Source organism: Odocoileus virginianus, chromosome 27 (genome assembly GCF_023699985.2).
Source record: "Odocoileus virginianus isolate 20LAN1187 ecotype Illinois chromosome 27, Ovbor_1.2, whole genome shotgun sequence".
Taxonomy (NCBI): domain Eukaryota; kingdom Metazoa; phylum Chordata; class Mammalia; order Artiodactyla; family Cervidae; genus Odocoileus; species Odocoileus virginianus.
The window spans coordinates 38940001-39224290 of record NC_069700.1 but is presented as its reverse complement, the minus strand read 5'-3'; the positions used below and the strand labels follow the sequence as shown (position 1 = coordinate 39224290).

The 284290-nt window shown below is 39.3% G+C and overlaps 1 protein-coding gene across 2 annotated transcripts; it reads left to right on the top strand.

Annotated features, from left to right (window-relative positions):
- The first annotated feature begins 40967 nt into the window (after positions 1-40967).
- COL21A1 (collagen type XXI alpha 1 chain) lies at positions 40968-254216 on the top strand. 2 transcript variants are annotated; one of them, XM_070456701.1, is made up of 30 exons: positions 40968-41140; positions 103881-103997; positions 107646-108197; positions 124512-124680; positions 125121-125337; positions 128509-128682; positions 129735-129812; positions 131813-131821; positions 132316-132399; positions 141293-141355; positions 155775-155828; positions 155919-155972; positions 173519-173572; positions 174040-174094; positions 174686-174738; positions 174861-174914; positions 196538-196591; positions 222610-222654; positions 225026-225079; positions 226685-226738; positions 229931-229984; positions 231584-231655; positions 233730-233765; positions 235579-235623; positions 240736-240768; positions 241353-241499; positions 241588-241642; positions 242126-242326; positions 243364-243441; positions 252946-254216. In XM_070456701.1, exons 2-30 carry the CDS (start codon positions 103910-103912, stop codon positions 253131-253133), a joined length of 2874 nt encoding a protein of 957 aa, XP_070312802.1. In that variant the 5' UTR covers positions 40968-41140; positions 103881-103909; the 3' UTR covers positions 253134-254216. The 2 variants fall into 2 exon arrangements, with proteins under 2 accessions (XP_070312802.1, XP_070312801.1); XM_070456700.1 differs by lacking the exons at positions 40968-41140; positions 103881-103997; positions 107646-108197; ... (3 more) ...; positions 129735-129812; positions 131813-131821 and having other exon boundaries at positions 131981-132399; positions 141293-141347.
- The last annotated feature ends 30074 nt before the right edge of the window (positions 254217-284290 follow it).

Below are 284290 nucleotides of genomic sequence, written 5' to 3'. Positions count from 1 at the left end.
TCCTCTGTCCATGGAATTTTCCAGGAATTCTGGAAAATTTCCTACTCCAGGGGACCTTCCTGACCCAGGGATCGAATCCCTATCTCCTGCATTGGAAGGCAGATTCTTTACCACTGTGCCACCTAGGAAGCCCACTCTTACCATATGGTTCAGTAATCATGTTCCTTGGTATTTAATTAAAAAGGAGTTGAAAATTTATGTCCACACAAAAACCTGTATGTGGATTTTTACTGCAGCTTTTTTCATGATTACCAGAACTTGGAGGCAACCAAGACATTTTTCACTAGATAATTGTATAAATAAACTGAGGTACATCTAGACAATAGAGTATTATGCAGTTATAACATCAACTATCTAGCTGCAAAGACATAGAAGGGCCTTAAATGCAGGCATGTATGCATGCTAAGTTTCTTCAGTCGTGTCTGACTCCTTGCAACCCTGTGGACTATAGCCTGTCAGGCTCCTCTGTCCACAGGATTCTCCAGGCAAGAACACTGGAGTGGATTGCTATGCCCTCCACCAGGGAAACTTCCTGCCCAGGGATCAAACCCATGTCTCTTGTGTCTCCTGCATTGACAAGCATATTCTATACCACTAGTACCACCTGGGAAGCCCTGAAATGCATACTGCTATGTGAAATAAGCCAGTGTAAAAATACTACATGACTACAACTTTGACATTCTAGAAAAGGAAAAACGATGTAAACACAAGAAGGATCTATGGTTTCTAGGGATTCAAGGGCAGGGAGGGATGAATAGGCAGAATACAGAGGATTTTAGAGCAGTGAAACTCATCTTAAGATACTGTAACATGTAGATACATGTTATTCATAATGTATTATTAGACCCATAGAATGTAAAACACAAATGACAACCCTAATGTAAACTTTGGACTTTAGATAGTAATTATGTGTCAAAAATGCATCAATCGTAAGAAATGTATCACAGTAATGCAGCATGTTGATAATAGTGGAAACTGTGAGTGAGTGAGTGTGTGTGTATCGTAGTAGGAAGAGGGGGTGGGGTAGATGGAAGCTCTCTGTACTGTCTACTAAATTTTATGTAAACTTAAAAAGGAAGAGAATGAAATGACTTCTGAAGATGCATTATGAATTTTTGAATATTATGCATTATTTCCTTTTAAAAACGACTTTGAAAGTGAAAGTGAAGTTGCTCAGTCGTGTCTGACTCTTTGCAACCCCATGGACGTAGCCCACGAGGCTCCTCCATCCATGGAATTTTCCAGGCAAGAGTACTGGACTGGGTTGCCATTTCCTTCTCAAGGGATCTTCCCAACCTGGGGATCGAACCCAGGTCTCCTGTATTGTGGGCAGATGCTTTACCGTCTGAGCCACCAGGGAATCCCTAAAATGACTTTACTGAAATATAGTCGATATACAAAGAACGGCACATATTTAATATATACAATTTGGTGAGTTTGTTGTTGTTACTGTTCAGTTGTTAAGTCATGTCTGACTGTTTGTGACCCCGTGAACTGCAGCATGCCAGGCTTCTCTGTCCTTCACTATCTCCCAGAGTTTGCTCAGATTCGTGTCCATTGAGTTGGTGATGCTATCTAACCATCTCATCCTCTGTTCCCTTCTCCTCCTGCCCACAATCTTTGCCAGCATCAGGGTCTTTTCCAATGAGATGGCTCTTTGCATCAGGTGGCCAAAGTATTGAAGCTTTAGCGTCAGCATCAGTCCTTCCAATGAATATTCAGGGTTGAATTCCTTTAGGATGGACTGGTTGGATCTCCTTGCAGTCCAAGGGATTCTCAAGTGTCTTCTCCAGCACCACAATCTAAAAGCATCAATTCTTTGGTGCTCAGCTTTCTTTATGACCCAACTCTCACATCCACACATGACTACTTGAAAGAACATAGCTTTTACTGTATGAACCCATGGTGAGTTGGACACATGCAAACACTTGCCATGCCATGACCACAGTCAAGATAATATACAGCCAACACTTCCCAGTTTCCTTGTATCCCATTCTTCTCCCTTTGTGGTTAGAGCACAACATGAGATCTATCTATACTCTAAATAAAGTTTGAAGTGCACAGTTCTATACAACTAGCAATTATAGGCACACTGTTATATAGCAGATCTCCAGAACAAATTCATCTAGTTTAACTGAAATTTTTATATCCATTGAACAAATCCTCATTTAATATCAAAAATGGCAAATAGATGGGGAAACAAACAGTGGAAAAAGTGACTCACTTTATTTTTCTGGGCTCCAAAATCACTGCAGATGGTGACTGCAGCCATGAAATTAAAAGACACCTACTCCTTGGAAGAAAAGTTATGATCAACCTAGACAGCATATTAAAAAGCAGAGACATTACTTTGCTGACAAGGGTCTGTCTAGTCAAGGCTATGGTTTTTCCAGTGGTCATGTATGGATGCAAGAGTTGGACTATAAAGAAAGCTGAGCACTGAAGAATTGATGCTTTTGAACTATGGTGTTGGAGAAGACTCTTGAGAGTTCCTTGGACTACAAGGAGATTCAGTCAGTCCTGGGTGTTTATTGGAAGGACTGATGCTGAAGCTGAAACTCCAATACTTTGGCCACCTCATGCGAAGAGCTGACTCATTTGAAAAGACCCTGATGCTGGGAAAGATTGAGGGCAGGAGGAGAAGGGGATGACAGAGGATGAGATGGTTGGATGGCATCACTGACTCAATGGACATGGGTTTGGGTAAACTCCGGGAGTTGGTGATGGATAGGGAGGCTTGGTGTGCTGCGGATCGTGGGGTCGCAAAGAGTTGGACATGACTGAGCAACTGAACTGAACTGAACTGAATGGAATGGGAGAAAATACTTGGAAACTGTACGTCTGATATGCCTTTTTTTCTCAACTCTTTAAAATTCTTGTTCTGTGGAATTGATTGATTGAGTAAAAAATTTGATTGGAAGGGCAAAAAAATTAAATCCTCACATATTACTGTAAACTCACAAAGATAGCAGAGATTTGCTACTTAATTCAATCTTGTAGGATTCAATATCAAATATAAATTGAACCGATAACTTTATTTAGCTTACTAAAGTGAAGATAGGAGTTTGGAATGATTATGACTGGTGGAGTAACAAAATAGTTTGAGGTCCAGTTCCAGTTCAACTAAATTGCCATTTCAAATCAATTTCCTGGTTTCATTTTAATTAAGTTTGATTCACCACATGGAGTTTCCACCATATGCACTTTGCAATGAGCCAGAGTAAATTCCAAAAGGAGCCAACACATTTTAGCTGTTATAGTTCAAGCTCAATAGAAACATTTTTCCTTTTTATAAAAGTTTCTCATGCCTGAGTGCACTTTGTGTAATTAGCTAACTGGAAATTATCATCTTTTACTTATTTTAATGAAATTAAAAAATTCAAATAATCTGCTTTCATATGTCTTCTCAATCTTTTTACATTTTTCTTAGTGATTCTTAAATTTTTCTGATAATTTTCCTTTTTAAATCAAGAGCAGGATTTTTATGTTTGTTAGTAATTGAGGGAAGCTGCCTTAAAAAATGAGAATTTTAGAAGCTTTTATCTATAATCTCATGTTTTACTTCATTAATTATCAAAAATGAATAATTTATGAGATATAACACTGGGATTTTCTCCCTTTTAATATAGGGCTTGTGGTTTCTTTATAGTAAATGTATGGTTATTGTGAGTTACACATATATTGTTCGCTGAAGAGTGTCATATATTTTTTCTTTAAATTATTTTTTAAAATAATTTTGTTTATTCATTTTTTATTTTTTCTCCAGTTGCGGTGTGCAGGCTTCTCACTGCAGTGGTTTCTCAGGTTGCAGAGCATGAGCTCATGCAGGCTTCAGTGGGTGCAGTCCCCGGGCCCGAGAACACAGGCTCCGTAGTTGTGGCGCGTGGGCTTAGCTGTTCCGCGGCCCTGGGATCTTCCAGACCAGTTAGTGAATCTGTCTCCTGCATTGGCAGATGAATTCTTTACCACTGGGCCACCAAGGAAGCCCTAAATTCTTTTTTTTTTTTAATTTATTTTTAAAATTGAAATATGGTTGATTTACAATGTTGTTTTAATTTCTGCAGGACAGCAAAGTGGCTCAGTTATGCACACACATGTATTCTTTCTTATATTCTTTTCCATTATGTTAGTTGCTCAGTCATGTCTGACTCTTTGTGACCCCATGGACTGTAGCCCGCCAAGCTCCTCTGTCCATGGAATTTTCTAGGCAAGAATACTGGAGTGGGTAGCCATTCCTTTCTCCAGAGTATCTTCTGGACCCGGGGATCGGATCCAGGGATTGAACCGAGGTTCTCCTGCATTGGGAGGCAGATTCTTTACCACTGAGCCACCTAGTTCCCTAGATGTTATGTAACATTTAAATTAACATATTTGTCCACCAATTTACTCAAATAAAAGAATTTCTAAGTGTCATATGTCATGTGTAGTTTTAAAAAACTTGAAAATCTAAGAATTTATGCTTAATAAAACTTGTGTAGGAAATCACCCTACACACAAACATAAACAATCTGATAAAATCAAGTTGCTTCCACAAACCTAGAGTGCAAACAGATACCTTGGAATCAAAATCATTGATACTTTCTGTTTTTTTCTTTTTTACTTCAACCCAAAAGAGAATTTTTAATGTTTGGAACTAAAACAACACATACACGTACATGGAACTGTGCTTCTCTTAGTATATCTTTAAAAGTATATCTTTAAACTATGAAGAATCTCCATAAATTTGAAAAAGGTCATTTTGTTTCATTCACACTTTCATGAACTGTGTTTTCATTATAAAAATATCCTGTAAATTTCCATTAAAATTAAATATGTGGTAAAGAACCTGCCTGCCAGTGCAAGAGACATAAGAGACATAGTTTTGATCCCTGGGTCTGGAAAATCCCCTGGAAGAGGGCATCGCAAACTTCTTGAGTATTCTTACCTGGAGAATTCCATGGACAGAGGGGCCTCCTGGGCCACAGTCCATAGGATTGCGAAGAGTCAGACACGACTGGAGCAATTTAGTATGCACACATGCTTGCATATATAATTACACTAGCCCAGACGGGGTGGGGTGTTAATATTTATATTTAACTTTAAAGTAAGTTTTAATGCACTTATAGAAGGACTGGAAGTTTTCAGGAATGATTACAGCATATGCAAATCATTGTGATACATACACCACATCAATAAAAGACAACAACCACATAATCATCTCAAAAGATGCAGAAAAAGCACTTGATAAAATTCAACATCCAACCATGAGAAAAATTCTTACCAAACTGGGCATCCAAGGAACATATCTCAACATAATAAAGTCTATTTATGACAAACCTGCAGTCTACTAATACTCAATGGTGAAAGGCTGAAATACTTAAATTCTGCAAGAAAAGGTAGACTTCACAATTTACGTGTAAGCCTAGGAGCCAGACGTCCACTGGGGGGCAGAAGTGCATCAGGAACGCTCACAAGCAGCCCAGCCCTTGAGCTCAGGGTGACGCCTCGCTAAGGGAACATGCTGAGGCTCCCAGGGAGGACGATTCTGGCCGGGGACTGTCTCCAGCTGTGCCCCGTGTGGGCGCCGAGCCCTGGCCTGGGTCACCCGCCTGCTCTCCCTCGTGGCCAAAGGGTACATCCACCGGCAGCTGGGAGAGGCAGGCCCCCCCGCCTTGGGCTTTCTCAGAGAGAAGCCGAGATGCCCGAGTCTTAACATTTTGATACCGCTGGTCCCCTGGTGAGTTCAAGGACCCAAGTCTCCTTGAGGCTCCTTGTTTTGTTAGTACTAACTTCACAACTGAAGTTTCTTGTTTTACTCAGTCATTTAAAGGAGGGTGAAGAAACACCCTGACAAGTTGCTTTTGTTTGTCCTACTTTGAAATAGAAGGGAAAAACCAGGCAGGGACATAACATAGCTTTTAAGAGAACACGGAGACGGCATTCACCCCATTCCCCTACTGAAAATACTCCTTACGTGTAAGATGATAAACCGTGGTGAAGTCATGGTTTATATTCTTGGCATTAAGGAAGGAATGGCGATTAAATCAGTGTTGCTGCCAAGCTATGGGCTAACTTGTGGTAACTTGTCTAGAAACCAGAATAGGCACAAGAAGTGACCATCTCTAAAGCAGGACTCTCCTAGTATGGTGTGCTAGGGGATCTCTGGGGATCTTGCTGAAATGTGGATTCAGAATCAGTGGACATGCCTGTGATTAAGCTATGGTTTCGCAACTCCAAACCAGTCCAGCCAAGCTCGGCTTTGGGAGGCTGGGCTGGACTCGTGCTTTGCCTACTGGGCGCGAGCTAGGCTTCTTCAGTAGGGGGCGCTAGAGGGAGCTTGCCAAACCAGATGGGGAGCAGGGGCCTGTCTCGTTCGGCTCCTGTGGGCATCGTGGGCATCGCCCTGCCATGATTCCTCCGTCTGCAGCAGCGGCAGCTCTTTCCTGTTGCACCAACTTCTGGTTTCCAGGTCTGACCACGCTGTCGCCATGAACTTCGTTATGCCCTTCAGGGACACCAGCGCTAGCCAAGCAGCTCGCCTGTCATAGTCCAACGTCTTTCCTTTGTTGTATTCCTACTTTCTGTGGTTGCTGTTTTCCTAATTTGTTGGAGTTCTATTTTTACTCTTTCAATTACCTAGTTAATAGCTTATACTTAGTTAACAATGCTTTGTATGAAATGCTCACTGTTCAAATAACGGGTGTGGTTTCTTTCGGGTTCCTGCCTGGACTCTGATACAGGAGGGTTGGGGCAGGGCCTGAGATTTTGCGTTTCTCACAAGCTTCAAGGTGATGCCCAGCTGTTGGGTCCACTGACCACAATATCAGGAGCAAGCAGCTACTAATCAAAAGTGGTTCTCAAACTTTGGCCGCACGTTCGAATTCCGGCCGCACATTTCCGGGAGCTTTAGGAAATGGCAGATGACTAGATGCCACCCCAGTGAGTCAGATTTAGTTGGTCTGAGGCGTGGCCTAAGCACTGGGTTTTCAGAAGTCTTCCGAATTGATTCTAATATGCAGCCAAAGTTGAGGACCTCTGCTTTAGAGTAGTGGTTCTTTTCTTACAGTTGTTGTTGGTCGTGGGGGAGGGGGTGACCTTATTGGGGGGTGGGGCTGAGGATGCTCTGAACATCCTCTGATGCACAGACACTCCCCAAACAAAGGATGATTTCACTCGTATATTAATAGCACCAAGGTTGAGAAACCCTGGTGGAGAAGATGTGGCAAGATCAGCCCAGTTCATCTTTATCTGTTTTCTGTTTACTTACTCGTTCAAATATACTGATGGAGCATCTACTGTGGGATTTCCTAGATGTTGGAGACTACAAAAAATTTGAGAGCAAGGTATTCTCAGACAACCACAGAAGAGAGAAAATAGTCCCATCTTGTGCTTATTAGGTGAAGAAGCAGGCTTTGTGTTTTTTTTTTTTTTTTTTTAAGTCCTGGAAGTTAACTGTAAGGGCTTTCCTCATCGCTCAGTTGGTAAAGAATCCACCTGCAATGCAGGAGACCCCAGTTTGGTTCCTGGGTCAGGAAAATCTGCTGGAGAAGGGATAGGCTACCCACTCCAGTTTTCTTGGGCTTCCCTTGTGGCTCAGCTGGTAAAGAATCTGCCTGCAATGTGAGAGACCTGGGTTCAATCCCTGGGTTGGGCAGATCCCCTGGAGAAGGGAAAGACCACCCACTCCAGTATTATGGCCTGGAAAATTCCATGGACTGTATTGTCCATGGGGTCGCAAAGAGTCAGACACGACTGAGCAACCTTCACTTTCACTTCACTTTCAAGTTAACTATAGTGCAAGACTTGGTAGTATGTGTACAATCTGCAGATTCTCCCAGAACCTTGCTTTGTCCCACTGTGTATTGTTGGCAAGCATTCTAGTGTCACTATCAAGAATGACAGTTCAAAAAAAGAAGCAGATTAGCAGGTATAGAGAACAAACTAGTGATTACCAGTGGGGGGAGGGGATTGGGGGGAGGGGATGGGGGGGAGGGGATGAAGACCTACAAACTATTAGGTATAAAACAAGCTACAAGGATATATTGTGTAACATGGGATAAAAAAAAATATATATATATACATACAAAAATATAAATCTATATATAAAATAAAAATAGATAAATATATTAAATATAGACAATATTTTCAATAAATATAAATACAGTATAATTAAAAAATTTTGTGAATCACTATATTGTACACTAGTAACTTATACAGTATTGTACATTGACTCTACTTCAGTAACAAAGAATGACAGTAGAAAGTGGAGGGAAAGCTGATCAGTTTCTATGAGCCTCCTTTTAGCTGCTAGTGTAGTCGTCAATTCATATCCTTGAGAATTGAGGAACTGGTTAGCTTCAGGGAGAATGAATGAAGACATCCTAATAATGAACAGTTTCCACTGGTGGCACCTCTACCATTAATGTGTGCCAGGTGCTTTGTTAGGCACTCTAGATATCATGTTTAATCCTTTGAGGGAAGTTTTGTTAACTCTATTGTCAAGTTAGTGGGATCAAGACTTGGAGACCATCAATAACATGCCAATGCTCCATAGCTTATGAAGAGTGGAGTTTGTGTCACTTCAGAAAATGATATCCATCCATATATTCCATTAAGAATACTAAGGATTTTCATCCAAGCAACAGTGCTGTGTCAATTGCAGTGGCACCAGCACTGTGATGTCAATGTTGGAGCTTTAACAGGATTGCTCGCCAACACCCACAATGCCCTGCATCCCTGTACTGCATCACTACCCACAATGCCCTGCATCCCTGTACTGCATCACTACCCTCAATGCCCTGCATCCCTGTACTGCATCACTACCCACAATGCCCTGCATCCCTGTACTGCATCACTACCCACAATGCCCTGCATCCCTGTACTGCATCACTACCCACAATGCCCTGCATCCCTGTACTGCATCACTACCCACAATGCCCTGCATCCCTGTACTGCATCACTACCCACAATGCCCTGCATCCCTGTACTGCATCACTACCCACAATGCTCTGCCTCCCTGTACTGCACCCTTACCCATAATGCCCTGCATCATTGCCCGCAGTGTTGTCAGCATGGGTTTCTATTTCCTCCAAGATGTGGGGGCTTCCCTACTCCCCCCACCCTTGGCTCGCATGATACACTGGGCCCACAGAGATGGGGTGGCTGTGACTGTGGTGAGCAGCTGCCGCTTCAGCTGTTCTCTTGGCTCTTCCGCTGCCTCTTGTTTTCTCCTGGCCCCTGGGCAAGTAAGCCTGGTGTGTAGACAGGCAATGTGTCTTCAAAGGCAGCAAATGCCAAGTCATTTGAAAGTTCGTCTATCTCTAGAGCATAGTTGCAGCAACCATTTTGGTGATTCCATCAAAACTGTAACAGATTTTCTTCTTTCCTGTTATTTAAACTCTACTCGATCTGTCCTTACTTACACCCCAGGGCAGTGTTCTCTACCCCAGAAGTCCTGTGAAAACCCTAGTGGGCCAATCAGCCAAATGGTCAGCATTCTATTTTTTGGTTTTTTTTTTACATGAAATTCACTGGAATAGAACTTTTGCTCCATGAATACCTCTCCATATAGGGCCTATCTTAGTTTCCTATCACCATTGGAACAAATTGCCAAACTCTTCAAGGATTAAGACAACACAGATTTATGACCTTTTAGTTCTGTGGGTTAGAACTCTCACTGGGCTAAAATCAAGGTGTCTGCTGACTTGTTCCTGTTGGAAGCTCTAGGGAGAGTCCACATCCTTGCCTTTTTCAACTCAGAAGGACACCCACTCTCCTTGGCTCGTGGCCCTCCCGACCCACCTTCAGAGCAGCAGAGGTGGATGGAGTTCTTTTCAGAGCACATCACTCTGACCTTCTCATCTGGTCAGCCTTCTTTTTCTACTTTTAAAGGCCTCTGTGATGCAATGGGCTTACGTGGCCCATGGATAACCCAGGAGGGACACAAAGTCAGTTGATTAGAGTCTTATTTCCCCTTTGATCTGTAACTAACATTTTCAAGGTCCGAATATTAAGATGTAGACATTTTTTGGAGGGGAATTATTCTACCCTTTGACTGTGTGGATCACAATAAACTGTGGAAAATTCTGAAAGAGATGGGAATACCAGACCACCTGACCTGCCTCTTGAGAAATCTGTATGCAGGTCAAGAAGCAACAGTTAGAACTGGACATGGAACAACAGACTGGTTTAAAATAGGGAAAGGAGTACATCAAGGCAGTATGTTGTCACCCTGCTTATTTAACTTACATGTAGAGTACATCATGAGAAGTGCTGGGCTGGAAGAAGCACAGGCTGGATTCAAGATTGCCGGGAGAAATATCAGCAACCTCAGATATGCAGATGACACCACCCTTATGGCAGAAAGTGAAGAAGAGGTAAAGAACCTCTTGATGAAAGTGAAAGAAGAGAGTGAAAAAGTTGGCTTAAAGCTCAACATTCAGAAAACTAAGATCATGGCATCCAGTCCCATCGCTTCATGGCAAATAGATGGGGAAACAGTGGCTGACTTTATTTTTTGGACTACAAAATCACTGCAGATGCTGACTGCAGCCATGAAATTAAAAGACACTTGCTCCTTGGAAGAAAAGCTATGACCAACCTAGACAGCATATTAAAAACCAGAGACATTACTTTGCCAACAAAGGTCCATCTAGTCAAAGCTGTGGTTTTTCCAGTAGTCATGTATGTATGTGAGCGTTGGACCATAAAGACAGCTGATCAATGAAGAATTGGTGCTTTTGAACTGTGGTGTTGGAGAAGACTCTTGAGAGTCCCTTGGATTGCAAGGAGATCCAACCAGTCCATCCTAAAGGAAATCAGTCCTGAATATTCATTGGAAGGCTGAAACTTCAATACTTTTTCCACTTGATGTGAAGAACTGACTCATTGGAAAATACCCTGATGCTGGGAAAGATTGAAGATGGGAGGAGAAGGGGATGACAGAGCATGAGATGGTTGGATGGCATCACTGACTAGATGGATATGAGTTTGAGCAAGCTCCAGGAGTTGGTGATGGATAGGGAATCCTGGTATGCTGCAGTCCATGGGGTTGCAAAGAGTTGGACATGACTGGGCGACTGCACTGAACTGAAGTTATTTAAATATCAATGTAGAAAACTGTAAGCATTTTGAGTTAATTTGTTGAGTACTTATGGACTAAGCTGGGCGCTGAGTTCTTGTATATTCTATGGGAATATACAAAAAGATATACCATGGTACCAGCTTCATGGAACTTAGAATCTTGTTTGGCAGGTAAGATGTGAGTGTATGTACTTGTACCTGTGTGGATGTGTGTGCATGGGTACACAGGCAGGTGCAGGCGTGTGCCAGTGTGTAAGTGTGTACAGATGAGTGTGTACCTTTGAGAGTATGTGTAAGCATGTGTGTCTGTGTTTGCACTTGTGCACCTATTGATGTGTGCCCATGTCAGAGTATATACATGCATGCGTGTAACTGAAAGTCAGTGGTAGAAGGGTACTCAGGCATGTAGATGCAGCTTTCAGTCAAACTGACTTCTCAGCTCCTCTTTCATGAATGTCCTTTTCTCTAACTTGCTTTGAACACGCCCTGTTTAAACTTTGTGGAAAAATCATATGACAGCCTATTTAGGAGCCACAACACTAGCAGGATTTCTGACGGGTCAGTTAATTAAGACTTCTCAAGGGAAACTTTAAGTCCTTTGCTCTTCTTTACTCTCCTGTTTCCTGAAGCAGATTGAGCTGGTGAAATCCACAGTTAATAAACTGTCACTATAAAGGCCTTGCGTGCATGCATGCTCAGTCGGTTAGTCCTGTCTGACTCTTTGCAACCCCATGGACCGTAGCCCACCAGGCTCCTCTGTCCACGGATTTCCCAGGCAAGAATACTGTACTGGGTTGCCATCCCCTCCTCCAGAGGATCTTCCCGACCCAGGGATTGAACCTGCGTCTGTAGTTTATCCTCCAATGCAGGCAGATTGTTGATTGCTGAGCCACAAGGGAAGCCCATCAAAGCCTTAGGAACAAGCGAAAAAGTCTGCATTCCTGTTTCCTTTTCAAGGAAGGGTTAAAAATGGAATGATGAAGACTGTAGGAAGAAAAGAGTAAGTTTAAGCTTTGTTTGGGAGATTTGCAAGCTTTATTGCAAAGAGTTCCTGCAGGATGGTGAGAAGGATCCTAGGGAGGAGGTCCAGGAAGGGAGGTAGTGTGACCCTGAGGAGGGGGTGAAGGGCTGGGAAGAGCACTTGGATTTTCTTAGAAATGGAGCAAGGAGCTGCAGGAGGGTGCTGGCTGAGGATATTTATAGCTACATGTGATGTCACATGAGCTTTTTCACCTCCATCATTGCGGCGTCGGCTGCGGTGGCCGCCGTTCAGTCGCGCATGCGCAGTGCGCTTGGGAGCCGCACACCCTTGAGGTGACTGGCAGGAGATGGTCAGTCACCGGATTGAACATCAGGTAGCCTGGCATCGCTCCAGAAGTTCAAACCATTCTCCTGATCGGCCCTAGAGGTTGAGACGGCCTGGGGTGGGGTGGAGCCTCCGACACCCTGAAAGCAGCAGGCCGCGTGCTTGGAGGTCAAGGCTGTGGTTCCCTGACCTGGGCCGAGAGAGAACACGGCAGCTCACAGGGTGGCCAAACAGCAAACAGGAAGACCTGCCTGGCCAAAGAGGTGAGTGTGGGCGCTGTGCCAACGTGACGCCCACCTTTGGCAAGAAGATGGGCCCCAGTGCCAACTCTTAAGGCCCTTACAGCCCCAGCTTTCTCCAAGGAAGCCGCTCAGCCTCATCAGAAAACTGAAAGAAACGTTATGTCACATGGGTACCGGAGAAGACTTTACACTAACTTAATAGAGTCACTTTTTTTGGCATATTGTTTTCTTCTTGATGTCCTAACCAAAAATGAATGAATATAAACATTTGTGAAGAATTCTCATACTGACATTTGCCAAGGATAAAACTACTAGGAAACTACAGTTTTTAAAACTGTGAATTTCTTATGTTGCCTTCAGAGCAAACTCAGGATTCCATCCCTCGACATGAGATTTTAAGATCCTGTCCAGACCTAAAATATACAAAGTTAGGATAATGTTGAAAAGAGGCAAGAACCGGATATCTTTACTAAATGATGCTCTTGAAGAAGAGGCTGTTTAAGATTATGACTAAAAGCTGGAGGAAAACCCTTGTGATTTCAGTGAATTAGAACACATTTAAAATTTATTTTACTAAAGTATAGTTGATTTATAGTGTTGAGTTAGTCTTCGCTATACAGCAAAGTGGTTCACACAGACACAGACACACACACACACACACACACACACACACACACACACTCATTCTTTGTTCATATTCTTTTCCACTACGGTTTATCACAGCATAGTGAATGTAGTTCCCTTTGCTGTGTAGATCTTGTTATTTACCCACCCTGTATATGAGAGTTTGCATCTGCTCACCCCAGCCTTTCAATACTTCCCTCCCCTTTGGCAACCAGAAGTCTGTTCTCTGTGTCTGTGAGTCTGTTTATGTTTCATGGATAAGTAGAACACATTTTTAATTGAATTCTTATTCTGTGCTAGGCTTTATGTTAAGTGCTGGGCAGACAGAAAAGAGAAGAAGGAAGAAGTTAGATGTGAAGATGCAAATGCTTGGCATGTAAAGGGCCCATTGTAAATATCCACTGGACAAGTCCCCTGCAGTGGATTGATTCAGTTTGTGGTGAAAGGGGGAGGAAGGGGAGATGGTTGGGAGACAGACACAAAAATAAATGGAGATGGACAGAGAACAGATCAGTGGTTCTTAACCTTTGCCTGCACGTTGGAATCACCTGGGAATATAAAAAAATATTAATGATTGGCTACCACCCTGAGTGAATCTGAGTTAGTCAGTCTGCAGACAAAGAAAAGAGGAGGGAAACCTTGCCTGAGGTCCCAGGAACTTGGAAAAGTGAGCCACAGTTGGAGGAGGATAGGTGATTTGGAGTAGGTGAGGTGCAGGGTGAGCTGATCTCAGCCAGAAGATGAAACTTCTGGATGGAAGAGGGGCAGGTATTTGGAGTTTGGCTTCTAAATGGCCTGGGCTGCCATTGTAATGAGTTGCCTTTTGCAGCCACTGGCAAGCAGGGAAGGATTGTAAGAAAGGGACGTCAGAAGATTTATACTTTGGAAGGGAAATGCCAGAGTGCGTGGGGCTTGTGGCTGGGGAGGGAGGACGCCATTGCCAGGCGCTGTTGCCCTGGACCAGGTGAATAAAAGCTTTGGATCTGGGGATGGAGACAGAGAGCCACATTCTGTAAACACTTGTGGGACAGACTCTCACTGTCCTGCTAACCAACTGGCTGCAGGTGATGAGGAAAAAAGAGGATCCCAAGATAACAGATTTTTCAGACTATGCTTTCAAGTATAAAGAATCCTTTTAAACATCAACTAAGAAACTTCAGGGCTTCCCAGGTGGCTCAGTGGTAAAAGAATCTGCCTGCAAATGCAGGAGATACTGGCTACAGGAGGACAGGAGTTCTATCCCTGGGTTGGGAAAATCCCCTGGAGCAGGAAATGGCAAAGTGAAAGTGAAAGTCGCTCAGTCCAGTCTGACTTTTTGCGACCACTCTCCCTGCCAGAATTCTCCAGGCCAGAATACTGGAGTGGGTAGCTGTTCTCTTCTCCAGGGGATCTTCCCAACCCTGGGATCAAACCCAGGTCTCCCGCATTGCGGTTAGATTCTTTACCAGCTGAGCCACCAGGAAAGGCCAAGAATACTGGCGTGGAGATCTTTTACACAGATTGCTAACTTACTTATTAAAGATTTTGAGCACTTTCACTGAGTGTTAGAATATATTTTTTTTAATCTCCATAATGTTCTATAATGGTAATCAAAGTTTCTTTTGGCCTATACTGAAAATATTTTAAATGAAAAGGATTAATCCAAAAAAAGTACATCTATGCTGAGAAAGCCATGCGAAAAAACAGCCATGGGAAAAAAGGAATAGGCTATGATGCAGCCTGGTAAGTGGATACAGCCTATTCTTACTTTGTATAGTAATAAAGGGAGTCATTGACGAATATTTTCTAAGAACTGGAGTTTATTATCTCAGTTGCCCAGCAGCAAGTTTGTGACATGGTTTTGGGTGGCAGGGAATCTTACTGACTAAGGGATAATCATTTTTGTTGGAGGAACATAACCTCTCAGCTGGGTAATTTGGGTCCAGGTAATATCCTTTTCTGAAAGATCATTCAAATTAACCTATACATTTCCTGGGAAGCTTTGAAAATTGTGTGAAACTAACAAGTGTCTAGATCTGGTTTATTTAATCCAATATACAAACAGTGCATCTGGTGTGCATCTTCACGCTGGGCCTGCTTCTCTGATCACAGAGGAGCTTTTCCATCGTGAGCTTGTGCTGGACACACTCACCATGTATCTGGTATCCAGAACTCTTCTCTCTGGCTACACATGTTTTGTAATAACAGAACAATAGAAAAATGACTCTAGTCTTCGTACCTTTGTTTGCAATCTTCTTTTTATCCCTGGGAATATTTGCTTTAAAGTGATTTTCTGTTATTATGGAAAAATAATGCTGGAGAAAATGAAATCTAAGTAAAATTTGCCACCATTTCCCAACTGAAATTAGTATCTTGTTCATCCTTTCCAGCTTAAAATTTCCCAATATGCTTCTTCTTTCCTTCAGGGTTCCAACAAAGTCCTCACTGATACCTATAATACCAAAATTTTGATGGCATCCAAAATTATTGAGGTGCTTCTCCAGTCTGGGACCAGACTTTTGTGTATGACCTCAATCAGTAATTCCTTATTTGACATGACTTGAACTGTAATTTGAAGGCACCAGAGCTTTTAGAATTCCTCCAAAATATTTAGAATGGAAACTTACCACTTAGAAAATAGCAATCCTAAAAACCCACTCTGGACACGTCATTTCCCAAAACAACAGCAAAGTTGAAGAAGATTTTCTGAGAGTTTTTAGAATTCAGTATTTCTCCTTTTTGAATTCCCAGACTATTTTTACTCCATCTTTCTGTAACTTCTTCTTGGGGTATGGGAATTATTTCACTATACGTTTATCTTCCAAGACTAGGCGCCATCTGGTTCACACTGCTGCTTAGTCTTCTGTTACTGAAGGCAAGTTCCTGTGCCTGATGCAGTGAGGCAAACAAGCCGAAATGTTTGAGTCTGGAGCGGAGGAAGGCTTATTACAGGGGTGCGCAAGGGGACTGGTGCCCCTCAAAACCTGAACTCCTCAGAGAGTTTCAGCTTCTAAAGGCCAGGTGAAGAAGGGGCAGAGCTAGTTGTTGCAAAGTTCTGGGTGCTGGAATCCTTCGTTCTGGCAGCCGTCCATGTAGGTCAGGTCATGATGTTCCTATAAACCTCCAATAAGATGAATGTTATTGTCTGTCCTGCAGCTTTTTAATCTTTATATGAATGGACCCTTAAAGGTCAGAGCCCAGAGAATGGGCTATCCTGTATATTTCAGGCTATAGGCAACTTTTTTTTCCCCCCAATTATTTTTATTAGTTGGAGGCTAATTACTTTACAATAGTGTAGTGGTTTTTGCCATACATTGACATGAATCAGCCATGGATTTACATGTGTTCCCCATCCTGAACCCACCTCCCATCTCCCTCCCCATCCCATCCCTCTGGGTCATCCCAGTGCACCAGCCCCGAGCACTTGTCTCGTGCATCCAACCTGGACTGGCGATAGTCAGAGCCAGCAATAGTGAGCACATGCGACAGAGCACATAGATTAAAGCAAAAGGGACAGATCTAACCTGGAGTCAGATTTGTTCTTCCATATTATATTTCCACGTAGTCTATACTCAAATTGGTGCAAGGATTGGGGGCATCCTTAATATTATGAATCTATCATTTCTTATTTTTTCAACCTGTAACCAGGAGGCAGTCACTCAATTTACAGGTCCTGGAGGTGCTACCCCAGGTTGGCAGCAGGAGGTTATCTGGGATAAAGGACATGGGTAACTTAGTACAGTTATAGCAAAACATTCACTGTCTTTGATAAGAAAAAAATCCGCAGAACTGGACATTTTGTTTTTATGAAACTCTGAAATCACTCTTGATATCTAGACCTCACATGCTTGTTTGGGTTCATGAGCCCATTGGTGGTGATCAGGGATGAAGTTTTTTCCTTGCTTTTTCCTATTACCACATTATTAAAAAAAACTTAGTTTTTAACATGTGTGCATTAAATGTGAAATGGCTTTGTAAAAATGTAACTTTATAACTGTTATTTGATGTTGTTGTTATCCATGCGAAGGTCATTGTCTTCGAAGATATATGAAGTCTCAAATTTTCTTTCTGTTGGATTCACCATGCAAGGCTGTGGTCCTGTGTCTGAAGTCTTCCCAGCCAGGACACCTGGGCTGTGAAAGCCGCACAGAACACAAGACGTCAGGGATTCTGAGTTACAAGCATCATAGGAGCGAGCATGTGGTGAGGTGGAGGGAAATTTGCCTTGTAGTCGGAGAGACTGGGGTAAATTATTTCACTACTCTGAAACTCAGTTTCCTCACCAGCAGAGTGATGATAACAAAATCTCTCTCATATGCAAGATCATGCATTCTAGGTCCTGGCCTGGTCATGCAATGTGCAAGGCACATTGCTTTCCCATCCTCTTTCCTTCAGTGTCCCGGACCTTTGACTGGGCTTCATTCAGCATATTACAGTCACCTCCTCAAATGCCGAGTCCCTCGAGGGCAGAGATTATTTCTGATCTGCTTTTCATGTCCAGTGATCACTTTAGTTCCTGGCAGAAACCTGGAGGCTCTGTAAGTGACTGTTATACTGAGATGCGTTCAATTGTGCAAAAGAATCCACAATAATATCAGGCATTTGGAGAAGCATTGGGAAACTTGGACAGAACAGAGCAATAAAAATCTGGTCCTGTGCCACTGATTCAAACTTATCTGAATAGTTTGGGGCTTAGTCAATATCTGTTGAATGAGTGATATTAAAAAGAACGTTTTTACATGAGCCTCACAGGAAAGGTAAGTGGGATGGAGATTAGGGGACCTTATTGAGTGTCTGGCGTGTGTTGGACTCTGAATAAACAGTCATCAAGTCCATGAAAATGTGATTAAGTAAATAGAAGATTGTAGCTAACTCACGGATGGTAGTTAAGTAAAACAGATTCTTTGGAAGGTAAGGAGTGTAGGACAAGTTTGGTAATCATTTTTATGTCACCTGCATAGTGTGTGTGTGTGTGTGTGTGTGTGTAACAGGGAGAGAGGGGCTGGTGTGGGGAAGGAAGGGAAGAGGAGGGAAGGAGTGTCGTGTCCAAATGAACCATTGAGAGGACTAAGGGATTTATCGGGCTGGGTTTCCTTTCATCGCCATGAAACGTGAATTTACGTTGTTGAACGAGGTGGTGGTCTAAGAGACAAAAGGAGAATTCTCATCTGACTCAGATAGCCAGATACAAAACTATTCCAGTGGATGGAGACCTGGCCCCTTGTTGGTCTCGCTAGCATCTCTGGAGAGCCTGCCTGCTTGCAGACAGCATTGTTCACCAGCAAAACTAGAGATAGCAGAGAGACTCTTGTTTGATTTTTAAAACAATTAAATGGGTGCAGCTTTTATTTTGCACCTGAGGTTTGTGAGTCATCTATAAGTATTTCCAGTGTTTTTCCTGCACAAGCCTCAAGTTATAAAATCTGGCACCAGGCACGGAATAGTTCTCTTGAGGGCTGCAGCAGAGAGGAGCGGCTGTTGCCTGCCTGCCAAGAGAAAGACACTCCTGGCCCTGCGGCAGCTCCAGGCAATTCCAACCACAGCCGGGGCCCAGGCAGAGGTGCCAGCGCCCAGCAGAGCTGCCAACAAGCCCTGGGATCCCCTTCACCCTCCTCCTACTGCCACGAATCCCTGACTCAGGGCTGAGAACTTCATTCTGCTGCATGTTCTATCTATCTAAGGACTGGGAGATCAGAGAATTTTATTGCCATCTCCAGGGAGGGGGTGGTTAGAGAACTGAAGGTATTCAGGTGTCAGAAGGGGGCTGCGGATGTTTAGCCCAGGCTCAGGTGATTCCCAGGCATCATGCTGATGTGTGCAGAATCCCTGCCATTCCCCAGCCTTAGTTTCTTCATCTGGATTCTTATAAAATGCAAAGCGCTTGTCATTGTTCTGTGAAATGTACAAAGTGGTGTGCATGTGTAGTGTGTCTGTTTCATACTGTGCAGGTCTAGAGGAAGGGGGCAGGGGGACCCGGAGGGAAAGCTTCTCAGGCATGATCAGGAAGTTGGCCCATTGTGGGGGACAGTCGGGTGCAGAGTCTACAGGCTCTTCTGAGGCAGCATTTCCTGAAAGGAGGGGACAAGGAGGGATGACCCTACAAGAAAGGGCTTCTTTCTCTCCCTCTCCAAGCTCCCCCTCCTCCCTCTCATACCTCTTGCTCCCCCCGGCTTCTGCACAGGCCCACATCAGCCAGGAGCTCTCTGTTATCATGAAGTGTAACCCCTGGCAGTTATTTCAGGGTTTTTCAAATATCACTCCACTGATTCTAGCCTGTTCGCATCAGTGGAGAGGCAGACTCAATGCCCGGGGGAGGATGTGGTGGTCAGGACGCTAATGCGGACGGGAAGATGAAAGCTTCTCAGGCTTGTTTAATTTTGTGTTTGCCAAATGGAAAATGCACAAAAGAAAACTGCAATCTAAGCCACATCAAATATCCAAAATTGTTGTGAAATAGAATCCAGACTCAGAGGACAGAATTTGCCACTTTGAACAACATTATTCTTTCATGCTCCAACATATAAAAGATGCTCCAGTGGTCTTTCATTTCTCCCAGAATTATTTAAATACAAGAGAATTCACTTAAAATCATTTGAAGAGGATCTCTGTTGCCTTTGTATAATTAGTACAAATATCATTCCCTCATCAGGTGTGTAAATATAAGACTCTGCTTTGTTCATCACCTTCACAACTTACCTGAATTCACAAGCCTTCATTGGCATTGGTGTAATTCATATGCTTATCTAGAACTTATTTAGTATTTTCCAGCTTTAACAAGGAAAGTTAATGTCTGAAATGACTTACCCAAAAAGTAATAAAAAATATGTGGATTTCTAAGATCAAGGAGTTTTAAGACATTTAAAAAATCTGCTACACAGTTGTGAAGTATCCACATGATTTGGCATATTTTTATAAATTACTGTGTTGATCTTAATAGAAATCATTAGTGCATCTGGTACACAATCAGTAGTGATAATAAAACCCTGTTGATTAAATGAAATGCTTATTAAAGTTATGCCAACTGTGGTAAGAAACCAGTCTCCAGAGATATAATGGGCCAGGCATCACAGAGGTTAATTTCCCACTCATATAAAGTCTGAAAGATGGAAACTTGATTGGCAAGATTGAGGGCCCAAATTGTGATTCAGTTCAGTTCAGTTGCTCAGTTGTGTCCGACTCTTTTCGACCCCATGAACCGCAGCACGCCACAGCCTACCTGCCTATCACTAACTCCCGGAGTCCACCCAAACCCATGTCCATTGAGTCGGTGATGCCATCCAACCATCTCATCCTCTGTTGTCCCCTTCTCCTCCTTCCCTCAATCTTTCCCAGCATCAGGGTCTTTTCAAATGAGTCAACTCTTTGCATGAGGTGGCCAAAGTATTGGAGTTTCAGCTTCAACATCAGTCCTTCCAATGAACACTCAGGACTGATCTCCTTTAGGATGGACTGGTTGGATCTCCTTGCAGTCCAAGGGACTCTCAAGAGTCTTCTTGACACCACAGTTCAAAAGCATCAATTCTTCAACAGTCAGCTGTCGTTATGGTCCAACTCTCACATCCATACAGGACCACTGGAAAAACCATAGTCTTGACTAGACAGACCTTTGTTGGCAAAGTAATGTCTCTGCTTTTCAATATGCTATCTAGGTTGGTCATAACTTTCCGTATGTAGATCATACATACACACATACAAGATAGATAGATAGATAGAGATATCTATGAGAAATTTACACCCACATGCAATATTTTTATTTGTAGTGTCTAAGAAAATGCATAATAAAGGATAGTGCTTTATTCAACTCAATTTAAGAATCATTTTTATTCCTTAAAGAATGTATTTGGTGAAGATTATCTCCATCAAACCATATCCAAGTAAAGGAAATAATTTCACCATTACTTTCCTTTGTGAAGCTGACTTCCCTCGTTTCTACTGACACAGTCAAGTCTATATACTTCCTGTAACATACAGCTAAGGCCCGAATGTACATATTTACTTCAAAAATACAGTTAGTTAAGCTTGACTTCAGTCTAAGGAACAGGTTATAAGTATCCTCTTCAACTCCTCCTATAAATAGAGCTCTAGATTACCAATCTTGGTTCTCAATTTAGCACACATTTATATACACAAAAAATGTTTTATCCTTCACATATCCTAAAATATAAAGGTGTTATGAAAGCTACACAATGGCATTCAAAACAATAAAAGTAATACTAGCCAACACTGACTGAGCACTGACAATGGGCTAGTGTGGCAAAGACTGCCTGGTCTGCATCAAATCTGCCTTCTCCTCCTCCAAAGGACACTGCCTGAGTTCTAGCCAATGGATCGTTCCTGGTCCAGAGAAACCTCTTGTTCATGAGCTTTCCCCTTTCCTTTTGCACTGAGTTGATGGAGATGAGTCTAGCAACCTTGGAACCACTGCTGATATAACTACCCAACTATGCTATTTTGGTGTGAAAGCATCTGTGGATGATATGTAAATAAATCCTTGGGACCACTTTCAATAAAGCTTTACTGACAAACACAGACAGCAGCCGGGATTTGGTCCCTGGGCTCTCGTCTACTGACTTCCTGCTCCAGATTCAGTACTTTCTAAAAAGCTTACATTTTTAAATTTAGATGTTTATGACACTTATGAAGTTGATTTCTCTCCACAGCGTTTGGAATTTTAGCTTCACTTTGACTCTTGGTGGGAAACATCACCATGACCTAAGATAACATTGACTAATTCACCATATCTTTTGTCATCAGCATTGATGAAGCTATAAATCATCATCGTCCTGGATGCTCTGTTAAACCACAGGCTTGGAAAGGCTATTGGTTATCCAGCATCAAATTGCCTGCTTAAAAGCACTGTGAGAAAGTCTTAAGTGACTGTTAGAGAAGATTCCCTTTTTATTAGTCTTTAATGAAAAAAAATTTTTAATTTAGTTTTTATTCAATATTATAGTTGATTTACATTGTTATGTTAGTTTCAGGTGTGCAGCAATGTGATTTAGTTATTTATATACATATATCAATTCTTTCTCAGATTTTTTTCCCATTTAGATTATTATAGAGTACTGAGTAGAGTTTCCTGTGCTATACAGTAGGTCCTTGTTGATTATCCATTTTATATACAGTAATGTGTATATGTTAATTCCAACCTCCTAATTCATCTCTCCCACCTTTAATGAAACCTTAGCTGTATGCATTTGCTTAATTTTTCTTCTCATTGGCAGATGGAATTTAATTTTCTTACTTCAAAAGTTTTGCACTCTAAGACTCCAGGTAACATCAATCATTTTATTTCATGTTTTCAAACTCCGTAGGAGGGGATTGCTTCTTAATGTGTTGTCATCAGCAAGCTGAGTGAAAAAATACAAAACAACCCAGTGTGCCAGGCAGACACCCAGAGAGATGTCTTATTAAATGATACAGGTGGAAGTAGGCCTACTGTTCACTGAATTAGGATGGTATTATCTGTCACATATAGGAACCACTGCATATAGAGTTTTCTTTAAGTTAGAGATTTAGGGGCTTTCCTGGTGGCTCAGCTGGTAAAGAATCCACCTGCAATGCGGGAGACCTGGGTTTGATCCCTGGGTTGGGAAGATCCCCTGGAGAAGGGAAAAGCTACCCACTCAAGTATTCTGGTCCAGAGAAATCCCTGGACCATATTGTGCATGGGGTTGCAAAGAGTTGGACACAACTGAGCGACGTTCACATTGGTAGCTCAGCAGTAAAGAATTCGCCTGCCAGTGCAAGAGATGCAGGTTCAGTCCCTTAGTCAAGAAGATCCCCTGCAGAAGGAAATGGCAACCCTCTTTAGTATTCAAGTCCCATGGACAGAGGAGCCTGGCAAGTTATAATTCATGGACTCGCAAAAGAGTTGGACATGGCTTAGCGACTAAACAATATCAAAGGGATTTGGAACTATGATACCTCCTGCATTCACATATGTAACACATGTCTTTGAACTAGACCTTGCACTCACCTTGCAGGGGGATGGGGAGACTTCTTGTCTGTCCTTGGATCAGGCCCTTCTGTGGGTGGGGGTGGGGTTTCTTTGCTGTGGCCCTTGAGGTGCTGGATCCCTCTTCTTAGATGAAAACTGACCAGCCTCTGGTGACTCATGTGTGAAAGGCAAGCATCTTCTGGGTCCTTGTGAGGAGCTTGCATGATTCCACGATGTCTTCTAACTCCCCTCTTGGTATCTGCCCAGGGCAGGCCAGCCCAGAGCTTCTGTTGCCTGAGATCCCATCAGGTGTTGTGGGACATTCACTTGACTCATGATAAATGACACACTCCTTCTTTTTTCCAAGCAGCCTGAAGATAATTCCATGCCAGTCCTGTCTTATCCCCATTTTACCCCAGCTGTCTTCTCTTCTTGCTCAAATAAACACAGCATGTCAGCATCTCCAAACTCTGAGTGAGTCTTTCCTAGTCTCTCCCTTCCTTGATGAGAAGTACCTTTCCTTCCCCAGGTGTTGAGATGGGAAAAGATTCATTCAGAACCACTGACGATTCCTGGGCAGCAAGAAAGTCCCACTCAGCATCCTGTATCAATGTCTTGGACGAGGTTCATGGTGGTAGAGGTTCATGGTGGTGATAGAGGATGACAGGTTAGACATGTTGGGGACATGATTATGGAGTAGATTATTAGCGTAGGTTAGGTGCAGGTATAGTAAAGAAGACAGGAATGAGAGAAGGAGAGCCCCAGAGTAGGGTGAGGTTGGGGGTGTATTATCACATATTTGAGTTAGATGTGTTGAGCTCTGCATGCTCTTGCAAGCACTGGGATGGAAGCATTACATTAGCAACTAGTTACTGGTGCTTCAGAGGCCAGGTCTTGAAGCAGACATATATTTATGAATCTGGTGAACAAAATCTTTTAGGGAGACAGTCTAGGGTAAAAAGAGAGAGCCTACAACTGACGTTGGAGGAGCTTTGACAATATTTGGTGGAAAGGAATAGCATCCCCAGGAGATGGGGGAGAAGCAGTCAGAGGGGTAGAAGGAAAACCAGGAGACTGTTTCCAACGTGGTCAAGAGGCTGAAGTCTGAGGGAAACGGTGGGATCAGAAGTGAGTAGTGGACGGTGACTTGTGGCCATTCTATTTCTGCATCTCCTACAGATGCTGGAGGACATTTACTCAGTGGAAATGTGAATGCAAATAAAAGCAGTATGAACTTGTGGATTTTTCTGGAATGTTCATGCTTCTAAATAAAAATTTATTTCAGCAGTTTGCTTCCCATCTGTGTTATAATCAGTTCCAGAGAGAGTTCATTTATCATAAAGACAATGCTTTATGTATTACAATGGAAACATTATAAATAGAAGAATAGTCCCATAAAGGAATATAATTTCATCCTTTACAGATTTTTAAAAAAATCATTGTGTGTCTGTGATTCTCTTTATGAAGCCAACACAATCATTTGGTTTCTTATAGTTTCTCAAGCTGCGTGCTGGGTTAATGATCAAATATCAGGAAAATGTTTAAATGATTGCTTGAGTTGTATAAAGCTTATTATAAAGAGAATGGTAAGCAGCTGTTTTCCATTTCTCCTGATAGAAAACAAGAATACAGCCCTATCCTAAGCTTTAGAAACTTGGGTAACAACAACAACAAAAAAATAATGAACTTTTGCTTAGAACAGAATGAATAATGGAGAGTTCCTGGAGTACATAATACCACATGGCTTCGTTGGACCATGATTTGGGGACTTCCTGGGGAATGTTCTCAGTTTCCATGGCTGTGGGCATTGCTGCAAGTGGGGCTTTCTTTTGAAACACATGCAATTGTTAACTTCTCTCTGCCTTAAGCATCCGTCCATCCTGAAGATGGCAAAGCCTCTAGAATTTGATACCAATGTAATTTTGAAGATGTATATCCCATTTTTCCCCTCGGCCCTCTATTTCAGGAAACCTGCTATCTCCAAATAGGGCTTTTGTGCCATTTTCAGACTTTTCTCTAAATCTTTGGACTATCTGACACAGATGTCCCTTCTCCCATGGAACCTTCCAGAACACCCCAATAAAATGTGATCTCTCTTTCTTATTGAATTCTTTAAGCTTTCTTGAAATGCCATTTATTTACAGCTCATTCATTCATTCAATAAACATGGACTGAGTGTCAACAGTGATGGGCTCTGTATTTGTGATAGATGCTGGGACTGAAGCAGTCCTTGTTCTTCTGGAGTTTGCATACCTGCGGCAGGCGAGCGGCTGAAGATTCCATGCTTGGGGCCACTTTTCCTGGTTCACACCCTGTTACTCTCTGTGTCTTCTTGTTCAGTTTTATATTTCTGGGCATCGGCGTCTTCCTCTGAAAACTGCAAGTAAATTGCAATTACCTGAACCAACCAGATCCATGTCTTCATCTTGCTTTCTAGGTGGAACCATCCAGGTGACATCTGGTCTTCTTCCCTTCGGCATGGAGCCAGGTGTGGCCTTGATGATAGACTTGGGTCCTGCAGAGTGGCTGCCTGGTCTGTTTGGAGCTGGGATGGCCTTTTCACAGACACAGCGATTTGTAGTCCTCTGTCTCCCTGAGTAGCTCTTGATTTCCTGATAGCACCCAGCTTGGCACGAAGCTGTGGCCAACTTGGTATCCCAGTCCCTCATATGTTTCCCTTCTTTCCTGCCCCATCAGCCTCTTTTAACCCTCCAGCTTCCTGGGCATTGCCCACCTAATACAGTGTGTATGCCAGCGTGCTTCCACTAGCATACACATAGGCTAGTGTGTGTGCTTTGGGTGCAGGCTGTTTTCTAGGGAAACAAACTAGTAGGATACTACTTCAGTGGCTTACTGCGAGGATTATAAGTGCCCAAATAGGACCTGGCACCGAGTAGATGATAAATGCTAGCTAGTATTCTTGTGGGAAAAGTAAATGAGAGAAGAGGGTTTAGGTTGAAGGAAGGTGGGTTCTTCAAGGATCCTCAGAAGAAATCCTGTTTAAACCAAGACCTAAATGTTGAGTGGATGGGACATAGAAACCAGACAGAAAGCAGTGTTGTATTTGAGAACCGGAGGATAAGAGCCTAGGTTTGAGGAACTGGATACGTTAATAATTAACATTCATGTCGTTTTATGCAGCCATGGTTCTTTGCATATTTGCATTTCATAGGACAGTAGGGTTGATATTTCGTAATCTTCTTGCAGTTCTGTATAATGATATGTGAAAGCTGACCTGTGTCACTTCCGGGCTGAGGCAGGGTCAAGTTCATATTCCTCATTTGCTACAGGGATCAGAGACCATGTGTTCCAGAGGGATGGCATGTGAACGAGACTCCTTTGTTGAGCATTTGGGGCCTGGTTTGTTATTGCAGCGTCTCCCAGCTTATCCTGCCTAGTACAGCCGTGAATCTTCCTGGTGGCAATGTTAGCTTCTGGGCTGCGATCACACCTGGGGTGAAAGTGAGTGACAGCAGGACCAAGGCAGAAGGAGTGTGCCAGAGGTGAGTCAGAGAGCTGTGGCTTCAAAGACCATTGGGTGATCTTTGGACTTGTGGTGGAATTATAATTTACTCTTATTTTCTACAAAGTAAGGCAAGGATGTTTAAAAAACCAGAAGACTTCATATAGACATTGAAAACTTGCTAATTGAAAGCAAGGTTGCACTCCGAAAAGGGGCTTCTTTGAGAAGAAAATTATCTTCTCCGTCCACTTTCTTAAAAGTCCTCCCTGGAGAGTCCACATTGTCTGTGATAAACTTCCTTTGAGTTATTTCTACCTAATACTTTCTTTTGATTTAAGTACGTGGTTACAAAAGAACAACTCTACCAGATATAAAGTCATTTCCTGAGGGAGGATAAAAAATATTTTGGCTTAAGCCTAGATTCCTGAATAACATTCTCCTGTTCAACTCTCTTATTAATATTATTGGGTCTAACTCTTTTTCACTGTTGCTGAATTTGAAACATCGTGTGTGTGGTGGCAAGGCAGTAGGTCACGCCTACACTCTGGGTTAGAATCCAAATGTTCATGTGAGAAAGTATGTCAAGCTTATGTTCCTTGATAAGGAGATTTTTCCTGAAAATGCCCAGAACGAATCCAGGATATCAAACTGTGGCTTGGAAACCAACAAATGATGAACTGGCCATCGGTTTCTTTAAAGTCTAGTTATAACGGGCACATATTTGCCATCTGACATAACTGGCTTTGTGAAAACAATCCTAAGCAACAGCAATATTCTCTTCTGTGTCCTTTGGAGAAACTTGCTTTTGGGGAAAGTACATGTTTTTCTAAGAAGTTATTAATTGACTTAAGGGTCCCTGTGTATCTGTCCCTGGTGATTGGATAGTTGAGAGATACTGCCAAAAAAGAAACAATGGGATGCATTCAGAGAAGACTGTATATTGGATGTGCTCAATTCTTAGAAAAATAAATGCAGAACATCTAATCTCACCACAGTTGGATACATATGTTTTTGCAGATGGAATGTAATTTTCTAAAATGTCAGCTGTGTATATCTCATAAATACTGAAAACATATGCTAATTTTTGGCAGCAGCCGAGGGAAGCCTTGGCTTCTCTTAAATGGGGCCTTAAATTTAAATTTAAATGCACAATTGGTGAGTGAATCCTCAGCAATGATGGGAATGTACAAGAGAAATGGCTCATGTGGTGTGGAGTCAAAGATTGACAGAAGGAAGAGCAGCAGGTGGAGAAGGAGGCAGCTGAAGGCACTTAGGGGCCTGGTAGAGAGGCAGACGGCAGCAGGGCTCAGGTTGTTGGGGGTGCAGTGGACCCCAGGACAGGATGGGTCTGACTCAGACTCTGAGACCATCGCAGTCCTATGCAGAATGGCTTGAGGGATGCTAGAGCCTATTATCTTATCCCTCCTTTCCAAATCAGCTCTTCTATTGGCCAGGGCTTTAACTTGGCTTTAAACTCCACTTTCAGAACACTAAGATCATGGCATCTGGTCCCATCACTTCAAGGCAAATTAGATGGGGAAACAATGGAAACAGTAACAGATTTTATTTTTTGGGCTCCAAAATCACTGCAGATGGTCACTGCAGCCATGAAATTAAAAGACACTTCCTCCTTGGAAGAAAAGCTATGACCAACCTAGACAGCATATTGAAAAGCAGACCTTTGCCAACAAAGGTCTGTATAGTCAAAACTAAGGTTTCTCCAGTAGTCATGTATGGATTTGAGAGCTGGGCTATAAAGAAAGTTGAGTGCTGAAGAATTGATGCTTTTGAACTGTGGTGTTGGAGAAGACTCTTGAGAGTCCCTTGGACTGCAAGGAGATCCAACCAGTCCATCCTAAAGGAAATCAGTCCTGAATATTCATTGGAGGGACTGATGCTGAAGCTGAAGCTCCAATACTTCGGCCATTCTTCTTGATGTGAAGAAGTGACCCACTAGAAAAGACCCTGATGCTGGGAAAGATTGAAGGCGGGAGAAAGGGATGACAGAGGATGAGATGGTTGGATGGCATCACTGACTCGATGGACATGAGTTTGAGTAAGCTCCAGGAGTTGGTGATGGACAGGGGTGGTGTGCTGCAGTCCATGGGGTCGCAAAGAGTCGAGCACGACTGAGTGACTGAGCTGATTGGCCAGGACAGGGTATCCTCAAGAGTGTTCCTTGGGAGTGCTGCTTCTGCTGCATGTATTGGATGTTTATATGTTCCCATTAAAACAAAGGACAAGGGGCCAGTTGGGGTAAAGGGGGGCTGAAAGTAAGTTGGAGATACAATGAATTGAACAAAGTTAGAGATCTTTACTTTGGACTTTGCAAAGCCATATATGCCAGGTGGTGCTAGCAGTGAAGAATCCATTTGCCAATGCAGGAGACACGAGAGAAAGGGGTTTGATTCCTGGGTGGGGAAAAACCCTTGGAGAAGGAAATAACAATCCACTCCAGTATTCTTTTTTTGAAAATATTTTTATTTATTTTAACTGGAGGCTAATTACGTTGCAATGTTATAGTGGTTTTTGCCATACATTGACATGAATATTCTTGCCTGCAAAATCCCATGGTCAGAGAAGCCTGGCGGGCCCCTCACAGTCCATGGGGTTACAAAGAGTTGGACATGACAGCATGCAGGCACACACACACACACACACACACACACACACACACACGGGTTGGCCAGAAAGTTTGTTTGGGTTTTTCCAAACTATCTTACATACATATATATACACATATATATAAATATACACATATATATGTATATATATGTATACATATGTAAGAATTTTGAGTCTTTAAAATGGAATATGGTATTCAGTATCTCTCAAAATGATCTAAACACAGATTATTTTTTTCCTTTGCTATATCTCATAGGACAAGCGTTTGTGAAATATGCTTGGGGAATGCTGGCTTGGATGCCTGAAATTTGCCCGTCAGCTAATTATTCAATTGAGTTAAGATAGTAAGATTCCAATCCTCCTTTTAAAATAAATATAAAGCTATTTCCAGAGGTCCTGCAGAGTGAAGTGCTATCTGGTACACACACCACAGCACTGACAGAGCAAGCAAGGGGCTGCTTGTTCAATGAGCATGCATAGGGAGTAGGGAGTAGGAGAACTGGAGGTGAGTGGGGGGCGTGCCCATGGTCTTTGAACAGTGAGTCTGAGGCTGTAGGAGGGCAACCGAGGTGCTGGGATGGATGGAAGCAAGGTGAGAAGTTGGAGGTGAAGCTACTGTATCGCTATGAAGAATGGATCATTTGAATCAGTTCTAATGAGATGGATTAAACTGGAGCCCATTATACAGAGCAAAGTAAGCCAGAAAGATAAAGACCATTACAGTATACTAACACATATATATGGAATTTAGAAAGATGGTAACGATAACCCCATATGCAAAACAGAAAAAGAGACTCAGATGTATAGAACAGACTTGTGGACTCTGGGAGGAGGCGAGGGTGGGATGTTTCAAGAGAACAGCATTGAAACATGTATATTATCTAGGGTGAAACAGATCACCAGCCCAGGTTGGGTGCATGAGACAAGTGCTCGGGCCTGGTGCACTGGGAAGACCCAGAGGGATCGGGTGGAGAGGGAGGTGGGAGGGGGGACCGGGATGGGGAATACATGTAAATCCATGGCTAATTCATTTCAATGTATGACAAAAACCACTGCAATGATGTAAAGTAATTAGCCTCCAACTAATAAAAATAAATGGAAATACTAAAAAAAAAAAAAAAGACTCTGGGAGCAAGGGTTGCATGCATGTGTGAAGTAGCTGGGGAGAGTCAAAGGGTGCTCACGGCTGGAGGGAAATGAAACAGTGAGGGAGACAGGCTGACTTTGGGGCTATGATCTAAGTATTTAAAAGACATATGCCTCTGAAAATAAATGAATTGTCAGCTTCTGTTGAAAAAAAAAAGTGGGGTTGTTTAAAAGTTATTCCTAAAACACAGTGTGAGCTTTGTCAAGAATTTCAGCATGTCCAGAGTTTCTGAGTAATGTCTAAAAGAATGAGAAAAAAATGCATCTTCTTAGCCAAAAAATTTCTCCTTAAAATATCATTTTTAATCATAAAATAACATGTATTTATTGTAGAAAATTCAAAAAATATAAAAAATAAGACAAAAAGAAAGGTCATCCTTATCATCCATAACTTTTAAACTAGAACAATCCATTATTATAAAATACTGTAAATCTTTTACCATATTATCTTCCAGTTTCCCCTCCCCTCTTTAGGCTCCTTAGTTTTCAAATTGTGTAGTTCTGACTGATATTGAATATCGAACATAACATTTTCATGATGATATCATAGCTTAACTGAGTGTGTGCTTAGTCATGCCCAACTCTTTGTGACCCCATGGACTATAGCCCACCAGGCTCCCCTGTCCATGGGATTTTGCAGGCAAGAACACCAGCATGGGTTGCCATTTCCTTTTCCAGGGGATCGTCCCAACCCAGGGATTGAACCCACGGCTTCTGCATTGCAGGTGGACTCTTTACCGATGAGCCACCAGAGTCGGCAAATATGGCCTGCTACATGTTTTTGTAAAAGCCCTGAACCAAGAATGGTTTTTACATTTTTAAACTGTTGAAAAGAATCAAAGAATAATATTTCCTGATATTTGAAAATTCTATGAATTCACATTTCAGTGTCCACTAGTAATGTTTATGGGGACACAAGCATGTCCACTTCTTTACTGGGCTGCTTTCCTGCCACGATGACAGAGAAGTAGTTGGGACAGACACAGCATGGCCTGCAAAATTTAAAACATATACTCTTGGGAAAATTCCCGAAAAATCTTTGCTGACTTCTGGTTTAATCAGTCTACAATTTGTGAGCTTCTGTTTCTTTGTTATTATTTTGCTTATTATAATTAATGTTTCAACTGATATCTTTTGATGGAAATCTTTGCCTGATTTTTTGGGTATTCTATTGGGTATTTGCCTAAAAATATGATTACTCTGTCAATATGAGGTATGAATATTTTAGGGCTCCTGATGTATGCATACCAATTTCTTTCCAGAAAGTTCAAACTAAGTTTTACTCCCACTGGAAGCATACAAGGGCTGCATAGATTTTGCTTTTGGAAAGATAATCTTTGTACTATCCTGTCTTAAACTATCAGTTTGATAATGAAGCAGTATTAGTCAAGTCCAGCCTTGCTAGTTATGAGGATTTTCTGGGGAGTAAGTTTCACTTCCTTCATCATTTTCCCTTCTCCTTTCAATGCAGCCCTGACTGCTAACACTTCTGTCCTGAGACTTCAAACAACCTGCCTGCTCCTCAGTCACTGCAAGTAGGAATGTCTAATGGAGAAGGAGAAATAAAAGATTCATCAGGGTCTGCATCTGATTCTGTGCAAATCTGAGGTTAGGGCTCCTTTGCTGGTCTACATGAATATACCTATATTTTGCATGACTGATTTTATACTCAGCCTTACAAATTCCACCTGAATCTGCCCACACCCTCCTGTTCTACTGGTGAATATTCTCATGTCCTGAAGAGGGAAGCGTTGTTAGTATCACTCCCACGGGGGCTAAAAAGGATAGAACGGTGCACATGCCCAGGGCCTAGTGACTCTCACTGTAACGGTATTTGGTTGGAGAATGGATCTTTAAGCTTCAAAATGTTAAGTTTAGATTTTACCTGTTCTTAATGTGAAACTGATTTAGGCTCTAGAGAATCAGTTTTTTAAAATGTATTTTTATTGAAATATAGTTAATTTACAATGTTTCAGGAATAGAGTGAATTGATTCATATATATATATGTTATATAAATAGAATAATATATATTTATTCTTTTTCAGATTCTTTTCTGTTATAGATTATTACAAGATATTGAATATAGTTCCTTGTGCTATACAATAGGACCTTGTTGCTTATCTATTTTGTATACAATAGTGTATATCTGTTAATCCCAAATTCATAATTTATTCCCCCCACCTTTCCCCTTTGGTAACCATAGTTTAGGTCCCAGGTTCCAGCCTGTCTTCGCGGGACTGGGACTGAAAAGTATTATGAGACCATTGAATTAATTAACTTTAATCATTTTACTTTATTATTTTTTATAGCACATCATCATATACCACATTACCTCATACCTCATGTGTACCACATAATATAATACATATACTACAAATTGTTTAAAACATTTTTTATATTGGAGTATAGTTGATTTATAGTGCAATGCTAGTTACAGGTGTACGGCAGAGTGACTCAGTTATACATATACATACATCTGTTCTTTATAAAAAACTCCTTTCCCATTTGGGTTATTACAGAACATTGGGCAGAGCTATACAGCAGGTCCTTGTTGGTTATCTGTTTTAAACATAGCCGTGTGCACATGTCCATCCCAACCTCCCAGTTTATCCATCCTCACCACATTTCCCCTTTGGTAACCATAAGTTTATTTTCTAAGTCTGTGAGTCTGTTTCTGTTTTGTAAATAAGTTCAGTTGTATCATTTTTTTTTTTTTTTTTAGATTCTGCATGTAAGGATATCATTAATCATTTTAGCCTGGCCTTAGGCGGGTTGCCATCTAGAGACCCTCATTCCTTTATTCAGCAACTATTTAATGGAGTAGTCTCTACTGAAAATATTCTTGAGCTCTTAACTTTTCCTTTTCAAAAAATCAGAAAAAAATCCTAGGGAGACCGCAGAATTACCACCCCCCATGCGTCCTCACATAGGTTCCATCGGTGACCGGATGGGGCCCTGGTGAGGCTCCCCCAGCTGAGCCCCGCAGGTGTCCCAGGCTCCTCACGCTGCGGGGCTGCAGGCAGCCTGTGGGGCCGGGCCTTCTGTGAGGCTCGCTGTGAGCAGGTGCACTGTGGCTTTCTCAAACTCAGGCGCCAGCAGGTGCTCAAACCCGAGCTTTCAGGAGGGCCGAGGGGGAAGCCACGTCTCTCCCGTGCACAGGTTCTAGCAGACGACTGGCTGTCCCAGCCGAGCTCCTCTGAGTCACTTGGCGTCTCGGAAGCCGTGTGCAGCCTGCCAAGTCTCCACCCCGCCCTCGCCACCCCAGGAGGCCTCCCAAGTATGCTTTTAGCCAGGGAGAGATCTTGGCAGAGTGTGAGGGACAGATTTCTCCCTCTGTTCCTTACAACAGGATGTCATGCAGGCAGGCGGCCTAATTTATCATGGCAAGTTCTAATAAAGAAGGCACATACATCTTCAAGAAAAAAATCAGCTTCCCAGGGCTCTGGGGCAAAATCCACAAAAGTACACACACACACACTCTCCCTTTGAAGGACAATGATGAATCTAGAAAGTTAGGAAAGAAAGATTTTATACCAAACTCTGAGATGAAAGTGATGAAGACAGTTTGTTGAATTAGCTATGGTTTACAGAACATGGGAAGTAAGGGAAAAAAAATGCAGTTTCTAAGGTAGGATTGTAATGCTGATGTGACAGTCCCCACAGAGGACACAGAAGTTCAAACTCTAGATCTGGAGAGACAGAGACATAATTTCATCCATTATCCTAATTTTTCATATGTCATATGATGAAATATCTCTTAAATATGGTCTAAGTGACCTTTATAAAAAAACATTTGGAATTAAACAGAATTAAAATTTCAGAGGCTGAGTGCTGAGTCATTTACCTGGAGAAAAAAATGCAAGTTGGATAATAAATGTCAGATGATGACAGAAAATAAGTCAAGGGATTATGAGCATGAATTGTGAAGCTGAATAGTATAGGACTGATTTTTTTTGGAAAGTAAGCAGCATACTGTGGGGTGTTCTCTGCAAGTCATCACTGACAATTTTCTGGATGAATTATGATTCAGGGACATATGCAGCACTTGAAGAAATCTCAGAGGAGTACTAAGAAAATGACTACAGAAATGAAAACACAGCACTTAAGAAAACTTAAGGAACTGGGACTTTTAGAGTTTTCAAAAAATATATTAAATAACTTCAATATCTTTAAATATTTCCCATTCTCTCTCTCTTCTCTCTCTCCCATTTTTCTTTCTCTTTTTTCTCTCCATCCCTGTCTCTCTCACACACACACCCATTGGAGCTTGAAACAATTTTTTTCTCACATATTGATATATTAACTTCAAAGTTAATGGAAATTGAGCTGTTCATTACCTATCCTAGCCTGTTACTAACCATTCCTATTAAGAATTCAGGCTAAATGTTCATTCATGGATGAATGGATAAAAATGTGATACATATATACAATGAAATACTACTCAGCCATAGAAAAGGATTAAGTAAAGCCTTTTGCAACTACATGGGTGGACCTGGAGATTATCATACTGAATAAGTCAGAAAGAGAGAGACAATTATCATATGATATCACTCATGTGGGGAATCTATAAAAGATACAAATGATCTTATTCACAAAACAGAAACAAACTCACAGACTTAGAAAACAAACCTGTGGCTACCAAAGGGGAAAGAGGGAGGGTGAAGTAGGAGCTTGGGGCTAAGAGAACAGATGTATACCACTGTGTTTAATGTGTATACAACCAACAAAGAACTATTGAGCACAGAGAACTCTGCTCAATATTCTATAACAACCTAAACGGAAACGAATTTGAAAAACCTAAGTACTCGTATTCAGATAACTGAAGCATGTTGCTGTACAACTGAAACTAACATAACATCATTAACCAAATATCCTCCAATAGGAAATAAAAATTAAACATAAATAAATAGATTCATTGAATTAAAAAAAGAAAGAATTTGGGGCCCTGTAAAATCCTAAGGGATAAGACTCCAATTTTTAACCATAACTCAAAGGAAAAAAACCAGTAAATATGTTTTCACTTCAGATACATTTAAATCATAGAAGGATGAACCAACAAAGCATTTATCTTCCTCCTACTTTTGAAGATGTCTGCATATAAATGACTCCAACACAGAGGCCAGTCACGTCTCCACTTCCCTCTCCACTTGGATAACCAGAATGAAGCATCTTTTGAAGAATTTCTGTGGGAAGAGGCCTCACAAGAAATCATGGGTTAGAAATAGTCTAGTTTCTCATTTCTATGTTATGGTTTAAATCTGAGGAAAGTTGAATTTGCCTTTCAGCCCTAAGATAAAAATATAAGAAATGTGACCCAAACTGTGGGGAACGTAAATTCCTTCAGTGTTCTTTTGTCCAGGAAAACTTGGGACTCTGAAATTAAGGAAGAAAGAAGCTATAAAATGGAGGAATTATCTCCAAACTCTTTTGGAGTATACTTGTATGCACTTTTGTATATACTTGTAATTTTTCTTTCTTTATCTTTATCTGCCAATGTGGGGGTCTCACAGTTGGATCTAAGAACAAGCCTTCAGAAATAAGACTTGCAGATAGCCTGGCCAAATTAGAATGTAAGTCAAATTTCCTTGGGCTTTTGGACTTTTAACTGATGTTATAAAAATATCCATGATAGGTGCTAAGCTGTGATATTCAGCACTAATAGTTAGCAGTGAAAGTTAGATATTTAAGCAGGACTTAAGGCACAAGAGAGTTTTATATTGACATTCTGTTTTCCTAAGTGTCTTTCTCCTTCAGAATTGCTTTGGGTGTTCAACTCAGGGCTCTTCTGGTTGACAGCAACAGAAACCCAAGCCAAAGGAGCTTAATGAAAGCAAAAAGAGTTTATTAGCTCACAGAAGGGAAAATCCTGAGAGTAGCCTACTTGCAGGACGCTTGGTCTTATTGCATTAGGTCCATTCCTTCATGCAGTGAATATTGGTATATTCTTCCATAGGAATGAGCTGGTGAGAAGTACAGACATGGCTCTTACACTCCATGACACTGCCTCTTAGGTGTAGGTTTGTGGCTCAGCGGGTATAGATGGATGAAAGATGCTTTAGTTGTTGACACTTAAAATGCAATAATACATTAAATATATAATGGTTTATTCTTCTGGACCTCAAGCAGAAGTGAGTCCTGAAAAGTCAAGGCAGAAGGCAGAAGCCATTTCTAGGATGGCAATATTTCAAGTACAGGCAGTCTCTTTGTAACATAACTCCTAAATCTACAGCCTGGGTTGGTATGAAGCTGAGGTGAGACAAAGGTAAGACTCTGTTTCCTGTTTCCTAATTTTGGGGTCTATGACTTAGATCTCTGTCACTGAGGAGGAAGAGGCCACATTGTGGATTTGGATACAATAATGTTCTCAAACAAAAATCAGGAAATTTTACTTGAGAAACATAGAATTTTCTAATTTTTAAATTTAAATGCTTATATCCCTGTCTTACTAAAGAAAACAATTAATAAATATTAAATATATTAAATTATCGAATAAAATGAAATAATAAGATATTTACTGGAGGATATGATAACTAAATGATATTAAACTAAAACTGAGAGACTTGCCTGGTCGTCCAGTGGTTAAGAATCTGCCTTCCAATACAGGGGACCTGGGTTCGATCCCTGGTCAGGGAACTAAGATTCCCACATGCCATGGGGCAGCTAAGCCAGTATGTTCTAGAGGCCACATGCCACAACTAGAGCGAAGCTCGTGCAGGACAACGAGAGAAACCCCTCAGCCACAACAGAAGCTCTCAAGTGCCTCAACCAAGACCTAACACAGCCAAATAAATATTAAAACAGAAATAAAATGAAATTCATATTTTTAAAAAATTGGGAAACTTTACTTGGCACACATATTCTATTTTTAAAATTTCAATATTTCTACGCCAATCTGAAAGAAAATATTCAGTTCAGTTAAGTCGCTCGGTTGTGTCCTGCAGCACGCCAGGCCTCCCTGTCCATCACCAACTCCCAGAGCTTGCTCAAACTCATGGCCATTGAGTCGATGATGCCATTCAACTATCTCATCCTCCTCTGTCGTCCCCTTCTCCTCCCGCCTTCAGTCTTTCCCAGCAACAGGGTCTTTTCCAATGAGTCAGTTCTTCGCATCAGGTGGCCAAAGTATTGGAGTTTCAGCTTCAGCATTAGTTTTTCCAATGAATATATAGGATTGATTTCCTTTAGGATTGACTAGTTGGATCTCCTTGCAGTCCAAGGGACTCTCAAGAATCTTCTCCAACACCACAGTTCAGAAGCATCAATTCTTCAGCGCTCAGCTTTCTTTATAGCCCAACTCTCACATCCATACATGACTACTGAAAAACCATAGCTTTGTCAGCAGACCTTTGTCAGCAAAGTAATGTCTCTGCTTTTTAATATGCTGTCTAGATTGGTCATAACTTTTCTTCCAAGGAGTAAGCATCTTTTAATTTCATGGCTGCAGTGACCATCTGCAGTGATTTTGGAGCCCCCCAAAATAAAGCCTGTCACTGTTTCCATTGTTTCCCCATCTATTTGCCATGAAGTGTTTGGACTGGATACCATGATCTTAGTTTTCTGAATATTGAGTTGTAAGTATTAAATAAATGTACTAAATTATTAAATAAATAAAAATGAAATAATTCATAAATAAGATCTTTACTGAGTGATAACTAAATGATATTAATCAGATATTAAAATATATTTATTAAAGTAAATAGCTCAGAAAGTTCACACTCTGCTAGAATAGCTGGGTTTACAGTAGTTGTGTTAGTTTTCCATTGCTGTGTTACAAATTGCTACAAATTTAGCAGCTTAAACTAACACAAATGGAGTATATCACAGTTTCTGTAGGTTGAAGTTGGGCACTGAGGGTCTGGGGAAGCAGAAGTTTCCTGTGATCTGTGATAAGGGATGAGGAGGTGGGGAGGAAGTGGCAAGCCCAGAGGGTGGAGAGTGTCTTGGAGATGGTTCAGGAGCTCAGAGCTGATGTTAAGTGCAGTTGGATCCGAGTCAGCGTTTCAATGGGGAGAAGGTCAGAGGCACTTCAGAGAGGAGACAGTGGCAAAGTCTGACCTTGACCCATTAGATGGGTGGTGGTGACTCTGGGAAAGACAGGGGAGCATAAAGGGGGAGCACATTGTCTTGGAGGGAAAGAAAGATAATAGATGCAAGTGTGACCACATTTCATTCCAACTGCCTGTCATTCATGCAAGGGAAGACGTCCAGTGGACAGTTGGGATACTGGCTGAAAGTTAGAGAAAGAGACTTGGGTCGATAAGGGCACGATGAGAAACTATTCCAAGGATATGGTAGGGGCCAAGTAGGTGAAAATCTAATGAGAGAATACAAGGAAAAAGAAAGAAGTGATGTGGAGCCTTTGCAATAGTTCTTAACAAAAAATATGTACTTGGATATCTTCAGAGGAACTTCTGCAAGCTGTGGATCTGCAGACCCCATCACCAGCATCCTGAATCAGAGCCTGGTTAAGCACCCCTGGTCCGTTGAGTACAGTAGACCCTCTGTATCCACGGTCTCTGCATCCTTGGATTCAACCAACAGCAGAGAGGAAATTTTTTTTTTTTAATCCAGAAAGTTTCAAAAAGCAAAACCTGAATTTGCTGTGTGTTTGCAACTATTTTCTTGGTGTGCATGCCTGCTAAGTTGCTTCAGTCGTGTCTGACTCTTTGGGACCGAATGGACTGTAGCCCGCCAGGTTCCTCTGGATGGGGTTCTCCAGGCAAGAATACTGGAGTGGGTTACCATGGTCTCCTCCAGGAGATCTTCCCAGGCAGGGGTTGAACCCACATCTCTTATGTCTCCTGCATTGGCGGGCTGGTTCTTTATCACTAGCACCACCTGAGAAGCCCCATTTACTTAGCATTTATAATTTATAATACATTTACTTAGCATTTACATTGTATTATGTATTATAAGTTATAAATGAGTTAAAATATATGGCAGGATGTGCATATTTATATGCAAATAATGCGCCATTATATAGGCACTTGAGAATCCGTGGATTTTGGTATTTGCTGGGGTCCTGGAATGAATGCCCTGGAGATACCCAGGGACAAGGGTGTAAGAGATTGTTTGCAGATTTGGCTGGGGCATTTCAGGAAGAGAGCATAATTATGTAGTGAGTTGGGATAGAAGAGCCTAGAGTAAGTTCAAACAGGCTATTCTAGAGGAACAGTTTAAGACAGGAGGAGATGGACCCATCCATAGGGTGTTTTGTGAGCTGACAGAACGTGGTGGGACACAGATCAACAACTGAAGGAGGGAATGTGGGAAATGATGATCATCCCAAGACCCCAAGACTTTCCTATCTGACCTGAATTCTGTAGGACTCACTTACTGAATGAGAGCATTTCCTCCTGGGGAGAAATTAATTTGTACATTCATTCAGCCCAGATTCACTGAGCACTTACTATATTTCAGATAGTATATTTCAGATATATAAAGCTGGGAGCAAGAGGACAGGAGCCCTCCCTGTCTCCTAGTGCTCACCTTGAGACGAATGCAAGACACCTGAGCATCTAACACCTAGAACTTCATATAGCGATCTGTTGAAAATAAAGTGGGGTCAGGTGGTTCAGTCTGGAGGGGGTACGCAGGAAGGACTCTCTGGAAGGGACCTTTGAGACCTCAATGGAGGCACCTGTGATAACGTTTGGAACAGAGCTTTGGAGGCAAAAGAAGAATCGAGTGTGACTAGAACCCACTGGTGTGGATTTGTTTGCTGTTCGAACGCTCAGTCGTGTCTGCCTCTTTGCGACCCCATGGGCGGCAGCACACCAGGCTTCCTGTCCTTCATCTCCCCCGGAGCCTGCTCCAACTCATGTCCGTCGAGCCCATGATGCCATCCAACCACCTCGTCCTCTGTCGGCCCTTCTCCAGTCTTTCCCAGCATCAGGCTCTCTGCTAACGAGTTGGCTCTTTGCCTCAGGAGGTGTGCGTAAGGAAGGGCACAAAGGTCTTGGGCGGAGGGGGCGGGATGAGAAGTCAGAAGAGTGACGGGTCAGCCAGGGCCCGAGCGCTTGCAGGTCTGAGCGCGGGTGATGGTTAGAGAACTTTCTGGCTGCCGCGTGAGGGACGGACTAAAGGGGGCAGAGCGCAGACCGTCCATTTCTCAGGCACCTTGTTCCGGACTCTCCCTGCCGCCCCTAAGTCCTCCAAGGTAACTGCCTACTTATTTGAACGCGAACTTCCCTCAGGTGTTCCTGCAGCTCAGGTCAAAGGCAGGTCCACCGGTCAGCGCCGGACCAGGGGGACCACGTGTCTGATCCCGGCGCCCGGCGGCGGGCCTGGGGCTCCCTGACTCCGCGCCCGGGATGCGCTCGGGTCGCGCCTCGCTTTGCCCTGCCGCCTTCCACCTCCGAGCGGCCTTGCCCTGACCTGCTTCCCGGGAATGCCGGGCCCGCCTCTCCCCAGTCCCAGCGGGACGTGAGCTCCTCTGGCTTCTAGCGGGGTGCCCCGGCGGCTCGCATTGGGGATTCGGATCCAAAACCCACCCTCTGGCCGCGGTTCGCGGAAAGGGGGCGGGTGGGGGCGCGAACCTTATCTCGGGCTCCGCCTCCGGGACCGGGAGCGTCCCGCGCGCTCCGCACCGGCCGCCCGGGGCAGACGGGCTCCGGGCTCCGGGAGGGGAGGGCGGCCGACCCGCTCCGGCCCAGGTGGTGGCAGGGCCGCGGCCGGTCACTTCCAGGACCCCCGGGCCCCCGCGGGGCGCGCCACTGCCGCGACAGCGCCCCTGAGCAGGGACGCGCGCCAGGTAAGGCGGCCCCTTCTCCTCCCCTGTCCCTGCGGTGACGGCAAACCGGGGACCTCCGGCTGGAGCTCCCGCGTCTGCAGGATGCAGCGGGCCGTCTGGAGGGTGCAGTTTCTTCCCGCGCGTGTGGAGGCAGCGGGTGAACCGGGAGGCAAGTCGGGACCCAGGATGGAGGCAGGGACCCGGGATCTGTCCCGCAAAGTTCCTGGGCGGTCGCATGATCTCCGGAGCCTCTCGGGTCTCTGATTTCTGCTCGGAGCATTCTGGCCTCGGAAAATGGATAGTGCGCCGTGATTTACTCCCCTAACCTCATCTCTCTGGGCCGCGGTCTTTCTCGAAGGGGCTCTGGTGTCCGCACGTGCGGCGCCGGGAGCGTGATGCAGAGCGCGGGGTGGCGGGCTGTGCGCGATGCCCCGGACGTTCTCTGAGACTGCGGCCCCGGAGGCTCACTCAGGGGAACGTGAAAAATCCGGGGCCGGGGCAGCACCCAGTCAATTGTATCGGAATCTGTGGGAGTGGGCTGCACACTTCCCAGGTGACTGCCAGGTGGGGTGGCTTTGGGACCAGTGGGTGAGAGCCTGCTTCTCCAAGGAAGGGGTGTCTCTGGGCAGCGGAGGCAGCCTGCCCTGGGAACTTTCAGAAATGCAGACTCGGGGGCCCAGCTCGGGAGGCGCAGACTCTCCGAATCTGCAACTGCCGGGGAGGGACCAGCCCTCTGTGTGTTCCTGGACCCTGCAGGTCATGCTCGCGCTGGCTCACTGTGGAGGACTCTGGGTCGGGTTTCAGCGGAGGGAAGGGCAGACGCCTTTGGATTTCCTTCCAGAGAAGGGAGGAAGCAGACCCCTTTCCCGAAAATCTTACATATTGATCAGTAGGGTTCTTCCCATATTAAAAAAAAAAAAAAATGCCATGGACTTTGGAGGATTCTTACAAGGGCGGAGACTTAGCCATCACCTGGAGCCAGTTTTCCTGTAGTTAAACATTTTCTATTTTTAAGAGTTGAAAGGAAGCCAAAGAAGACATGTACCTAAAAGTCTCCTGGCTGCAATAACACCAACGTTTGGCCCCTGATGGGGCTGCTCCCTATCATCCCTGTCATCAGTACATGTTACAGGACTCATATGAGGTATGAGCAGCTCGAGGTTTCAGGGATTCATGCCAGTTCTCCAGAGTACAAGGAAATTCAGCCTTGCAGGTCTCTGAATTCTCTGAGTGGCTTTTTTTTTTTTTTTAAATAGCGATCTGAGATTTCAAAATTTTGGTGAAAAAAAAAGTTCCAGCTGTTCCTAAGTCATTAGTACAGAAATAGAATGACTTTGCAAATAGGCTTAAATGGATCTGCAAATCTGATTTTGGAAAAAAAGCTAGAAGAGGCGTGACCGTGGTCCTAGCACATGTGTGCTGGGGTGAACATTGCTCCCTGTATGTGGGACTTTCTGCGTGGAGAACAGGTGCTTTCCAAGCTGCTATTTTCAGAGCCAATTTGTGATGAGGTATAGAGACAGGTTCTAAGCTTGTGTTTAGAGAACTGGGGGAAATAGAGGTTGTGGTGAGGACTAGGAGCCTGATCTGAGGCCTAAGCCGCAGGTTCAAGATCTGCTCTTCTGATTCTCTGAGCTCTGGGGCAGGGGTATAACTCTGGGAGCCTCACCTTCCCCATCTGCAAAATGGGTACTGCCGCAGTTCTCATGTTGTCAGAGTTAAAGGAAATAATGCTTCCAGCAAAGTCAGTGAAATATTTGCTAGCCCAAAATGTGCACACACATAGACACACACCCCAACTAAAAAGAAAGTAAAGACCTAATCCCCAAACTCTTGGAATGAAAACTATGTTGAGAACATGGTCACATTTTAAATTTACATGTATTTATGTGTCAACCTCACCCTTAGAATTTACAGTTTTTCCTTCTTACTAAAATCTGAATATATGGACATCCTCTAATTATCTTCCTAATTTTACTCTATGTTTTATATAGAACTTTCTAGAAAAATATTTTTTCTAGTAGATTATCTTCAAGTCAACAGCCTAGTTTTTAATCTACTCACTGTGTATGGTAAAGGATTTTACCATTTGCTGAAATTTATAATCTAATCACATTCAAATTTAAATAGCCTTAAATCTGGCTCTCCAGAATTTCATTCCTTATAAAAGACAGTTCAAATGATAGGCCTGGCATGCTGTGGCTTCCAAGAACATCAGTTTAGAAGTCCTACCTGGCATTTCCTAGGTTCTTGAGAGAGAAAAATGAAACCTTATCCAGTTACATCAAGGTTTGTTCAAGACAATGTAAGAGAAATCAGGTTGAGGACTCAGCAAGGACAAGCCTAAACTGGCAGAAAGGGTAGGTGAGGTCCTTTTCTTTCTTAGCTGCAATACTTTCACAATGCTTCAGAACCACATACAGAAGAAGCAACTTCTTTTACAATATTTGATTGGAACTGATCTGGGTGATCCTCTTAGAACCAAAGAGTTCTAGTAAAAAAAAATATGGGTATTAATTCCAAAAAAATATACCATTTGATTCTGTACTTTGAAATGCATCTCAATTCACCTTTAATTTTAGTGATAAATTGACTGTTAGATTTACATCTTAGGTTGCAATTTTAGGACTCATCTTCCATCTTTAAATGTCAGAGATTGTACCCTTTCTGTTACGAATCTTCTGTGACTTCTAGAAGACTAAGCATAATACAAGTTTTAGCACATAAACATCTTAGTTACTCCATTCAGAAAATCAGGTCTTCATTAGGATACTTTGGAATTTACAGTGTAATGTTATTAAATTGAATATGATTAGAATTTAATGTTATTAAATTAAATGTAATTGCAACTTAATGTAAGTAGGGTTTTCTTTTTGGCTTACTATGTATAAGATGAGGAGTGGCTCTGGGCATGAAAAGTGAAGATCAGAGGCACTTCTCTTGATGGGGAAAATGAAGGCATGTGGAAGCAAATTTAAAAGCTCAGTATTCAAATTATGTATCCTGGATAATTTAACTCAAGAGCTGAGCATCTGTGATGTTGCAAGTCAGTGACAAGATGAGGCAGCCCAGTGAGTGGCCAATTCAGAAAGATGCTAATGCCCCACAGTGATTTCATGATTCTCCGCTTGCAGGCACAAGGGCCGGAGCAGAGATAATCATAAAGAAGTGAGCTTAATTGCCTTTATTTTTCATAACTTGGCTCACTTAGAAAGGTTCTGATGGTCTTCATTTCAGTTCATTTATTTTGATGGTCCACTTTGTTCCAAAGTTGATGGTTTTACCATTAAGGCCAACCTGGAAAGTCGTGTGAGCAAAACACATCACAGGAAAGGCATATATGTTTTTATTTTGTATTTATTATTTTTGGATTGTATTTCTCAGCATGCAGTAGTAATTCTTTAGTTTGTTTCATTAGCATTCTTGTGGGAAACAAGTTGAAATATTTATTTCTGGCAAGTGATCCAGTCTCATGAAAAGAGAATTGGCTCTGGAGGCTGAGATCGCAAACCTTCTCCATCTCACAGTCATGAACACACACTCTTCAGCCACGACACCAAGCCTTGAGTCCTGACTGTCACTTACTAGTTGTTTGAACTTGGACCAGTTGTGTAAATTTTCTTTGTTTCCATTTCCTCCTTAGTAAAATTGGGGTGAATACATACTAAGTCGCTTCAGCTGTGTCTGACTCTTTGTACTTCATGGACTGTAGCCTGCCAGGCTCTTCTGTCCATGGGATTCTCCAGGCAAGAATACTGGAGGGGATTGCCATGCCCTCCTCCAGGGGATCTTCCTGACCTAGGGATTAAACCTGTGTCTCTTAAGTCTCCTGCACTGGCATCACCTGGGAAGCCCTAAAATTGGGGAATAGTACCTACATAAGGGGGGTTATCATGAGGAGTAAATGAATCAACGAACATAAAGTTCTACTAATGGTAAATGCTTAATAAGTATTTCCTATCACTTCACCTTGGATGTTAATGGTTTAAGCTGAACTATCTTTTTCTCTTTTCACCTCTGAAAGTTAGATCCTGAAAAGGCAGTGCTAATTCAAGTTATGTTCATTTGATGCTTTTTCTATTTAAGCTAGTAAGAGAATTTGTTTCTGAATAAGTGAAGTCCTTCAACTTTCTTGGAAAATGATACAAACTTTTGAACAACATTCTAAAAGTTCCCAGATGCTGCTACTGTGGGCCTGAGATCACACTCAGAGAATGACTGCTTCACCCACTAGTTCCCAAACTGGACTAAACATTGGAATCACCTGAGATCAGAGCTGTAGCATGTTGATGCCCAGACTGATTAAAAAGTTAATCAGTTGGGTTAATTTATTGTGAATGTAGTTGTCATGTGCTTTGAAAAAGAGAGGCTGTGTAACATTACACCTTACCTGTCTATATGGAATTCCCATGCACTCATATCATTTTTAGGGATATTATAATTTGTCCAATCAAAATGGGGAAACAGTCTTGGAGACCTCATTCTTGCCTGAAAGCTCGGTAACAGTCAGTGGTGGCACCAGATAACATCAATTCCTGTATTCTGCTCAGTACATTTTTCACTAAACTGCCTGTCTTCTGAAAAATCAGATAATGTGGTAAAAGCACATAATCCAAGATAGAGTGCCCTGGGAATCCTATGGACCTGCCTGTCTCCCTTGACCCAGTTTGATTTTTGATTTCAGGGTTGTTTATTTAAAAACTTTTCTAAATGAAAATCCACTGACACCACCATACTTAAGTGTAAGAAAATAAACCTATAGCTATGATCCCTTGTGAAAAGGATGAATTTTTTTCTAGCTAGGTTAAGGATCCAGTTGACTTTTCCCTCTTTGATGTTACTTTAGCAGTTTGGGTTTTACTAATGAAAAACTTACAGGTATTTGAAAATTTCAGAAAACATGGGCAGTTTTCTCAAGTCCAAGTTTGGTGACCTGCTGGGAATCCTGCCAGGTTCTCGTGTTTGATTCTCTGTTTAATTTTTGTTCTGACTTGTCTTGTTTTGATATAGGTCATTGTAACCATGATTGCAATGTTATGTTACCTGTTAACTGTTTGTTTTTACAGTTATTGGTGTGGAGAAGAAAAGATTAAGAACTGATACAATTTTCTTTTTAAATTGAATGTAAAAACTTCTAGTGAGGTTTGAGCTTTATAGGAAGTTCTTCTAAATATATTCTTTGGAAATGTAGCCTTTTACATTTTTATTATGTAACAGGGGGTAAATAAAAACAAACACTCAGAATATACCTTTTATATTTTTATGGTAACTTTCAAATCTATAGGTGATTCAATGAAACAAAGTATGAATGTTTTACAAATGCTAAACCTTGTTGTATTTCTCTACTGAATTAGGAAGAGACAGTTTGATTCCACCTCAAGGGGTTGTCTAGGCCTCACCAGTACCCAGAATTAGATACACTATTAAAGATAAGGAAAGGAGGGACATTCTTTGTAAGTGTTCAGCCAATAATCACATGGTGGTGAAGCGCCTGTCCAGTCTGACTGTCCCCTGGGATTCAGAGAAGTTACTTTGTTCAGTTTAGTAAGTCTATTAATAGCCAATTGGCAGTTTTCTTTTTTCAAATGGAAAGCGCCTCTTAATTTATTTCATAAAAGTAACACTTTGTACCTATTTTTAAGTGAAAAAAGGTATAAGGCGAAAATAGTTTTGATTTAAATTTATGAAAATCAACAAGCGTGGCATTCTCATTTAACATAATATCTTGAATTAATCTTTAGAAAGGGCTGAATATGATTTAAAAAAATTATTGAAATATAGTTGATTTCCAATATTGTGTTAGTTCCAGATGTACAGAACAATATCCAGTTATGCATATGCATAGTATATATATGTGTGTATATAGGTATATGTGGTCTTTTATAGATCTTTTTCATTGTAGGTTATTACGAGATGTTGAGTATCGTTCTCTGTGCTACACAGTAAGTCTTTGTTTGTTTTATATATAGCAGTGTGTATCTGTTAACACCAAGCTCTTGATTTATCCCTCCTCCACTTTCCCCTTTGGTGATGGTAAGTATGTTTTTTTGTTTCTGTGGGCCTATTTCTGTTTTGTAAATAGGTTCAATTGTATGATGTTTTTTAGATTCTACATATAAGTGTCATCATATGGTATCTGTCTTTCTCTGCCTGACGTACTTCACTTAGTATATAATCTCTATGTCTATCCATGTTGCTGCATATGACATTATTTCATTCTTTTTTATGGCTGAGTAATATTCCATCGTGTATGTAGACCGTATCTGTATCCATTGATAGTTCATAGCAGCACTATATGCAATAACCAAGACATGGAAGCAACCTGTGTCCATTAGGAGATGAATTTGATTTGAATTTATATCATGGCAAGAAGTGGAGAGGTTCCCCCAGAGGGAGGCAGTGTGGAGAAGAGAAAAACCTGAGGCCCTGAGAATGCGGACGATTCCTCCACATCTCTGGAGAAGCTGCCCGTCTCCCTCTGGCAGTGTCTTTCCATCCTCTCATAGTTCCTTTGCTTTTCTTTCCCTGTTCAAACCACTTGTGAGCCAACACTTCTGGACTAAGGTTTGAAATGAGAGAGAGTGAAAGATGCTTCGTGAGGAGCGGAGATGCCAAGATAACTGTCTTAGGTAGAGTGGTCCATGTATTTCCTACTTAGGTCCCTTCAGAATGAGGAGGGAGCAGGGATGAAAAGAAAATATGGGATTCAGAACTCTTGATGAGATGTGGAGGCACATGGAACCTTATTCAAACTCCTGTATAACTTAGTGGCAGCAAGTATATCAGTGTGGGATGTGAGCAGGTAGGTACCTACAATCTAAGTTGTAAGTTGTTTTCATTCTGCCATTTGAATAATAGTAACAGTATCTGTAGATGAAGTACTAAATAAATAGACACACATTATTTCCAAGAAGGCTATGGGCCAGGAAATGGGAAACCTGGTTTCTCATCCCAGTCCACCACTAATTAACTAAATTGGTCACTTGTCAGAAAAGCTTGTAGTAAAGCAGACCTTGGTAGGTGTGATCGGAAAGTCTTCTTTCATTTTCTTTTTCTTGGTGAAAACCACCATTTGAGACCATTATGGATCATGTGAAAAGTTTCAGCTTAGACCATCTGTGTTCAGAGGTGAAGTCAGTTCAAGTAAAACCCTTCAGGATGTTAGTCTCTGAAGAAATGTAGCATTCACTCCAGAAATTCCTATAACAATGTTCTTGAATGTTCACTGAAGATGGATGTTACTGTGCATGGGAAATAATGAGATAGCAGATCTTTTTATTTCAAGAAAATTGTATTTTCCTTTTCATGATGCCTAAACAAACTTTTTTGGCGTTCATGTGGGAATTATATAAAACATATTTACTGGTCTTTTCAACACTTGGAAAAAAAATTCCTATTCTTAATTATGGGTTTTATAAGAGAAATCATGTTTATATGAGTAATCATATTATATTTTTGAGCTCAAAATTGTATGTTTCCCAAAATGTTAGCAGTTGCGTTTTGGAGGTAGTGTGATAGATATTTTCTTCCTGCTTTTCTTTATTTCCTCTATTGTTTGATACACATGTATTAACTTTATAATCCAAAAATAAATACATAACTACATGCTTTCTGGAGGAAGCATATGAAATGGTAATTTTGAATTCTAATACAAATGGGAGATAATGATGTTACAATGTGATTCATTTACATTCCTATAATTCACAAAGCACTTGTTGTGCAAGATGTACTTTGAAATACCAGATACACTAATAAGAGATAGTAAAATCTGGCGAAAATGATAGGAGTAATTTTTATGAAAAGCAGAACATCACTTTCTTACTCCATGTGAATGCCAGAAGAATATTATGTATTCTGATCCTGTAAAGCCATCGAGGATTATAGCTGAGATGGGGGGAGGGGCCGGTGAGTCATGGCCTTGCCACTTAACCCCTGTGTGACCTTGTTCATGGTTCTTAACCTTTTAAAGCTTAATTTGCCCATCTGTCAAGAGAGGATCAAAGGACCTACTTCATGCTGTGATCAAGAGTGTTCGGTGGAATAATGCACATAAACTCTTAAACACAGTGCCTGGCAGAGAAAAGTACTCAAATTAGTCATTATCACAAGTGTAATATTCTTCCTACTTCTGAGCTTGTTCACACGTCTGATTTGGATGTCTACCTTGTGGAAAGCATGCTGCTTCTTTAGGTGAAGATATCCTCTGGGCAGCCTGGGTCGTGGTGGAGAGGTGAATCCAGACTTTGACCCTTCTCCACGTTGTGCTGGGGATGCAGGGGAGTGTGTCTCCCTAAGCTAGCAGCGCTCTGGGGCTGCCGACCGAGGCTTTGCCGAGCAACTCCTGTGACTCTAAGCTCATTATGGAGTCTGGGAGGCCATCCCAGTGGTTGTTAAGTGGAGTTGGAAGTGTCCTTCGGTCCGACTTGCAGCTGCAGGTGGTTTGTCATGAGCGCCGAGATTTTAGCAGTTGTAGAGGTCTCATTGGTCAGGGTCCTGGATAGTCCATCTTATGCATGCATGCATGAAGTCACTAGAGTCATGTCCAACTTTTTGAAACCCTATGAACTATAACCTGCCAGGCTCCTTTGTCCGTGGGATTCTCCAGGCAAGAATACTGGAGTGGGTTGCCATGCCCTTCTCCAAGGAATCTTCCCAACCCAGGGATCAAACCTGCATCTCTTATGTCTCCTGCTTTGGTAGGTGGGATTTTTTACCACTAGCACCACCTAGGAAGCTTGAGTCCATCTTTTGGCTCTGTGAAAATTAGAAGATTGCTTTGTTTCCAGGCAGCTGCAGCTCTGGATTTCAGTATCCATTTGCCTCCTCAACTAGAGGTCTTTGTGTGGCTATAGCCCAGAATTTGGTGTGTCTGTATAGGATATGCATTAATTCATCCACTAGGCAATTATTTTTTCAGCTCTTTCCATAGATTAATTCCAGATCCTAGAGATGCAGCAAAAATGAGACATGATCCCTGTCCTCAAGGACTCACAATCTCTTTGCAAATTTCACTGTGTCTGCTTTGTCTATCAGGGTTGGTATCATGTCACGGAACTCTTAACCCTAGTACATTGCTGCTCTCAGTAGAGCGCTTCAAAGAGGGTGTCATGGTTGATTTCACAAGTTAATTGCTCCCACACCCACTAATCTGAAGGTGTATTATTGGGGGTCCCTGGTTGGGTCTATGCTTTTCTCAAAACTGCGATGAACGCTACATGTATAATGTACATCAGTAAGTTTCTGCGAAGTAGACTAGGCAGATAGTCTACCAATCCAAATAGTAAACAAAAACCCATGATGAACTGAATTGAAGTGATCAAGGCTTACAATAGAAGGAAGTTATAGAGACACTCCAGTGTTCTTGCCTGGAGAATCCCAGGGACAGGGGAGCCTGGTGGGCTGCCGTCTATGGGGTCACACAGAGTCAGACACGACTGAAGCGACCTAGCAGAAGCAGCAGCATGGAGACACTGGGAAAATCAGAATCAATTATTTTTAGACTACACAGGTCAGAGCCCTGAAAAAAAATGTAAATATTTTTGAGCTCTGATTCATTCTCAATTAGTAAATTAAGTGAATGTCTGGCCAGTTACCAATATAGGATAGTGAGAGCCATTTGTGCATCTCTATTTCCTTAACTGTGCCTCAAAATATTTTTAGTTTTTAGCTGGATAGTGTTTCACATTGGACATTTTCACATTGTCCAATTTCACATTGGACATTTTTTGGCCAGACCTATTACATCATTAAATGCTAAACTTGAGTAGTACAATGAGTTTGTGTGTTTTAAATGTTTCTACATCATCTTGGATGGATAAGGCTGCCAAGTTGAATTTCATATCTCCTATCTAGAAACCTGCCATGTTTTCCATACTTGAGCCTAAAACAGTTTAAGTAAGACTAGTGAAGCAATTGTAATTTCATATTTTCAAACTTGATTTGAATACTAATGACTTTAAGAATAAATGTATGCATATTTTCCACTTCATTCCATCTTCAGCTTTTCTGCAAAGATAAGCATGTATCATAAAGGTAGCTGCAAGAAGAACCTCTTCCCTCTCTCTCTCTATAGTTGTTTTCATGTTGCCAATCCTTAAGCAAGGCCAATCTATTTCTCAAGACAGTGTCCTCGAGGAATCTGATTATTACAGGGTTGCCATCTTCCCAAATGCAGGGAAGAAGAGTCCTAGCCCTGCTTCTCCAGAGGGTAAGGCTCTGCTACTTTTACTGTTCCGTTCACTCACCAAGTTGTGTCCGACTCTTTGTGACCCCATGGACTGCAGCACACCAGGCTTCCCTGTTCATCACCAACTCCCGGAGCTTACTCAAATTCATGTCCATTGAGTCAGTGATGCCATCCAACCATCTCATCCTCTGTTGTCCCCCTTTCCTCCTGCCTTCAATCTTTCCCAGCATCAGGGTCTTTTCCAATGAGTCAGTTCTTCAAATCAGGTGGCCAAAGTATTGGAGTTTCAGCTTCAGCATCAGTCCTTCCAATGAATATTCAGGACTGATTTCCTTTAAGATAGACTGGTCTATCCTTGCAGTCCAAGGGAGTTGCAAGAGTTTTTTCCAACACTACAGTTCAAAAGCATCAATTCTTTGGTACTCAGCTTTCTTTATAGTCCAACTCTCACATCTGTACATGACCACAGGAAAAACCATAGCCTTGACTAGATGGATCTTTGTTGGCAACGTAATGTCTCTGCTTTTTAATATGCTGTCTAGGTTGGTCATAGCTTTTCTTCTAAGAAGCAAATGTCTCTTAATTTCATGGCTGCAATCACCACCTGCAGTGATTTTGGAACCCAAAAAATAAAGTCTGTCTCTGTTTCTGTTGTTTCCCCATCTATTTGCCATGAAGTGATGGGACTGGATGCCATGATCTTAGTTTTCTGAATGTAGAGTTTTAAGCCAGCTCTTTCACTCTCCTCTTCCCCCTTCATCAAGAGGTTCTTTAGTTCCTCTTCACTTTCTGCCATAAGGGTGGTGTCATCGGCATATCAGAGGTTATTGATATTTCTCCCAACAATCTTGATTCCAGCTTGTGCTTCATCCAGCCTGGCATTTTGCAAGATGTAGTCTGCATGTAAATTAAATAAGCAGGGTGACAATATATAGCCTTGAAGTACTCCTTTCCCTATTTGGAACCAGTCTGTTGTTCCATGTCCAATTCTAACTGTTCCTTCTTGACTGGCATACAGGTTTCTCAGGAGGCAGGTCAGGTGGTCTGGTATTCCCATCTCTTTCAGAATTTTCCAGTTTGTTATGATCCACACAGTCAAAGGCTTTGGTGTAATCAATAAAGTCTACTTTTACTGTAGACAATTTCAAATTTTGACTTTTTTCCTTTAATGTCTTTCTCCTGGGATTTGTTTTCTCAGAGTCATTTCTTGATGTATGCTAAAGCAAACAGGGAAAGAAAGAAGGCATATTGTATTATCTGCAAAAGCTGCGGGAATGAGTTTCAGTTTCTGTGATCATTGCCCTCATTTGGGAGTTGCCTGTATATTCGGTTGCTCAGCTGTTTTGTCTGATTCTGTGACCCCACGGACTGTAGCCCGCCAGACTCCTCTGTCCAAGGAGTTTTCCAGGCAAGAATACTAGAGTGGGTTGCCTTTTCCCACTCCAGGGAATCTTCCTGACCCAGGGATCGAACCCTGTGTCTCTGGCACTGGCAGGCAGATTCTTTATCACTGTGCCATCTGGGAAGCCCCCATTAGGGTGTTGGGGAGTTTTAAATGCAAAATGAGGACTTTTGATATATGAAAAGGGCAGAGGGAGACAAGTGCTCCCAAGAAAGCTGTTGTTGTCTTTCTTCCCATTCACAAGAAGGGGCTACTGATAATTGTAAAAATGTTGATTTTGTGCTGTGGGCGGTGGGTGGGGGGAAGTGATGAGTCAGCAAGGTCCCTGGCTCCCTGGGTATCTGGTAGACTGAGTTGCTTTTGGTATGACTGGGAGATGAACTACTTCAAATATAAGTTTGGAAGCAAAGTAAGACTCCAAATGGTTTAATGCTGGAGGTCGGTGCCAGGAAAGATTTGGTCTGTGTCATACTTTGCTTCATGGAGGAGGTGTGGCGTGAGCCTGCTTCTTGAAGCATGGTTCAGTTTAGACACACGAAATAGTCAACATAAATCATAGGGCTGGAAATTACCTTACAAGTAATTGTCATTTATGATTCAAATGTTGTTTATACCAATGATGCCTTAATCTCTCCTAATAGCATAACTAATGAGCACATGATCTGATGCCAGATGCCATTAAGGATGGGAAACTTTCAGCTTTAAACATCCTTATTTATTAAAAATGATTTTCTTAGGTTAAACTGAAAAATTCCTCCTTGGGGTGTCCATGCATTGGCCCTAATTCTGTGCTCTAGGAGTTAGAGGACAAAAAAAAAAAATCTCTTCCACTTCAAACCCAGTCTTGCCAGGATTTGAAGACAAGTGGAACATGGTATTCTAAAACTGCTTCTTTCTTTCTTTCTTTCTTTGTCTTTTGCATGGTTTACAGTTACATCTCCAGCCTGGTCAACCTTCCCTGGACATGCTGAGTGTTGATTCTTTCTGACCATTGGTTGCTAAATAGAAAGGGTGTAGCCCTGCTCTTTTCTCACTGTGGCCCAAGAGCAAACTAATTTTTGGCAGCTAACTCACACAAATGACTTCAGTTTGCCATTAGCTAAGGTCTTTTTGTCTGCTCAGCCCTCCTGCTGTTAGGCCAACGGATTCCTTTTAAGTATTCCACAATCCAAAATTTGGATCCCAGGATTTTTGTGTATTTCTTTTGAATTTTGTCTTATTGTGATTGGCTCATTATTTATCCAGGTGAGATCTTATCCACAGGCTTCCAGTCAATCAGTTAGAAATCTTTTTTAGCTTTTATCTAGAAACTTGATTTACATGTCATCATTTTCCTCACTCAAATTATGGATAACCAGTGAACTTGGCAGGACACATGATGGAATTCTAAAATGTCTCACCAGAGACCTCTTGCCAGGTTGGCAACCACTGTTAACTCACCATGGGGGAGCCATTTGATTAGTTTTATATCTAGACTACATTTATCTGCTTTCATTTTTGAAGTGTCATAAGTATAGTCCTCTCCTGATATCAGCTTTGTGCGTGCGCGTGCTAAGTCGGTTCATTCGTGTCTGACTCTTTGTGACCCTGTGGGGTTCATAGGCTCCTCTGTTGGTGGGATTTCCCAGACAAGAGTACTGGAATGGTTGCCATGCCCTCCTCCAGGGGATCTTCCTGACCAGCAATTGAGCTCACGTCTCTTGTGTCTCCTGGATTGGTAGGACGGTTCTTTACCACTAGTGCCACATAGGAAGCCCAATCCTATCAAAAAAGTACAGGTCAAACTGTATGGCGCAGGAAACTCTACTCAATCTTCTGTAATAACCTGTATGCGAAAAGCATCTGTTGAAGAATGAATATATGTATATATATGATTGAATCACCATGCTACACACCCGAAACTAACAACACCGTAAATCAACTGTTATCAACATTTTTTTTAAAAAGTGAAAAAAGCGCAGGTCAGTTTAATGTGATTTATTCTTGGTACTCAAAAACATCGTGTAATGTTTAGGACATATTCCTTTTCCAAGTTTTGTAAGTGCTTGCAAAAAGGAGTGACGTTTAGAATGTTTAACAACCAGAAAACCCAGGGCACCAGCCATGCAGCTCGGGCCCAGGGCAGTAAGAAGAGGCGTCAGGGCGGCCAGTTGAACAGCTGATTTAATCCCTCAGCCTTGCGGGTTTCCCAGAAGCCCACATACTCTTGATCTTCAGTGCGACTTCTTTTCTCCTTTCTGTAAGTTTCTGCTGTTTATTACTTGGACTTTGAGCACTGGTCTATATTTCACAAATGAAGATGTATTGTGAAATAGACTTAAAACTGGGAATGGGTGTGATTTGTTTAAGGGCTTGATGGGAAGGGGGGGTTTATTGAGGGGAGAGCTGGTAATATTTCCAAATACGGGACCTGGAGCCCTTCTGTAGAAATGGTCACTGAAGCAGAGAGGATGGTGGTGTTTCCAGCTGAGCACAAATCTGTCAATCACAAGCTAACCAGAAAAGTCTAGAAGATGAAGACCAATCAAGACAGATGCTACCTTTTGAGAAATAGTGAAGAAATGTTGCCAAGGGCACTGTAAAAGGATTGATTATCTCAAGGAAGGATAACTCTCATGGAGGGTATGATCTTAAGCAGAAGGAGATAAAGGAGCAGGGCATGGGCATGGGTGAGAGGAGGTCATTGATACTGAGGTGAGTGTTTCCATAATGGTGAGTATGTACATACTACTTTATTGGATTTTAGAAAAAATGAAAATTAACCTTTGAAGCTATAAGATGAGTATAATAATTACTTGGGATGTATGGTCAATAGAAAACAGTAGGGAAAAACCTAGAGTGGGCAGATTTAAGTAGAGAAACATAAACTTTCTGCCTTCCTGGTTAATATTGTTGTATTATTCAGTGGCTAAGTTGTGTCCTTCTCTTCATGGCGCCGTGGTCTACAGCACACAAGGTTTCCCCATCCTGCACTATCTCTCAGAGTTTGCTCAAACTCATGTCCATTGATGCCATCCAACTGTCTCATCCCCTGTCACACCTTTCTCCTCCTGACCTCAATCTTTCCCAGCATCAGGATTTTTTCCATTAAATCAGCTCTTCGCACCAGGTGGCCAAAGTATTGGTGCTTCAGATTCAGCATCAATCCTTCCAATGAATATTCAGGACTGATTTTCTTTAGGATTGACTGGTTTGATCTCCTTACTGTTCAAGGGATGCTCAAGAGTTTTCTCCAACACCACAGTTCAAAAGCATCAATTCTTAAGCGCTCAGCTTTCTTTATGATCCAACTCTCTCATCCGAATGTGACTACAGGAAAATCCATGGCTTTGACTAGATAGACTGTTGTTGACAAAGTGATGTCTCTGCTTTTTAATATGCTGTCTAGGTTTGTCATAGCTTTTCTTCTAAGGAGCAGGCGTCTTTTAATTTCATGGTGGCCGTCACCATCTGCAGTAATTTTGGAGCCCAAGAAAAGAAAATCTGTCACTGTTTCCATTTTTTCCCCCATCTATTTGCCATGAATTGATGAGATTGGTTGCCATGATCTTAGTTTTTTGATTGTTGAGTTTCAAGCCAGCTTCTTCACTCTTCTTTTCACCCTCATCAAGAAGCTCTGGTGTTCCTTTTTGCTTTCTGCCATTAGACTGGAATCATCTGCATATCTGAGGTTGCTGATATTTCTCCTGGCAATTTTGATTCCAGCTCATGAGTTATCCAGCTCGGCATTTTGCATGATGTACTCTGCATAGAGGAGAGGGAAGTAGCAATCCATTCCAGTATTCTTGCCTGGAAAATCCCATGGACAGAGTAAGCTGCTGGGCTACAGTCCATGGGGTGCAAAGAATCAGACATGACTGAGCGTGCACACACAGACACACACACACACACACACACACACACACACATGTACACAGTGTATAGAAGTTAAATAAGCAGGGTGACAGTATACAGCCTTGACATACTCCTTTTCTAATTTTGAACCAGTCCATTGTTCCATGTCTGGTTCTAACTGTTGCTTCTTGACCTGCATACAGGGTTCTCAGGAGACAGGTAAGGTGGTCTGGTATTCCTATCTCTTTAAGAATTTCCCAGGTTTTTGTAATCCACATAGTCAAAGGCTTTAGTGTAGTCTGTGAAGCAGAAATAGATGTGTTTTTTCTTCTGGAATTCCTTTGCTTTTTCTATGATTCAATATATGTTGGCAATTTTACGTCTGGTTTCTCTGCCTTTTCTAAATCAAGTTTGTACATCTGGAAGTTCTCAGTTCACATACTGCTGAAGCCTAACTTGAAGGATTTTGAGCATCATCTTACTAGCATGTGAAATGAGCATAATTATATGCTAGTTTGAACATTCTTTGGAATTGCTCTTCTTTGGGATTGGAATGAAAACTGACCTTTTCCAGTCCTGTGGCCACTACTGAGTTTTCCAGATTTGCTGACATATTGAGTGTTCAGTTCAGTTCAGTCGCTCAGTCGTGTCCGACTCTTTGCGACCCTTTGAATCGCAGCACGCCAGGCCTCCGTGTCCATCACCAAGTCCCGGAGTTTACTCAAACCCATATCCATCGAGTCGGTGATGCCATCCAGGCATCTCATCCTTTGTTGTCCCCTTCTCCTCCTGCCCCCAACCCTAAGTGTAGCACTGGTTAATATTGCAGTTTCATTGTTATGAAATATTCCTTCATAACAGGGAATAATTAGTATATCAGTGTGAATGCACATTTCCGCCTGAAGCCCTGTGCCATACCTTGCTTGGAAGACCCTTACAGCTCTGTTATTCCAGTGGTGATTTATTTGCAGGACTATCCTCTAAGCAAAAGTACAAAGATTTGTGTCCCTCCAATTTTAGAAATATTCAGTCCTGCTGGCCATTTCTGAATCTGTGAAGGAAAAAGGAATATTGAATAGAAGGAAGAGGGAGGGTAGGTGTGAGGACGCACCATTGGAAAGTTTTCTGTGGACCATTGTGAATTCCAAATATAACCTTCCAGAAGGTTGTAGGCTATCATTGTACCTCACTTTAATTCCTAAATTGCAAAAGGGAAAGGGGGTGGGGAGAGAGATAACTTAGAAAGTTGGTTATAGATATAATATACAGAATATTATATCTATTCTATGTATAATAGAATAGATAGCCAACAAGGAGCTTTGTATAGCACAGGGAACTATACTCAACATTTTGTAATACCTATAAAGGAAGAGAATCTAAAGTTATATATATATAATACTGAATGTCTGTGCTATACACCTGAAACTAACATATCAACTATACTTTAATTAAAGATAAAAAAAAATACCTGAGTTAGGGAGCTCTTCTTCCTTAATGTTTGCCTTGTATTTATTTTTAAAGAGTTAGCATTCTTACTAAAAGAAATACTGAGAGGGAAGACAAAGGTTTGTAACACATGAATCAGGTTATTTTTGACTCTTTCATAGAGATGATTTAATGGGGGAGAGCAGAGTCTGGTGTTAGCTGTGGATAGGTTGGTGTGCATGTTGTGGTTCTAAGATCCTTAGAAGTGTCTGTGTTGAGAAGGACAATATCAGCCAGTTCCCCTGTTACCAGCATCCATTTCCCTTTCTGTCTGATGGTCTGAAGGTCTGAGAGTCTGAGGTTCAGTTGGTTGGTGGATCTATCAGTTGGGTTATCAATTCATTGCCTCTTTTTCTTTCTTTCATTTTAGAAAAAGTGTCTCTAGAATGGTTTATTATTCTATTATTTGTATAAGTAAGGCATAGAAAATATCCTAAGTGTTCAGTATTAGAAACAAGGTTGATATTTGCATTGATTATGCAATGGTATTAAAAATGGTGTTTAACAGTAAATGTGTCTTTAGATATAAGTAGAAAATATTAAACAAATTTATATGTATAAATGTTCATGTCAAAATATTCAAAGGAAAAAGGATACAGTTTTAGAACTTATTGCTTAGGAAATGAGTATTTTATAAATATGGAATATTCCCTTCTTGGCCCTGTTTAATCATTTTTTGCCTTCTATTTTATGTGGTATGCCTATTTTGTTTTATTAGCATTTTCCTAGTGAATTATTTCTCTGACTGCTTATTTTCAGCACTTGTTGTCACTAAATTTTAGGTGGATTTCTTATAAGAAGCATACAGGTGGACTTTAAAAAAAATTATCTAAAATATTTCTGAATTCTAAATAGTCAAATTTAACTTGTTATTTATAATGACTGCTAATATGTTTGAATTCTTTCTTTGCATCTTACTTTATCTTTCTATGTCTATCTTGTTTTCTTATTCTTTATTATAATTGTTACTCTTAGCTTTTCCATCTTTGTTTGGAATTAATAAAGTTTGCTTCATTTTCTCCCCCTACCAATTATCTCTGAAAGTTTTATTCTTCTTTGTGTAATAGTGATTACTATTACATTTCTATGTATCAGTTCAAACTTGTATTTTCTTACCATGGGATAGCCAGTTGAGATCTATCCCTCCCCCCCAAATAACTTACTTATCCTATTTACGTGACTTTTATCACCTTCACTGCACTCCATGCCCCATTCCACAGCCAGTCCCCAGTTTGCGGGTTTATGTTTTATTTCCAGAATGTTATTAATGTTTTTTCAGTAACAACTTTATATTGAAGTTTTTTATTTTGAAGGAATAGTTATTGGAGGGTGGCATGTTCATTTATTATTAAGAAAATTTCTATTTCAGAACTAGCTTAGTTTTATCTTCTAGTGATTTTTTTGCAGAGATAGTAGACTTTTGAGTTCTTTAATCTTCAAATGTTCAAAATATTAAAAAATGAAAGTAGCTTTGGTTAAGTCCAAAACTATTTTCATGCATAACTTCGAAGATTTGGATCCATTATCTTTTGGCTTCACTTTTGTGATAAGAAGTCTGAAGAAATCTGAATTTTATTTCTTTTTATATATCTTTTCTATGCCCATCCCCTCCCACTCACCCTACCTTAGGATTTTTTGCTTTCTTCTTTGAATTCTGATTTTTCACTAATACTGCTCTAAAAGATCTTTTTCCTCCCTGTTCAAGCAATTTGGTACTTATGAGACCCTCTAAATCTGAAGATTAAAATCTTTATTTAGCTATCAAAGCTTTTGTTTTACCGTTTCTTACATTATTTCTACACATATATCATTGTGTTTTTTCCTTCCGAAAACTTTTTAAATATTTTGTAAGATCTGTGTCCTTTTGCTTGTGGTCTGGTAGAATTCTTCAGCTTGATTTTCCATCTAGCTACTTTCCTTATTATTTTCACATACATTTCCAAATATGTTAATATCTGTATTCAAACATTCTTACACACATCTCTAAATATGAATGACATCTAAGCTAGTCTTTTTCAGGCTGTTATTAACTCTGTTTCTATGGGTGTTAGTTACTTCATCTGCTGAGTTTGTGGGCTTCCTCTATGGTGCTGTATTTTATCCTTCACATCTTTGCTTTTGCAGTTTCATATTTACTACTATATGGGTGTTTTTTCCATTTACTGTAGTTTACCCTCAATGACTGTGGTTTGCAGTACATACTGGTGTCATGTCATCTGGACATGCTTATCCCCTGTTCCTCTTGGGTTTGTTCGTGGTGAACCTGAGTCAAGCTCTGCCCATCCAGTCCAAGAACCCATAGCTTCCCCACGGATCCAAAGAAAGAGCTGCATAATGTCCAAGAGGCCATGGTTCTTTCTCATTCTATCCACTTCTCTCAGTGTTTTTCCTCTGCCTGCTCTGAGAACCTTCCTTCTTTCAGCAACCCTGCCTCCCCAGCAATGTAGGCCGTGAAATTCTGAAAAGGTCATGTCCAGTGCTACTCTGACAGTGTTACTCTAAAGTACTGATAATTGTGGAAAGGAACAAAAGTCACTTTAGCACCTGCTTTATTACTTCTGCTCTGAAGTGAACATTCTGGACCAAGCAAGTATCACCCTCGGGCTCTTGCAAGATATGGATTTAAGAGTATTGTTTGCAATTTCTTGTGAATAGCATTTGGATGTTATAGAAAAATTAGAACATCTCCTTTTGGATAATGTCTGACATATTGTAATTCTGAGTCTGCTCTTGGCACTTGCTAGATAGATGTCAGTTTCCCAACAGGAACAAAGTCCAGTGCAGCTGTTTCTGCTTCCACCATGGAATTTGAAAGTCTGTGTAAGAGACTGGATGTAACCAGCCAGTTTGGGAGTGAACAATGGGAGGCATGAGAGTTTCCCACATCATGAATTTCTTGCATTGTAGATGGTAAATTTGATAGTAATAATGCTGTCTTGAATTTGGGCATTATGATACCTTTGAGGGCTCCTTTCTGTAAGATTTTTAGTGAATATTGAATAATTATATTTTAATTATAAATATAATTTATAATTTTATAAATATATAATAGCTCAGTCTCTTTATCACACTTATCTTACATAACAGGGATTTAAAGGTATCTTTTTAAACACTGCCCACTGATCTCATTTGCCAAGGTGTGGACCAAAATATTTACAAAGTAGAATGATTTCTAGTTCTTGTGGGCTGGTTTTTCCTAGGAAATGTTTATTATTTACTCATTTTGAAGTATAATGTTGTCACTATCCAGAATACCAGGGATAGTTTTATTCAACTGTAAGCATGAAACACATTTCAAAGCTCAAATGCACATCCCACTGCCCTCTGCCATTTAAGAGTATCTAGACTAGCTTTCACTGCCATCCTAGGTGGCAGAAGATCAAAATTCGACCATGGTATTTGTTGGTAACATTTGTGTGTATGTGTGTTGAGGAGAACAAAGTAAAATAGTTTAAGAAATCCCATATTTAAGGATCCAAACTCCACTGCAAGACCCACAGTTGGGTCTGTGTAGTTCTTGTCATTTGTTTAGAAGGAGGACTATTTTCAAGGGTTTATGTTTTGATCTCATAGCTTAGCAATAGCAAAGAAATACTTTCATGAAAAGAGATCACAGTGATATTGTGCATATCTTTGAAGCTCTTTGAATGTAATATAAATAGGTATGTTACTTTAGATTACAAAATACTTATAGAAAATTCAGCGTCTATTAGATCTAGTAGATCCAATTTGGAACAATGGGGAAAAAATGACCTTTTGGAGGAATTTGTTTTAAGAAGCTACTTATTAGCCTTGTATTTAATGGAATAAATCATTCAATAAGTCATTTGAGAGAACAGAACTGTAGCCAATTTGAAATGGAAGTGCTCTCCAGCTCACTCATCTCTTCCCCCTGGTTTGATAGAGGATATGCTGAAGTCCAGCCAGCCCTGTTTTCTTGCCCAGATTCCAACAGTATCTTCGTGACCTTGCTGGGTCTGGGACACAGATGGTCCAGCTGCCAATACAGTCCTTTTTCCCCCGCACCTGGCTGAATATGGCCAGGAAGGAACTGAATATTGTTGACTCATCACTTTAAAACAAGTTACTGTTATTGAACTGAATATAATACTTCTTTAATTAACAAATGCAGGATGTTCATCATTTTCCATGTCAGAGCTTCCTTTTATACGGTAAAAAATTGTACACTAGTGTATTTTGGAGGATGGGCTTTTCGTTTTCCATTCTTTTAACACAGTTAGTCACATTTTATTTGGTTCTCTTAATGTCAGGATGGTAGATTGTTCACATTGGCTCTTTTTTCCCTCAGGAAACGTCTCTGGCATACCTAATGAGACAGTGGAGCCCTCTGGAAGGTTAATGAGGATGTACTGCCTGAGACATTTATTTGTTACTCTTGGCTGTTTAGCAAACATTTTCCCCATAGAAACAAAAGGCTGGCTTTTGGACTGACAGAGCTATGAAGGGTATATAGGAAAAAGGATGACAGTGTACTTGAGGGAGGGGCAGGAAACACTGGCATTGACTGAAACTCTTGCATTTAAATAAGCGTTATAAATATTACAACTATTTCACAGGGAAGCTAGAAAGTAAGAGTTAAGATGAATTCATTTTGGGAACAAGAAATTTGAAACTAGATTGATAAATACTGCATTTTCCCCATAAACAAACACATAGAATGGGCATGTTTTCCATTAGTATATTCTTGCTGCTGCTAAGTCACTTCAGTCGTGTCCGACTCTCTGTGATCCCATAGACGGCAGCCCATCAGGCTCCCCCATCCTTGGGATTCTCCAGACAAGAACACTAAAGTGGGTTGCCATTTCCTTCTCCAATGCATGAAAGTGAAAAGTGAAAGTGAAGTTGCTCAGTTATGTCTGACTCTTAGCGACCCCATGAACTGCAGCCTACCAGGCTCCCCCCGTCCATGGGATTTTCCATGCAAGAGTACTGGATTGGGATGCCATTGCGTTCTCTGAGTATATCCTTAGTTGAAGATAAAAATAGACTATTGGAAATTGGGAATATTAATTCTGTGACAAGGAGTGAGATGCAATAGGTATTCTGTAGTTTTGAAATATACATTCTGCCTTAAAATCACAACATATGTGAGCCTGATAAAAATCACCCATGACAATGTTTTATAAGTTAAGAACAATACAAAGTAAAACATTTTTATTACAGTTCATCTTGGTCAAGAGTGCCACTTAAATTAATATGAGAATTATATATATTCCCTCACCAATGAAATGAGCTTTGTAGAATTAAGGAAAATTTTTTGAAGCTTTAAATTTTTTATTTTAGGAAAAACAAAAAGTCATGGAATTCTTAAACCTTGGAAGGTGCTGAAAATATGTCACTTCATGGTATTTCTTTTTAAAAAGTTTAAAATTGAAGTATAGTTGACTTTTACAACTTTGTGTTAATTTCAGCTGTAGCAAAATGAATCAGTTATACATATACATATTCTTCATATTCTTTTTCATTATGGTTTAATCACAAGATACTGAATATAGTTTTCTGTTGTATATGGTAGGACCTTGTTGTTTATCCATTCTAGTTTGCATATGCTAATCCCAAGCTCCTAATCCATCCCTTCCTTACTCCCCCTTCTCCTTGGCATCCACTCTATATCTCTGAGTCTGCTTCTGTTTCATATTACTCAAAAATTACAAGATAATTACAATCATTTCTTTATGAAGATTAAGAGCATGAGAAATAAATTCGTGTTTTTAAAAGGAGAGCCCTAATTACATATTCCAAGGCAATTTACAAGTGTTTCCTGTATTAATCAAATACGTCATATTCAGTGGTATACATATTCTTCATATGTGTGACTTCTTATGAAAATACAGCCAGTCTGTTTTTTAAGATATAGAGTTTGAGTGCTAATTATAAACTATGTTAAATTCCATTATGGTTTATCATAAGATATTGAATATAGTTCCCTGTGAGTAGGACCTTGTTGTATGTATGATACTTTGTATCTGCTAAACACAAACTCCCAATCCTTCTCTCCCACACTGTTCATGATATTTCTTAATTGATTTATTCTTGAGAGAGCTTTATATTAAAGGAAGAGTAAAACTTGGACTCAGTTCTTTGAGTTGATGCTATGAAGGAACACTGTGTTTCCTTTGGTCTTCTGTGGTAGTCACAGAACTTTGGGTTAGAAAAGCCCAGTCATTATGTTTTTGTTATGTTTCAATATACTGGCTCACTTGGAGCTTCCATAGAACAATGGGTTTAAAAGTTTTTTTACAGGACCCACAGGAAAATATTTTATAATGTGGCACATCTGTACTTATTTGATAGATGTATATTAAATATTGTCTCATGACAAATACCAGCCTTTTCTACATGATTGATGTCTGACATTTCCAATTCTGTTCATTCTGTTGGAAAAAAACACTGCTTATGACCTGCTAAGTTGTAGTTTGTACAACTGCTGCAAAAGTTCCTCCATATGTTTTTTTGGGGGGAAGGGTGATGAATGTGTAGTTATATGTGATCATCATTAACTTTGTTTGCCAAGTATATTTCAAGTTCATGACAAGTTGATATCTCCTGACCCCACATTAGTTCTGGTCAATGAGTTCAGTGGAAATTGACATATGTTTCTGGACTGGAATATTTGAGACCCTCTAGAGTAAAGCGCAACATTCAGAAAACTAAGATCATGGCATCTTGTCCCATCACTTCATGGGAAATAGATGGGGAGACAGTGGAAACAGTGTCAGACTTTATTTTTTGGAGCTCCAAAATCACTGCAGTGACTGCAGCCATGAAATTAAAAGATGCTTACTCCTTGGAAGGAAAGTTATGACCAACCTAGATAGCATATTAAAAAGCAGAGACATTACTTTGCCAACAAAGGTCCATCTAGTCAAGTCTATGGTTTTTCCAGTGGTCATGTATGGATGTGAGAGTTGGATTGTAAAGAAAGCTGAGCACCGAAAAATAGATGCTTTTGAGCTATGGTGTTGGAGAAGACTCTTGAGAGTCCCTTGGACTGCAAGGAGATCCAACCAGTCCATCCTAAAGCAGATCAGTCCTGGGTGTTCATTGGAAGGACTGATGCTGAGGCTGAAACTCCAATACTTTGGCCACCTCATGCGAAGAGTTGACTCACTGGAAAAGACCCTGATGCTGGGAGGGATTGGGGGCAGGAGGAGAAGGGGACAACAGAGGATGAGATGGCTGGATGGCATCACTGACTCGATGGGCATGAGTTTGAGTAAACTCCGGGAGTTGGTGATGGACAGGGAGGCCTGGCATGCTGTGATTCATGGGGTCGCAAAGAGTCGGACCTGACTGAGCAACTGAATTGAACTGAACCGAGAGCTATTTACTTCTATCATTGAAAATGGTCATGTTCCTAGAATGGGCCTGAAAATGGGTCATGTGTAGCAGAACCAGTAGCCAGCCCACAGTGTACATAGAATATGAGCCAAAAATAAACATTTTTGTTAAAAGGCACTTCAATTCTTGGATATATTTGCTCCTCAGTATGGCTTAACCTTTCCTGATGCATAGAGAATAATTCAATTATGTATTCTGCTGGCAGGAAAGAGCCTTCATTTGAAATATTAACACTGCACAGTTCCATATGTACATACCTCATATGATGCTCATACCTCCTTTCCTAAAAACTAAGAAGCATTTTATTTCTACTTGCCCATCACCCAGCAAACAATTTGGTTTTCCTTCTGAGTTCTTTTTCTTGGAAAGGATCAGAGGTGGGTCATTCTTATTTCTCCCCCACACCTATGAGCTGTCATTCTTGGCCTGTCTCAGCTTCCAGGTCTCTTTCCACTCCAGTGAAGGGGTGGAAGGAGACATTCTGCCTCAAGTAATCCTGCTTCCTGGGGGCCTTTCTGTTTCCTTATGCCTCCACAGTGAACTTTATAAAATGTGACCCAGCGTATGTCTATTGGAAAATCTCTCTGAAGAATCCCAGGGTGAGCTTTAATGACAAAATCTGTTGCTTTTCACTCGATTTAAAGACCCTTTGTGGCTTGTTTGCATCACTGTCATTCGTCACCTTCAGGGCCTGCTGTGGACTGAGCAGTGTCTCCTCCAAATTCATGTGTTAAAGCCCTCAACTGTACTTGGAGGTAGGGCCTCTAAGGAGAGAGGATGTAGGTTAAGTAGGGACACAATGGTGAGATTACAGGATTAGTGTTCTTATAGGAAGAGACGCTGCCCAATGCACACAGCCAGCAAGATGGTAGCCCACCAAGAGGGGGCCTCATCAGAGCCCACCAAGCCAGCACCTCACCTTGGACCGCCATCCTCCACAGCTGTGAGGAAGTAAACATCTGTGGTCAACCCCCTGCTCTCTGGAATTTTATAATAGCAGCCAGAGCTCCTCAGCCCCCACAGCTTTCCCTCTGGAAATCTCACTTCAGGAAAGCTGTTTCACTGAACACATTCTGCCCTTTAATTGTGCTCTGGGTGTGATTCAGTATTATCTGTCTCTCCTTTTAAGATTACCTGCAAATCCCTGGTTCTCCTTCAAGTCACAGGTCAGACTTTACATCCTCCTGGAAAACTCTCTTGTCTCCTCTCCCAGGTGGAGTTAGATCTTCATTTCTCTGAGCTCCCCTGGCACCCAGCCCACACCCCCATTAACATCTCTCCTCTTCTGTGGTAACTGTACAGTTCATGTCTTTCCACTGAACTCTACATTTTAAAAATTTTCATTGAAGTATAGTAGATTTACAGCGTTACATTAATTTCTACTGTACAGCAAAGTGACTCAGTTATACACACTCACACACACTTATATATACATTCTTTTGATATACTTTTCCACTAGAGTTTATCACAGGATATCGAATATAACTCCCTGTACTGTACAGTAGGACCTTGTTGTTTACCCATCATATATGTTTAGTTGTTTATATCTGCTAATCCCGAAGTCCCAGTTGATCCCACCTCCATACCCCCTTCTCTTGACAACCACAGTTCTGTTCTCTATGTGCGTTTCTGTTTTGTAGATATGTTCATTTGTGTTCTGTTTTAAATCTTACGTGTAAGTGATACTGTATGGTATTTCTCTTTTTCTTTCTGACTTACTTCACTTAGTATGATAATCTCTAGGTCCATGCATATCAGTGCAAATGGCATTTCCCATCCTTTATTATGGCCAAGTAATAATATTCCATTGTATATAGGTACTTGTGCTGAGTCACTTCAGTCATGTCCGACTCTCTGCGACTACATGGACCGTGGTCTGCCAGGCTCCTCTGTCCATGGGGTTCTCCAGGCAAGAACACTGGAGTGGGTTGCCACTGCCTTCTCCAGTGATAGTATGAAGTGAGTGAGATGAGTGAAGTGAGGTCGCTCAGTCGTGTCTGACTCTTTGCAACCCCATGTGCTGTAGCCTAGCAGGCTCCTCTGTCCATGGGATTTTCCAGGCAAGAGTACTGGAGTGGGTTGCCATTTCCTTCTCCATATATGTACTACATCTTCTTTATCCATTCATCTGTGGATGGACATTTAGATTTTTTCCATGTCTTGGCTATTGTCAACAGTGCAGCTATTAACATAGGGCTACGTGTATATTTTTGAATTATAGGTTTGCTTGGATATATGTCCAACAGTGGGATTGCTGGATCATATGACAACTCTGTTTTTAGTTTTTTGAGGAACCTCCATACTGTTTTCCATAGTGGCTGCACCAATTTACATTCCCTCCAACAGTGTAGGAAGTGAAACCTACTTTTTAAAAGGCCATTAACTATACTTTTCCATCTCTGTATCCCTAATGCCTAGGATGAATGCCCCATTGTCTGAAATGGGGTGGTCGTGAATATTATTGATTGAATAGATGAATAATAGTGGTAAAGGAGTTAATCATTTATTAACTTTTATCTCCTGAAGATTTTTTCTTTCTTCTTACAATCCAAACAACAAAGCTTCATGTGTTTTCCTTATCAAAACCAGCTGTCAAGACAGGATTTAAAACCATTTACACTGAAGTATAAATAACTGATTAACGGTTATATCTCCCAAGGGAATTTCCATTTTAACAAGGATAGAATTCTTGATCTACAAAAACAAATCTTTCTTGGTAGAATTTCAGGCCTAACAAGCATATGGGATTGGTTATAACTGGGGGTGAGAATGGGACTTAAGAAATTTTCTCTGCTCCAAATGCATACCTTAAATATGAGATCAGACCTGTTACCTGCTGGCTCATGGAGAAACGGGCATGTCAGATTACACAGCAAATTCACGTTTGTTTCTACTGCTCAGCATAGATCAGATGGACTGCACATCTGGTAAATGTTTGCACATGAAATGTGCATCTGCCAAGCACTGTGGTTTCCTGGTACATCCCATCCCAGTGGCTCTGTGTCAAGGTCACAAAACCAGCGTTACAGAGATTTGGTGATCTGGAACTGCATTCTGCTGTTAGTTGTTGAGAAAGTTGCTCTCTTAATTCCTTTGAAGACCCTCCATGTTGCCATTAAAGGCTTGGAAAAGGACTTGGGTGATTCAGAGTCCATTCAGTTGTTTGAAGCCATCCCATAGGGATGAGAATCTTGCCTAAGAAAAAAGTCTCCCCAGAAAGTTCTCCCAGTTTTTCTCATTGACCCATTTTCTTGTCTGGTTGTCTCATTGAAAGTTTCATTTGCTAAAAAAAAAGTGGGTATATGTATAGGTATCACTGGTTCACTTTGCTGTACACTTGAAACTAATGCAAATTGTAGATCAACTATACTTTAATAAAAATCATCTTTTAAAGCTTCATTCTAAATACTAACTTAAATCTTGCCTAACTTAGCTTTGACACCTTGCTCTTCATGGATGTGAAGAGCATCTGATTTTCATATAAACTGTAATACTAGAGATACCAATCAGTACTTTGTTTCATAAAAGCAAAGCAAACTAAAGAACACAAAAGTCATCCCCAAACAATTCAAACTAAATTAAGTTAGGAAAATAGGATTTTCTGAATGCAATGTGACTCAAAGCAGACCTGTTAGTTAGCAAGTCTGCTGGTTAGACTCAAAGGCTGACATTTTGATGTTGTTTATATTCTCAACATCCTCAATGAATTCTGTCCTAAAAAGCCAGGTAACATCAATATAATTGATCAACTGGTTTATTTTCTATTGTTTTAATTCAGAAAGTCATTGAAGAATTTCATAGTAGTTATTTTTTTCCTCTAGGATTATGAGGGAGAAGGACAAATACTTATCTCTTGAAAAGTGGACTTTTTTGGTAGATAGATCCATATAAATTCAAGGATGAGGGAAATTTTCTATCAAGTTACCTTTATCTAGTTTCTAGAAAGAAATAATATAATATTCCTATTATTCCAGGTGAGGGAATCAAAGTGACTGGTCTTAGTGTAAATGTCACTGAAGCTATGCAGATGGTATTCTGCTGTGCTTGATCATGTCAGTATTTTTCTATTTGGTGAATGAATTAACATTGGTTATGTTTTTGATGTTGAACTTGAAAAGTAGTCAGGACATGGATTTTTTAAACATTTCTGTTTAGTATTTGTATTATATAAACAATTCTGTTCAGTTTTTGTGCTCTGTTGATTTTTGGGAAGAGTATTTAAAATACGGTGGAGAAAAGCACAAAGTGTTGAATAGCAGGCGTGATACTGATACTAACTTCTATAAATAGATACATCTTTAAAGGTGTATCTGGTTTTAAAACAATAATGTGTTCTATTAAATAATTAATACATTTGAACTTTACAAGCCACAAATATATTTAAAATCTAAAATTTTAGAAAACCCTAAAGACACCACCAGAAAATTACTGAGCTAATCAATGAATATAGTAAAGTTGCAGGATATAAAATTAAAACACAGAAATCCCTTACATTCCTATACACTAACAATGAGAAAACAGAAAGAGAAATTAAGAAAATAATCTCATACACCATTGTGATGAAAAGAATAAAATACTTAGGAATAAATCTACCTAAAGAAACAAAAGACCTATATATAGAAAACTGTAGGACACTGATGAAAGAAATCAAAGATGACACAGACAGATGGAGAAATATACCACATTCATGGATCAGAAGAATCAATATAGTGAAAATGAGTATACTCCCCACAACAATCTATAGATTCAGTGCCACCAATGGTATTTTTCATAGAACTAGAACAAATAATTTCACAATTTGTATGGAAATACAAAAAGCCTTGAATAGTCAAAGTAATCTTGAGAAAGAAGAATGGAACTGGAGGAATCAACCTTGCTGACTTCCGACTATACTACAAAGCCACAGTCATTAAGACAGTATGGTACTGGCACAAAGACAGAAATATAGATCAATGGAACAAAATAGAAAGCCCAAAGATGAATCCATGCACCTGTGGACACTTTATCTTTGACAAAGGAGGCAAGAATATACAATGGAGAAAAGACAATCTCTTTAACAAGTGGTGCTGGGTAAACTGGTTAACCACCTGTAAAAGAATGAGACTAGAACACTTTATAATACCGTACACAAAAATAAACTCAAAATGGATTAAAGATCTAAATGTAAGACAAGAAGCTATAAAACTCCTGGAGGAAAACATAGGCAAAACACTCTCTGACATAAATCACAGCAGGATCCTCTATGACCCACTTCCCAGAGTAATGGAAATAAAAGCAAAAATAAACAAATGAGACCTAATTAAACTTAAAAGTTTTGCACAATGAAGGAAACTATAAGCAAGGTGAAAAGACAGCCTTCAGAGTGGGAGAAAATAGCAAATGAAGCAACTGACAACGAATCTCAAAAATATACAAGCAACTCCTCCAGCTCAACTCCAGAAAAATAAATGACCCAATCAAAAAATGGGCCAAAGAACTAAACAGACATTTCTACAAGGAAGACACACAGATGGCTAACAAACACATGAAAAGATGCTCAACATCACTCATTATCATAGAAATGCAAATCAAAACCACAATGAGGTACCATTTCACACCAGTCAGAATGGTTGCTTTCCAAAAGTCTACAAGCAATAAATGCTGGAGAGGGTGTGGAGAAAAGGGAACCTTCTTACACTGTTGGTGGGAATGCAAACTAGTACTGCCACTATGGAGAACAGTATGGAAATTCCTTAAAAAATTGACAATAGAACTGCCATATGACCCAGTAATCCCACTGCTGGGCATACACACTGAGGAGACCAGAATTGAAAGAGACATGTGTACCCCAATGTTCATCACAGCACTGTTTATGATAGCCAGGACAAGGAAGCAACCTAGATGTCCATCAGTAGATGAATGGATAAGAAAGCTGTGGTACATATACAGAATGGAATATTACTCAGCCATGAAAAGGAATACATTTGAATCAATTCTAATGAGGTGGATGAAACTGGAGCCTATTATACAGAGTAAAGTAAGTCAGAAAGAAAAACACCAATACAGTATATTAACACACATATATGGAATTTAGAAAGATGATAATGATGACCCTATATGCGAGACAGCAAAAGAGACACAGATATAAAGAACAGACTTTTGGACTCTGTGGGAGAAGGCAAGGGTGGGATGATTTGAGATAATAGCATTGAAACATGTATATTACCATATGTGAAATAGATGACCAGTCCAAGTTTGGTGTTTGAAACAGGGCAGTCAAAGTCAGTGCACTGGGACAATGGGAGGGAGGTTTGGGATGGGGACACATGTACCTCTGTGGCTGATTCATGTCAATGTATGGCAAAAACTCTCACAGTATTGTAAAGTAATTAGCCTCCAATTTAAATAAATTAATAAATTAAATTTTTTTTTTTCAAAATTTTGCCAGTGACCCATATTAGTGACACATTCTTACCATCTGAAGTCCTTTTGTTAAAAAATGACAGTATTGTACTGAGTCTTGACCAAATTATTTTATAATGTAGTTGATATTCTTTTCATTGAGTATCTGAAAACAGACTTCCTTTGGCCAGAAACAAGCTGAAAATTCAGCCAAGTGGCAACCTAAAGGCAGCCAAGTGCCAGGATGCTGTGGTCAGAGTAGGTTTTGGTTTCTGTCATTCACCGATTACCGTATGTTCTCTTTGCACTTGAGCAGAGAACTTAGCTACTTAAAAGCTTTCCGGTTTCCTTACTTGACAAACCAGGAGCAACCACTAAAAGTAAAGCTCTGTAGAGGGTTTCAGAAAGCTGGGGTCAGTGCCTCATTCAACAGCAGCTGCTCTGAACCAACGATGCACAGTTGACCTAGTGGTGGGACAGTTTCTCATCAGTCCAGGGTTTCAAACGGATTTAAAGAAATGCCCATTTAATACAGAGGAAGTTGTTTGCTTGAATAGCAGCGTTATTGTAAATTGTATAATGTTAAAGGAAGATGGAATATTTTAAGGGTTTTGTGGGGCAAAACTTAAGATGTGGCTTTGAAGGAGTCAGTGGTGCTTAAATGAAGTTAGTGGTTAGAATGATCATTTTTAGGGTTTTGAGAAAAGAGAAATCTTTCTGATTTTTTTTTTCCTGGAGGGTCAGAATTTTGTTTTTATGTCCCAGCTTATTGACTAGCTGTACTTTTTGCTAAATGCATTTAGATAATGGAGTTACATAGAATGGGAGACTGTCCAACTATAACATTTCAACATAGTTGTCAGAATGAAATCTAATATGTTATTATTTTCATCAAATGGCTCATTGTGATGTGTCTTTTCCAGCTAAGGACTTGTAAAATAGAGCAATGTCTGGATAACAATAGCTTGTACATATTGTCACTGTTTTTATGTTTTGGTTGGGTCAAATCTGCTGATTTTTAAAAACACAATCTGGCTTTCAAATATATTAACTATGATTTTATTGTTCATGTCTACCATGTTCCAAAGAGATTGAGATTTGTTAAGTATCAATCACTTATTGAAATAAGGCATGTAGGTATCAGAATGAGAAGTATTAAAATAATTAGTATTTTTGTTTTAATTGTGTCTAAAATTATAGACTATAATTATACATTATAATGTATCTTTTTTGCATAAAACTGTAAATCCATATAAGAAATAATGGAGTTCAGTTAGAGACAGTGATTTGTCCTCTTTATTTAAAAAATAATGATTGTTTGTCTACTATGCTTACATCAAAGATTGTGAAGCATCTGAGATTTCACCCTACTTGAAGTCTAAGAAGTTACTCTGCCATTGTTTCAGATTGGCATACCGGAGACTCTTGGATCAGAGGCAGAGGACTTTATTACAACACAGCAGACAGTACGAGCTTCATATTTGCTTTGGTTCACCTTGTTCTCAAGTCCCAGGAGGGACCCAGGTAGATTCTGCTTACACAATGGTTTATGCCACAGCAGAGGAACTCTGAACTTAGGAAATCCCTTTTATAAAAAGGGTACTAGAACACTTGTCCAAGATTTGTACTGTAAGAAGTAGTCATCTGTACTAAACCAGCCAGGAAACAAATCCCTCATCCCAGGAGAGAGATACTATTTATCACCACAGCTATTTGGGATATTCCCAGCATCCTTGGGAATAGTCTGGACAAAAGCTGATCCAAAGCACAGAAACACTATGCAGAACTGTCTTCCAGTGCTTTACAGTTAAATTAAAATGGGAAATTTTAATATACATTATAGATCAATTAATTTAGTTCTTATCAGGTGGAAATGTTTTTGGTGATTATCCAGAGGAACCCTGGTTCATTTTGTTACACTGGTAATAGTACATGATATAATATTCCTGAGTATCTTTGATTTAAAGGCAGTTTTCCATGAATACATTATGCAAGTATAGTTTTACACTGATTAGCAATGTTATATAGTTTCTGAAATTAGAATTATTCCTTCAACTGTGAAAACCAAATCTGTTGAAATCATTTACTGGTGGCCTCCAAAAAACTTTAATGTACTTTGTTTGCCAACATATACAGAAAATGACATATTCTTCATATATATGAAGAATATATATAATATATATATATATAACTTCATATAATTTTATATTAAAATGTAATGATTTAGTTATTTGGAAAAGCAAACTGGTGCTTTGCACAAAGCATGTTGTAAATTGAAGAATATAGTCTATGGCATCCAAATAAAGAATGAATAAAAATATAAAATAAGAAATTACAGGCCTTTTCCTTCATATTGCCTTCATAAAGGACACTTTTACTTTTCAGTGGAAAGAGAAAGATAAAATCAAGATGACAAAGAAGCAAAGAATATAGAAAAAGACGTGTTATATCCTCCCTTCTACTGGTGTTATTGTCACTACCAACCTTTTTTCAAATGAACACAACTAATATGTGGATTGATTATCATGGAAAGTATTATTGGTAGGACTACTGTTTATCCCAGAAGCGATTGGTCCCATCATGGCTCATCTAGGGGTTGCAGTTTTTTTTTTTTTTTAAATTCTGAATAGACCAAGGATATATCTTCCCTCAGTATGTACCTTCTCAGCATTTAATAAAAAATAAAAATATGAGCCACTCAAGTGAGATTTCTTTAGAATGAGAGCAAAAATGTAAAGGATGGGAAAAGCAAAGTACATAAAACTAGCTTGTTTGCCTACCATTGCCAAAGTCATCAACTAAGCTTAGTTTTCTGAAATCTGGGAGTTCTAATCTGTGATCCACTTTGAAATTCCTCTAATACCTCCCTGGGAGTCCCTTTTTTTCAAAACAAAGGGCTTAAACTGAATGAAAATATATCCAGTTGACAATCACACTGAAAATCCTCTAGGCTCAAAGCCAGAGTATATTTTTATACATTATTTTTTTCTTAGCCTTAAATGTAGCCAGATGAATTTTCATTTAGTGCTATCCTATCAACCGATTTAATGAATTATATGTCTTCTAATGGGAAATCTGCATTTCATCACAGAGATGGGTTATATGCCTAAAACTTTACTCCCTAGAGAACTAGAACCTCTTTCATATTATATTCTTTAAATGTACTAAAGACTCAGATTATATAAAAGTTTCATTCTAGGCATGATATCTTAGAGCTTTACAGATGTATAGATTGAAAAAAACATGAAAAATATAACCATCACTATCATGCAAGTGTGTGTGTGTTAGTCGCTGAGTTGTGTCCGACTCTTTGCAACCCCATGAACTAGCCCGCCAGTCTCCTTTGTCCATGGGATTCCCTAGGCAAGACTACCGGAGTGGGTTGCCAGTTCCTTCTCCAATCATGCAAGTGAGTGAAATATAATAAAAATTTTGTGGGCAATATTATTAAAATGTTTTACAATTAGTTGTTTGTGAAATCATAATAGATTAGAAGGCAAATACTTTCAATTTTAAAAGGACTTTCCTGTCCATGGCCAAACATGAAAAGCAAACGCAAGCAATGAAATTGTGTGTGGTAGGTTTGTTTATTTCCTTTTAAGTTATTATTATTTTAAATATCTAATCTACTCCCTTTAGAATGTTTTATTCTGAAATGAAAGCACAACCCAGAAACACTGATAGTAAAAGTATAGAGCTTATGTCAAATCTGAAACAGAAGGCTAACCAACAAATTTTTGTTTTTACTTTATTGCTTTACTCTTTGGTCAAAGGATTATGAACATGATGGTTGATTTCTAGCATGAAACCTAAGACTTAGAAAGTTCAAATGAAGTTTTATTCATCAAGGTCTTCTAAGTGCCCATCCTTGAGGCAAGCCTCTATTGAATTGGTGGTTTTTTAATGTGGTTGATTTTGTCCCTCACGGGTATGACTGGCATCCAACAGGTAATAGGCCAGAGATGCTGCAAACATTTAAAATGCTTCGCACAGACCCCATAATAAATTCTCATCTGGCCTCAGATGTCAATAGTTGAGAAACCCTGGACTTAAAAAACAGTAGTGCATTTACTGCATAAAGAGGAACCACAGCATATTAATTAATGAGAGGCAGACTTTTGCCTTAAATGCAGCATTGATGAGTGTGGTAGAAAACCGGGGCCACATGGCCTCAGAGGGACTTGATTCAAACTTTTAGTTCTGTCATTGTGTGATCAGCTTTTAAAAAATCTCTCTGAGCCACACTGTGCTGTTGTAAACAGAACCAATAGTTTAGTTGCTATGTCCAGGGCTTGTAGGATTAAGCGAAGTAATACATATAATTGTTTAGTCCATTGCCTGGTTCCTATAGGATCTCAATGAAGTCAGCTATTGTTCAGGAACCATTCAGGAAGAATCTTGCAGCAATTAGAATTGTCTAAAGATTGATGTTTAGCGGGCAGCAAGTTTCCTGTTTTTGAATAAGTTCAAACTGATGATGGACAACATCTTGTGTTCCTCCCATTTTTCTTAGTTATACAAGACTATTCCTAAATAAAATGTAAAACGATTGATGGCTTCCCTTGAGTCTTTAAGAAATTTTAGGCAAGGTTGACATAAAGTAAGCATAGAACTGATATCATTACCAAATGCAAGTTCACGTGCCTGATACACAGGGAACCCTAAAAATACTGCAGCGTCAGAATCTGAGGCAGAGAAAGGTTTACTGCAGGGCCAAGCAAGAAGGTGGATGGCTCATGCCCCGCAAAATCCCAAACTCCCTGAAGGGTTTCAGCAAAGCACTATTTTTTCCTCAGCAGAGCACTTTTAAAGGCCACGTAAGAGAGGAGAATGGTTGGTTGCTGCAAACTCCTTGGTGTCGGAATCCTTTGTTCTTAACAGCTGTCCACAGAGGTCAGGTCATGATGTTCCTGCAAACCTCCAACAAGATAAATGATATATAGCACTCTTTTACAAAAGTTGCAGAGCCAGTATGACTAAGCACAGGCAACAGAACACAAGGGTTAAAGTAAAGGGAACAAACCTAATGTAGAATCAGATTTGTTCTTCCTATTACAGTGCTACTCAGAGATACTGAACTTGCTTTGTATTTTGACATTGAAGCGATGACTGTCATTCCTTGCACACATGTTTCCTGAGTTCCCTGTGCTAACCAGTATTAGTTACTTGCTTGGATTTCCATAAGCTATTTTCTGTGTTTCTATCATCAAATTTTTTGGTATGCTCCTTATAGTGAAACACAGGGAAGCTTGGTGCGCTGCAGTCAGGTTGCAAAGAATCAGACACAGCATAGCAACTGAACAACAGCAATGCTTAGCACAAGTCATGGTTGGCTATCTGACTCACTATCGAACATGACACTTACTGAACTCCCCTGTATGTAAGGTCCCATGGAATGCACTGGACATGTGCATTTGGCCACTGATAAATGTTTGTTGAATGAATGAATTAAATATATTAATAATAAATGTAATATTAAGTTTTTGCTATGTATTATGCAATATTATTAAAAATAAGCAATATGAGATACATCTTCAGCCCATACCTTAAAAGCTCTTAATATTATAGGATAAACAGGGTATATAAATAGTAACTTCTTCTTCAGTTAAGAGCTTTTATGAAAATGGTGCTCATGTGATAGGAACTACAGAGTACTATATATTGGGTGTTTTCTCCATGATTGGAATGGATGAGGAATACATTTTTTTTTTTTTCCATCTGAGATGGAGATCTACAAGATGCCTTGTAGATCTATAGTAAGGACAACCCATATGATGATTTTTACTACACAGTTAATTTAAGGAAAAGCTTTTGAATTTGAGTTGTTGAGAAAGGTACTAAGAAGAAAATAATGATATGATAAACAACGTTCATGAAGTTATTATGACTTTTTTTTTTTTTTAACAAAGAAACTATACCTTTTAAAACTTTTATACACAGAATTAATATTAGAGAACAGTTAGGGGTATAAAACTACTGAATATTTATTAACTATGTTTTTTTCAGAATTAAAGAATCAGAATTAAAGAATCTACCTGTGAATGCAGGAGACATACATTTAATCCCCAGGTTGGGAAGATCCCCTGGAGAAGGAAATGGCAACTCATTCAAGTATTCTTGGCCAGGAAATCCCATGGACGGAGATGCCTGGTGGGCTACAGTCCATGAAGTCTCAAAGAGTCGGACACAACTGAGCGACTAAACAATAATAACTTTATACTCTACACTTTAAAGGCATGGTACTGTAGAAAAATTTGGATACCTTTCTAATATTTTGTACCAAGCTGATGTTCTATAAATACTTTTAATGCATTCTTCTTTAAAGAAAAGGGCACTAAATTGTATTCAGATAGTTTTATAGTACAGATCAATGACTGGGTATCTACTCATTTGGGGATTCAGAATTTTTAGTACTTTGTATAGCATGTCAACATATGAGAAATTATCATCTTTAGTCCTCACGTAGTAGGGTTGGCCTCCCATCTCGGAATGCACACATTTGAAGAATATGATACTACTGGAGATGATATGTTTGATTAATACAGGAAATACTTGTGAGTTGTTTTGGAATATGTAATTAGGGCTCTCCTTCTAAATATACACATTTATTTTCTCATGTTCTTAATTTGCAGAAAGAAGTGACTGTAATTAGCTGTAATTTTTAAAGTAATATGAAACAGAAACAGACTCACAGATGTAGGGAATGGACTTGTGATTGCCAAGGGTGAGGGGAGGTGGAGGGAGGGAAGGACGGGGAGTTTGGGATGAGCAGATGCAAACTATCACATATAGGATGGATAAACAGCAAGGTCCTACTGCATAGCACAGGGAACTATATTCAGTATACTGTGATAACCCTTAATGGAAAAGAATATGAAAAGGAATATATGTATATGACTGAATCACTTTGCTATGAAGCAGAAATTAACACAACATGGGAAATCAACAGTTCTTCAATAAAAATTTAAAATATACAAATATGAACAATGCTGAGGCAAATGATCTCATAATTAATACAATTTTCTGTTTACAAATGCAAACAGATGTGGAAAATGTAGCTTAGCTCTCATGTGTTTTGACCCGGATAAAAAGACAATGTCAAGAAAATATAGCTCCAATTCTGCAGGTGGTTAGGGATGAGACTTGAATTGGAATCTTCCTTAGTCAGAGGCAGTAAATAATGCTGACCTAGCATTAGCTACATCCAACTGTCCACCCTCACATCTGTGTGAGGTTGACCATAGTCAAGAGGCTCTGTGATTATTCCAGTGGGAGTTATTGGAATAACAGAGCCCAGAGTAGGAGGAGAGAGAATGGGATTTTCAGCATCTCTTTGAGTCATCCTAGTGTGAATTGGGTTTTAAAAGTCATCTTGGGCCAAAAAGGAAGTTTATGTGTATGTGAATAGGGAATGGATATCTTTCTGCTGTTTTTATATTTTGTTGTATTACCTTTTGATTCTTCTTGGTTTATAATTTCAAAGCTAAGATATAAATTTTATAAAAAGAAGCTCTTCTCCAAAAATAATAATGTTTGTTTTCTCTGTGGGGTTGAATGGTATCTGGGCTGGCTTGGTTGATCCGTTGGAACATGACCACTGGTGTGGGAAAATGTCCTACATGCCAGTTGACTTTGTAGTCCTCCACAATGGTATTCTGCATACTCTGTCCTAGCCAATCATTACATGGATGTGTGAATTCAAAAGAAGTCATCTTGGAAGGTGAAGATGGATTAGTATAAATCTATCACCATTGTGAAAACAAATAAAACTCAATACCAGTGGTGGATGAGCCATCAAAATATTTAACTGATGGCCTCTAACCTGTAAAGCATAGTGTGACTTAGGGAATTAGTGGTTTTAAACCTTGCCATCTGGGAATTTACATTACTGAATGCAGGTTCACGTGCCCATTGCATGGTGAGGCCAAACAAACCAAAACATCAGAGTTTGGAGCTGAGAAAGTTTTACTGCAGGGTCATGCAAGGAGATGGGTGGATTGTGCCCCTAAGCCTCAAACTCCTCAAAGGTTTTCAGCAAAGCACCAGCAAGGTGAGGGAGGGGCGTGATTGACTATTGCAAAGTTCTTGATATAGGAATCCTTTGTTCTTGCAACTGTCCATGTGGATCAGGTCATGATGTCCCTGAAAACCTCTAAAAGTTATTTTCTGTTCTGAAAATTTTTATCTATGAATGGACCCTTAAAGGTCAGAGCTCTGAGAATAGGCTCTCCTGTATTTTTCAGGCTGTAGGCAACATTCTTTCACAAGTGGCTCAGAGCCAGCATGACTAAGCACAGGCAACAGACCACAAGGTTTAAAGTAAAAGAAACAGATCTGACATGGAATCTCATGTGTTCTTCCTTATTACACTCAGAGCTAGTCAGGCAACTGGACAACACACATATACATGAATGTATATTACCTTACAGAAAAGTGATAGACATCTTAAAATTTATAGACAATGGTTTTTGAATATTCAGGGAAGGGGGATTCTTTTCAAGTATAGCCATCATTGTTTTTTTCTTTTTTCAATCATAATTTTGCAAATCCTGGTGTTAAAAAATTTAAGGAAAGAAGGGAAGAAAAATATTAGTTATTGATGAGCAAGAGATTTTACTAGTTGTTTTTCAGTTCAATTCAGTTCAGTCGCACAGTCGTGTCTGACTCTTTGTGACCCCATGAATGCAGGACGCCAGGCCTCCCTGTTCATCACCAGCTCCCAGAGTCCACCCAAACCCATGTCCATCGAGTCGGTGATGCCATCCAACCGTCTCATCTTCTGTCGTCCTCTTCTCCTTCTGCCCTCAATCTTTCCCAGCATCAGGGTCTTTTCAAATGAGTCAGCTCTTTGCATCAGGTGGCCCATTTTATTTAGCATTCCCAACAAGCCTTCAAGGTAGAAAGGGTACATTTATTTCTGATTTTAGAGAGAAGAAAAGTAAGCTTCAGAGAGATTAACAACCTTGCTTTAAGCCACACAGTAAGTGGTAGATGAAGGACTTAAATCTATTTTAACAAAGAGCCTGTATTCTTTTAACTATGCTATGGCTTCTAGCAATGCATGCAGAAAGATAAATAAGTGCTTAGATTTGGGAAAATCTAAAATGCTTCCATTTTGATCTATAGGTAATTGTACTTCGGCATATAGGTGGTGTGAATCAGGAGTGGACACCCAAAGAAAGTACAGGTGCAATGGCAGTGCTAGCGTCAGTCTTGGAAATCGGGGATAAGTGAGCTTGTGGGAAGACAGCCAGAGGCCACCCAAACTCTCAGAGTCCCCTAGGGCTGGACAAGTGTGTATGTCCAATACTTCCCTGGCAAAGAACATCTCTCCAATAACTGAAAGCTGGCAGGAAGCAAGGCTGACTTTTAGCAATAAAGGTCTGTATGTATCTCCACCCATTACCCACTTATTGAATTTCTAGTATGTGAAAGCACTATGAAACACATTGGGAAGGAGAGAGATTCAGATATATCTCTGTCCATAAGAAACTTGTTAACAAACTAGGGGTCACAGTGGGGAGAGGGAAGATGGACAGGCATTTAGGTCTCTCATCCATCTGTACTTGCCGTTGGTAGAGAGTGTGAATAGTGCTGTAATTTTATTCAATTTACCCTTCCCCATATGCTTACCTATTACAGCACATTTATCCAACAGTCTACCTCTTCACAACTCGTTTATAAAGCCACTTCTCTGTTATAACAAGTTCCCATACATAGGTGGATTTTTAAAAAAATCTTTCTTCAGACCTGTTTTTCTAGTCAAAACTTTTATTGATACTGAATCTTTATAATTACTATAGTTTTAAATGAAACAATATCTGTTGTTCATTTGCTAAGTCATGTCCAACTCTTTGCGACCCCATGGACTGCAGCACACCAGGCTTCCCTGTCCTTCATTGTCTCCATTACTTTGCTCAAATTCATGTCCATTGAGTCAATGATGCTATTTAACCATTTCATCCTCTGCTGCCCCCTTCTACTTTTACCTTCAATCTGCTAGTACAAATCTATAACTTATTTTTCTTCCTTAAAATTGTCTTGGCTAATTTTGGCCTGTTTTGCTTTCATTGGAATTTTTGATTAGGCTTATCAAGTTCCATACCCACATTCAAACACAGAACATCTTGGTTTTGATGAGAATTGCATTGAATGCACAGATTCATTTGATGGAAAATTTGTCACCTTTATGATATCAAGTCTTATATGAATGCATTCATTTTTTCATAAATTTAGAACATTTTGCCTTTCAGTTATAATCTTTGTTCTATTCACCCTAGACATACCATTATTTTTATTGCCACTGTAAGTAATATCTTCAAAAACACATGCATAGAATAAGAATTTGATTTTAAACAGCCTAGCTTTGTATGCAATGACATTGCCAAAATCTGTTATTTTAAATTATTTTTATGGAAATATTTATTTATGTAATTTTTCTAATGATATTGGTAATTTCATTTCTTTCTCAATTCTTATATCTTATTTTTATCTTACTTGCTGAGATGGAATGTCTATTAAGTGCTAAATAGAGATGATTGCAGGCATCTTTATCTTCTGTCTGACTTCATTCAAAGAGAATTCTTGTAATATTTTACCATTAATTGTTATGTTTCCTATTGATTTTTTTATTTTATCATATTAAAACACTTGTATGTTTATTTTAAAATAAGTAATGGCTGTTGTATACTTCAAAATAGTAAGTGTTGAAATTCTCAAATGTTTCTTCTGCATCTATTTCAATAGTATGGATGGATATGAAATGAAAAAGCCCCAAGCCTATGACAGTAGGCTTGTGAATAGGAGACAGTAGTCAGTGAACATAAAGTGGAGTCTTCGGGGTTTTGTTGTTCATTGTGAGAGGATGAACAGAAAATAGCTGTTGGAAGACACTCATGGTTCTGATTTAGGATAGCTGGGTAAATGGTAGAGTCATTACTTGAATACAGAATAGAAAGACAATTGCCATTTTTCAGATATAGATCTTGAACTCACATCAAGATTGGATGAAACTGAGATGCATGTCAGCTGTATAAAAGTTGATATTCACTAGAATTTTGGATATAATTATTTAAAAATGGACTCTTGAATGAAGGAGTGAAGGGTACTCTGGAGATAAACATTCGGGATTCAGTGTTATCAAAGTAGAAGTTAAGGTTGTAGGAGAGGATAAAGTTCTCCAGGGAGAGTTTGCAGATAAGAGAAGTAGAGATGGTGTGAAGTAAGTCAGAAAGAGAAAAACAAATATTGTATATTAGCACAAAAATGTGGAATCCAGGAAAATGATGTAGATGAACTTATTGGCAAAGCAGAAATAGAGACACAGACATAGAGAGGAAATGTATGAATACCAAGAGGGGAGGGAGAGAGTGAGATGGATTGGGAGACTGGGACTGACATGTATACACCATAATGTGTAACACAGATAACTAGTAAGAACTGACTATATAGCACAGGGGGCTTCCCTGGTACTCAGTCGGTAAAGAATCTGCCTGCAGTGCAGGAGACCTGGGTTCAATCTCTGGGTCAGGAAGATCTCCTGGAGAAGGAAATGGCAACCCACTCCAGTATTCTTGCCTGGAAAATCCTATGGACAGAGGAGCCTGGAGGGCTACAGACCATGGGGTCGCAAGAGTCAGACATGACTTAGCAACTACACCACCACCACCATATAGAACAGGGAGCTCTATGCAGTAAGAGCTATACACTCTGGTAACCTAAATGCTAAGGAGATCCAAAAGAGAGGTGTATGGATACATACAGCTGATTCATTTTGCCGTATAGCAGAAACTAACAGCATTGTAAAGCCACTATATTCCAATAAAGCAAACAAAAATAACAATTCAAAAAAGGTAAGTAGAGACTCTTTGCTAACCTCCAGGAACCTAAACACACACAGGAGAGTAGGAGGCACTCCCAGAGGAGTCTGAAAATATGTCATTCCCAGGGTGAGTGTGACAGGAAGCCTTAGCGTGAAAGTTTCAAAAAAAGAAAAAGAAAAAAAGAGCCATCTCTATGAGCCCAACATTAGGAGGTTAAGAGAGATGGCTGGAGAGAGTTGGGTTACTTTGGCAATCAAGAAATCACTGGTGTGCTTGATGAGCAGCATCAGTAGCACGCTGGAGTCAGACCTTGCATTGCAGCTGGGGAGGCTTTAAAAGAATGTGGGGAAATGGGGGGAAACAGATGAAGACCTTGCCCATGCTCATGAACCTTGGCCACAGAGGGAAGGATTGAGATAAAGGAGCATGCACACAAGAGAGTCAAGGGAAGAGTGATTCTGTGAGAATTAACTCTTAAGTTTCCCAGCTTGGAAACTGTTGACTGGGTAAAGCCTAAAAGGTTCAACTTTAGTTACATGGGATTGTGAGCTGGTTATTGGACGTGGGGAAGAACTGAGTGAGTTTGTGTGATTGGACAGTTTTATTTATTTATTTACTTTAATATTTTTTTGTATTTTGACCTTTCACGATTTTAAAAATTATTTAAATATTTAAATTTTTAATTAAAAAATTACATATTTGCCTGGTCCTTGGCTTTTCTGACTTAGGTCTGAAATCATGGTGTCATGCAAAAAAATTTCATAAGAAGCAAATTCAAAGACTGAGCCAATCCCTGCATGATGATGAAGTCCTTGAATAAGGGTATGCCTTTAATGAAAGTAAAACATAAGATGAAAATGTTTATATAAACCATAAACATTTTGACACCTTATTTGTGGCCTAAGAGTCCAGTGATCAAATGAATCTCTAATTTGAATATGATAATCTAAATGAAAAAGAAAGGTAGCCTTGCCATTTGGGGCAGAATTGTGAGTCTGTTTTGGTTATCATGATTCAGTAAAAGCTCTTAAACCCACAGAATCTGCTGGTCTATAATAGAGGAAGTCTTTGTCCTTGTTCTTGCTCCAGCATTAGAATCAGAAGAGAACCATATTCTAGATTCTGTTTGTTCTGGCACATCTTAGTTCATTGGATTTGTTTCGAATTTAAATGATATCTTTGCCAGGTGAAGTTGGTAATGATTAAAGAAGTTTAAAAATAGGTCTTAAATCCAGTGAGATGCTTTTCATGTATTTAGCTGTCATTTGAAAATTATATTCATTGTAAAATGGGGTAAATCTTTTTAAGTTGCCACATTTATTTTCATAGTTGAAATTAGCCAAAATTGCCAGCTAAGTTGGGCTGTAACAAAAAAGTTCAGAGTTTCTATGGAAACATGATTTCATCCCATCTATGAAAACCCATTTTGTTTTTTCTCCTTTATCATGGAACTTGAATCTCTGCAATGTTTTTCCTGTGAGTCCTACTCCAAGAAAAAGAAAACAGGTTTCCAATTATACAAATATTCACATTTTGTCCATTAGAGTTTAACTCCAAGGGACTTTCATCAAGGGAGATAAACAATGGCCATAGCCTAAAATCTTTCCTATTTGGGTATTAATATGCATTTTTGTTATTTTTGTCCAGTATTTTTAAATACTTTGGTCAACTTCTAGTTACAGTTGTTCCAAGTTATGTGAAAATTACTTCATGCTTCTAATATCCTTGTGTGGTAGCTGGCTGATTTAGAAATCTCCAATGAAAGAACTGTAACATTCATCTTCATTTTTACTTTCTTCCCATGCTGACCCCAAAGTGTAACCAAAGTTGATTCTTAACAAATTCTTATTGAACCAATGATGCAAAAATTATTTCAGTGCCTTCTGGGAATTTAGCATTGTTGAGGGCTCTGCAGGATACAAAAGACAGACAAAATAATTTCTTTTTTGTTATTATGAATCTAGAGAGAGTGAACAGTGAAATGTAAAGTGTTTGCTAGCATTATTTAACCTCATGCGAACCAGAGTTTTACTATCTCGTTTAATCTTTACAGTAGTCCTAGAATAGCTGTTGCATTTTTTAGATGAAGAAACAGGTTTGAGAATGGGCCCAAGAGAGAAACTGGGGGACCAGGGTTGAATACCAGCCCTGTGCTGACTAGTGCGCGTACTAGTTGGAGAGACAATTCTTCTGCATAGAAACCCACTAGTGAAGTAGGAAATGTTATTGGTTGGGAGGAGCTCAGACGAGGAGTGATGAAGTGGGTGAGAGTAATCATGAATAATTGTAAGTGAAAGCACTCTTCACTACATGGTGAACATTACATGTGCCTGAAGACAGAGTGCCTGAAGAACTATGGACAGAGGTTTGTGACACTGTACAGGAGGCAGTGATGAAGACCATCCCCAAGAAAAAGAAATGCAAAAAGGCAAAATGGTTGTCTGAGGAGGCCTTACAAATAGCTGTGAAAAGAAGAGAAGTGAAAGGCTAAGGAGAAAAAGAAAGATATACCCATTTGAATGCAGAGTTCCAAAGAATTGCAAGGAGAGATAAGAAAGCTTTCCTTAGTGATCAGTGCAAATAAATGGAGGAAAACAGTAGAATGGGAAAGACTAGAGAGCTTTTCAAGAAAATTAGAGATACCAAGGGAACATTTCATGCAAAGATGGGCTCAATAAAGGACAGAAATGGTATAGACTTAACAGAAGCAGAAGATACTAAGAAGAGGTAGCAAGAATGCACAGAAGAACTGTACAAAAAATCTCCACAACCCAGATAACCACAATGGTGTCATCACTCACCTAGAGTCAGACATCCTGGAATGTAAGTCGAGTGGGCCTTAGGAAGCATCACTATGAACAAAGCTAGTGGAGGTGATGGAATTCCAGTTGAGCTATTTCAAATCCTCAAAGATGATGCTGTGAAAGTGCTGCACTCAATATGCCAGCAAATTTGGAAAACTCAGCAGAGGCCACAGGACTGGAAAAGGTGAGTTTTCATTCTAATCCCAAAGAAAGGCAATGTCAAAGAATATTCAAACTACCACACAATTACACTCATCTCACACACTAGCAAAGTAATGTTCAAAATTCTCCAAGCCAGGCTTCAACAGTACATGAACTGTGAACTTCCAGATGTTCAAGCTGGGTTTAGAAAAGGCAGAGGAGCCAAAGACCAAATTGCCAACATCTGTTGGATCATCAAAAGAGCATAAGAATTCCAGAAAAACATCTATTTCTGTTTTATTGACTATGCCAAAGCCTTTGACTGTGTGGATCACAACAAACTGTGAAAAATTCTTCAAGAGATGGGGGGAATACCAGACCACCCGACTTGCCTCTTTAGAAATCTGTATGCAGGTCAGGAAGCAACAGTTAGAACTGGACAGGGGACAACAGACTGTTTCCAAATAGGGAAAGGAGTATGTCAAGGCTGTATGTTGTCACCCTGCTTATTTAACTTATATGTAGAGTACATCATGCGAAATGCCTGGCTGAATGAAGCCCAAACTGGAATCAAGATTGCTGGGAGAAATATCAATAACCTAAAATAGGAAGATGGCACCACTTTTATGGCAGAAAGCAAAGAAGAACTAAAGAGCCTCTTGATGAAAGTGAAAGAGAAGAGTGAAAATGTTGGCTTAAAACTCAACATTCAGAAAACTAAGATCATGGAATCTGGTCCCATCACTTCATGGCAAACAGATTGGGAAACAGTGGAAACAGTGACAGACTTTATTTTTTTGGACTCCAAAATCATTGCAGATGGTGACTGCAGCCATGAAATTAAAAGATGCTTGCTCCTTGGAAGAAAAGCTATGACAAACCTAGACAGCATATTAAAAAGCAGAAACAGTACTTTGCCAACAAAGGTCCATCTAGTCAAAGCTTTGGTTTTTCCAGTAATCATGTATGGATGTGAGAGTTGGACTATAAAGAAAGCTGAGCACCACAGAATTGATGCTTTTGAACTGTGGTATTGGAGAAGACTCTTGAGAGTCCTTTGGACTGCAAGAAGATCCAACCAGTCCATCCTGAAGGAAATCAGTCCTGAATATTCATTGGAAGGACTGATGCTGAAGCTGAAACTCCAATACTTTGGCCACCTGGTGTGAAGAACTGACTCATTGGAAAAGACCCTGATGCTCGGAAAGATTCTCTGTGGGAGGAGAAGGGGACGACAGAGGATGAGATGGTTGGATAGCATCACTGACTCAATGGACATGAGTTTGAGTAAACTCCAGGAGTTGGTGATGGACAGGGAGGCCTAGCGTGCTGCAGTCCATGGGGTTGCAAAGAGTCAGACATGACTGAGCAACTGAACTGAACTGAACATTACATAATATGTCTAATCAACACTGTATATTGTTTTTTATCCAGTGAAATATAGTATCTTGGTTCTGATACTTCTTTCTTAAGTGTCTATAATTTGTTTTTTTAAAAAGTAGCAATGCAGTGGTATATTATTTTGTTGTTGTTTTTTGGTCATTATGTCGCATTCTACTCTTTTGCAACCCCATGATCTGTATTCCTCCAGGCCTCTTTGTCCATGGAATTTCCCAGGCAAGAATACTTGGAGTGGGTTGCCATTTCCTTCTCCAGGGGATCTTCCCAACCCAAGGATCAAACCCTCTTGTCTTGCATTGGCAGGCGGATTCTTTACCAGTGAACCATAAGGGAAGCCACCTGGTACAATTATACTTTTCTTTTCTTTTTTAAATTAAAAAAAATTTTTTTTTCCATTTATTTTTATTAGTTGGAGGCTAATTACTTTACAACATTGCAGTGGTTTTTGTCATACATTGAAATGAATTAGCCATGGATTTACATGTATTCTCCATCCCGGTCCCCACTCCCACCTCCCTCTCCACCCCATCCCTCTGGGTCTTCCCAGTGCACCAGGCCTGAGCACTTGTCTCATGCATCCAACTTTTACTTTTCTTTTTAAAAAAGCACACAAAAGAATACATGTAAATTGATTTTGCTGATTATCACAGATCCACAGAATTCCAAAGTGGTCACTTCTTTTCTTTTATAGAAAAGAGCACAAGTCCCAGAGAGCAGTCCTGGCTGTTATTTATTTATTTTTCCTTTCTCTCTTGCTTAAATTCTAATAATGGCAGAATCAGGCTAAATATTGTCTTCCAACACCTAGTCTAATAGTTTTAAGTCACATAGTACTTTCACCCATTGATTTGTAGCAGATAGATTGTTGTTACTGTTTAGTTGTTAAGTCGTGTCAGACTCTTGCGACCCCATGAATGGTAGGCCACCAGGCCCCTTTGTCTATGGGATTTCCCAGGCAAGAATACTGGAGTGGGTTGCCATTTTCTCCTCCAGGGAATCTGCCTGACCCAGGAATCGAGCTTGCACCTCCTGTGTTGGCAGGCAGATTCTTTACTATTGAGCCACCAGAAGTCCTGCGGCAGGTAGATATACATCATTAGTGGATAAATATAATTCTAATAATGTTTGAGTGCGTACCTTTTGTTTCCTCATGCTTCAATATAAAAATATCTGACTGTGGAAACCATACATTTAGTGTCTTTGTACAGAATGTTCTCAGCAATTACAGAGAACTTCAAGTTCAGCATTAAATCAGATGATAATCATGCTTTGTATTTTTCCTTACCCTTTTTTTGTGCCTTTTCCCTGGTGATATTTTGTTTCTTTGTCATGACTTTAAATTTTAGATTTTTCCTGTGGTTTCTCTTGGGTTCCACCATAAGTGCCATATATTTCCATTTTCTATGATTAGTTGTTTTCCTTGAAAGGGAAAAGTTATAAGTTCACAGAGATGATTATAATCATATTCTATTTAAATGCTGTCTTTATCAATGTTTGTTTAACAAGCCTAGAATTTCTCCTGTAAGCCAAAAATAGCTCAGGTAGGATCAATTTTTGTATTTGTAGCAAAACTATAGTATAAAATCATTTAATAAGTGGTTCATATTCATTATATCATAGAAATCTTATTCTGTGAGCGGTGGTCTGTTTCTGACTAGCAATTAATATTAAATAATCTGTCAATGGTTAACTCTCAACAGCAGTCATAGAGCCATGACAATTCAAAACCAGAAGGATAATGATCTAAACCTTTAAAAATGAATTAAGTACACAGTGCGTATGAATTATATGAGGCCCCAAGTTACCATAAAGTAGTTCCAGGAAACCCTCTAGTGTATCATAACTACAACTTGAGTATGAGGAATGTTAATAAAATGCTTTGCACTGATGCTTTTAGAATTAAGAATAATTTAGCAGTAATTATTCAGGTTCAACCAGGTCTCTTAAACTCTCCAGGAAATTTGAATTGTAGCCATCCTATTCTCCAGTGTTCATTTGACCATTTCATAATTTTTGAAACTGATCGAACTTGGTTAGAAAGATCAGAAAAAGACCTAACTACTCATAAAACACCATGCTAAAAATTGTTGATGTGGGCATACACATTCACTGAGTTTTGATAAAAGTCTAGAGGTATTTTATTAATTAGGTGGCCTTAAGTTTAAGTTTAATTTGAAAGTAGAAGCTGTAAGGAAGGGCAACTTAAAGAAGAAAAAGAAATTTGAATTTTCAGGGAATGACCCAGTGAGATAACATTTGTTTTTTAAAAAGGGGGATAATTATACTAGTAACTATGTATGTCACACATCCATTTAATCTACAACCCCCAACCCAGTTCTATCTCATGCCACTGCTCCAAATTTAGTTAATTCACTGAAACCAGGTGAGGGGTTTTTTGTTTTGTTTTGTTTTCTTGCTTCCCAGGTGGTGCTAGTGGTAAAGAACCCTCCAGCCAATGCAGGAGACATAAGAGATGCAGTGCAATCCCTGGGTTGGGAAGATCCCGGGGAGAGAGCGCATGGCAACCCCCTGGACAGAGGAGGCTGGCGGGCTACAGTCTGTAGGGCCGCAGAGAGCCTGACATGACTTAAGCAACCTAGCACGTGTGCATGCAAGTAATTAAATGCATTGCCTTCTTTTCCACGGTAGCTGGGTGTTTACACTATTGTCAAAACATGGTCTGTGAGTATCATTCTGCTATTAGCGATACCCAGGAATTTTGTGACACATTTTTTAGTAACCTCTGGCTATTAAAAAGTTTTAAACTAAGAAAAAGATAAAACCAATAGGGTGGGCTATTCATCTTACAAAACATTTAGAATAGAAAATTTGTGTTTTGGATACAATTTTTTTTAAATTTTATCTGTTACAAATATTTTCCTCCGTTGGGTGGCTTCTACTTTTATTATATTTGTATAATAAACATTTATATTTTTTCTTCAATTACTTAAGAAGCTGATGCAAACAAACCACCATGCTTCTATTACACCCAGTGAATTTTTTAAAATGGTGTATGTCATCTAATTCCCAGTCCATGTTCAGTTTTCTCTGTCTCAAAAATATGTACAGTTTGTTGTTTCAATCAGGATTCCAACAAAGTCCACAATTACATTTAATTTCTCCTTTTTTTTATGGCACTTGTTTATTAATTGTACAAATTTTCACTTTCACTGATTTCATCATCTTGGTGTCATTTAAGACAGGATGGAATTTCTTGTGATTGGGTAAATACAGAGACGTGAGTAGTTTCAGGTGTTCTTTTTTATTGACCAAAAATACTTCACAAATGGCCATGTGCTCCTATTATGTCATGTCTGGAGCAGCATGCATCTTACTCACTTTAATGATGCTCAGTAAGGTAGGTGAGTTGGTTCAAGTGCCGTCAAGTAATGCATGTGTTCTGATTTCGTCTCTAACCTTTCACCCAGTCATACTGGCAGCGCTGGTGTTCTTTGCCATATTGTATTTATGAATATAAAGAAGGCTGAGCACTGAAGAATTGATGCTTTCAAATTGTGGTGCTGGAAAAGACCCTTGAGAGTCGCTTGGACTGCAAGGAAATCAAACCAGTCCATCCTAAAGGAAATCAACCCTGAATATTCATTGGAAAGACTGATACTGAAGCTGAAGCTCCAATACTTGGGCCATTTGAAGAGCTGTGAAGAGCTGTGAGATGTGAAGAGCTGACTCACTGGGAAAGACCCTGATGCTGGGAAAGATTGAGGGCAGGAGGAGAAGGGGGTGATAGAGGATAAGATGGTTGAATGGCATCATAGACTCAATGGGCATGAGTTTGAGGAAACTCCAGGATATTGGGAAGGACAGGGAAACCTGGCGCACTCCAGTCCATGGGGTTGCAAAGAGTTGGACATGACTTAGTGACAACAACTCATTCATTAGTAGTTGCAAAATATTTTCTAATTTTATTATGTTTTGGCATTTATTAACTGTTGTCTCATTAATTGTATTATTACTCTGAAATATTATCCATGTAGGAAAAGTAGGATAAATATTTGATTCTTTTTCTTTATTTGTATGCTAGCAATCTCCAAAGGTGACCCAAGTATGGTTTTTATTTATAGTATTTATCATCATGAACTCATAGGTTTAGTGTAGTCGTTATCATTTTCAGTGGTCAGATGGTCTCATCTTTAGCAAGTAGGAACCCCTCAGTTTAGCTTTTGGGTTATTTTGATCTAATTCTAGTCACTCTTAAGACTTTCCTTGTTTTTAGAATGACAAAATTCCTCTGTCTCATGTCCCTCAGACCTGGAATCTGCTATTCTCCCTAAAGAGCCTGATTTCTTTTAATGCGAAATGGTATGAGAAACCACATTGGGGTACTAGAGTTGCTTACTGATGATTTTCTTCATATCATTTGGGCATTAGTTGCTTTCTTCTTCCCATTTTCTTTTACCCTGGCTCCTCTTTTGTCTATCCATTTATTTTCTCTTTGTTATCCTGTATTGCTTTTTAGCTTTACAAATGCTTACATTTTATTTTCTAAGTTGGCATACCAGGCACATCTAGGACCAGAACTCACATCGCATGCGCTGTTTTCCAGCATACTTTTTGGTGTATCATGGAAGAATTGGGAGATTAGGAAGCTGGAGTATAATTTGACCTGAATTAGAATTTCAAAATTTTATTAGCTTTCCCTTTGGAAATTGATGTCTTTGCTTTTCATATGCCTTACTGTAAAAAGTAGAACCAAGTTAAAAAAAAAAATTAGGCTAATTTATGTTAATAAAAGAGGAATTTGAGGATAGGAAAAAGTGCTACATTTATATGCACAGTTTAAAATTACCAACAGGATCCCATGTCCTGATTTTAGTGGATTTGCTGGTACAGGCCAATAAAATCCAGTGTACTCCATGTCCCTTGACTATCTTTTACTGGCCTCCTTTTAAATGGTTACACAGACATGTACATTGAATATTTAGAAGCTGCTATGGCCAGATGGGATTTTAAACCTCCCCGCCGAACTTCAGTAACTCCACCAAGTCACTGCCATTCTCTTTTTCTTGTACAGCTCTACAAGTGTGCTTGTAGATCTACAAAGTGTGCTGTGTGATCTACAAACAGATCAAGAAAGCATCTCCCACTCTGCAGCGTGAGAGCAAATTCTGCAAAGTGTAAAATCATAGCTTCTTGGAATCTGTTAGCCTCCTGTCTACAAAATGAGGATTTATAATTACCTGTCTCCTTACGATACTAGATTTTTATTTAGAGAAATATGATAACAAATTGTCAGTTGTTTAGTTAACCATGAACTGTTATACATAATCAAGATGGCCTTGATTAATTACATATTTTGGGGAGCTTAATTTGACCTATGAAATTCCAGGAGATATAACTTTAGTTGTGTTGTTTTAATGATTACTCGCACCAACCAAACTCTTCATGTGTCCATGAACCCATTCCTAATTCTTTCACTGGTTTGCCAGCATTTTGCCATTTTCAGTTCTATCTGTCCCAGTTGATACTTCTCCCACCAGCTTAGGGACTCAGACGGCAATGCAGGAGACCCGGCTTCAGTTCCTAGGTTGGGAAGATGCCCTGGAGAAGGGAATGGCAAACCACTCCAGTATTCTTTCCTAGAGAATTCCAAAGACAAGAGGGCCTGGCCAGCTATACAGTTCATGGGGTCGCAAAGAGTCGGACACGACTGAGCGACTAACACTTTCCTACCATCTTAGGGCTTCCCAGGTGGTGCTAGTGGTAAAGAACCCACCTGCCAATGCAGGAGACATGAGACATGGGTTCAATCCCTAAAGGAGGGCATGGCAACCCACTCCAGTATTCTTGCTTGGAGAATCCCATGGACAGACTATAGACTATAGGCTGATAGTCTATAGTCCATAGGATCACAAAGAGTAAGACATTACTGAAGCGACTTAGCATGCATGACTACCACCTTGATGCTAAAAATATAGAACACAATAGGGGTGTGGGTGTGTGTGTGTAAAAGTATGGAGTCCAGAATTTCAATTTCCCCTCCTTTTCCTGTTTTACAATTTAGTTCAAAGAGCATATAAATATGTGCATGAGTGTTAGTGTCTCAAGAGGGGACTATTTTTAGTCTTCAAATTTATTTGATGGGTTTATGACCAAGCTTAGCAACCACATTTTGAGATGGCATTTTTCCCGATAGTCCCTTGTTTTCGAAGCTTTGTTGCATTCCTGGTGCTCCTCACGCGAATTCCCATGCCTTTCCGGCCACAGACCCAGTGAGACCCATTCATTGCAAGGAGACAAGGAAGTTGCTCTCATTTGTGTCCACTGCTCTCAGAAGTTGACTTACAACTTACAAGTATTTATTTTGATTTTAACAAAATATTAGTGACAGTGGCAGTGGAACATAATATACAGATACATATGTGTGTGTGTGTGTATATATATATTTAAATTGGAGTATAGTTGCTTTACAACATTATGTAAGTTTCTGCTGCACAATGAAGTGCAACAATTATATGTATACATATGTACCTTCCCTCTGGAACCTCCCTTCCCACCCTTATCCCGCCCCACTAGGTCGTCACAGGGCACTGAGCTACGCTCCCTGTCCTATGCAGCAGACTCCCGCCAGCTCTGTTTTATTCATGGCAATGCTTGCTTTCTCAATTCTTCCCGCCCTCTCCTTCCCTGGTGTCCACGAGTCTGTTCTCTACATTTGTGTCTTTCTTCCTGCCCAGTGAATAGGTTCTCTGTACCATTTTTATAAACCTAGAAAATGAAAGAGAGATAAAAAGTAAAAGAAGATAATCATCAATTGATCTCATTTCTTGAGAGTCACTTAATTCATAAAGTTTAGAGATCTCTTTGATTTTGAAAGTGGGATGCTCTACACAATGGGAAAACCTTACCATGATGCACAGGAGCTGCCCACCCTCCCTGGATTCACTGTGCATTCAGGGGGGAAGGTTCTCAGTATAACATACCTTCCCCGGATTCATTGTGCATTCATGGGGAACAGTTTGAGACATAACACACCAGGTGGGGTCCTGCTGCCTCGGTGTAGCTCCTGCCCTTCCTCCCCTTCTTCCCTCACCTCTTCGTCACTAACCTTCCACCTGTCCCTGGAACAAACAAACTTGCGCCATCCACAGAAGGAAAGCTGGTCCTCCGTTTCGGGCAGGATGGCTCCTTCATATTCCTTCAAGAGTCGGCTCACAGGGCAGCCTTTCAGATGCCTTCTCTGAGCTCTGTATTGAAAGCAGCCTTTGCTGTGCTCCTGGCCAAGGGACCTTAGAGCATCTACCAGTGTCTGAAATGGTCTCACTCAATCACTTATTTAGTCTCTGCTACGTAGGCACCACGAAAGCAGATTCCTTATCTAGTTTGGTCACTTCTGAATTCCCAGCACCTGAAAGAGTGTCTGTTACATAATAGGCACTTGAGAAATATTTGCTGTTGAATGAAGACTGGAAAGAATTCTGGAGTGAGAGAATCTGAGTGTAAGTTCTGAGTCTGCTTATAGAGTATGTGCAACAGGTCAGTGATGTTCTCTAGGTCAGCCTTATTTTCCTCAACATTTCCCAAGATTAAATGGCATAGAATAGTCTCAAGAATATTACACTGTAAGTTTTCCTTATCACAATAATCCTATGAGGTTATAGTATATAGATCATCATCTCCATAGTTGAAAGGAAGATTACAAATCACCAGTTTCAGTTCCTTTTTTTGAGCATTAGAACACTGTAAGAAGGATATTGAATTATAGTGGGTTAGGGGCAGTGTTAAATCTATAATCTGGATTGCTTGGTGGATAGTTAGCCTAGTATGTATTTTCCATTAGCGGGAGAGCTCAGTTTAAATTCCTACATGCTATTAAAAGTAATTTCCCCCTTTATCCTTATTTAAGGGGAAGTTCTTTAAGTAACATTTTTCTAAAACAAACTTTTTCATGTTTAAGGACAGTGTGCGTTCCTATGTTCCTTAGAGGCCTTCATTCATATGAATAATCGTAGGTGGCAAACCAAACTTACTGAATCAGAGTCTGCCTTTTAATGAATCTCTTATTTGTGTGCATGTTAACATTTGAAGGATGCTAAGGTTGCCTGATTACTCTTTGAGTCGTCAATTTTGAATGTAGAGATTCTGAGTTACGCTTTCCTATTTAGGCTTGCTAACTTACTTCTCTGTAAGGGAAATGCATGCATGCATACTAAGTCTGTTCAGTCCTGTCCGACTCTTTGCAACTCCATGGACTGGAGCTCACTAGACTCCTCTGTCCATGGTGATTCTCCAGGCAAGAATACTGGAGTGGATTGCCATGCCGTCCTCCAGGGGTTCTTCCTGATCCAGGGATCTAACTCACATCGGCAGCTCCTGCATTGCAGGCAGATTCTTCACTGCTGAACCATCAGGGAAGCCCCATAGGGGAATAGGAAGTGTCTTTTTTCTTATACCAGAATTTCTAGAACTTTGGTGGACATTAGTCTATGGGAAGCTTTTTGTTTTAAGTGTTTGGCCCCTTGCTCTGCAATCTGAAGCCAGTGGGTAGGGTTAAGTCATCCATATGTTTAACAAGCTCCCCAAAAGATAGAAAAAAATGATAAAACTCAATATGCCTCAGTTTATATACTCCATGCATAAGTATGTGTGCATGCCAAGTTACTTCAGTTGTGTCCAACTCTTTGTGACCCTATGGACTGTAGCCCGCCAGGCTTCTCTGTCCATGGGATTCTCCAGGCAAGAATACTGGAGTGGGTTGCCATGCCCTCCTCCAGGATGCATAAGCATATGTCCAATTAAATAACTGTAAAATGTATCTGTTAAATATATGAGTTATGTTTCCATGGTGAAATAATATGGTGGTGATATTTATTTAATGCACTTTTTATATTGTCTACATTGACAGTTGTCAACTAAAATATAAAGCAATTAGACAATTCACTTTAGCCCAAGGATTGTGAAGGAATTAAATACTATGTAGAAATAATGAGGATATTTTTGGTAGAGGAGCAGAATAGCTTAATTTGAGGTTTTGGGGAAGGAAGTTAGTCAATATTTATTAGTACATGTTGTTGCCATAAAACAGTACATTCTGGTGATGACTCACCAAAAATGCTTCTTTCTCAATGACATTTTTTGACCTTTATAAGCTCTTTGTCAAGAGGGCCAGCCTAATTTAAAAAATGATGGTGATGATTTTGGACTCATTGTTTTTCACTGAGGTATAAATTGTGTCCAACAAATTTTACAGCTTTTAAGCCTATTTCAGTCTATGCACCCAAATATCATCACTGCAAATACAGACTATTTGTAACACACAGTAAATTAATTTGTGCTACATTCCAGTCTATTCTCACCAAAGGCAAACTTTTCCTAACATTGCAGTTTTTTGTTTTGGGACTTCATATACCTGGGATCATGCTCTGTGTATTCTCTGTGTTTGTCTCCTTTCATTAAATAGAATATATTTAAAATTATTCATGTTGTTGAATATAATAAAAGTTTATTTTTTGTTGCTCTGTTCCATTACGTGAATAATCAACAACTTGTTTATCCATTTTCCTGTGGATGGCATTTGAGTTATTTTTAGTTGGAAACTATTATGAATAAAATTACTATAAACATTGTTAAAGTCTTTTTGTTGGCACATGTTTTCATTACTCTATTAGCGAAAGGATTGCTGGTCATTGTTTAATTTTGTATGAAACTGAACTTAATACTTCTCTGAAGTGGTTACATCATTTTACACTCTTACCATACATGTATGTGTTAGACTCATAAACATTTGATATTGTCAGTTTTTAAATTTTAGCCATTTTAGTGGGTGTGAAATGATATCTTATTGTGGTTTTTAACATATACTTCTTTGGTAACTAATGATGAGAACCATTTGATATGCTTATTGGCTATTTCTATATTTTCTTGATAACTTAAAGTTTGTCGAAGACTTTTGCTCTTAAAAAAATGGATTGTTTTCTGTTGATTTCTAGGAGTTATATTAAGTTAGTCTGTGTATGAATCATGTTTTGTAAATATTTTACTCTAAATATTGACTTATTTTATTAATGGTATCTTTTAATTTTGGTGAAATCCAATGTGAATCCATTTTTTAAATTGCTAATGGTTTCTATGTCCTAAGAAAATTCACCTAATCCAAAGATTATGAAGCTATTCTCTTATGTTTTCTTCTAGAAAGCTTATAATTTTAGTTTTACCTTTAGATCTACACTTCATCTAATTTTTGCATATGAAATGAGGTGGGGTCAAGATTTGATTGGGATTGTGTTGAATCTATTGATCAATTTGAGGAGGATAAAGATGTAACCAATTCTGAGTCTTTTAATCCAGGAATATAGATTTCTCCATTTATTTGATCTTTAATTTCTTTCAACATTGTATTATATATTTTAGTGTAGAGATTGTTCACAATTTTCAATAACTTTATTTCTAGGCTTATGATGCTTTAATAGTATTGGATTGTAGTGAAAACTTCCATAATATTGCATATATTATATCCCTCATTGTGTTGCCTGTATGTATATATATATTTTTTAAAAAACTATTAACCCTGTATCCTGTGACCTTGCTAAATTTACTTACTAGTTCTGCTAGAGTTTTAGTTGATTTCAAGTTTCTATGTAGATAATCATGGTGTCTGTAAATAATTGCAGTTTTAATTCTTTCTTATAGTTTTTTTATACCTTTTATTTGTTATTTGGAATGTGGCACTGGCTAGGATTTCCTGTACATTTTTGAATAGAAGTAATGTGAGAATATGGCCTTAATTTTTACTGACTTGGGGGAGAATGCATTTCACCACTCAATATGATCTGAGCTATAGATTTTTCATAGATGGCATTAATCGAATTGAAGAATTTTCTCTTAGTCTTAGTTTACTGAGGGTTTTATCATGAATGGGTGCTAAATTTTATTAAATAACTTTGCTGTGTAAATTGAGATGTCCACACAATTTTTTTTTTTTACTTTTGTAGTGTTGTAAATTACATCAACTGAGATTTGAAGTTTTTAAAAAAGAATTTATTTATTTTTGACTGCCCTGGGCCTTAGTTGCAGCATTCGGGGTCTTCCTTGTGGCACCCGGGTAGCTTGCGGGCTCCGGAGTGCGTGGGCTCTGTAGTTGGCAGCACACAGCCTCTCTAGTTGAGGCAGGGGGTTTAGGAGTTGTGGCATGCAGTCTTAATTGCCCTGTGGCATGAGGGATCGTAGTTCCTCACTCAGACATGGAAACTGCGACCCCTGCACCCGAAGCTGGAGTCCTAAAAACTGGACCACCAGGAGAGTCCTGAGATTTAAACATTAAATATTCTTGCATCAGTGGGCCCAGCCTTACTTGGTCATGATCTTTTTCACATATTGCTAGATTTTATCTGCTAATGACTCATTCTGTATTTTTACATCCTTGCCTCATGAAGGATAATGGACTATAGTTTTATCTTTTAATATCTTTGTCTAGTTTTCTGTTAAAGTTATGTTGGCTTTATACTAGAAGTTGAGGAGAGTTCTCTCTCCCTCTATTTTCATTTAATTTTGCTTTATAAAAGTATTTATTACTTTTTTAATGTTTGGTAGAAATTACTGGTGAAACTATTTGGCACTGGAGTTTTATTTGTGGGAAAATTTTTGAATAAAAATTCAATTTCTTTAATAATTTCAGTTTTTATCAGTTTCAGTAAATAGTGGGTTTCCTTATGGCTCAGCTGGTAAAGAATCCACTTGCAATGCAGGAGACCTGCATTCGATCCCTGGGTTGGAAAGATCCCCTGGAGAAGGGAAAGGCTACCCACTCCAGTATTCTGGCCTGGAGAATTCCAGGGACTGTATTGTCCATGGGGTCTCAAAGAGTTGGACATGACTGAGGGACTTTCACTTTCAATCTTAAGACTTTGACCATTTCATCTGCCTACTTATTATCCTTTAAGGTCTGTAGGCTCTGTAGTGTCATCTCTTGTTTCAATTTTGACTCAGGTAGTATATATTTTCTGTCTTATTTCTTGACTATTCTTGCTAGGATTTATAAGTATATTTATTTGTTAAAGAATTAATTCTTTACATTTATTGTTTTTCAATTTTCTATTTCATTGATTATTCCTTTTTTTAATATTTTACATTTAATTTGTTGTTCTTTCTTTAGCTTATTAAGGTGGAAGCTTAGATATTGATTTTTCACTTTTCTTCTTTTCTAAAATATGCTTTTAAAACTAAACTTTCCCTCTTAGTAGAGCTTTAAATGCATCATGAATTTTTGATTCTTTTTTTTTTTAATTGATCAGTTGAGATGCTTTAAGATTTTCCTCTGATTTTCTTTTTAACTCATGAATTACTTAGAAGTACATTGGTTAATTTCCAAGTATTTTGGGATTTTTTTACTTTAAAAAAATATTTATTTTATTAAAAAAAATGTAAAACTAATTAATTTATTATTTGTGGCTGTGCTGGGCCTTTGTTGCCGCCTGTGCTCGGGCTTTCTGTCGTTGCTGTGGGTGGGACTACTCCCCAGTTGTGGTGCTAAGGCTTCTCACTGGGGTGACTTCTGTTGCAGAATATGGTCTCTAGGGCATGCGAGCTTCAGTAGTTGCACCTGTGGGCTCAGAAATTGTGACCCACTGGCTTAGTTACCCCTTGGCTTGTGGAATATTCCTGTCCCAGGGATCAAACCTGTGTCCCCTGCATTGTCAGTCAGATTCTTAACCACTAGGCCACGAGGGAAGTCCTTCTTTTTCTAATTTAATGTCATTTAGGTCAAAGAACATAATTTGTGTGGTTTTATTTCTTTGGAATTTGAAGCTTGCTTTTTTCACCAGCATATGGTCTGTTTGGTGACTTTCATTTGTACAACAAAAGAATGTATATTCTGCTGTTGTTAGCTGGAGCATTCTATGAATGTCCACTAGGTGAAGTTGGTTGATAATGTTTTTTAAACCTTTTGCACTCTTACCAGGTGGTGCTAGTGGTAAAGAACCCACCTGCCAATACAGGAGACATAAGTGATGTGGATTCAATCCCTGGGTTGGGAAGATCCCTTGGAGGAGGGCATGGTAACACACTCCAGTATCTTGCCTGGAGAATCCCATGAACAGAGGAGCCTGGCAGGCTATAGTTCATGGGGTTGTAAAGAGTTGGACACTGAAGAGACTTAGCATGCATGCATGTACTCTTACTAATTTTTTTTTGTCTAATTCAGTAATTACTGAGAAATGAATGTTGAAATATCACATTTTGATATGAATTTATCATTTTATTTTATGTATTTATTTTTTAATTTAATTTTATTATTTTTTCATTAATTTTTATTAGTTGAGGTTAATTACTTTACAATATTGTAGTGGTTTTTGCCATACATTGACATGAATCAGCCATGGATTTACATGTGTTCCCCATCCCAATCCCCCTCCCATCTCCCTTCTCATCCCATCCCTCTGGGTCTTCCCAGTGCACCAGCCCTGAGCACTTGTCTCATGCATCCAACCTGGGCTGGAGATCTGTTTCACCCTTGATAGTATACTTGTTTCAATGCTATTCTCTCAGAACAGCCCACCCTCACCTTCTCCCTCAGAGTCCAAAAGTCTGTTCTGTACACCTGTGTCTCTTTTTCTGTTTTGCATATAGGGTGAATTTGTCATTTAAGAAAAATTTCCCCCATTTTTCTTCATGAATTCTGAAGCTTTGTTATTAGATATCTACATATTTAAAATTTTATGTCTTTCTTATCCATTACCCATTTTTTACCATGAAATTTCTATCTAAAATTCTTACTGTTGTTCCTTCGTATGTCATTTGTTTTTTCCCTCTGGTCAGTTTTAAGAATTTACTCTTAAACTTTCAACTAATTATGCTGTACCTAGGTGTGACTTACTTTGTATTTTGTTTGGGGTTTGTTTGATCTGATTGGTGGCAGGGTTTGTCAATTGGAAAATTCTTGGCCATTGTATTTAAAAATAGTTCTTTATTCACTTTCTCCTTTCCATATGAGAAGCTAATTACCTGTGTGCTATTAATAAATGAAGACCACTTGATGCTGTCCCAGAGTTCAGAAGCTCTGTTGCTTGCCTGACTCACTCATCTTCCCATACCTTTGAGTTTAATTTGGTTAATTTCTCTTGATTTATCTTCAAGCTTACTGATCTTTTCTTTTGCTATATGCACTCACTGCATTAGTTCTTTTAAAATATATATTTGCATTGGCATCTCATTCGCATCTTTTTTCAATAGTTTGTATCCCTCTTTTGAAATTTCATATTTTTGTATACTATTGTCCATCTTACTCATTAGATCCTTTAACATGTTTATCATAGTCATTTTATAAATCCTGTTTGGTGCTTCTGATATTGAGATCATCGCTTGTTGTTGTTCAGTTGCTCAGTCGTGCCCAACTCTTTAGGACTCCATGACTGCAGCGGGCCAGGCTTCCCTGTTCTTCACTATCTCCCGGAGCTTGCTCAAACTCATGTCCATTGAGTTGATGATGCCATCCAACCATCTCATCCTCTGTCATCCCCTTCTTCTCCTGCTTTCAATCTTTCCCAGCATCAGGGTCTTTATCTATGAGTCGGCTCTTCACATCAGGTGGTCAACGTACTGGAGCTTCAGCCTCAGCATCAGTCCCTCCAGTGAACATTCAGAATTGATTTCCTTTAAGATTGATTGGTTTGATTTTTTGCAATCCTAGGTACTCTCAAGAGTCTTCTCCAACACCACAGTTCAAAAGCATCAATTCTTCAGTGCTCAGCCTTCTTTATCTCTGAATCTGCTTATATTGAGTGTTTTTCTCCTGATCAGAGTAAAATTTTCTTGTTTCTTCTCATATCTTGGAGGACAGTTGGAAGATTTCTTTCAGCTTGTTAGTATAGTTTCCACGTTTTGTGTTTGAGTTCCATTTCATCTCTTGTGTCTCGCCACTGTAGTGAAGGCCCAGTGTGCCTTGGAAGGGCTTTTCTCAGTTCTGCTGCTTCTCCCCTAACCTTCAGCAAGACAAGGATTTGTATTTGAGGAGTTCCCTCGGTACCTGAAGAAGGAGAAGGAGGGAAAAAATCTCTCTAGATTGTTTTATCCTGCTCTCAATTTTCTCTGTATTATTTTTGTCTATTCCATGTACCTAGATAAGGCTCCTGGGGAAAATTGCTGACTGAGGGCATCCTTGCTCTGTGGCTGGGGCCTCTCAGAATTCTAGTCTTCACACCAACTTTGGTTTCTTCTATACTGTGGCAAATTCTTCCTCCTCCTGGAATGAAAGGAGCCCTGGATCTTTTCTGTTCTATTAATAACTTTTGGAATTCAGCTCATTTAGGTTTCTATAAACCCTGTCTTTTCTGCTGGGTTTTAAAAGCCTATAGTTTATCTGGCATGTTCTCGTTTTTGGGAGTGACAGTCTTTGGCAACGTTACACACTTTAACCAGGAGTGAAGTCCCAGGACTAACTTAGAAAACTTGTTAAAGTCACATAGCTGAGTGTTGATGAGTTAATTAAAATAGATCTTAATGTTTATAATTATTACAGCCATTAAAAATGAAATCCCATCATTCAGTTTTATCATATAAACTTTTTTTTTTTTTTTTACCAGATACCCTTTGGGTGTTTCTTAAATGAAAATCCACATTTAAAAGAAGGACATGTGTTGCCTCTGAGATAATAGAAAGAACACGATATGGCTCTACAGACTGTGTTAAAAGAAGGGATTCTAGTAAATATTTTGAGAAAAGCTTAAAGTTTTAGGGAAGTTTTTGCTTTCCCAAGATGATTATGAATTAAAAAACTTATGTTCTTCCTCAGCTCCGATTCATTGTCTTGTATTAACATATTTGAAATGTGGCTATTTGGACACATATGTTAATTCCAAGATTAGTAAAAATTAACTTGGCTTTAACTGGGTATTGTATTTTCCAAATTCAAACTTATAATTGTTAGTTATTTATCTTTATTTTTCTAATATATTTAACTTTCTTTTTTCCCCTCTTTATTTCTTTTTAGGAGTCCTAAAGCAGAACAAAAACAGAAACATGGCTCACCATATTACATTTCTTTGGATAATTTTGGTCCTGCTCCTTCAGAATTCTGTATTAGCTGAAGATGGGGAAATAAGATCAAGTAAGAATTATCAGCATTGTCTTTTTTTGTTATCAACACATTGACTGGGGAAATGAAATAAAAGGAGCCCAAGTATTGGCTTTAAGGATCTCATTCTTACTGTCTTTGATGCTGTGATTGCCTGAAATAAATGAATTGCTATGTTACACATTAACTGGGAAGAAAAGCTATCAGAAGTCATTTAAAGAAAATTCTATGGTAATAGCTTATTTTATTAACCCACACTTGTTCAGTCATTTATATAAGCATCAGGATATGGAGATAAAGTACCTACTCACAGGATTGATTACCAGGACCATCCTGTGAACTTATCTCATAGAGACAGCAAGATAATCTATGTAAATAACACAGGTGTATAAATGACTCAGCCTAGTGACAGCTCGGTGTGTTGACTGCCTGTAGGAAAGCTTGCGTGGGAGAAGGAAAGCTGGGTTTTGTTTGTTGACTGCACCTCGGGGCATGCAGAATCTTAGTTCCCTGATAGGAGACTGAACCAGCTCCCCTGCAGTGGGAGGTGGAGTCGTAACCACGGCCCCACTAGGGAAGTTCCAAAGGCTGCTAATTGTAGTTCTGCAATCCAGGGCAGCTTTTACAGACATCCTAGCATGCACACCGAGGAAACCAAAATTGAAAGAGACACACGTACCCCAACGTCCATCGCAGCACTGTTTACAGTAACTAGGACATGGAAGCAACCGAGTTGTCCGTCAGCAGATGAATGGATAAGACAGTGGTATATATGCGCAATGGAATATTACTCAGTTATAAAAAGAACCCATTTGAGTCAGTTCTAATGAAGTGGATGAAACTGGAGGCTATTACACAGAGTAAAGTAAGTCAGAAATAAAAACACCAATGCAGTATATTAATGCATATATGGAATTTAGAAAGACAGTAACAATGATCCTATATGCCAGGCAGCAAAAGAGACACAGATGTAAAGAACAGACTATTGGATTACCTGGGAGAAGGTGAGGGTGGGATGATAGGAGAGAATAGCATTGAAACATGATTATTACCATATGTGAAACAGATGACCAGTGCAAGTTGGATGCCTGAAGCAGGGCCCTCAAAGCCGGTGCTTTGGGACAACCCAGAGGGATGGGGTGTGGAGGGGGGTGGGAGGGGGTTGAGGTTGTGGGGAGTGCACGTGCTTCCATGGCTGATTGGTGTCGATGTCTGGTATGGGCCACCAGAGTGTTGTGAAGTGATTGTCCTCCAATTAAAATAAATAAATAAACATTTTCAAAAAGTGTGTTTATATTCATACTTTAAAACTTACAAATATAAACTCTCTATGAATGTTCCTCTAACAGTAAAAAACAGGTTTGGCAACTTGATTCAACTTGACTTAAAATTTATTGAAACAATAATATTTAATGTTTGCAAAATGCTTTCATAGTTCACTCCACCCAAGCATTCCATGAGGTAGACACCCTTTGTTTTTTGAGTGGGAAAAGAAATTCATAAACTGCACAGGCTTTGCATACATCTGGTTAGAGCTGGAGCTCATATTTGAACCCTGCTTTTCATCTTCAGTGGACTTCCCGGAGGCTCAGCTGGTAAAGAATCTGCCTGCTATGCGGGAAACCCGGGTTCAATCCCTGGGTCAGGAAGATCCCTTGGAGAAGGAAATGGCAACCCACTCCAGTATTCTTGCCTGAAGAATTCCATGGACAGAGGAGCCTGGGGGGCTACAGTCCACGGGGTCACAAAGAATCAGACGTGACTGAGCGATTAACAGTAACACTTTTGTCTTCAGTGCATTCCTTTCCTGTGACTCTGGTGATCCACCTCTCTTACACGGGCATCTCTCAGAGTGGTATTTCATCTGGGGTTTATAAATGGCAGTACTTGCTTTTGTGTCCGTCCTCTTGGCTAATCTTGCAGTTATGAAATATATGCCCCATGGCCCTGGACTGGAGTAGAAAGGGCCAAGAATAACCCTGTACAAGTTTATGACCACTGAATCAAGTGGTACACAGACACTCGCAGTTCCAGGCACAACGAGCTTCATAGCATCAAAGAAGGGCAACCTCACAGAGCCAGCAAACACAGCCTTCCTGTCCTGTCTCTCCCTCAAAACACCAATAAAAGCGTAACCCTATCATCCTCATCCAGCCTCCAAAGATAACAGGAGGACTGAGTTCCCTTGGGTTGGACAGTTTGTCTCTGGGCAGAATCCCATTTCTGCAGTTCCTGCCCTGAAGTCTGGCAACGGTCCCCATGACAGAGGTTACCGAAAGAGTGTCCTTCACACCCCTCTGCATGGCGACACCACCTCATTCGAGTAAAATCACACGACTGAATCATCCCCTTTACAATGTTGTGTTGGTTCCTGCCATAGACCAATATGAGTCAGCCATAGGGATGGGTGTTACCCCTCCCTCTAGAACCTCCCTGCCAGCTCCCATCCCATCCCATCCCCCTAGGTTGTCATAGGTCACCGGGTTTGAGCTCCCTGCCTCATACAGCAAAGTCCCACTGGTTATCTGTTTTATATACTGTAAATGTAAATGTACACAAATTGTAAATGTACATATGTTCTAATGCTATTCTCTCCATCTGACCCACCCTTTCTTTCCTCCACTGTGTCTCCAAGTCTGTCCTCTATGTCTGTGTCTGCACTGAAAATGAAAGTGAAGTCGCTCAGTCGTGTCCGACTCTCTGCGACTCCATGGACGGGCCCGCCGCACTCCTCTGTCCATGGAGTTCTCCAGGCAAGAATACTGGAGTGGGTAGCCTTTCCCTTCTCCAGGGGATCTTCCCAACCCAGGGGTCAAACCCAGGTCTCCAGCATTGAAGTCAGATTCTTTAGTGTCTAAGCCCTCCAAGTCTATCTTCATTGCTGCCCTGCAAATTGGTTCATCAGTACCATCTTTCTAGATCCCATATATATGCATTAATATGTGATACTTGTTTTTCTCTTTCTGGCTTCACTGTGTATAATAGGCTCCAGGTTCAACCAACTCATTAGAACTAACTCCAATGTGTTACTTTACATGACTGAGTAATACTCCATTGTGTATATGTACCACAACTTCTTATCCATTCATCTGTCAAAGGACATCTAGGTTGCTTCCATGTCCTAGCTATTGTAAATAGTGCTGCGGTGAACACTGGGGTACATGTGTCTTTTTCAGTTATGGTTTCCTCAGAGTGTATGCCCAGTACTGTGATTGTTGGGTTATATGGTAGTTTTATTCCTAGTTTTTTAAGGAATCTCCATACTATTCTCCATAGTGGGCTGTATCAATTTACATTCCCACTAACAATGCAAGCATCCATTTTTTAATCTCTGATTTTAAAGCTGATTCATTCATTAATCCTTAAAATAAGATAATTAGAAGATATCAACAAAAATCATAGCCCTCATTTATAAAGAATTTTCATGAGTTAAGCAGTGTGTCAAATTTTATAAACTGATTACTCTTTTACTTTAAAAATTTTCAGCTTTATTGAGGTATTCAACATAATTGATATGTAAAATTGTACGATATTTAAGGTATACACTGTGGTGACTTTATATACATACACGTTGTGAAAGGATTCCCCAATCTGGCTAATTAAAAGTGCATGCATCTGAAACCTTCCTCTTTTTGTTTTTTGTGTAACACATATACTCTGATGGTTTTCTTTCTCACTTAGGTTGTCGTACTGCTCCGACAGATTTAGTTTTCATCTTGGACGGCTCTTACAGTGTTGGCCCAGAAAACTTTGAAATAGTGAAAAAGTGGCTTGTCAATATCACAAAGAACTTTGACATAGGACCGAAGTTTATTCAGGTTGGAGTGGTCCAGTACAGTGACTATCCTGTCCTGGAGATTCCCCTGGGGAGCCACAAATCGGGAGAGAACTTGATGGTGGCCATGGAGTCAATACATTACTTGGGAGGGAACACACGGACTGGAAAGGCCATCCAGTTTGCCCTTGATTACCTTTTCGCCAAGTCCTCACGATTTCTGACTAAGATAGCAGTGGTCCTTACGGATGGTAAATCCCAAGATGAAGTCAAGGATGCTGCCGAAGCAGCGAGAGACAGTGGGATAACGTTATTTGCCATTGGTGTCGGGTCAGAAACAGAAGAGGCAGAACTTAGAGCTATTGCCAACAAACCTTCATCTACCTATGTGTTTTATGTGGAAGACTATATTGCAATATCCAAAATAAGGGAGGTGATGAAGCAGAAACTTTGTGAAGGTAAGCCTTAATATACTGTGGAAACAAGAATGACAGTTCCTTACAGTTTTGTATGACCTGTTCATTTATAGTGGGGGAGACAGTTATATTCAATGTCAGATGAGTTAAGTCAGAACTGAAGTGAGCACGTATTTCTGTGTTAGAGTTATTCTGGATAAATTTTGTTTTGGGGAACAATTGCTTTCTTGTAAAATCTACATTTGGAGGATATAACATTTTGTGATTTTTTTTGTGTGTGTGTTTTCCTTTCAGATACAATGTGTTTATATTGTGGAGGTCATAGAAAGTTAAGATACATAAAGAATGAAAATATATGTAAATCATATATTATTGTATCACTCCTGTTCGCAAGATTTCTGCCTTTTTCATTCTAGTCTTTTTTGATTTCGGAGTGTTTGAGAGTTTATTCATGTGCCTAAATAAGGATGTGGTGTGTGTGTGTGTGTATGTGTACATGTGTGTATGTGTACGTGTGTGTATGTGTTTATTCAGTTGTGTCTGACTCTTTGCGACCCCATGGACTATAGCCTGCCAACCTCCTCCGTCCATGGCATTCTCCAGGCAAGAATATTGGAGTGTGTAGCCATTACCTTCTCCAGGGGATCTTCCCAATCCAAGGATCGAACCCAAGTCTCCTGCATTGCAAGTGAATTCTTTCTTGTCTGAGCCACCAGAAAGACTGCCTAAATAAGGATAATATTGTGTAAATAATTTCATACTCTATTTTCACATTATTTATACTATATTACTATATATATGATTTTAATATTCTATTAATATAGCATATGATCTTTTAAGATTATTTATTTAAATTTTCTCCATTTTTGTATATTTGGTTTATTCCTAACTTTTTCTAATACAAATAACTGAATATTCCTGTTGTGAAGGAGAATTAAAGAAAACAGAAAACAAATATCAAATTACTAACATTTTAAAAACTTTTGAAGAATCTTAAAAACTTCACTTGAGAAAAACAAACTCCCACTAGCAATGAGGAAACCTTTGAAAATATAGTGCTTGCTAGTGTATTAATTATGTTTATATCATTCCATAAAATACTGGAGTTAATTATGTTTACATCATCCCATAAAGTATGGGAAAGTTCCAGTTTTTGGTAAACATTAAACCTGTTAGAGTACAGACATGCTTGTGTTCACGTTATTTGGGGGGAGAATAATTTATTCATATCATTTATTTTTAATATTGTAGGCATTTAATGTGCCATCTACCTAAAATCATATTCATGCAAATGGAAATGCTTTTCCCAGTTTACCTACAAAAAATCTAAAAATTGTTGGTTCACTTTTGATAGAAAAATTTCTACATGATTATGACTTAGAAAATTTTCTTTGTATTTGAGGGGACTGTGGTAGAGAAAAACACTTCAAAGTTTTGTAGATTATCTACTAATATTTTAAGAAACCACTTCAAAACAAAGAGCATAGAAAATTAAGTATTTTCTATAATAAAACTTTTAAAAAAGTACTAATAAGTAAATACAAATGTTCAGTACAGTTATTCTTTTTATGATTCTCTAACAGTAAGACTGTGTTGACTTTTATTGTGTTGAACAGGTGAAAGGAATTTAGATTTTTAATGTGTTGTTGGATTAGTTAGAAATCTTTCACTTTGAAGTTAGGTATACTTCATTATTAAAATAAACTTTCCAGGGTAAAATTACGCTTACCATTCATTTTAATCATAAAGTATAAATTTGATTAAGTATGTCTGTTTAGTATTTGCTTCATAGACTTTTCCTGAAGATCTGTATTTTGAAAAATGCATTCTCTGTACTTAAATTTTAAAAAATACACATGAAAGAGTAGCTGTGTGTAAAGGGGTAAAGCTTCTTTCAGCAAAAATGTCTGATCTGTAAAAAAAAAAATCAAATTTGAAATCTTGCCAAATATTTCTTCATCCACACTCAGGAAAAGAATGTAAGTAATGTCTGTGTCTATTCAGTTCACATATTCACTGTACAATAGACATCTTTAAAAATGTACATTTTGAAGTTGTGCTTGTGGAAGATATGAGTTTTTTTGCACTTGACATTTCATACTGCATTACATTGTGATTAATGCACTAAATTAATGCACTGCTGTATTACAGCAGCCTCACATTATATATTTGTGTTAGATTGTTTGACAAACTCACCTTTTTTTTGACAAATAGTTAACTTCTATTTTGAGGTGTTTACACATAGGGTTGTTCCGTTTTATATTCTACTGTTGTTGATCCAGGATGAACAAAATATTATCCACATCTTTGTTCCTGCATAGATTATTTCATCTTCATGAATCTACTGTTTCCTTGAAGGTGTATTGTTCAATACATTCCTTATTTCAATACCACCTCAAAGTGATGGAAAATGATTTATTTCTATAGCGGGGAGTATTTCTTTTCAATTTGGGCTTAGTTTGCCCTTTTTCAGTTCTTTTGACTTGTAAAGGTAGGCTGTTTGAGATCTTTATTATTTTTCTTGCTATGAACGTCCTTCTCAGCACTGCTTTTTCATAGGTTTTGGTATATAGTATTTTATGGTTTGTATCAAGATATCTTCTGTCAAATAAGTCAAATCCTTATTTGACTTAAGGATTGTTCAAGAGTGTATTAATTTCCACATATTTGTGAATTTTCCAGTTTTCCTTCTGGCATATTAATGAAAAATATTAATAAAATAAAATAATAAGATTATTTTAATATCATTCAGTTGTGGTTGGAAAATATACCTGGTATGATTTCAATCTTCTTAAATTTGTTAAGACCTATTTATTTATTTATTTTAACCTAACATGCTACCTATCCTGGAGACTGTTTCATCTGTACTTGGGAAGAATGTGTATTCTGCTACTTTGGCCATGATGGGGGTGGGCAGTGTGTTCTATATATGCCTATTAGATTCATTTGGCCTATAGTGTTGTTCAAGTTATTCTGTCTTGTTGACCTTCTGTCTAAATATTCTATTCATTATTAAAACTGGAACATTGAAATTTCTTATTGTTATTGGATTGCTGTCTGCCCTTTCAGTTTTGTCAATGTTTGCCTCGTATATTTGGGTGCTGTAATGCTGGTTGCATATATATATTTATAATTCATATGTTTTGTTGGCAAATTAACCATTTTTTATTATATATATATAATGTCCTTTCTTGTCTCTTTTGAGAGATTTTTGACTTAAAGTCCATTTTGTCACCATTATTTTCGCTTTTGGTGAACTTTTGTATGGAGTATCTTTTTTCTATCCCCTTACCCCTTTACTTTTATCCTATGTGTGTCCTTAATTCTAAAGTAAATTTCTTATAGACAGCATGAATATTACTTTTTAAAATCTATTTAGCTACTCTATGCCTTTTATTGGGGATTTTAATTAATTCACATCAAAAGTAACTACTGATAGGGAATGATTTAATATTGTCATTTATTAATTCCTTTCTGACTTTTTTTAAATTCCTCTTTTCTCTCTTCCTGTTTTTTGTGTTTCATTGATTTTTGTACTGACGTACAAATTCCTTTTTAATTTACTGTTGTATATTTTCTATAGGTGGTTTGCTTGGGGTTACTCTGTAATACAGGCACGCCTACTCAGTCGTTTCTGACTCTGCAGCCCTATGGACTGTAGCACGCTAGTTTCCTCTGATATAGAAAACATCATATAGTTATATCAATCTATTTTAAGTTAATAACTTCAAAAACTCTAATCTTTGTTTTTTCTGCCCCCTTTACACTTTTTAATGATGACACAAATTACATCATCTTATATTGTGTATCCATTAATATATTTTCACAGTTTTCTATATCATAATTAAAAGTGATTTAAATATCACCGTTACAGTGTTACAGTATTCTGACTATGTCTCTATATTTACCTTTACCATAAAATTTTATACTTTCCAGTGCTTTTGTGTTGCTGCTTAATATCCTTTCAGTTTGAAGGCCCTCCTTAGTATTTCTTGTTAGGCAGGCCTAGTGGTGATGAGCTTTTTCTTAATCCAGAAAAGTATTTATTTTTCTTTCTATTTTGAATGACAAGTTTGCCAGGTATGTTATTTTTGGTTGGCAATTTTTTTCTTTGAACACTTTGAATATAGCATCCCATTCCTTTGTGGCCTGCAGTATTTCTACTCAGAAATCTGGTGATTGGATTATGGGGTACCCTGCAGTAGTGAGTTGCTTTTCTGTTAATGATTTCAAAGTTCTCTCTTTATCCTTGTGTTTGAAAATTTGATTATAATGTGTCTGGATGTGGATTTCTTTCAGTTCTTGAATCTGAATGTATGCTTCCTTTCCTACATTTGAGAAAAGTTTGGATATTATTTATTTAAATAAGCTCTGCTTCTTTATCTCTTCTTCTTCTGCAACTCCTATAATCTATATATTGGTCTGCTGGATGGTGGGCATGAGCCATTTAGGCTTTCTTCAATTTTTGTCATTCTTTAAAATTTTCGATCCTCCACCTGGATAATTTCAAAGGACCTGTCTTCAAGTCTACTGATTCTTTCTTCTACTTGATCAAGGCTGACTTTTAACCCCCCCTAGCCAGTTTTCTGGTTCAATTATTGTGTTTTTCTGCTCCAAAGTTTCTGTTTTGTTCTCCTTTATATTCTCTGTCTCTTTGTTGGTTTTCTCATTTTGTTCATGTCTCATGTCCTTGAGCTCATAGAGCCTCTCATGATGGTTATTTTAAACTCTTTGTGAAATAACGTACTTCCCTTTCTTCAGGGTCAGTATCTGGAGAGCTATTATGTTCCTTTGATTGAGTCATATATCACATAGTTTTGTTTGAGATTCACACATTTGAAAAAGCAATCACTTTTCCCAGTCTTTACCAAGAGGCTTTGCCCAGTGGAGGTCCCTCAGCAATCAGCCTGGCTAGAGATTTTGAAACCATTTTCGGAGGGATGTGATTTTCTTTGGGACTGTGTAAACCAATTTGTTAATTAGTGAGACAGGTTTCTTTTTCAGAAACTCATAATCTTTCGCTCCATCTGGCATCTTCCTGTAACACTTCAAGTCCCCTAGTTTTACAGATTTCCCCCTCTTCCTTGCTCTTAGTGGCCAGCAGATGCCCAGGTGTGCTGGCTCCTTGTCAGCATCATTAGTCAGGTGAGACCCATATCATTCCCTCAGGCAGCCCTTTGAAAACCTGGGATGCTGGATACACGCTCCACTCTTCTCTTCCTGAGGGAGAAGCTTCAAGTCATGTGTCTTCTCTGACCATGCAGAGCCATATCACAGCAAGCCACCCTCACACTCTTGCTTGTTCTCTGCAGTTCCCAGGCATTCAACTGATTCTGATTCCATCAGTGCTGCAAATGAATCAAGGCAGAAACCAGTCTGTCCATCTCTCCAGTCTCTCTGAAAGCTGGAGCATTAGATGCAGGCTCCATTTTTCTTTCTTCCTCACTGGGGAGTCATTATAAGCAAGGGCATCTCTCTTGGCACTTATTTGTGTCATCCTGGAGAGGGAACTGATGTGCCAGGGTGAAATTACTCTTATTGCCTACGCCAAGATGTTATTCTTATTTTTGTGCTCGTCTGGGGAATTTCAACTTCCTGATTGGAATATGGAATGTTCATAAAGGTATTTTGGCCCATATATCATTGTTAAACTAGCATTTCAGTTAGGGTATGGTTGTCGTGACTTTCTATTCTGCTATCTTGCTGACATCATTCTTCTGTTGTTTTTAGTTTCTGTTTGAGTCAGCCAAGCATGTTCTTATTTGAGTCAGCCAATCATGGCCTTGATGCAATAGAATGCGGAGGGAAAAGAAAGTGATTTCCCCTTGTGCTTTGGAAGGTACCATCCTTAAGTATCTACAAGGGCTTCCAATAGCTTGTGGCTTGAAGGACTTGATGTCAGGACCCATATTTTGATTCAGGTGAGCTGAACTCGCCTGTGCACAGGAGAAGACAGTTAAAAGGGCAGGACCTAAAAACAGCCTGTGTATTCTTACCATTCCTTTTTCCACCATCGTGATTTTTGGATGAAGCAGGAAACGTATCTGTTTCTTAAAAGAGTATATCGTGTGGACTCAGGAGGGACAAGAAGTCAGAAGGCAATTAGCTGTGCAAATGTAGCCATATGTCCTTAGAGTGATGAGAGGGGAGTGGGAAAGAGAGCTGGCTTCCCTAATTGGAACTCTGGCATCTTTCATCCCCAAAAGCACTGGGGCTTTTTTCCTTTCAGTGCTTTCCACCATGGTGTACTTTAATTTGAAATGATATTCAGGACTTCTGAATTTCTTTTTCTCTTGTTGAAATTATTCACATTTTGGATGACTCTTTGCTTGCAGATTGCTGGGTAATTTGATTATCTAATTCAAGGCATAATACTTACTAATAGCCTGGTATACTACTCTCCCCTACTGTGTTTAACTTGCAGTTCAGTGGAAGCCACAAAAGGTAAAAAGATACACATATCAGGAGTCATGGCCAGGACAACTGAGTTGCTTTTGGTGATAGTATTTCATGATTACATAATTTCATAACAAGCGTGTGATTAATTTCTCTGCCCTTACATGAAACTCATTTTCTTCCCTCTGCCTCTCCACTATTGGTACATATGTGCTTGAATTCCTAACCACAGAGATGGGGTACAGGAAAATGAGAGGTGGGAGGTGGGATGAAGTTTGGCAGATGGGATTTGATGAGGGGTAATATTTCACAAAACCTCATTGAATATTCAGGGGAGTCATTTTGTTTTCTATCTGTAGATTAAAAGAATTTAAATCTAATGTGAATTGGTGACAATCTACATTGTCAAGGGCTAGTAGTGTATGCAAAAATATGGATTTTCCATTCATTTAATTAGAGAGACTAGAGCTGTGTTTCTAATAAAGAAATATGATATGTTTATATTTCATGTGAAAACCAATGATGAGTATTAAATTTGAAAAAGTGAGATGACTGTGGTACAGTATGATTCAGAAAATATTCAAATTATAGCACACAGACCTTGCTCTCAGGGTTTATGATTGGATCTAAATGCAGCTGTGTACGTTCAGTTCATTATTTCTAGCAGAGAAAGAAATAGAAAATATTCAGGATAATTTTCTTAGGAATGTTTAAAGTTTATATAAGTAGCTCACTCTCCCATTCTTTCTCTCCCTCTAAAATGTTATTTATATGATACACATTACTTAATGACATATTTTATTATTATAACATCCTTTTAAATGATTGTTGGCATGCCCATAGGACTAAAAATTGTACAATCACTTTGGAAAAGTCTTTGACATTATCTATTAGGGCAGAGCATACTGGTATCTTATTAAACAGCAGTTCTACTTCTAGATATTAATATTTAACTGTGAGAAATAAGTTCATATGCTCACCAAAAGACTATTCAAGAATGTTCATAGAAGCTTTATTTAAAGTAGCCCCAAACTGAAAACAACTCAAATGATTGCTCACAGGAAAAGGGGTAAGTACATCATAGTATAATTCATAGAGTAGGTCAAGGCATTTTACTGAATGTAGGTTGTATCTTAAAAAAAAGGTTAAAAATTTAAGTAAGCACAATGCAATGTATATTAAAGTAAAGTACTTGATAGTTCTTTCTATAAACCTGAGGCCATGTGAATATATATGATGGTCTAGCCTAATCTCTGGAGTCAGAACCAGATCTGAATTTGGTTCTTGATTTGGTCAATATCACCAAAAATTTGATGCTTTTGAACTGTGGTGTTGGAGAAGACTCTTGAGAGTCCCTTGGACTGCAAGGAGATCCAACCAGTCTATCCTAAAGGAATTCAGTCCTGAATATTCATAGGAAGGACTGATGCTGAAGCTGAAACTCCAATACTTTGGCCACCTCATGCGAAGAGTTGACCCATTGGGAAAGACCCTGATGCTTGGAGGGATTGGGGGCAGGAGGAGAAGGGGACGACAGAGGATGAGATGGCTGGATGGCATCACCGACTCAATGGGCATGAGTTTGAGTAAACTCCAGGAGTTGGTGGTGGACAGGGAGGCCTGGTGTGCTGCGATTCATGGGGTCGCAGAGAGTCGGACATGACTGAGCGACTGAACTGAACTGAACTGAACTGTTTCTAAATATGACATTAGGCTAATTGACTGACTCCAACTTTGGTAATAGAGGCCTTATTTTAATTTCATTTCATTCATTTTATCTTGTATTTGGATTAAATAATAATATCATTTATTATCTCATACAGTTTCTGTGGATCAGGAACATGGGCCAAGCTGGGCTGAGTGATCCTGACTCAGGTTCTCTTCAGGAATGCAGTCAGGATATCAGCTGGGGCGGCAGTCAGCTGAAGGCTTGACTGGGCTGGAGGTCTGCTTCTAAGGTGACTGACTCACTCACAAGGTTGGCGAGTCGGTGCTGTTGTTAGCAGGAGGTCTCAGTTCCTGGGCAGGTAAACATTTCCAAGAAGCTGTTTGAGCATCCCTGCAACATGATGACTGGCTTCCCCCAAAGTGAGTCATCCTAGAGAGCCAGGAGGATAGCAGTGTCTTTCCTGTTGGTCACAGAGGTCAGCCCTAATAGTGTGAGAGGAAAGAGACCACACTGTATGTGCATTACTATCAGCATGCTAGAGGTTAGAGCAACAGAGAGTCCTGTTAAGATGACTGGATGTCTGTTAAATAAACAATAGAGTCAGCATGTTAAAATGATGCATGACTGTAATATTTAACAAAAGTTCTTCTCATTTAAGTTAGAAATGAAAAAAAAGAAGGAGTAAGCAATGAGTTATAGGAATGGGATACAGACTGTTGTCTGGATTTGCATAAAGGTAAAATGCACTAACTTTCTCCATCTCTAGTATTCAGTCAGAGAAAGGAATAGCTTAACATTTCATCACATAATCAGTGCTTTTAAAATGAAAACTGACAAAACCAGATGAGTTATTTTTGTAATTACCCTTTATTTTCTAAGCCAAGGATGGATCTCCATTCCTTATATTTTTCTTATTGTTGAAAAGTAATACATTTTATGTTAGTGAGACTACTCACTGGTGAAAAAGATTTTTACTTTTCTGGGTTGTGCACAAGTTGTTCTTGAGGCTAATTGGAGTTTATTGGTTCCGTTGACTCACCACTGAAAGGAGTCTTATAAAAATCTATGCTTGCTATGTTTGGCAGACATCTTCCTCTGAGGAAGTACTGTTGACTTTAAATCAATTGATATTTCAAGACAGTGGGATTGCTTGCTGGTAAAAAGGATGAGATCATTTAATCTGTGATGAGAAAAGAAATTTTGTGAATCTGGGCTTTGGTAAATGGACTTCTGCTTAGATAATTTATTTAGGATTTGCTATTGCTATTTTATTGTATTTCCAATATGATGAGATGGAGTCTAAGTTATTACAGTCTTAGTACTAAATTGAAACTGAAACCATGGTGGATATGGCACCTTTTCTATGACTTGTACATTGCATGATAGTAAAGTTCCTGATGATATAATGATGTTCAGAATTATTAAATTGCCACTGAATGTCATTGAGAAATGTGTGTCAGTGACACCTATACTCACATTTGCCTTTCCATTAAGGCCAAGTTCAATTCAGGAAAGTTTAAAGGAGCTGGCTTGCATAGGTCTGAGCTGCACACAGGGGCATCACAGACAACTATATTTTACTGGACTATTGGATCTGGATCAGTCAAGTTGCTTTCAGTCTCTGACTGCAAATCTTCATATAAAATTCCCCAGTTATCAATAAAATATGTGACTTCTGCAGAGAGGTGGCTTGCAAACAATCTAACATGTAGAACTGTATTGAATAGGCACTTATAAACTAGGCGAGGTGAGATCTGGAAAAATGTGTTCCTTATTAATTAGTATGATAATCCCACATCTTGTTAATGTCTGGCTTCCCTGGTGGCTCAGTTCAGTTGCTCAGTCGTGTCTGACTCTTTGCAACCCCATGGACTGCAGCACACCAGGCTTCCCTGTCCATCACCAACTCCCGGAGCTTACTCAAACTCATGTTCATTGAGTCGGTGATGCCATCCATTCATCTCATCCTCTGTCGTCCCCTTCTGCTCCTGCCTTCAATCTTGCCCAGAATCAGGGTCTCAGGGTCTTTTCCAATGAGTCAGTTCTTTGCCTCAGGTGGCCAAAGTATTGGAGTTTCATCTTCAGCATCAGTCCTTCCAATGAATATTCAGGACTGATTTCCTTTAGGATGGACTGGTTGGATCTCCTTGCAGTCCAAGGAACTCTCAAGAGTCTTCTCCAACACCACAGTTCAAAAGCATCAATTCTTCAGTGCTCGGCTTTCTTTAGAGTCCAACTCTCACATCCATACATGACTACTGGAAAAACCATAGTTTTGACTAGACAGACCTTTGTCAGCAAAGTAATGTCTCTGCTTTTTAATATGCTGTCTAGGTTGGTCATAGCTCTTCTTCCAAGGAGCAAGCATCTTTTAATTTCATGACTGTAATCACCATCAGTGATTTTGGAGCTCCCCAAAATAAAGTCTGTCACTGTTTACCCATCTATTTGCAGTGAAGTGATGGGACCAGATGCCATAATCTTAGTTTTCTGAATGTTGAGTTTTAAGCCAACTTTTTCACTTCTATTTCACTTTCATCAAGAGGCTCTTTAATTCCTCTTTGCTTTCTACCATAGGGTGGTGTCATCTGCATATCTGAGGTTATTGATATTTCTCCTGGAAATATTGATTCTAGCTTGTACTTCATCCAGCCCAGCGTTTCTCATGATGTACTCTGCATATAAGTTAAATAAGCAGGGTGACAATATACAGCCTTGACGTACTCCTTTCCTGATCTGGAACCAGTCTGTTGTTCCATGGTCAGTTCTCACTGTTGCTTCCTGACCTGCATACAGATTTCTCAGGAGGCAGGTCAGGTGGTCTAGTATTCCTATCTCTTTAAGAATTTTCCACAGTTTGTTGTGATCCACACAGTCAAAGGCTTTGGCACAGTCAATAAAGCAAAAGTAGATGTTTCTTTGGAACTCTCTTGCTTTTTCGATGATCCAACAGATGTTGGCAATTTGATCTCTGGTTCCTTTGCCTTTTCTAAATCCAGCTTGAACATCTGCAATTTTTTGGTTCATGTACTGTTAAAGCCTGGCTTGCAGAATTTTTGAGCATTACTTTGCTAGCGTGTGAGATGAGTGCAATTGTGCGGTAGTTTGAGCATCCTTTGGCATTGCTTTTCTTTGAGATTGGAATGAAAACTGACCTTTTCCTGCCCTGTGGCTCAGCAGTAGAGAATATGTCTGCCAATGCAGGAGACGCTGGAGACACAGGTTTTATCCCTGGGTTGAGAAGATACCCTGAAGGAGGAAATGGCAACCCCTTCTGCTATTTTTGCCAGGAAAATCAAATGGACAGAAGAGTCTGGCAAGCTATAGTCCATGGGGTCACCAAAGTCAGACGAGCACACACAGAAAGGAGTAGCTGGACATATGTAATCATCCTGGTCAGACTCAAAAGATAAACAGGTTTTCTGTCCCTGACTATGGTAGGATTTTAAATAGAACATGTTTTTATGACCCTGATAAGACTGAATTACTTTTATTACTTAGCTCTTAGATTTAACAGAAAGCAATTATTACTGCACCCTAGTGTTTAAAATAAGTTGGAGTGATTCATGCTTGTTCTAGAAAGCATTCCTTTCCTGAATACTCTCTGTACATATTGGGATAAAATTACAACTGTTTAGTTTCCTGCACTTGAGAACTTAGATCTTGAGTTCTTTTTCTTTTTTTGTCCTTGCTCCTAAATGTACTTCTTCAAACTAACTTGCTTTATCTAGATTGTTCTACTTACCTGTTGTGGGTATTATCCTCTGACTGACTCTGTTAGCATTTGATTTTCTTGGTCCTTAAAATAACTTCCAAGTTCCAATTTTTATTTCCAATTTCCAATGGAAATTGGTTGCATGCTTTAACATACATCTTTTTAGGACTCTATAGAGAAGTTAGGTTTTTACCTTTATTTCCCTGGAAGGTTTTGGTTGGCAATCAAAGTAGCTTTTTATGTATGGAAACTTTCTTTTACCTGTTTCCCATAACTGCTGCTAAGTCACTTCAGTCGTGTCCGACTCTGTGACCCCATAGACGGCAGCCCACCAGGCTCCCCTGTCCCTGGGATTCTCCAGGCAAGAACACTGGAGTGGGTTGCCATTTCCTTCTCCAATGATGAAAGTGAAAAATGAAAGTGAAGTCGCTCAGTCGTTTCCGACTCTTAGCGACCCCATGGACTGCAGCCTATCAGGCTCCTCCGTCCATGGGATTTTCCAGGCAAGAGTACTGGAGTGGGGTGCCACTGCCTTCTCTTCATTGAAGCTGCTGCTGCTAAGTCTCTTCAGTCGTGTCCAACTCTGTGCGACCCCATAGACGGCAGCCCACCAGGCTCCTCCGTCCCTGGGATTCTCCAGGCAAGAGTACTGGAGTGGGTTGCCAGTTCCTTCTCCATTCCCATAGCTAGGTGTATGCAAATATGCAAACTGCATTTGAGCATTTTAGCTACATTTCACTTTTTAGTTCCTGTGTATAAGGATATTTTATTGTTCTTGTAGGCGAGCAAATAGGGAAGAAAGATTATTCCTTCAAGAAAATATGAGGGTACCAGGGGCTGAGAAGAGAGAAACATGAGGAGTTATTGTCCAATGGGTACAAAGCTTCTATTTCTGAAAATTGAAGCTTTTCTGCTTTTGTGGAGTTTTTCCTTGTTTTCTTTTCTGGTTCCCTGGAATAGTGGCGGTAGATATACAACATTTGAATGTACTTAATGGTAGTGAATTTACACTTAAAAATAGTCAAAAGGATAAATTTTATGTTTACTTTACAATTAAAAAATTGAAAGCTGATAGAAAAATAAAATGTAAATATTTAAATACATTTTCCCTAATGAGGGGGTTTCAAGTGGTAAACAATCTGCCTGCAATGCAGGAGACATAGTAGACACGGGTTAGAGCCCTGGGTTGGGAAGATCCCCTGGAGGAGGGCATGGCCAGCCCACTCCAGTGTCCTTGCTGGAAAATCCCACAGACAGAGGAGCCTGGCGGGCTTCAGTCGGTGTGGTTGCAAAGAGCTGGACATGACTGAGCATGCATGATCACTAATGAGATGTGCTGGATGTTAATGAAACCATGGCTATAGTGTGATTATTAATATACATTTTTGATTTCATGCACTGTGCCACACTGTTTCCTATACAATCCTGGGCATTATTAATAGAATACAGTGCAAAAGATTTGATTATAGAAAAAGGATGAACACAGTACTTGCTTTCTTCCCCACACTTGCATGCTATTTTGAAGTTATGAAGCATTTCCACATACATCATCAGACAAGCCCTGTGAAGGAGAGCATTATTCTCACTTCACAGATGAGGGGCCAGAGACTCGTGAGAGGTTAAGAGCGAGGCTTTGGTCTAAACCTCAGATTCTGATCTTCAGTTGGAGCTCTTTGTCTAATATCTTATAACTTCTCTTTGGTAAAACAAATCAAAAGAGCAATTCAAATCTGACTATTCTTATGATATAATGTTTAACACATTTTCTTTTCAAATAAGCTTCTTTCTTTTGCAATTTTAAATCAAATGCATTTGAAATGAGGCTTCATGTTGTTCTGTATTACCCTGCCCCCTGCCAGGAACAAATCTTGCATCATAATGACAGGAAGAATTTAATTTATTGATTTACGATTTCAGTTATGTAATACAGCATTAGTACCACATTTATTCCCTGCTTCTTGTGTTTTCATGTGAAGGAGCTTCAGCTAGATTAGCTCTTCTTTTAATAAGTTGTCTTGATTTTACATTAAAATGAGTTTTTAAATGATAAGAAATCTCAGTTTTAAGTAGAGGTGAAAAGACAAATTAATTCAGTAATGTAGTAAAAGAATAATATTTGTCAGAACATGGATTATTTCAAAATGTAAAGATGGTTTAATAGTGAAGTCTAATTTGTCACTTCTCTGCTCAAAGTTCACTTGAGTTGGCTCTTTTCTAGGTATAGGCAAAGTTTTTTTGGGAGTTCTCATTCAAATCAAAAGCAATGCCGCAATGAGTGTCAAGGTCGACCTTTCTCCACCTTCTTTCACTCCTTACCACTAGTGAGAAAATGCGTCTTCAGATAAGGGCATCTGAGAAAAGTAGATGGTCATGTTGGCAAAGTGCCTTTAGCTTTTTGTTTTTGGATGGATAGGCGTGTGAAGCTGGAACTCCCTTTTCTCTTTGGGTCCTGTGTGAGCTTAGGGGCAAGTCCTGTTCCTCGGATGGTTGGGGAATGAATCAGACCTGCTGGGCTGCCAGGCGGGGTGGTTAATTACAGCTCACTGTCTCATCAGATGCTCTGGATCACACCCCTAACCAGCATCTTCTGCTTGCACAGTTTCTATATCTTCTCATTAGCTAAGCTTCCTAGAGGAAGAAGAATGTGATTGATTAGGTCCTTCAAAACTCAGCAACCTGTGATCTGAGAGGAAAATACCCCTCCCTTCCCAGGGATACATCTAATTCTATTTATATCAAAACTTAATTTTATTTGCAGTATTAGTGATACAAATGTCCATCAGCAAGCATATAGATAATTGTGATATATCCATACAATGGACACTAATCAGCCTTCAAAAAGAATGAACTACTGAAACAATAGCCAGAGTGGATCTAGAATAATCATGCTGCATGAAAGAAGCCAGACAAGAAAGAGGACAAACAATACGCTTCCATTTCTGTAGAACTGTATGAAATTCAAACTTACCTGTAGTGACAGGAGACAGTGGTGCCTGGGAATGCGGATGGGATTGGGACAGGAGTGGTGATCAGAGCAGACTGCAAGGAACATAAGGAAGCTTTTGGGCCAGATGCACATGTTTATTGCTTCGTCAGTGGAGATAGTTTCACAGGTATATACATGTGTCAAAACTAATCAGATTGTAAACTTTATGTTTGGTTTATTGCATACTTTATGTTTGGTTTATTGTATCTCAATTTAGCTCAGTAAAGCTATTTAAATAACAAAACCCCAGAACTTCCCTGGGTGTCTAGTAGTTAAGACACCAAGCTTCCACTCCGCAGAGCGTAAGTTTGATCCCTGGTCAGGAACTAAGACCCCCCATGATGCGCTCTGTGGCCAAAACAAATAAACAGATAACTGCAGCCAAAGAAAGCAAAAAAAGAATAAGAAACAAACAAGCAGGCTAAACAACTCAGCATCCTCAGACCTGAAGATGCAAATATCCGTATCTTCTCAGGAATACATCTAGTTTTATTTATAACAAAACTTTAATTAGTTTCAGCGTTCTGTGGTACAAGTTATGACAGTATTATTGACCTAATAAAATCCATCTCATTACTTTTTATTGTAGGATAAATATGATGCTGTTCCCTCTCTTTAATGTTTTTCAGGAGAATGATTATCTTAAAGCACATTTTGTGGAGTTTCTTCTTTTTATATTCTGTTGGCTGCTCTATAAAATGTAAGCAGTCAGGCTCAGTGTGTATATTATAGGATGGCCTTGGAAGAATCTGAAAATATTGCAACATTCCTACACTATAACAGCTTAATAGCATTTCAACTGTACAGAATTTTCCACATAATTTGAGACACTAGTTTCCCAGATAGTTGAAAAGCACATCACATTTTTATAATTTATATAGATGACTGTATAATACAAACCTTAATGACTCTTCTTATGGAAAAAGTCTTTGTTCATTTATGAATGTGATTAATAGAATATATAATCCGATTAATCATAGATGAGATAATAGGCCCATTTGAAGAATTTCCATGAACAGAAAAGACCGGCAGTTAAGTTTTTTCCAGAGTGAGACAACCAATGGCATTTAAACTGTAAGATTATAAACTGCTAGAACTGGAAAGAATATGAGGAACAACACACATGTTTTTTCTTACCTCTCACATGCTGGGAAAGCAAGAAAGCAGTCAGAGTTCATCTCCCGGATCCAAGAAGTTCAAGAGCGTTATCCAAGGGTGTGTGGCTACCGGACGGTCCTGGATGAGAAGCAGAAGTCCTGCTCCAGCCCTCCACCGCAGCCCAGGTGTTAAGTGGCCTCACAGTCAAACAGTGACATGTAGACTTCAGCACAGTGTTGCCCTTAAAACAGTTCATGAACAGATATTTGTCTTATATTTCATCCTCTTTTAGGGAGAAGGAAGATAAGACTCCATCGTCAAGTAACAAAAACACTCTGAAAACAAAAGAAAAATGTTTTCTCAGAAATACATTTATGTATGTTTGTGTGCATATAGAGATTTTATAATTCTATGTTCTTTATTCCTCCCTTAATTTTCTTTGTTGTTGAAGTAACCCATGATTAATCAACTTTTACGCCCTTTCCTTCATAGAATCTGTCTGTCCAACAAGAATTCCAGTGGCAGCACGTGATGAGAAGGGGTTTGATATTCTTTTAGGCTTGGGTATAAAGAAAAAGGCTAAGAAGAGAATTCAGCTTTCACCAACAAAGATTAAAGGATATGAAATAACATCCAAAGTTGATTTATCAGAATTCACAAGGTAAATGTTATATGTAGTTTTCTATTTTATTTTATTATTTTCATGTGTGTTTGTCACTCAGTTGTGTCCAATTCTTTGTGACCCTGTGAACTGTAGCCCACCAGGCTCCTCTGTCCATGGTATTCTTCAGGCAAGAGTACTGGAGTGGGTTGCCATTTCCTCCTCCAGAGGATCTTCCCCACCCAGGGATCGAACCCCGGTCTACCTTACTTCAGGCAGATTCTTTACGGTCTGAATCACCGGGGAAGCGTAATTGCTTTACAATGGGCTAGTTTCTGCTGTATAATAAAGTGAATCAGCTATATGTATACAGACATACCCTCCCTTTTGAACCTCTCTCCCATCCCCCCACAATGTTATATGTTGATACAGTTTTTTCTTGATAAATCTGTAGACATTTTGAGAATTCTTTAAGCTCATACACATTCTTCTTTTTCCAGCAATGTTTTCCCAGAAGGTCTTCCTCCATCATACGTATTTGTCTCCACTCAGAGATTTAAGGTCAAGAAAATATGGGATTTGTGGAGAATTTTAACCATTGATGGAAGGCCACAAATAGCAGTTACCTTAAATGGAGTGGATAAAACATTATTATTTACAACAACCAGCAACATTAATGGCTCACAAGTGGTCACCTTTGCTGACCCTCGAGTTAAGGTAAAGATGCCTGGGTGTGATTGTGGTATTCATGGGGAATTACCGTTAAGTTGGTGTGTTTTGGGAGAGGAGGGCCATAATTTAAGATGACTGAAAAGATACTGATTTCGTAATGTAATTTCGCCTACTGAACAGAAGCAGCAAAGGAAGAAACTTAGCATTTTTTAATTATTGGAGTATAGTTGATTTACAGTGGGTGTTAATTTCTGGTGTATAGCAGAATGATTTATTTATACATATATGTTATCCTTTTTCATATTCTTGTCCATTATGGTTTCTCACAGGATGTTGAATATAATGCTCTCTGCTCTATACTGGGAAGGACCTTGTCGCTTATCCATTGCATAAGTATCAGTCTGCATCTGCTAACCCCAGCCTCACACTCCATCCCACCCGCCCTTCCTGCCAGCCACAGTTCTGTCCTCTGTGTCTGTGAGTCTGTTTCTCTTTCTTAGATCAGTTTTTGTGTCCTATTTTAGATTCCAGATATCAGGGGTATCACACTGTGTCTGTCTTTCTCTTTCTGGCTTGCTTCAGTTAGTGTGATAATCTAACCCATGTTGCTGCAAATGACATTACTTCATTCTCTTTATGGCTGAGTAGCATTCCATTATATATACATATATATAAAACATATATATACATATATAACATCTTCTTTGTGCATTCATCTGTTGATGGGCATTTTAAGTTGTTTCCATGTCTCTATGAACATAGGGATGCATGCATCTTTTTGAAGTATAGTTTTGTTTGAAGTATAGTATATTGTCTGGATATATAACCAGGAGTGGACCATATTGGCAACTCCATTTTGGTGAAAATCTGTCTTAATTCATGTGAGATTGTGGGATGGGGAAAATCATATTTTTCAGTGCTTGCTTCTAAGTGCCAGGAATATTTACTTATAATAACCACCCAAGGAAGAAGCTATTGCTCTCATTTTACAGGAAAAAAAAAATGTTCAGGGATATTAAGTTCTCCCTCTAACTAGCATGGCTAGTATATTGTGACATCAGGAATTCAATTTTGGTCTAGTCAGTTTCAAAGTCCATGTTGGTCTGCTTTATACTGCCATGTCCTACAGGATATTGAGGTAAAGTCACATTTGTCAGAACATTAAATACAGGTAGATAATGATATAGAATTTGCATTTATTAGGGGGACAGTTTATATCCCCTGAAGGAACATACATTTAATAAAATACATAAACTAAAAGTGTATTTTCCAAGGCACATGTGTTCAGAATACAGATATCATGATAAAAACAATTACACTTTGATGATTATGATAACAGTCTAATAGTATGTTATATAATTTAGGAAATATACAAGGCTGTACATGGAACTATGCATTTTTGCAATTTCTTCATTTGGTGAGAAGAATAAATTTAAAACGTTGTCTGCTGTTTTCATTAAAGTCAACGTGCTGGTTTCTATAAGAAGTGGCAAATGAATATGGCATGTTTCTCACCTAAATGAACTTATTTATAATGTGATATCCAGTGCTTCTGGTATCTCATAGAAGTGCAAAATGTTACTGCAGTGTGGAAGAAAAAGTGGATTCCAATACAAAATGTGGGCAAGTCTTCATACATGAGTTGGTTTCTGGAATGGGCTTTGAAGGATGTATAGGATTTTCTGAGATTTATCCCTGTTTATTTTTATTTTTTTTTTTTTCCATTTATTTTTATTAGTTGGAGGCTAATTACTTTACAATATTGTAGTGGTTTTTGTCATACACTGACATGAATCAGCCATGGAGTTACATGTATTCCCCATCCCAATCCCCTCTCCCACCTCCCTCTCCACCCGATTCCTCTGGGTCTTCCCAGTGCACCAGGCCCGAGCACTTGTCTCATGCATCCAGCCTGGGCTGGTGATCTGTTTCACCCTAGATAATGTACATGTTTTGATGCTGTTCTCTCAAAACATCCCACCCTTGCCTTCTCCCACAGAGTCCAAAAGTCTGTTCTGTACATCTGTGTCTCTTTTTCTGTTTTGCATATAGGGTTGTTACCATCTTTCTAAATTCCATATATATGCATTAGTATACTGTATTGGTCTATTGAGATGGATGAAACTGGAGCCCATTATACAGGATGTATAGGATTTTGATGGAAAGAGAGGACACGGGAATCAGTGGTTCATTACTAAGGAGTCACGTGTAGTAAAGTGCAGGGTTTTTATGTAGAGAATAGAATGTGGTGCCCCTTGTGTTTCGAGTATAAGATACTCACACACAGACAAAGCTAGCCAGGTATAAGTTCAAACTTGTGTCTTGTATGTGGACGTGGGCCTGGGAACTGTACACGCGGTTTTGCATTTCGTTCAGTCAATGATGGAATTCCATCAGAAAGTCTCGGTCACTGTCCTGTCAGGATCTAAGCAGCTCTCTCCTCTGCTCCTTCCCCTTCATAAAGAATACCTTTGACTCCTTCCTGGAACTGGGCTTGGTCCAAGGAATACAGAAATTATGAAGATGGGGACATGAGATTAATTCTGGTAGAGAATTCTAGGTTGGCTTGGAGAGGGAAGGGACAGAGATTGAGATGTGTTTAAAAATTATTCAAACAAAAAAAAATTATTCAAACAAAGCAAGATACCTGTGAGCCTAAATTATGACAGAGAAGGGCAGTGCAGAAGTGAATCTGAGTTCTGCTTAAACACATCCTTGCTGGAATTTTGCGTCTATTTGTTATGGCAACTGAGGTAAGGAGGAGGAGGTAAGGGTGCTTGCTGTGGTTTAAAAATGGGGGATATTATTAATATCATTTCATGGAAATCAGGAGAGGAAGAAGGTTTGGTGGAGACTGTCAAAGTGGACGGACTAGTTACATGATCCACGGTTGCTATGAAGTACGTAGGATGAGGGGATGAAAGAAGCCACTTGAACTGGGACATGAGGAACTTTTCTGTGACCTTGAGGGAGTTGTTTACACAGACACTTTGGTCCAGCTTCTTGGGAATGAGCGATGGAAACTCATGTAGGGATTAATAAAGTGACTGGTGGGTATTGGCCTTTGGGACCCAGCTTGGGTCAGGGTGAGTTAGAATATGATACAACCAATCTGCGTGGTATGGATTTATGGTTGATGACTAAAGAATAGAGACAAAGAAGATACAAGATTGCTAGGAATTCTCTTTATGAACCTCCTGTATTCCCTTCCTATAGACATTATTTGATGAAGGCTGGCATCAAATTCGTCTCTTAGTAACAGAACAAGATGTAACTCTGTTTATTGATGATCAACAAATTGAAATCAAGCCGTTACATCCAGTGTTAGGGATCTTCATCAGTGGGCAAACCCAAATTGGAAAATACTCTGGGAAAGAAGAAACTGTTCAGGTGAGTAAAAATGATTTGCTGTTTTCATCCTATAAAATGGAGCTTTGGTGATAGTATTTATCACATTTAATTATATTTAATTTAATTCCTTTAAGGGACTTAATCAAAAAGTGGTCGTATGTTTGTGTATGTATGAAAATGAAAAATCAGACTTAATATAATAATTCTTAGAAATATGTTCTCCTGAGTACATGGTAGAATTCTATGCTATTATGAAACATTAATTTCATATTTCCCAGGAGAAGCATAGATTATATCATGAATTTGGAAAAGAGAATGTGATTAAAGTTGTGAGTGGCGGTTATAAAAATTTCTTTACAGCTGTGAGGATAAAATTAGATTAATGTGTGTCAGGATTTTCATAAGCAAAACTGTGACTGTTCTGGTATTCTTTTAAGCTAGCATATCTATTATGGGTTGAGAGGTGTATATTTCAAGCCATGTCTTGAAAAATCCTTTATTTGAAAAGGTATGTTTTTCTCACTCTGTTTCTATCAAGAGAAGATGGTGTCATATTCAGATGTATGATTATGGTCTCTATGTACTAATGCCAAATTGTAGTAAATATTTAAATAGTAAGAGGTGTTGGGTTTACTCATCACACAGCTCTCTGTGCCAACAACTAAATCTTGGAAACCAAAGATGGTTTCTTGAGCCTACTCTGTGCAATCAGGGATGTGGAGAGATGCAGGCTGAACACGGAAAGCCTGGGAAAACTTTCTGGTGGTCCAGGAAACGCTTTCTAGAGGAGCTCTTAATACAAGGATACTACATAAGTACCACTGGGTTTCCCAAGGAAACCAGAGATTTGTGTTTGGTGCTAGCAAAGTTTTCCTTGGAAGTTACATTGCATCATGTCTTTATACTGTATGTCAAGAATTCAAATTTTGTGTTTTTATTATTTATTGTATTTTATTGTTATCAAATATAAGTGCTTTGATCTGTGTCACATTATTGCTAACTACAGTGACTGCTTCTGTATATCTGAGTTGCTTTTTATAAGGCAGTTTGTTTGGGCCTCAACTTTAACTTGACTGGTTTTGTGTTTCCAGTTTGATGTCCAAAAGCTACGAATCTACTGTGACCCAGAGCAGAACAATCGGGAGACAGCGTGTGAAATTCCTGGATTTGTGAGTAGGATGGATTATTTTATCCACCAGGTGTTACTTTAGAACTTTCAAAGCAATAAATAGAATGCAGATAGCATGTGAGCTTGAATTTAACTTACAGAGTTAATCTGTTTCTTCATTTTCAGTGCAAATAAAATGATACTGATTAAAACATATTTTGAGGTTCATAATTGAAATACTGTTACTATGTATTAATGTAGAAGTGTAAATGGAAGAGCACAGCGAACATTTTTTCATCATCTTGGGGGTCATTGTTCCACTTCTTGAGTGAAGCAGGATTGGACCTGCTCTAGAAAAACATAGAATTCATTGTCTGAATGTCCAGTGAGTAAAACACGTTTCTAAACTTCATTGATTCTGATGTGGCATGATTCTGAAGAGTAGAAAATGATTCATTTTCCTGTTCATTAGCATGTTTTTTCAAACCATAATGAATATAAAGTTTTCTTCTTATTGTTGTTAGTCAGGTAAGATTTTCTTATATTTCTAGGATATAAGCAACTTTCTATCTATTTAGAGATTTTAATGCATTAGGAAGAAAAAGATTATAAACTAAAATGTTAGAGTCTGATCATACGCATGTGTGAAACTAATTTTTCTCTGGGGGAAAAATGGTATATTGTTGGTAATGCAGAAATGGTAGAATATAAAACTTTTTGACAATGTGAATTCTCAGTGACATTTGAGCCCTACATGGTTCTTCTCCTTGTTATAGTCTTGTCATCATCTTCTTTTTCCCTATTAAACTGAGTAACTTATGGATCCACATCTTCTGAAAAATTGAAAGCACAGAGCAGTGAATTTAAGGGCTCTATAATAAAAATCAACAATGGAAACTTCTAGAAATGATTCCTTCTGCGTTTTCTACTTTAATTTTTTAAACACTATAACTTTTATATATACTTATAACGGGATATAAATTTCTTTCATTTAAACACTATAATGTTTATTTTAGATACTTATAACTTAGAATATAAATCTCTCCTAAAAGCATTAAGCAGTTATTATATTTTGAGAGTCTGTTGTACATACTTGATTTATTGCGTTTCTCCACTGACTTTGGCCATGGCCACTCTACCCGCCCCCGCTTTCCATAATACAAGCATAGCTTGAGACTGTAGATTCTGAGTTCTCATATCCACCTTCTGTGTTTTAATGCCTTCTTCCTCTCATGTGTGACTTCTTCAGGTTTGTTTATACCCTTTTTCACCTTTATTCCCATCTTCTCATTTTCTGATTGAATCTGTTATTGTTTGGAAAGACTACTAGCATATTTAAAATTGTGCATTATTCAGTAAGAAATAGATTGTTTAGCCAGAAGCTTTCCTAAAGTAAATTGCATAAATTGAATGTATGTAGTTTGTGACTTGCTTAGATGTGTTTTGTCTTTTTCTTGGGTTCTCAAGTGATTTCCCCAGGGTGCATGCATGTGTGCTAAGTCGCTCCAGTTGTGTCTGACTCTTCGCATTCCTGTGGACTGTAGCCCGCTAGGCTCCTCTGTCCAGGGGATTCTCCAGGCAAGAATCCTGGAGTGGGTTGCCCTGCCCTCCTCCAGGGGATCTCTCTGACCCGGAGACTGAACCCGAGTCTTTTATGTCTCCCTGGAGAATTCTGTGGACAGAAGAGCCTGGTGGATGACAGTCCATGGAGTTGCAAAGAATAGGACACAACTGAATGACTTTCATTTCACTAAGTGATTTCCAGAAAGTTCAAGAGAGCATAAAACCCCACCTTGAGGTATTTTTATTCCTGCATAACTGTTTTACCAAGCACACTCTCATCATTGCTAATTTCCTTCCTTCATCCTGTTATAAATGTAAGAGTAACAAAATATATAGGTAATTTTTTAGGATAGCTGCTATCAAATGTTTTAGCTCTTGCTGGTTTTGATACTTCATTTATCTCTACTCTGGACAAAGAAATATCTGTAAATTAGAAAGATAATTTAGAAATTTAATTCAAAGCATGTCCTAAAAACATGTTTGTTGTTTTTCTTTCAGAATGGTGAGGTAGGCCTGGATACTATTATTCTCCTTATGGTAATGTTTGCATGGTGGGACTGTTTAGCTTCTTCCATCAATTGTAAGTATATTAGAGAAATAGAGTCCATTTCTATGTGGTTTGAGTGTATCTGGTATTCATAGCTTGTTTGTGTGATGCTGAATTTCTTATTGGATTGGGAAGTAAATGTAAGTTGTAATGCAACTTACCGTCTTCACTGTTTCACACACACACTGACACACGCGTGTGCACACATGTGTGCATCTTGCCGTGTGGTGTGTGTACACGTGTGTGCATCTTGCCGTGTGGTGTGTGTACACGTGTGTGCGCATCTTGCCGTGTGGTGTGTGTACACGTGTGTGCGCATCTTGCCGTGTGGTGTGTGTACACGTGTGTGCATCTTGCCGTGTGGTGTGTGTACACGTGTGTGCGCATCTTGCCGTGTGGTGTGTGTACACGTGTGTGTGCATCTTGCCGTGTGGTGTGTCTCCTTCTCTTTTAGTGCCTGAACGGTCCCAGTGATGTGGGTTCAACGGCAGCTCCCTGCATCTGCCCTCCAGGGAAACCAGGACTACAAGGGCCCAAAGTGAGTAACACCTAACTTGCTTTTTTTGTTAAAACAGACAAACTAAAGCTGAGCAAGCACAAAATTCCTAATCACCATTGAGCCTGTTGTGAATATTCTGCCTAATATCTTAGAAGAGTTTAAATGGTGAGTTTTAGTGATTTTTTAAAAAAAGTGTATCCTAATCTGTAATTGCCTTTGAACCTTAAATTGATACCACAGTAAAGTGGGGGAGAATATTTTGTTTGCTTTCTTGTCCATTTGTGTTTTTTCCCCTTAATGCCGCTACTGTATCCCAAGAATGATACTCCAGGTAAAAAATGAAGAATGATATGTTCTAAATTCTTAAATGTCTAAATGCTTAATCTGTCAAGATGATTTTCAGATAGAAAAATGAAATAAAAACTTAAAACTTACTTTGAGTGTTGTGTTTGATGTCCAGGTCTAAAAAGAGAGTCAAAGGTGTGTATATGTACTCATTTATATTTTTACTTATCATGCAATAATTATTTTTAGAAAGTATATTCTTTTAGTCATTTTCATACATGCATATCTCCCAGTTGCATTTACATATTTATTTGCACATGTATCTGCATGTATATTATTTGTGTGCATATGTATTTTTTTGTATATTTGTATAAACACATATTCATTTGTGTACACATTTGTATATGATTGGAAGTATGATGTGCATACTATTTTATAACTAGTTACCTTTTACATAATATTCTGAATCTGTTTCTATCTATTAAATATGAATGACTGAATTTTTAAGTAAGTTGACACTGACTGTGGCATCACTTAGACATAGCCTAGGACACTGAGATGTTAAGTGGCTTGTCCTCTATAGATGAACCTTGTTTGTGCTGCTGTGCTGTGCCTAGTCGCTTAGTTGTGTCCCATTCTTTGCGATAGCATGGACTGTAGCCCGCCAGGCTCCTTTGTCCATGGGATTCTCCACGCAATAATACTGGAGTGGGTATCCTATCCCTTCTCCAGGGGATCTTCCCGACCCAGGAATCGAACTGGGGTCTCCTGCATTGCAGGCAAATTCTTTACTAACTGAGCTACCAAGGAAAACCAAATCTTGTTTACTTAATATCATTTAAAAATGTCATCTAGATTAAAAATGTCTAACTTGAAAGAAGTATGACTTCTTAGCTTGAGAGAATGTTCTGAGTATTGATCATTTATTACCTGGAGTGACCATAATAAATTTTGCTAAATATGAATTATAATATTCATTTAGATGAAATTTTCTGATAAATTTAAATCATCACAACTACAAAATTTCAGATTTTAGATTGGTGATCTGGGAGAATTGAATTCTTGTCTTTTGTGCATGTTTCCCCATCCATTTTCAGGTGATAGTTTATGACCCACTTCAAACCTAACTTGAAATTAGGAAAGAAACACAATTTAAGAAATAAAAGGATAAATTCAAAGTAAACCTGTTTGGCTTGAAATTTGACTTCAGTCCTTCATATTCTATTATTGTGAAAAATTTTCAGGTTGCATTTAGGAAGATTAATTCAAGTGTTCTTCTGCTAAAGTAGCCATGTTATTTAGGATGCTTTGACACAAAGGAAAAATACCTGCACTATGCTTCTCAAACAATTTACCTTGCAAGGCAGCATGGTGTGACCTACCTACCAGCAGACTATCTTTTGAAATATGTTTATACAACTTTACTTAACTTGGAATATTTTACATTGAAGTGATTTGATCTGCAAGAGATACCATGTGGAAATCAGAGTTCCATGACATTGACCTCTCTAAGCCCAGAGGAACTTCCACCTGCTCAGGTTGCCCCCAGGGCCTCTAAGGGGCTGTCCATTCTGGGGGCAGGCATCCAGGGCCTCCTGATGTATCCTGATCTTCATTAGTGGTCCATTAGGTATCTTGAAGTGATACCAATTTTTATGCATGTATGTTCCTACAGCAAACTTTTAGCACGCCCTTTGTCTTATCTGTTAAGGCCTCTGATTTTCAGTATTTTCAAGTTTCATGTGTTCCTCATTTTCATTCTCTCTTCTTAGTCATCATCTCACCCCTTTGCCACCTACTACTTTAAGTGAAATTGCAGTTTTCCACTGATCTTCAAGTTGGCGTGCTTTCTTAATCTGCTTTCCATTTTCTTCAGAAACACTGGCAGGAGGCCAGGAACACACACACACTCTTCCATCCTTTCAGGGCTCTTTCCCCTGGAGGTTGTTCCTTACTCACATCAGGGACCTGTATGTGAAAAACAGGATCCATGGCAATACCCTGAGGTTTTCTTCCTTTGGAGAACTTCTGGCCTGGAAAATTGATAGGTTTTTAATTAGTGCACCAGAATCAGAACTAAAACAGATGAAGCGATTTTACTATACATCCAGCTGAGATGTATTGGTCGTTTTTGGTAGATGTTGTCTGGAACGTTTTACAGATTTCCATCAGGCAGACTTACTTGTGCAGGAGAATCTAGTCTTCCCAGTAGCGAGAAATTGGGTTCTGGGAGCTGAGAGTTAAGTCATGAAACTGAAAGAGGAGAAATGCACGTGTGGATGGGTGAGTAAGTGCTGATTCTAAGATAAAGTCGGTCATCTGCTTCAAGTTTTCTGAACTTCCAACAGATATGACAACACTTTTGTAAAACCAGGTTAACTTAACTGAGATAGCCCATACTTTGGCTTCCCTGGTAGCTCAGCTAGTAAAGAATCTTCCTGCAATGGAGGAGACCCTGGTTTGATTCCTGGTTCAGGAAGATTCTCTAGAGAAGGATAGGCTATTCACTCCAGTATTCTTGGACTTCCCTGGTGGCTCAGCTGGTAAAGAATCTGCCTGCAATGTGGGAGACCTGGGTTCCATCCCTGGGGTGGGAGTATCCCCTTGAGGAGGACATGGCAAACCACTCCAGTATTCTTGCCTGGAGAATCCCCACGGACAGAGGAGCCTGGTGGGCTACAGTCCATCGGGTCGCAAGGAGTTGGACACAACTGAGCGACGAGGCACAGCACGTTCCATACTTGGCGTCTTCAATAAGCATAGAGAAATATATCTGTTGTGGGGCTGTGAGTCCCTGAATGAGGCTGGCTTATTCATTCTGTGTCCCTACTGTCAAAGGGAGTGACCAAATTAATGACACTCTGGGAATGATTTTTGTATGGACGCATTTCACAGTGAAGGTTATAACGTTCAGTTCTCCTTTGGAATTTCAGTGTCTAGAGTAGTGCTTAATAGTAATAATTTTTGTTTAATGAATTATAAAATGATTGAAAAAGTAAGATTCACCTATCCCCCAATTAACCCATGTGGAATGCCTTTGTTCTATATGAAAGATCCAGGCAATCTCTAGTTTAAAAATTAATCCCTTCCAAAAGACCTGTCCATGCAATGGCATCTTCTTCCTCCACTTTGTGGCTAAAGGGACATTTGTGGGGACAAACTCCCCACATTTGATCTAATCTTCATAATCTGCCTGCCAGTGCAGGAGATGCAAGAGAAGTGGATTCAATTCCTGGGTCGGGAAGACATCCTAGAGAAGGAAATGGCAACCCACTCCAGGATTCTTGCCTGGAAAATTCCACGGACAGGGAAGCCTCGTGGGCTCCAGTCTGTGGGTTCTCAAAGAGGCAGACACAACTGAGCACACACACACACAGAGTGAAAAGGTGGAAAAAAAGCAATTTTTTTTTCAACTTTTTCTTAAGGAAGAAGCAATTTCTTAATAACTGATTTTCTCTGAAATACCATTCTTTCTACACGTTTATTGATGCCCTTTGTTTCAACCCTGATGATTCTACTGAGTAGGGATTCCTTTGGGTTATCAAAGTAACCTCGGGCTAAAACACAAAAGCCATTGGAAAATTTTAGGAACCACTGGGCGTTCACATATTTATGCTAATTTCCCCAAATTAAGTGGATTCCTTCTAGATGAAGAGAATTAGCATTTGAGTTTCGAGGGAGAGAAGAGGTTGGTTTTGGTGAAAAGCAAAGGAATTGGTCTTAGGTCAGATACTTCTGTGGAGGCCAATGGGTAGTCTCAAGGCACAGGGGTTTTGAGAAGAAAGCTTTAAAACACTGGATTCAGGCCTAGGAGACCTTTGTTTTGGATGAATAACTTAAAATAATTAGCTTACTTTTGCAAGCGCAATTGTTTCTCACTTTGTTCATATTTGCACACTTGCAAGGCCGTGTGCAGGGATGTTTCAACTTAGTCCATGATGTTCCCATTCCTGGAAGAAACTCAGAAATTCTGTGGCACAAAATCAATTCATCATAAGTAAGAATTGCTTTTCAGCTGAATACTTATTTTTTGAAATTGCACATGTTTCAACTAAAGTAGAAGAAAGTAGATTGAGAATTTAGTCACAGTTGTGTAATTATATGTCATATGTCTAATTTAATATATTTGGAAAATCCTTTCCACATTAAGCTTGCTAGCCTTCCCTGGGTTGGTTTTGATAACAGTTTGCATTTTGATGTGGGCAGAGAGAGAGGCATTTAGGAGCATCGTGTCTAAAGTTGAATTAGCTGAGTTCCCATCTCCACTGCTGCTTTGTAACCCTGGACAAGTTACCTAACCTTCCTGGGCCTCAGTTTTCTTATATGTAAAGTGGGAACAGTAAAATTACCTGCTTCATGGGATTCTTATGAGGATTAAGAAATTGAATACAGGTAAATCTCATAGGGGGCTTCCTTAGTCGCTCAATGATAAAGAACCTGTTTGCCAACGCAGAGGACATACGAGATGCTGGTTCAATCCCTGGGTCTGAGAGATCCCCCGGAGAAGGAAATGGCAATCCACTCCAGTATTCTTGCCTGGAAAATTCTGTGGACAGAGGAGACTGGTGGGCTACAGTCAATGGGGTCTCAAAGAGTCAGACATGACTTAGCAACTGAACAACAGCAGATCTTGTGGAGCAGTGCTTAATGTCTAGTAAGCAATCAGTAAAGGTTGGTGTCAGCTTTTACTGCAGTAGTAAAATCAAATTTTTATTCTAATTAGCCTTCTCTTAAAAAATCAGTTAGGGTTCACTTTATTCTTCCAGTTTTTTGGAAGCAATAGCAAACCTACCTGAGGTTTTGCAAATAAACCAGTAGGGCAATAGTTCAAATAACCACTAAAACCTACCAGAAATAATACAACCTGCAGAAGAGATTATTTTCCCTTTGCAGGCCATTGACCTGTGTTGCCTTAAGAAGTCACATTGGGTTTATCTCATGGGTGATTTTTTTTCCCTTGGAAACTTAGTTTTGATTCATTTAAAATATTATCGTTAAGTACGTTTTGTACTTTTATGCAGCTTAAAAACACAAGTCCTGTTTCTTCTCATGCCAAAGTTTTATTTCAGCCTCATCATCATAGAAGTTAAACCTTCTCAGATCCTTTTGATGTTGTGAATTTTGCTGATAATTAATACTGTACGAGTAAAGAGGTCATTAACAGATTGGAAATAATCAGTTCAGTTCAGTTCAGTCACTCAGTTGTGTCCGACTCTGTGACCCCATGGATTGCAGCACACCAGGCTTCCCTGTCCATTGCCACCTTCTGGAGTTTACTCAAACTCAGGTCCATTGAATCAGTGATGCCATCCAACCATCTCATCCTCTGTTGTCCCCTTCTCCTCCCACCTACATTCTTTCCCAGCATCAGGGTCTTTTCCAATGAGTCAGTTCTTCACATGAGGCGGCCAAAGTATTGGAGTTTCAGCTTCAGCATCAGTCCTTCCAATGAACACCCAGGACTGATCTCCTTTAGAATGGACTGGTTGGATCTCCTTGCAGTCCAAGGGACTCTCAAGAGTCTTCTCCAACAACACAGTTCAAAAGCATCAATTCTTTGGTGCTCAGCTTTCTTTATAGTCCAACTATCACATCCATACATCACTACTGGAAAAACCATAGCCTTGACTAGACAGACCTTTGTCGGTAAAGTAATGTCTCTGCCTTTTAATATGCTATCTAGGTTGGTCATAGCTCTTCTTCCAAGGAGCAACTGTCTTTTAATTTCATGGCTGCAGTCACCATCAGCGAATAGTTATTGATATTCTCCTTGGTACTCAGCATTGTCCTAAAACCGTGGAAAACATTGACCATGTGTTTAAGGGGCCTCTATCCAAACGATGGATGAAGAGCAACCAAGGGATGATTTTGAGAGAACCCCTGTTATGAGAGTGACCAGTGAGTGACTCGGGAACTGCTGCAGTATTCAATAGAAACGGCATCAGGAGGAGATGCAGGAAGAAGGAGGGTACACTGACTGGAAATCTTGTTATACTGACTCAGATGCAAAAGGAAGAAAGTCTTCCCAGGAGAAAAAAAGAAGAAAAGAAAGATGGAATTTGTTGAGAAGTAGTGAGGCCAATCTGAACATGGTTAAAGAAAGATGGCAGAGAGGCCAGAAATCAGTGTGGATCTTCTCAAAATAAGAAGAAAAAATATCTAATACCCTAGAGAATGGAAACACTGCTCTCTAGTACCCCGGCTGACACTGGCTGTCTTTGGATTAGAATTACAAACTGTGCCTCTTCAGCATGAAATTACATGTCCCTGCATTACTTTTCTCCCCAAGTTTACAACTATTCCTTTTCTATCTCTTTTAAAAATGGCATGTCCCTTCTCCTCAGCCTTTCCACCTGGTCAACCTCTTGGGCAAGCATAAGGAAAAGCCCATCCCTTCTCCACTGGCTCCTTGATAGAGTTCACACAGTTCTTTCCATTTTTCCTGTTACGTTCCAGGAACAAACCTCCCTTGCCAGTAGCCTGAAGTCGAATTTCAGACCAGAGCACTTGGCTCTCTACAAGTTCCCTTAGCAGTGGCCTTTCGTTAACATATAATCGCTGTGGTATGTGTGAATGATTTCTTGCAGTAGATGTGAAGCCCTGCTGAATTGAAATCAGTTATCTCTTGGTAGCAGTTCACCGATAAATGATGGCTGAGACGTGAATTTTTTCAGCAAGATGCCACTCATGGATTCCGTAATACACAAATATGATATTGTTATTATTGTTTTTGGATACACCCTGTGTTTTGTGGGATCTTAGTTCCCCACCCAAGGATCAAACCTGTGCCCTCAGTGGATGGACTCCTAACCACTGGACCACAGGGAATTCCCTGATACTATTTTTTGAAGTATTTCTTAGAATTAAATTATAAAACACACTCACCCCACAAAAAAAAAGTTGCTTTCATTGCTTTTCACACATGGTCACCATCTGACTGGTCAGTTCAGCTCAGTCGCTCAGTTGTGTCCGACTCTTTGTGACCCCATGGACTGCAGCATGCCAGGCCTCCCTGTCCATCACCAACTCCAGGAGCTTACACAAACTCATGTCCATTGAGTCAGTGATGCCATCCAACCATCTCATCCTCTGTCGTCTCTTTCTCCTCCTGCCCTCAATCCTTCCCAGCATCAGGGTCTTTTCCAATCTGATTGGTCAGTACTGGCCATTGTGCAACATGCTACAGTTTTTAGAATTTGTCTGGGCTTGTTGCCAGGCTGTACAGAATAATGTTCCTTGAAGGTGTCTGGTTGGTGAGGACAGCATTTGTATTTTAGGTGTGACATGTATTCAAGGACGCTGGGAGCTGGATAGGGTGTTTGACTTGGGCCTGGTTTTCATGAGGCTTCATTTTCATGGGGCTTCCCTTGTAGCTCAGCTGGTAAAGAACCTGCCCGCAATGCAGAGACACTGGTTTGATTCCTGGGTTAGGAGGATCCGCTGGAGAAGGGATTGGCTACCCACTCTAGTACTGTTGGGTTTCCCTGGTGGCTCAGCTGGTAAAGAATCTGCCTGCAATGTGGGAGACCTCGGTTCGATTCCTGGGTTGGTAAGATCCCCTGGAGAAGGGAATCGCTACCCACTCCAGTATTCTGGCCTGGAGAATTCCATGGACTGTGTAGTCCATGGGGTCACAAAGAATTGGATACAACTGAGTGAATTTCACTTTTTCTTTCACTTTTCATTTTGATGGAAATATTCAAATTGTAGAAGTTTAATATTGTGTTAAAATGAAATTATAAATATAGGCAGAGACACACTGACTAGATTGAAAGGAACAATTGTATGGCTTTAAACTTCACTCCCACATGGAAGATCGTGTAGCCTGTGGACTTATAAAAAAAAAAACTAACTTTTTTTGTTATAAATTATTCTTATTTTTATTGAAGTTTAGTTGAATTACAATGTTGTGTTAATTACCGCTATACAGCAAACTTATTCACTTAAGCATACACACACACACACACACACACACACACACATTAATAGTTTCCTGTGCTATGCAGTAGGACCTTGTTGTGTATCCATCCTGTATATAATCGTTTGCCTCTGTTAACCCCAAATTCCCAACCTATTCGTCCCCCACCTCTCTATCCCCTTGGCAACCACAAGCCTATTTCTGTCTTTGAGTCTGTTCCTGTTTCATAGGTAAGTTCATCGGTGTCATATTTTAGATTCAACCTACAAGTGATATCGTATTAAAAATAATTATAAATTGAATTGTTAAATCATAAGTCATGGATTCCTGTAGTGTAATGTCTAGAATAGAATTAAAGTTGTAGACTTCTGAGTGAAATATTAGTTGTTGAAGCCATAATTGTTGTGACATTGCACAGTTTGTTCAGAATTCTAAAAATGTTTCCTGTCATAAATACTGACATTTTACATTAGTGAAAAGTACTTCCCTTGTTATACCTGTAATGTTCACAGACTTAAATCCCTGAAATATTTCATAGTAAAAAGGCTTTACTTTTAAAAGTAACTATGATATCATTTTTCTAACCCTATTTTGGGATTTACAGTTTTACATTTGTTTGTTTGTTTTACAAAAAGCTGCAAATGATGGAATTGGTTTTGAACCCTGGAGGGCTCTGACTGAATCAGTAGAGTTGGTTGTTTTGGACTGAGAGCTTTTTTTCCACTCTAGGGTGACCCCGGACAGCCTGGGAATCCTGGCTACCGTGGACAGCCTGGTCAAGATGGTAAGCCTGTGAGTACAGAAAGCTTGGTCATCTCCAGTACTGGGATTTTAGGGTCAATGTAACCTCATCGCACGGGGCCAAATTCAACAGGCAGGGGTGATTTTATTCAAGACAGTTGTCATAGAGGAGAGTCAGCTCCACACAGTTGAACCAGAGGGAGGGGGGCTCCTGAGTGCGGGGTGAACTGGGGGGAAAGTGTTGGAGGCCTTTGTGGGGAGGCTGATCCAGGGATGGAGCAAACGCAGTTGCTCCTGAATCTGGCGGGTGTCCTCCGGGGGATTAGCCCATGTATTTGCTCGTGTGCACCTGTCCAAGTTAGGCTCCTCGCCTGTTTCCTTCATGGTTCCGTTTAAAAAGGGATGGGTCCTGGGTCCTGGGGAGAGACCTGGGCTGTCAAATGGGCAAGAAGCTTTCTAAAAGATTTACATCTCAAAGGACCAGAGAAAGAATTTAGATGATCAGTTTTCCAAAGTAAATGCTATTAGAAAGGAGATCAGGAGTGTAGAGTTGGGAAGGAAAAAACTGAAGTTTCTTCAAGCTGAGTGCAACATTAGGGCTAGCTTGATCAACAGAACTAGTGTATTAGTCACCTGGGTATCTTCACAAGAGCATATATCTTCACTACTTTTAATGAATTGCCCAGGGAGTTCTTATTAGCAATGAATAGATGGGTTCAGAAATCCTATTTTATTCCCTTCATATCTTAAAGTTTTCAAGTTAAAGATGATGTTATTTTCCTAAGAATGTATGCACTGTAATATCCCTATAATCTGACTTTTAAAATATCTTGTAAAGTGCATAGAGAATTGTAGGGATATTTATGAATTAAGGAAACATAAAGCTTAGCCACTTTTAAGCAACTGAGGCAAGTGCATACAGGTAAGTCATCTGTCAGGATGTTTATCACAGTAAACAAACATGATATATTAGGTCTTGAATGTTAAATAATTTTGCCAAAAGAGTATCTCCTGGGAGACTTTATCATGAGATATTAACTCTTGCCATGAAGCCTGGGAAGGTTTATGCTGTGAGTCAATAATTTTCGAGGCATGAAAAAGCACAGCCTCATGTTAAACCAGCAACACCCCAACATCAGGACTGAGGAGCTTGTTCAGTCCCTGATGGAGGTTTGCTAGCAAATTTCATACCAAAGATACAGCCAGCTTTGGAAGCGGCAATGTAGGGTGCCTTCCACGCCTGTGTTGCGTGGGAAGGGGGTTAACATACAGGGGAGCCCCTGTGAGAGGGATGACAAGGGGTGGCGTCTGCAGAGGTGATGGGGCGGTGGTCAGCTTGGAGCCCAGGAGCTGTTGGCCGGGGGTCGGTGCTGTGAACTGACCACCCGCACCCCCAGGACTCACTCCCTGGGGAGTAAGTGTGACGGAGATCAGTGGGGGCTGCAGAAAGGGAGTGATGTGGTCCGACTCACGATTCAGAAAGATCAAAATGAACATTCTGTGGAGAGATCACATGAGTGTCAACTGAAAAAAAGTCATAACCTAAAGCTTTATCCAGGGGACTTTCTGAGGACTTCAAGCCTGGGAGGCGTCCTCTCAGACAGCGTGAGGGACTGCTCTGGAAAAGGAGAGGCCAGAATATAGAGGGGTTATTGAAAAAAAAGATCAGGTCGTGCCGACATCAAAGGTTACCCGACATCTCAGCTCAGGAGTTGAGTGGGTCTCTGTGTTTGGGAAGGGCCTGAGGCTGGGCTCCCTGAGGTCGTTCCCTGACCTGCACCTCAGCCGCCTGGAGCCAGTGTCCTGCCTCCTCATCCCGCGGCTCCTCAGGGCGCGTCCGGGGGGCTGCCGGGGCTGCCGGCCTGATGGTGGGCACGCTGTTTCCACCTGAGTCCCTCAGGGCTGACCGTCCAGGCAGCGGTGGCTGCAGCATCCTTTGATTTCTGATAGGGCAGGTGGCGTTTTCCAGGCACATTCACAGTCTGTGCCTAGACTGTCGAATTTGCTTTTCATAATTTTTATTTTGGCTGAGCTGGGTCTTCGCTGCAGCGTGTGGGCTCTTAGCTGTGATGGTCGTGCTTCCCTGGGGGGACAGGAATTTCCCTCGCTGTAGTACAAGGGCCCAGGAGTCCTGGCGCAGGGACTCCCCGTTGCATGTGGGATCTTAGTTCCCTGACCAGGGATTGAGCCTGAATCCCCTCCTTTGAAAGGTGGATTCTTAACCACTGGACTTCTGGGGAGGTCCCCTGGATTTGCTGCATAAATGTCATTGAGGACCTTGATAAATGAGGTTTCAGGGAGAAGCTGGGTAGAAAACTGGATTTGAGAGAGGTAAATCAGGAGGTCAAATGGTAACAGGGTAGAGATGCTTCTGAGGGGTGTAGCAGGGAAAAGAGTCGTGGAGCGGCGGCATGTGGAGGATATGGGACGAAGGGGGTTTGAAACAACAGGGGATGTTAGAGCATGTTTCTGTCATGATGGAAACGAGGCGGAAGGGAACAGTGTGATGTTTTGGGAGATAAGGGGTATTCTCGGGAAGAAAAGGCTTGGGTGGGTAAGGGCACTGGTTCCACTCACTAGACGGAGACTGTGGCCTGGATAAGAGTCTAAGCGGTTAAATGTTTGCATGGGGACAGAGAGCCAAGCCGCCCAGTGAAACAACAGCTGGGCGTGAGGATGGAATGATTAGCATCAGAATGCTTCTATTTGAGTTGAATGAAATGAGTAGATTTCAGTCCTAACATCTCCCCCTTTTCCTTTATCCACTCCTGCGAGGTACCTGTCAGTTCTCTTATAACCCTCCCCTTTCTCAGGGTAGCTGCACCAGTTACGTGACCACAGCACACTCCTTCAGCCCCACTTGCAGGGGGCAGTTCCCCTCTGATCACACAGGGGGAGGTGGGCTTTATGAAGACGAGCCAGCTGCCTGGAGACCCCTTCCACGGGACACGCTCTTCCTGTTGCTGGCAGGTGCAGCGCTGTCCCAGGTCCAAAGCAGAGACATTTCATACGCTGACATGTCACCTGCTGACCCTTCCCAGTGACGTACAGCTCCCCCGACAGGACTGCCAAATTATTCGGGCTTTTGTCTTTTTAGTGGTTCCAAGGTCCTGGGAAGTATTGAGAGGTGAGTGCGTTCCACAGGTTATCAGTTCTAGTTTGCTCTTTTTACCACTGGAAATTAACTATAATTAGACTTCCTAGTTGGCACTAGTGGTAAAGAACCACCTGCCAATGCAGGAGACCCAAGAGAGGTAGGTTGATTCCTGGGTCAGGAAGATCCCTTGGAGGAGGAAATGGCAACCCACTCCAGTATTCTTGCCTGGGAAATCCCATGGACAGAGGAGACTGGTGGGCTGCAGTTCATTAGGTCGCAAAGAGTCAGACATGACTGAAGTGATTTAACATGCACGCAGCCTGATAAAATAACTTTGGATGTTATACTGTGTGACTCTCATTTGAACGATACTAGGCTTATAGTCTCATCTCATTCAGCACATGAATATTTGTGTGTGTGTGTATAGCTGTAGCTCTGTAGTGTCTGACATTAAACATTAGACACTACCAGGTAATATCTGCTGTAAGAGAAAGAACAAGCTTACTGTAATAGACAGGGTAATGTCCACATCCTAAACTCCAAGCCCTGTGAATATGGCACCTTATGTGGCAAAAGAGACTTTGAGATGAAGACATTTTCTTGGCTAATCTGAGTGGCCCAGTGTCATCACAGTGGTTCTTATAAGAGGGAGGCAGGAGCGTCAGGCAGAGGAGGAGATGCTGTGGGTGATGGAAGCAGAGATCAGAGGGAGCTGCCCTGAGCCAAGGGATGCAGGCAGCTTCTAGCAGCTGGGCAAGCGAAGGGACAGATTCTCCCCTGGTGCCTCTGAAAGGAAGGCAGCCCCAACGACACCAAGGATTTAGCTCCCCAAGACCCATTATGGATTTCTGACCTCTGGAACTAGGAGTGTGTGTGTGTTAAGGCACTCTGGGGGCATTTCTTAGAGCAGCCATGGGAACTGATACACTACCGCCAATCCTGTTTACCCAAAGGGATGCCTTTTTCTCTTATGTATCTTCCCTCTCCCTGTCTTTTCCCCTCTACAGAAGATACGAGGTTGGGTGGCCAGGCAGTAGGAGAAAGTGAGCCTGGAGCCAGAGCAGCTGAGGGTCATTAGTGCGTGTCCAGGGCCAGCGGTGGAGTGGGGCGCGGTGGGTGGGGCCTCTGGCTGGTGACAGAGGCCATCTGGCCAAGGAAACTTGGATGGAACAATTTGAAGGGAATTCTGCTTTGTTTGGATTTGGTTTTGTGCAACCCCCCTCAATCAGCAATTTGAATCTTTTTCACATTATAACCAGGCCAAGTCAACTGAAGCTTTAAATAGGAAATTATTCCATTCTGGAGAAACACTAATTTTCATCAGGAAAATGCCTCGACCCGAATTAAAGAACTGCCTTCAAATCCTTCCACTGCTTTCTCATTTCTCTATCAGTTAAATGACTTCTCTCAGCACAGTGTCTGAACATATTACTATTTTACTGTTTCAACACTATCAAAAGAGAGGCACAGGAAGTATTTATGTATCCTCTTAGGTACTTAAGAGTAGGACAACTATTAAAGGCTCTGCAATGCTAGGAACATTGGAGTTTTTAAAAGAAGGCCATTTTGGGAAACATAATGGGGCTACTTTTTGATCTTGTAGAAGTTTTGGCTTTTATGGTGTTTGTTTCTGTCTTTTTTTTCTGTCATCATTAATTTCTCTTCATGAAGGAAAAGTACTTCCCTGAACCCAAAGCCCCGGCTTTTTGTCGGGAGGATCTGGGGCTGTTTTGCTCTCTGCTTTTGAAAGTTGTTTTGCTTTCTTGGGTCTTAGCTTTTCTGTCTGGAAAATAAGAAAGTAGTGCCCAGTGAGGTCCAGTTTCTTTCCAATGCTGATTTTCTAAGATTTTATCAAAGTTATCACATTTGCTAAGAGAGAAAGGTGATCTGGACCTAGCTTCAGGTTTCTGGACAAAATTCTCCATATTGGCCTTCAGAATTGAGGACTTCCCTGGTGGCCAAGATAGTAAGGAATCTGCCTGCAATGTGGGAGACCTGAGTTCGATCCCTGGGTGGGGAAGATCTCCTGGAGAAGGAAATGGCAGCCCACTCCAGTATGCTGGCCTGGAGAATTCTATGGACAGAAGAGCCTGATGGTCTGCAGTCCATGGGGTCATAAAGAGTCGGACGAGTGAGCGACTAACCCTTTCTTTTCAGAACTGACCCAGGAAGATGACCATGCACTGCGTCTGCTGGACCAGCGTGCTCGGTCCAGAGTCAGCTGTGGGATGCAGTGCGTCCCCCAGCCCCGCCCCTCTCAGCCTGTCCCCAAGTGGTCCACAGATGCCAGAAGAAGGGTGACTTTCTCCAGAGGTTAAACCTTACAGAAGCGGCAGTTAGCACGGATGGGGAATTCCAAACTGCAGGACCTTCTCCAGCCGCACAGTGGGGTGGGGCCAGTCCTCCAGATGAAGGGGAAAGGTCCGCAGGAGGAAGGAGGGGTCTCTTAGAGCCTGCAGGCCGTTGTGACCACGTGACTTCGGTTTCAGTCGGAATGAGCTCAAGAGCCATGGGAGGGTCTGGAATAAAGGAGTGATGTGATAGTGCTTATTTGTAAAGGTAATGACTCTGATTTCCGAGTTGAAACTGAAAATTGGACTTTAGGGCGATAAGGGCAAAAGCAGGGAGATGAGACAGGAAATAATCCAGGAATGAGACGAGGGTGGCTGGCATCAGGATGGTAGGAGTGAGGGGAAGGGAACTCCTTATCTTCTGGGGATATTTTGAAGTTACAGCCCCTAGGATTTACTGATGCATCAGACATGAGTTTGCGAAAGAGCAGTCAAGGGTGAATCTAGTAATGTAGAGGGATGGGGCAGAGAAGACTGGGGAAGGGGCGTCAGGAGTTTGCTTTGGGATAGATCAGATTTTTACGTTAGATGTTCAAGCAGAAATTGTAAGTGGATGACTGAACATAAAAGTCTGGCATTCAGAGGGAGTTCTGTTTTTATGAACTGTCCTTTCTTGTATTTTGGATCCCAATTAATGCAATTCTTGTACATTAAGATAATGAATTCTTTGCTATAGATGTTGTCAATAGTTCTCTTTATTTGGTTTGCAAAAGAGGAGTAAAATTTCCCCACTATTAAGTATTTTGCTGTTTCTTCCAGGGTTTTTTTTTTTTTTTTAAAGCATTTGATATTCTATGTTCACTGACTTAATATGATTTTCAAGAATTTTTGATTCTTGATTTCATTTTGGGAATTTATTTTGGCTTTTGGGTTGACATGAAGATCCAAATATCTTTGGCGAATTTGGAGAATGGCTATTCTAACAGACTGAAATTCAAATGGAATATTTGTCTGGGACATGGCATTTAAATTTAACCTTGTCAAAAGAGAAATTAACATATGTAATGTGTTATAATTGTTGATATTGATTGTTGAGCTTCAGGTGTAATCTCAGCAAGGAAGTTCTTCTCAAATTCCACAGTCCTCCAGAGTGACGGTAGAGAATAGGAGGAAAGGAACACTAGCGAATAAAAAATAAAATAAAAAGGAACAGCAGGCTTGCAGAGTAAGCTTGGCAGGAGCTGGGGGGATAATCAGTAATAGGACCCAGGAGCAAAGTTTTTATGTTTTTTTTTTTCAGACTCTGAACTGAACATGGTACCAATTGTGTACTCGGTCATTTAAGAGCTATGGGGAGCTGGAGTCTGGGTGCTGTGGAGATGGGGGTTCTGGAAAATGGAGATGTTAGCGTACAAGTCAAAGGAGTGGCTGTGATATAGCCTGGGAAAGAGAATGACAAGAAGTGGACTCATTATAAAGTGCTGGGGACATTCTAGACAAAACACTTTCTACCTGAGCTCTCCCTTCCCCTGGGTCTGTGTCCTCACAAAACATGCTCACGGTCGACCACACACACACACACACATCCTCAGGAGTCTCACTGATAAACTCAAATGTGGACCATTTGCCTCAGGTGAAGGATCCAGCGCTTGGGCAGTTTATCTTCCTTTTTCTGACAAGATGGTACATAAAACTCACCTCTTCTATAAAGCTTTCCTAGACAAAGCTTAGTGGATTAGCTACTTCATTTTTTTTTTCAACACACCCCTTATGTCAACCTCACATATGAATCTTTCCATGTATATCTCGTGTATCCCTTAAATAGATTATAATATATTTTATATATTATAGGTAGTATGTGCAATAATAATGATTGTGCATAATCATTATATATGTGAAAGCTATTTGTATATTTAATTAAATTAAGGAATTGTTTGGTGACACATCTAGCACTTGTGATTTTTTTTATCATTGTGATTTTAAAGGCCAATTCATGCCTACATCATATCTTCTTTTGATTATAATCTGTCTGAATGCAGAGCTGTTTCCCTATTATTTTTAGAGCCCTAGGTAGTGGTGACTAGTTGGACACAATGTTTATATGTTTGCTTGTTTATTTGTTTTTTTCGTTCTTCCATTCACATACTAGGTATTTCATTGCGTGTTCTTCTAGGCTAAGGGAATATAGCAGTGAACAAAACAGAAAAAATGCCCTGCTGTTTGAAGCTCACATACTGGTGGGGAGAGACAGATAATAAATTCACAATTATGAAATAATAAATAAGTAAGCAATATTAGATGGTGGGAAGTACTATGAAAAAAAGCAGAGCAAGAAATGGAATGAGGAACTATTGGTCATTCCCCTTTGAACATAAAGCATAACTATAGAGTTTATAATAATTACTAAAATGGTACCAGTTACCTTTAAAAGTTGTGTGTTCTCCTTTTGAAATAAGTTTAGTATAACTTTAAGTGTAACCTCATTCAGGGAATGAAGTAATTTACCTAAGTTTAATTGAATCTGTGAATCTGAGAACAGAACAGAGCTGTATCTGCAGAGATTATTTGTCAAAGGAAGGCAGTGGTTAGTTCAAGGCAAATTATTATGGGAAAGTGGATGGTGTTGTTTTATGATTATCATCCATTCCTTTATCTAAGGCAGGGAGAACTAGATTTAGATTAAGTTTCACTTACAGATGTTGCTGCCCACTCCCCACCTTTGGATGTTTTAATGACTTTTCAACTTTTTAAAAAGATGGTATAAAAGTACTATGTATTCAATAGAAATTATACGTTGAATTTTGATCTTTCCCTTGAGTAGTGATATGCAGTACAATGGTTTTGCCCAACTGTAGGCTAACAGAAGTCTTCTGAGCGTGGTTAAATCTACCGGGCTTAGCCATCATGTTGGGTAGGTTAGGTGTATTCAGCGCATTTTCAATTTATGGTATTTTCAACTTAAGATGGGTTTTTTCCAGACGTAATCCCATTGTAAGTCAAAGAAGATCTGTATAGTAAATGTAGCCTGCTTTTATTTGAAGTAGAAATTCTGTTTTTTATTCCTCAAAAGCATATAACTTCTTTTTCCTTTTTAAGTCAGCTTTATAGAGGTATAGATTATTTACAATAAAATACAAAATATACTGATTTCAAGTCTTGACAAATGTATAGACCTGTCTAATCACTACTCTACTCAAGATTCTAGGTTTCCATTCCTCTAAAATGTTCTCTCTTGCCTCTGTGCAATCATTTCTCCCTTTCTGCCTTGTATTAAATAGTTCCATTGATTCCATGCCTTTCAATGTTAGCCACCAACCTACTAAAAATACTTCTGGAAGTAGGCGAATTATAAAAAAACAAGTCTCCATAAATGAAATAGACTTTTCAAGCTCTAAGCTTTCTTCCTGTGACTGTCATTCAATTTATTTATTTATTCTTTGGTCCATAAAAATATTTTTCTAATGTTTGTGCTACTTAGTATTTGAAAACCAATCAAACTGTATTTCCCCCAGAGGCCTTCAGTCAATGGCAGATCAGCCATCTCTCGCAGGAGCCAGAAACCTAGGCTTCATTCCACAAATTCCACACCCCTCACCCCCTGTTCCCCACCTTCAGGTTAGACTGAACACCCCTGAGTTGGTTCGGGTCTACCTCTCATCCTCTCCCCTGCAGGAAGCTTCCACTTTGTCTTCATGCATTTTTTGCCCCCTCTCACCTGTCCTCCAAGTAAGCTTTGCAGAGCTCGAGTCTGCCTGTGTGGCCCGCTGGCTGAGCGGCTTGGATAGTGCGCCCACAGTGCTGTGTCCTGGCTCCCGTCCGCCCGCGCTGGCCCTGTCTCACAGCCTGCTCCCTCCTGCCCTCTCTCCTCTATTCTCCTGGATGCGGCTCATCCAGCCTACTGCAGGGCTGCTGAAGACTGTTCCTTTGAGCCTGTCTCTTCAGGAAGCTTCCCTGGACTGCCTACCCTTCTCCCCCCATAGCATCATGCTTCTTTCTTAGAGCTCTGTGTGTGTGTAATTTTATAGATATTCATGTGATTTATTTATCAGGTCATTTTAGCAAGCAGTTAAAGCCTATGAACTCCTTGGGATAGGTGACAAACTAATTTCTATAGTCCATATACCTGGAAAGACAGTTTTATGAATATCGTTAGAATGTAGCTGTGTAGATAATTTAGTTGTGTGTAGAACTGAGTTGCCCAGAAGAATCCACAGCACACATTAAAAGTATATACTTGATTTTGGTTGCCTAGTTACCCTGGCTGGGTATCTAAGAGACTCTGTTGGAAATTTGGGAAACACTGAAGAAAGTTATGTAATAGCGTAAAATTTAAATCACATTCTTTTTTTACATTTAAAAATGGGAGTGACATCCAAAGAGATTTCTCTAGATTTCATTCTCATTTTTAAGTTTAGAGTATTAAAAGGAAACCAGTAACTATCCTCATTACTGAAACAAAATTATGCATTTAGATTGGCAGAATATTTTATGCTATGATTAGAACTGGGCTCAGAAGAAATTGTGACCCTTGCACAATGACTTTATTTCTTAATTTCCTTTTCAAAGCTATACATCTTTCCTGGAGCATCAGAACTCTGAATCATGGAAGAAAGTAAATTGATTCTGTATTCTTCAACCCTGCAATTTGGCAGCAAGAATATTTTTTCCTAAAAAATGACTCATTTACAAAGAGACTTTGTGTGAACGTGGAAAAGACTTTCATACTCTCAGAAATCTTGCAGTTGGGGGAAGGGTGGGTATTTGGACCTGCTAAATTTGCAAAAGGGCAAAATTAATGTTGAGTAGTATTAATTGGTTTATGACAATGTGAAAGTTGAAGTTCTACAAGAAAACACAGGAACACCTATATTCCCAAAAAGAAAAACTCAGTAGCCTATATGAAAAGCTTATCATTTGTCCTATTTCAGGGCTTTTTTTTTTTTTTTTTTGGTTTTAATGTACCCTGCTATGAGTCAAGCAATGTTTTTTATTTTTTGCTCCTCTTGGAAAGTGTTCTATGTTGTAATATTCCTCCCTGTTAACCTTTATTTTCCTGGTTTTTAGTCCAAAATTTGTTTTACTGAATTTCATCCAACTTCTCCTGGTGATTTGCCTTGGGATCCCCCAGCTCGGATGTGGTTTTGGTTTTTCTTTATTTTGTTGCTAATCATGTTTCCTCTAGTGCTAAAATAATCCTTGAGCTTCTTGATACAATTAAGTTTTCAAGAATGCATCTTGTATGTTAGGAAAATAGCAGTCAGCTGGTTCTTATATAGTGGGAAGCATTGATTATTCCTATGCTGCAGTTTTTCTAAAGACAAAGCAAACAGGCCCCTCGAAACACACAGGACCTTTTTACATGTTCAGCATTGGATCTGTACATGTGCTGAAGAAAGCTTAAGTCATGATGTGATGCCCAGCCGTGTCATTCCTCATGCTCTGATGGTGGCCCTTAAAGCTAAAGAATAAGGTTCTGCAGAAGCGATCTATGGCTTTGTACACAGTCATTGAGTCTAAAGAAAAGAAAGAAGCTCACCTTTACGGAGATTCTAACACCTGTCAGACATTTTCACCTGTGAGTCCGTTGATTTACTGTTATTCCGGTTTATGGTCAGAAGGTGAGGCTTAGCTCTCTAAAATGGCTTAGCTGGAGTCCCACAGAAAGTCAAGGGAGGAGCAAAAATTCAGCCCCAGGTCTTTTCCAGTTTTAAAATTCATTGTCTTTCCACTTCACTGTGTTGCCTCCCAAGACTTGAGGATGTGATGAGTGTGCCTGAGGTCACATTATGAGTCAGAGGTGAGCTGGGAACACTGTCTGGGGTATCTATCTCCACATTGCCTTAATCTAGTAAAATGTAACACTACAATCACTTACTCCTTCCTCAGAGGGGAGAGATGCCATGGCAGCGTTTGATCTACTAAAGATTAACTTTCTGAAAAAAGTAATAAAGCGCATATGACATTTGGCTTAACTTTTGAAAAAAAAAATGTGAAAGCAAAAATTCATTAAATGAGAACCATTGCTGATGACCAATCATTTTGATACATAGTCAATTTCCATGGTGACTTTCTTTTGAGGAATTTTATTAACATTTCTTTCCTCTGGGTCCTCAGAATTCTAAGCAATTTAAAACAAATCTGGGAACTTCCCTGATGATCCAGTGGTTAAGACTCCGTGCTTCTACTGCAGGGGACATGTGCTCAATCCCTGGTTGAGGATCTAGGATCTCTCATGCTATGCAGCCAGTGATTATAATAATAATAATAATACCAGCACATACTAGGCATGCAATAAATGCTAGCTATTAAAAATAAAGCAATAAAAATATGATCAAACTAGTCTGGCACATGGAATTCTTGAATCTGATTAATTGTTCTAGAATCCTAGGACTGGATGTGTCATGACACATTTTCTGATGAGAGGGTATTTCTACCTACTTGGTCTAGTATGTAACTTTTGGCAATTTCTCAGTTTCATCATTTGCAAATGGGGATAATCTAGAACGGACCTTAAAAGGTGGCTGTGAGGATTAAGTAGATTAACATATATGAACATATATATAGTCTAGAACATGATTAATACTGTATAAATTATTGGTACTATTATTTTTTCCAATAATAGGAGCATGTTGTAAGTCATGTCACTCTCTCTGGATTGTGCATGCAGGGTTTTGAAGGATGTAAAGAGCATCTTTGGCATTTTTAATGGACCTGGTTCTGTATAGGCACGTGCTAGCAGTGGCAGCTGAAAAGCAATTCCAGGCCCATCTGATTCTAAAGGTAGAGAGAAGGAAATTCAGTGATGATTGGAGTGGCAGAGATTCCAGGCTGAACAAGCTGCGTCCATGGCTTTTATTTCTCCTCCCTGATCTTGAGAGCATGAACCACGTGGTGTTACTAATAGTTTCAATTCCAGAAGCTGCTCAAGCAAACATGGTTCCTTGGGAAAAGAGATTTTTTACACTTGCATTCTGTGTGGATGACTTGGAGGTGAATTTTTCCAACATTTGATTGACAAAATATGTAGCAGATGCTCTGTTCAATGATATATAGAAATAAATGATTCTTTGTCTTTCATCTCAAGGGGGTAAAATCCAGTGACACGGCGACAGTGCCATCCTAGAGAGCAGATGGTGGGTTTGGAAATGGCAGGTTGCTTTGTATGGAGTTTGAAGAGGTTCGTTTTGAGACTTGTTCATGGGGTGGAGTAAAATGTTTAAGGAGGGGGCCAGTGGACTCAAGAGAAATAAAAGTTTAAAGAATACTGGAGAAGACATAATGATACATTTTGTGAACCAGCAAATGGGGAAAGATTGATGGTTGATGATAGAAATCATAGTCACCCTCATTCTGGGAGTAGCTGAGAGCATTTTACAAAATGAGAACTGCAGTGTATATAAAAGGAGAAAAATAATAATCTGCGACTGATCTTTCTGAGGCCCTGTTATTGTTGCTATTATTGTTATTAGGGTTAGCAAAGGACAGTAAAAGGAATATTTGAAATTGGAATGGAAAAGCAGGGAATTCTGATGTCTCTAAAATTGCAGCTGAAAATGTACTGACACATGACTGAGTGGATACAAAGATCCATGCAGACACTCATGAATAGCCATGTGGGAATGACGCTTTGGGGTTTAAGAATGAGGGTGTTATTGGAGACATTAATGAGATCTGTGCTAATGGTTATTGGCAATAGAAAACTGTGCCTGAACAGTAAGGTCTGAGAAAGATGGGATGTGAATAAAGAGGGAATGTTTGTAGGTGCCAGGTGGTCCAAGTCAACCCAACACTGATCCTGGGAAATTTGGACAAGTGTTGAGGGTCTGAAGTTTGTTTTGGAGTTTAGTGACCACGCAGGGAATGAAGATTGGATAGTCTGCATCTGTCTGAAAAAGTTGTGTTTTACCAAGTTTCCAAATTCTGGAAGGATGTATAGGACACAATGGATTTGAAAGTGACCTTAGCAGACAGCTCAGCCTTGGGAGGTGGGGGGGCACATCATAGCCATGTTTGTGGGGTGAACTTTCTAAATAGGCAACCCAAAGCCTGTTATAGACTTATCCTGAAGAATAGCATTCATCCAGGTATAATTTATTGCAGATGACCACAGTCTGGTTTTTCCAGTGGTCATGCCTGGATGTGAGAGTTAGACTATAAAGAAAGCTGAGCGCCAAAGAATTGATGCTTTTGAACTGTGGTGTTGGAGAAGGCTCTTGAGAGCCCCTTGGACAGCAAGGAGATCCAACCAGTCCATCCTAAAGGAAATTAGTCCCAAATATTCATTGGAAGGATGGATGCTCAAGCTGAAGCTCCAATACTTTGGCCACCTAGTGCAAAGAGCTGACTCATTTGAAAAGACCCTGATGCTGGGAAAGATTGAGGGCAGGAGAAGAAGGGGACAGCAGAGAATGAGATGGTTGGATGGCATCACCGACTCGATGGACGTGGGTTTGGGTGGACTCAGGGAGTTGGTGATGGACAGGGAGGCCTGGCGTGCTGTGGTTCATGGGGTTGCAAAGAGTTGGACACGACTGAGCAACTGAACTGAACTGATAATCAGGTAGTTTTAAAATGTGTCACATTTGTTTAATCCTCCAATCCTAGATGGTTTTCTTTTGAATACATTGAATGTGGTTCTAATGTGCAGAACATTTCTCCAGGAACTCTGAACATTGACTCTGTATTTCCCTCTCAAAGCCTTCCTTTGCAGTGAAGCATTTCTCGATAATTTTATTGAGCTAGAGATATTTAATACCATTTTCCTAAAGGCTGGATGGTGTGCATTCCTTATTAAGCATTTGCTCCTTTGTAGTTGTGGTTTCTTAAACTTCTTAAACAGTCATGAAGTGAAATTGTAGGTGTGAGAAATGTGAGAAAGAGTGAATTCTGAAATGGAAGGCTGGGAATTCCCTGGAGGTCCAGTGGTTAAGACTGTGCTTCTACTATAAGGAACACAGGTTTGATCCCTGGTCAAGGAGCTAAGATTTCGCATGCTGCGTGGGAAACCAAAAAGAAAATCGAAATGGAGTGCTGCCCTTTGTGAATATGATGAAATAATTATTTCTTATTTCCTTCTCTTCAGGGATATCAGGGAATAGCAGGATCACCAGGTGTTCCAGGATCCCCGGGAATACAAGTATGTGGCTGTGTATTCATATTTTAGAAGTACTGTTTCTAGTGAACCAAAGAACATAACTAACAGAATTTTATTTTGTGGTTAATTTAGGGAGCACAAGGACTGCCAGGTTACAAAGGAGAACCTGGGAGAGATGGAGAAAAGGTAAATACAAAGGCATATCTGGTTGTTTCAGTGACTCAAAGACAAAGGCTGTTACCTGTGAGGACCCCCATTCAATGGTGTTCATCCTGGTGAATTCCAAGATTTTGGCTCAGAAACGTCAGGGACCATTGGCTGATCAAGCACACAGGAGGCGTTTATCATCAGAACAAAGTGGTTGTCCCTAGATGACCACTGCAGATGGTGCAGGTATTTGCCTTGCCCTGGTACCGTCTTCTCTGTCTGTGGTTAAGCTCCACAGGGAGCTGCCTTCTTAGAAGAGAATTATATGAATGCAGTATGTTCCCATATTAGTCACCTATAGCCATTTATCTATCTCTACAATAGAAACCCATTTTAGTCTTACTGGGTGGACTTCTTTCTCCTATAGGGATTCTGTGGGTGCAGACATTTGTCTAACTTTCCTTTTCTGCAGCTGTGAGATTTGCTATGTTTATTTATTAATTTTGTTGAGAGTGTTTTTTTTTTTAGGTGCTTGGGGGCATTTAATATATGTATTCATTCAATTTTTTTTTAATTGGAAGAACTATGTTCTTTAAATTTGTTCAATATTTTAGTACCTGCCCAAGAATCTAGTCCTGGATCCAGGACACTGGTCCACATCCAAGATGGCCATTTGGATTTGCTCAGATCCCCAAGATGATTTGTTGGCTTAATTCCTAAAGCACAATTATATTTCTGCATTCTTTGAAGACTCTTCTGCTGTTTGCACCTGATGAAAACTTGTGCTTAATTTTCTAGCTACAATCCTTGCAAAATGATTGTCTTTTGAAAACAGGGTGCATGGCATTCACACCTGAGAAACACTGATCTGGACTCCATCCATTTTATATTTTTGTGGTTGTTCATACTGGTTATAAGAAATTGTAGCTGCTCAAGTTCTATCTCTGGATGGACCCCCTGGCAGATCTCATGATGGGGGTGCTGCTTTCAAGCTGTTGATCTTGGCTTGTGATTTGATGTCTTTGAATATTATTTTGTTTGTTGAATCAATGGGGATTTCTTTATAGGTTTATATCACAAAATAAGTGTGATAATATATGAAAAATACTTAGTGTGGTCCCTGGTACAGGATTTTCCTTAAATAAATGTTTGTTGTTTTATTGTTCTGTTCTGTTTACCAAGGAATGAGGTTGTGGTTGGGTTGTTGCATGGGGGTGGCTGACATGTGTCCTGGGCAGGAAGTTTTAGGGCAAACAGGGCAGTTAGTGACCAAAAAACATACAGAGAAGGTGGAATTGGTTAGGGGAGCTCTGTAATGTGGGGGGAGCCAGGTAAGACAGAGCAACAACAGCAGTTGATAGAATTCTGGCAGAAATGGTACAAAATCTTCTTGCCTCTCAAGGGACCTTGGCCTCTGTGAATGTTTTCAGCCACTGGCAATCTCTGCCTATTTTAAATGATGAAGGTGCATATTAGGAGGTGATAGAGAGCAGGCCAGGCACACAGGTATGGAGATGTTTTATATTTGTATGCTCTGGGCTATCATGAGAGACCCCCAACTCCTCTAGGAGAATGAGGGATCCCACTGGGAAGCGGCAGCTATTTGTTCCGAGACCACGTGCTGGTCCCCTCACTCTGTTCTAGTCTACAGGATCATTGCTGTTTCTTTAATGTGTTCACAAGTAGCCTGATTCAGGCATGGGGTGAATATATAAAAGTATGCATGCACGAATAAATGTATTCGGGAATGGATAAATGAATATATTTATTTAAATATTTTTGTGTTGACTTGGGTTTAAATGGTGGATTTTTATTCATTCATCACAAAAGAATTGGAGTAAAACACCTTATTTAAACATAAAGAACAGTAATCTACAAAACAAACAGACCCACAGACACAGGGAACAGACTTGTGGTTGTCAGGGGGAGGAAGGATGGAGGAGGGAGAGAGTGGGAGGCTGGGGTTAGCAAGTGCAAGCCCTTATAATAAGAGGAATAAATAACAAGGTCCTACTGTATGGCACAGGGAGCTATATTTAATATCTGCTGATAAACTGTAATGGAAAAATATGAAAAATATAAATATATACACATACACATACATATATGTATATACGTATCATATATAGCAGCATCAGTTTGCTATATACCAGAAACTAACACAACATTGCAATTCAACTATACTCCAATAAAATAAAAATTAGGGGAAAAAAGAACACTGATTCTATTAGTTGCCTCTTAAACTACCTGCTCTATCATTTTGAGTCATTATATTATCTTTAAAATAAAAGTGAGTGACTCTCACAAAGCCATATATTCTAATGAAGAAGACAAAATGAATAAGATATATGTTTATATAAATTTCTCTGTTTTCAGCTTAGTAGTGATTTTGTTCAGTGTTGTTTTCTGAAGGTCATTGTTTGGGCGTTAACTCTGGTGGACGTAACTATGGGCCTAAAATCCCTATGTATTGCCCCTAACTTCCCTCCTGATGTCTTATGTGGCTCTGAGAATTTCTTTACTTGAGAACTACAATAATTTAGTGAGTTAAAGGCTTTTCCTTGGTTCTTTCTCCAGAATGTTCAGCAGAGGGAAGGTTGAAAACATACCCTGGGGATGGCCTTGACTTGTGGTCGATCAGGGCATTTTTTCCAGGCATCACCCATGGCCTTCAGGGGATTGTTCCACATGTACTGTTCTCTACAGGGATATTTTCCCAGAATAATTTCCACTTTGTGGATTTCCACTGAAAACTCCCATGGGAGTTTCCACTTAAGATAATTAAAATTATATGCACTTTCTTGCTGACTGTAACATTTGTTCCTCACATATCAGACAAGAGAATGTATATAGATTTTGTATGGTTTCTTTTCCCCTGAATTTACAAAATTAAGAGGACATCTTATCCACCAAATGGTCTTCAACTGATGACTTTTGATCCAAAGCTATTCTTTGGTCTCTGAGAAATACCTTAACTACTTCAAAGCACTTCCCCAACCTTAAGGAAGACTAATATATTTAAATCATGTGGAGAAATATATTTTGTTAAAGCACATTAACCTGGGTTGATTAACTGATGTATATTTATGGCTTTTCTAATTGACTATGAAACTTTGCATGGAAAATGCAATTCAGGAGACACAGGAAGCATTAATAATTTTTTTAAACTAGCCAGACTTTGTTCAAATTCATCATTTGGTTTTTCAGGGTTTAAGAAAAAATACATCTTAATTCTAACTAAGGTTATCTTTATGAAACCAATTATATACCCTGTGTTTAGTACCTTCATTAGAGCATCAGACACTTGAATTGTTCTTTCAGCATTTCCCTGTCCAGTTGCTCTCAGCATCACATCAGGGCATCATGTGATGAGCGAGCCTTTCTTAGATGAATAAGCCTCATTATCTAAGCTTTGAAAGGCAATGTTATCTATTACACAATCAAGGAATTCCAATATATATATGTTGAGAATAATAATAAAGGACCAAGCTGAGAGTGTTATTAGGGAATAATATTTTAAAATTCAGCATTCCAGTGGCTTTACTTCTTCATCTCTCACCTCTAGCAGTGTTCCTGAGGATAAAAAAATTGTTTTTTTATAAAATTGAAATGAAGCCAATAGTGACATAGGAGGAAGAAATAGAACTGGCTTAGGAAGGGGCCACTTTTTACTTCTTTTTTCTTCATTTTTCTTCTTTCTTAAATAGGGAGAGTAATCTGCCCATGTAGATTTCTGATAGCCCAGTGGCCCAAACATGGACGTGTGCACATGCGTGTTGCACGGTGTTGGAAGTTTCAGGCTGTACCCTGAATTCAGACTGCTTCACCTTCCTAGTCATGCTTCTTAATCTCTTTAAATCTGTTTTCCCAAATCTAGAAAGTTGGGCTATAAGTATTTCTTCATAGCCTTGTTGTGAAGACTAACTAAGGCCATGCACATGCTTGACCAGAATTAAACACTGTAAATTAGAGATGATGACCATGATCATCATGGTGGTTTGTAAACTGCCCCCCAAAAAATTGTGAATTAGTTTGCCCATTACTGTTTCTCTGCGTATCGAATCACACCTTCAGGAGCACCGTGAGCCTTGTTTTGCTCCCTTTACCCTTGTTGACGTGTGTGTCCCTCTGTTCTGCCCTCTCCCGTTGCCACGGATGAGCTGTCTTTGTATAATGCCCAGCCCACCTATGTGCTCGAGATCTCATCCTTCTCTATTACTGTGTTATTCATTAGCCCTGCTCTTCTGTGCCACAGGCTTTTGTTTTTCTTTTTTTAAAAAAATTACTGAAATAAAGTTGATTTACAATGTTGTGTTGAGTTCTTCTGTGCAGCAGAATGACTCAGAATGACTGAGCAGAATGACTCAGTCGTGTGTCTGTGTCTGTGTATATTCATATGTGTTCTATGGGCTTCCCAGGTGGCGCTGGTGGAAAAGAACCAGCCTGCCAATACAGGTAGACATAAGAGAAGTGGGTTCCATCCCTGGGTCTGAAAGATCACCTGGAGGAGGGCATGGCAACCCATTCCAGTATTCTTGCCTGGAGAATCCCATGGACAGAGCAGTCTGGTGGTCTTTAATTCATAGGGTTGCAAAGAGTCAGACATGACTTAAGTAACCTGGCATGCACGCATGTTTCACATGATGTGATACATATATGCATTCTTTTTCATATTCTTGCCCATTGTGGTTTCTCCGCAGGATATTCAGTACAATTGTCTGTGCTATACAGTAGGGCCTTGTTTTTGCATGCTATAGTGCATCTGCTAATCCCAGATTCCCACTCCATCCCCTGCCTCCCTGGCAACCCCCAGTCTGTTCTCTCTGTCTGGAGTTTGTTTCTGTTTCATAGATAAGTTCATTTGTGTCACATTTTGGATTCCACATATAAGTTATACTATATGGTACATGTTTTCCTCTTTCTGGCTTACTTCACTTAGTGTGATAATCTCTAAGTTCATCCATGTTGTTGCAAATGGCATTATTTCATTCTTTTTTTTGCTGAGTAACATTCCATTATAGATAGATAGATAGATATACCCCACATCTTCTTTACCCATCCATCTATTGATGGACGCTTAGGCTGTTTTTATGTCTGGGTTATTGTATGGAGCATTGCTGTGAACATAGGGGTGTGGACACCTATTCAGGTTACGGTTTTGTCAGGTCACATGCCCAGGGGCAGGATTGCTGGATCACATGGCTAGTTTGTTCTTTCTTATTAAATTTTCTCAATCACCCAAGGTGTGACCCATCAGAAATGAACCAAACTAAATCCACTACAAAGCTTCCTTCAGCTGCCCACTATTTCTCTGTTTCCCATCACACTGTAAATACTCAAAAAACCTCTTGAAACCCTTCCAGTGGGACGCCCATCACAACCTTATGTTGCACGGTTAGATCATCCGTTTCCCCTCTTTGAAAGCCAGGAGTTGTTGTTTTCAGGTATCTGTTTATCTGTGTCTCAGCAGCATTTGACACGAATGTCTATTGCCTTCTTTTTGGAACTATTCTCCTGGATTCTGGGCCCACATGTTCTTAGGTTTTCTCTTGCCTTCACTGGTTGCCTTTTCATGATTTAATTTGTTGTTATCTCTCTCTGTTCTCTAGATATTGGGGAGTCCCATTTCAACCCTGTGCCCTTTCTCTCCTCTAACAATAGAGTTTATTATTCTATTATTATTAAATATAAATAAATATGAATATCAATTTATGTGTCAAATATATATACACATCAGTGATAAGCATATATTGGAATGATTGTATGTTGGGGCTTCCCAGGTGGCGCTAGTGATAAAGAACCCCCTTGCCAATACACGTAGATGTAAGAGATGTGGGTTTGATCCCTGGGTCGGGAAGATCCCTTGGAGGAGGGCATGGCAACCCACTGCAGTATTCTTGCCCAGAGAATCCCTCGGACAGATGGAACCTGGTGGGCTATAGTCCATAGGGTTGCAAAGAGTCAGACATGACTAAAGAGACTTAGCATGCATGCATGAATAAGTATATGTTATAAATCATAGAATAAATAATAAAGTATTATTTTTTTAAGTATTATTAAATAAATACACACACTTTTTTCTTAATAAACTATTTTGTTTCATTGAATCTGGAGAAATCATGAAGTTTTTATAAGCAAGGACTTTTTAGAAAAACTTTCTCTCCTTTGTATAGAAGAAGTGGTACCACATTTCCTTTCTCTCCTACCTCCTTTCCTTAGAAGCTTTTCTTCCAAGGTGACAGGACCCTCCAGAAATCTTCTCTGGAGTCAGGCTTGGCTGAACATCCCTCCCATCTGTCCATGTGGTGCTGACCTGTGTGTTTCGTTTTTCCCTACGTCTGCAGAGGCTTTTGCAGTCTCGATTGTTTCCTGACCCTTCACCCTCTTTCCTTGTAGGGCACTACAGTGGATTCGGCCTCTCGGTTTATGATGAGGAACCATTCATTTATGTCCTGCCTCATTTCTTCGCTGAAGAAATTTCTTCTGCCACTTCTTGTCCTGTTTCCTTTTTCTCCACTGCTGTCATTGGGAAGCTTAAAACTTTTGTTGAATTTTTACAGGATGTTTCATCTTTTCTTGATTTCAGACTCCTATTTCTTGTCTTCACTTGAGTGTGCTCTGTGTTATGGTCACTGATAGACTATGGCAGGGATGCTCTGGAAGGCATAGTCCAATGGTGACTCCCAAACCCAAGGGAATGCCCCTATGAGAGAGGGAACATACTAGTCACTTTAAACAGTTACCAGTAAATCATTATGGCCTGAGCCCATGTGACACTTAGGGTCTGCTTTTCTCTAAGAGGCAAAGAAGCAAAGAAGAGGTATAAGACTTGTACTATCTTGGATGCCTGAAGGTGTTACTGTTGTGTGTACTTTTTTCTGTTTTATTTTTAGACATATTTGCGTGGATGCTATCCACATACATTCTCTATCACATGCCTCTCAAAAAGTCCTATAAGGTTAGTAGCATAAGTCATGCTTTGCCCATTTTACAGTAATTGTGAGCTAGATGATCCCTATTTTACAGGTTTGAAACTGAAAATTGAGAAACTTATCATCTACCTGAATTTACTCAAGAATTGGGGGCTGAAATAAAATGTTTTCACTTTTTTTTTTTTTGCTTTGGCCAGAATCTTTTTTAACGCTATGACTATTCCTTATTAGCTGCGGTACAGAAAGACCTGTGAGCAGCTGAGGAGAAGGGGAGGGGAGAGGGGAAGGGATGCAGAAGGGGAGGGGAGAGGGGGAAGGGATGCGGAAGGGGAGGGGAGAGGGGAAGGGGTGCGGAAGGGGAGGGGAGAGGGGGAAGGGATGCGGAAGGGGAGGGGAGAGGGGGAAGGGATGCGGAAGGGGAGGGGAGAGGGGGAAGGGATGCGGAAGGAGAGGGGAGAGGGGAAGGGGTGCGGAGGGGAGGGGAGAGGGGAAGGGGTGCGGAGGGGAGGGGAGAGGGGAAGGGGTGCAGAGGGGAGGGAGCAGGAGGCTGGAGGGATGAGTGGTGGTTTGCATTGGTTGTGCCACGCGAGTGGACTCATTATCTTACTTTTCCATGTGTACCTGTAAGATGTTTCTGCCATATCTCAGAAACAAAGGCTTTAAGATAGAAAAAAAAAAAAAAAAACCTTTTGAGAAGGAAGGGGTTGTTCACTTTAGATCTTAGTTCAGCAAACTTTTAAACTGCAAAATCTTTGCAATGAAAACCTTTTGGGAATGTAGTCTCATATATATATGAATTATACACTGTGCTACTGAAGATAGGATTATATACATTAAAAACATAGACACATGGAAATTTTAAAAGAATGAGAGTTTTAAAATATTAGTTTTCATATTCTCTCGCTACTCAAAGAAGTCATCTCAGCCTAACTTTGGAGACTGTGACTCTCAGTCAACCTATCAGATTGACATTCTCATCAAAGGCATGTTCATCAGTCATAAAAGGGTTGGAGGCAAGCTGGAGAAAATGGAACTATTTTACTGCAAATCTTGGATTCTCTTTGATTCTAATCTCTTGTAAACTAAGTGGAAACCAAGAGTGTGACTCCTGAAAATAATTATTTTAATCGAATTTTATTGGAGAACTCGAGTATTTACTGTATTTTAGAAAATGGAAGTATTTTATATATTCAGTAAATTATGAATCATCATTAAGTCATCAGCTAGGACGGAGCAGGTTATGCTGCAATGACAGACAAATCCCAAATGCTGATGCTTTAAAACAAAAGATTTATTGTTTATTAAATTAAACTAAGTTCTTAGCAGACTCAGGCTAACAGAAGTTTCACTCTCTAGATTATAACTAATTATGTTACCAGGTCCCTGGAGAATCAAACAGCTGATCTTAAACCACTTCCATTCATCGTTGTTAAGCCAGAGCAAATTTTGTAAACCACACTGACTTCAAGTGTCAGAAGAGTGTGATTTCCCCATATGCTTAGAAGTAGAGATATATAAATAGTGATTAATAATTATCACATGTACTAAGATAAAATAGGAGTGCATCAATGGATGCTTTTCTCAAGGAGATTGGGGTCTAATAAAGCACATGACCCATACAAAGAACTATTTTAAGAGTGATTATTAGCATTATGTGACAAAGATGAGAGCTGAATAAAACTCAAGGAGTTTAGTGGAAAGTTGAAAATTCAATACGCTTTGTGAGTGAAGCTGTAAACAAACGGGTTAACCACAGCTACAGACTTATAGGGGCTATTAGTTTTTTCAATTTAAGAAACCTCTAACTTAGGTGTGCTGTGGTTCCTTAGTGTGGGTTATGTTATCAACAAGACTATAATGAACATCTCTGTGTATTCAGTTCAGGTCAGTCACTCAGTCATGTCTGACTCTTTGCAACCCCATGAATTGCAGCACGCCAGGCCTCCCTGTCCATCACCAACTACTGGAGTTTACTCAAACTTGTGTCCATTGAGTCGGTGATGCCATCCAACCATCTCATTCTGTCGTCCCCTTCCCCTCCTGCCCCCAATCCCTCCCAGCATCAGGGTCTTTTCCAATGAATCAGCTCTTCGCATCAGGTGGCCAAAGTATTGGAGTTTCAGCTTCAACATCAGTCCTTCCAATGAACACCCAGGACTGATCTCCTTTAGGATGGACTGGTTGGATCTTCTTGCAGCCCAGGGGACTCTCAAGAGTCTTCTCCAACACCACAGTTCAAAAGCATCGATTCTTTGGCACTCAGCTTTCTTTATAGTCCAACTCTCACATCCATACATGACCACTGGAAAAACCATAGCCTTGACTAGACAGACCTTTGTTGGCAACGTAATGTCTCTGCTTTTTAATATGCTTTCTCTGTTGGTTGTAACTTTCCTTTCAAGGAGTAAGCGCCTTTGAATTTCACAGCGGCAGTCACCATCTGCAGTGATTTTGGAGTCCCAAAAAATAAAGTCTGACACTGCTTCCACTGTTTCCACTGTTTCCCCGTCTATTTGCCATGAAGTGATGGGACTGGATGCCATGATCTTAGTTTTCTGAATGTTGAGCTTTAAGCCAACTTTTTTACTCTCCTCTTTCACTTTCATCAAGAGGCTCTTTAGTTCTTCTTCACTTTCTGCCATAAAGGTGGTGTCATCTGCATATCTGAGGTTGTTGATATTTCTCCCTGCAATCTTGATTCCAGCTTGTGCTTCCTCCAGCCCAGCATTTCTCATGATGTACTCTGCACATAAGTAAAATAAGCAGGGTGACAATACACAGCCTTGACGTGCTCCTTTTCCTATTTGGAACTAGTGTATTGTTCCATTTCCAGTTCTAACTGGAATTTCCAGTTCTTGACCTGCATACAGATTTCTCAGGAGGCAGGTCAGGTGGTCTGGTGTTCCCATCTCTTGAAGAATTTTCCACAGTTTGTTGTGGTCCACACAGTCAAAGGCTTTGGCACAGTCAATAAAACAGAAGTAGATGCTTTTCTGGAACTCTCTCGCTTTTTCGATGATCCAGTGGATATTGGCAATATGATCTCTGGTTCCTCTGCCTTTTCTAAAACCAGTTTGAACATCTGGAAGTTCACGGTTCACGTACTGTTGAAGCCTGGCTTGGAGAATTTTGAGCATTACTTTGCTAGCGTGTGAGATGAGTGCAATTGTGCAGTAGTTTGAACAGTCTTTGGCATTGCCTTTCTTTGAGATTAGAGTGAAAACTGACCTTTTCCAGTCCTGTGGCCACTGCTGAGTTTTCCAAATTTGCTGACAGAATGACTGTAGTACTTTCACAGCATCATCTTTTAGGATTTGAAATAGTGCAACTGGAATTCCATCACCTCCACTAGCTTTGTTTGTAGTGATGCTTCCTGAGGCTCTCTTGACTTCACATTCCAGGATGTCTGGCTCTAGGTGGGTGATCACACCATTGTGATTATCTGGATCATGAAGATCTTTTTGTACAGTTCTGTGTATTCTTGCCGCCTCTTCTTAATATCTTCTGCTTCTGTTAGGTCCACACCATTTCTGTCCTTTATTGAGCCTATCTTTGCATGAAATGTTCCCTTGGTATATCTAATTTTCTTGAAGAGATCTCTAGTCTTCCCCATTCTATTGTTTTCCTCTATTTCTTTTTTTTTCATTTATTTTTATTAGTTGGAGGCTAATTACTTTACAATATTCTAGTGGTCTTTGCCATAAATTGACATGAATACAGAGTGAAGTAAGCCAGAAAGATAAACACCAATACAGTATCCTAATGCATATATATGGAATTTAAAAAGATGGTTACGATAACCCTATATGCAGGACAGAAAAAGAGACACAGATGTATTGTTCTCCTCTGTTTCTTTACACTGATTGCTGAGGGAGGCTTTCTTATATCTCCTTGCTATTCTTTGGAACATTGCATTCAAATGAGTATATCTTTCCTTTTCTCCTTTGCCTTTTGCTTTTCTTCTTTTCTCAGCTACTTGTAAGGCCTCCTCAGACAGCCATTTTTCCTTTCTTCATTTCTTTTTCTTGGGGATGGCCTTGATCACTGCCTCCTGTACAATGTCACAAACCTCCGTCCATAGTTCTTCAGACTATCAGATTTAATCCCTTGAATCTATTTGTGACTTCCACTGTATAATCTTGGAAATAATATTTCTTCTCTGCAATTTAATTTTTACTCATATGCATTTTTTTCCTTTGGGCTGTTCATCTTTTTTTAAGAATGATTTTTATATGCATGTCATAGATTCTGTGAAAATAATTTTCCTGGATTATATTATGTCTTTTAATTTGTTTTTTTAGAATTTTAGTCATACAGAAATTTAAAATATGTATATATATAATATATGTATATGTACATATGTATAAGTTTTACTTCTTTCCTTCTATATTTGTATCTGTATAGAAAGATTCAGCATTCTAACATTTTGAATATAATTACTCATGATTTAATTTTTTGAATTTCTATTCTTTTATGTTTTAATCTTAAAATTTTTGGTATTTGGAGTAAAGTTAGATGAGTATTCATATTTTTACCTTTCTTTTTCTAAAAGAATAGCCAATTGCTGCAACAGTATTTATGAATTTTCACTTTTTTCTCCATTTATTTTAAAAACCATCTCTATTCCTAAATTTCCATTTTCCTTTGGTTCCAGTGTTTTTGGCTTTCCACTCTGTTCCACTTATCTGTCTACATCTTCTCCATGACCAAATTGTTTAATTATTGTCACTTCATAATGTTATTTAATATTGGCAGGCCTAGTACTTCTTCATTACTCTTTATGATCAAATTTTTCCTGGCTATTCTTACATGCTTATTTTTCCAGATAAAGTCCTGTATCTCTTTTTTTCAATTTTTTAAGAGGTTTCTATTTCTATTTTAATGAGGATTCCTTTGAATTTATGGATTAATTTTAGAGGCACTAACATCACTTCAGTATTGAGCTTTCCTATTCAGGATTGTGATTTACCTTTCTTTTAATTTCAATCTTAAAACTCAATGGAATAATATTATAATTTTATTTTGTATTGGTTCTCAACATTACCTAAGTTTGTATGTAGGAATTTTTGTCTCTTTTGGTCCTATGATAAGTGAAACATTTTCTTTAACATATTTTTATATTGATTATTGCTTATACATATAAAAACTGATTTGTATGTTGATTTTTAGAACAGCAATTAACTGATTTCTCTCATCAGTTATTTCAAGGTAATAGGTATATTGGCAAATAGATATAATCATAAATAAATATATTTTGTACTCTTCTTTCCAGGTTTTACCTCTTTTATTTTTATATTTTGCCTTAATTCATGGGCTAGTAAAAACTGGCAGAAAAACAGTAAAAGTATTGGTGATAGGTCAACTTTGTTTTAAAGTTTTGCACAGTCATAGTCTCTTTTAGTAAGGATTTGTGGTTCTTTTGGTAGAATAATTCTCTCAACAGCAAATATTTATTTGTAATTTTTTATTGTTGACTTGTGATTCCAGTCTGTAGCATCATAAACAATTTTATTTTAGTCATGGCCCTTTCTGCATTCACTGATTAGTTATTAATGAGTAGCAGTTTCTTTTTATTAAACCATCATGTCCAGCTTGAGAGAATGTTTTGAAGCAATTTTTACTAATTTAGAGAATTTGGGAATAGTTTTTCATGTTCATGGGGTTCTCAAGGCAAGAATACTGAAGTGGTTTGCCATTCCCTTCTCCAGTGGACCACATTTTGTCAGAACTCTCCACCATGACCCATCTGTCTTGGGTGACCCTACACAGCATGGCTCATAGTTTCAATGAGTTAGACAAGGCTGTGGTCCATGTGACCAGATTGGTTAGTTTCCTGTGATTGTGGTTTTCAGTCTGTCTGCCCTCTGATGGAGAAGGATGAGAGGCTTATGGAAGCTTCCTGATGGGAGAGAGACTGAGGGGGAAATTGGATCTTGTTCTGATGGGCAGGACCATGTTCAGTAAATCTTTAATCCAATTTTCTATTGATGAGTGGGGCTGTGTTCCCTCCCTGTTATTTACCAGGGCCAAACCAGGGCTTAGTGGTGGAGGTAATGAAGATAATGGTGACCCCCTCCAAAAGGTCCCAGGCATGCACTGCTACACTCACTGCCCCCAGCCTTGCAGCAGGCCACCATCGACCCATGCCTCCGCTGGAGACTCCTGGACACTCACGGGCAAGTCTGGGTCAGTCTCCTGTGGGGTCACTGCTCATTTCTCCTGGGTCCTGGTGTGCACAAGGCTGGGCAAAGGCTAATAGAGTTTTGCCAAGAGAATGTGTTAGTCATAACAAATACCCTCTCCCAACAACAAAAGAGAAGACTCTACACATGGACATCACCAGATGGTCAATACCAAAATCAGATTGATTATATTCTATACAGCCAGCAAAAACAAGACTTGGAGCTGACTGTGGCACAGACCACGAACTTATTGCCAAATTGAGACTTAAATTGAAGAAAGTGGGGAAAACCACTAGACCATTCAGGTATGACCTAAATCAAATCCCTTACAATTGTACAGTGGAAATGACAAATAGATTCAAGGGATTAGATTTGACAGGCAGAGTGCCTGAAGAACTATGGACAGGTTCATGACATTGTACAGGAGGCAGGGATCACCACCATCCCCAAGAAAAAGAAAAGCAAAAAGGCAAAATGGCTGTCTGAGGAGGCCTTACAAATAGCTGTGATGAGAAGAGAAATGAAAGACAAAGGAGACAAGGAAAGAGATACCCATTTGAATGCAGAGTTCCAAAGAATAGCAAGGAGAGATAAGAAAGCCTTCCTCAGTGATCAATGCAAAGAAATAGAGGAAAATGATAGAATGGGAAAGACTAGAGATCTCTTCAAGAAAATTAGATATACCAAGAGATATATTTCATGCAAAGATGGGCTCAATGAAAGACAGATATGGTATGGACCTAACAGATGCAGAAGATATTAAGAAGAGGTGGCAAGAATACACAGAAGAACTATACAAAAAAGATCTTCATGAACCAGATAACCACAATGGTGTGATCACTCACCTAGAGCCAGATATACTGGAATGCAAAGTCAAATGGGCCTTAGGAAGCATCACTACAAACAAAGCTAGTGGAGGTGATGGAATTCCAGTTGTGCTGTTTCAAATCCTAAAAGATGATGCTGTGAAAGTACTACAGTCAACATGCCAGTGAATTTGGAAAACTCAGCCATGGCCACAGGACTGGAAAAGGTCAGTTTTTGTTCCAATCCCAAAGAAAGGCAATGCCAAAGACTGTTCAAACTACTGCACAATTGCACTCATCTCCATACTAGCAAAATAATGCTCAAAATTCTCCAAGCTAGGCTTCAACAGTACATGAACTGTGAACTTCCAGATGTTCAAACTGGTTTTAGAAAAGGCAGAGGAACCAGAGATCATATTGCCAATATCCATTGGATCATCAAAAAAGCAAGATAATTCCAAAAAAACATCTACTTCTGCTTTATTGACTACGCCAAAGGCTTTGACTGTGTGGACCACAACAAACTGTGGAAAATTCTTCAAGAGATGGGAATGCCAGACCACCTGACCTTCCTCCTAAGAAATCTGTATGCAGATCAAGAAGCAACAGTTAGAACTGGACATGGAGCAGCAGACTATTCCCAAATCAGGAAAGGAGTACATCAAGGCTGTATATTGTCACCTGGCTTGTTTAACCTATATGCAGAGTACATCATGAGAAATGCTGGGCTGGATGAAGGACAAGCTGGAGTCAAGATTGTCAGGAGAAATATTAATAACTTAAGATAGGCAGATGACACCACTCTTATGGCTGAAAGTGAAGAAGAACTGAAGAGCCTCTTGCTGAAAGTGAAAGAGGAGAGTGAAAAAGTTGGCTTAAAGCTCAACATTCAGAAAACTAAGATCATGGCATCTGGTCCCATCACTTCATGGCAAATACAAGGGGAAACAGTGGAAACAGTGAGAGACTTTATTTTTTTGGGCTCCAAAATCACTGCAGATGGTGACTGCAGCCATGAAATTGAAGGCTTGCTCCTTGGAGCAAGTTATGACCAACAGAGAAAGCATATTAAAAAGCAGAGACATTGCTTTGCCGACAAAGGTCCATGTAGTCAAAGCTATGGGTTTTCCAATAGTCATGTATTGATGTGAGTTGGACTCTGAAGACAGCTGAGCGCCGAAGAATTGATGCTTTTAAACAGTGGTGTTGGAGAAGACTCTTGAGAGTCCCTTGGACTGCAAGGAGATCCAACCAGTCCATCCTAAAGGGAATCAGTCCTGAATATTCATTGGAAGGACTGATGCTGAAGCTGAAACTCCAATACTTTGGCCACCTGATGCGAAGAACTGACTAATTGGAGAAGACCCTGATGCTGGGAAAGATTGAGGGCAGGAGGAGAAGGGGACAACAGCGGATGAGATGGTTGGATGGCATCACCGACTCAATGGACATGAGTTTGAGTAGGCTCCGAGAGTTGGTGATGGACAGGAAGGCCTGGTGTGCCGTAGTCCATGGGGTTGCAAAGAGTCAGACACGACTGAGCGACTGAACTGAACTGACTGAACTGAGAATGGCTTTTAGGGCCACACACTTGAGTTGTTTCTTCTCTGTGTTTTGACTGAACTTCTTAAAGGCCTTCTCCAGTTTCATTATTTGCCTATTAGAGATGGGAGTGAAAAGGTGTATTCTCCGCATCCCAGTGTTTTTAGACTTGGTCTGTTCTTTTCATTGCAGCTTGCAAACTGGCTGATTCTTTTCTGAACTGATCTCTTTTTAGTCCCATTTTCAAATGCAGCCAATACCAGTTGATTCATGATACTGTCATTCTGTTTTTTGGTTCTTTAGCTAAGTTCATTGGATGCATTCTTTGCCTTAGCAGTTTATTGCAAGTGAAGTTTTCATCAAATATTCACTGTATTACATAAATCACTGTATTTCCAACCTCCAACAATTATTTTTCGCTGTCCACTACCTAGCCTCAGAGCCACTGCCACATTTATTTTTTTTTTTATATTATTATTTGGCAGCCTCTTTTTCCTAGTAGATAAATTTCTATGTTAATCAACTTAGGCTCACCTGTCCTGCAGTAACTGATGACTCAACTGCTCAGTGGCTGACCCAGCAGCGTTGATTTGTCTTTCACATTACAGAACCATTGTAGATAGACACTGGCTTACTTTTACAACTTATTTACCACCTATTGCTTTTAAACCTTGGACACTACTTGGCTGAGTGTATAGGGTTTGAGTTCCACTTTCTTGTGTTTTGTGTTTTGTAGATATTGCCTTAGTAGTCTCCAAGCATTTTACTGTTTCTCTGCCCCTCCCCTCTTCATTGCTGGATATTAATATGGAGGCTGTGCCTTTTAATTTTACTTAAAAATCTTGCTTATGCACATGAGGGTAGTTTTGTCCAGATTTTATGTTTTCTTGGTTCCAGTGTGGGTTAATTTTCCTGGTCTTCTCTCTTCATCCAAGGTTGGTTTATCTTATCTCCAGGAAAACATCACCAGTTTGAAGATGGTGTCTTCTATAAGTAGTCAGAGAATGGAATTCTTAGGTGGGACTAGGTTCATCCTTAAAGGGAGTTCAGTTTACCCTTCTTTTTGTACTTTTATTAAGTACTCATTACCCAGCTAAATTCCGTCTTATAAAGAGTGTATCTTTGTCTACCTGGCCTTCAACTCTTGTCTCAATTCAGACAGGTGGTTCTCTCACCTTTACCTTAGTGCTAGGAACTGAAAAACGGAGCAGTAAGGTAGCCATGTGATTTGGTGACCAGGAATTTAGGGTGGAAAGCATTGCCTTTCAAGGGTTCTATGCCTTGAATAACTGTCAACTCTTTAAAACGTGTGAATAAACAACCTTCATTAAAATTGAGATTTTTAAGAATTACATTTATCATAGATAACTGGTCACATCCTCTTCTCTCTCTACCAGACAGCTAAGGAAATCATAAATTTTTTGTGTGCAGTGTCTTAATTTGCCTAAATAAATGTGAATTGACCTAAATCTTGCTGAGTGAGCCATTGGGCTTCTCTTGAAACTGTGTCTTGACAATTAAGATTTTTGAAGCTAAGACAGCATCACTAAGTCCCACAGAAATAAGTATTAAAATTATGTCTCCGAATACCAAGCTGTTGTGATTTTCTCCATCTCTCCTCTTCTGGAGATCATGTAGGTCCTCCCCTCTTCATAGACACATGTGAGTAGACACCTACTACGAACAATTTACTGAGTTCAGCAATAGGAGAAAAATTCGCTACAGAACCCTAGACTTTCATCTCAGGTCTATCCTCACTGCGCTGGGACCTCAGAGGATGGCTCTCTTGAGGAGAGTATTAGCCCTTGGCCATTTCCATTAACTCCTAGGTCTTGCCACATAAGAGTCTAGGTGTTTTTAGAATAGATGACTGCTCTGTAAGGGTGGGGTAAGGGCTGTTGATGAGATTCCCCTGGCCTCTCATATTCTCCTTCTCTGATCATAAATGAAACTCTGCTAAAAGAGGATTAGTCTTTTATAGAGACAGGGTTTTAGTATAGATGTATATTTAACTGTTCGCAGATTTGTTTCCAATAGATTTTGTCAAGAATGAGATGGAAGAGTATATGTTGATATTTTTAGGCTGAAATGTGTTTTCTTTAATTAATTTGTTTTATTTTCAGGGTGACCGTGGACTTCCTGGTTTTCCTGGGCTTCATGGAATACCAGGATCAAAGGTTGAAGATATCTGTTCTTTATAAAATTAAGCAATGTTGCATTTTACTTCAAATTGAAAGTCCTCTATGTTATAAATGTGCTATCAATAAATGCTCATATATTAAATTACTAGGTTAAGATTAATATATAGTTTACATAAAGCTTTTACAAATTTCCTTTAAAATTTTCAGCCATAAATCTTATAGTATTTAAAAATTGTTGAGTAACTTTGATTATACAGAAATTTTCTTAACTGTTATCATATAAAGCCCTGTTAGAGTAACAAATGCCCTCACTTTTCCTTGCTTTTGCTTTATAAAGCCTGGGATATAAGATTTTTGTAAATAAAATTTAAATAATTTTATTTCTCTTTTATTTTGATTTTTGCGTAGTAAACTCCATTGTGTATAATTGGTGTTTTTCTTTAATCCATAAGAGAAATGCTAAATACTTCTCTAAAACTCAGGATTTATATTTTGTCTTTTAGGGTGAAATGGGTCCCAAAGGAGATAAAGGATCACCTGGATTTTATGGCAAAAAGGAAAGTTTAGATCCCCAAACAGAGTATCATATTGAACTTTCAATATAATGGAAATAGAAAATTGGAATTTCAGTCCCAGTCCACTGTTCCTAGCAATTAGCTTTTTTCACCTTTTTCTGTGGGGTTTATTCAGAACAACGAAATAATGGAAAAATGACTATTGACTGTTATACTTGATTTTCTATAAGAATACTTTGTGTTATTGACCCTTCTGAACTTTCAAAATATTTATAGAGAGAGATTACTTGGAAGTAGTAGCTGTTTAGCAGTGTGTCCATTGAGAATCTTATTTTTTCTCATCGAAGGGAAATTATGTTCTCTCTATATTTAAGATACACATTTCTGTTTAATTCTGCCTAGATGTGGTTTCTGTGTTTAGATGCTTTTAGTAATTCTGTATCCATCTTATTCTCAATGTCATGTTGAGTCCTGATAAAATAGTGCTTTGCCGAAAGCTGCAGGGCCAACACTAGCTGTGGTTGCATGAATTCTATCAGTCCATGAGGAAATTATCTTTCTTTCCTATTTAAGTTTGAGCTGGAATTTAAAAACCTTCTTGTAAGGATTGTTTTTGTTTGTTTTTAAAAACAGGGCGCAAAAGGTGAAAAGGGGAATGCTGGTTTTCCTGGCCTTCCTGGACGTGCTGTGAGTTTGATGGAAAATTTTCTTAAGTGTTTGCATTAAATAAAATTTATCCTGTACTATCTTCATTTAAAAAAGAAACATTAGTGCCAAAATATATTAAAATACTTTTACTTATTTTTCAGGGAGAACCAGGAAGACATGGAAAGGATGGATTAATGGGTAGCCCTGGTTACAAGGTATTTACCAAAGAAAAGATTTCTGTAACTAGTGAGTTATAAGGAAAATGTACAGATACTAGACATTTGTTTACATATGACATTGATATAAAATGAATGAACTAAAAGTTGTAATTTAAAGATTATAATCAATTTATTTTGAATATATTATAAATTCTTATGTGTTGGAAATAAAATCCCAGGACATTAGAAGCTTCTTCAATGAGCCATTCGTATAGGTTTGTTTAGTGGATCTGAGCCACAGGTTCTTAGATGTGTCTCCCAAGGGATTTGACTTTTTTTTCAGAGAGTAGGGGAATGAATCCTCAACCCTAACAATTTTAATCTTAACCCTGACAACTTGTGTGATATGAATATTGGAGAATTAGAGTAAGAAGAATGGGGAAGTGCCAATCACTCATCAATCCTGAAAAAACTCAAAGGCACATGCTCCTATGATGGTGGGTGAGCACCATATTATCCTTACATATAGAAGATTTTACATCAGGGACATATATGTATTCAAGTCAGTATATCTGGAATAAGTCAACAGTCCACTTCATTATCCTGCTGTAAGTGTGTTTGTTTGTTTGTTTGTTCATTTGTTTTGATCCCTAGGAGAGAATTTGTGTAAATCCATCAGCCAGCAAGACCACTTGGTCAAGCACTGGATTAAAAATGTCATCATGTTTCCTAATGGTCACAACTTGGATGGCCACACTTGCTCAAAAATTCAGTTCAAATTTCCTTGATCTATAGCTGTTTTCTTTTCCTTTGGAAACATTGTCCATTTTGTTACTTAAAGGTTATGGAAGTTCTCCAAGTGTCAAGTGATTCCTTAAAGATTACAGATAGTGCTTCCTGAATATACAGTACGGGGCCCTGTTTTCAAGATTTCAATCATGTGTTATTAATTTTATTTGACTAGTTTTGTGTTTTATTTCCTATTTGTTTGTTGATTAAACAAGTATTTATGTATACTTCATAGGTGCTGGACATATAGAAGAGAACAAAACTCATGGGTTTTATAATCTAGTCTTTTGATGTTTTTAGAGAACATAGATTCTTATGTATATACAACTTGCAGAGTTTGCACATAAGTATATACCATGTACCATCACCACAGTTGATGGTGTAAACATATCTGTCCCCTCCAAAAAGTTCCTTCCTCCCCTGTTATCATTGTTTATTGTTTTTTGTAATATGAGCACAATGTAAGATCTACCCTCATAGCAAATTTTAAAGTTTACAAAGCAGTATTGTTATCTATAGGAACTAAGCTATATTGTACAGTAGATTTCTAGGACTTATTCACTTTGCATAATTGAATCTTTGTATCCTTTGACCAATACTTCCCTGTTTTCCTTTCCCCAGCTCCTGACAAAAATCATTCTATTCTCTGCTTCTATGAATTTGACCATTTTAGGTTCTTCATGAGAGTGGGACCATGTAATGGTTATCATTTTGGATATGGCTTATTTCACTAGTGTATGTCCTCCAGGTTCATCCATGTTGTTGAAAATGGAAACATTTCTTTCTTTTTTGAGGTTGAAAAATATTCCTCTGTGTGTGTGTGTATACCTATCTATCTCACATCTTTAAAGTCATTCATCTATCAATGGACATTAAGTTTCTTCCATGTCTTGGCTATTGTGAGTAATGCTGCAATTAACACAGTAGTTTGGATATCTCCTCAAAGTTTTCATTCTTTTTGTTAAATATGCAGAACTGATATTGCTGGATAACATAGTTTTATTCTTAATTTTTTGAGGAACCTCCTTACTGTTTTCTATAGTGGATGTACCAATTTACATCCCTATAATAGTATACAAGGGTTCCAGTTTTTCCAAATTCTTGCCAATACTTTTGTGTATATATATATATAAAATAACCCCAACTGGTAAGAGGTGATATCTTATTGTAGTTTTGATTTCCATTTTCTTGATGTTTAGTGATGCTGAGTACCTTTTCATTTACTTGTTGGTCATTTGTGTGTCTTCTTGAAGACGTGATTACTCAGTTCCTTTGCCTATTTTTAAAATGGGTCATTGATTTTTGTTTCTATTGAGTTGTAGGAGTTCCTTATATATTTTCTATATTAACTCTTTATCGGATATATGATTTACAAATATTTTCTTCCATTACATAGTATGCCTTTTCTTTTCATCTTGTTGGTGATTTCCTTTGTTGTGCAGAAGCGTTTCAGTTTGATAAAATCCCAGTTGTCTACTTTTGCTTTTGTCGTCTGTGCTTTTGGTTATTTGAGTACTAGGATTGTTTTTGTTATTTATATAGAAAAATGCCATTAGAGTTTTGGTATGGATTGCATTGAATATATAGATCTTTTGGGGTTGAATAAATATTTTAACAAGATGAAGTATTCCAATCCATGAGCTAGGAATGTCTTTTCATTTATTAACTAATGTCTTTAATTTCTTTCATCAATATTTTATAGTTTCCAGCATTCAAGTCTTTCACCTCCTTGGCTTAGTTTATTCCTAAGCATTTTATGATTTTTGATGCAATTTTAGGATTAGTTTCTTAATTTCCTTTGTAGATAGTTCATTGTTATTGTATAACATGCACTGATTTCTGTATGTTGATTTTGTACTCTGCAACTTTACTGCATTTATTAGTTTTAGCATTATTTTATGTAGTCTTTAGTGTTTTCCTTATGCAATATCATATTGTCTACAAACAGAGAGTTTTACTTTTTCCTTTCCAGTTTAGATATTTTTAATTTCTTTTTCTTGCATTACTGCTCTGACTAGTACACTCAGTACTATGGTAAATAGATGTGGCGGATGTGGGCATCCTTGCCTTGTTCTTGATCTTAGAGGAAAAATCTTCACCTCTTTACCATTGAGTATGATATTAGCTGTGGGCTTTTCATACATCTATGGTCTTCACTGTGTTGAGGTAAGTTTATTGTATACCTAATTTGTTGAGAATTTTTGTCATGAAATGGTGTTGAATTTCATCAAATGCTTTTTCTGCATTTATTGAGATGCTTGTGTGATTTTTCTCTTCATTCTGTCAAGGTGGTATATCAATACTGAACCATCTTTGCATTCCAGGGATAAATCCCACTTAATCATGATGTATGATCCTTCTGATGCACTGTTGAATTCAGTGTGCTAATATTTGTTGAGACTTTTTGTATGCATGATCATGAAGGATATTGGCCTGTAGTTTTCTTTTCTTGTAGTGTCTTCTTGGGCTTTATTTGATACTGGCATAATAAAATAAGTTTGGAAGTGTTGTGTCTTCTTTTTCTTGGAAGACTATAAGGTAGATTGGTATTAATTCTTTAAGTATTTGGTAGAATTTACATGTGAAGTCATCTGGTCCTGGGACTTTCTTTATTGGAAGGTTTTTGATTGCTTATATAGTCTTCTTTATTTGTCATTGGTCTATTCAGGCTTTCTATTTATTCAGTCTTGGTAGATTGTAGGAATTTATCTTTTTCTCTAGTTTGTCCAGTTCTAGTTTGTCCATATAATTATTCATAAGAGTTTGACCCTTTAAAATTGTCTTTTTGCATCACTTGTAACTTTTCCCTTTTTTATTTCTGATTATGAGTCTTTGCTGTTATTATTTTTTCTTAATTAGCCTCATAAGGATTTATTCATTTTCTTTTTTCAAAAAATCCAAAATCTAGCTTTGTCTTTTTTTATTACTATTGTTTTCCTATTCTGTGCTTCATTTAGTTTTCTTCTAATTAATTATTTCCTTCCTTCTGCTAGGCTTCCCTGATAGCTCAGTTGGTAAAGAATCTGCCTGCAATGCAGGAGACCCTGGTTCAATTCCTGGGTTGGGAAGATCCCCTGGAGAAGGGAACAGATACCACTCCAGTGTTCTGGCCTGGAGAATTCCATGGACAAAGTCCATGGGGTCAAAAAGAGTCAGACATAACTGAGTAACTTTCACTTTCACTTTCCTTTTGCTATCTTGGGCTAAGTTTGTTCTTCTTTTTCTCCTTCCTTCCCCTTTCTGATATTAATGTAGGTGATGCATTCACATGTATATCCTCACAATTGTAAACCTCAGTTCACTCTTTTTAACAGCTTATTGATAAAAAAGTCACATATCATACATTTACTCATTTGATGTATAAAATTTAATGGTTTCTAGTATATCTAAAAATTTACTCAATCAACACTGAAGTTTAATCTTAGATAATTTTCATCACTTCAAGAAGAAACCCTGTACATACTGGCAATCACTCCAACCCTACACATGGACATCATCATCTGGTGGTGTACTGACATCACCTTAGTCAGTACTGAAATCAGATTGGTTATATTCTTTGCAGTTGAGGATGGAGAAGCTCTATACAGTCAGCAAAGATAAGACCTGGAGCTGACTGTGGCTCAGATCATCAGCTCCCAGTTGCAAAATTCAGGCTCAAATTGAAGAAAATAGGGAAAACCACTAAGCCACTCAGGTATGACCTAAATCAAATCCCTTATGATTATACAGTGGAGGTAACAAATAGATTCAAGGGACTAAGTATCTGTTAGACACAGAGCCTGGAGAATTATGGATGGAGGTTCATAACATTATACAGGAGGTGGTGACCAAAATCATCTCTAAGAAAAAGAAATGCAAGGAGGCAAAGTGGTTGTCTGAGAAGGCTTTACGAATAACCGAGGAAAGAAGAGAAGTGAAAGGCAAAGGAGAAAGGGAAAGATATATTTAACTGAATGCAGAGTTCCGGAGAATAGCAAGTTTTAGTAGAGGTAAGAAAGCCTTTTCCAGGAAACAATTCAATGAGAGAAGAAAAAAATAGAATGGGAGAGACTAGAGGTCTTTTTAAGAATCTTGGAGATACCACAGGAACATTTCATGCAAAGATAGGCTCAGTAAAGGACAGAAATGGTACGGACCTAACAGAAGCAGGAGATATTAAGAGGTGGCAAGAATACACAGAAGAACTGTACAAAAAAGCTCTTAGTCACTCAGATAACTATGATGGTGTAGTCACTCACCTAGACCCAGATATCCTGGACTATACAGGCAAGTAGGCCTTAGGAAGCATTACTACAAACAAAGCTAATAGAGGTGATGGAATTCCAATTGAGCTTTTAAAAGCCTAAAAGATGATGCTGTTAATGTGTTGCACTCATTATGCCAGCAAATTTGGAAAACTCAGCAGTGGCCACCCTGCTTCAGTATTCTTGCCTGGAAAATTCCGTGGACAGAGAAGCCTGGTGGGCTACAGGCCCTAGGGTCACAAAGAGTCAGACATGACTCAATGACTAACGCTTTCACAGCAGTGGCCACAGGACTGGAAAAGGTCAGTTTTCACTCCAAATAAAGGCAATGCCAAACAATGTTCAAATTACCGTATAGTTGCACTCATCTCACATACCAGCAAGATTATGTTCAAAATCCTTCATGTTCGGCTTTAACAGTACATGAACGGAGAACTTACAGACGTACAAGCTAGAAGTAGAAAAGGCAGAGGAAGCAGAGATCAAACTGCCAACATATACTGGATCATAGAAAAAGCAAGGGAATTCCCAGAAAAATATCTGCTTCTGCTTCATTGAATATACTAAAGACTTTGTGTGGATCACAACAAACTGTGGAATATTCTTGATAAGCTGGGAACACCAGAGCACATTGCCTGCCTCCTGAGAAATCTGTATGCAGGACAAGAAGCAACAGTTAGAATCTGACATGGAGCAATAGTTCAAAATTAGGAAAGGAATACATCAAGGCTGTATATTGTCACCCTGCTTAATTAACTTATATGCAGAGCATATCATGCGAAATGCAGAAGTGGATGAATCACAAGCTGGAATCAAGATTGCCGGGAGAAATATGATAACCTCAGATAAGCAGATGATGCCACTTTAATGGCAGAAAGTGAAGAGGAACTAAAGAACCTCTTGATGAAGGTGAAAGAGGAGAGTGAAAAAGCTGGCTTAACACTCAACATTGAGAAAACTAAGATCATGGCCTCCAGTCCTATCCCTTCATGGCAAGTAGATGGGAAAAATGTGGAAAGAGTGTCAGATTTCATTTCTTTGGACTCCAAAATCAATGTGGATGCTGACTGCAGCCACAAAATTAAAAGATACTTGTTTCTTGGAAGAAAAGCTTTGACAGGCCTAGACAGTGTATTAAAAATCAGAAACATTACTTAACAATTAAGTTCCTATAGTCAAAACTTTGGTTTTTCCAGTAGTCATGTAAGGATGTGATAGTTGGACCATAAAGAAGGCTGGGCATAGTAGAATGGATGCTTTTGAACTGTGATGCTGGAGAAGACTCTTGAGAGTCCCTTAGACTCAAACCAGTCAGTCCTAAAGGAAATCAACCCTGACTATTCATTGGAAGGACTGGTGCTGAAACTGAAGCTCCAATACTTTGGCCACCTGATGTGAAGAGCCAATTCATTGGAAAAGACCCTGATGCTGGGAATGATTGAGGGCAAGAGGAGAAGAGGGTGACAGAGGATGAGATGGTTGGATGGCATCACTGACTCAATGGACATGAGTTTGAGCAAGCTCTGGGAGATGGTGAAGGACAGAGGAGCCTGTCATGCTGCAGTCCATGGGGTCACAAAGAGTCGGACATGACTGAGCAACTGAACAACAACATACTCATCCTCTCACCTACTTCCTTTCCACGTGAATTTATCCATATGGAGATTTCATATAAACTGAATCATATGAACTATGTGGTCTTTTGTGATTCATCTCTTGGCCTATCCTAACATTTGTGAAGTCCTTCGATGTTTTGCCCTGTGTTAGTACTTTATTCCTTTACATTGCTGATAATATTTCATTGTTTGAATATATGGATATTATTCATTTATCAGTTCATAGACATTTGAAGACATTGTTTGTAATTTTGGGCTCTTATAAATAGTACTTTATGAACATTTGTGTAAAAGTTTTTGCATGGAAATGTGTTTCCATTTCCCCATACTTCTGATAGTGAAATATCTTGAGAATACAATTATGGTTAACATTTTTTAAGTTAATTCACTCTTGATATTTACTTTCTTGCTAGGTCCATGCTACCCTTCATATTTAACTTTGGTTATGTCCTGAATTTTCTAATTAGTGTGGATCTTCTAATATAGTTCTTCTTGTCTGAAGTTTTTTACTGGAGTCATTCACAATTTTTAAAAAGTCTATTTAATTAAAAAGATAGACTTTATTTCTTAGAGAAGTTTTAGGCTCACAGTAAAACTGATCAGAATGTACTAAATGTTTCCATGTACCTCCTGTCTCCTCCTCCTATAGATTTCCCCAGAACTGACTTCTCATACAAGAGTGGCACATTTTTTTTTTTTTAACAAATGATGAACTTACATTTACACATCTTATCACTCAAAGTCCATAGTTTACACTGGTGTTCATGCTTGATATTGTATATTCTGTGGGTGTAGTCAAATGTATAATGACATATCCACAACTACAGTCTCACACAGAATAACTTTACTGTCCTAAAAATTCTGTTCTCTACTTTATCTTTCCCTTCCCCTAGCCTCTAACAGCCACTAATCTTTTTACTGTCCCCAAAGATTTTCCTTTCCAGGATGTCATAGAGTTGGAATTATATTGTGTGTAGTCTTCTCTGATTGGCTTCTTTTACTTAGTAATCTGTGTTTAAGACTCCTTTGTGTCTTTTCATGACTTGATAGTTCATTTGTTTTTAGTGCTTAATAATATTCTTTGTCTGAATAGTCTGCAGTTTATATTTCCTTTTTGGAATGTTTGAATAATGAATCATACCTAATTTTTTCTGACCTTATTAAAATTTGTTTTCTTCCTCCCACCCAGCTTTTTGTTTTGGAATTTTTCAGTCATACAGAAAATTGAACCACATAAATATATGAGTATTTATTTCTATATATTTTTTTGTTGAGCCACTGGAAAGTAAATTAGACTCTGTGCATTTCTCTCCTAAACACTTCAGCTTGTATTTCCTAAGTGAAATTCGCTCAGTTGTGTCCTGACTCTTTGCGACCCCATGGACTGTAGCCTGCCAGGCTTCTCTGTCCATGGAATTCTCCAGGCCTGAACACTGGAGTGGGTAACCCTTCCCTTCTCCAGGGGATCTTCCCAACCCAGGGACTGAACCCAGATCTCCCGCATTGCAGGCAGATTCTTTACCATCTGAACCACCAGGGAAGCCTGTGTCTGCCAAGAATACTTTAATTTCATCATGATGCCCAGGAGATTTAATGTCAATACAACACTATTTTTTAATATTCAAATTTTTCTAATTTTTTGAAAACAGTGTCCTAAATAGCTATTGTTACACTTGATACAATCAGTATCTGTGCATTGCATTTGGTTGTGTATTGGTCAGGGTTCCTCTAAAGAAACAATAGGATGTGTGTATGTGTGTTTATATTGTTTATAATATATGTGTCAATATAGAAATGTATATTCATATATCAAAATACATATGTATGTTTTCATGTATGTGTATATATATTTTATATAGAGAAGGGTAAAGAGGTGTTGGTGAGGGAAAGTTGAGGAAGAGGGAGGGGTGGAGATTGATTAGTTGATTCATTCATTCATTCAAAGGAATTGCCACATGCATTCATGAGGACTATGCTTTCTGTCACTAGAGTTTTGCTTCTTACAATGTCAATTAAATATAATCATATAGTATTTAAGGCTTCCCAGGTGGTGCAGTGATAACTAATGTGCCCACCAAAGCAGGAGACGTAGGAGACGGGGTTTCAATCCCTGGGTTGGGAAGACCCCTGGAGGAGGAAATGGCAACCCACTCCAGTATTTCTTGCCTGGAAACATTTCATGGACAGAGGAGCCTGGTGGGCTGCAGTCCATGGGGTCTCAAACAACTGAATCCGACTGAACGACAGAACACATGCGCACACACCATGTTTAGTGGTATGGATATATGACAGTTGGTTTCTTCATTTATCAGCTGATGAACATTTGAATTGTTTCCTATTTTTGGCATTTATGAATATTGTTGATATGAATATGCTTATACACATCTAGATTGGACATGGTTTCATTTCTCTTGGGTTGATACCTAGTAGAATTGCTGCATTGTATGGTGAGTGTACATTTAACTTCCTAAGACTATCCCAAACTGCTTTCCAAAGTGATTGTATTCTCTATTACCATCAGCAATTCAAGAGAATTCTACTTTTACCACATCCTGCCAACACTTAATATTTGTTATTTTAACTCTTTTATTTGGTACATAATAGTATCTCATATGGTTTTAGTTTGCATTTTTCTGATGACTGACAGGGTTGGCATCTTTTTATGGGCTTCTTGGCCACTTGTATCTCTTCTTTTGTGAAGTGTCTATTCAAAACATTTGACAATTAAAAACAAAAACAACCTTTGGTTGTTTTCTTGTTAACAAGTTGCAAGAGTTCTTTGTACAATAGGTCTTTTATCAGACATGTATTTGTAAATATTATCTCCTGACCTTCAGATTGCCTTTCATTTTCTTAATGGTGTTATTCAATGGGAAGAAGTTTTTAACTAGGATGAAGTCTAGCTTCTTAGAATTTCTTTTTGCTTATGTCTTTGTGCTGTCTTTAAGAATTTTTACTTAACTTAAGGTCAGAAATTTTCTCTTTTCTTCTAAAAGAAAATATTTTCAAATGTTCTAAATGCATATATAAAATATCATAGTTTCTAACATTGTACCACTGTAGCTTACAAATGGTGTGATCACTCACCTAGAGCCAGACATCCTGGAATGCAAAGTCAAATGGGCCTTAGGAAGCATCACTATGAACAAAACTAGTGGAGGTGATGGAATTCCAGTTGAACTATTTCAAATCCTAAAAGATGATGCTGTGAAAGTGCTACAGTCAATATGCCAGCAAATTTGGAAGACTCAGAAGTGGCCACAGGACTGGAAAAGATCAGTTTTCACTCCAATCCCAAAGAAAGACAATGTCAAAAAATGTTCAAACTATCGCACAATTGTGCTCATCTCACATTCTAGCAAAATAATGCTCAAAGTTCTCCAAGCCAGGCTTCAATAGTACAAGAACCGTGAACTTCCAGATGTTCAAGCTGGATTTAGAAAAGCAGAGACCAGAGACCAAATTGCCAACATCCACTGGATCATTGAAAAGCAAGAAAGTTCCAGAGAAACATCTTTTTCTGCTTTATTGACTATGCCAAAGCCTTTGACTGTGTGGACCACAACAAACTGGAAAATTCTTAAAGAGATGGGAATACCAGACCACCTGACCTGCCTCTTGAGAAACCTGTATGCAGGTCAAGAAGCAACAGTTAGAACTGAACATGGAACAACAGACTGGTTCCAAATCAGGAAAGGAGTTCATCAAGGCTGTATATTGTCACCCTGCTTGTTTAACTTACATGCAGAGTACATCATGCGAAATGCCAGGCTGGATGAAGGACAAGCTGGAATCAAGACTGCCGGGAGAAATATCAATAACCTCAGATATAAGATGACACCACCCTTATAGCAGAAAGAGAAGAACTAAAGAGCCTTGCGATGAAAATGAAAGAGGAGAGTGAAAAAGTTGGCTTGGAACTCAACATCCAGAAAACTAAGATCTTGGCATCTGGCCCCATTGCTTCCTGACAAATAGATGGGGAAACAATGGAAACAGTGAAAGACTTTATTTTCTTGGGCTCCATAATCACTGCAGATGATGACTGTAGCCACTAAATTAAAAGACACTTGCTCCTTGGAAGAAAAACTATGACCAACCTAGACAGCATATTAAAAAGCAGAGACATTACTTTAACAACAAAAGTCTGTCTAGTCAAGGCTATGGTTTTTCCAGTGGTCATGTACGGATGTGAGAGTTGGACTGTGAAGAAAGCTGAGCACCGAAGAAATGATGCTTTTTTTTTTTAACCAGTGAATATGCTTATAACTTTAATAGTTTCTATCTGAAAAAAATTACAGGCTTGAATCTGTGTTTTCCAGGAGCAGGGAAAACCATCCCATCAAACTAATTATGACAGTAATTTGGTAAATATACATCTTTTTTCCATTTATTTTTATTAGTTGGAGGCTAATTACTTTACAATATTGTAGTGGTTTTTGCCATACATTGACATGAATCAACCATGGATTTACATGTGTTCCCCATCCCAATCCCCCCTCCCACCTCCCTCTCCACACGATCCCTCTGGGTCTTCCCAGTGCACCAGCCCCGAGCACTTGTCTCATGCATCCATCCTGGGCTGGTGGAATTGATGCTTTTGAACTGTGGTGTTGGAGAAGACTCTTGAGAGTCCCTTGGACTGCAAGGAGATCCAACCATTTCATCCTAAAGGAGATCAGTCCTGGGTGTTCTTTGGAAGGACTGATGCTGAAGCTGAAGCTCCAATACTTTGGCCACCTGATGCGAAGAGTTGACTCATTGGAAAAGACCCTGATGCTGGGAGGGATTGAGGGCAGGAGGAGAAGAGAATGACAGAGGATGAGATGGCTGAATGGCATCACTGACTCGATGGACATGAGTTTGGGTAAACTCCGGGAGTTGGTGATGGACAGGGAGGCCTGGCGTGCTGCGATTCATGGGGTCACAAAGAGTCAGACACGACTGAGTGACTGAGCTGAACTGAGTCACTGGAAAAGACCCTGATGCTGGGAAAGATTGGAGGTTGGAGGAGAAGAGAACAACAGGATGAGATGGTTGGAAGGCATCACCGACTCATTGAACATGAATTTGAGTAAGCTCTGGGAGTTGGTGATAGACAGGGAAGCCTGGCGTGCTGCAGTCCATGGGGGCACAAAGAGTCAGACATGACTGAGCTACTGAGCTGAACTGAGTTTACAAATTTAGTTCTATGATCCATTTTGATGATTTTAATTCCTGTGTGATATAAAAGTTAAAGTTCTTTTCTTCCCTTTTCTCCCTGGAGATCTGGTCATTCCAGCACCATTTATTGCAAGGTTTTCATTTCCCATTGAATTACATGAGCATTTTTGCCAAGCATCAGTTGATCAATATATGTGTTAACTGATTTTTGAACTCTTGATTCTGTTTTACTCATCTATGTGTGTGTGTCTGATTCTTTGTGACCCCATGGACTGTATCCCACCAGGCTCTTCTGTCTATGGGATTCTCCAGGCAATAATACTGGAGTAGGTTGCCATGCCCTCCTCCAGGGGATCTTCCCAACCCAGGGATCAAACCCAGGTCTACTGTGTTGCAGGTGGATTCTTTATGGTCTGAGCCACCAGGGAAGCCCAGAATAAGTCTTGAAATTAGGTAGTTTAAGTCTCTAAATTTGTTTTTCTTTTTAAAATTGTAATAAATAATTGAGGTTCATATAAGCTTCACTTAAGTTTTAGTATCAGCATGAAATTTTCTAACAACAACAAAAACCTCTGGGGCTTGTTAAAGAAATTTTTTAGTTTGGAGTACTTTTGTATTTGCATAAAAGTTATAGATAAATAGTACAGTGAGGTTTCCTTATATACCTTACCAAGTTTCTCATGTTGTTACTATGATTCATTTGTCAAAACTAAGAAATCAGTATTGTCAAATTCCTGTAAATTAATCTGAACTCTATACTTTATTTGGATTTCATTAGTTTTCCATGAAGGTCCTTATTCTGTTCCAGGATCCAATCCAGAATACACCATGTTCCTTTTTTTAAAAATATCGTGTCTCCTTAGTTTCCTCTTATCTGTGATGATTTATTAGTCTTTTCTTACTTTTTATAACAGTTTTGCAGAGCATTAGTTAAGGTTTTTGTTAGAAGTCAGTCAGTTCAGGTTTGTCTGATTAGACTGGAATTATTTGGGGGTGGTGGAGAAGGATAACACAGAGGTGAGTGTCCTTCTCATTACATCAGAGTAAATACTATCCACATGTCTGATCATTGGTACGTTACCTTGGTCCTTTGACTATGGTGTTACAGTTGACCCTTGAACAACACTGGGGTTACGGGCATAACCTTCCCCGCAGTTGAAAATCCAAGTATAATTTATAGTCTGCCCTTTGTGTTTGTGGTTCCTCTGTATCCATGAATGTGAATCCATGGATGATGCGACCAAATGGCAATCATGGGGTACTATATATATAACTTTGCTAGCGTGTGAGATGTACGCTAGTCAGAACATTCTTTGGCATCACCCTTCTTTGGGATTGGAATGGAAACTGACTTTTATCAGTTCTGTGGCCACTGCTGAGTTTTCCAAATTTGCTAGCATATTGAGTGCAGCACTTCAACAGCATTATCTTTTGGGATTTTAAGTAGCTCAGCTGGAATTCCTTCAACTCCTCTAGCTTTGTTTGTAGTGATGCTTCCTAAGGCCCACTTGACTTCACACTCCAGAATGTCTGGTTCTAGGTGAGTGATCACACCATCGTGGTTATCTGGATCATTAAGATCTTTTTTGTACAGTTCTTCTGTGTGTTCTTGCCACCTCTTCTTAATATCTTCTTCTCCTGTTAGGTCTATACAGTTTCTGTTATTTATCATGCTCATTCTCACATGAAATTTCCCTTGATACCTCCAATTTTCTTGAAGATACCTCTAATCTTTCCCTATTTTTTCCCTCTATTTCTTTAGGTTGTTTACTTAAGAAGGACTTCTTATCTCTCCTTGCCCTTCTTTGGAACTCTGAATTCAGTTGGGCATATCTTTCCCTTTCTCCCTTGCCTTTCATTTCCCTTCTTTCCTCAGCTACTTGTGAAGCCTTCTCAGACAACCACTTTGCCTTCTTGCTTTTCATTTTCTTGGGGATGATTTTGGTCACTGCCTGCTGTACAATGTTACAAACCTCCATCTGTGGTTCCCCAGGCTTCTGTCTACCAGATCTAATCCCTCGAATCTATTTATCACCTCCACTGTCTAAATCACAAGTTATTTGACTTATAATATTGTAAATCAATTATATATCAATAAATATAAATACATAGATGAGGGGAAAAGACATGAATATATAATTCTCAAAGCGAAAAAAAGGTGTAAAGTGGCCCTTAAATGTACAGAGATGTTCAACTTCACTCATAATAAGAAAAATACAAATTGAAGCTATTCCAAGGTACAATTACCCACCCATTAGATTGACAAAAGTTCAAAAGCTTGAGTTAAAAATCCAATCCAGAGGAATCGGGTGGAGAGGGAGGTGGGAGAGGGGATCAGGATGGGGAATACATGTAACTCCATGGCTGATTCATGTCAATGTATGACAAAACCCACTGCAATGTTGTGAAGTAATTAGCCTCCAACTAATAAAAATAAATGAAAAACAAAACAAAACAAAACAAAATCCAATCTTCTTGTCAAGGCTGTGAGTAAATAGACAGTGTCATATATTGTTGGTATCCAGGCAAACAGTACAACCCTTACAGGGGTATGTGAAAATAATTGGGGCAGGAAGACTGGAAAGTGACCCCCACCTGCTGATGCTCATCTTTTTTAATTCCCGACTTTCGAATGTGCCTGGGACCTATGACTTGCTTCTAACCAACAAGGTGTCACTCCTGTAATGATGGTACATTATGAGAGGCTCCATTTAGAGCCTACTTGCTCAATTCTGCCAACATAGTGAGTTAATGTGGATGTAGATACTTTGGCAGTCAGGCCTCTAGAAGATGAGAGCACAACCCAGCAGACCTCCTGGTTACCACTTCGTAAGACCCTACTTAGAGAACTGGGCTTCCCAGGTGGTAAAGAACCCACCTGTCAATGCAGGAGACATAAAAGATGTGGTTCAATCCCTGGGTCGGGAAGAGCCCCTGGAGGAGGGCATGGCAACCCACTCCAGTATTCTTGCCTGGAGAATCCCATGGACAGAGGAGACTGGGGGCTACAGTCCACAGTGTCGCACAGAGTTGAACACGACTGCAGTGACATAGCATGCATGCATGCACACAGATAACTCAGTAAAGCCATGCCCAGACTTCTGGCCCCTGCTGCTGCTGCTGCTGCTAAGATGCTTCAGTCGTGTCCAACTCTGTGTGACCCCATAGACAGCAGCCCACCAGGCTCCCCTGTCCCTGGGATTCTCCAGGCAAAAACACTGGAGTGGGTTGCCATTTCCTTCTCCAATGCATGAAAGTGAAAAGTGAAAGTGAAGTCGCTCAGTCGTGTCCGACTCTTAGCGACCCGATGGACTGCAGCCTACCAGGCTCCCCCCGTCCATGGGATTTTCCAGGCGAGAGTACTGGAGTGGGGTGCCATGGCCTTCTCCGGCTGGCCCCTAGAAACTATGAAATAATCAATGTGTGTTTTTTCAAGCACCTAAAAAGTAATTCATTTTTCCTAAATTATAATGCCAAACCATAGCAGTCAAATAGAAAAATGACATATTATTTGAAAATAGTATAGCCTGAAACCAATCATAATAGTTAATGAGCTGTTAAAATTCCACACTCTTTGATGGCAATAGAGCAGCTAACTTCTCTGGATCTTCTCTTCTGTTTCTAGAGATGTTCAAGTCACTTTCACAAAGACTCTTATTTTATTTTCCTAAAAAAACCTATGAAGTTGAGAATATCAATGTCAGTTTGAAATTAAAATCAAATTAAGAGCAATTAAAGAATTTACCCCAAAGTGAACAGTCCTTTACATGGCACAGCCTGAATTTCAGGCCTAGTTTGTGTGATCCCTTTATGCATGATGCATTCCAAATTTCTTGTCTGTTTATTTGGTTAGCCAGGAGGAGCTTACCCAACCTTACATCTTTAATACATTCTCTGGCATGCTAGAGTTTTGTTTACATACTAAGAATAAACCATGGAATAAGATCAGAGGTAAATTATAGTGTTTAATAACAAAGTAAGGATCTTCTTCAAAATTAAATTATATTTTCATGGTCACACACCTTCCAACAGATTTTGAGGGTTGCAATGGCCACATACTAAATTACACCTCATGCTTTCATTTTTGTGGGTAAGTACCAAAGACCATCACATGAAAGGAAATACACATGCAATGCAAGTTTCACATCTCTGTTTTTGGTTAAATTTGCTTTTTAAAAATAACTGGTTTGCTGTAGAATAAATAATCTTTGACATTAGCTACAGAGACTGGATTGAGGAATAATGTTTAGCATGACATTTTCTATTTATCTTATATCAGGAAGGAATTAATAATGTAATAGCAAAATGATAAATTAGAGATAGAGACATGCTACATGCCTTTTTTCCTACCAGCCACACATACTGGTGTATGTCAGGATCTCCAGGTCATGAAAGGAATCAAGTGATGAGGTTAAGTTCTGGATACAGTACTGAATTTCATACAGTAGTTGTGTGTAGCATTGGAAAATTTTATGGATTATAACTAAGCAGAAATCATCCTTTCATTTCTTAATGAAACATTATTAAAACAGTGACAAGATCATTCCTAGGTCAAGATTACTGGCCATCATCTGGTCGTAATTACCCTGCATAATCTTCCGACAGCATTTGCGATAGTTCTGTCCACAAATGTTCTATCCCATTTCCTTTTAAAAATAGCTCTATCCACAAGTAACTCTATCCCATTTCCATTATCTTCCCAAAATTGAGCATTTGAGAATAAATCATCCATTTCTCCTACCTTGATGTGCTCTAGCAGTTATACATATAGTCATATTATGTTCAACACAATTCTAAGCATTCTGGGTGATTAAAAAAACTTCTATAGGATGTGATTCTATCCTTTAAAGAATGTGCAAGCCAGGAAACCAGTGCTTACATAAATGAGACACTTGCTGAACAGTCTGGCCATTATAAAACTCAGTACCAAGTGCAAAGCCAGACAAATTCATTGTGGTTCACTAGAGACCAGTGGGTGAGTGCAGAAAGGGTATAGAGTCTCTTCCTTAAGATCTGGGTTAGAACCACTGTGGTTCTCAAATTGTGGTTGCAAGACCAGCATTATCAGCACCTGTTGAATTAGAAACTCTCAAGTGGGGTCCACTATCTGCAGTTTATCTAACCCTCCAGATGATTCTGATACAGCTAGAGTTGGATAATCTGCTATACATTATAAAGAGCAGATGCTGTTTTATTCATATGATTCTGTATCCTTCTGACAAGAAGTACAAAGAATAAGAAGAAATTAAATTTTCAAATAATTGTGAAACTTCATTATTGATGTCTGTTGCTGGTGGTGACTTTTTTTTAAAAATACCTCTTAATCAGAGTAACATATTAAGATAGAGTTAATGATCAAAGTAATAAAAGGGAAGGTCTTTACCAACCAAAGTGGTCACGTAATACCAAATTAGTTGTTCCCACTGTTGGACAAACCTGTATGCAAGATAAGAAGCAACAATTAGAACCCGACATGAAACAATGGACTGGTTCAAAATTGGGAAAGGAGTACCTCAAGGCTATATATTGTCACCCTGCTTATTTAACTTATTTGCAGAGTACATCATGCAAAATGCTAGGCTGGATGAATCATAAGCTGGAATCAAGATCACTGGGAGAAATATCAATAACCTCAGATATGCAGATGACACCACTGTTATGGCAGAAGACGAAGAAGAACAAAAGAGCCTCTTAAGGAAGGTGAAAGAGGAGAGTGAAAAGCTGTCTTAAAACTCAGCATTCAAAAAACTAAGATCATGGCATCTGATTCCATCACTTCATGGCAAATAGATGGCGAAAAAGTGGAAACAGTGACAGATGTTGTTTTTTTGGGCTCCAGAGTCACTGCAGATGGTAACTGCAGCCAGGAAATTAAAAGATGCTTGCTCCTTGGAAGAAAAGTGCTAAAAAGCAGAGATATTACTTTGCCAACAGAGGTCCATCTAGTCAAATCTATGGTTTTTCCATCAGTAATGTAAGGATGCAAGAGTTGGACCATAAAGATGGCTGAGCAGTGAGGAATTCATGGTTTTGAACTGTGGTGCTGAAGAAGACTCTTGAGTGTCTCTTGGACTGCAAGGAGCTCCAACCAGTTAATTCTAAAGGAAATCAAACCTGAATATTCATTAGAAGGACTGATGCTGAAGCTGAAGCTCCAATACTTTGGCCACCTAATGGAAAAAGCCTACTCTTTGGAAAAGACCCTGATGCTGGGAAATACTGAAGGCAGGAGGAGAGGGGATGACGGAGGATGAGATGGTTGGATGGCATCACCAACTCAGTGAATACGTTGTTTTTGTTGTTCACTCAGTTATCTCTGACTCTTTGCAACATCAGGCTTTCCTGTCCTTCACCATCTCCCAGTTTGCTCAGACTCATGTCCATTGAGTCAGTGATGCCATCCAACCATCTCATTCTCTGTTGTTCCCTTCTCCTCCTGCCTTCAATTTTTCCCTGCATCAGGGTCTTTTCCATTGAGTCGCTCTTCCTATCAGGTGGCCAAAGTATTGGAGTTTCAGCTTCTCTGGGAGATGATGAAGTACAGGGAAGTCTGGTGTACTGCAGTCTAGGGGGGATGCAAAGAGTTGGACGTGACTGAGCAACTGAATAACAACTGCTGGACAGCTCTCCTGCCCCCTTTAATTTATATACAGATGATCTAAACTACGGATTTGCTTCACTATGACAATCACATATGATAATACCTGGAGGTGGTGGAAGTTAAGTTACCTAATGACTCACAAGTCTCCCATGGTTCTCAAATCATCAGAATTAGCTGTTCACATAAATTGCTGGGCCCCACCATCCAGAATTTCTGACTCAGTGGGTTTGTAGCAGGGCCTGAAATTTTGCATTTTGGTGAAGTTCCCAAGTGAGATGAAGCTGATCTGGCTTGAGTAGGGACCATCCTTGAGAACCAGGGACACGGGTGGTTCCTCCTGATGTGATCAAATTGGGTCCTGCTGCTCAACTTTTACAAAACCAATACTGACAAATGTTGGTGGAGAGGAAAGTCGCCTTTAATCAGAATGCCAGCTGCCTGGGGAGAAGGTGAACTTGTGTCTCCCAAAAACATCTCCGAAGAGTCTGCTCAGCCATGAAAACTTTCAAAAGAAGTAGGAAGTAATATCAGTTAATCACTGGGATGGGGGTCAGAGTGCTTGCCATCCCCCCTGCATGCCAGCTTGGGTGCAGGCTTGTCGACTCCTCATAATGTTTCTTTAGATCTTGTCTGGTTCCCACAGTTTGTTTGGAAGGTTGCTGAACCAGAAGCTGGGGAAGGTATCTGATCATCTGTTAAATACTTATTCTTCACTTCTATTATACTTCTTTCATCTCCAGAAAGAATCAGAAAGTTAGGCAAAATATTGTGTGATCTAAAGATCTGAAAAGTGTGTCAGGACTGGAGATAAGTAGAACACAGGGTGCCTGGTTTAAGGTTAGCATCAAGACAAAGGGACATCTTGCTGAGAGCTCCTTCCTGCCGAGAGCTTTTTCCTGCCCAAAGCTGCAGTACTGATCCTCCAGTGTCAAAATTTGACAGAGTTCTTGTCTCTAATTTTTCAGGCTCTTTAACTTGTAGCTTTTGTGAATCTGACATCCATTTTCATTTCTCTTTGATATTTTTATAAACTTTTCTGTAGAAATGTTGGGTCAGTAGGACCTCCCTGACCACTAGTTTGGTTAATTTACAGGAAAACATTATCTTTTGCCCCCTTCTATTCTCAACTGTCATCTAGTGTTTGTAAATAAAACTGGAACAGATGAAATATTTGGCTTTAGTTGGTATTTCACTGTGCTAATGAAATGCAAGGATTCATAAAAGTGGGGTAAGCACTGTTTATATAATGTGATATGGTTGGATTTTTTTCTAAGGGTGATTGTGTTAGCCAAGTGTTATTGGTTCTTCCCTCTGTTGTTCATTTTTTACAATTTGGGGAGTTCATTTGGATATGAAACTATGGAAAATGGTGTTGACACATGCTTTAATACATGTATTCTGAGACTCCCCCCCCCCCCCTTTTAAACTTACCTGAACTCAGATATGTGAGTTATTTACAAGAAAAATATTTCCATTTTGGTTTTACTTTCTCTTTTGCTGTCATGTTGAATGAAATGTACTCTCTGGTACAATTCACGTGTGGCATAATTGTTTGCAGAGAACTGTGCTTGTTAAGACATAATACTTTGCCAAGCAGACATACAGCCTCATGGCTCTTTATGACCGATAGGTTTTAAGAAGCCTAAAACATCTATTTCAAGGGACTCTTCCCAACTGCCCTGTACTTTTGTCCAGACAGTTTAATGGCCGTGTTGATCTGTGGATATTATACATTTTAGGATTAAATTCAGCTAATACTTATTTTTTTTAGTAAGCATAATGTCATGATATGTTTTTATATGCTAGCAATGGATTCATTTGGGAAAAACATAGCGTGCCAGAAAGTGGATGTAAGATAAGGTGCATAAATAATTTGAGCAGAATAATTTAAAGATCTATAACTGAAAACTATTACAATTTTAACAGCTACCTAAAATGCACATTTTATATGTTTATTTTAAACTAATACCAGATTAAAGTGTTGAATAATTTCAAGTAATAACCTATAGTAACTACATTCTTAATGAAAACTTTGTTTTGATTTTAAAATGCAACTCTTGAGAGGTAAGGTCACATATCCGACAGGGTGATCAATTTTTTTTTTTTTTTAGGATGATCAATTTAAAGTAAAAGTAAAACTATGGAAAGGACTGATGTAAATATAGGTCACATTTACTTTGAAGACAGAATCATCCTGTTCTCATAAGAATGAGTATACAAGTATACATGTATATCTTATGTATTCTCATAAGAATGAGTATACATGTATCTCATAAGAATGAGTATACGTTATCTTATAACTACTCAATTATCTTCTGTCATTTATAGGTTTGATGTTTATATAGTCACCTTATGGATTTCAGAATGAGTTATTTGATGTCAGGAAAAGTTGACATCAATAATCCAGACAACAGGACCTATTGTATAGCAAAAGGAGCTATATTCAATATCTTGTAATAAACTATAACGGAAAAAAAAAACTATAATGGAAAAAATCCTCGAAAACTATATATACATATATATGTATACATATATATGTATGTATACACATAGGCTTCCCTTGTAGCTCAGATGGTAAAGTGTCTGCCTACAATGCGGGAGACCTGGGTTCGACCCCTGGGTCGGGAAGATCCACTGGAGAAAGAAATGGCAACCCACTCCAGTACTGTTGCCTGGAAAATCCCATGGATGGAGAAGCCTGATAGGCTACAGTTCATGGGGTTGCAAAGAGCCGGACACAACTGAGCAACTTCAGTTCACTTCACTTCATACATACATATATACATACATATACAAATATACATATATGCCTGAACATGAACGTGTGACTGAATCACTTTACTGGACACCTGAAACTAACACAGCATTGTAAATTAACTACACTTGAAATTTTTTAAATGAGGGAAGAAACCCAGGGGTAATTTTAATTTTTTGTATCTAATGTGCTTCAGTATATATGTGCTGTATGCTTAGTCGCTCAGTCATGTCCAACTCTTGGCAATCCCATGGACTTGTAGCCTGCCAGTCTACTCTGTCCATGGCCAGTACTCTGTCCAGGTCAGAGTACTGGAGTGGGTTGCCGTGCCCTCTTCCAGACGATCTTCCCAACCCAGGGGTTGAACTCAGGTCTCCCTCATTGCAGGCAGATTCTTTACCAACTGAGCCCCTGGGGAAGCTGGTAATGTTGCATATCTGTAACGTCACATATTACTATTTTAGTGAGCACACCTGCAAATGGGATTCTCTGTTTCTTTTTAATATTAAAAGGGAGAAGCAGGACCTCCAGGTGCTCCGGGGCAGGATGGATCTCGAGGAGAACCTGTGAGTACCTTCTGGATTCAGTTCTTAAGGATGACGTTCTTCACCCGTCATGAAATAGTTTGACTATTTAAGTTCTCCTGTTGCCTCCCAGATGTTGTAGGAACTGTGGAATGCTATAAAGTTTTAAAATATTCTACCTTCTTTTACAAACTGGGTAAGGCTTTGCTAACAGAAAATTTATGTACTGAATGATTCTAAGTCACACAAATGACAAGCAAGTGCTTGACATGACGAGGAATCATGGCAGTGGACAGTGAAGGTATTTGGGTTTAATCTCTCCTCCTAAACCAGCAGACAGAAAACTGGGAGTTACAGAGTGGGACTTCATTCCCTCCTCTGCCCCATGCCATCGGTTCAAGAAGGCAAGAAAATATCACTTAATCCCTTTTCTCTGACTCCGCTGTCCTTCCTGCTGACTGGTGGGGAGGAAGCAAGGTTTGCTGCATTGGGAAAGCAATTAGTAGATTAAATATCTAAAGTTTGCCCATATTATCTGGATATAATTCTTCTGGTCTGTATTCTTTTCCAATTAAGAATGTATATCATTATGTTATTCTGTTATTTTGCCAGTCACTGAAACTTTGGCTTTTAGAAATATATCCCAGGAAGATTGATCCTTACCAAAGATCAAATATGTTTTTGTGTGTGAAAAACTTTGAAAAACAGGAAAAAAAATTATATCAAATTTTGTGATGCAAAGGAATGAAGACTCTTCTGTTGTGTGTGATGCTGGTTTTAAGTATTTGTGATGAAGATTTGGGCCCCACTAAAAGGAATATGTTCACTTTATTTGTTCTATAAATGTGGTAGCCAAGAAAATTAGTGGTGCTTAAGTAGGAAGGACAGAGTGCTTATATAAATGCTTTAAAGCTAATTAAACACAGCTTGTAGAAGCAGAATGGTGATTCATCCCTGCAAGCAGATTGATAAATGTGAACACTAGCTCTTGGAATTAAAATTGAGGATAAGGGATGTATTTTACTGGGAAATGATGATATTGCTTTAAAGTACAATTGCATGCACAGGCCTGTTTCTTTGAAACTTAAAGGCTGGTATTGATCAATCCTAAGAGTTCTTTAGTCCTAAGGGTAATTTACTTCCTGAGTGGCAAATGATTCTCAGTTAACTTCAATCCAGGTAAAAAACTCATTTCTACCACTTGCTGGATTTATTAGCATTTGTTTCAACCGTATATCACTGTGTTTAAGAGTTACAATCTTTTAGTCATTCATTCAGTAAGCATCTACTGTCTGCTTTGTGCCAGACATTATATTAATTGAGGAGAAAATGAAGATGAATTTGTCATGGTAGTCCCCTCAGGAAATCATATGAGCCAATAGACAAAAACATTGTATAAAATGTTCTGGAGTGAGACACGAAGTGGGGATGGAGGAGGCTTGCAAAGTTGGCAGAGATGTATATGATGCTAAATGATTTTTAGGACATCACTGAAAAGGACACACTTTTTTAATAATCATTTTTTGAGATATGAGTCACATACTACTGTATAAAATTTATCTATTTAAAGAGTATAAGGATCCATTCTTAAGTAAGATGTTCTCTTGGCCAAATTCTGGAGGATAAATAAGAGTTGTTTGGCCTCCTAAGGAAGCAACCTGTAACATGTTCCAAAATATGAGAAAACTGATGTTAGTTGACTGCTTAGAACAGATGGAAGGAATGGGATAGAAATAATAAATGAGGTTGCGGACTTCCCTTGCAGCTCAGCTGGTAAAGAATCCTTCCTGCAATGCGGGAGACCTGGGTTCGATCTCTGGGTTGGAAAGATCCCCTGGAGAAGGGAAAGGCCACCCACTCCAGTATTCTGGCCTGGAGAATTCCATGGACTATACAGTCCATGGGGTCACAGAGAGTTGGACACGACTGAGCGACTTTCACTTTCACTTTGCAGGGGTAGGTAGAGGCCAAATCAAGACGTTGTATGTCTGTGCTATTTGGACTTAAATCTGAGAGTTGTCGTGGTCATTCAAATGTCCTAAGGAGGGAAGCAAGGTGTTCAGTGACATTTTAGGAATGTCACTCCGACAGCAGAAGGAGAATGGGAAGTGGGCTGAGGTGGAGGGCAGAGCATGGCAGGATGCCAGCTGAACCCTACGGCCCCACCTCCCACTGAAGCAGGGTCATTCAGAGTTGGGAGGGGGAGGGGGCTTCTACTCTGAAATGACCTAAAAAAGCATCAACAATGCCCAGGGGTCAACTGGATGTGAGCAATATGAAAAAGGATGGCTCTCAAAGTCTTACCTCACAGATGGGGGCACAGGAAGACCAAGCAATGAACAGGAAGTAGAGTCAAAAAGGGTTTATTTCAGCTGGGGAGGTGATCCTATGATATTTTCAAATGGGACAGTAGCAAAGCCATTTAAATAAGAGGCCCATGATTTGCAGAATTAGCCTAGATATAGAAAATGGGACTAATGTAATTCCAATAAGAAAAAGTAGGTCAAATTCAAGGCAGTTTTAGAAGAATTTCTATGACTACTAGGTATAGTAGATAGAAATGTGTTCCCCAACAGGATACCAGATCTTAATAACTAAAACACGTAACTGTTATTGTATCTGAAAACAGGGTCTTGCAGGTGTGATTAAATTAAGGATCTTGTGATGTGGTCTATCCTGGCTTATCTGAAGGGAAGTGGATCTAATCAGTTAAGAGCAGAACTGAAGTTTCTCAAGGGAGACAGTGATACTGGAGTGATGGGGCCGCAAACCCAAGGGATGCTGGCAGAAGGCAGAAAAGGCAAGGGATGGATTCTCCCCTGGGGCCTCTAGGGGAGGGCAGACTTCCAGCCTCTATAAATGTGAGAGAATAGCATTCTGTTGCTTTAAGCTACCAAGTTTGTGATAAGTTTTTACAGCAGCTATGGGAGATGAGTACACTAGTCTAATCTTTAACCACCATTTATGTCACAAATCTATGTGAAAAGCCCACACTGATACACACCAAACTCTTCATAGCACATGTATTGATTAAAAATATTTGGGTTCAAAGCAAGTAGATAGACAGGTTTAAATGACAATTTGGTTAAAAGCAAAGCTCTTCAATCCTTAGCATTTTCTGAGTCATCAATTTTGTTAAACTCTCATGTGTTTTGCAAAACTTCTTTTGTCCACTTTATATTTTTTTCTACATTTTTGCATTATTTTGTTTAGTAACTTTCATCCCATCTGTCTGCTCTGTACTATTCATCATATTGCAAAATTGGAATAACTTAAATGTATGATACATTATTTTGTATGTAAACCATAGTATAAAAATATAATATTTTATGTTTACATAAAATATAATGGCTTTCCTGGTAGCTCAGCTGGTAAAGAATCTGCTTGCAATGCAGGAGACCCCGGTTCAATTCCTAGGTTGGGGTGGTCCGCTGGAGAAGGTGTAGGATACCCACTCAAGTATTCTTGGGCTCCCCTGGTGACTCAGCTGGTAAAAAATCCACCTACAATGTGGGAGACCTGGGTTTGATCCTTGGGTTGGGAAGATCCCTTGGAACATAATAAAGTCTGATACTTTATTATGTATGTAAGCTATAATATAAAAATGTAATATTCTATGTTTATAGAAAATATAATACTCTCTGAATATGTATGCATAAGGAAGAATCTACATGACAAAAGTTTGGTTTAATCACGTTTTGGTTACTTTGCTTATTTTTCCTCCCCAGTTTGCATTTTGATTCCTGCTTTTTGCTTGCCTGTGTTTTATTTTCTTCTGTGAGCATGATATGGTTTTTGTAATGCATTATAAAAAAATAAGGCCTGGCTTTTGCATGTTTTGCAATGTTTCTTTGTTTTTCAAACATATTAAGTTTGTCAGGTTGTATTTTCATTTTTGCGCCAAGGAATGGCACAAAATCAGATTGCTTCAAGGAATCTTCAGTTGTTGGAAATGTGTTTTCTTAATTTCTTACTAAATCACTCTGATTTTACCTTGTGCAGTTAGGTGGATGGGGAGACAGGGCAGTAGGGGAACAGAATCATGCCAAATTTATTTGTAGTTGACACAATAACTCTGCACATTCATTTTTTACCAAATTGGCTTTTAGATCAAATTATCATGTCAGTCAGCTACTTGGCTTTTGCCGGGGGTTGGTGACCAAGTCACCTGAACTGTCATCATTTCCACCACTGCTCATCATAGCTGTTGTGAGCAGGTTGGAGCTCAGCAGTGTCTTGAGTTTATCGTAGTTTTTCTTCTCAAGTGTCAGATCCTTCACATCCTTAGTTCTCTGATCACCAGCCCACCCACTGCGCACAGGGTGCAATGTCTCTTGGTGAGGACTCGCAGGCAGGACTTGGGTTCCACTCTTTGCACTAAGATCCCTGGAGCCCCACAAGGATGAAAGGATGCCACACTTCCTGGGTCTATGGAGGTGAGCACATATTTCTTTGTTAAGAATGCCTTAAGTCATTTTATTTTGCACACACTTGCCGTATCATTTTTCCAGAGATGAAGGTGTGGGGATCTCTGTATTGTATTTGAGGACATTGACTCATAGAGGCTTTTGTTTCATTTCCTCGTACCTTATGAATTCTTGCTAAACCACATCTCACGCTTCTCTTTATAGTGTGTGTTAACTGCTGAGGTGGTCTGAGGTATCATTTACTTAAGAGACAAGTAGGTTTTTTGTTTCATCACCTTTTCTGTGGTGCAATTATTTGACATGTCACCTTATGCACAGAGGTCAGAGGCAGAAAATCCTTGAGTGAAGTTAAAGTTGAATTGGCATGGTTGTTTCCCACGTGGAATAATCCACTTTATTTTACTAGCAATGTGGACGTGTCTTTATTTACTCACTTGGCTTTATCTTTTACTTAAAAGAAAAAGGTAAGAGGAACAAAACCCCACTAGTTTGATGTTGCTCTTATTTGATTTGCAACTGTGTGGCAAGCTTTTTAAAGTCAGTACATAATTGTAAGATTTTTTTTTCCCCACTCCTCTTTCAGGAACCAGGAGTGGCACTTCCTTGGTATGTGTTGAGTGAAACAACCTTTTTAAACCTGATATCTGCTGTTAAGAATTTCACAAGGCACTTAGGGTGAAGGCAACTCACATTTAACAACTGAGGACATTTTGAAAATTAAATTGTCTTTATTATTGTATTAGTGCTAGTTCCAGGGTTATGTTTTAAAACCTGATTGAGAATAACTTTTAGAGTCACTTTGAATTAAAACACATAAATATCCCATTGGTCTACAGGTGTCACTACATTTGTAATCAATATATGCAACTTTTTGGTCTCCCAAAGAATGATGTCTGGCATTGTTATGACTGCAAAAATATCCTTTAATCTTAAAAGCAAATGTTGGCCTGTTATTTACAAATTAGTTCATCAAGTCCCACTAGGTTTACTTATGCATATGTTTGTTATCTATTACAAATGATTCCACTGATATAGTAAAATCTGACCACCAGATTTATTTAAGATTTAAATAAACACCAGTGTGTTTATAAAACAACACTGTGGATTTTAAATTTAGAAGTTCTGTGCATTATGGTACTGATTATGTTTCTTACTGATGTTTTGAAGAAATCTTTTAAAATCATTTTTAGACTGTTAGCATTAAATACTGCTTTATTTAAATCTTCTTCATTCATTTCTTTAATTTGAAAGAGGCTTTACTGAATCCTGAAATAACAAGATGAATAAATTCAGTTGAACGTATGAAATGATGCATGATTTATTCTCAGAATAGGTGGCAAATTCTTTGAGTCAATAGAATGTTGACTTCCAGGGGGCTCTGTGTTTCTGCTGGTGTGGGGACTGATGACACCCATCTTTGTTTTGAAAAGAGTGGTTGAAAGGAAACTGACGCTACAGTTGGTATAGGATATTGAGTCTAGATTTCAAGGCTTTAGGACTTTGGCTTTAAAATTATCTTCTGCAGTCATAAGGGGACCAAGGGAGATTTTGTATACTTTCATTAAAAGCTTTTGCTATAAGGTCCTTATATGATATTCTTGAATTAGTCCAAATAAGTTCTTTTTTCAAGGCATGAAAATACATAATTAACAAAACACTGTTGTTCAAGACAAAGGCATATTTTATTGTATATTTGGTTCATGAGCTATCTAGATGGCTATGTCAGCAGATGAAATAAGGAAGTTTCACATTCTTTCCACTTTCATGAGTGTGGTAGCTATACTTTTTTGCATGAGCTGATGAATACATCCTTTTGGTAACTAGATCATTTCATTTTAAAGATCTCTTTCTTGGTTTCTATTTTTTAAAAAGATTTCAAAATGCTTGAGTGTGTATCACACGGAACACTGAATCAAATATTTTGATGCCTTGAGAGTTGACAGCAGAAAATCATTGATGTTCTAGATATGTTTAAGGGAGGTGAAAACACAGATGGGGGATTTCTGAAAAAGCACTTGAAAATTTTTGCTTATATCAAAATACGTTTTTATTTTTGAGAATCAGGTAAGAAGCTAATAATTAGTTAACTGATTGCTAATAGTTCTAGATACTTAGTTTATAAAATGATTTTTGTAGCTTTTAATACTGAACTAAAGTGTCCCATTGTTTGAAATAGAAGTAGTTTAGTTGTCGTTAGGTGTGTTGCTCGGTCTTGAATTTATAAACTTAGTAAACTCCAAGAGTTTGTGACGGACAGGGAGGCCTGGTGTGCTGTGATTCATGGGGTCGCAAAGAGTCAGACACAACTGAGCGAGTGAACTGAACTGAACTGAAGTACCTAAAACTATTGGCAATCAGTTAACTATTAGCTTCTTACCGATTTCGCTGTTGCTGCATTAAAGATTATGGCTTTGAAATGCTTTTGGCAAAGATTCACATTTTGGAAGTTGTAGAAATAAAGGTATACTTTAACAAAAGATTAATCATGAGTAGACTAGTATTTACTAATACAATCCAGAAGTCCTGTACTACTCTAATGGTTCAAAATTAATCTAATTCAATGAAAATTATCTTATCAATATGAGATATTAGAATATGCATTTATTTTAGTAATTTAATTATAACATAAGTTCTTAGGCTTTTTAAATAAAATTATTTCTTGAAAATAAAGAATAAAGAGTAATTTATAAAGTAAAATTAAAATTAAACTAGAGTAAAGGAATTGCATAATGATTTATTTGTTCTAAGAACTATGAATAATTTCTTTGTTGCGATACAATATTCTTCTTTTCTGCTGCCTATGGAAAAAGAAGATGCTTTATTGATGGATTTAGGTGAAATATGAAGAACTTCTGAACAACATATATCAAAACTGGATTAAAACCACTAGTAGAGAACTTTTGGGGCTTCCTAGGTGGCGCAGTGATAAATAATCCACCTGCCAGTGCAGGAGATGCAGGAGATGTGAGTTTGATCCCTGGGTCAGGAAGATCCCTGGAGGAGGAAATGGCAACCCACTCCAATACTCTTGCCTGAGAAATCCCATGGACAGAGGAGACGGGCAGGCTACAGTCAATAAGGTGGCAAGTCCGACAAGACTGTGCGACTGAGCACACATATGCAGCTTTAGAACTGTTGACAGCTCTTAGTGAGATGGGTAGTTAGGTGCAAATATTTGCTGAGCGATCATGGAAAGTACAATGCGGTACCAAGGGGTTTTAGTTGGAAAATTTATTCTCTAGTTAGGAAAACAGAAAATTCATTCAAGAAACATATATTGTACAGGAGAATGTATCAAAATCCTACTGTGGATAGAGTGTTCAGTCCAGTCACTCAGTCATGTCCAACTCTTTGTGACCGCATGAACCGCAGCACGCCAGGCCTGCCTGTCCATCATCAGCTCCTGGAGTCCACCCAAACCCATGTCTACTGAGTCTGTGATGCCATCCAACCATCTCGTCCTCTGTCATCCCCTTCTCCTGCTGCCCTCAATCTTTCCCAGCATCAGGGTCTTTTCCAATGAGTCAGCTCTTCACATCAGGTGGCCAAAGGCTGTTAAAGGACATTAAAGACAAGTGAAGTTAATCACGAAAGGGAGAGTATGAAGATTTTTTTTCTTTTTGGTGAAAGGTTAAAGATTGGTGAGAGAATGATCTACAGCAGTTTTTAATCAGAGAGGCATATGAAAATTCAATTTGTAGAACTTCATAAATCAAATATACTCCAACACAAATAATTTTCAGGAGAGTTGTTTCTTAATTTCATGGCTGCGGTCAGTGTCCACAGTGATTTTTGGGGCCCAAAAAATGAAATCTGTCACTGTTTCCATTTTTCCCCCATCTATTTGCCATGAAGTGATGGGACCAGATGCCATGATCTTAGTTTTTTTAATGTTGAGTCTTAAGTCAGCTTTTTCACTGTCTTCTTTCAACTTCAAGAGGCTCTTTAATTCCTCTTCACTTTCTGCCATTAGAATGGTGTCATCTCCATATCTGACATTATTGATATTTCTCCTGGAAGTCTTGATTCCAGCTTGAGCTTCATTCAGTCGGGCATTTCACATGATATAATCTGTAGAAAAGTTAAATAAGCAGAGTGACAATATACAGCCTTGATGTACTCCTTGTCCAATTTGGAACCAGTCTGTTGTTTCCTGTCTAGTTCCAACTGTTGCTTCTTGACTGACACACAAGTTTCTCAGGAGGCAGGTGAGGTGGTCTGATATTCCCATCTCTTGAAGAATACAGTCTAAGGCTTTAACATAATCAATGAAGCAGATTTTTTTTTTCTGGAATTTTCTTGCTTTGTCTATGATCCAGTGGATGTTGGAGATTTGATCTCTGGTTCCTGACTTTACTAAATTTAGCTTATACATCTGGAAGTCCTCAGTTCATGTACTGTTGAAGCCTAGCTTGAGGGATTTTGAGCATTACCTTGCTAATGTGAAATGAGTGCAATTGTGTGGTAGTTTGAACATTCTTTGACATTGTTCTTCTTTGGGATTAAAATGAAAACTGACCTTTTCCAGGCCTGTGGCCACTGCTCAATTTTCCAAGTTTGCTGACATATTGAGCGCAGCACTCTAAGAGCATCATCTTTTAGGATTTGAAATAGCTCAGCTGGAATTCCATCACCTCCACTAGCTTTGTTCATTGTGAGGATTCCTAAGGTCCACTTGACCTCACACTCCAGGACGTCTGGCTCTAGGTGAAGTATCACATTATCATGGTTATCCAGGTCAGTAAGACCTTTTTTGAACAGTTCTTCTGTGTATTCTTGTGTATATTTCCTTTCAGTTCAGTTAAGTTCATTCACTCAGTTGTGTTCGACTCTTTGTGACCCCATGGATTGCAACACGCCAGACTTCCCTGTCCATCACCAACTCCCGGAGTTTAGTCAAACTCATGTTCATTGAGTTGGTGATGCCATCCAACCATCTCATCCTCTGTCATCCCCTTCTCCTCTGCCCTCAATCTTTCCCAGCATCAAGGTCTTTTCCAATGAGTCGGTTCTTTGCATCAAGTGGCCAAAGTATTGGAGTTTCAGCTTCAGCATCAGTCCTTCCAATGAATACTCAGGACTGATTTCATTTAGGATGGACTGTTTGGACCTCCATTCTGTACTCCAGATCAACTGTACTTGAAGGAAAAAAAAATTTAAATGTGTGAGAACACTAACAAAAAAAAAAGAAAAGAAAAATGGCAATAAACACGAGAAAGCACATTCAACATTGTTAGTCATTCAGGAAATACAAATCAAAACCACAATGAGATATTACTTCACACCCACTGAGATGGATGGTTAAGAAATAAGAAAGACAGACAATAATAAGCATTAGTGAAGATTTGGAGAAATCAGAGTCCTACTATATTTCTGGTACAGCAACAAATATATATATATATATATAAATAATATGTTTATATATATATATATATATATATATATATATATATATATATATATAAAATGGTACAGCCATTGAGAAATCAGATTGGCGGTTCCTTAAATGGTTAATCATAGAGTTATTATATGAGCTAGCAATTCCATGCCTAGGTGTATAGCCAAGATACATGGGTATACTGGAAGCATGCATCCACACAAAACTTGTGTACAAGTGTTCATAGTAACATTATTCATGATATCCAAAAAGTGGGAACAACCCAAGTGCCTGTCAACTAATGAAATGATAAGCAAAATGTACTATTTCCATACAATGGAATATTATTGGGTTACATTATGGACTAAATATTTTGTTTCCTGCCCACCCAAATTCATGTGTGAAGCTCTTACTCCGGTGTGATGATTTTTCCATTAATGACTATTAATTAATCAATCATCTCATTATGTTTCAATAGGAAAGATGGAGCTATGCATTGTATGCACTGGTTACATGTAATAGTATACACAGTATTTCAAAAATATGATTGTAATTAAAACACATTTTTGAAAGTTGCTCAGTCATGTCTGACTATAATCCCATGGACTACAGCCCACCAGGCTCCTCTATCCATGAAATTCTCCAGGCAAGAATACTGGAATGCGTTGCCATTTCCTTCCCAACCCAAGGGTTGAACCTAAGTCTCCTGCATTGCGGGTGGGCTCTTTATCATCTGAGCCACCAGGGAAGTCCATAAGATACATAGAAGACAGCAAATTTAATAAAATTTTCAAATAAGTGTTTTTTTCTTTTAACCATATAAATTAACTAAGGTTAAAAATTCATCTGTTTTGTTCATCAAACTAGCTTCACCTTGATTTGGTGTTTTAAAATATTTTTTTATTTGGTGACTTCTAGTATATGTGACTATGCCAAAGCCTTTGACTGTGTGGATCACAATAAACTGTGGAAAATTCTTAAAGAGATGGGAATACCAGACCACCTGATCTGCCTCTTGAGAAACCTGTATGCAGGTCAGGAAGCAACAGTTAGAACTGGACATGGAACAACAGACTGGCTCCAAATAGGGAAAGGAGTATGTCAAGGCTGTATATTGTCACCCTGCTTATTTAACTTATATGAAGAGTGCATCATGTGAAATTCTGGGCTGGATGAATCACAAACTGGAATCAAGATTGCTGGGAGAAAAATCAGTAACCTCAGATATGCAGATAACACCACCCTATGGTAGAAAATGAAGAGGAACTAGAGCCTCTTGATGAAAGTGAAAGAAGAGAGTGAAAAAGCTGACTTTAAAAGTCAACATTCAGAAATCTAAGATCATGGCATTCGGTCCCATCACTTCATGGCAAATAGAAGCGTAAACAATGGAAACAGTGACAGACTTCAGTTTTTTGGGCTCTAAAATCACTGCAGATGGTGACTGCAGCCATGAAATTGAAAGACGATTGCTCCTTGGAAGAAAAGCTATGACCATCCTAGAGAGCATATTAAAAAGCAGAGACATTACTTTGCCAACAAAGGTCCATCTAGTCAAAGCTGTGATTTTTCTAGTGGTCATGTGGATGTGAGAGCTGGACCATAAAGAAGGCTGAGCACTGAAGGACTGATGCTTTTGAAGTGTGGTGTTGGAGAAGACTCTTGAGAGTCCTTTGGCCTGCAAGGAGATCAAACCAGTCCATTCTAAAAGAAATCAACCCTGAATATTAATTGGAAGGACTGATGTTGAAGAGAAACTCCAGTACTTTGGCCACATGATGTGAAGAACTCACTCATTAGAAAAGAAACTGATGCTGGGAAAGATTGAAGGCAAGAGGAGAAGGGAACGACAGAGGATGAGATGGTTGGATGGCATCACCGACTCGGTGGACATGGGTTTGAGCAAGCTCCAGGAAATGCTGAAGGACAGAGAAGCCTGGCGTGCTGCAGTCCACAGGGTCAGAAAGAGTCAGACACAACTGAGTGACTGAACACCACCACCAAATAACTGAATCACTAGCTGTACACTTGAAACTAATGCAACATTGTAAATCAACTATATGTCAATGAACATTTTAAAAGAAGAAAAGAAAGTGTAGAGATGACTTTAGGTGCAAAAGAAAAATGCAAGTAACATGCAACTTTTCATGGGCTCTCCCAGAGAGTCTTCCTATGATAGCCCTGGTCTCATTTTGTAGCTTATTATGACAAACTGGTGGTATTTTCTGTTATATGTAAACACAAGTAGATCAACATTATTTGCAAGGCATTTTCTGTTGAAATTATCTTTGTCTATTTTGAGTACAGCTCCAAGTAAGTCCTAGCCTGTAGACTAGGGAGAATAAATTCAACCTTTGTTTCTTAGATTACTTTTTGTCCCCTTAAAGATGAAAGGGAGTAGGAAAACTTTTAAAGGGTGTCATAAAACTGATAATTTCCTTATAAGGATTTACTGCAAGTACTTGTATATTGGTTTCTTTTAGGTCTGGCGGTTATGATTGTGAGTTACTTCTCTTCAGAATTATTTCACCACAAAATAATCTTTTGTACATCATTTGTAATGATCTGTCAGTTAGTGTGAAATTTTAAAAAATTGGAAAACATTGCAGAGTTCCACTGCAAACATATTTAAGACTTTTAGCCATATTTCTTTCTCAAAAATAGTAATGAAACATACTTGAAATATTTAAAAAGTCAAAGTCATTATAGTATTTTTCCTTTTTAAAAACGAAGTATAGTTTACATGAATATTACTGTATTTTCAGGTGTACGATGTCACTGTACTATATTATAATCAGACATTTCTTTTCATTATGAATTGATAACCTCAGGAAGTCTAGTAACCATGTCCCCATGCCAAATTATTACAATATTATATACCATATTCCCTGCGCTGTACAATACATCTGCACATCCCTGTGGCTTATTTGTCTTAAAACTGAATATTTCTGTCTGTTAATTCTTTCACCTGTTTTGCCCAGCACCCCACCCATCCCCTTTGAGCACCCCTCATCCCTTCCACTTTGTTCTCAGTATCTATGAGTCTTTGTCTGTTTTGTTTAGTTTATTCGTTTTGTTTTTAAAATTCTGCATATAAGTGAAATCACTTGATATTTATCTTTCTCTGACATTTCACTTTAGCATAAAGTGAAATATATATATATATATATATATATACCCTATATATATACACCCTATATATTATTTATACACACACACACCACAGCTTCTTTGTTAATTCATCTACTGATGAGAACTCAGGTTTCTTCCACATCTTGACTGTTGTCAGTAATGCTACTGTGAACATCAGGGTGCATACATCTTATCAGATTAGTGTTTTCACTTTGAATAAATGCCCCAAGGTAGAACTGTGGCCTTGTTGGACCACATGGTCATTCTATTCCTCACTTTTGGTGGACCTCCGTGCTATTTTCTGTAGTCTCTATAGCAATTTACACCCCACCAGCAGTGCACAAGGATTCCCTTTCCTCTATATCCTTACCAGTACTTGTTATTTTTTGTCTATTTGTTAATAGCCATACTTACAGGTGTGAAGTGATATCTCATTGTGATTTTAACTTGCATTTCCCTGCTGATTAGCTGTCTTGAGCATCTTTTCATGTGTATTTGGCCATCTGTATGCTCTTCTTGGAGAAATGCCTATTCAGGTCCACTTCCCATTTTTTAATTGGATTAATTATTTTTTTGATGTTGACTTACATGAATTCTTTGTATATTTTGGATATTAACCTTCTATCAGATACATAATTTACAAATATCTTCTCCCCTCCAGTAGGTTACCTTTTCATTTTGTTTATGGTTTCCTTCAGTATGAAAGCTTTTTAGTTTGATATAGTCCCATTTGTTTATTTTTGGTTTTGTTGCTCTTGCTTGAGGAAAGAGATCCAAAAAATTTCTCCTAGGAGTTTTATGATTTCAGGTCTTACTTTTAAGTCTTTAATCCATTTTGAGTTTATGGTGTAAGATAGTGCTCCAGTTTGATTATTTTGCATGTAACTGTCCAGTTTTCCCATCTCAATTACTGCAGAAACTTTTTCCTCCACTATGTTCTTGGCTTTTTATTTGTAAATTAATTGGTGTGTGTAAGTGTGGGTTTATTTCTGGGCTGCCTATTCTGTTCCATTGATCTGTGGGTCTATTTTTACGCCAATACCAAACCAGTCCACCCTAAAGGAAATCAGGCCTGACTCTTCATTGGAAGGACTGATGCTGAACCTGAAAGTCCAATACTTTGGCCACCTGATGTGAAGAACTGACTCACTGGAAAAGACCCTGATGCTGGGAAAGATTGAAGGCAGGAGGAGAAGGGGACGACAGAAGATGAGATGCTTGGATGGCATCACCAACTTGATGGGCGTGAGTTTGAGCAAGCTCCGGGAATTGGTGATGGACAGGGGAGCCTGGTGTGCTGCAGTCCATGGGGTCGCAAAGAGTCAGACACAACTGAGTGACTGAACTGAACTGAACTGCAATGTTTAGCATATCATAGCTTTCTAGTTTGAAATCAGGAAGCAAGATATCTCTAGCTTTCTTCGTCCTCCTTAAGATTGCTTTGACTACTCGGGGTCTTTTGTGATTCCATATAAATTTTAGGATTATGTCTTCCAGTTCTGTGAAAAATGCCCTTTGGAATTTTCTTAGAGATTGCATTGTTTCTATAGATTTATTTGGGTAGTATGGACAGTTTTAACATTATTAATTCTTTCAATCCCTGATCACAGTGTATCTTTCCATTTATTTGTGTCATCTTCAATCTCTTCCCTGGTGTCTTACAGTTTTTGGATTACAGGTCTTTCACTTCTTGGTTAAAATTATTCCTAGGTATTTTTTTTAATTTTTGATGCAATATTGTAAATGGGATTGTTTTCTTAATTTCTGTTTCTACTAATTATTATTAGTGTAAAGAAATGCAACAGATTTCTGCACAGTTGATCCTTAAATATTTAGGAAATTAGGAGCACTAACCTCCATGCAGTCAAAAACCTGCATGTAACTTTTAGTCAGCCCTTCATATGTTGGGTTCCTTTGTATCTATATCTGAATTCCACATCCTTGGATTCAGCCAACTGCAGATCTTGTACTATTGACTTTTGAAAAAATCTTCATTTAAGCAGACTTGTGCAGTTGAAGCCTGTGTTCCTCAAGGGTAACAGTGCAGTAATTTTATATCCTGGAACCTTTTTGACCTCACTGATGAGTCCTGACTGCTTCCCAGTGGGGACTTTGGTTTTCTATATATAGTATGTCATTTGCAGATAGTGACCGTTCTTCTTCTCCCTTTGTACTTTGGATGCCTTTTATCTCTTTGTCATATCTAATTGGACTTTCAATACTATATTGAAAAAAAAGTGGAGAGAATGGCCATCCTTGTCTCAATCCTAATCTTGTAGGAATCCTTTCCACTGTTGAGTGTGATGTTAGCTGTGGGTTTGTCATATGTGGCCTTTCTTATGTTAAGGTATGCTCCCTTTGTCACCACTCTGCAGAGACTTTTTATCATTAATAAATGTTGGATTTTGTCAAATGCTTTTCCTGCATCTATTGAGATCATCACATGATCTTTATCATCTGTTTTGTTAATGTGATGTATCACATTGATTGATTTGCAGATATTTAAACATCCTTGCATCCCAGGGATAAACCATACCTGATCATGGTGTGTGATCCTTTTAATGTATTATTGAATTCAGTCTATTATAATATTTTCTGAGGATTTTTGCATCAATGTTCATCTGAAATATTGGCCTATAATTTTCATTCCTTAAATGTTTTTATCTGGTTTTGGTATCATGGTAATGCTGTCTTCCTAGAATGAGTTTGGAAGTATTTGTTTTTCTTCAATATTTTGGGAGTAGTTTCTGAATGATAGGTATTAACTCGTCTTCAAATGTTGGTAGAATTCACCTGTGAAGACTTCTTGTCCTGAGCTCTTGTTTATTGACTGTTTGGGGATTACTGATTCAATATCATTGCTAGTGAGTGGTCTGTTCACTATGTTTTGATTTCATCTTTGATTTCTTTGTTAAACTGTTGGTTGTTTGCTAGTGTATTGTTTTGCCTCCATTTGCTGCTGTTCAGTCTCTTAGTCATGTCTGACTCTTTGTGACCCCATGGCCTGCAGCACACCAGGCCTCCCTGTCCTTCACCATCTCCTGGAGCGTGCTCAAACTCATGTCCATCAAGTTGCTGATGTCATCCAACCATCTCATCCTCTGTCATCCCCTTCTCCTCCTGCCCTCAATCTTTCCCAGCACCAGGGTCTTTTCCAATGAGTCAGCTCTTCGTGTCAGGTGGCCAAAGTGTTGGAGTTTCAGCTTCAGAATCAGTCATTCCAATGAACACCAAGGACTGATTTCCTTTAGGATGGACTGGTTGGATCTCCTTGCAGTCCAAGGGACTCAAGAGTCTTCTCCAATACCACGGTTCAAAACCATCAATTCTTCGGCACTCAGCTTTCTTTATGGTCCAACTCTCACATCCATACATGACTACTGGAAAAACCATAGCCTTGACTAGATGGACCTTTGCTGGCAAAGTAATGTCTCTGCTTTTTAATATGCTGTCTAGGTTGATCATAACTTTCCTTCCAAGGAGTAAGTGTCTTTTAATTTCATGGCTGCAGTCACCATCTGTTGACTTTGGAGCCAAGGAAGACAAAGTCAGCCACTGTGTCCACTGTTTCCCTATCTATTTGCCATGAAGTGATGGGACCAGATGCCATGATCTTAGTTTTCTGAATGTTGAGCTTTAAGCCAACTTTTTCACTCTCCTCTTTCACTTTCATCAAGAGGCTCTTTGTTTCCTCTTCACTTTCTGCCATAAGGGTGGTGTCATCTGCATATGTGAGGTTATGGATATTTCTCCCGGCAGTCTTGATTCTAGCTTGTATCTTATGTGACTGGGTGCTCCTGATTTGAGTGTACGGTGTTGCAAGTGTTATATTCTTTTATATGACCAATCCTTTTACCATTATATAATGCCCTCCTTTGTCTTTTTAACAGACTTCCATCTTAAGTATTGGTACCCTAGCTTTCTTTGTTTCTATTTGCATGGAGATTTTTTTTCCCATCCTTCACTTTCAATCTCTGTGTGTCTTTAGGTCTAAAGTGAGTTTCTTGGGGGTCGCAGATAGATGGGTCTTCTTTTCAAATCCATTCAGTCACCTGTGTCTTTTGATAGGCACATTTAGTTCATTTACATTTGAAGTAATTATTGATAGGTATACTTAGGTATACTGCCATTTGTTTAATTGTTTCTGGTTTTTTTTTAGTTCTTGTCTCTTCATTTTTTATGTGATAGCTTTCTTTATTCAAATATCTCCTTATTTTTTGTTTATCTCGTATAGGTTTTAGGTTTATACATACCATGAGGTTCATATATAACAACCTCTATATATAGCAGTCTATTTTTAAGTTGATGTTTGCTTAAGTTGAAGGATACCCAAAAAGTCCTATATTTTAATTCCCTCAACCATGTTTTATGTTTATGGAATCATATTTTGGATCTTTTAATATTGTGTATCACTTAACTGTTTTAGATATTCTGATTTCCCTGCTTTTGTCTTTAAACGTCATACTAGGTTTTAGTTGGTTGACCCACTACCTTTACTATATGCTTGCCTGTAACAGTGAATTTTTTCCCATAATTTTCTTATTTCTAGTGATGACCTTTTTTTTTTTTTTAAACTATTTAAAGAAGTCCCTTTAGCATTTCTTATAAGATTGGTTTAGTGGTGAAGGACTCTTTCAGCTTTCATTTGTCTGGAAACTATCTCTCCTTCATTTCTGAATGCTAACCTCTCAGGGTAGAGTATTTTGATAGTAATTTTTTTCCTTTCAGCACTTTGCACCCGTCCCTTCTGACCTATAAAGTTTCTGTTGTAAAATCAGCTGAGAGTCTTGTATTATGAAAGTCCCTTTGTGTGTAACTATTTGCTTTTCTCTTGCTGCTTTTAATATGCTCTTTTCAATTTTTGACATTTTAATTATAATGTCAGCTGGATTCATCTTGATTGTGATTCTTTGTTTCCTGGACTTGGATGTTTATTTCCTTCACTAGGTTGGGGAAATTTTCGGGCATTATTTTTTTTTAATATATTCTCTATCATTTTTTCCTCTGTCTTCTCCTTCTAGAACCCCTATAATGTAAATGGTAGTATGCTTGTTGTTGTCCCAGATGTCCCTTAAACTATCCTAATTTTTTTCTTTTTTTGGTTTCTTTTTTCTACTCCTATTGGGTGATTTCCACTACTGTGTCCTCCAGATCACGGATCCATTTTTATGTATTCTCTACTCTGTTGTTGAGTCCTTCCAGTCTGTATTTCATTTCATACTCAGTATTCTTCAGTTCCTGTTGCTTTAAAAAAAAATTTTTTTTTCTGTCTCTTATGGATGCTCTCACTGAGTTAGGCCATTTGTCCCCAGAGTTCAGTGAGCATCTCTGAGACTATTACTTTGAACTCTGTATCTGGAAAATTTCTTATCTCCATTTCATTTAGTTCTTTTTCTGAGGTTTTGTCTGTTTCTTTCATGCAGAAGGGCCGAAGGTATTCTTTCATCTCTTCACTTTGCCTAAATGTCTCTTTCTATGTATTAGGTATAACAGCTACATCTCCCGCATTTGAAAGAACAGCCTTATGTATAAGATGTCCGTGGAGCTGAGTGGCGCAGTCCCCTCTGGTCACCAGAGTCAGCTGCTCCCGGGGTATCTCCTGTGTGGGTCACGTGTGTCCTTCTATTGTGACTGGGCTGTGATGGCTGCAGGTTTCCTCATGTGAGGGTTGACTCCCTGGATCGGGCTGCTTTGGAGGGGTGCTGGGGCAGCCTGCTGTGTAGGATGGGGAGGGAAGTGCTTTACAGTAGGCAGCGAGGGCAGGTCCTCTGGGGAATGCTGGGGAAGGGATGCATGGTATTAGCTAGGCTGATAGAGAATAACAGAAGTACCAGGCCAGCTAGGTAGAAGGAGAGTGAAAAAGAATGATGTCTGCCGGCACTTCTGACCCCAGAGAAGCTCCACCAGATCCCTGTCCCCCAGCACCTGCCCTAAATTAGTCAAAGGATCTCCTTCTCATATGACCCAGGAGCTTTTCAAGCTGCTGCATCTGTTCTGGGACTTGGAGCGAATGTAACCCCACTGGGTTTCTTTTTTTTTTTTTTAATTGGAATTTTATTTTATTTTATTTATTTATTTTTCCATTTATTTTTTTAGTTGGAGGCTAATTACTTTACAACATTGCAGTAGTTTTTGTCATACATTGAAATGAATTAGCCATGGATTTACATGTATTCCCCATCCCAGTCCCCCCTCCCACTTCCCTCTCCACCTGATCCCTCTGGGTCTTCCCAGTGCACCAGGCCCGAGCACTTGTCTCATGCATCCAACCTGGGCTGGTGATCTGTTTCACCCTAGATAATATACATGTTTCGATGCTGTTCTCTTGAAACATCCCACCCTCGCCTTCTCCCAGAGTCCACAAGTCTGTTCTATACATCTGAGTCTCTTTTTCTGTTTTGCATATAGGGTTATCGTTACCATCTTTCTAAATTCCATATATATGTGTTAGTATACTGTAATGGTCTTTATCTTTCTGGCTTACTTTGCTCTGTATAATGGGCTCCAGTTTCATCCATCTCATTAGAACTGATTCAAATGAATTCTTTTTAATGGCTGAGTAATATTCCATGGTGTATATGTACCACAGCTTCCTCATCCATTCGTCTGCTGATGGGCATCTAGGTTGCTTCCATGTCCTGGCTATTATAAACAGTGCTGCGATGAACATTGGGGTGCACGTGTCTCTTTCAGATCTGGTTTCCTCGGTGTGTATGCCCAGAAGTGGGATTGCTGGGTCATATGGCAGTTACAGGCCAATATCACTGATGAACGTAGATGCAAAAATCCTTAACAAAATTCTAGCAAACAGAATCCAACAACATATTAAAAAAATCATACATCATGACCAAGTGGGCTTTATCCCAGGAATGCAAGGATTCTTTAATATCCACAAATCAATCAATGTAATACACCACATTAACAAATTGAAAGATAAAAACCATATGATTATCTCAATAGATGCAGAAAAAGCCCTTGAAAAAATTCAACATCCATTTATGATTAAAACTCTCCAGAAAGCAGGAATAGAAGGAACATACCTCAACATAATAAAAGCTATATATGACAAACCCACAGCAAGCATCACCCTCAATGGTGAAAAATTGAAAGCATTTCCCCTGAAATCAGGAACAAGACAAGGGTGCCCACTCTCACCACTCCTATTCAACATAGTTTTGGAAGTGTTGGCCACAGCAATCAGGGCAGAAAAAGAAGTAAAAGGAATCCAGATAGGAAAGAAGAAGTGAAACTCTCTCTGTTTGCAGATGACATGATCCTCTACATAGAAAACCCTAAAGACTCTACCAGAAAATTACTAGAGCTAATCAACGAATACAGTAAAGTTGCAGGATATAAAATTAACACACAGAAATCTCTTGCATTCCTATACACTAACAATGAGAAAACAGAAAGAGAAATTAAGGAAATGATACCATTCACCATTGCAACAAAAAGAATAAAATACTTAGGAGTATATCTACCTAAAGAAACAAAAGACCTATACATAGAAAACTATAAAACACTGATGAAAGAAATCAAAGAGGACACAAACAGATGGAGAAATATACCGTGTTCATGGGTTGGAAGAATCAATATTGTCAAAATGGCTATACTACCCAAAGCAATCTATAGATTCAATGCAATCCCTATCAAACTACCAACGGTATTTTTCACAGAACTAGAACAAATAATTTCACAATTTGTATGGAAATACAAAAAACCTCGAATAGCCAAAGTAATCCTGAGAAAGAAGAATGGAACTGGAGGAATCAATCTGCCTGACTTCAGACTATACTACAAAGCCACAGTCATCAAGACAGTATGGTACTAGCACAAAGACAGAAATATAGATCAGTGGAACAGAATAGAAAGCCCAGAGATAAATCCATGAACCTATGGTCACCTTATCTTCGACAAAGGAGGCAAGGATATACAATGGAAAAAAGACAACCTCTTTAACAAGTGGTGCTGGGAAAACTGGTCAACCACCTGTAAAAGAATGAAACTAGAACACTTTCTAACACCATACACAAAAATAAACTCAAAATGGATTAAAGATCTAAATGTAAGACCAGAAACTATCAAACTCCTAGAGGAGAACATAGGCAAAACACTCTCTGACATAAATCACAGCAGGATCCTCTATGACCCACATCCCAGAATTTTAGAAATAAAAGCAAAAATAAACAAATGGGACCTAATTAAACTTAAAAGCTTTTGCACAACAAAGGAAACTATAAGCAAGGTGAAAAGACAGCCCTCAGATTGGGAGAAAATAATAGCAAATGAAGCAACAAAGGATTAATCTCAAAAATATACAAGCAACTCCTCCAGCTCAACTCCAGAAAAATAAATGACCCAATCAAAAAATGGGCCAAAGAACTCAACAGACATTTCTCCAAGGAAGACATACAGATGGCTAACAAACACATGAAAAGATGCTCAACATCACTCATTATCAGAGAAATGCAAATCAAAACCACAATGAGGTACCATTACACGCCAGTCAGGATGGCTACTATCCAAAAGTCTACAAGCAATAAATGCTGGAGAGGGTGTGGAGAAAAGGGAACCCTCTTACACTGTTGGTGGGAATGCAAACTAGTACAGCCACTATGGAGAACAGTGTGGAGATTTCTTAAAAAGCTGGAAATAGAACTGCCATATGACCCACTGGTTTTCAAAGCCCAATGTTACGGAGCTCATCTTCCCAGTGTAGGGCCTCAGGCTGGGAATCTTGACGTGGGGCTCACACCCCTCACGCCTCAGGGGGCACATCTCCAGCTGTGATACCCCTCCCCCTGGTGGGTCTTCACACTGTGGATGAGAATTATAACCAGGTTGCTTCTCTGTCCCCGTGTAGCCTTTTCCTTTTGTCCTGAATTGTAGAAAATCTGTCTTGCTAGTTTTCAGGTTGTTTTCAGAGTTGGTTGTGCCCTATGCAGTTGTGATTTGGTGTGTCCATGAGAGAGGATGAGCTCAGGATCGTTCTCATCTTCCATCTTGATCTGGAACCTCATTATAGTATTTTTCTGCAGTCAGAATCAGCCAAACATGAAAAGGCAAGGTTAGTGAATGAGCGGCAATGCTAACCTGTTGGTGCCCCCTAGTGGTAAGCCTTAAATTGCCAGCGTCATCTCAAACACTCTGAACTTGGGGGAATGAGGTAGAGGAAGGCAAGGTGGAAAGATGTTAAAAAAGAAAAAACAAAGAGAAAAAAAATCCTAAAAATGAAAGAAAACAAAAATTGAGTCTTGGAAAATAATTGGTTTTATTTATTTTGCAGCTTTCAGGAATGAGCTCTGAAAAGTCATGAAAATTTGCTTGTTTTAGTCCCAGCACTGAGCTGTGTGCTGCATGCTTCCTTGCTCAGTCAAGTCTGACTCTGTGCCTCCATGGACTGTAGCCCGCCAGGCTCCTCTGTTCATGGGGACTCTCCAGGCAAGAATACTGGAGTGGGTCGCCATTACCTCCTCCAAGGTATCTTCCTGACCCAAGGATCGAACCCAGGTCTCCCACATTGCAGGCAGATTCTTTACCGTCTGAGCCACCCAGAAAGCTCGAGCTAAGTGCTGGTGAGAACTCACTGACATAATATACCAACCATAGAGCTAAGTTCTGTTATTTTTCATCAGGTATAAGATGGGGACACTGAGATTATAATTTAAATATCTGGCCTGGAGTCAATCATTATGAGATGAAGGGCTGACTGGTCCAGAGTCCAAACTTTCAACTGCTTCTATTCTGGTCTTTATTAATAATCATTTATAATGTCTGTAGCTAATAAGAATGATACTGTCAACATATGTGTTTTGTATTCATTGCATCTTTAGGAATGAGCAAATAACTTCTTGATATAATAGAAGAAAACTTTATATACTTAGAATATTTTGATAACTGCATGATAATAAATATCTGTAAAATTCTGTAGAAAGGTTGAAATTTTTGATTAAAAAATTCCACTAGTTGATTAGATTTGTTTTTGTACATTGAAATTATTGCATTACTTAACAGCAGATTTGATCCAAAAGTCAACAACCATACCATCCGCAATGCACCCAATCTAGTTAGAGTTGACCCAAGATGCTCTAACTTCAGGAGTTAAATATTCCATTGCATGTGGAAAAAGTATAAAGTGATATCTTGTCTTTTCTAAATAATGCATCATGGACATATTTCCTTCATTATGAAGTGGTCTCTAGGAAATAGGCGCCAAACCCTTTATTCTAAACCATGCATTTCTATTTTTAATGACTTTTTTGTTATACAGTAATGGTTTAATGGTTACAGAGAAGCTTCTAGAATATTTTTTCATGTCAGCATTCTTTTACCACAGCATTACACAGGATTTTCCATTTGATTTTCTGCTCTTCTTCAAGCCCAAACTGAAATCATAGAACTGGAGGAAACATGTTCCTTTATTCTCACCAAATAAAATTCTTGCTTCTGTTTTACTTATACATGTTCACAGTAGCCTGAACCCAAAACCACACAGGCTGAATATGAAATATAAAATAGTTTGCTTGGAAAAACATTTACCCTATGAAGTAATTGTTACTAAATACTTTTGAATCAACAAACTGGTAACACTCAAATGGTTTTGAATAATATTTCTAATGTGAAATTGGCAAACTTTAGTCAATTTCAGTGAATGTATTGGGAGACCCAGGAAAATATTGTCTAGGAGAATTTTATTAATTAATATAACTCTGAGTGATTTCAGTTCTTCTCATGAAGCTCTCTCTCAACAGTTTTTTATTCTGTGCATGCTTGTGGTATTATATTAGTTTTGCCAAGAATTGCTTTTATTAATTGTTTTACATTTTATTTTTAATATTATATGGTATTGTGTGTTTTGCTTGGTATTTATGAAGTATTTAGTAATTCTTGATACAGTTGAACTAGAAGATATTATGACTTCTTTTCATATCTTTGACTGAATGTATTCATGTTTGACTAATTTATGAAGACAGGCAATAGGAAAAGGAATCTATTTTTCTTAATCTGAAATCCCCCCAAATACACTCAATATTAGATATTGGATATGTTGAAATAATGTAAGATTTGTGGGTATGCCCTAATGTAGACCATGGTTAGTATTAGAATTATTCAGATCAAAGGTATTAAATCCAGGGACTGAAATGGGTGGAATGGGGGCTCTTAAGACCTTCTAGGAGGTGAGGCCTGGGTGCTGCCCAGGGATGTTTGGGCATAGTTTTGTTTTTCCTTCAGAGTGAAAATGTAGCCTTGCTGACAGTGTGGTTGGCTGCAGAGATAGGAGTAACTAATAACTACTAATATAGATTGTGTAAGAGCATAGAGATTTGAACAGGGATGAAACCTTAAGTAACAACAGTTTCTCTGCAGCACAAAGTTCAGCTTCTCAGGTCTGATGGTATCAGGGCAATTGTAGGATCTCTTTAGGAATTCTTGGGGCCAAGCAACGCAGCACTGACACAGCTGTAGAACTGTGTAAGTCCACCTTGCATCTGGTAAGAGCTTACAGAAAGATTTTATTTGAATTTTATTTAAATTCAGACCTTTATCATTTTACTGAATTTGTGTGAGTGTGTATTTGAGAGGGATTTGGTTCTGGATGGTTTCATGCTGAAACATGGTTCTATTCATGAAACATGAAGTGGACTTTAACTGATTACTTTGAGAGTGTGCATTTTCTGCCTTACAAGCATACAGTTCACATCACTCTATTTCCTTTATAATCATCACTCAATTATTTACTTTTGATTTCTCTTTAAAGTGCTAATGGGCATACTGTGCTCATGTATTATAATGTTAATTTAAGTTTTATATTGTTTTATTTATTCTCTAGTTAGTATGTTTATAAAGACTTGTGTTTTCAAGTAGTGTGTGAGCCCCTTGTTGATGATCGTCGCTCTCATACAACTTTTGTTCTCCGCAAAGTGTGAACTGAATTGAGCCAAATAGAATCTAACTGAATTCCATTTTATGGAATTTAAGTTTGGGTTTTAAAACTAGAACTGTGTGCTGTATCTTGCACCATAATTGTGGCTACCACATGGACAAATGTTAAAGAGTCAAGATGTGAACATCAAAACAATGGCAGACTCTCCCTGCAGTAGAAAATACTTTATTTCATTGTCCTGATTTATGGAGGACCACTGCTGTTTTTTGAAAGCCTTGAAGATGCAGAGGTTTTCAGAGAAATACTGATGGTGCTCAATTTCCCTATCTTCCAAATTCCTCTTTTGGCCAGAGTCAACACATGTACATAAAAACAAATGTTACTCATTTGTTCAACTGAAGTGTCATCAAGAAAGGAGCTAGGAAAATGGAAAGGGGCTAGGAAGAAATAAATATTGATTGGTACCATCACTGTTCAATAAATATGTGTGATAAATGATCATTTTGGTAAATGCATCAAATGACGATAGAACTACTTTCCTATTAATAAATGTGCTCACATTATTATTAAAGTTAGACAGTTAGCATTAATATTCTCTGAATCATACTAGAGAACTTGTACATTTGGGTTGAACCAGGTGAATGAATTATCTTTCTCTCTCTCTTTGTGTCTCTCCACAAACTGGTCTTTGCAACAGTTTGCAACACAATTTTCTCGGCAAGGAAATCATCAGGAGAGATAGCTGTATCTTACATAAGGAGTTAAGTTCCTGGGTATTTCAAGGCTCAGTTTGAAGGAAGTTAGTTTCATTAGTTTTTAGTTATGGTTGAAAAACTGTGAGGGCCTTTGGACCTGTTTTGTTGAATTTGAGCTCCTATGATTTGACAGTCTTTTTGCATTAATCATTATAAGTAAAGTAAGAACATGTTCAAGTGAAATATCCTTCTTATTTTATCACTTGAGTTGCTCTGAAAGAAGAGCCAAGGTTAATATCCTCATAGTTTCTTTTCTTAAGTCTGTATTTGAAACTATAAATATCAGTACATGTTCATATAATATTAAATCCCATAAATTTTTTCTTTTCCAAAATTTAATTCCTATAAATAGCAGTTTCATGCTGTCAAGAGCTATGCTTGATGATTTGCGTCATTTGCAAGTTAAAACTCCCATTTTGGCCTATTCTTCTTTAATGATACTGTCTAAATTTCTTAAATTAAAAATCTACCTTATTTCTTTTTAGGGAATCCCAGGATTTCCTGGAAACCAAGGATTAATGGGACAAAAAGTAAGTACAACTGAAAGTTGAAAGATTTGGTCCTAGGATTTGTTTATGAAAAGGGCAAAGTGGTGATGTCTCTTCACATAGAATATATTTTGTCACATTTATAGCAAGAGTTAATGGTTCAAATATGATGTGATTTTGGAAGGTATTATTTTGACCTTACAACTTGTTTTTCTTGTTTTATACAGGTAGTATAAATTTGAATTTACACACATGCTTTCCATTTTACTTGGTTACTTTCTATCTTGTTCTTTTAGACTGTCCTTTCAGGGCAAGTTTTCTATTTCCTGAACTATATCTTTAGAAATTCCTTTAGTACAAATATCTTGATTGTAAATGTTCAGTTTTTATGTAATTACTTCCCTGGTGGCTCAGATGGTAAAAGCGTCTGCTTACAATGCAAGAGACCTGGGTTTGATCCCCGGGTTGGGAAGATCCCCTGGAGAAGGAAATGGCAACCCACTTCAGTACTCTTGCCTGGAAAATTCCATGGACAGAGGAGCCTGGTAGGCTACAATCCATGGGGTGGCAAAGAGTCGGACACAACTGAGTGACTTCACTTCACTTATTTTACTCTTGTGTTTGAGAAAGGATTTTTGTAGGGTATACAGTTCAAGGTTAATGATTATTTCCTCTTGATACATTGAAGTTTTTCTACTATCATTTCCTGGCTTCCATGGTTAACTATGAAAAATCTGCTCTTGTTCTAATCATCATTCTTTTGCAAGTGATCTATCCCTTCTTTTGGCATTCTTTAAGGTATTTTATTTGTTTTCAGTGTTCTTAAAGCTCAGTGCAGTGTGTCTCGATATGGATTTACCTGTGTTCATCTTGGTGGGAATTCAGTTTCCTTGCTGGCTCTCTGAGGTATTTCTATTAGGTCTAAATGACATGGGCTGTTAATGTCCACATTACTTCTCTTCATTCTCCACTTTTCCCTTCCTCTAGAAAATCTAGTTAGACATATGTCATTCCTTCTAACTTTGTCCTCTCCATCTCTAAATTGCTTACTTTCATATCCTTGATCCTTAAATTCTGGTTAATGTTTTGGTTATGTTTTCCAGTTTATTTTCTATCTATTCTTCCTTTACTGTGCCTAACCTGCTGTTTAGACCATCAGTTGATACAAAAATATAAGAAATCATATTTTTCATTTCTAGAATTTCAAATTTTAATGATATCTTTTTACTCTTCTTTCTTGAAGTATAGCTGATTTACAGTGTTGTGTTAGTTTCAGATATACAGCAAAATCATTCAGATATATATATATATATATATATATATCTGAATGACTTTTTGGATTCTTTTTCCTTATGTGATGCGAAAGTTGCTTAGTTGTGTCCAACTCTTTGCGACCTCATGTACTATACAGTCCATGGAATTCTCCAGGCCAGAACACTGGAGTGGGTAGCAGTTCCCATCTCCAGGGGATCTTCTCAACCCAGGGATCAAACCCAGGTCTCCACATTGCAGGCAGATTCTTTACCAGCTGAGCCACAAGGGAAATATTAAATATAGTTCTCTGTGCTAATAGCGTCTTTTTATTCTTGATAGCCTCTTATTCTGTTTTCAGTTCTAATCGTCTTTGATGATTCTGTTCTTTCATTTGTAAAGACTTCAGATAGTAGCTCTGAATTCAGTTTCTAGCCATTCTAACACCTGCAGTTCATTGTTATTTCTCTTGATTCTCTTGTCTTGTGGTTTTCTGCTTCCCTTGTCTTGATTGTTGATTCTGAGCTCATTGCTTCATCCTAGCTGGCAGGCATCCTGTCAGCCTAGCTGAGGCTTGGGGAGCCTAACTGCCTCCTGCTGGCAGGCCTGCATACCCCTTCAGCCCGCTTTGAGAGTCTTAAGCCTTTGTAGGTGTTAAAGACTCCTGCCCTCTCCCGGTGGCTGCCCAGTGTTCGGTTTCCTAAAAGCTGAGCATGGACCCTCCACACCCCCAGCCCTCTGGTTTCCTGCATCTCTATCTCTGATGAGGTTTCTGCACAGTTCCAAATCTTCATAATTATAGTTGTAATCCAGAGTATATTTTATTAAAATAAAGGATCTTTGAAGACTTCCCCTACTTCTCATAAGGCCAGCACTCTCTCAAAGAGGATGAGGGCTTTTGTTCTTGATTCAGAGAATCTCTTGGAGTGTAAGGTCAACCACAGTCCCCAAAGTTGAAATCTAAATGCTATGATTTGCTCAGTCATGTCCAACTCTGTGACACCAGGGACTGTAGCCTGTCAGGCTCCTCTGTCTATGGAATTTTCCAGGCAAGAATACTGGAGTAGGTTCCTATTTCCTTCTCCAGAATGCTTTGCTAGGAAATTCCTAATGATGAATTGGTAATTTGCAATTTTAAACTTTATCTGTATTTGATTTTTAGGGAGACATTGGGCCTCCAGGACCGCTAGGGAAGAAAGGCGCTCCGGGAATACCTGTACGTTAGCGTCATTCTTTGGGGTGTTGAAATAGTGTTGCTATGTACCAAGAGTTCTCATTCTGAACCTCACACAATGCAAGTGTTCAGCAACGGGACGCACAGGCTCCACAACTGCCAATCCATTTGTAGGAAAAAGATTTTGTCCATTTTTATAGAGGAGAATAGACTTCTTCAGCTTCTGAAAAAGTTGGCTATCCAAGAAAAGATCAAGAACTCTTACTGTAGCTAAACCAGAAAACAAATACTCCAGCTCTTTATTTAAAAAAATAAAAACAAAAAACCTGAGCACCACGAAAAGGTCTAAAAATAAATGTTCTTTTTTATTTTTTAGATAATTTACAAATTTAGTTATACAAATGAGGAAGAATACATTCAGAACAGGTAGTATAGGAAGATCCTGAATTAATGAGAAAATAATTTTGGAAGTGTTGGGAGTAAAGGGACATATGAGTTTGCTACTAAAAGTTATGAAAATCCTATGGTATATAAGACTCCATAAAAAATTTCTGAAAGTTATTACTAAAAGTGATGTGGATTTTAACCTATGAATCAAATTGCCTGTAACAGCTTTTTCTTTGAGTAAAAAATATCTGATAGTTTCTGACTTTTCATTTAATTATTTAAGTTTAAAAAGCAGGTATTTACCTTGTGAAAAGATTTGATAAAATTTTGGTGAAAGACTTGGATGGAATATTCTTCCTCTACCTCCATCGTCATGACCAAATTATTTTTTCATTAAAATACTAAACTTAATTATTTATCAGTATTTAAGTTAGTCTCCAGAAAATGAAAGTATTGAATAGAACTTCACTGAACTTAAAAAATAAGTATATTTAATATTTCTAATATTTGGAACACTATGCTATGAGTAGTATATTTTATATTTTATAATTGTAATAACAGCCTAAATTGATAGCAAAGCATAGTAGTGATGAAATGGTATTTTTAGTGTGACTATATTGAGATTCCATTTTCTGATAATGCTAACTGAATATTTTTGCTTATCACATTTTTGTTGCTATGATAAAGAGAAAGCAAATGTTTTTAATACATATAATAGTATTTAAATTGAATCTAACTTATTTCCTTGTTGCTGGAGTAGTTATTCAGTGTTTTATTTTGAATCATATGATTAGTAAAAAATATGGCCATTTGTAACTTACAAATTATTATATTCAGAGAATTTATTAGATTTTAACACTTTAAAAACATTATTCAAGAAAATAAAAAATGTAAGTAAAATTGACCAAAATAATATCTAGGAAGAAATTTAAATGTTGATCATCATGAGAAAAGGAAGAAAGTGAGAGTGTTGGAAAAATAAACTTTTCTTTACAGTTGTTTTTTACTAACTTTCCAGTAATTTTTGCTATTGGTAGGTGATGTCAGCAACCAGTTATAAGGGCTTTGCTGGCCTTCATGTTATCTTGCATAACTTGATTCTTTATTCTCCTTTATTTGGTTGTATGAAGGTAAGTTTCCCATATGTTGTGTTATACTTTAGTGGATTAATTATGATGGGACTGTATAACTTGAAAATTGATCGACTGCTTTTTAATATTCTTCTCTAAATTGCTCTTGCAATTCCCACTTAAAATGTAGGGTTTGATGGGAAGCGATGGTTCACCAGGTCAGCCTGGAGCCCCAGGATCTAAGGTAAAGAAAATGAATTTAATAAGACTGAGGACTCTGTGCAAAATGACCATTGATGTACTTCAGTCAGAGTTTTCCCTACACTGATATTATTTTGAATGTGGTGTGAATCTATAAACAAGCACTTGAAGGAATGAAGTCTTAGATGAAAACGAAGCACATAAAGCACAGTAATGTGAAGCAGCCCTAGTTTAAGCCGGAAAGAGTCCCGGAGCCTCGTGACAGCGCTCTGTCCGATGGGTAGCTCCGCGCACCGAGGATCACCCAAATTCTAAGGAGCCCAGAGCTCAAGCCACTGTCTAGAGCATCCGTAGTGATGAGGAAGGGAACTCTGCCAACTACCAAGCCCTTCTTTGGTATTTTATTTTGTGGAATATATGTGAAATTTTTATTTGTAAAATGCCTGATAATGAGTTGTATTACATGTTTCCTCCCTCAGAACTGGGTGTAAGTTGGCATATTCTCTTAACTTCCACATTTAAAAAAAGTAAGGCAAGCTTGACAAATATATTGAGATTTCAGGTGATGCTGGTTTTAAGTTAGAACTGAAATTCTTTGAGTTCCATGGTTCAACCATTTTCTAGGTGTACCGAGTCAGGTGCTAAGAGAATTTCTTTTCTTCCTTTCTTTCTTTTTTTTTTTTTTTTTTTTTTTACTTATTAGAGGATCAGATTGGGTACCTTCTGGCTTGACTTAAGAAACTATTCTTGACTATTTAATGAGTAGATTCTAGGATAGCTTTCTGAAAGAAAGGGATGGAATCTGCTCTTTTGAGAGCATTCATCCTTGAACAAGACCAGGGAAATAGATCCTGGCATACAACATGAGTTGTGTGGCCTAATCTATTCTACTTTTAATTTCTAAAGTACCTTGAGAAAGAGATAGGATAAAATGTCGTGGGAGCCCAGTGAGTCAGGAAAAGTAGCTGCCCGATTACCAGGGGTGAACTCTGAAGGTCCTTGGAACATTGTGGGTCCAAGCAGTAATAAGTCTGCCCCTGCCAAATGGACCTTCTCCATCATTTCTCAAGGTCATTTTGTAAGGAAAGTAGAGTATTTGTATGCTCCTTAAATAACTGGGATACAATGGACTCTCCGGTGATTCTGGATGCTATAATTCTTAAGAATTGCAGCCTAAGATTTTATCAGCTTTGTAAAATTAGCCACTTCACTTCATTGGCTCACATTGAGCTAGAGATCAATTAAATCTGTTGGACTTTCCATAAAAGATTTTAGAGCAATGTATTTGTGGCATCCACCCCTTGGGCAGGTCTGCTGATATGGCTGGCGAGTCAAGTGATTCTAACATCCTAGTTTGTTTTTACATAAATTACTATGAAGTTTGATTTCCCCCATCTTGTACAATTTTAAAAATAGATTCAAGATGTTAAAATAGATTTTTAGCATCTATTTTTGAACCTATTTTGTTTCAAATAGACTCAAGATGTTAAAATTATGCCTCTAAAATGTAATCTTTTTGGTGAAATGTTTGACCTTCTTTTCATGCAGTGTATTAGCTCAGGTCTTAGAATGTTTTTCTGTCAAGCACCAGACAGGACATGTTTTGGTCTTTGAGGGCCATATAGCTTCTGATGCAGTCACCCAGCCCTGCTCTTAGAATGTCGAAGCAGCCACCATGTGGGTAGACTCACATTCCTGCACAACTTTATTTATAAAAACAGGCATTGGGCTGACTTAGCCCGCAGGTCATAGCTTATCTGCCTCTGTATCAGGAGTCTCCAACCTCTGGGCCTAGGTACCAGCCTGTTAGGACCTGGGCCACATAGCAGGAGGTGAGGGGTGGGGGAGCAGTGAAGCTTCATCTGCTGCTCCCCAGCGCTCCACATCACTGTGTTACCGCCTGGACCATCCCCCGCCCAGTCTGTGGGAACCTTGTCTTCCACGAAACCAGTCCCTGATGCCAAGAACTTTGAGGACTGCTGCTCTGTATTACTGTATCTCTCTGGTTTTGTCAACTAATATATTTGGGAACAATGCCTACAATATCAACAGACATAAGGTCAAGAGTAGGATAATAAAGCTGTTGCAAGCAAGTCCGGTATGATGCTGAGACTCTGTGTAGATCTTTAGAGAACTTCCAATTTCAACTATAATATTTCTTTCTAGAATAGGTATTGAGCCACAAGTAAGTCTTTTTTACTATACCAGATTCCAGTTTTATAAAATATTATCTAAATGACATCAAAGTGCATTAACATAATCAAGTCATGTAGCTTTCAGCCAGTCCTGTCACCCCTGTGAGTTTCAACATAAGAGTTTATAAAATTAGAAATTTTAAGGAACCTTGATGCTATGGTATAATCATGCTGTTAATGTGACAAATGCTTTAATTAAGTGCAAATATTAAGTTCATGTGGTTCTCAACATGAGCGGAGAATGAAGGTGGTTCCCTTTACTGATCACTACACCCGTCCCGCCCTACCCCACTACACACTACCCCCTCTGGGTAGTCATCACCTCCTCTCCCAGGTGTCACACCAACCTCTTTAATAACAGGGTTTTGCCAGACATGGACAGGGTTACGATTTCAGGTGTCAGAGCATATTTGAAAGCCAGAACCACCTCTGACAATCCCTCCTGATGAACCAGGAGGCGGGTTGTCTCTTTTTGTAACCAATCCTGTTTTCCTGTCTTACATGCTTTGCTCTAATAAGTCTTGCTTTCCAAGTGTCTGTTAGCAAGGACTGTACTAGAATTCTAAAACAGCATGCAAACTAAATGTTATCTGATTCATGTTTCTTCCAAAAGCCACTCAAAAGTGCATTTGAGGCTAATTTTCTTTCTTTAAGTTACATACTGAAAATGAGCTCTACAGAGAAAGTGAAACAGGGAAGGATGATTTCCAGCCTAGAGGATGCTATTAAGATACATGGGTCTGGCCTCTGCAACACAGACCTAGCTGATTAGGGCTGGTCCCTAAAGATTTTTTTTACTTGGAGCTACCAGCTTCAAACAGGCTCATTGAAGACTTGATAAATATGCAGACTCACTTCCTTGCTTAAAATAGTTTTTTTTTTAATAAGAAGACCTAACATATAGATTCTATTTTTTCAAACAATTGGAAAGGTGAAACTGTATAAAAATTGTTTAAAATATGTTCCTTTAAATGTCTGTTGACTAAATATATATATGGTGACTAAATTCAAAATTTTAAATGATTTTGATGCATTGACAGGGAAATAAAGGTGAACCTGGACTTCAAGGGCTGCCTGGGGCTTCTGGGCTCAAGGTAATTCATTGTGTTTTGATGCATTTGGAAATGTTTTCGAAGTATGCAGTCCTCTCATTTTTTTGGTGAGATTAACAGTTGTATTAAGAAAAGATATATGAAATGAAGGATGATCTACTAGCATAAAGTTAAGGTACCTGAGTCAGTGGTGAATGTAGGCCAATTTCATTTCTGTGTTTTGGATATTTTATCATAGTTTGGGTCAAAAGGCATGGCATGTACCTTGGGTTTTCTAGAATTGGTAAAAGTTGGTTGCTAATGTGACTATCCTCTCTGGTCCAGAGAACATCACTCTTTCTGTGGCTGAGCATGAGAGTGTGTGTGTGCGTCTCCCAGGGTGGGAGATGATTGATGATGATTGATGGGACTTTATTTTCAGTTTGGGAGTCATAAATGCCTTACCAGTTTCCTCCAAACCAAATAGTTGATGTCACTCATTGTAAATTCTTTTCTAGCCTTTAAAAATCTAGAGTCATATTCATCAACTCACAAGGAGCAAAGAGAACAGAACTTAGTTTCCACAAAACAGAGTCATTTTTAGTTAATGTGACAAGAGTTTAGGACTAGTGGTAAAATAAACAAAGCAAAACCAAAACACCATGAAACATGTTTGGGAATACATCCTATCTCTTAAAATTTTAACCTAAATGTTGTTGAGACATCATCATTATATACTTTCACACTGTAAGTCTTTCTTATTTAAGGCATTTAAAAGAAAGGAAATATCTGTGACATGATAGGGAATAGAAAATTCAGTTAAGATAACTCACAGAATATTCTTTGCTCTGAAAACAGCTCAAGAATTTATGTCTAAGAAAATAATATTCCAGATATATAAAGTAAAAATCATAAATGTGTATATTTAATGATAAGAATGTTCACCCAATATTGTTTATAAAAATGGTGAAAATGAGTGTTTAGCAGTAGAAATTTTATTAAATATGGTAAATCAATACAATTGAATGATGTCCTATAATTTTAAAAAATTTTAAACATATAATGGTATATTAAAAATTTCAATATTAATATATTTTGAAGTAAAAAATATATTACAAAATTATGCATACCTAGCACATTGTAGTAACTAAGTTGCCTATATGTTTGTGAGAGGTAGAGGGAATATATATAACCAAATGAAAATATTGGGTAATGAACTTTTTAATAATTTTATCACTTCTTTTCATTACCAGTTTTGTAACAATAAATTTTTTAAAGGAGGATTTATGAGAGAAAGCAATTTCAAGGATGAAGAGAAATATTAGTAAATGCAAAGAGAGATACCCGTGTTTATTATTTTCATTGCTTAATTTTTTATTGTTGAAGTTATAAATATAAGAAAAATACCAAATATTTATGAAGCTTTCAAATATGATATGCTCTCAGAATTTCTTAACTAGGAAAGATAGGAGGAAGCATAAAAAAGTTTATTAGGACATCCATGGACTTTTCATTCTTTGCTAGTTCTGTAATAGTATCTCTGAATGTTAATAAAGTTTTTAACTATCAGTTTTAAGTTTGAGATGAATGTAGAGATACAAGCAGTGGGGCTGTTCACAAGCAGTGGGTCTTCGATGTTCATGTGATTTCTGTGTTATTTAGGGAGAACCAGGAGTGGTGGGTCCCCCAGGAGAACCAGGATACCTGGGTTTACCTGGAATTCAAGGGAAAAAGGTATGATTTTTAGGATACATAATTCATTGTTAGTCAGCTGTGAACATGTAGGTTTTTCTTTTGGGCAAGTAGCATAGGAGGACCGATGATGCATTCAGTGGTGAGATGACCTACGTACTTGGTGCACATATAATGTGTTCAATCCCACGCTAAGAGCTGTGGCCTCTTTCATGTCCCTGCCTGGGTACCGTCTCCTGCGTGAGGACCTTGGAAAAGATAGATCAGAAAACAAACAGTTAAGTCATATCCTGTAAATTCATATTGTTCAGTAGTCAATCCAGGCAAGTCAAGAATTTTTTAGGGAAAGTGTGACCGAGTCCAAGCTCGCTCTGCTCTCCACACGACTAGTCAATAAATCCAAGAGACGAGTTTTGAGGCAAGGAAGAGACTTAATCAGGGAGCCAGCTGACCAAGAAGATGCAGGCTAGTGCCCCAAAATAACCTTCTTGCCAGGGCCTAGTTGCCAGGTTCTTTTAGGAATCAGAGATTGGGGGAGGTGAGGAAACAAAGGAAAAAGAGTATTCAGTCCTTCAAGTGTCCTATAGAATCGCAAGGCTCAGGCAGGGGGATGTGGTAGTTTCACTTCCCAACAGTCCTTCGTGGGTTGCTCAGGTTACCTCCCTCAGGCAGGCCATTATATATGCTAACAATAACAAAAAGGGGTAAAAGTCACAGAAGCAGATTCAGTGTAAATTTAAAACTAACACTTTCGGGTTACTGAGGGATTCAACTTGAGCCACTCTTAACCAAAGTATGAATATGTTTCCCAAACTGAAGCAAAAGTCAGAAATGATAAAAAATTACAACCAAAATGCTTGACCATGACATTCTTGTCTCTGAAACAATTATATTTCATAATGATTCATCTAAAATTAGAGTTTAAAATATAAGGCTTATATATTCACATAAAATATTTTGGGGAGATAAGAGAGCATTATGTTGGGTTCTCTATCCCGTTAAATAAAAGTGTTCTGAGTTGTATCTGTGTAAATATTATTGTTGGCTCGAAGGCTTTGAGCAAGAACTTAACTGGCTGTGTATCAGAGAACTCCACAGCCCTGAGTTAGTATCTGAACATTCAGGTTAAAAGTGACTGTACCAATTTTCTTCTGTAAAGGGTACAAATTCTTATGTCTCCATCTTTGCATCCCTTGCTGTTTCAGTTTCGTATCATTTCATTTTTTCTATCCCTCTTGTGTTACCTGCTCGGGCCCTCAGTTATTGTACCCAGAGCGATCCTTTTTGCTCTGATGAGCGGCGGGCAGCACTTGTTGACACAGGGATGGTCCACACAGCAGAGATTAAGTGTTGGATTCTTCGTGGATAGAATTTACTTAATACTGTTGACTATAGAATTTACTTACTAAATCATGTGAATATATGTTTGGACTTAGAGAATTTCCTTGTTCAGAAACTTGCCAGTTAAAAGAAAACCTGTGTTTTATTTGCTGTAAGCACAAAACTCTATGTTTGGATAGCATGGTCCAAGTTCAACTTTGGGCAAATGCTTACCTTTCCTGATCTGTGTGTTCATCATAAGAGCAAAGACATTGAACTAGTTGGTTTCAAACATCTCTCCTGGCTGAGAAACTCCAGGAAACAATATTATGGTATATGACTTTTCCCCCAAAAGTTAATTTTTGAAGCACATATTTTCTAAAATACCATTTCAACATTGTTTAATTTCACTGTTTCTTATAAATCTGTGGCTACTGTTAGCTGAATAGTAAGAAGACTTTTCAGTTTGATTTCATAAAACAAAATTTGTCGAGTCTTCTCTTTGTTGAACCTCAGATTGTCATCAATATGGAAAAGTTTTCTTCTTCCTTATAACAAAGAAATTGTAGTAAACTTTCTTTTGAATATAAGAGCACAAGAAAGTATTCATTTAGAACATCACTTTGACATAATGTGGTTTTAGTCTCTTCCCAAATATTATGTTAGCTTCTGTATATAAGGCACTTGTGGAATTTGCATGAGACCATGTATTTTTCTTTGCTGAAGAAAAACATGTTTATTTGGAAGGATACAGAATATATTATATTATGCTACATATAAAACTGCCTTTTTGCAGGGGGACAAAGGAAATCAAGGTGAAAGGGGCATTCAGGTACGTTACTGGCTTTTTTTTGGCTTGCAATAAAATCAGGACTTCATGCTTTATTCTTGTAATATCTGTTCATTTATATACTTTATGGTGTGTTGGTTTCCCAGATGATTTGACATGACTTATAGCACAAATAAATTTGATAAGACACTATTCACTCTACATATTAAGCACATTCAAACTAATAAAAAGAAGGAGAATTATACCAGAAAATTAGATCAGGCTGAAGAAATCTAGGGTGATTTAGAAGGACATTTGGTTTTGGGTGTCTTAGCAAAAAAGGTGAAAAGAAGAAATGTGTTACAGCTTTGAGAGGAGAGGACAGTTCCACCTCAGTCCAAGTGGCTCTAGAAGAGATTTTTCCTTAACTGATCGCTGGTCCATGAATAGGACACAGCTGGCTGAATCAGTGACATACTGATCAGGAATAAACTGTATCTGTCAGCCTTTCAGTCTTTCATGTTCTAGAAATATATAAGATTTTTCCGACCAAAATTATAAATCTGGACAGACAGTATTTCAGTGATGTTTTTAAAATTACAAAGCTTAGTGATAGTGGCTGAATTTTGCTACATAAAATAAGCTTCACATAAAAACAAAGACACTGCAAAATTTCCCAGAATTTTCAAAATTTTGGGATATCTGGAGGCATAAAAGAAGACTTCAGGGTAAAAACCTGCTAGGGTCACAGTCTCAATGTGTTTCAGACAATGAAAGTGGAATTAAGCCCCTTCTCTGAAATCCACCACCCTGGTCGTTTCTTTTCCTGGGTACTGGGTGACTGAAGCATCATTCTAACTGGTCTCCTTGAGTCCAGTCACCCTTTCCCCCAACCATAAGAAATGTGTAAGTTGAAAGTGTAAAAGGTATTGGTTTGATCCATTTATATACTGCGATATGATTACTACTGTCGGGTCAGCTAATACCTTTATCATGTCACATTAGTTTGTTTTTGTTTTGAGAACAGTTAAGATTTAGTATCTTAGCCACTTTGAAGTTTGGAATTTAACTGCATATTTTGGAGATTAATTTGCTTAGCTTCTCACCACCCAGTAAGCAACTCAGGGGCACTCTTACAGGGTCCTGCCAGCAAATAGGGCCCCTGGGAATTCATGGCTGTAAGTAAATGAGAAAAACTGCTATTCAGGAGTGATTTAAAATTTCAGTCACTAGATCTTTAATTGATTGTATATCTAGGTGTATGTTTTACTAGACTATATTAATTACCCTTTCAACATAGGGATGAAATAGTAGTATTTCAGGGTCTGGCCCAATGTCTTATACAAGATGGATGTCTTATACAAAATATTAATTGAATGGACAAATATGTTTGTATCTTTATTAAGTTTTATTTATTTGTCCCAATTTAAGGATCTTCTTTCAAAATATTTTTCACAGTGTAAATGTAAAATGTCTTTTAAATTTAAAATTTCTTTAAAGTGGTCTTCTTGCCCTCACATGTGCATAATCCATGCCAAGCATAATGCCATTGAAATTAAGAAAATGACCACAGTCACTGGATTTTTAAACAATTTTCATGCTGTGAACATGGACTCCGCAGAACACCCTCAGTTGTCTAACGTGTTTTATTTACATGTTCCCCAAAGTCAGTAGTTTGTTCCTTGTCTCCGTCAATTTAGTTAGGCTGACTTTCCTCTCACTTCTTTTTTTCTCTTCTCTTGCATCATTTTGTATATTTGCATCACTGCTCTTGTGACCTTTGTTCTAGACAGCAGGAAAGTATATAGTATGTGTTGTATGTGTGAATGCATCATGTATGTGTAAACTAATAAATAACATTTATTCAATTTTAAAGGGTCAAAAGGGAGAAAGTGGAAGACCAGGGATTCCAGGATCACAGGTATTTTTCTTTTTTTTTATGGAAAATGAATTAATGAATCACATAACTGAACGAAACTGAGAGAGAGTTACTTGCAAATAAAAGTGAGTGAGGAGAAGGGGAGGTGTAGTGTGCATTCTAAGTGCACAGGATGAGAGTCCTCGTGGTGATGATGGTCAGGGCTTGCTTTGATCGCTTGATTTATGTTTTTATTTTCCCATGCTGATACTCTCTGTGGCTGTGAAACTTGATTTTCAATGCTTATGTGTGACCGAGTACATGACTAAAGGTCGGGACTTCCCTGGTGGGCCTGTGGTTAGGACTTTGCCTTCTAGTGCAGGAGGCACAGTTTCAGTCCCTTGCAGGGAGCTGAGATCTCACATCTCTCAGCCAAAAATCCAAAATGTAAAAACAGCAGCAATATTGTAATAAATTCAATAAAGACTTTAAAAATGGTCCACATTTTAAAAAATGACTGAAGGCAGACAATTCCGCCTGTTTCTTGGGAGTAATGGCCCGAGGCAGCCATCCATAGCAGCATCTCTGTACCTACTGTCGAGTTTTTATTTTTTTCTTAAAAATGTGAGCAGCTGAGGCCCTGCGTAGTGAAACGGTGAATCAACTTGTTTCCCTGTAGTTTGTTCAAAGATACAATTGGCCACCTTACAGATGCGTTAATCCTGTCTCTGGAGAACTGTGTCATGGAATAGATACATAATACCTGCTTTTCTTCTTTTCTAAGAAACATTTAAATCAGAGTATAATTGCTGTCTTGCTTTCTGCTGTATGATGATGTGAACCAGCCGTAAGCACTTTCATCTCCTTCCTCTTGAGCCTGGCTCCCAGCCCCATCCCAGTGATCTAGGCCGTGCTCCACGGGCAACTTCCCACCAACTATCTGTCATCCACCTAGTAACCTGCGTGTTTCAGGGCTGACTTTCTTCTTCTTTGACTAAACTCCTCCTGAAGCCATGTTTCTGTGAGGTTGCCTCGTGGCGTGTAGGTTCAGTCAGAGCCAAACTGGACAAATAAAGTCGTCCCACTGATGGGGAGTGTGGGCGCAAGGCGGATCCTGTAGCTGCGCTGACCCTGCTGGAAGGGGGATGAAGCTTGAGGTGACGCCTCCAAGAGTGGAGTTTCCGGGTCCCTCACCTGGAGGGATGGGAGAGGCCCTGGCGGGTGGGAAGGCGCGTCTTAGAGGAAAGGTGAGGGCTGCGTGTTGGGAACTTGAGAGCCTAGAAGCCGAGCTGCAGAGCAGGCGTCGCCGAGTCCGCCCGTGTGCCGTGACGTCAGGGAGAAAGGCCTCAGTGTGGGCCCGCTCGCCCCACGGTAAACCCGGATGACAGGCGGCTCTGTCCTGCTCCTCGCCGCCCCGCTGTCTGCCCGGGTTAACTGCACGGCATCCTACGGCTCTTCTCTCAGGAGAGCCTCACCTCTTCATGAGGCAGCCTCCACAAGCCTGGCCATTCCCCCAACGCTTTTACTCACGGAAACTCTGATAGGAGGCTATTCTTTTGCATTTTGAGCACACAATTTGGCTAGCTCACTGGTTGACAGATGACACTCTTCGCAAGGTTCCCTTAAAATGTTCTTCTTCTTTTTTTTCCCCCCTCACTTCTCAAGAGAAAAAGCAAGTCTGCTCCCCCAGGGCAGGATTTGGGTTCCCTGGAAAGCTCTGTCCTGGGTGTGTTGGAAGCTGAGTTTCCACCACCATGACCTGAGTCTGCAGAGGGGTCAGGGCAGCTGTGGCCTCTCAGCTGCTGCATGGTTGTCCCACCCCCCTAAGTAGACAAAGCCCCAAGTTACCTGTCATCCTACCAAGTGTTGCACGTGTGCGATTTGATGCTTTTTGGCCTTCTTCTTGTGAATGGAGTCCAAGCGAATGTTTCTCTCACAAGATCATCTAAGCGGATTCTCAGCTGACAGCTGTTTTCAGTTTCAGATCTAATTTGGTTCTCCTCCTGGGAACTTCTATCTTTTTATCTTATCTTTCCCCTTACCTGGATCCAATTGGAGGATTCTATCTGGTAGCAGACATCTCTGCATTTCTTCAGAAACCTCTATATTTAAAGAATGACTTGACAAAGAGTGTTTTACTCACTGACTGATTTTTATATGAAAACTAAAATTTAGTGTCTTTATGCTCAAGTTTTGAGAATCTCCCTTTCTCTGTGCCAAACATTGATTTTCCCTAGTTTTCTTCTTCTGTCTCATTTGGATCTTCATGTTGAAGGAACCTAGGAATAAATCAACGTAAACCCTCAAACTTCATTGTTATACACAGAATTCTCTATTGAAATGTTTGTTATACACTGAATTTCATATTGAAATGTTATATACTGAATTTTATACTGAATTTCAGAACATGAATTTTTAACTTTACAGTTGATTGATGATCAACTGTATTTCAATAAAAATAATAAAGTTGATTAATGAAATCTCTCCTGTGTATTGTGAAAGCTATAGCCTTTGTTCTAAACTAATATTGGGTGAGTTTGGAACCTGAATGTACAGTGAATTTAAAAAATGAACAATTATAGTGTATTTCCTAAAGGTTCTTATCATCGCTCAAAAATGTCACTGGAATGACTATGTAAACTTTAAAGGAACCATTCGGATGTATCCCATGATTGTGATGATGAGAGAGCTTCAGGTAAAGGTCCCTAGTTTATATCGTGGGAAGGAAAAACTGCCATATTTGTCAGCATGAACACATGCATGCTAAGTTGCATCTGTCATGTCTGACTCCTATGGCTCCTCTGTCCATGGGATTCTCCAGGCAAGAGTACTGAAGTGGGTTGCCGTGCCTCCACCAGGGGATCTTCCTGACCCAGGGATCAAACCTGCATCTCTTGGGTCTCCTGCATTGGCAGGTGGGTTCTTTAGCACTAGTGACACTTGAGAAGCCCATTGTACAAAATTTGTGTTGTTCAGTTCCTAAGTCATGTCTGACTCTTTGTAACCCCATGGACTGCAGCATATCAGGCTTCCCTATCCTTAAATATACCCCAGAGTTTGCTCAAACTTGTGTCCTCTGAGTCAATGACGACATCGAATCATCTCATCCTTGGTCGCTCCCTTCTTCCCCTGTCCTCAATCTTTCCCAGCATCAGGATCTTTTCCATTGAGTTGACTCTTTACATCAGGTGGCCAAAGTATTGGAGTTTCAGCTTCAGCATCAGTCCTTCAATGAACATTCAGGACTGATTTCCTTTAGGATTGACTGGTTTGATCTCCTTGCAGTCCAAGGAAATCTCAAGAGTCTTCTCCAGTGCCACAATTCAAAAGCATCAGTTCTTTGAGAACTCAGCCTTCTTTATGGCCCAATTCTTACATCCATACATGACTTTTCCAGTAGGAAAAACCATAGCTTTGACTAGATGGACCTTTGATGGCAAAGTAATATCTCTGCCTTTTAATATGCTGTCTAGGTTGGTCATAACTTTTCTTCCAAGGAGCAAGCATCTTTTAATTTCATGACTGCAGTCACCATTTGCAGTGATTTTGGAGCCCAGGAAAATAAAGTCTGTCACTGTTTCCACTATTTCCCCATCTGTTTGCCATGAAGTGATGGAACCAGATGCCATGATGTTAGTTTTCTGAATGTTGAGCTTTAAGCCAACTTTTTCACTCTCTTCTTTCACTTTCATCCAGAGACTCTTTTGTTCTTCTTCACTTTCTGCAATAAGGGTGGTGTCATCTGCATATCTGAGGTTATTGCTAGTTCTCCTGGCAATCTTGATTCTAGCTTGTACTTCATCCAGCCTGGCATTTTGCTTAATTGGCTCTGCATATAAGTTAAATAAGCAGGGTGACAATATACAGACTTAATGTACTCCTTTCACAATTTTGAACTAGTCCTTTGTTCCATGTCCAGTTCTAACTATTGCTTCTTGACCTGCTTACAGGTGTCTCAGGAGGCAAATAAGGTGATCTGGTATTCCTATTTCTTTAAGAATTTTCCACAGATTTTTGTGATACACACAGTAAAAGGCTTTCATGTAGTCAATGAAGCAGAAGAAGATGCTTTTCTGGAATTCTCTTGTTTTTTCTCTGATCCAGTGGATGTGGACAGCTTGATCTCTGGTTCCTCGGCCTTTTCTAAATCCAGCTCATACATCTGGAAGTTTTCAATTCATGTACTGTTGAAGCCTGGCTTGAAAGATTTTAAACATTACCTTGCTAGCGTGTGAAATGAGTGCAATTGTACAGTAGTTTGAGCATTCTTTGGCATCGCCCTTCTTTGAGACTGGAATGAAAGCTGACCTTTTCTAGTCCTGTGGCCACTACTGAGTTTTCCAAATTTGCTGCCTTATTGAGTGCAGCACTTTAACAACATCATCTTTTAGAATTTCAAATAGCTCAGCTGAAATTGAATCATCTCCACTAGCTGTGTTCATAGTAATGCTTCCTAAGGCCCACTTGACTTCACACTAACATGCTGCTTTCCTAATCTCTGAATTTCCAGCCATGAGTGATTTAAGCATAGGACAGTATGTTTTTCTTCCCTATGAATCACTTTTAATGTTATCTTTTCTTTAACCCATCTTTTATCTCTAATACTCAAACAAAATTTAAGAATAAAAATTTGAGAAAAAATAGAATACTCTTTTAATCGCTGAATAAAAGAATAAATATTTCTTATTTTACTGAGTTTTTTTACTGAGGTATAGTTAGTGTACAATCATATATAAGGTGTATAATATAGTGACTTGCAATTTGAAAGGCTATATTCCATTTAAAGTTATTATTATATATTGGGTATATTCCCTGACTTGAGTTTTAATTTTCCTTAAACTAATAACATAATTTAAAATAAGAGTAGAGTTTTAAAAGAATTCAGATAGAATGCCATTCTAACCTACATGTTTGACCTGCATCATATGAAAATATTCATGCAGAACAATGGAAGTTCTGTAAATTAACCCTTTTATATTATTCATTTATTATATTTCCTAGTTACTAGTCTCCCTTAAAAAGGTAAAAAAGGTCTCTTGTATATATAATTTTGTCACTATTTCTACTGCTGTCTCCCAAACCAAAAATTAAAGTTTGATTAAATATGTCTAAAGGGTACATGCCACATTGCTAGTACTGTAACTTGCACATTTTTTTTCCTATTAATTTTTGAAGGGAATTCAAGGCCATCACGGGGCAAAAGGAGAGGTATGTTTCTTCTTGTATTATGCTGTCCAGTCATCACAGCTTAATTTTCAATACTGTATAAATAAATCTAGCTGTTGACATCACAAACAGAAAATATCTTTCATGTTCTTCAATAGTTCCTAAATATTTTCAGAATATGTAGGTTCACTGAATTAGGTATGAAATGGTATGCATTTGTCAATAATATTGATTCCAATTCTAAATTAGGAACTGTTTTTCTGCATATTTTCCAGTGAGGAATATTGTGTATTTCTATGCCTATCACTAGAATTTAAACTCCTTGGGAACAAGACTGTCATGTTCACTGATGTATCTCTGGCACTATGCATATTGCCTAATCAATAAATGTACTAAGTAACAGTTATTTGTAGGGTTGGATGGGTGGTTGATTGGATGGATAAATTGCTGTTTAATATAGTATGAAATTTCCCTCCTGATCAATTATGGTGTTTCCCAGCAGTTACTTGTATAATTTAGATATATGTTCGTATATATTCATATCTGTATTCTTGAGGACTTCTATGGTGTGATTATACCTCCTGAAATATTCAAATAGAACTTCTGAAGATTTCTCTTGCTTTTAGAGAGGTGAAAAGGGAGAGACTGGTGCTAGAGGCGCCACTGGAGCCAAAGGAGAGTCTGGGGTGGACGGTCTGATGGGGCCCCCAGGCCCCCAGGGGCCACCTGGGAATCCAGGTCCTCCGGGCGCCCCAGGACTGGATGGGAAACCCGTATGTATTCTGCTTCTTCCACAGTTTTTATGTTTTCATTCTTTGTATTTGGCATGTCCACGTTATAACCCCTAATAATTTGATGCAGGGGAGAGAATTTTCAGAACAGTTTATTCGACAAGTTTGCACTGATGTATTAAGAGGTAAGTCTCAAACATACAGATTTTAATAACTTTCAAATTTCAGAAGTAATATAAATATTTTCCTAGAAATTATAAAGGTATAAGTAAGATAGAGAAAAAATAAAGGACATTTATCAATCTTTGTCTTTCCTAGGTAAGTATTTTTATATTTAACTTTTATAATCTTTTTCCTAAAGTAATTTATCATTATTTCACCATTGCATTGATTAAATTTTCTTTTCTGACATAATTCTAGTAATTTTATTCCCCAATATGACACTTATAATTTAACAGTTTCTTTTAGGGAGATACTTTTCCCCTTTATTTGAAGCAATTTCCACAATAAAATTATTGTAAAGAGCAATTGATATTTCCTAGTTAAATTTCTAGAAATAAAGTTATTGGCCAAGAATTAGGCATCTGTAATTTTTTTTTAATTATGAGTGATTTTATTAATGTCCATTCACCATTTAACATAAGGGTGGGGGTTTCTTTCTTTTCAAGCCCATTTACCTGTCTTACTTCAAAGTGGAAGAACTCAAAGCTGTGATCATTGCCAGTCCCAGCACGGCTCCCCTGGTATTCCAGGGCCACCTGGTCCCATGGGCCCAGAAGGTCCCCGAGGATTCCCTGGTTTGCCAGGAAGAGATGGTGTTCCTGGATTAATGGGAGCTCCAGGACGCCCAGGTGCCAAAGGATTAAAAGGTACTTAGTTTGTTTGTGTAAGCAAATGAACAACAGAAAACGATATTTTTTGTATTCATTCACCTCTTAAAGTGATTTAATAGGCAAGAGTTCATGTTTGTCTTCTTAAAGACAAAAAATTTTTCTACCCCTACATCTTTAAATAATTTGTCGACTGAGTTAAAGAATAATTACTGTATTTTTTGAAAGCATATCCTCAAGTCAAGAGAGAAAGGTCAAGGTTATGAAGCATGTGAACTTGTAAATCAGATAATGTTAACAATGAACTTAAAAATTTTGCTTGAGTCCAATAATGTCTTTAAATAGAACATCACAGATACCATTTCCTTTGACTTTGGTAACTTCTGTTACTGTATTCAACATTGTTTTCTATTATAAGAAAAATTAGAGACCTCGCTGGTGGTCCAGTGGTTGAGGCTTAGTCTTCTAGTGCAGGGGGTGTAGGTTTGATCCCTGGTCAATGAACTACAATCACTCATGTCTTGGGGCCAAGAAACTAAAACATTTAAAAAAAAATAGTGGAGACAGCGTTGTGTCAAATTCAATAAAGATGTTAAAAATAGTCCACATTTAAAAAAAAATCTTAAAAAAAAAGAAAAATTAGGTTTTGCAACCAAACTCTCTAATAGTAGGCCAAACTTACTGCTCTTTGCCTTTGAATGTTTATATGAAATGTTAGTTGATAATACTTTCCCTTTAGTTTAATATGATTTGAACAATTTAGATGTTTCATCAAAGGAACAGCTATGATTAACAAGAAGGGCTAAATAATTTCAAAATTAATTCCAACAATTTTCCTTTCTTAATATTTAATCTCATTATGTTTCTAGACAACTAATCATTTGGAAAATTGTGGCTTAAAAAATTCTCTCCCCCATTAGTAATAATAAATAGGTGGTAAGTAATAAGTAGGTGAAACTTCTTTTTGAAGATTTATTTTTCTTTAATGTGTATACTAACAGCTTTGAAAGAAGCAATCTAGGAGGAAGTGATTTTATGGGAAAAGTAAGCTTATTCCCCTCTCTGACACTCTGCAGGCCTCCCTGGACGGAATGGGGCAAAGGGGAGCCAAGGACTTGGGTACCCTGGAGCACAAGGTCCTCCTGGTCCCCCAGGTAAGAACTGGTGAGGCTCATAAGTGTTCCTGCACATTTTGCTTTAGGAAAATCACCATAGATCTATGTCCAAAGATTTGAAATCAAGACTTTTCTTTCCTTTTTTGAGTGATTCACATTCAGCACATTGAGATCTAACTACTAGAAGTTTTATCCTATATTACATTCATGAATCATTCAAGCTTCTCTCTCACTTATCATTTAGATTCTTTAGAATACCACTCCTTAGAATAGCTCTCATGTGGTTTCACTTGCTCATGCCTATCTAATGTGTATCGCTGTCTATATCACCATCTTATCTTTATGATTCTCAGGGACACAAAATAATGCTGAAATGGACTCAAAAGCCAAACTCTGCTAGCTGTGTTAATTTTACTTTGCCTCCGTTTTCTCATTTGTAAAATAGTGATGAGATGTTAGTTCAGTTGAGTTCATTTCAGTTGTTCAGTCATGTCCGACTCTTTGCGACCCCATGGACTGCAGTACATACCAGGCTTCCCTGTCCGTTACCAACTCCTGGAGTTTACTCAAACTCATATCCATTGAGTCGGTGATGCCATCCAGCCATCTCATCCTCTGTCACCCCTTTCTCCTCCTGCCCCCAGTCCCTCTGAGCATTAGGGTCTTTTCCAATGAGTCAACTCTTCACATCAGGTGGCCAAAGTATTGGAGTTTCAGCTTCGGCATCAGTCCTTCCAATGAACACCCAGGATGGATCTCCTTTAGGATGGACTGGTTGGATCTCCTTGCAGTCCAAGGGACTCTCAGGAGTCTTCTCCAACACTACAGTTCAAAAGTATCAATTCTTCGGCTCTCAGCTTTCTTTGTATCATGACACTGTTGGGTGATTAAATGAGTTAATATATGTTGTGCTTTCAGACAGTGCATGACAACCAAAGCTGTGTTTTCAATAAAAGTGTATCATCATCATTATTTTAGATGTTACTACTTCTTGAGGCTTTTAGGTGGAGCAGATGATTCAATAATTTGTATGCAAAGCATTTTGAACAATACTTAAGTGTTGAATAAACATTTATTAGTAGTAATAGCAGGAATTATTAGTGATAGAGAGTGCCCCCAAACCAACTTTAAAAGGCCAGTGTCTTGATTTAATTTTCCTTTCTTTGAGCATGCTAGTTGAACTAAATTATGGTTTACAAAGTGATATTATAATACCTTTGTGTATGGATTGTTATGATATTATGCTAATGACAATGTATTTCAATGTGGAAACTATATACCTATAATGAAAATAGTCATTTTGACTGCAAATATGGCACAAAAGTGATTTCATTGAAGTTTTTGCTTACTGATATATTACTGGCAAATTTAAAATAGTATTGGCAAAAGTAAACTGAAAGTAAGAAATAGTGTAGCCACAAACTGAAATCTTTTTTTTTTTTTTTTGATCTCAGATAATCTTTATTTATTTATTTTATTTTTTTTCCATTTATTTTTATTAGTTAGAGGCTAATTACTTTACAACATTGCAGTGGTTTTTGTCATACATTGAAATGAATTAGCCATGGATTTACATGTATTCCCCATCCCAGTCCCCCCTCCCACCTCCCTCTCCACCCCATCCCTCTGGGTCTTCCCAGTGCACCAGGCCTGAGCACTTGTCTCATGCATCCCACCTGGGCTGGTGATCTGTTTCACCCTAGATAATATACATGTTTCAATGCTGTTCTCTTAAAACATCCCACCCTCGCCTTCTCCCAGAGTCCACAAGTCTGCTCTATACATCTGAGTCTCTTTTTCTGTTTTGCATATAGGGTTATCGTTATCATCTTTCTAAAGTCCATATATATGTGTTAGTATACTGTATTGGTCCTTATCTTTCTGGCTTACTTCACTCTGTATAATGGGCTCCAGTTTCATCCATCTCATTAGAACTGATTCAAATGAATTCTTTTTAATGGCTGAGTAATATTCCATGATGTATATGTACCACAGCTTCCTCATCCATTCGTCTGCTGATGGGCATCTAGGTTGCTTCCATGTCCTGGCTATTATAAACAGTGCTGTGATGAACGTTGGGGTGCACGTGTCTCTTTCAGATCTGGTTTCCTCAGTGTGTATGCCTAGAAGTGGTATTGCTGGGTCATATGGCAGATCTATTTCCAGCTTTTTTAGGAATCTCCACACTGTTTTCCATAGTGGCTGTACTAGTTTGCATTCCCACCAACAGTGTAAGAGGGTTCCCTTTTCTCCACACCCTCTCCAGCATTTATTGTTTGTAGACTTTTGGATAGCAGCCATCCTGACTGGCATGTAATGGTACCTCATTGTGGTTTTGATTTGCATTTCTCTGATAATGAGTGATGTTGAGCATCTTTTCATGTGTTTTTTAGCCATCCGTATGTCTTCCTTGGAGAAATGTCTGTTTAGTTCTTTGGCCCATTTTTTGATTGGGTCATTTATTTTTCTGGAATTGAGCTGGAGGAGTTGCTTGTATATTTTTGAGATTAATCCTTTGTCTATTGCTTCGTTTGCGATTATTTTCTCCCAATCTGAGGGCTGTCTTTTCACCTTGCTTATAGTTTCCTTTGTTGTGCAAAAGCTTTTAAGTTTCATTAGGTCCAATTTGTTTATTTTTGCTTTTGTTTCTAATATTCTGGGATGTGGGTCATAGAGGATCCTGCTGTGATTTATGTCGGAGAGTGTTTTGCCTATGTTCTCCTCTAGGAGTTTTATAGTTTCTGGTCTTACATTTAGATCTTTAATCCATTTTGAGTTTATTTTTGTGTATGGTGTTAGAAAGTGTTCTAGTTTCATTCTTTTACATGTGGTTGACCAGTTTTCCCAGCACCACTTGTTAAAGAGGTGGTCTTTTTTCCATTGTATATCCTTGCCTCCTTTGTTGAAGATAAGGTGACCATAGGTTCGTGGATTTATCTCTGGGCTTTCTATTCTGTTCCATTGATCTATATTTCTGTCTTTGTGCCAGTACCATACTGTCTTGATGACTGTGGCTTTGTAGTATAGTCTGAAGTCAGGCAGGTTGATTCCTCCAGTTCCATTCTTCTTTCTCAAGGTTACTTTGGCTATTCGAGGTTTTTTGTATTTCCATACAAATTGTGAAATTATTTGTTCTAGTTCTGTGAAAAATACCGTTGGTAGTTTGATAGGGATTGCATTGAATCTATAGATTGCTTTGGGTAGTATAGCCATTTTGACAATATTGATTCTTCCAATCCATGAACACGGTATATTTCTCCATCTGTTTGTGTCCTCTTTGATTTCTTTCATCAGTGTTTTATAGTTTTCTATGTATAGGTCTTTTGTTTCTTTAGGTAGATATACTCCTAAGTATTTTATTCTTTTTGTTGCAATGGTGAATGGTATTGTTTCCTTAATTTCTCTTTCTGTTTTCTCATTGTTAGTGTATAGGAATGCAAGAGATTTCTGTGTGTTAATTTTATATCCTGCAACTTTACTGTATTCGTTGATTAGCTCTAGTAATTTTCTGGTAGAGTCTTTAGGGTTTTCTATGTAGAGGATTATATCATCTGCAAACAGCGAGAGTTTCACTTCTTCTTTTCCTATCTGGATTCCTTTTACTTCTTTTTCTGCCCTGATTGCTGTGGCCAACACTTCCAAAACTATGTTGAATAGTAGTGGTGAGAGTGGGCACCCTTGTCTTGTTCCTGATTTCAGGGGAAATGCTTTCAATTTTTCACCATTGAGGGTGATGCTTGCTATGGGTTTGTCATATATAGCTTTTATTATGTTGAGGTATGTTCCTTCTATTCCTGCTTTCTGGAGAGTTTTAATCATAAATGGATGTTTAATTTTGTCAAGGGCTTTTTCTGCATCTATTGAGATAATCGTATGGTTTTTATCTTTCAATTTGTTAATGTGGTGTATTACATTGATTGATTTGCGGATATTAAAGAATCCTTGCATTCCTGGGATAAAGCCCACTTGGTCATGGTGTATGATTTTTTTAATATGTTGTTGGATTCTGTTTGCTAGAATTTTGTTAAGGATTTTTGCATCTATGTTCATCAGTGATATTGGCCTGTAGTTCTCTTTTTTTGTGGCATCTTTGTCTGGTTTTGGAATTAGTGTGATGGTGGCCTCATAGAATGGGTTTGGAAGTTTACCTTCTTCTGCAATTTTCTGGAAGAGTTTGAGTAAGATAGGTGTTAGCTCTTCTCTAAATTTTTGGTAGAATTCAGCTGTGAAGCCATCTGGTCCTGGGCTTTTGTTTGCTGGAAGATTTCTGATTACAGTTTCAATTTCCTTGCTTGTGATGAGTTTGTTAAGATCTTCTATTTCTTCCTGATTCAGTTTTGGAAAGTTATACTTCTCTAAGAACTTGTCCATTATTTCCAAGTTGTCCATTTTATTGGCATAGAGCTGCTGGTAGTAATCTCTTATGATCCTTTGTATTTCAGTGTTGTCTGTTGTGATCTCTCCATTTTCATTTCTAATTTTGTTAATTTGGTTCTTCTCCCTTTGTTTCTTAATGAGTCTTGCTAATGGTTTGTCAATTTTGTTTATTTTTTCAAAAAACCAGCTTTTAGCTTTGTTGATTTTTGCTATGATCTCTTTAGTTTCTTTTGCATTTATTTCTGCCCTAATTTTTAAGATTTCTTTCCTTCTACTAACCCTGGGGTTCTTCATTTCTTCCTCCTCTAGTTGCTTTAGGTGTAGAGTTAGGTTATTTATTTGACTTTTTTCTTGTTTCTTGAGGTAGGCCTGTAATGCTATGAATCTTCCCCTTAGCACTGCTTTTACAGTGTCCCATAGGTTTTGGGTTGTTGTGTTTTCATTTTCATTCATTTCTATGCATATTTTGATTTCTTTTTTGATTTCTTCTATGAGTTGTTGGTTATTCAGAAGCGTGTTGTTTAGCCTCCATATGTTTGAATTTTTAATAATTTTTTCCCTGTAATTGAGATCTAATCTTACTGCACTGTGGTCAGAAAAGATGACTGGAATGATTTCAATTTTTTTGAATTTACCAAGACTAGATTTATGGCCCAGGATGTGATCTATTCTGCAGAAGGTTCTGTGTGCACTTGAGAAAAAGGTGAAGTTGTTTGTTTTGGGGTGAAACGTCCTATAGATGTCAATAAGGTCTAGCTGGTCCATTGTGTCCTTTAAAGTTTGTGTTTCCTTGTTCATTTTCTGTTTAGTTGATCTATCCATAGTTGTGAGTGGGGTATTAAAGTCTCCTATTATTATTGTGTTACTATTAATTTCCTCTTTCATACTCGTTAGTGTTTGCCTTACATATTGTGGTGCTCCTATGTTGGGTACATATATATTTATAATTGTTATATCTTCTTCTTGGATTGATCCTTTGATCATTGTGTAGTGTCCATCTTTGTCTCTTTTCACAGCCTTTATTTGAAAGTCTATTTTATCTGATATGAGTATTGCGACTCCTGCTTTCTTTTGGTCTCCGTTTGCGTGGAATATTTTTTTCCAGCCCTTCACTTTTAGTCTGTATGTGTCCCTTGTTTTGAGGTGGGTCTCTTGTAGACAGCATATATAGGGGTCTTGCTTTTGTATCCATTCAGCCAGCCTTTGTCTTTTGGTTGGGGCATTCAACCCATTTACGTTTAAGGTAATTATTGATAGGTATGGTCCCGTCGCCATTTATTTTGTTGTTTGGGGTTCACGTTTATACCACCTTTCTGTGTTTCCTGTCTAGAGAAGATCCTTTAGTATTTGTTGAAGAGCTGGTTTGGTGGTGGTGAATTCTCTCAGCTTTTGCTTGTCTGTAAAGCTTTTGAGTTCTCCTTCATATCTGAATGAGATCCTTGCTGGGTAGAGTAATCTAGGTTGTAGGTTATTCTCTTTCATTACTTTAAGTATGTCCTGCCATTCCCTTCTGGCCTGAAGGGTTTCTATTGATAGATCAGCTGTTATCCTTATGGGAATCCCTTTGTGTGTTATTTGTTTTTTCTCCCTTGCTGCTTTTAATATTTGTTCTTTGTGTTTGATCTTTGTTAATTTGATTAATATGTGTCTTGGGGTGTTTCGCCTTGGGTTTACCCTGTTTGGGACTCTCTGGGTTTCTTGGACTTGGGTGGCTATTTCCTTCCCCATTTTAGGGAAGTTTTCAGCTATTATCTCCTCGAGTATCTTCTCATGGCTTTTCTTTTTGTCTTCTTCTTCTGGGACTCCTATGATTCGAATGTTGGGGCGTTTCACATTGTTCCAGAGGTCCCTGAGGTTGTCCTCATTTCTTTTAATTCCTTTTTCTTTTTTCCTCTCTGCTTCATTTATTTCCACCATTTTATCTTCTAACTCACTTATCCTATCTTCTGTCTCTGTTATTCTACTCATGGTTCCCTCCAGAGTGTTTTTGATCTCATTTATTTCATTATTAATTTTTAATTGACTTTTTTTATTTCTTCTAGGTCCTTGTTAAACCTTTCTTGCATCTTCTCAATCTTTGTCTCCAGGCTATTTATTTATAACTCCATTTTGTTTTCAAGATTTTGGATCATTTTTATTATCATTATTCTAAATTCTTTTTCAGGTAGATTCCCTATCTCCTCCTCTTTTGTTTGACTTGGTGGGCTTTCTATATTCTTGTGGTCTGTGGTTCCTTTTTATTGTGGAGGTTTCACCCAGTGGGTGGGGTTGGACGATTGGTTTGTCAAGGTTTCCTGGTTAGGGAAGCTTGTGTCAGCGTTCTGGTGCATGGAATTGGATTTCTTCTCTCTGGGGTGCAATGGAGTGTCCAGTAATGAGTTTTGCGATGGGTCTTTGTGTTAGGTGTGACTTTGGACAGCCTGTATGTTGACACTCAGGTCTATGTTCCTGCGTTGCTAAAGAATTTGCGTGGTATGTCTTGTGCTAGAGCTTATTGGCTCTTGGGTGGTGGTTGGTTTTAATGTAGGTATGGAGGCTTTTGGATGGTCTCTTACTCCTTAATGTTCCGTGTAGTCAGGAGTTTTCTGGTTTTCTCAGGTTTTGGGCTTAAGTCTCCTGCCTCTGGATTTCAGTTTTATTCTTCCAATAGTCTCAAGACTTCTCCAACTATACAGCACTGATAATAAAACTATTAGGTTAATGGTGAAAAGATTCTCCACTGTGAGAGACAACCAGAGAGATTCACAGAGTTACATGAAGAATAGGAGAGGGAGGAAGGAGATAGAGGTGAGCAGGAGGAGAAAAAGGGGGACTCAAGAGGAGAGAGACAGATCTACGGAGTTATCTGTTCCCAAAGTGTTCTCTGTAGCCCAGACACCCACAAAGATTCACAGAATTGGATTGGGAAGAGAAGGGGAAAGGAGGAAATAGAGGTGTTCTGAGGTAGAAAACAGAGAGTCAAAAGTGGGAGAGTAATCACCACACTCCTGAATAGAAATGGGAACTGAATATTGGATTCTTAAATGTCCAAAATTTATATCACATACTGAAAAACAAAGATTAAAAATCTAGTGTAGAGATTAGACTCTTTGAAATACAATATTTGAAAACAAAAACACAAAAAAAAATTTAGAAATGTATATGAAGTTTGGTTTAAAAATAGGGTTTCTCTCCCTCTCTCTCTCTCTCTTTTTTTTGGCAAGGTTATAGTGAAATGAAAATGAAAATTAAGGACTAATAAAGGAGTATTAGAGGACTTTAAAAGGAAATAGAAGAGAAAAACAAGAAAAAGAAAAAAAAAGAAAAAAAACATTTTTTTTCTAATTAAAAAAATCGTAAAAATATATGAAAATGAAAGTTGAGGAGTAATGGGGGAGTAATAGGGAATTTTAAAAGAAAATAAAAGAGAAAAAATTAAAAAAAGGAAAGAAAAAAAATTTTTTTTTAATTAAAAAAAAAAATACATATATATCTAGGAATTTCTCTGGAGTTGTTGTGGTCAGTGTAGGTTCAGTTCAATTTCAGATAGCTCCTCTTTCCAGCTTACACTTCTAGCTATCTGTAGGCCCCTTCCCGTGTAGTCGGTGTTACCTTCAGGGATTTTAATCTGTTGCACCGATCCTTTCTGAAGAGGTTCCCTTTGTTTATTTTGGCTTCTCTTCGGTGTCTAATTTCCGCCCTGACACAGGCGGGCGGAGGTGATCTCTTATTTAGGTTCGCTAGTTCAGTTTAGTCCTGCTACGGGGAGGGCGGGGCGCTGCAGACAGATACCGCTCCGTGTGGCTAGCACTCGCCGGCCACACTGGGTTTGCCCCGCTCACGGGTGTCAGTGCTTTCCCCGTCTACACTGCTCAGGCTCCCGGCTGCTCTATATGGAGAGGGCCCTGCGTTGAGTGCAGTTCCAGTTTTCTGGTACTCCACAAAAGCACGGATTCGGTTGCGCCTGCGTCTTGTGCCTTCCCCGGCCTGAGCGGTTCAGGCAGCCAGAGGCTTGGGCGTACTCTCCCAGGGTGCGGCACGCCTTTTCCCTCCACGTCGAGCGGCTCAGGCAGCCAGAGGCTTGGGCGCAATCTCCCCGGGTACGGCGCGCTTTTTCCCTCCGCGGCCCCAGCGCGCGCCGCCAGTCGGGTCTCAGGAAGTCTTTTAGATAGGAACCGGGGGCCTGTTTGCAGTGTGGGAGGGGGTGGCTTCTCAGGGGCTGAGTTTGCCCTTTTCCCCTCCCCCCTGCCTCCTACCTCCAGCGGGGACGGGCCGGCTCTTTTCTGGACTTTCTCAGTCCCTTTGTTTTGCGAGCTGCAGGCAGTGTGTTCCGACCGGTTAATTTTGTCCCACCGTTTAAAAAAGCTCTCTCCGATTGCTCTCAGGGTCTTCAGGCCGGTCCTTACCCTAAGCAATGCTGCCCGCTCCTCTCCGTTCCGCCCCCGCTTGTTGCTGGCGGGTGCGGGCGTCTGGGGTACTTTTCTGCTGGGAGTTGCTTTTAGGCACGTAATCTGTGGGCCTTATTTAATTTTTCCTCCCAGTTATAATGCCGAAAACTTCCCCCAGTCCCGCCAGTGCGAGGGTTTCCAGGTGATTGGAAACTTCCTCTATTAAGTCTCCCTTCCCGGGACGGGTCTCCATCCATAGCTCTTTTGTCTCCCTTTTTATCTTTTATATTTTGTCCTACCTCCCTTTGAAGACAATGGGCTGCTTTTCTGGGCGCCTGATGTCCTCTGCTAGCGATCAGAAGTTGTTTTGTGAAATTTGCTCAGCGTTCAAATGTTCTTTTGATGAATTTGTAGGGGAGAAAGTGGTCTCCCCGTCCTATTCCTCCGCCATCTTGGCTCCTCCCGCAAACTGAAATCTTAAAATTGAAATTTTTTAAATTGTGAAAATGTGAAATCCACAAATTGAAATCTTAAAATGTTAGCTCTGTGTCTTCATTAGCTGCATGATTTCTGTAATAACATAGCTTGTCTTAGCTGTGGAAAATTATTTTTGGATAGTTCTTTTCCAAATGGAAGGCATATAGAATTATCAAGAGGATTCCTTCTCTTTCCTCTTTGAGTGCAAATATGTAAAATGCTGAAGAGAGTCTTTTTTCCAGTTTACATGTTTTACAGATTCAGCTGTGTCAGCCCCAGAAACAAACTCCTGTGTTCATATGTTGCTAATGTTCCATCATAGGTCCAGAGGGTCCCCCTGGAATAAGCAAAGAAGGTCCTCCTGGAGACCCAGGCCTCCCCGGCAAAGATGGAGACCATGGAAAACCTGGAATCCAGGGACAGCCAGGCCCCCCGGGCATCTGTGATCCGTCGCTCTGTTTTAGTGTCATCGTTGGAAGAGATCCATTTAGAAAAGGACCAAACTATTAGTTTCTGATGCCTCGTCCAGCAGCCTAGGCATGGTGCTCTTCTTTTGTGGTCTTTGCATCTCAGGAAGATAACAACAGTAATCCCTTGAAAAGAAACTCAAGTACCTCGGTGTTTTTATTATTGTTTTTTCCTGAAGGAAAAATATAGAAAAGGTCACGTATACTGATTTTAAAGGCTCCTAAGTTCTTCGGAGCCTTTAGATTGGTAGCATTAACTAAATCTCAAGGGTTTCTTGTAAGTCCATTCGTTTTAATCAAAGTTGAATATAAAAAAAAAAAAACCACCATTGCCTGTCAGCCAGTCGGTTTCACTCACTGTGAAAAGTTTCACATTCAGCCTCCGTGCAGCAGAGTATTTGAGTTCAATTTCTTGTCTGTGTGCATTTCATGTTTCATAGCTCATGCTTCTACGTTAGCTGAAACGTGCATCTGGCCGTGGGAAATGAGATCAGGGCTGATATTCAGCTTGGGAACAGACTGTATCACCACACGGGCACTTTCTCCAGTGTCTGTGCTCATCAGACGGGGTGATGGACTGTTAGTTGTTCAGTGTTTTGAATGTCACCTATGAAAGAGATTAAAGTGTTTCTTACTCCATTTGCAAATTCTCAAATGATTCAATGCTAAGAAAGAGTAACGATTACATTGGGAATGGTCTAAATGTGAACCATTAAAAACATTCTGGAGAAAAAGGTTCATTAGACCTGGTCAATATGTTCAAAGGAATCATAAGTCCAGAAACACTAAAAATACTTTCTTCTTCATACCTGTGTAGTAATTGGAGTGTTTGTTGCATGCCTTCATTTTCCATTTCATTTATTATATGTGTATGTTCATATATGTTAACTTTTATTGTAGCAGAGCTAGTGGGAATCAATGCTCTAGTTGACAGGAAAGGTAACTCCACAGATCCTAGGATGTCTTGATAATTTTTTAGCAGACTTTAAAATATTTTAAACAATCTTTGTGTACTGTACTTAATGCTTTTCTGAGGAATGTAGTTTGAGATATTCCATCCTTATCATGCTCTAAATTTGTTACATGCTTGATATTCAAAGTACAATAAAATTTTGTAAAAGCTTGATTGAAGCATTTTTTATACTTGTAACTGATTTTGAGTATATTATGCATCTCACATGATCATTTATTCAGTGGGCATAATTTATTAAATTATTTACCCTATTTTTAAATGACTGATTCATACACATAAGAACTTAGAAACTGGGTTGGGTGCCACTCGCCTGGGCAGGTACAGCCCCTGCTTCCTGGTCCAGGGAATGGCTGGTGACCAGAGTTTAGTTTAATTGATGACATGTCCTTCCATGATGAGGACCTTGGAGGGGACTGACGCCCATACATTCAGCAGCTGAATCAGCTTAAGGCTTGTTTTGGTGTTCTGTCTCCAGCAAAGCCTCAGGTGTCTGTTAGACCTGACCAAGCTACTCCCCCTGCTAATAATACCATTTTCTGGGAGACCTGGTGAAGGAGCAGAATGGGAACTTCCTCTACCCCTTGTTCCTTCAACCAGCTTGGAGCACATGTGATGCTGAGAACTCAGCCTCTGTTTTCCAGTGCTGAACTGAATCTCAGACAGAGTTTTAGGTAAAATAGAATAGAATAGCTTTATTGCTTTGCCAGGCAGAAAGGGACACAGTGGGCTCTTGTCCTCGGAAGCTGTGTATCTCATCCTGGGAGGATTTGGTGAGGAGTTTTTATTGCAATGATTCAAAGGCTGCATTGCTGACATGGTGTGGTGTGTGCAGGGTCTGCTTTCCTCTAATCCGGTCTCAGGTGACCTCTTGATTAGCTTCTCTGGTTCCTTTAACCTGGCCCCCGGGGGGTCTTCTCTGGAATGAAGAATGCTGACATCTTCCGCTTATTGGGGGTTTTAACTCCTGGGGCACCAGGACCCTGCCCCAAAGCTGTGCTGTTTCATGACTGCTCCTCCCTTGTCTCTGCATCCCTTCCCTTCCCTGATTAGCGACTGTTTGAACTTGCCCTTTGGACTCAGGGAAGGTCATGGAGGTTGGAGTCTGTTCCCTACACACAAGAAACAGGGGACAGAAAAGCCTCCATGTTCAGCGGCCCCATGAGGTCCTGCTCAGCTTCACATGGCCATGAAATGCGCAGAACTGGCCAGGGACACAGTGGTGATGGAGTCATGTGGTCTGGCCTGAGGACACTCGTGTCTAACAAGAAACAGAGCAACAGGGGATTGCTATATAATCATTCTAAAACAGGAGAAAGTGCTACAGAAATGTATGCATGCATGAGTGCTAAGTTGCTTCAGCCGTGTCCAACTCTTGTGACCCCATGGACCATATCCCCCAGGCTCCACTGTCCACGGGATTCTCCAGGCAAGAATACTGGAGTGGGTTGCCGTGCCCTCCTCCAGGGGATCTTCCCGGCCCAGGGATCGAACCCACGTCTCTTATGTCTCCTGCATTGGGAGGTGAGTTCTTTACCACTAATGCCACCTGGGAAGCCCATAGAAATGTATAGGGTGATGCTATGGACTAAATTGTGTCGCTTCCAAATTAATATGTTGAAACCCTAACTCCCTATGGGACCCTGTTTGCAGATTGAGGTTTTAGGCTGTGATTATGGTTAAATAAGTTCGTAAGAAGGGGGTACTAATGTTGTACAATTGGTGACCTCTTCTCATATGCCTGCATATGAGAAAAGGCCATGTAAGCACACAGCGAGAAGACAGTGATTTGAGAGCCAGGAAATTATCATACTAACTGAATAAGCCAGACAGAAAATGATGAAAACAATACCGATGAACTCTTTTCAAAACAGAAATATGTTCACAGACATAGAAAACAACCTGATGGTTACCAAAGAGGGGAGGGGGGAGGAGGGACAGAGTAGGAGTTTGGGACTCACAGACACACTCTACTATATATAAAATAGATCAACAAGGGCCTGCTGTATAGCACATGTCGTGTAATAACCTTTAACGGAAGAGAATGTAAAATAGAATATGTATTTGTATAAATATATATATATACTTGAATCACTTTGCTGTGTACTTGAAACTAACACAATATTGTAAATCAACTATATTTCAGTGCTAAAAAAGTTGCATTAAAAAAAAAATCAGGGACTTCCCTGCTGGCCCAGTGGCTAAGACACCTTGCTCCCAACGCAGGGGGCCCAGGTTCATTTGCTGTTCAGGGAACTAGATCCCACATGCCACAGCCAGGATTTCCTATGCCACAACAGCAAGATCCCACAGCTGCAAGGAAAATCCAAGATCCTGTGTGCTACTTATTAATACATAAGTAATAAATACTTTAAAACAAGCCAGGAAGATCACCAGCATTGATCTTGCGCTTTCAGTCTCTAGGACCAAGGGCAAATCCATTTCTATTGTGTAAGCCACCCTGTGTGAGGAGTTATATATGGGAGCTCAAGCTGTGAAACAGATGAGGGTGGGGAAAACTCCCCTAAAGCCATGATTATAAACTGAGGTTGGAAGGCTAGGAGACATTAGCAGTCCACCCAGTCATGTAAAGGGAATGAAGATGAGCCAAATCTGGGGGATTAGGACTGAGAACAAAACCTGGGGAACAAAAATCACATTTACTTTTAGTATCTGCTTTCAAAATTGTTATCTAAATGTGAAATATTTCTGTAGTTTACCATGGTACAGGGTATGTGCTAATATATTCTTGCCTAACAAATCAGTTACTACTAATCTGAGACTAACTCATAAAATACAGATGTTTAAAGAATGAGTAAGTGGATGATTTTGTTCTACAAGTACGTTTGGACCACAACGGTTCACCAGCATCTCGCATGCCTCTTAGTGCGGTTACAAGGCCATGGCTTCTGTAGTGGGGTTGCCTGGGTTCAAATTTCCGCTTTCTTTTCCTAGTAAGAGTCTTCAGGAAATGTCTTTATCTATTTGTACCTAAATTTCTTCATATATTATAAGAGGAAGTTTAGTAGTATTTGTTGTTCAGTCACTAAGTTGTGTCCAACTTTTTGTGACCCCATGAACTGCAGCATGTCAGGCTTCCCCGTCCTCCACGACCTCCTGGACTTTGCTCAAATTCATGTCCACTGAGTCATGACGCTATTGACCATCTCACCCGCTTCACCTTTTGCCCTCAGTCTCTCCCAGCATCAACTTCTTTTCCGGTGAGTCGGCTCTTTGCATCAGGTGGCTGAAGTATTGGAGCTTCACCTTTAGCATCAGTCCTTCCAATGAATATTCAGAGTTGATTTCCTTAAGGATTGATTGGTTTGATCTCCTTGCAGTCCAAGGGACTTTAAAGAGTCTTCTCCAGCACCACAGTTTGAAAGCATCAATTCTTTCATGCTCATTCTTCTTTAAGGTCCAGCTCTTATATCCATACGTACATGACTTGGAAAAACCACAGCTTTGACTATTCAGACCTTTGTCAGCAAAGTGTCATCTTTGCCGTTTAATACACTGTCTAGGTTTGTCATAGCTTTCCTTCCAAGAGCAAGCATTTTTTAATTCTGTGGCTATAGTCACTGTATACAGTGATATTGAAGCCCAAGAAAATAAAATCTGAAACTGCTCCACTTACCCCACTTCTATTTGCCATGAAGTGATGGGACCAGATGCGATGATCTTAGTTTTTTATAATATTGAGTTTCAAGTTAGTTTTTTTCACTCTACTCTTTCACCTTCATCAAGAGGCTTCTCAGTTTCCCTTCACTTTCTGCTATTAGAGTGGTACCATTTGCATATCTCTGGTTGTTGATATTTCTCCCAGAAATATTGATTCCAGCTTTTGATTCATCCAAGGTATTTTGCATGATGCACTCTGCCTAGAAGTTAGATAAGCAGGGTGACAATATACAGCCTTGACACACTCCTTTCCCAATTTTGAACAAGTCAGTTGTTCCAAGTCTGATTCTAACTGTTTCTTCTTGACCCGCATACAGGTTTCTCACCACACATGTCAGGTGGTCTGGTACTCCCATCTCTCTAAGAATTTCCCACAGTTGTTTGTGACCCACACAGTCAAAGGCTTATGTGTACTAAATGAAGCAGAAGAAGATGTTTTTCTGGGATTCCCTTGCTTTTTGTCTCTGATCAAAGGAATGTTGGCAGTTTGAAGTTAAAAGACACTTGCTCCTTGGAAGGAAAGCTATGACAAACCTAGAGAGCTTATTAAAAAGCAGAGATATCACTTTTCCAACAAAGGTCCCCATAGTCAAAGCTATGATTTTTCCAGTAGCCATGTATGGATGTGAGAGTTGGACCACAAAGAAGGCTGAGCACTGAAGAATTGATGCTTTTGACTTGTGGTGTTGGAGAAGACTCTCAAGTCCCTTGAACTGCAAAGGGATCAAAGTAGTCAATCCTAAAGGAAATCAACCTTGAATATTCATTGGAAGGATTGATGCTAAAGCTCCAATATTTTGGCCACCTCATGGAAAGAGCTGACTCACTGGAAAAGACCCTGGTGCTGGAAAACACTGAAGGCATAAGGAGAAGGGGTCATCAGAGGTTAGATGGTTAGATCACTGATTAAAGGGACAGGAACTTAAGCAAACTCCAGGGCGTCGTGGAGGACAGGAGAGCCTGGTGTGCTGCTGTCTGTGGGGTCGCAAACGTCGGATAAGACAGCCACTGAACAGCAAGAACAGCAACAAGACCTTGGGGCTAATCATCTTCAGGCATTTTATCTGTATTTTGTTTCATTAGTTGCATTTATATCAACTGTATTTTCATCCTGGTTCTTAGAGCTTTACCAGATAATTATTTCATTTCCATCATAAAGAGACTTTCAGTTGAGATGGAGCTGCATATAATTCCTTTTTCTTTTTTTTTTTTTTTTTTGGTTGAGGTTTTATTGCTTTATAGAGCTGTGTTGCCGATCATTCCTTCTATTCCAGTAGAGGGCAGCAAAATATACAGGCACAAACACCTACACGCAGAGGAACAAGCTATGAAAACTTACTACATTATTCATGTAAACCATCGCTGTGCATAGCTAGCCTGAACATTGTTTTCAGTTTTCTAAGTACAGTTACATTGACATCCTTAAAATAGAATTGTTCCAAAGGAGAAAAGAATAACAAGGTTTTTATAAATTAAAAATCTAAGCCAGAGTGAATGAAGCTGCTTATACTTTGATGTCTTGCTGGGCTGCTTTATCTTGGTGTGATTTAATTTATTGAATGAAAGTGCCCTGGCTAGGACCTTTGATGATATCTTCAGAGTGATAACTACTTTCAGGGAGAGGTTGGAAGCTCACTTTTTGGAGTCTTCAGTTACAGATCTGTCTCTTTGGCTTGTCTTAGCTGTGCTGTGTCTGAGGAAGGCAGGAAACCATCTTTGTCCTTGTGTAGTGATTCCAGTGAAGAGTCAAACCTCACGCCCTCTAATCTGGGACAGCACATGGTATAGATCGTTAACACAACAGATGATCAGCTCTGTGGCTAAAACGTTAACAACCTAATTGTTGAAGGTTATGAGGCATGATGGGGAAACAGAAAGAAACTCAAAGTCTGGTTTGCAGTTTAAAAACAAAAGACCAGAAAACAAACCCAGACTTTAGTTAAATTGAGTTGCAAAGGTTTTAAGAAAACATTTTCTTAAAAGATAGGATGAGGAGGGAGGTGGGAGGGGGGTTCAGGATGGGGAACACATGTAAATCCATGGCTGATTCATATCAATGTATGGCAAAAACCACTACAATATTGTAAAGTAATTAGCCTCCAACTAATATAAATAAATGGAAAAAAAACAATTAAATGCACTGTAGGAAGTTGAAACAAAATTACATGAAGGATTACAGAGAAAAAAAAAAAGCTACATAGAAAATTTTCTTTTGCTCCAAATACCACATTTGAAATAAGGAACGTTACTATTCCTACGCACTAAGTTATTTCTGAGCTCCACTTTAACTTCCCCTAAAGTAAGTTTTCATGTAAAAATTTTGAGTAAATAGATTTCAAAAGGACAACTTGAAGTAGCTGACAGAAGTGTCATTCTGAATAAGAGAGAGTGACAAGCAGTGACAAGATGTTTCCCTTCATGTCCCCATCTTGAAGGAGGAAACAGAACAGGCGCTGTCTTGAAAGCAGGACTCCATCCTGGGCTGGACTGTGGACTCTGAGCTCTATGCCCAGTATCTACCGAAACGACCTACCAACTGGAAAACCAGCCCCCGCCTCAGAAAATCCCCTCTCCATCGTCTAAAAGGATACCCTAATTATCTGTGTAACTGAATAGAATCATACATTCTATTATGCTTACTGGGGTATGACCACAGGCCTATTGATAATTGTCCACTGTTAGCTACCTAGGCTTAAGGCTTAAGAATCACAGGTTAACTTTGTTTTTTTTTTTTTTTTCCCATTTATTTTTATTAGTTGGAGGCTAATTACTTTACACCATTACAGTAGTTTTTGTCATACATTGAAATGAATCAGCCATGGATTTACATGTATTCCCCATCCCGGTCCCCCCTCCCACCTCCCTCTCCACCCTCTTTTCCTTTGTTCAGCCTAGTTTCAGAGAATTTCCGGAGGTGAGTTTGAGCACGTACACTTAGGGTATATAAGGTTTTCACCGAAACTGTTCAGGGTCCTTGGCTAAGAGAAGACTGCCTTGGGCCCACCGGTGCAATAAACTGCACTCCACTATCTGCATTGTCCTTCTGAGTGAGTTTGTTTCCTGGAACACTTGGCTACAACAATCTCATTGTCCAATTCAAAATAACAAGTCAAACTGGAAACATGTCTATAGATCTTACAGAGTGAAATTCAAAGGGGAATCTTGAAATAAGTAATTTTGACCCCCCAATAATAATAATAATGAAAATGTTACAGAGAGTCCCATGATATGTGACCTTGGATGAATCTGATAACTTCCCTGAATTTTTTTTTTTTTTTAATCGCTAAAACAAAGGGTTTAAGTTATCGTGTTTTGCAACTCTGGCTGCATTAGAATCACCAAGGGACCTTCAAAAATATTCTCTTGCCAGAGTTCCACCAAACATTCTGGGGTCACTTTCACTGCCTTGCCTTTGAGGCCTCTGGCCAGAGAACAGAGCCCTGTGAGAGTGACAATCAGTCGTTTTTAGGCTTTGGGAAGCTCCTGTCAAGGGTGGCAAAAGATGAGAGCAGAGATTCAGGGAATGGGAACAGGGATGGAGAGGGAGAAGGCAGACACCAAAGAATCTTGCAGGATTGCAGGGAGGAAATAACAGGAGGAGGTATGCCTTGCAGATAAATCACTCTGACTACAGTGAGAAGACAGGATATCAGGCAAGACTGGAAGTAGAAAAGCTAATTCAATGCCATTCCTGTGGCCCTGGGGATAAAAGGATAAGATAGAGGCAGAGGGGATGGGGGAATGACCATCAGCATATTGATGCTGAAAATTCAGCCTCTGTGCACTAGTGCTGAATTGAAATCAAAGACAGAAATTTGGGTGAAGTAGGAAAGAATAACATTGTTGCTTTGCCCAGCAAAGAGGGAAACAGCAGGCTGTGCCCTCAAAACTATATGTCTGGACCTGGGGGGATTTGGTGAGGAGTTTTATAGCTATGGTTGAAGAGCTGGGATTGCTGATAAGAATCCTGGTATAGGCAGGTCCTGATCTTTTAATTTGGCCTCAGGTCATATCCTGTTGGGCTTCCCTGGTGACTCAGATGGTAAAAGAATCTGCCTACAATGTTGGAGACCTGGGTTCTGATGAACTTCTGTTCTTGAAGTTATTGAACTCTGACCTTCTCTGAAATAAAGTAAGCTTCATTAAGTAGTTTAGTTCAGTTGCTCAGTCATGTCCAACTCTTTGTGACCCCATGGACTGCAGCACACCAGGCTTCCCTTTCCATCACCAACTCCCTGAGGTTACTCAAACTCATGTCCATTGAGTCAGTGATGCCATCCAACCATCTCATCCTCTGTCTTCCCCTTCTCCTCCCACCTTCAATCTTTCCCAGAATCAGGGTCTTTTCCAATGAGTCAGTTCTTCCCACCAGGTGGCCAAATTATTGGAGTTTCAGCTTCAACATCAGTCCTTCCATTGAATATTCAGGACAGATTTCCTTTATGATCGACTGGTTTGATCTCCTTGCAGTCCAAGGGACTCTCAAGAGTCTTCTGCAACACCACAGTTCAAAAACATCAATTCTTTGGTGCTCAGCCAACTCTTACATCCATACATGACTCCTGGAAAAATCACAGCTTTGATTAGACAGACCTTTGTTGGCAGAGTAATATCTCTGCCTTTTAATATGCTGTATAGGTTGGTCATAACTTTTCTTCCAAGGTACAAGCATCTTTTAATTTCATAGCTACAAGTCACCATCTGCAGTGATTTTGGAACCCCCAAAAATAAAGTCTGTCACTGTTTCCATTCTCTCCCAATCTATTTGTCATGAAGTGATGGGACCAGATGCTACGATTTTAGTTTTCTGAATGTTGAGTTTTAAACCATCTTTTTCACTCTTCTCTTTCACTTTCTTCAAGAGGCTCTTTAGTTCTTCACTTTCTGCCATAAGGGTGGTGTCATCTGCATATCTGAGGTTATTGATATGTTTCCGTACAATCTTGTTTCCAGCTAGTGCTTCATCCAGTCCAGCGTTTCTCATGATGTACTCTGCATGTAAGTTAAATAAGCAGGGTGAAAATATATAGCCTTGATGTACTCCTTTCCTGATTTGGGAACAGTCTGCTGTTCCATGTTCAGTTCGCACTGTTGCTTCTTCTTTTTATTTTATTTTATTTTACTTACTTATTTTTTTTTTTCATTTATTTTTATTAGCTGGAGGCTAGTTACTTTACAACATTGCAGTGGTTTTTGTCATACATTGACATGAATTAGCCATGGATTTACATGTATTCCCCATCCCGGTCCCCTGTCCCACCTCCCTCTCCACCCCATCCCTCTGGGTCTTCCCAGTGCACCAGGCCTGAGCACTTGTCTCATGCATCCAATCTGGGCTGGTGATCTGTTTCACCCTAGATAATATACATGTTTCGATGCTGTTCTCTTGAAACATCCCACCCTTGCCTTCTCCCACAGAGTCCACAAGTCTGTTCTATACATCTGAGTCTCTTTTTCTGTTTTGCATATAGGGTTATCGTTATCATCTTTCTAAATTCCATATATATGTGTTAGTATACTGTAATGGTCTTTATCTTTCTGGCTTACTTCACTCTGTATAATGGGCTCCAGTTTCATCCATCTCATTAGAACTGATTCAAACGAATTCTTTTTAATGGCTGAGTAATATTCCATGGTGTATATGTACCACAGCTTCCTTATCCATTCGTCTGCTGATGGGCATCTAGGTTGCTTCCATGTCCTGGCTATTATAAACAGTGCTGCGATGAACATTGGGGTGCACGTGTCTCTTTCTGATCTGGTTTCCTCGGTGTGTATGCCCAGAAGTGGGATTGTTGGGTCATATGGCAGTTCTATTTCCAGTTTTTTTAAGAAATCTCCACACTGTTTTCCATAGTGGCTGTACTAGTTTGCATTCCCACCAACAGTGTAAGAGGATTCCCTTTTCTCCACACCCTCTCCAACATTTATTGCTTGTAGACTTTTGGATAGCAGCCATCCTGACTGGCGTGTAATGGTACCTCATTGTGGTTTTGATTTGCATTTCTCTGATAATGAGTGATGTTGAGCATCTTTTCATGTGTTTGTTAGCCATCTGTATGTCTTCCTTGGAGAAATGTCTGTTGAGTTCTTTGGCCCATTTTTTGATTGGGTCATTTATTTTTCTGGAGTTGAGCTGGAGGAGTTGCTTGTATATTTTTGAGATTAATCCTTTATCTGTTGCTTCATTTGCTATTATTTTCTCCCATTTTGAGGGCTGTCTTTTCACCTTGCTTATAGTTTCCTTTGTTGTGCAAAAGCTTTTAAGTTTCATTAGGTCCCATTTGTTTATTTTTGCTTTTGTTTCTAATATTCTGGGATGTGGGTCATAGAGGATCCTGCTGTGATTTATGTCAGAGAGTGTTTTGCCTATGTTCTCCTCTAGGAGTTTGATAGTTTCTGGTCTTACATTTAGATCTTTAATCCATTTTGCGTTTATTTTTGTGTATGGTGTTAGAAAGTGTTCTAGTTTCATTCTTTTACAGGTGGTTGACCAGTTTTCCCAGCACCACTTGTTAAAGAGGTTGTCTTTTTTCCATTGTATATCCTTGCCTCCTTTGTCAAAGATAAGGTGTCCATAGGTTCATGGATTTATCTCTGGGCTTTCTATTCTGTTCCATTGATCTATATTTCTGTCTTTGTGCCAGTACCATACTATCTTGATGACTGTGCCTTTGTAGTATAGTCTGAAGTCAGACAGGTTGGTTCCTCCAGTTCCATTCTTCTTTCTCAGGATTACTTTGGCTATTCGAGGTTTTTTGTATTTCCATACAAATTGTGAAATTATTTGTTCTAGTTCTGTGAAAAATACCGTTGGTAGTTTGATAGGGATTGCATTGAATCTATAGATTGCTTTGGGTAGTATAGCCATTTTGACAATATTGATTCTTCCAATCCATGAAACAGTATATTTCTCCATCTGTTTGTGTCCTCTTTGATTTCTTTCATCAGTGTTTTATAGTTTTCTATGTATAGGTCTTTTGTTTCTTTAGGTAGATATACTCCTAAGTATTTTATTCTTTTTGTTGCAATGGTGAATGGTATTGTTTCCTTAATTTCTCTTTCTGTTTTGCACTGTTGCTTCTTGACCTGCATACAGATTTCTCAGGAGGCAGGTCAGGTGGTCTGGTATTCCAATCTCTTCAAGAATTTTCCACAGTTGTTGTGATCCACACAGTCAAAGGTTTTGGTATAGTCAATAAAGCAGAAGTAGATGTTTTTCTGGAATTCTCTTTTTTTTTTTTTTGATGATCTGATGGATGTTGGCAATTTGATGTCTGGTTCCTCTGCCTTTTCTAAATCCAGCTTGAACATCTGAAAGTTCATGGTTCACATACTGTTGAAGCCTGGCTTGGAGAATTTTGAGCAATACTTTGCTAGCATGTGAGATGAGTGCAATTGTGCAGTAGTTTGAACATTCTTTGGCATTGCCTTTCTTTGGGATTGGAATGAAAACTGACCTTTCCAGGGCTGTGGCCATTGCTGAGTTTTCCAAATTTGCTGGCATATTGACTGTAGCACTTTCACAGCATTATCTCTTAGGATCTGAGATAACTCAACTGGAATTTCATTACTTCCACTACTTTTGTTCATAGTGATGCTATGACCCACTTGACTTCACATTCCAGGGTGTCTGGTTCTAGGTGAGTGATCACATCATCATGGTTTTCTGGGTCATGAAGATCCTTTTTGTATAGTTCTTCTGTGTATTCTTGCCACTTCTTCTGCTTATGTTAGGTCCATACCATTTCTGTTCTTTATTGAGCCCATCTTTGCATGAAATATTCCCTTGGTATCTCTAATTTTCTTGAAGAGATCTCTAGACTTTTGCATTCTGTTGTTTTCCTCTATTTCTTTGCGTTCATCACTGAGGAAGCCTTTTTTTATCTCTCCCTGCTATTCTTTGGAACTCTGTATTCAAATGGGTATATCTTTACTTTTCCCCTTTGCCTTTCTCTTCTCTTCATTTCACAGCCTCCTCAGACAACCATTTTGCCTTTTTGCATTTCTTTTTCTTGGGGATGGTCTTGATCCCTGTCTCCTGTACAATGTCACGAACCTCCATCCATAGTTCACCAGGCACTCTATCAGATCTAGTCCCTTAAATCTATTTCTCACTTCCACTGTATAATCATAAGGGATTTGATTTAAGGTCATACCTGAATGGTCTAGTGGTTTTCCCCACTTACTTCAATTTAAGTCTGAATTTAGCATTAAGGTGTTCATGGTCTGAGCCACAATCAGCTCCCAGTCTTGTTTTTGCTGACTGTATAGAGCTTCTCCATCTTTGGCTGAAAAGAATATAATCAATCTGATTTAAATATTGACCATCTGGTGATTTCCATGTGTAGAATCTTCTCTTGTGTTGTTGGAAGAGGTTGTGTCCTCTGACCAGTGTGTTCTCTTGGCAAAACTCTATTAGCCGTTTCCCTGCTTCATTCTGTACTCTGAGGTCAAATGTGCCTGTTACTCCAGGCATCTCTTGACTTCCTACTTTTGCATTCCAGTCCCCTATAATGAAAAGGCCATATTTTGGGGGTTTTGACTCTAGAAGGTCTTTTTGGTCTTTATAGAACCGTTCAACTTCAGCATTACTGCTCTGGGCATAGACTTGGATTACTGTGATATTGAATGGTTTGCCTTGGAAACAAACAGAGATCATTCTGTTGTTTTTGAGATTGCATCCAAGTTCTTCATTTCGGACTCTTTTGTTGACTATTAAGTAGTTAACATCTTCCACTTGTTGGTGGTTTTAGTTCCCTTAAAATCTCAAAGATATTTCTGTGTGTGTCCCTTGAATAGGAACCAAGGCCCTGCCGCCAGACCGCTCTCTGTTTCTTGGCTGCTCCTCCTTAGTCTCCTCAGCCTTCCCTTCCCTCGTTAGCAGCTATTTGAACCTGCCCCTTGAAACTCTGGGAAGGTCATGGAGGCTGTCTCTGTTATTCACTCAGTTGTGTCCAACTCTTTGCAACCACAAGGACTGTAGCCCACCAGGCTTCTCTATCCATGAAATTCTTCAGGCAAGAATACTAGACTGGGTTGTCATTCACTTCTCCAGGGGATCTTCCCCACCCAGGGATCAAACCAGGGTAGATTCTTTGCAGGTATTAGGGGAGAATCATTGCAGGCAGATTCTTTACCATCTGGGTCATCAGAGAAGCCCCATGAAAGCTGAATGAAGCCTCAGTTCATACAAACAAAAAACAGGGGACACAGCAAAGTCTTCCAAGCCCAGGAGCCCCACGGAGTCTGGCTCAGTTCCAGTGTTAGTCCTACTAAAATCAAGGGTAACACCCAGAATCGAGCCACCATGTCCTCAGGGACCCGGGGGGGGAGGGGAGGCAGTGAGGTCTTACCAGATAGCATTCCTAGGAATGGCTTTCCATCACGTAGCTGTGAGTGAAACAGCATGTTTTTACCTTTGCCACTTTCATGCCAGCAACACTGTTCTCTGGTAGCACCTCTGTTACCTTAGCCAACTCTCTTTTTATACCAACTGAACTGTCTGCCTACAGTCCAGAGTGTGGCTTCTGTGGTCCTTGTCAGCGGTGCCCACAGGCAGTGGTGCATGGTTCCTGGAAGAGGTGATAACATTTGTTCCTGAATAAAGCCCTCTGTGTTGACTAAGACTGTGTTTAATCAAACCTCTTTGTTGCTGATAATTGCCACGATTTCTCCTATTTCATATATTTATTTATTCAATTCATTCATTAAGTAACTCCTTGGAAGTAAAGTAGTGAACTTTCTTCTGTGCTTCTAGCAAGACTGGTTATTATTTGAGTGAAACTTGCTGCAGCTAGCTAACAAAAATGTAATTTTTTTCATTTTCTGTTTTGTGAAAAACAAAAAGTGCTATGATGTCTTTGTTACCATCCCCAAAATGCCATATTATTTTAGAGTCAATAGAAAAACAATACTTTGAAGAATTTTAAGTACTTAGGCTAATTAAATGCCTTGAAAACATTGGACACTAAATAGAGAATTAGTCAGCTTTGGGAAAAAGTGGAGGAGTGGATAATAGGAAAAAATAGACATGCTGTTAAGGAAAATCATAATTCCCAATTCCACTTTTTGTGATGTGTGATTTAATATTGGTACTTTCTAAGGACATGACCACATTATCTAATTATCAGTGGAATAAAGTGGTTTTCTGGTGCCAAATGCTACATTCCATAAGACTAACTGCTGATGAGATTAGGAAAGCTTGTTGACTATTAGAGATTCTGGTCTTTTGGCATGACAATTAAAATATCAGCTACATAACTTTTCAAGGCCTACTATTATCTAATTTCTACATAGGAAATTGGCAAAGAAATGTTGTTTCCCAAATGTATGTATTTATATGAAAACTGCATTAATGCCTATTAAATGAAATTGGTAAATAATATTACTCAGAGGAAAGAAAATTCTAAGAGAAAAAACAATTGAAATTGTTTTGTATTTGATTACACAAAAAATCCTTCAAATAAAAGTAAACAAATCAAATAACTATCCTCCTCATTTCACATTTTTAACACTGCCTGAAATCGATCTGTATCCTGTCATTTTTTAATCTCCTGCCTTTCTCTATTCTCTCCCTTTCTTCCTGAAAGTCCAAAATATAAACTAAAACTTGATTTTGTTTACTGTAGATATTTAGCAAATATAATAGGCTAACTATAAAAACAACTTCATGAGGTATAATTTACATACAATTGAAATATATCTGTTTTTAAGTATACATTTTGATCAGTCAGTTCAATCACTCAGTCATGTCTGACTGTTTGCAACCCCATGGACAAGAGCAATCCAGACTTCCCTGTCCATCAGCAACTCCCGGAGCTTGCTCAAACTCATGTCCATTGAGTCAGTGATGCCATCTAAGCATCTCATCCTCTGTCGTCCCCTTCTCCTCCTGCCTTCAATCTTTCCCAGCATCAGGGTCTTTTCCAATGAGTTGGTTCTTTGCATCAGGTGGCTAAACTATTGGACATTTTGATATATTTTGACAAATATACGTGCCCTGTGAAACCATCACAGTTAAGCTACAGAAATTTGTGTCAGCCTCAAAGCGTTTTCTTGAGGCTTTCCCCAGATAATTTACCTCTCTTCCAGCTGCATTTACCCCCAATCTGCTTTCTTCGCTATCAATTGACAATTTTCTTTTCTAGAGTTCTATATACATGGAATTATACACCATGTATTCTTGTTTCTGGCTTCTTTCATTCAGTATAACGTTTTTAAGATTCATCCATGATGCTGGATCTACCAATAGTATTCCTTTTTAAAAAAAATATTTAATATTGATTTATTTGGATGTACCAGGTCTTAGTTGCAGAATGCAGGATGTTTCACTGTGGCAGGCAAACTCTTAGTTGTGGCATGCGGGATCTAGTTCCCCGACCAAGGATTGAACCTGGGCCCTCTGCATGGGGAGGACAAACTCAGCCACTGCTCCACCAGGTAAGCCCCTTGAATAATATCCTTTTGAATGGCTATATTTCATTTTGATTATTGATTCACCTGTTTATAGACAGTTGGATTATTATCAGTGTGGGACTATTCTGAGTAAGTCTGCTATGAATATTCATTTACAAATCTGGATGGTGATGCTTTCATTTCTCTTAGATATTAGCAGGAGGGAGAAAATTCACTCTGAAAGAAAGAGGGGAGACAGAAACATTTGTTTTAAAATAGAGGGTTGGCCACAAAGTGTGCTCAGATTTTCCCATAAGATACAGAACACCCGAGTGAACTTTTTGGCCAATTGAATACATTCAAAAATTAAGTGAAGTACCATCCCATTTGTGATTTCAGGAAAAAGCAGGAGAGTTGGCTGACCTTTGGAATGAGGACACTGGGTGTTTCTGAAGCGGACTTGAGCTTCACAACACTGTATTTCAATCCGTGTGTGGGGAGAGTGGTGAAATTCACTTGGATGTGACCAAGGCTGGAAAGAATGACCTTCATCCAATGTGGAAGGCCACGGCTCCCTCAGTGTTTACAGTCACCAAATGCATCATGTTCTGAAAACTCAACCCGATGAGCTTTTCTTTTCAGTTCAGAATTAAATGTTCATGTCTATAGTTTTTGCAAAGAAAAGGAAAAGAAAAGAGTAGGTTACAAAGCACTTGTATTTGTTGAAGACAGGTTGTCCAAAACACAGTATGTTTGGGAGGAAAATGTTATTGCTATCTTGAGAGAAGCCTTACTTTACAGAGAAAGCTTGCACCCTATGAACAAAATAAAGTAAGCATTTTAAACTCATTTTAGAAAAGGAAGCTGAGGTAAACAATTGTTGACTTTGTGAATATCAGGTATCTGGTTAAAAACAGAGAAAATTTCTACACTTTGATCTCTTAATCTCTTAATTCTCAGTTCAGTCAATGTATTTCCTTCCTTCTTATCTGCTGCCTCACCCTGTGCCCAGGTGAAAATAATCTTTAAAAATCCTGCATAAACATATACATAAGGCAGTCTAAGGCAATATCAATTAATATTTTAGTTTTAATAGTCTTTGAATAGCTGCACATTCCATAGGCCTTGAATTTGAGCAATAAGACTTTAACACTTATACTGCATTCAAATTGCTTTCTTGAAATAGTCTTGTTTCCATTGTGACTTTCATTGTATTCTTTCTTAATACGAGGATTAGAGCATATCCGATCATTTTTGTTGACAAATTCTTGACATTGTAGCACACTTGTTTGAACTTTGAAGCTATCCACTCTGGGTATTACAACTTTTTTTAAAAAAACTTAGATTTTCAAGAATTGAGAGTCTTGGCTTATCTTCTGTAGCTCTGCATTCCAATAAATACTCTGGATAATCATGATAGTGAAGGAAGATCATATTTGGAACTGATTTATACTTTGGCTTTTGCTTTTCCAGAACATGTACTCACAATTCCTCTGAAATGTTTATAATCCTTCAGGTTTTTGAAATAAAACTAAAAGACAGTATGCAAAGAACTTGAAGGCTAGAATAAATGGACCTTCAATTAATGAACTTTCAAAGATGTAAGCATGCCCCTGTATGCTAGCTGTTGTACTGTAATACTGTACTTTTCAAGATACTGTATTGTAAGATTAAACACATTTTATTTATTTTTCACATTTGTTCTTTATGTATATTTGTGTGAAAAGTATTATAAACCTATTTTAATACAGTACTATACAGTTGATTGTGTTAGATGGTTACCTAGACTATCTTTGTTGGACTTATGAACATGCTCTTGGGATGGAACTTGTTTGTATGTTGGGGACTTACTGTACTATTAATTAAAGAAAACCAGATATGTCAATTAAGAAATTTTGTACTTTTCTATGTATGGGAAGATGCAAGAGTCTGGGCTCCATGAAATCCTTCCTTTCATATGCACCTAAGCTGTCTGGGGCCAGCATCCTGTGTTCTTGCATCCTAAGTTTTCTCGGGGCTCACCCTCGTGGGGAGTGGCTGCAGTCTGATGCCTGCTAAATGGTCTTTCCTTCCTGAGTTCCCTCAGGGCTCATCAGCTCACCATAGACTGTGGCTGCAATAGCTGATGACCGCGACATCCTTTGTTTACCAATATGGCAGTAATATTCCATTCCTCAACATATAATATGAAGGCCTCCAGCCCATGGATGGAGCCTAACGAGATGATTGGGGAGATGGGCTGAAGCTGCCAGTGCAGTTAGGACAGTAGCTGTGCATGACTTTCTCTGAGCCAAGATCTCTTGCAGTAGAAGATAGGTGTAGAAGCTACTTGGATGGTTTCCCAATTGGGTTCGGTTTGAGTATCTGCATTGCCATGACCTTCAAAAGCATTGCCTCCAAAATAACCAAGACCTGAAGATTTTTAAGGCTGTGACGAGCTTCTTGAGAGGCCAGAGGAGGGGCCAGCTGGTCCCAGCTGCCCTTGGGTCCTTCAGCTAACACCAGGACCAGAAGGCAGAGACTAACTAGGTGTGTTTTCCTGGGACAGCCCACCCCCACTGCTTCCTCTCACCTCTTCTCCTTTTCTCTTTTAAAAAATTTTATTTGCTTCTTTGTTTTTGGCCATGCTGGGTCTTCATTTCTGTGCACAGGCTTTCTCTAGTTGCAATGTACAGGCTTCTCGTTTCAGTGGCTTCTCGTGTTGAGTATGGGCTCTAGGTGCACAAGCTTCAGTAGTTGGTGGCATTTGGTCTTAGCTGCCCTGTGGCATGTGAAATCTTCCTAGATCATGGATTGAACCAGTGTCCCCTACATTGCATGGCAGATTCCCAACCACTGGACCACCAGGGAAGCCCTGCCTCTTCTCTTTTATGTGTGTATTAGGGCGGGGTGGGGGGAGAGATGGTGCTTCCAGACAAAATGATTTATCTAATCATTGACAGAGGAAAGGGGGTCCTATTTCCTTTAAAGAAAGGAGGCAGTGGGGCAAGAAACACCTCAAGAATGTCACAGCATCTCAGCTTCAGCTACTTCATGCTTTGCCCACACAACTGCTCTCTGCTGAAAAGTTTTGGTGTGGAACAGTGGGTTGAAGATCATGTCAGTCCTCTGAGGATGAATTCTGATCTTAATTCAAAATGTAAAACCACAATACACAAGGATTTTTGTGTAGCCATTTGTGTATTTGAAGATTTCCAGCATGCTTTGCTTATGACAAAATCATCCTATTTTTCCCCCTCTTAAAAACAATTTTGGATCTTGTGTCAGAGACCACAAAATCTCCTCAGTCTATTTCTTCCTCGTTCACGAGAGGCCAATAAACTCAGAGGAGCCAAGGGGCGTGAGATGTTCCATGCTTCTGTGCTCAGATCAAGCCCTTCACGTCCCTGGTTGAATTTCTAACCCTGCTCACCACTTTTGATAATTGCTACTTAAGGGGAAAGGGTTGTTAAAGAAGGAATTGCTCCCATGAAGTGGAATGATGAGTAGCTACAGCAAGAGAAGTTTTGTATTCACTTCTGAAATCATGCAACTCAGATTGGGACTTGTACCCACAGTCTTTTAACTGAGGTCATACACCTAGTTTCAGGACTTAATGGTTCTTAATGTCTCATCACAGAAAGAATTCAGTGAGGGACAAAGTCATAGATAAGAAGTGGATCTATTTAGAGAGAAACACACTCCACAGAGAGAATGTGGGCTCTCTCAGAAAGTGACAATGGCCCCAGAATATGGCATGGTTAGTTTTTATGGGATAATTTCATAGGCTCATGAGTGGAAGGACTAGGGGGAAGGATTTCCCCTTTTTGGCCTTTAATGGTTGGCCTCAGAACTGTCATGGCACTGGTGGGTGTGTCGTTTAGATGATAATATACTACAGCCAGTGTATACTGTGGCTCACGGTCCACTGGAAGTCAAATCTTCTGCCATCTTGTTGGCTAGGACCTTGTTGCCTCTAACCAGTTTTTGTCATGTCTCGGGCTATGTCATTCTTTTAAAGGTTGTGCCCTGCTCCCCCTCCCTCCTGTTTCACTTCTGCCATGAGAGGTAGGGGTCACTCAAATACACTCAGATGTCAGAGGTTCCTTCCCTGGAAGGGAATTTATCCCAGCTTGCTAGCCCTCTTTGCCATTTCTTTCTCTCTTCTATTTTCAAAAGTGGAGAATGGGGGACTTCCATGGTGGTACAGTGGCTAAAACCCTGTGCTCCCACTGCAGGGGGCCTGGGTCCTATTCCTGGTCAGGGAACTAGATCCCATATGCCACAACTTGAAGAATCTCTATGCTGCAGCCAAAGATCCTGCATGCTACTGTTGTACCCGGATTGCGGAATTCCCCCAAACACGACAGGAGCCGCGGATCAATGCAAAAGCAGTGAGGAACTTTATTACAAGCTCGAGCAGGGACTCTCTTCACACAATGGTGAAGGAGCCCCGAGTGAAAGCGGTGAGTCTTTTTTATATTGTCTAGCAGGGACGGCGGGAAGGAAAACTTAGGGGGATCGGCTAGTTTATACTGTGCAGCCGGGGAAGCGGGAAGTCTTGGTGGGATGGGGGTGGGGTGAGGGACTTCTCCTGCCCTTCTAGATTGCCTAGGGGTGGAGGGTAACTCGTCTCCTTCTGATTGGTTGGTTTGACGAAGTTTTTTTCTCTTCTTCTCGGGAGGGGTTCTCGCTCAGAATTGTAATGCTATCTAAAATGGAGTTGTTTTAAAATTTTCTTTCATACTACAACGAAGATCAAAGATCCCAAGTGCCACAGCTAAGACCAGGCAAAGCCACACCAAAAGAAAAAAAGTGGAGAATGGAGCTGGGAAGTGTAACTGCTTTCTACCTCTAAAGGCATCTAAGATGATAGAACTCTGTCACCATAACGATTTGCTGCTGAACGTGTTTGTAACATCAGCTTCCCTATTCAAAATCATGAGCTTTCTAATTTTCTTGCACCAAACTTTCCATGGTGAGTTTTTGACCCCTGATGTTTGGCTAAATTTCTGTCCTTATGAAAGGTGCAAGCTAAGTAAATTGCTGTTGCTTAATGCTTTTTTAAAATATAAAGATATTTAAAATTCAACATCACTTTTATAAACTGTCATTTTGTCCCATTTTGACTCCTAAGCTGTGCCATGCTCCGCACAGATGACTTACTGGACCATTGTTCTTTCTGTACCATAATGCTAATAAGGTATCTGTTGTTGCTGTTAAATGTCTCACTAACCAACGATGGAAAGAGCTACTTAATGGAAGTTTGCTTTGCACCAAGAAGGGATTTATTTGAGATCAAAGTTCTCAGCAAGGAGTTTGTCAGTGGGTCTTGTGTGGGAGAGAGAGTCCCAGACAGAGCTAAAAACACACGATTTCCTTTTCATGATTATTTAGTTGGCAGCATCCAGTCAACACCTGGTCCTGAAATTTAGAGATGCTCATTCCTTGTGTGGAATTAGTTGCAAAAATCTTTAGGCTGAAAATCATTTATAGGTCAAGGGAACTCCCATTTTTATTACTCTTCTCAATGGAAGAGTCTAAAAGCATCTAAAATTATGTTTTAACTCAAGCATCTAATTTCATTTTGGATTTCCTGGCAACACTGTAACTTCAGACAAACCAGTTGTAATATGGACCTTCCTTGGGAAGATTAAATGAAAAGAAACAAAACTCATCAAGGGCTTAGTATAGTAACTAGATGCTTCATAAAAGCAGGTATTAGTGCCGACTGTATTTTCATTCAATCACCCTCCCGTGGTTCTGTGTGGCCATGTGACCAAGCGCTGTCCCCTGATATAGGCTCAGAAGTGACCAGAGCTATCTGCAGGTTGTGCTCACATGGGAGGAGAACTTGCCCTCTCGGAGCCCCTCCTCTATCCCATTGTTTGGAAGGTGGAAATGGTAGCAAGCCCTCAAACAATGTAGATCAGACCAATCTGCTAGGGATAGCAGACCAACAGAGGACGAGGTGAAACAGAGTCTTCAAACTTCCTTTGGACTGTTCATGGCCAGACAGAAAAATAAGCTTAGCTTAATTTAGAAATCTCTTGTGTATGACCTAATGTATATTCTAATAAATGTTAAATTAACTACCAAAATATTTGGTTTGTCAACATACAAGTAATACTAATTGTTCTTTTATGTGAACCATACTACTTTTTTTACATGAAGTACAATGATACATGTGTATACTTTAAATACAAGTACTTACTTTACTTGTGAAATCAAGTGGGCAAAGTTAGTGGAAGTGATGGAATTCCAGTTGCACTATTTCAAATCCTAAAAGATGATGCTGTGAAAGTGCTGCACTCAGCATGCCAGCAAATTTGGAAAACTCAGCAGTGGTCACAGGACCAGAAAAGGTCAGCTTTCATTTCAACCCCAAAGAAAGGCAATGCCAAAGAATGCTCAAACTACTGCACAATTGCACTCATCTCACATGCTAGTAAAGTAATGCTAAAAATTCTCCAAGCCAGGCTTCAGCAAAACGTGAACTGTGGATTTCCAGATGTTCAAGCTGGTTTTAGAAAAGGCAGAGGAACCAGAGATCAAATTGTCAACATCTGCTGGATCATCAAAAAAGCAAGAGAGTCCCAGAAAAACATCTATTTCTGCTTTATTGACTATGCCAAAGCCTTTGACTGTGTGGATCACAAGAAACTGTGGAAAAATCTGAAAGAGATGGGAATACCAGACCACCTGACCTGCCTCTTGAGAAACCTGTATGCAGGTCAGGAAGCAACAGTTAGAGCTGGATATGGAACAACAGACTGGTTCCAAATAGGAAAAGGAGTACGTCAAGGCTGTATATTGTCACCCTGCTTATTTAACTTATATGCAGAGTACATCATGAAAAATGCTGGACTGGAGGAAGTGCAAGCTGGAATCAAGATTGTGGGGAGAAATATCAATAACCTCAGATAAGCAGATGACACCACCCTTATGGCAAAAAGTGAAAAAGAACTAAAGAGCCTCTTGATGAAAGTGGAAGACTGAAAAAGTTGTCTTAAAGCTCAACATTCAGAAAACTAAGTCATGGCATCCGGTCCCATCACTTCATGACAAATAGATGGGGAGACAGTGTAAACAGTGGCTGACTTTATTTTTTTCGTCTCCCAAATCACCACAGATGGTGATTGCAGCCATGAAATGAAAAGATGCTTACTCCTTGGAAGGAAAGTAATGACAAACCTAGACAGCATATTAAAAAACAGAGACATTACTTTGCCAACAAAGGTCCATCTAGTCAAGTCTATGGTTTTTCCAGTAGTCATGTATGGATGTGAGAGCTGGACTATAAAGAAAGCTGAGTGCCGAAGAATTGATGCTTTTGAACTGTGGTGTTGGAGAAGACTCTTGAGAGTCCCTTGGACTGCAAGGAGATCCAACCAGTCCATCCTAAAGGAGATCAGTCCTGGGTGTTCATTGGAAGGACTGATGCTGTAGGTGAAACTCCACTACTTTGGCCACCTGATGTGAAGAGCTGACTCATTGGGAAAGACCCTGATGCTGGGAAACATTGAAGGCAGGAGGAGAAGGGGACGACAGAGGACGAGATGGTTGGATGGCATCACCGACTCAATGGACATGAGTTTGGGTGGGCTCCAGGAGTTGGTGATGGACAGAGAGGCCTGGCGTGCTGCGGTTCATGGGGTTGCAAAGAGTCGGACATGACTGAGTGACTGAACTGAACTGAACTGAACTGAAGTGAATTATTTTATTCACTTTATATATGACACTTAACACATTTCTGTGTCTGCTGTTAAAGGAGTCTTTGTCCTAGAAAAGAAAACAACAGTCTCAAAGGCCCTTGCTGAATCATCTAACTTCGGAGAAAACAAAACAGAACTTTAAGTCCCGCCCTGATGCTCCAGGCCGGTTGCATCTATCTGGGACTTATTACCCCCATCCAGAAACCTTCCACCCCCTACACCTGCCCAGAAGACTTAGCACCCCCTGCCCAACTACAAATGGCATCTCAACTAAAGAATACCCAACACATTCCGCCTGATTAACGTTTTCTTTATCGCTTCCACAAACCTCCCTATAAATATGGAGCCTCCCTGATCCCTCTAGGCGCTCAGCCTGGTCGTTAGGCCGACTGTCGCCCCTCCTTGCCTGAATAAAGGTAACCTACTTCTGTTGAGGTCGTCTTTCCTTTTCTGCCTCGGCCTGAACTATATCTTACAAATGTCATAACCATTGCTTGTTATTTATATATTAACGCACACACACATACCATAAAGTATTATATATACTTTGTATACGTATACATATACATATATTTACATAAACACTCAAAATTTAAATAACTTATAATCTTACCTTTCTGTATTTGATACTATATAACCCTCATTTAGCGGGTTTGATCCCTTGATTGGGAAGCTCCCTTGGAGAAGAGTGTGGCAACCCACTCCAGTATTCTTGTCTGGAAAATTCCATGGACAGAGGAACCTGTCTACAGAGGCAGGCTACAGTCCATGGGATCACAAAGAGTCAGACATGACTGAGCGACTGCACACACACATACAATCCTTACTTAAGGTAAAGTGTGTGGTTCACTTAAATTATTACAAATTATAAGCATTTTTGAAGTATTGCTTTATTACAGGAAACTGATGTTTTAACTTTATTGAATTAGAGATTTGTTTTAGCCAAGTTTATATTATGTCACTTTCCAAAAGTCTCACTCCACTTAGCTATATAATGTGGGCTTGGCACCTTACCAATTTCCCAAACCATCATTAGTTCATAATCCCAAGGCTTCTGTAATGGATAAAGATAAGCCATCCTTGAGAAAGCACACTGTGACACCATCACAAGAGGAAGACAGAAGCAGGCTGCTACAGAGGGGAGTCAGAGAGAGTCAGAGCATATGGAGGACTGGGTCAGCCATCGCTGGCCTTGAAGATGGAGGGCATCATGAGCCAAAGAGTGAAGGTGGCCTTTACAGGCCAGGAATGACCCCTACGTGAAAGTCGATAAGGACAAGGGACTTCAGTTCAGCAAGAGTGTGGGCGTTAACTCTGCCAACAACTGAATACAGCCTGCAAGTAACATCTTGATTTTAACCTGCTGAGACCACTTTCAGAATTCCACCCTACTCAACTGAGAGATTATAAAATTGACATTGCTTTAAGCATCTAAATATGTACTCATTTGTTATATCAACAAAAGAAAACTGATCCCAGAATAGCTTTCTGGTTCCCCAGTCATGACAAGAGCAGAGATTAGATTATCAATGAAACTTTGGCTCAGGACCATATCACACTGGGTCAGTCAGATGTGAAAATGCAGCTTTATATTATTCACTATGTTTCCTAAGTATATTATTGAATTAGATATACTCAGTAGATTTGCAAAATGGCTTGAAGATTGTTACAGTCAAGTGATAGATACTGTAATACTAGTTCCCTACCAAATACAAGCTAAAGAAATACTGCATCCCTGCATGGAGATTATATGCATTATTGAAAACTAGGAAAATGTATTTGTGGTTATCCTTGTCACAGGCTCACTTCCTGTTGTAGTTGGGCAGTGGAGAATAAGTGCTTGAGTGCAAGCTTTATCAAGCAGGGATTTCATTGAAGATGTAGTTGTTTTACCTGAGTAAATTGACCCAGCCCCTGGTTCTTGATATGGAGCTATTGATGTAGAAAATACACCTTCTTCCTCCGCATTCCAGTAATTAAACCAGAAAGAGTTGGCTTTACCCTGCAGAGATGGCTGAACCACCTTAGGGCAACAGGAAAAGGATCTGGAAACATGATACCCAGATGTAATTGTTATAGCCACGCTTTCCGGGAAACAAACTCACTCAGAAGGACAATACAGATAGTGGAGTGCAGTTTATTACACCGGCGGGCAGAAGGCAGAGTCTCCCCTTAGCCAAGGACCCCGACAGGCATTTGTGAAAATCTTTTATACCCCATGTGTACGTGTCCAAACCCACCACCCCAATTTCCTTGAGACTTACATAAACAAAGGAAGGGTAAGTACAACTACAATAACCCCATCATTCACGTGTTATGTGTTCAAACAGTTAATAATCAATAAGTTTGTGGTCACGTTCCAACCAGCTAATAATCGATAAGTCTGTGATTACATCCCGATAGATACGGAAAAAAAATTTATGACCTGTCCGGAGGCAGGGGTGATTACGGTATGTTTTCTCTTAGGTGATGAGTAACCTGGATGCGATCTTCAAGGTTCCCCTGTCCGGAAAGGGTCTTATCCTTCCATTGTCATTCCCAAAGGCACTAAGCAGAGAGTTCAGAGTCCACTGGAGAGGTGGCTGAGCACAGCACGATCAGCACGGACAGGCCTGAGATGGAGTCCAGGCCCTATGAATTCCTTCTTCATAATCATTGCTTCTTGATAATAATCATTGTTTCTTAACTCTTGTTTTGGGAGGAAACCAGGGAACCTAAAGGTGGTAAATGAGAAAGGTGACAATAAACCCTCTGACTGAACTCTGATCTTTTCCGTGATCATGTTTTATACTGTGCAGCAAACACACTAATGAAGTCTGAACCCAGTCCCTGGTACATTTGCAGACTAGCCTGTGTGAAGAGCTTTTCCAGTTTTAAATATATGACATTGGTATAAAGGGAAGTATTTGGGATTTCAGGAAGTTTGACACAGCTTTCAATCATATATATATATATTTTAACCTGCAGTTAATATTCCCTTTTCTAGGAGATCTTAGGAATTTACACCAAAATCTGATAAAAGTTACTGATTCCTTGGCAATATTCTGATGGCTCTAAGTTCTTTCTTACTCTATAGCAAATTGAGTAAACTTTACTAGATAGTGAAAGTCACTCAGTCATGTCCAACTCTTTGCGACCACATGAACTATCCAGTCCATGGAATTCCCCAGGCCAGAATAATGGAGTGGGTAGCCCAGATCCCTAATCCAGGGATTGAACCCAGGTCTCCCACATTGCAGGAGGATTCTTTACCAGCTGAGCCACAAGGGAAGCCCAAGAATACTGGAGTGGGTAGCCTATCCCTTCTCCAGCAGATCCTCCTGACCCAGCAATTAAACCAGGGTCTCCTGCACTGCAGGCGGATTCTTTACCAACCGAGCTATTAGGGAATCCCTTGTATACCTATGGCTAATTCATGTTGGGGTTTGACAGAAACAGCAAAATTCTGTAAAGCAATTATCCCTCAATAAAAAGTAAATTAATTAAATAAAAAAAGAGAATCCCCTACTAGATAATTAAACCTGATTTTATTTTCCTATGTCATGTCTTTGTATGCTGTCACCATCCATTTGAAATTACTATTAATATTTGCTAGCATGGTGATTTCATCACTCAATGCAGATATTCCTCCACAAAAGTTGGCCAGGGTACTGGCACTGCTCAGCACCTAGGTTTCCAGCAATAGCAGCCAACCCTGATGTCACTGCCCCTTCTTCTCCCATCTCTGCCTCCTCCACCCTGCCTAAGCATACCATGAGTCCTGGCCACCAAACTGATTGCAGGCTGAGTATCATGATACCTTCTATCAGGGATAGGAAAACACTTTGTCCTTGGTGGAATACACACTTGAAATAAGGTAAGCCTTTCCTGACTGCCATGCATCTGAAAGTTTCCTCCCATCAGACAGGTCCATGTGGACCTTGGATTCAGAAGTGAGCAGCATGAGCAAGTGCTCTGGTATGGGACTGTGCAGTGCCCAGATCTCGCCTTTGAAGACTAAGGCTCCCATCTCCAATGGAACAGGGAAGGACAAATCTAACTCCATATTGGATTCTTTGCTTTTACTTCTGTATTCTATTGTTTTTTCTACAAGTTAATCACTAGAGGGATATTGCCTATAGCTTGAAGTATACATAATGCCCCATCTCAGGGAATCCTGCTTCCCAGGTAATGAGCCTTAAGATAAAATACCTTTATTAGCTCACAGGAAACACCCTGACCAGACCACCTGTGAATGGCTGCAGGTAAGAAGAAATTAATACATCACCTCTGGAGTCTGCCCAGAAACAGGAAATATTTGCAATAACTTATTATCTTTTTTTGCTCTACTTCCTCACCTCCCTCTTTATTGTATGAAAGAAACTAGCATCCAAGAAATCCCATCTGGGCAAGATGGATCTTTGGGACACTAGTCCATCATCTTCTCAGTCTGTTGGCTTCCCAAATAAAGTCACTATTCCTTGCCCCAACAGTTCATCTCTCCAATTTATTGGCCAGTCCTGTGGTGAGCAGTATAAGTTTGGACTTGGTAACAGAAGTGGCCAGGGTGTTGCTGCTGATAGCTCTCAGCTGAGTTTGTCTGCAGGAATTACCCACAAAGTGCAGCCCAATCCCCCTCCCAAGAAACAGCTTATATGCCATGACTGGTGACTTTATTTGGGACCCAGCTGACCAAGAACCTGGTAGGCTAATGCTTCAAAAGAACCATCTTGTCTTGTCCTGGATGGCCGAATATAGATGAGGTTCCTTTATGGATCAGAAGTGGGTGGCAAGTGAGGAAACAAAGAAAAAAGACTTTTCAATTCTTGCAAATGTCTCCTAGAATGGCAAGCCTCAGGCAGGGGTGTGTGTTATGTTCACTTCCTTACAGTCATTTCACGGGTGGTTTGAAATGGAATATCTCCTGTCATATCAACAAAGATGCCACATCCAGCTGTGATTCTGGCCTCCCCAAGTGTGTATTTCTGGGCTAAGCTGGTAAGCAGCAGATGAGGGGTCACCTGCCATTTGCACACAAAGCATTTAGGAATGTCACAGTCCTTCACAGGTGGGCGAGATCAGGGTTATCTCCCTGAGGCAGACCATGATGTATGCCTGTAGTAACAAAAGCAAAAGCAGGAAGATTAGGAGTAAAGTCACAGAGCAGACCTAGTGTGAATTCAAAATGAACCCTTCCCAGTTACATACACCCTCTCTCTCAGGGGTGATGATCTCAAGTGTATTTCCTAATAAACTTCCTTCACCAAAGTCTCAAACCAAGGGATTTCCCCAATAACCAGACCTATGGCATCAGGTTAGGACAACAGCTGCGTACAGTGTTTTGGGGGAAGTCGTGTTGGAATGTGCAGCATCTTGTCTGAGGCACTTGTTGCAATTTTAATATTCCGTTTTTATTTGTCCTAAAAGTGTACATGAGCTTTTTTGATCAGAGACAGATTTCACATTTATTACCTTACCATGAATAAAAGTGTGACTCTCTCTCACTTCAGCACTTACCCCGTAGGGGATGTGGTGAGAGCCAGATGGAAGAGCCTTCTTCGTAAGTAGCTGGACACTCTGTCGGTGAGCAGAGGGGACTGTGCTTATGCACAGGACAGTTGCCTTCCCTTTCCTCTCCTGAATGGAGCAAGAGACACCTCTCCTCTGTGGAGATGGGATGGGGAGGATCTTGGGTTCTCACTATAACCTTCTGGAATGCATACACATGTCTCCAGAGGCTGCATGAACTTTGGGTATCTCTCTGACTTTTTATGACCTACAGATGTCTCCAAGGTCCTGGGCCTCATTTTCTCTTGAAATGCAAACACATACCTTCAGGATTAGGTCGGTCTTCCTGGAATTCTCTCATCATCCTGTGCCAGAATCCCCAGTTTTCAGCAAAATGTATTTAGGAAGCCCAAACCTTGCAGAAACACAGAAAATATTTTCTCTATATTCCACAGAGACCACAGATGCTGTTTAGAAGCATCGATGTTTTCATTAAAGATTTCATGATGTGATTGGATTGTGTAGTTTCACATTCTGCCTTTTTGAGAGTTGTGGAGATTTTATTTAATATGAACTACTTAATATTCAACATAAATTCCTTTCTGCTTAAACTAACCAAAATAGATTATTTTGCATTTGCAACTGAGATTCTTGATTTTTGAAGATATTATTTATATAGTATTATAAAATGCAAGTAAGTCTATACACTGTTTAAGGAAACAGACATGTTTAGTAAAACTAAAAAAAAAAAAATCAAGGAATAATTAAATCAAATTTAGGTTTACTTGATAGTTACTTCAGAGGTTGAGTAAAGGAAATTTTTGACTGGTAAAGATCACATAGAACTGTAACCATATTGATAATGTTTTATCGACTATAAGAGTAAAGGGTATAAAAGTAGTTTCTGTTTTATCATATGTATGATATTGCACAATACATATACAAATACCTGCAGAAAATCTTATAATGCAAAATTTCAGTCGCTATAACAAAGCCTCTCAAATGCCACAGTTTAAATAAAAATTAATGTATTCCTTTTTCCACACAAGAACTCATACAGAAACAATCCAGGTTGTCGGGGAATCTCTGCTCCACAGAGTCATTTGGGGCCTTATTCCTCCAAGGCTGTGTCCTCATTGGCACAGTGCATACTGGGTCACAGCTGTGTGCTGAGAAAAGACCATGAACTTCATAGGCTAAAACAGCTCACACCAGAAAGTACAGATGCCCATGGCCAGAACAGGCTGCAAGAGCACCTGGGAAGTCTTTCCAGTCCAGTGACGATGCCAGCTACAACTTTCTTATAGTAGAAGAAAGAAGGAATACCTTTTGATGAAAATAAGCCATCTTTCCCAAAGGGACTTTTTGAAAACTGTGTACAAAGAATGATTTAATAAGACATCAAAACCTATGTACAATTTTCTTCCTTGCTCAAGTCTACAAATACTATCGATTACCATTTACTCTTCCTTGAGAGGAGAAATTTTGCATTTTAGAGTCAGATGAACTCCAGAGGACATGTCTTTTCTGGTTCTTAGTGGACTCAAGGACTTTACATGGCAAACAACCTACTTAAGACTCAATAGGAAAGTAGTTAAGAGCGTTTATAATCCTCCTCACTGGATCTCTTGCCATTATTAACCAATGCCCTTTGTGAGGAAACTTGTGGTCTGTCACACGTCTTTTTCTGGTTGGTGTGTTTTGTTTAAGTTCACCTTTCAATTGCACGTTCTCATGTCTTCTCATGACAAAGAAGATTGTCTCCTTGCTCTGTGTTTGAACTTGTGAAGGTCTTCCCCAAACGAGGAAAAGTTACCTTGGCAATGGTGTGTCTAAATTATTCTCTCCAGTGAACTAATCCTGATTCCTATCTATGCTTAAAGAAAAGCAGTCTTTTGCTGGAACAGAATTACAGCCATTTTACAACTCATTTTGTGTATTCAGTATAAATTTTGTCTTTTAATATTTTTG

Coding starts and splice junctions, on each gene's coding strand:
- COL21A1 (XM_070456701.1), top strand. CDS start 103,910: ATGGCTCACCATATTACATTTCTTTGGATAATTTTGGTCCTGCTCCTT. Junction 103,998..107,645: donor AGATGGGGAAATAAGATCAA/GTAAGAATTATC, acceptor TTTCTCACTTAG/GTTGTCGTACTGCTCCGACA. Junction 155,829..155,918: donor CAGGATCCCCGGGAATACAA/GTATGTGGCTGT, acceptor TGGTTAATTTAG/GGAGCACAAGGACTGCCAGG.